The sequence below is a fragment of the Lagenorhynchus albirostris genome, chromosome 7, assembly GCF_949774975.1.
Source record: "Lagenorhynchus albirostris chromosome 7, mLagAlb1.1, whole genome shotgun sequence".
Taxonomy (NCBI): Eukaryota; Metazoa; Chordata; class Mammalia; order Artiodactyla; family Delphinidae; genus Lagenorhynchus; species Lagenorhynchus albirostris.
In genome coordinates, this window is record NC_083101.1 from 86982490 (window position 1) to 87270847 (window position 288358).

Consider the following 288358-nt stretch of genomic DNA (forward strand, 5'->3'; position numbering starts at 1 on the left):
ATTATCAAGCCACTTAGTGCATCCTTGAGAGAACACAGATGTTCTGGCGAAGGAATCAGAGAAGAGTACAGAGGGGAAATGACCAGAAGGGACACCAGCGAGGGAGGGACAGGGTCTACAAGAGCAACAAGGAAGAAGGAAAGGTTGTTACAAACTTCCCCTATTTCAAAATTTTGCAAAGGACTTGGGTCTAAACTTCTAGCAAATTGAGATAGAAAATTTATAAAAACATTATTATACACTTAAGGCAATTCTTAAAGTTTTGCTTTAATCTTTTGTGTAACTTCCTCTATTCTCTGGATTGTTGCAGTGATAAGGAACAGCAGACAGAGACATTCTTTGTAGAAACAAGAAGAGGTAATTACCTTCTATACTGGCACTGTTTTTTGTTGTTTTTTGCTTTTTCTCCCTGATTTATTCATTCATGGGCTTCTTCAGCTGTCCTGAGTCTATGGGAAGGGGTGTTTACCCGTTAGTCATTGAATGCCTATTTCTCCCTTCCCTGCACTACTGGTCAAGTAAAGAACACTTTCAACTTCTCAAAAGTCCATTTTAGATGTTCCTTGTATGACTCAATTGACATGTTCACTGGCGATAAGCAATCTCACTATGACTAACCAGCTTCTACTTTTGACATCTTCCAGTAGAAGAAATGAGTTACTGTGTAGGAGTTTCCTTTCAGGGGAGCTTTACCTCAACAACTAACAACTGATCAATTCTATAATGCAAAACTTTCTCTTCGAGAGATCAGAATGTCTTGTTAATGTAAAGTGCTTACTGCTGCCAAGTTCTACCTCTCAAAATGGTAGAAGAAAACGATTTTCTGTTACTGTAGGGATTTTTAAAAGAATTTTTTACTTGGCACCCAAGAATAAAACTTTTTCCTGTTTCAGATTTTCAGAAAAAATAAGAACATTCCTCCTAAGAAGCTGTCATCTGAATGTACCAGACTGAAAGGTGGGGTTTTGCATGCCAGGTGGAAATCTACATTCAGTTGAAGGTAACTAGAAAGCTATAATATTTAATATTAGCTTTAAGATCCTATCTTCCTAACCACTCTGAAGAACCTTGTATATTATTCATAGTGGATTTCAGAGCAGACTTGGATCATCAAGGCATTTAAGAAGGGGTTGACAGTTATGGGAGCTCTAGTATAAGATGAAGCTTCAGTGATGGACTGGGTTTGAGAATATGATGGAGGGACCATAATTTAGTACTTGGTGTTCCCAGGGCTTGTTGGAAATCACAGGATATCATGACAGAGTTTCAACACATGTATTAAAGTGAAGGGGAAAAGCGAGGGGAAGAGAAAGGTATCGTGGGTAGTAGAATACAAGCAAGATAAATGGAAAAAAAAAAGAATAATTGAGTATTAATTGCAGAGTGATAGCAAGGATAATTAAAATTATTTAACTTTATTTAATTTTAGCTTTTTCATGTTAATTTAGGTCATAGAATATGACATAATTGATGCATAAACCTTATTTTAAATTAATATGTTTATCTTTACATTTTGTCAAAAGCCCCTGAATTAGTAAGAAACATATCCTTGATCACACTGCTTACTATTGTATAAACAAATGTCAGTGCCAGATATTAAGGGAGTAATTTTTATCACCATTGCACAACACTAACAGATATTTCTTCAGTTCAATATTTCACTTTTATATTTAACAGATAAACCAATTTGCTACTAAGTTTGTTTATCCAGCCTGAGCTGTAAAAAAAGCAGCATCTTCTGGGAAGCTTTGCGATTAATGCAGTATTACAGAGATGCCAAGACACAACTTCGGTGAGATCCATACTTACTCAGGTAAATTCAACTAATTCTTGTGCTATGTTAGCTAAATGGTAAACTATTTACTTAGTCATTCTACTTACAAAAATTGTTAGATTTTACATTAGGTCAGAATTTCATCAAATGCCTATCTAAAATTTATGTGAAGGTGGATGTCTGTGATACTGAAAATAATTAAAAATATACTGACCTCTACGAGCTTCAAGTTGTGCAGTGCTCTAGGCCGTTCGCATCCATATTTATCCTGAGAGAATACATATTTAGAAAAGCAGATAACTGGTACTGTGATGCCAGCTGCCTCTGTCTTAAGGATGATTACCATTATTTTCTTGGCACTTATTTAGTAACAGGTTAATGGCATTCTTTGTAAAGAGTGCTAGTTCATTTTTGAGCTTAGCTCTGTATCTTTAATAGAGAATTCCTTTGGATTCTTTTTAAAAAGTTCTGTCTTTTATTATAAATGCTTAAATAACTTTTGTTTTTCCAACTTTTTACTATGAATATTTTTCAAGCATATAGAAAATTTGGAAGAAAAATACAACAAACACTCCTATCACTCATACACGTACCATCTTGATTCAATAATTGTTAATATTTTTCCATATAAGCTTGTGTGCGTGCCTGTGTGTGTGTGTATGTGTGTGTTTGCTGAATCCGTTTCAAAGTGCAGACTTGATGATATTCTTCCCTAAAGATTTTAGCTGCATCCCCTTAAAACAGCATTCCACTACAGAATCACATCATTAACACCCCCAAGAAAATTAACATTAATTCTATAATATTATCTAATACCCAGACCACATGCAAATGTCTTCATTTGTTCTGCAAATACATTTTATGTCATATATTATATAGCTGGTTTGTGTGTGTCTCCTTAGTCTCTTTTAATTAGAACAGTGCTCTCCCCAGCACTCCCCGCCCTCAACACACACACATTTTCTTTTCTTTGGCATTGGACTTTTAAAGTGTGCAGGCCAGTTTTTTTGTATAATGTTCTACGTTCCAAATCTGTTTATTTTTTCATAGTGCCATTTAACTTGTTTATCTATCCTGTGTATTTCCTGTGAACTCAGTTGAGTCCTGTAAGTCCATCTTAAACATTTGATCTAGCTACACTCACTTATGTTGATTTTTTTATCATCACATATACATAAGACTTGGCCTTATCCAATAAACTAAAGTCTTTCTAATTTCATAAAATGTAATACATTTAGTGAGACCACTCTCCTGTGCTTTATGATTTCTTAGCAAAACATACACTGCACATTTACCAGTTGAATCATACTATTCATATTCAACCTCTTTGCATTCTCATCCAAACATTTTCATTTAGAATGTAGTATACTACACTAAAAATTATTCTTTTCCTGTCAGTGTGCCATCAGTTTTTCTTAGTATTATCTGTTTTTTGATTTTAACTTAATATTAAATGTATTAATATGCAGTTAAACTGTATTAATATGCAGTTAAAATCTTAGAACTATCTAAACAACTGGTTGTCTGCTTCTAGAATAATAATATATATTAGAATGAATGCTTTTTATAAAAACTAAATTCTTTAGTGTACCAATGAAATGTGAGGGAAATCTGTATGCTATTTCTATAACGTGTAATGAGTATCATGAAGTAAAATAGTCTATAAAAAACTGTGAAATTTTTAATCCAAACTATGAATATCTGGAAAACCAATGTCTGAATGTTTCAGTGACTGCAAATTAAACTAATTACAAATCTATTACAATTTAGAAGTTAGTTCTTTAAGCTCTTCTCAAAAGAACATAAAAGTGGAATGTTTATTTATGTTTGATTTGACTATGCACAGTATTTGCTTTAGGGCAACATTTTAGTCTTTTTAAGATTCACCTTTTAACTAGACATTGGGGAGAAATTAAACTTTTATAAATAGCAGACATATTTCTGGCCCAGAGGGCACAAATTCAATTACAAAAAGACACAGTAAAATGTACAGCACCTTGCATCAGAGAATCATTGTGTATAATACAGAAAAGAATTAAAGCCAGAAAAGGAGATTTTTCATCCATTTAATTAGTCATTTAAGTTGAGAATTAGAGAGCTGGTAAGCCCTTGAGGTACGGTATCTGGAAGAGGAGGCTAATGTTCTGAAAATTTATTAAAAGTTAATTTACCAATTTTCCAATCTTAATTTTAGCTGATAGTCTTCTTGAATATATTTGCCCACTAGGAACAAATTATTCTTGTATTCAATTAATTCATTTAACAAGTACTTATTGAGTGCCTACTATGACCAGGAATTTTTTTTTAATGTTGTGCCCATAACAGAGAGCATCAATAACAAAAAGTCGCTGCCCTCACTGTGCTTAAGGGAGGTGAACAATGAACACATAAAATACATAAAATGTGACATCTGGTAATGATAAGTGCTATAAAGTCCCAACTGTACCTCCTCTCCCTTTCTTTCCTTAGTAGATCTCAGTGGTCTAGATCTGGTATCCATCCCCTGGCAAGTAGCCAAGAAAAGGAGTAATGCTCATAAAATCATATATGGATCCACGGTCCCTACTTTGGATGAATGAGCCATGAGAATATCTAGGGAAATAATAGTACAGGCTGAAGGAACTGCAAATACAAAGAACTTAAAGACAAATTCCTTAATAAACATTTATTTTAAAAGACTAGACTAGAAAAAAATGGCCACAAGAACCCTAGACTGCCTATGTCCTCACTTGCTACAAGTTGAATATTCTTTAAAATGATCCCATGAATACAGGCGTTTAATATATTCAATATATTTCAGAATGTTAAATTATCTTATCCATGAGGATAATCTATTTCTCTAATTATTTAGATCTTTATGTCCTGTAATTGGGTTTTAAAACTTTCTCCATAGATGTCTTGCATATTATTTTAAAAGTTTATTACTAGGCACTTCATAGTTTTTCTACTGCTCTGTATTTCCTATCGTGTTTTCTAGATCAGCGGTCCCCAGACTTTTTGGCACTAGGGACTGGTTTTGTGGAAGACAATTTTTCTGTGGGGGGTGGGGATGGTTCATGGGGAGTGATGGGGAGCAGCAGATGAAGCTTTGCTCGCTTGCCTGCCACTCACCTCCTGCTGTGCAGGCCGGTTCCCAACAGGCCGAGCAACATACTGGTCCAAGTCCTGGGGGTTGGGGACCCCTGTTCTAGATGATCATTGCTGGTATAGAGAACTGTTAACTGACTTTTAAAAACTGATCTCGTACCCAGCATCTTTGCTGAACTTCCTGATTTGTTTTACCTTCTTGAGTTGTTATAATATCCATATATAATATTGCTCTTTGGCTTTTATAATATTTTTCCTTGAATTCTCTTTTGATAGATATTAAGATTGGTACTCTAGCCCTTTTTACTGTTGTTTATATTTCAGTATGTTTTATTAATGATTTAAATTTCCATCTTTCTGTATCTTTTTGTTTTAAATCTCTTATTTTTACATTTAGTATATTGTTTTGTTATCCAATATGATTAACATTTATATTTACTGTAATTACTGTTATATCAGATTTATTTCTGCATTTCATATTTCCCTTTGCTATGCTGCTGCTTTTTCTTCTTCCTATTCTTTCTTTCACATAGATAAAAATTGTTCAAATATCTTCAAATATCAAAAATTGAGATTTACATTCCAGTTTTATTCTTTTAATGGGTTATCCCTAACTTATTAAGACTGATTGTTACACTTTTTCATATTTTTCTATTTCCCAAGTTTATCAATATCTTTCCTCAAACAATAAAAATGATTTAGAATTCTCTCATCTCTTTTTAGTTTCTCCCTGAAGTGTTTTGGTTCACATCATCTAGAATTTCAGTTTTGGAAATTCAATTGTAAATGTGTTTTTCTCCATTTTCTGTCATTTTCCCCTTATTATTCTTTATTTTTTGTCCTCACATTTTTAGACAACAATAATTTTTAAAAGTTTTTTGCCCACTCTTTCTTCCCTTATTTCTATAATATCATACTGAATTTATTTCTATTAGAGTTCTAGAAGTTTTCATGTATTTTTTAATTGTGGTAAAATATACAAGGCATAAAATTTACAGTTTTAACTATTTTAAATTGTGGTAAAATACACATAACATAAAACTTACCATTGTAACCATTTTTAAGTATACAGTGCAGTAGTGTAAGTACACTCACATTGTTGTGCAACCATCACAACTCTCTGTCTCAGAAACTTGTTTCATCTTCCCAACTGAAACTCCATTAAAAGTAAGTCTCCATTCCCTCCTCTCTCTAACCCCTGGCAATGGCCATTCTACTTTCTGTCTTTATGGATTTGGCTACTCTAGGTACCTCATATGAGTGAAATCATATAGTATTTGTCCTTTTGTGTTTGCCTTATTTCACTTAGCATAATGTCTTCAAAGTTCATCCATGTTGTAGCATGTGTCAGAATTTCCTTCCTTTTTAAGGCTGAATGGTATTCAATTGTATGTATATACCACATTTTGTTTATCCATTGATGGACACTTGGGTGGCTTCCATCTTTCATTATTTGAATAATGTTGCTATGAACATGAGTGTACAAATATCTGTTCAAGTCCTTGCTTTCAATTATTTTGGGTGTATAACCGGAAGTAGAATTGCTGGATCTATGCTAATTCTATAATCATATGATAATTCTACATTTAACTTTTTGAGTAACTGACACACCATTTTACTTAGCAGCTGCACCATTTTACATCAACATTCTTCCTACCAATGCACAAGGGTTCCAAATTCTTCACATTCTCACTAACACTTGATGCTTTCTGTGTGTGTGTTGTGTTTTTTTTTGCCTGTTTTTTGTTTACAATAGCCATCCTAATGGGTGTAAAGTGAGGTTTTGACTTGCATTTCCCTATGATGTGTGACATTGTGCATCTTTTCATGTGATTATTGGCCATTCACATATTGTCTTTGGAGAAACATCTATTCAGGTCCTTTGCCCATTTTTGAAATGGACTGTTTTCAGATTGTTCATTGCTAGTGTGTGGAAATGCAACTGATTTTTGCATGTTGACTTGTATCTTGCTACTTTGCTGAATTCATTTATTAGTTCTTACAGCTTGTGTGTGTGTAGTTGTTAGGGTTTTTTATATACAAGATCATATCATCTGCAAACAGAGATAATTTTACTTCTTCTTTTCCAGTTTGGATGCCTTTTATTTCTTTTTCTTGCCTTATTGCTCTAAGATTTCCAGAACTATGTTGAATAGAAGTGGTGAAAGCAGGCATCTTAGCCTTGTTCCTGATCTTAGAGGAAGAATGTTCAGGCTTCCATCATTGAGTATGATGTTAGCTGTGGGTTTTCCATAAATAGGCTTTATTATGCTGAAGTAATTTCCTTCTATCCCAGGTTTATTGTTTTTATCATGAAAGTGTGTTGAATCTTGTCAAATGTTTTCTCTGAATCAACTGAGATAATCATGTTTCATTTTGTTTTTTGGTCTGTCTTTCATTCTCTTAATGTGGTGTATTACATTGATTGATTTTTGTATGTTGAACCATTCTTGAATTCCAGGAATAAATCCCACTTAGTCATGGTGTATAATCATTTTACTATGCTGCCAACTTCTGTTTGCTAATATCTGGTTGAGGACTTTCACATTCATATTCATAAGGAACAATGTTGGTACTTTTCTTGTCTGAGTTTGATATCAGGATAATGCAGGCCTAAAATGAGCCAGGAAGTGTTCCTTTCTCTTCAAGTTTTTGGAAGTACTTCAGAAGGATTTAATTCTTCTTTAAATATTTGGTAGAATTCACCAGTGAAGCCATCTTGTCCAGACTTTTGTTTATTGACATTTTTAATTACTGATTCAATCTCCTTACTGGTTATAGGTCTATTCAGATGTTCTACTTCTTCATGATTCAGTCTTGCTAGGTTGTATGTTTCTATGAATTTGTCCATTTCATCTAGGTTATCCAATTTGTTGGTGTACAATTATTGATACACTTTTATAATTCTATTTATTTCTATAAATCAATAGTAATGCCCCCTTTCTTATTTCTGATTTTAGTTATTTCAGTATTCTCTCTTTTTCTTGGTCAATATAACTAAAGGTTTTTCATTTTTGTTGATCTTTTTGAAGAACTCTTGGTTTCATTTTCTCTATCATTTTTATATTCTCTATTTATTTTTGCTCTAATCTTTATTTCCTGTTGCTGGCTTTGGATTTGTTTGTCCTTCTTTTCCTAGTTCCTTAAGTTGTAAAGTTAGGTTGTTGATTTGAGACCTATATTCTCTAATGTAAGTCTTTACAATTATAAACTTTCCACTTGGCATTACTTTTGCTGCATCACGTAAGTTTAAATATGCTGTATTTTCATTTTTATTTTTCTCAAGACATTTTTAATTTCCCTTGTGATTTCTTCTTTGACATATTGGTGTGTTAATATTTATATATTTATGAATTTTCTAGTTTACCTTGTACAGTTGATTTCTAGTTTCATTCCACGGTGATAAGAAAAGACACTTGGTATGTTTTCAATCATTTAAATTTTATTAAGACTGTTTTGTGGCCTTAACATATGGTCTATCCTGGAGAATGCTCCTTCTGCATTTCAGAAAAATGTATATTATGCTGTAAGGAGAGTTCTGTATATCTGTTAGGTCCAATTTGTCTATAGCGTTATTCAAGTCCATGCTTTCTTTACTGACCTTCTGTCTAGTTCTTCTACCCATTATTGAAAGTGGGCTATTAAAGTCCTCTACTATTATTGTAGCAAAGAGCTTTTTTTTTAAGAGTCTGTGTGTGGCAATGTTTCTGAGGCCTTAAATGGCGGAGATGATTTTTTATTGTACTCTCATATTTAAATGATGATCTGGATAAGTGCAAAATTCTAGCTTCAGAAATTTGTCTCCCCTACAATACTAAAAAGTATAACTCAGTTGTCTTTTTACAGAAGTTTTTGAAATGTCTAAAATGAGTATATTGCCTGGTCATATGTGAGTGATCTGTTCTTTCACTCTGGAAGTTTTTCTTTATTTTTGATATTCTTAAATTTTACTAAAATGAGGCAAAGTATGTAAATTATCCAAATAACAGCAATCTGTCTTATTTAACTGTGTGAGAGTCTATGTAATCTCTCCATGTTTTAAACTATTAATTTTGGGCATGTTATTGACTTTGAGTTTTATGAGGGCAGGGGTCATGTCTTTCTGGTTCTTGGCTTTACCTTCAGTGCCAAGCAGGGTTCCTGGCATATGACAGGTGTGCTAAATAAACATTTGTTGAATGAATGAATGAATGAATGACTAAATGGATAGATACTAAGGGAACTGCCAATTTTCCTAAGATTCTATAAAATTTATTAATATTTCTTCTGTAATTTATCTCAATAGCTAGGGAATTTTTATGGCAGAAACGTAAGAAATAGACATTTAATAGAATTTAACAGTAAACTGAATTAGTTCCATTAAATGATCTATGGATTATATGAAATATAAGAAATACATAGTCAGGAAAAGGACCATGCAAATTATGACTGGCTTCTACACAAATCTGGAGCCTGAAAGATAGAAGTCTCAATCATAAATGCAGCAGCCCTTTGTACATGTCACTTATCACACTGTACTTGGTCTACAGCCCTTCCTCCCCTACTAAACTGTGACCAACTTGGAGGGACAACCTGTTTTTGAAGGAATACTGTATATGACAAGATTTGTACTGCACTTCTTTAGACTAGTGATATGTACCACTTTATGATAATTTAAATACTTAAAAGTGGAAAGAAGTGGTAGTCTTCTTTTTTTCCCTCAAGAATATCCACTTAGGATTTAATGTACAGCATCGTAGCTATAGTTGATAATACCATTGTATATATTTAGAAGTTGCTAAGAGAAGAGACCTTAAAAGTTCTTAGCACAAGAAAAAAATTTTGTAACTTTATATGGTGATGGATGTTATCTGGACTTACTGCGGTGATTGTTTCTCAATATGTATAAATATCGATTTATTTTGTCATACACATGAAACTAATATAATGTTGTATGTCAATTACATCTCAATAAATAAAAAGAGAATATTCACTTATATCAATGAATGCTAAGTTAAAAAAAAACAGAATGGAAGAGAGAATGGGGGACATTCTTTCTTAAATCATCTTTGCTATGGTTCTAAGCTTATTATGCTTAGTGGTATGATTTTTTTCTAATGATAACAACCATGTGTGAGCCCCCACCATCATATTCTCTGCTTCTCTTAACTACCATCTAAAATAATAGCAGTAAGATGCAGACGTAGAGAATGGACTTGAGGACACGGGGAGGGGAAAGGGTAAGCTGGGACAAAGTAAGAGAGTGGCATTGACAAATATACACTACCAAATGTAAAATAGATAGATAGTGGGAAGCAGCTGCATAGCACAGGAAGATCAGCTCCATGCTTTGTGACCACCTAGAGGGGTGGGATAGGGAGGGTGGGAGGGAGGCACAAGAGGGAGGGGATATGGGGATATATCTATACGTATAGCTGATTCACTTTGTTATAAAGCAAAAACTAACATACCATTGTAAAGCAATTATACTCTAATAAAGATGTTAAAAAATAAATAAAAATAAAATAATATCAGTAATGTCCACTTTTAACAGTCCTATACATTTGAAAGTTGTCACAGATTTAGAAACAGATATAATCTTTCCTGAAGAAAAATAATAAAAAGGTTGATAGAAAAAGAAAAGACAGGTATTCTCATGGTTGTGAATATAGAAAGTCTAATGATAATTCACAGCCACAAAAGACATTATTGTGACAACAGTGATAAGTACAAAAAGATCTTAAGAATATGCTTTGGATGGTGGAATTCTTGCAGGGTTTTAGATATTTAGAATCTGTAACGCTGAACTGTATAAATAACTAACAGCAAAAAAAAAAGCCTATGTTTTTCTACAGAACTTGAATGAATTACAGAAATTTGAGAAGGTTTTAACAGACTTGAAAATATGAATTATTTGGATTTTGCACAGTAGGTACGAAAGTGGTATGTGATATTTCAACCAGTATGTCAAATAATATATGCATAAATTGGACAGAGCAGAGTTGCCTTATATTTTAAATAATAGTAATCAGTTTAAAAATAAACTCATTTGGGCTTCCCTGGTGGCGCAGTGGTTGAGAGTCCGCCTGCTGATGCAGGGAACACGGGTTCGTGCCCTGGTCCGGGAAGATCCCACATGCGGCGGAGCGGCTGGGCCCGTGAGCCATGGCTGCTGAGCCTGCACGTCCGGAGCCTGTTGCTCCGCAACGGGAGAGGTCACAACAGTGAGAGGCCCGCGTACCGCAAAAAACAAAACAAAACAAAACAAAACAAACAAACAAAAAACTCATTTAACTTTTACATGCTTTTCATATTTCACTGTCTTAACTAGTTCCTCAAGTTATTCCTAGCCCATGCTATTTCATTAGAATATACTGATGAATGTAGAGCAAGGTGATAAAAATGATTCTCATAAAGGAAGTATAATAATATATTTGCTTTCAGAATAAACCTCTATTCAAGTCTGCACATCCTGCAATGACCACAGAATTCCCTTCTACTGTTGTTTCATGGTTCCTAAGGTATCATTCCATCTAGGAACATATTTGAAAATTAAAACTTTGGCAACGATCTTTACAAAGTATGTAGGCAAACTTTAAAATCTGAACTTTAACATTTTAAACCATGTCTATATATCTTCCCTTTTGAAACAGTTGCCTTGTTTGAAGAATTTAAGCAATGAAAATGCAGGTAAAGTCACCAACAATGAGGCCATGTGGGCTAAAATAACTTGAGGAAAAATTACCTTTAACAGAAGTTACACAGAATTTTAGACTTGAAATGGACACTACAGATCATGTAATCTGAAAACCATTTGGGGAGCCCATGGTAAGGATTGAAAACATCTTTCACCCTAAAATTTTTAAGTGATTCAGATATTTAATGTTTCTATCCTGCTTAGTAAAGGCAAATCTACATTTTTTGCACTATCTAAATGTTATTTAAATGTAATTCCCATTATGTTGACTAGAATCTTTTGTGGAAAAGAGAATCACATTATGAATATGTAATGAATTTTTGGAGTTTACTTAATTCCTTGGAAAAATACATCTTCATTAGTAGTTTTTTAGTTGGGCAAAAAGTCTTTCTATGATACTTATATTAGTTAATTTTTTATGCTACCACACTTTTGGATAAATATGAGGGAAGGAACATATGGATTAAGTCCAAGTATTGTTTTTCAATATTTTATCTAAAATTGTATTCAATTTTCAATTTAGTTTTTAAAAGTTAGTTTTGCAATATCATTGCAATTAAGCCTGTAATTGTTGCATTTATTTAAAGCAATACTAGCCTATCGATTTACATTTAAGTTTTAAACAACTTATTTTGTTTTTATAATGATAAAGTTGAGTAGCATGTTCTTACATGGATATACTAGTTTTATGCTGATTGTTTTCAGAATAAGCTAATCATATATGATATAATTAAATTTTTATGTTAAATAAAAGTATGCTAAAAGAAATACTTCAAATATAACTATATATGCATCATTAATATGCAAATTTTTACATGTAAACAATAAAATACTGTTCTAGTTGTCTGAAGAGTTAGAATAAAGGCATGTCTAGTAAGGCAACTGCCTTGTACATAGTTGTACAAATGGTATAATTATACCACTTCGTTTATCATTCTATTACTTTACCACTCATTTGGTGTTTGATAGCTGTGCTGGGCTGACCAGAAATTTTGAATATGAGAAAAGAATTTGTTGGGTTGGTGGGTTATTTTTTCCCTTTCTTTCTAAATTTAGAACTTCCTAAAAATTTTAAAGTTTTTCATTTTACATTTGGTTTTTCATTTACTTGGAATTTAATTTAATTTTATGTATAACGTTGGATACAAATTCAACTCCACTTCTCTCCCCTGTGAAACTCAATTGTTCCAGTTTTGAACAATTACTTATTGAACTGTTCCTCCTTTCCTTTTGGTATCTTGTCAAAACTGTCTTGATATTCTTGGCACTTTATACTTTTTCTTTATATCCCCTTGTCAAGGTCCACAGGAAAAAGCTCTGCCAGTAATTTGATAGTGAATTTCATTGAATCTATAGATTAATTTTGGGGAAAGCTGACATCTTTATCATATTAAATTTTTATACCATGAACACAGTGTATCTCTTTTCCATGTATGTTTCCAATAAAGTTTATTATTCCTTCTACAACTATCTTGCATACATTTTAAAAGATAATTATTAACTATTCTTATATATTTTTAGTTGATACTATAAATAGTATATTTTAAAAATTATGTTTCCTATTTTGTGTTGCTAGCGTATAGGAATGCAGTTGATTTTTATAAACTGCACTTGTATTTGAATTCTCTTATTCTAAAATATTATCTGCATATTCTCTTATTTTTATGTGAATTCTCATATTTTTTTAAATAATAGTTTTTTTATCTTAATGTGGTAAAATACACATAAAATTTATCATCTTAACCATTTAAAGTATACAGTTCAGTGGTATTAAATACATTCCTATTGTTGTGCAAGCATCACCACTATCCATCCCCATAACTCTTTTCATCTTATAAAACTGAAACTCTGTATCTATTAAACAATAACTCCCCATTCTCCCTTCCACCCAGTCCCTGGCAACCATCATTAACACTTTCTGTCTTTATGATTTTGACTACACTAAGTACCTCATATAAGTGGAATCATATAGTATTTGTCTTTTTGTAACTGTCTTATTTCACTTAGCATAATGTCCTCAAGGTGCATCGATATTGTAGCATATTGCAGAATTTCCTTCTTTTTTAAGGTGAACTATTTCATTATTTGTATATACCATGTTTTGCTTATCCATTCATTGATCAATGGACACTTGGACTACTTCCACATTTTAGTTATTGTCCACTCTGCAGCCGTGAACTTGGGTGTACAAATATTTCTTTGAGACCCTACTCTCAATTCTTTTGGGTATATACCCAGAAGTGGAATTGCTGGATCAAATGGTAAAGTAATTCCATTTTAAATTTTCTGAGGAACTGTCATACTGTTTTCCACAGTGACTGTATCATTTTACATTCCCACCAACAGTGCTCAAGTGTGACATTTCTCCACATCCTCTCCAACAAGTTATTTTTTTGATATAAGTGTTCCTAATAGTTGTGATGCGGTACCTATTTTAGTTTTGATTTGCATTTCCCTAATGAATAGTGATGTTGAGCATCTTTTTTATGTGCTTATTTGGCCATTCATACATCTTTCATATCCAAGAAATTACTGCCAAGTCCAATGTTGTGAAGTTTTGTTCTGTTTTCTTCTAAGAATTTTATTATATTAGGTATTACATTTGGGTCCTTGATCCATTTTGGTGTTTGGTAAGGGTCCAACTTCATTCTTTGCATGTGAATATCCAGTTTCCCAGCACCATTTGTTGAAAAGACTGTCTCTTCCCCATTGAATGGTCTTGGCTCTCTTGTTGAAAATCATTTGACCATATATGTGAGGGTGTATTTCTGGCCTCTCTATTCTACTCCATTGATCTATGTCTGTCTTTGTGCTAGTACGAAACAGTTTTGATTACTGTAGCTTTGTAATAAGTTTTAAAATCAGGAAGTGTGAGTCCTCCAGGTTTCTTCTCCTTTTTCCAGATTATTTTTGGATATTCTGGGTGCTTGAGATTTCATCCGAATTTTAGGATGGGTTTATCTATTTCTGCAAAAAAAATCATTGGGACTCTTCTAAGGGTTTCATTGAATCTGTAGATTGCTTTGGGTAGTACTAAATCTTAACAATATTAAATTTTCTAATCCATGAACTTGGGATGTGTTTCCATTTATTTTTCTTCTTTAATTTTTTTCAGGAATTTTCTGTAGTTTTCAGTGTATATTTTTCTATAGAGCTTCAAGTTGCTGTCTAGTGTCCTTTCATTTCACTATACAGGAATCCCTTGATCACTTAATGCAGGGCAGGTCTAGTGGTCACGAACTCACTTGGCTTTTGTTTCTCTGGCATTGTCTTAACTTCTCCCTTCACTTCTGAAGGGCAGTTTTAGCAGATATAGGCTCTTTGGTTGACAGTTTTTCCTTTTAGCACTTTGTATATACCAGCCAATTCTCTTCTGGCCTCCAAAATTTCTGATGAGAAATATACTGATAATTTTGAGCATCCTTTGTATGTGATGATTTGCTTCTCTCTTGTTGCTTTCAAGATTCTCTCTTTGGCACTGGCTTTTGAAAGTTTAATTATAATGTGTCTTGGTATGGGCCTCTTTGCATTCATCTTATTTGGAGTTTGTTGAGCTTCCTGGGTGTTTCTATTCATGTCTTTCACAAAATTTGGAACAATTTTCAGCCATTATTTCTTCAACTATTCTGTCTCTTTCTCTCTCTGTCCTCTGGGACTCCCACAAGTGTGTATGTTGGTCTTCTTGATGGTGTGCCCCTAAGTATGAATTTCTCATAAGCTTTGATATGCAGTATTTCTATTATTATTGAGTTCTAATGGATACTGAAACAGCAAGACTCCTGAGAGGAAATCAGAATATAAGTTCACCTATTTGTTACACTGCTCATTCAAACCCACTCTGAGGGCTAGTTTTTCTCCATACCCTTGAAAGGAAGGGTACAGAGAAATCATAGGAATCTTCTGGTCTCTCTCAATAATAAAAAATCCTGTGGTCACTTCTAGCCACTAGACAAATAAGCAAAAAGTCTTGGTTTGATAGTTAATAGGTCCACTGTAATATTAAAATTCAGAATTCAATACTCATTTAAACTTAAAGTTCTTCTGCTAGCAGAGCTTACACATGCTTCAGGTGAGTTGTTGCAGTGGAAAAAGTAGGGGTGATTACTACTTTTATATATGTTTCTGCCTTTCCCTCATACTTACTAGGCTGCTCCTGACTTTTCCAGAATTGTTTGGGAAAAGGAGAAAAATTAAGAAACAGGAAAGGTCTTAAATCAGTACTGCCGTAAGAGTGCAGAGGCCTTCCTTGGATGTCTTTCATAGGGTGCTTTCCTGTATTCTTCAGGGTCACCGTTTTATCCCTATGTATCCAGCTGTCCCAGGTTCCCTTTTGCGGTCATCTTGAAGTCTCTGCTGGCTTTCTCTCACCTAAGACCCACATCTTGAGGAAATGTGCATCCTTTTGTCACAATAAACTCTGGGAGTAAGGTGGCCCCAAACACATTAAACTTTCTTACTCAACTTCAGAGCAGTTAGCCAGCCACAGCACTTGCCCTTCAGATTCTTAAGGTTTGAGTCAAATAGTCCACCATATTCCAAAAATTCCAAGGGATGCATATTAAATATTCCAAGTGATTCCTCTGAAGCTCCTTTTGCTTGTCTTGAGGTGTGGAACTTAGCTCTGCAATAGCTCTATCAAAAACATTTTCTTCTCTTCCTCTAACCTCCCATCCTCATCCTCTAATCCCTTCCATCCAACACTTTCATATACTCAATGTAGATGAGGAATTAGGATCATAAAATCTGTTGCTGACTTCCTTTGGAAATCTTATATGGAAGACTATCTCACATTAAATGTGAGGTTTGTCATTTTAGGGCCTCAGCTGAAGAAGTCTTATAACTTGTTCCTTTTAATTATTACATATTTATTATCTAATTTCCATCATGATTTTTTTCTCTGACCCATAAGTTTAGAAGTGTTTTTAAATTTCCAAATATATCATCTTTTAAAAATATTTTTGAAATATTGATTTCTGACTTAATTCATGGGACTAGAGAACATGATCTGTCTGAAGCAGACTGATGGAAATCTGTTGAGACTTGTTTTATGACATAGTTTATAGTCAATTTTTATAAATGTTCCCTATGTGCTTGTGAAGATGTTTATTCTCTAATAATAAAACAGAGTACTCTATATATGTCCATTAGATCAAGACAGTTAATTGTGTGGCTTGATTCTACTTTCTTTTTTTTTTTTTTTTTTGTGGTACACGGGCCTCTCACTGCTGTGGCCTCTCCCATTGCGGAGCACAGGCTCCGGACGCGCAGGCCCAGCGGCCATGGCTCACGGGCCCAGCCGCTCCACGGCACATGGGATCCTCCCGGACTGGGGCACGAACCCGTGTCCCCTACATCAGCAGTCGGACTCTCAACCACTGCGCCACCAGGGAAGCCCTGATTCTACTTTCTTTTTAATCTGACAATTACTGTGAAGAATATTAAAAATTTCTACAATGTTTATGGCCTTACCAGTTACTCCTTGAAATTCTGACAACTTTTGTATATTTGAGACTATTGGTAGGTGGTTATAAGTAGAGATCCTTCTTTTATCTCCTTGGTAAACTATGCCTTTTATAATTTCTGTGGCTAATTTCTTTGTCCTTAAGGCTTTTCACATTAAAGCTTGTATTGTCTGATATTAATATTCTGAGCTATTCTGTTTTTTCCCTCCACTATTTCTCTATTATATCTTTTAACTTTACTTTCAGCCTTGTCTTTACTTTTTTTAGGAGTATGTATTATAACTGACATACAGCTGGATTTAGTTTTTATCCAATCAGAAAGTACCTTTTACCAGGAAAATTAATCTTTTAAATACATTTATTGCTTTTACTAAAATATATGGATCAATTTTTATTATTTTGAGCTATTAATCATGCTTTTGCTTTATTTTTCTCCTTTCCTGCTTTATATTGATTATCCACTTTTTTATTAAGAACTTATATGTTCCTTTAATATTTCATTACACATACCCTGACATTTAATGTGAATATTTCACTTAGTAAAAATCATCAGGTGAGCCATGGCCCCTGAGCCTGCGCGTCCAGAGCCTGTGCTCCGCAACAGGAGTGGCCACAGCAGTGAGAGGCCCACATACCGCAAAAAAAAAAAAAAAAAATCATCAGTATCTCTACTCTACTCTTTTCCAACAGAAACATCTTAAACACCTTAGATTCTTTCACTGTTATCACATTTTCAAGTTTTTTGTCCGGCATTTTAATTTCCCTTTATTTTTTATATATTTAAATTACATCATTACTATAGTTTTACACAGTTAATGGTTGTTTGCTAATTTTTTTAGGCTAATCATTCTTCTTACATTTCAGATCTGTTTTCTGAGTTCAAAATACTTAAAAGATCTTGTAGTGAGAGTCCACTGGTTTTAGGCTTTTGATTTTGCCGGAAAATATTCTTATTTTGCACTCACCATAGTGTAGCAGACTATGAAGTTCTAGGTTGACAGTTATTTTCTTTTTGCACTTTGAAGTTACTATCCCATTGTCTCCTGGCTTCCTTTCTAATATTGAGAACTCTAGTGTTATCAGTTAAATTGTCATTCTATTCTATAGGTAATCTGTCTTTTCTAATGGCTGCTTTCAAGACTCTGTTACTTTCTTTTGTAATTTTTCTTCAATGTGTGCAACTACTGGCATATATATATTTTAATATTGCACCCAATTTATTGTGCTTCCTGAATCTGAGGATTTCAGCTATCATTTCTTTGAAAATTTTCTTTCCTCATTCTCTCTATTCATTACTTCTGGAAATCCTATTCTAGCCTCCATTTTTCTTAACCTTTCTTTTGTACTTTCCCTCTACTTGACATTTTGTCCTGCATTTGGGGTCATTTCTTTAGATCTTACAGGTCATGAATTATATATTAGGGTTTTTTCTTTTCTTTCTTTTTTTTGGGAGGGGGGATATGTCCATTCTGCTTTTATTTAAAAAATTTTTTTTTGAACTATAGTTGATTTACAATGTTTCAGGTGTACAGCAAAGTCAGTTCAGATTCTTTTCTATTATAGGTTATTACAAGATACTGAATATAGTTCCCTGTGTTGTATGGTATATTATGGTGTGTTTAATCTGCCATTTAACTTACTATTGAGTTTTTAATTTCAATAATTAAAATTGTCATTTCCATAAGTTCTAATCCTTTTAAAAAATCTATTTGCTGTTTTTTGACTGTGTCTTTTCTCTTTCTCATGTTCTCAGTTTCATTTTTAAAAATATCAGTACGTATTTTATCTATACACACACACACACAAACTTTTATCTAATACTTCTAATAACTGAAACTACTAAGGGTCTATCTTTGTTGCATGTTTTTCCTACTGGCTTTTGTTCATGGTGGCTCATTTTTGTGTTTTGCAGTTTGGGGACTGTGAACTGTTTTATAGGGCTTTATCTCTGAGAATTTTGAGGGGTCTTTGTTTTAACGTGTTTTCTTTTAGAAAGGATATACTATTTTCTTTCTCCCAACCTGGATGTAATTAAACTGGCACTACATTATGCTATTATCGTGGCTTGGGGTTTCCTAGATCATGCAGATTATGTGAATTCAAATTGTAATCCATTTGGGGGCATGGCTGTGGTTTCAAAATGTCAGAGGAAATACACACACGCGCGCACACACACACACACCCTGTCCAAAGAGCCCATGCCAAGAAAAACAAGTCTCTCTTCTTCATCCTCCCTGTTTTCTGCTCTCCAGAGTTTTCTTCTAGCCCACTGTTTCACTGAGGATGTTACCTTTCAAGGTTTCTGATTTCAAATGAGAGCCTCAGTTCCAATTTGGGACCTTATGAGAGCTTAAGACCATGTCTTCTGTCCCCACAAAACTGTTAAAACTCAGACCTTTTGGTAACTGAGATGGGCAAATGCTTCCAGGACAGCAGTGGCATAAGTGCCAGCTAAATAAGCTAGCTTTCACCTCTCTCCTTTTTTTTTGTGGTACGCGGGCCTCTCACTGTTGTGGCCTCTCCCGTTGTGAAGCACAGGCTCCGGACACGCAGGCTCAGTGGCCATGGCTCACGGGCCCAGCCGCTCTGCAGCATGTGGGATCTTCCCGGACCGGGGCACGAACCCGTGTCCCCTGCATCGGCAGGCGGACTCTCAACCACTGCGCCACCAGGGAAGCCCTCCCTCCTTACTTTTGGCCTATGAGTATTTTACATACTTGTTTTTGTAAGGTCTGCTATGCATTTTGAGTATTTTTATAAAATTATTTCAACCTGCAGTTCCTCGTGTTTTGTTGCTGATTTGTTAGGCTTACTATGTGACATGTGATATGAAATATTACATGAAATTGAATCACAGGATTTAATTTTTCAAATCTAAAAGTATCTTCTGTGAAATATTTTTGTATACCTATCATATTGCAATGAGTATCAGGAATCATGTTCTAGTCCTGATTTTATTTGCTATTTGTGACCAGGCGCAAATAACCTAACATTTCTCAAAACTATCTTCTTGTCTTTAAATTAAAGCGCAGGATCAAGGAATCCCTTAAATTTCTTCAAGTTCTAATATATAATAAGTCTATGAAGTAAAAACAACATTGGTGAAGGTTCAAGAGGTAATAATGCTCATCACATTCCTAACACTAACCTGCCATTCACTATATATCTTTCACTACACCTGACTCAAGAATCAAATTGTCCTTTTGTTGACCCAAGTTTTTTTTTTTTTTTTGCGGTACGCGGGCCTCTCACTGTTGTGGCCTCTCCCGTTGCGGAGCACAGGCTCCGGACGCGCAGGCTCAGCAGCCATGGCTCACGGGCCCAGTCACTCCATGGCATGTGGGATCTTCCCGGACCGGGGCATGAACCCATGTCCCCTGCATCGGCAGGCGGACTCTCAACCACTGCGCCACCAGGGGAGCCCTTGTTTTGTTTTTTAATGAGAGTAAAAGAATATATATTATATGAAATTTACCTTCTTCAACATTTTAAAGTCTACAGTTCAGTAGTATTAAGTACATTCGCACTGTTGCATAACATTGACTATTAAACTTTAAGGTTTAGGTTACTTATTGGCAAACAAGGACACATCTATTTCTATCACCTCTACCCTGCCCTCATCTGTTCTTCCTTTCTTCTGCTTGATACAATGGCTGGAAAACTGTATCAGGGGAGAGATGCTACAACCTAAAATCAGCTAACTGAAACTCTGAGACTCAATTTCTTATGCTGTCTTATGTTTTCATACTTCTATGGTCTGAATGTTTGTGTCCCCTCAAAACTCATATGTTGAAATTCTAATGCCCATTGTGATGGCTTTAGAAGGTGAGGTCTTTGGGAGGTGATTAGTTCATGAGATGGAGCCCTCATTAGGAGGATTAATGCTCTTAAAAAAGAGATACCACAGAGCTCTCTAGCCCATTCCACCATGTGAGGACACAGCAAGAAAGGGCCAGCTATGAACTGGACGAGGGCCTTCACCAGAATGCTACCATGCTGACACATTGATCTTGGACTTTCCAGCCTCCAGAACTGTGAGAAATAAATTTCTGCTATTTATCTACAGCTACCCAGTCTGTGGAATTTTGTCATAGCAACCGAAATGGACTAAGACACATACTTATTTTTTTCTTGAGCATTTTTGCTGGATTAACTCACAATTTTGGAGGTCTATGAACCACAGATAGATTCATATTTGACTTCTGCAGTGTGAATATAAAGACTACTGTTTTGTAAAATATTAAAAGGTTTAATCCTCTTTCTCAAGGGCCTCTTTGATAATCAAGTAATACTCTTTTGAAATGCCCATGCTATCATCATCTGTGTTTTTTCTCTTTTTGTAGATTTTACAGGCTTAACTTTACTAGATCATACTTTGCCAATGTTTTTGCATCCAACTTAGTTATCCAATATCATTTTTATTGACTTCTGGTAATTCCTGAATATCTTGCAAGGCTTTCAATTTCACTTTGCAGTGCAGTTTTACAGTGTTGGATGCTTACAATATCAGCACCTAGACAAGGATGTCACTCTAATGGGTTCAGACAAAAGCTACTGTTAAATGGGGGAAGGAATGTTTTAGGATGTCTAATTTTGTGAGGCATGTAAGTCACTAAAACATATTTTATGTCATGATTATTTCACTTCACCATGTATCATAACCATGGTGGTGAGATTAAATAAGAAACACTCAGAAATTGAGGCCCCCTTCACTTCTGTTAGTCACAAGAGTATTCCATCACCCAGATGATCTCTTTCATTTAAATCAATATTTACTTCTACGTGATTTGTCTAATCACTCCTATTTAGAGGTCAGCTCTTTAGAAATGAACATCTTAAATAAGTGGACCTCTGGAAAAATTAGACAACATTAAAAAATAAGACAACATTACACAACTAGTCATTTCAATAGGGGAAAAAAATCAAATTTCTTCTCTGATAGTTGCAGAAAAAAAAAGTAAGCTTGACTGATATTTCCAATTGCTATTGATTTTAAGGACAATGTGAACAGAATTTAAGTAAAACAGATATATTTCATCAATTCCAATTCCAAGAAGATTTTTCCCTACATTTTAGAATTTCCAACATCAAGATGCATGTTAAAATCAAGAGTAACAAGTACAATGAGTTTTTTTCAGCTGCACCTAGAAAATATGCCTTATAATCCATGGTGTTTAAGTTAGAATCTAGTCTAAAATTCTAATCTAACTAATGTGCTATCAACTATTAGCCAAAATATTAAATTGAAGAAATGGCTATGCAGAATTCAACTTTCAAGTGGATGCATTCTATTGATAACAAGAGTATATTGCAATACTAAATCCTTACTGTGACTAGGTATTGTTTTAGGTGTTTTATTTATTTTATTTAATTTTTACAATAACCCTATTATTAATCTGTCATGGGTGAGGACACTGAAGCAGTGGGGTTAAATGACTTAACCTCTTAACCACGTGTGAGGACCAACATAATGGATGAATTAGATGTTTCTCTTCCATACAAAATTTTTACCTGCTGGTAAACAGAAACAAGTGCTATTCTAGATGAAGCATTTTATGAAAACACACTAATTTTTAGTATCTGTCAAAGAATGGATACCTATTTACAGAGCAAATAGCCATATAGTTTTTCTCATTAAGATCCTGTGGTAGGCAGAATAATGATCCACCAAAGATATTCACATGCTAATCCTTGGAACCCATGAACATGTTACTTTATATGGCAAAGGGACTTTGTTGATGTGAAAAAGGGTATAGACCTTGATATGGGAGGATTATCCTGGATTATTGGTGGACCCAATCTTATCATGTGAGCCCTTAAAATCAAATAGTCTTTCCCTGCTGCAATTAAAGGGAGATGTGACTATGAAAAGGTCAGGGGGATGCAACATTGCTGGCTTTGAAGACGGAAGGGTGTCCGTGAGCCAAGCAATGTGTATAGCCTCTAGAAGCTGGAAAAGGTGAGGAAACATACTCTGCAGAGCCTCCAGAAAAGAAGGCAACCCAGCTAACACTTTGATTTTAGCCTAATGAGACCAATGTAGGGCTTCTGACTTACAGAACTATAAGATAACACTTATATGCTGTTTTAAGCCATTAAGTTTTTGGTAATTTGTTAAAGCAGCCATAGGAAACTAATACAGGCCCATGTGGGCTAACCTCCTTCAATGAAATATCCTACAGCATACAAAAACATTTTAACATGTGAGGAAGCATTTCTGGATTAATCTACATACAACGTCTGGAAGAGTATTAGATGAGCAGTATTCATTAATTCCTGAGTGGTATGCTGCCCTGAAGATGCTCACCAAAACAGCCTGATGGTTTGCTTAGTGTTTACCCATATAACGTGTTATACAAACCACTGGTAACTTGGGATGGTACACGAAAAAACACTTTCAAGTTTTCATAGTATCTTTACCTTTGCCTTCTACTTAGGGCATGTGTTGCAGGTTCTGTACTCAGAAAAGTTATTTATAACTTACTACATTTTAGTATATGACCTAAGAAGATATGCCTTCTCTGGGTGTCCTGAGCCGTCGGTGTCCACACGGCTGAGGCGGCACTCCAAGCGGGAACCGCTCGCCTCCCAAAGTCCCTGGGCGTCCGGCAACTCGACGAAGGAACCAAGCGCCTAATATAAGTCACAAGATACGATCGCGGGGACGACGGTCTCCTGCCAGGCCGTCACCCTCCTTACCGGTCCTTAAAAGACCCACTGCAGGCCCACGCCCACGAGCATCTTTCTGCCTTTCTCCGTAACCGCAAGAGCCGCCGCAGGCTAGCAGGCGATATGAAACTTCGCGATACTTGCAACTATCGCGGTTCTTTGTGTTACCGGTTTCCTAGAGGAAAGACGGCCGGAAGATCGCTCCGCCCATGTCAACCAAGATTTTGTTCTCGTGAGATCCCGAAAACAGATCGGGAGCCAGTTCTCGCGGGATTTTCCGAGTCAGGGCTGGAAGTTGTGGTGGGTCGCAGAGCGAAGCCTATTACTGAGAGGGAGGTTAGGGGGTCGACCTGCCTGCTTGTTGTCCTCCCCCGGCGGCGGAGCCCCAGACGATTAGGTGAGCGCCGCCTTGCCAGCTTCCACAGCGCCCTCCGGCTCTGCCGCTGTCTCGAACGCAACCGGCCCTTCTCCCTGGACCCCGTCAGGCTCCACCTTTGCTCCCTCTCGTCCCGTGACGTCGGGCTTCGGGGGCGGGGGGCTATGTACAGAGGGCGGCGGCAGGTGGAGTTGGCCGCCGTCCGCCCGCCAGCCTCCTCCTGGCGGTCCTCCGCCGCCTGTCAGGTGTTAAATGCAACCAGGCTGCCAGGCCCTTCCCCCTGGCCAGATGGATCTCTCTGTCCCGAAGCCCCGCGCGGAAACCAACAGCAAAGGTATAAGCTCCGAGCTCCCCTCTCTCCCCAGACAACTGTCTTTACTGCGTAGGGTTGGACCTGTTCCTGCCAGTTCCCTTGGGGTTGCGGTTTTACCCTGCGGCTCCTGTGAGTGACAGCTGGAGATTGTGAACCACCTCTAGGGCTGGGACAGTTCCTTGTGATTCAGAGTTGAGAACCTGCACTCTGAAGTCAGACTGCCCTGGGATCTAGTGCTGGCTCTGACAGTCATTTGCTGAGCAACTTTGGGTGGTTTCCTCGTCTGTAAAACTGCTGTCTTTGCTGAGTGAGTTCTTGTGATTATTAAATGAGATGGTGTTAAGCAAAGCATTTATGTGACCGTGTCTGGCTCATAGTAAACCCTAAGTAAATGTTTGGTATTTTTATTCTCTGTTCTTGTATGCCTCAGTTCTTAGTGAATGGTAGATTTGTTATTAAGTAGGTGAATAAAGGTTGAGATATTTCGTTCAGTTTATTACACAAAGAGCTTAATATATGATGTACTGAGTCAGGATCACCTTTAATGGGTCACCAAGAGAGGGTTTAAGGAGGGTATGGTTATCTGCCACAAGTCATCTGGGATGGCTTCTTGACCCTAAATTAATAGCTTTCATTATTAATAGTGACATAACAAAAGCTACCAGATATTGAGTGCTTGTTCCGTGCCCAGAAATATGCTAATTGTTTATGTACATGTTTTCCTTTGAGGAAGATACTGATCTCATTAAATAGATGAGGGATTCAGAACTAAAGTTCAGAGACGTTTAAGTAACAAGCCTCAGCTCTGACGGCTAGGAATTGATGACACTATAACTCAGGGACCACAAATATAAATACCTATAGAAACCTGGCAGGTGAAATAAATGGATGAAGCTGCTGAGTGGAGATTATAGTAACTGGAATGCTCATACCTCATTTAAAAGGGGCAGGGGCTACTCAGTTCCAAGGAATTGTTCATTCACGTGTGAACTGGTATAGCATTGTAGTTACAAGTTCAGATAGCTTGGTTCAAATCCAGGCTCTGCCACTTTCTAGCTGTGTGACCATGGTTAACCTTTATCTGTTTCACCATTTGTAAAATGGAACTAATAATATTACTTACATGAAGGGTTGCTGTGAGGCTCAAATGAACTACTACATCTAAATTGCATGCCTGGCACACATAAGCCCTCAAAATGTTAGCTATATATAAATATTTGTTAATTTGATAAGTATTTGAGTTTCAAACATTGTCCTAGGTGCCCAGAATATGGCAGTGAACACAAGTCCCTGCTCTGGGGAACTTATATTTAAGTTGAGATAAACAATAACAGACAGTTCATATTTTTCTCTGAAAATGGTATCAAGCAGGGTGAAGGAAGAGAGAGTGGCGGGGAGTGCTATGTTAGATTGGGTGGTCAGAGAAGATACCTCTGAGGAGATGCCATTTGAACAGAATCCTGAATGAAGTGAAAGAATCAGTCACTTTGGTATTTAGGAGGAGCGTTGGCGGAAGGAACAGAAATCTCAGGAGACTAAGGTGGGAGTATGCTTACCATGATTGGGGAATAGCAAGGAGGCCAGTTTGGAATGAAATCAGGAGAGAGGGAGGAAATGAAGTTAAAGAGGAACACAGGGACCAGATCATAAGGAGCCTTACCCCTATTCAGTCCAATAGGAAATCATCCTAATTTAAGCTATTTGTTCTGGAGTTTGAATACTGAGAGATAACCGCCCTGCTCAAACTTAACTGAATCTATTAATATTTAGTTCTAGAAATTACCCAAACTCAGGAACCAAATAGACTTCTGTAAGTTGTTGTGTGAAGCCCGTGAGGATTTTGCACATGCTGTATGTGCCCTCTGACTGATATTCTCTTCTTAGATTTCCTTACTTTATTTAATTAAATTAAATTAATTAATTAATTTTTTGCGGTACACGGGCCTCTCACTGCCGTGGCCTCTCCCATTGCGGAGCATAGGCTCTGGACGCACAGGCTTAGTGGCCATGGCTCACGGGCCCAGCCGCTCCGCGGCCTGTGGGATCTTCCCAGACCGGGGCATGAACCCGTGTCCCCTGCATTAGCAGGCAGACTCTCAACCACTGCGCCACCAGGGAAGCCCCTAGATCTCCTTACTTTTTAAACTGTTTCCTCAGTACCTCCTTCTTACAGCACTTTGTTCTGCCAAAGCACTTATAGCAATTTCATGTGTGTGAACTTTTGAGTATTTGTCTTTCTCATTAGATGTCAAGGTTCTATGAGATCAAGGATGTGTTTTTGTTAATAAATTCAGCTCTTTTATTGAATGCCGACTGTGTGCTGGTCCTGGGGATAAAATTTTGAAGAATACAGACATTTTCTTGGAAAAGATATTCTTCTCTAGTGAGAGGCAGATAAAAAAAGTAAACGTGATAATTAAACATTGTGATATGTGCTATAGAGACAATAAAATAGTACAGAATAGTGGGGTTCCCTACTTTAAATAAGGTGGTCTGAGATAAAGTCTCTGAGGCGATGACATAAAAACACCTGAGAAAAGACCTGCTTAATATGCTTGAGTCAAGGGAAAAATTGATAGATTAAGTTGGAGAGGTAAGTAGGGGAAGATCATACAGGGTCTTACAGGCCATAGTAAGGAGCTTGGACTTTATTCTTTGTGCGGTGGGTCATTATTAAAAGATTTTAAATGAAAGATTTACTAATAATTTATATTCTTAAATAGTCACTATTGCTGCTATGTGGAAAATGGATTGTAGAGGGAAATAGTGTCAACAGAGAGAATGGTTAGAGAATGGAGGATAGAGAATGGAATTTGTAGCAGTAATTTAGGAGAAAGCCAAAGTTTGGCAAATTACAGTCAAGGCCGAATTCAGCCTGACACTTGTTTTTTTGTAGATAAAGTTTTACTGGAGCACAGCCATACCCATTTGTTTATGTGTCTGTGGCTACTTTTGTGTTACAAGGGCAAGAGACAGTATAGCCTGCAAGATGTAAAATAACAAGTAGCTAAAATCTGACTCTACAGAAAAAGTTTACCAACAGTTGTTTTAAAGTGATGGTGGCATGGAGGAAAGTGATGCTTTTTTTTTTTTAGGTAGAGCCAGCAGGACATTCTGATGGAGAGGATGTAGGGACTAATATATAAAGAGGAATAAGGGCTGACTAAAGGTTTTTTACCTTGAAAAGTTGGTTAGACAATGATGGCCTTTTAATGAGATTTGGAAAGACTAGTTCTAAGCAAGGTTTAATCACTAAACCTTGTGATGATTAAATTAAACCAAGGTTTAATCATTTTTGACATTGGTTTTCTTCATTTTAACTGTGTGGTACAGTTCTAGCAAATAATTGGTGTTAAATCATATATGTTGAATAATAAATAAATTAATGAATTAAGTCTTTAAAAATTAGAAGGCGTTTGCTGGATAGGTAGACAAAGCATGTGAAACAAATAATGTATTAAGAATTGTTGCAAGGCTTAACGTAGGTTTTAAGGCTCAAACAGTACTGTTATGAAAATAGGGCCCATCAACCTATTTTTTATCCCTGTATAGTGAATAAATGTTTTATTTTCACATTAAAACTCTTCTCTTTTAGACTAATGTAACAATTCTCAAACAGTTTGGATGCAAAGATTAGAGTGGGAGAACAGATTTTTTTTGCTGATTGTTATATAAAAACAACCTTATCAAAATTAGAATAATGGTTTTACTTTTGAGGAACAACTGATGAGGAATAGTATAATGAGCTCTTCTTGCTGAAGAGAATATAGATGTACTAGTTATAATCATGAATGTTATACAAGCCTAATTCAGCATCAATAGGAAGTCCCTGGGAAACTACCAATGATATATGATCTCAATGACAAATATGTGAGAAAAATAATTCCTAGTATCCTTAAAATTGTAGCTATACAATTCCTCTGGGATTCTTGCTATAAGAAATTCCATTTGGGAAATTACTTTTACTTAATTTCCTCTATTTGGTACCTTTTAATTGTACCAACAGTATACTCTGCAGAGGCCCTCTTCCTCATTCATAGTGCTTTATTTTCTGAATAGAAAATAAAATAGCTCTACAGTTAAGCACAGAATAAATTTGTACATAGAGACAAGTCAGACTCTTCAAAGAATAATAGAATCTTAGCAGAAAGAGATCTTAGAATTCATCTCTTTTTTAAAAACCTTGGCTCTTCAAAACCTAGAAGGGAAAAAGCTGTGACAAAGCTGGTACATATCACTCTAGTTGAGTTGGGAGATTCCCTTGATAGGTTGTATACAGATTCAAGCAACATTTTAGAAGCAGCAATATTGACAGTGAGAAGAAACAGCTGTCTTCAGAGAAAGGAGATGGAGTAACTAAAAAAGCAGACAGAAGAATCACAAAAATATTGCTGTTCAGAGGATTTTAGCTTACCTGTTACCAGGTCCTATTCAGTGTTATTCTACCATATCATGAACGTTATACCTAATGTTCATGAGTCATCATGAATATTTAAATAAGTGGTTCTCAATTCTGGCTGTGCATCAGAGTCACCTTTTGAATTCAGCAGTAACAACCAAACACAATAATAAAACCAAATGCCCATGGCCCATATCCACTGAATCAGAATCAACAGACGAAGCATATATGGGGAGATTATGACACACAGCCAAGGTGAGAAAAACTGGAAATAAATTATGTACCCTTTATTATGATAATATGCTTGAGGAAAATATACTTTAGGAAAATATTTATACATGTTATAAGTATAATTTATCTTGTTTCAGATTTTGGAAAGGGTATTTATGTGAGGAACACTTTTTCTCATAGCAGTGGATAAATGAGGTGTTACTTTATAAGTTAGATTTGGCAAGTTTATTTTCTCTTTTATTATTATAGATATATGGCATCCAGGAGAAAGATGTCTCGCCCCTTCTCCAGATAATGAAAAACTTTGTGAAGCAAGCATAAAATCTATCACAGTGGATGAAAATGGGAAGTCATTTGCAGTCATCTTATATTCAGATTTTCAAGAAAGGAAAGTACCTCTTAAAAGACTTCAAGAAGTGAAATCTGTTAAAGATTGCTCCAGGAATTTTATATTTGATGATGAAGATTTGGAAAAACCTTATTTTCCAGACAGAAAATTTCCATCATCTGCTGTTGCTTTTCAATTATCTGAAAATGGAGACTCTATTCCTTATACTATTAATAGGTATTTGAGAGACTACCAAAGGGAAGGAGCCCTGTTTCTCTATGAACACTTCATCCAAGGAAGAGGGTGTATTCTTGGTGATGACATGGGACTTGGAAAAACAGTACAGGTATTTATTTTAATTACTTTATAATTAAAATTCAATAAAGTCATACATATTATATCATATATATTACATACATGAATGGATACCATATGGAAATTTCTGTTTGTATCGCAGATCTTATAATTGTTTCGTGTGTGTGTGTGTGTGTGTGTGTGTGTGTGTGTTTGTCTCACACAGTACTTAAGGATGGTGTTTAGTCATTATTTTATCTTCAATATTTATTTAGTACCTATGAAATACATTATTTAAAACGATGTTATAGTATAACGACTTGTTTTTACCTTTGGTAATACTAGTACTAAGATATCAATTATATTTAGAGTAATTTAACTTTCTTAGTAATACCTTATGGAAGGAAAGCATTCTGACATTTGTTAAGCTACATAGCATGGTTAAATTGACTTCTTCAGGCCTTTTGTGCATATTGTTGGAGTTTATCAAAGCATAAATTTCTTAGTCTGGGATCTCTGGGCCACTAGGAGTTCTATTGGTGGACTTCAGAGAGGCCTCCTATTTCTCTAAAATGTGTGCCAGAATTTGTATATGTATATACTTTTCTGCAGATAGGCTCTATGTTAGTTATCTATTGCTGTATAACAGATTATTCCAAAATGTAGCAGCTTAAAACAATACACATTTATCATATTAAAGTTTCTGTGAGTCAGGAATCTGGGTACCATTTAGCTGGATCTTCTGGCTCTGCCTTTCATAAGGCTGCAGTTATTTCAAGGTTGGACTAGGGAAGATTCACTCCCCAGTTTGTGTGGTTGTTGCAGGATTCATTTCCTTGTGAGTTCTTAGACTGAGGCCTCTGTTTCTTGTGAGCTATTGGCAAAGCCCTTCCTTGGTTCCTTACCACATGGACCTCTTCATGGTGCTTCTCACAGTGTGGAAGCATGCTTCAACAGGGAGAACAAGTGATCAGGCAAGAGAGAGCACTACTAGTGAGACACAAGTCATGGTCTTTTGTAACCTAATCACAGAAGAGACAGCCTTCATTTTTGCCATATTCACATCATTAGAAGCAGGTTGTGAGGTTCAGCCCATACTGGGCTGAAGGGGGGACATTAAATAAAGTTGTGGATACCAAGAGGTGGGGATTATTGGGAGCCTTGTCAGAAGCTGTGTACCACAAGGGTTTATAGTCCAAAAAGATTAGAGTTCTGAACCTAGACTTTATACTAAGCAATCACTCTGGATTTTCAGGAGTGTTTGTCTAGTGTGATTAAGTCCTTCTGTGTTTCCATCTTTACAATTGAATTTAAGCTATTTTATTCTTCATGACACCTCCATTGTTAGTGGAGTTCAAAGGTAAGCGAAAAATTAAGTTTAACATTTGAAAATAGCCAAATAATAGCTATGTATAAAGCTCTGGTGTAAAAAGCTAGGGTAAAATTAAGTCCCTCAGTAATCATAGTGTGTTTCTATTAGCCATAATCTATTTTCCTTTAATCTCAGGCAATGCACATAGTTCTAGGCTTGCACATTGAAGGTGTTAAATAATTGCTTGTGGAATAAAACGAACTTACTTTCTCAGGAGAAGAGGTTCCAAGAATAAAGATAGGAGCCTTTTGGAAACTACCATCTGTGACCAAGATATGCAGATGAATATTAAAGGAAAATAAATAATAAAGCCCTTCTGTGACTGTCTTTACATATACTTTTACTGTTTTTGCCCATGCTAGAATGTTCTTTCCCACATGTCTTTGACTAGTCAATGCCTGTTCATCTTCAAAATCAGAAACATGAGGGAGCTACAAAAAGTGACCTGCAATTTGGGAAACCCTACCCTAAACCTACTAAATACAATTCAAATTCTTCTGCACATTTTAGGCTCATATTAAGCTTTCATCTTGGAAGCTCATGTCACAAAGAAATTCCCTTTATTTTACATTTTATAAGATTATTTTAAAAGTGATTTTACTGCACAATTTTATATTTTCTGACACACTGAAATCATTGGAAGGCTTTGAGTTGTATTATATGCTATGACAGTGCTGCTATGAATATCTTTGAGGGCTCACCTTCTCAAGATTAGGAAATAGTTTTTGTACTAATTTTGATACATAGCTGGATTTATCTGATCCTTGAGGACCTAGTTCACTGGTTATTATTCTTGTAACTCAGAAAATAATTTCTACATAAATAGGCGGTTTGGGGAGATCCATTTAAGATAGAGCTTCTGTAGATAGGATGACTAACCCAGTTGAAGAAATGTGGACAATAGTTAATGAGCTCACTAGAATTTCAAAATGTAGTAGAATTAGGTGAAAATGTTCTATGAAAATAGACCATTGGCAATTACTCTTTGAACTATAGTAGTAACTTCTTCATTTTGTTTTCCTTTTTTCTGATCTCATCCTTTAAGTTTTCCCCTCGTATATTCTAACTTGGCCGTAGTATGAAATTGAGCTCTTCTTTTTAAAAATGCTTGTTTTACATACCAAAAAAGTTTGCTTCCCTCATTCCAAATTGAAAAGTGGGTAAATTTAATATTTTAAATTCTTCAAAGGATGAGGATTTAAAAATATCCATTTGATCTACTGACTTGGAAATCATTGAAATCTTTGAGTAAGAGCCATTTTGCTGGAGTATTGGGGGCACAAGCCAGAATGGAGTAGGTGAAGACATGGACACCAGAAGCATGCTCTTCTCTTTATATGACCTAGTAGTAGCTGAAGGAGGATAGGATTTCTATTTTGTTTGTTTTGTACCATTTGGGGTTAGGGGGAACTTGAGTATGTTTAAAGTGAATTGGAAGGATCTGATTGAGAGGGAATAGTTTCATATACAACATACATAAATATATACATGTATATGCTTCATATGTGCATGTCGATGAACACACAGACATACATAAATATGCAAAAAATGGAATCCCTACTACCTTACAAACTGATTTTTCCTCAACATCTTGTTATGAAGCTTTTAAAACACATAGAAGAGCTGGAACAATTGTACAATGAATACCCACATACCTACCACCTAGATTCTGTTAACATTTCATTATATATGGCTTATTAACATATCCATCCATCCCACCATCTTTTGTTGAGTTTTAAAGTGGCATACATTAGTATGTTTTATCCCCAAACACTTGAGCATGCATATCATTACCAAGGTTCAATATTTAATTATAATTCTTTTTTTTCATTTTGAAGTAAGATTTACAATGAAATGCAGAAATCTTAAATGTACCCACAATTCCATGAGTTTTGACAAATACATGTCTCTGTGTAATCTGGCTAAACTGTGTAAGCTCTTTCAGGATATAGAGCATTTTAACTCCAGAAGATGTCTTCACGTTCCTTCCTGCCACCCCCAAGAGACATCATTGTTTTGCTTTTTTATATCATAGATTAGTTTTGCCTTTTCATATAAATGGGATCATACAGATGTATTCTTATATAAGGCTTCTTTTACTTAGATAATATTTTGTGATTCATCTTGTTATTGAGTGCATGGGTAGTTTGTTTCTTGTTACTGCTGAGTAGTATTGCTGAGTTGTATGGATGCTGCATTCTGTTTATCCATTCTCCTGCTGATGGACACCTGAGCTATTTCCAGTTTTTAGCTGTTAGAAATAAAACTGTTAAGAACTTTCTTGAACAATCTCTTGTGTACCCCTTTCTCTTGGGTAAATAATTAGGAATGGAATTACTTGGTCATAAGGTGATGTGTGTTTAGTTTTGTATGAAACTGACACTTTGGAAACACTTTTCTTTCATTCCTATCAACAATGTATCAGAGTTATGGTTACTCAATAACCTCTCAAAATTTGGTTTTGTCAGACTTATTAAATTTTTGTTGGGTGTGTGTATCTGTAAGTTTGTGTGTTGTTTACATATTTTATTAAGGTATAATTGACATACAATAACTGTAAATTTATAGTATATATATAGTATATATATAGTATATACAATTTGATAAGTTTTACATATATTTATAGTATATATATAGTATATATAGTATATATATAGTATATATAGTATATATATAGTATATACAATTTGATAAGTTTTACATATATTTGCACCCAAGAAATGATCACTGCAGTACCACAATCAAAATAATATATCACTCCAAAAGTTTCCTCATGTCTGTTTGTGCCCATGATTTTTTCAACACCAATAATTCTATCACCACTATTTTCACTTTTAATTTTTAATTGGACTAAGAAGTTAAATTGGGAAAGAATGCAAAATCCTAGATTTTTATGAAAATTTCTTAGTGTTTTACAGAAATCTCACACCTAATTCAAAGGTAATTTGAAAATGACTATATATTTACATGATATTTAAACAGCTAATGTAACTATAATAAACAATTTCACCTGGAATATACAGGTTTGGGAAACTGACCTTTGATAATCAAACAGCTCAAATGATAGGAATGGAGTTGAATGGGCATTTACTATAAGGTCATATTTCTCAAAAGTGTGATTTCTGGACCAACAGCATCAGCATTACCTGGAATTTGTTAGAATTGTAAATTCTTGGGTCTTATCCCAGACATACTGAATCAGAAACTCAGGGGGTGGGGCCCAGCAATCTGTGTTTTAACAAACCCTCTAGGCAATTTGAGGTCCACTAAAGTTTAAAAACCTTTGCTCAGACTATACATTTTTCAGAGGTGATGGAAAACTTGTTAATCTGGTGAGTTGGTTCAGTGAAGGTTGATTAAGAGAGTGTTTAGTCTATGTGGATATTTATACATAAGATGACCATTTCATTTTTAAAATAAAATTTTAGAAACAAATGATATTAGAGATAATCTTGTTCAGCTTCTTTAAATGAAGAAACTGAGGCACAGGAGTAGTAAATGGCTTCCCTCTAAGGACATATACAGGAAGTAACCATTTTAATTTCCATTCTAGTACTTTTTTCCCCCTTCTTTCTCTTCCCTTTGCTGCCTCCATCTTGCAACCTTTTGTTCAGCTTTTAATTAACTGTATTCATTCATTCAATTAGTTGACATTTATTAAGCACTTAGCGTGGTCCAGGCCCTGTGATAGGCACTGAAGAGCCTAATATAAATGTGCATGATCACTACCCTTACAGAGTTCACGAATGATGATGAAAAGAAATGTAGTTAAGGGGCCATCACCCAGTCTGATATTCCAGTGGAATTAAGTAGAAAAGCAAGCCTGCCTGGGGGTGTCAAGGAAGGCTTCCCAGGAAGTTGGTATTTTCATCCTTTGCTTTTTTTGTTGGGTTTGCTTTTGAAAGTTCACCAAAATTTAAAACTAATTTGAGTGATATCAGTTAGGACGTTGAGGTTTTTTTGGTTTCTTTTTTTCACTGATGGCATAGTTCTAGTACAGTGTTCGAAAGGTTTATCATAAAAGAACTCATTCATTGAATCAAAGTGATTTTGAAAATCTTAATTTGGTAATTAGCTTTCATAGGCACAAAGTCTTAAAACACTACTATTAAATAAGTACATATGTGTTTTACATGTTTATTTCCCCATCTGCTATGCGAAGAAGATGGTATTAGTACTTTTTGAGCAGCAGAGGAGAGAGAAAATTTTGCAAACTGTAAAGATTTTCTTTGAATCTTTGTTTTTATATTATTTGATATTATAAAAAATGTCATTACTATACATTTTAAAAATATAGGTATAGTAAACCTCAATCCTGAGAGAAATGGTGGGATTGCTGATAATCATAGCTTTCTTAGGTTATTGTCAATACTGTTTTTTGGATAATGTGATCTTTAGTTGATTCAAAAGCTATACTAAAATTTAAAATTTCTTTAGATCACAAGTCATGTTGTTCACTCAGGAATATAGTAATAAAGAAAATAATCATATTGTCTTTATTTTCATTCATGGAGAATGAAAATAATGCCATGACATCCAATGTGAAAGGTGAATTAACCTCCAGAGGCACAAAGCCTTTAACACAGAAACAAAAATGTCTTAGCATTTTGAAGATAAATTGCTTTTCTTGTTTTGGCATGTACTTCAGGTTTTAGGAGTAGAACTTTGTAAAAATAAATGGGCTAGGTCCCCTTTTAAAACAGCACTTTGTTGTTTCTGTAGTTTAAAGCAAGTAAAAATCATCATACTTTTTGAAGTATGATTCCAAAGTACTTGCTTACCTTTTTATCTCCCAGGGAGATGAAAAATAAGGAAAGTAGGCTTTTTGTTTTAATCCTATAAGAAATAAACAATTTTTGCTCTGCCTTCTGTTGGTCTAAGAGGAGGTTTGTTGCATTATTTGCCTGTCTCTGACTTATGCTATATATCATGAGCTGACTGTGTATGAGAAAAGATGGTCTATAAAAATGTTTGCCTGACAGTTTCAAAAGAACGCCTGTAAAAACAAAGCTTTCCCAGAGTGATATATCATTTCTGAAATGCAGTTTTTGGCCTTTTACTGTTCTATAGGTGGCTGATTAAATAGTTTTTTGTTCTTTTCATCTTTAACCATAATTTTAGAACTACTGTATTCTACATTAAAGCATGTTCTTTTTTTTTTTTTTTCAGATTAGCTTTGTAAACCTGCATTGTAAATACGTTGTTCTCCTGTGAATTACAATTTTGATAGACCTCTCCTATGCTAGTATGAGTGATAGAGATGGCTAGATCTACCCCAAAATTATGTATTCCCTTTGCCTTCTTGGAGTTGTGGCCAAATGACAAAGAATACGTTTCCCAGTTCCCCTTTCATGTCTTGGGCTTGTCAACAGAGATGAGGGTGGAAATGATGAGTGCTATTTACAGTCTTGGTACATAAAATCCACCTGTGCTATTCTTTGCATTCTCTCTCTCTCTCTGTCTGTCTTCTGGATGTTGACACATTACTGCTAGCATTACCCCAATATAATGAGCTAAAAAGTTTGTCAGTGGTTTTAAGTTAGCCTCTCTAGTTAGTGTGTATTCTCAACTAAATTCAAATTTATTTTCATTTCAACTTACATTTTAGGGGGTAGGTGAATAATCTGTTAGGAGGTAGTATAGACTATTTTAAAGGGATGCAAAATTTTTCTTTAAAATCATTAACGTATTTAGTGAATTAAGTAAAGCTAATCCATAATTAGAGCTTACAAATTTAATCATCTTTTATGGAACTTCTTCTAAAGATGAGATTTTTCAGTAAAATAGACATTTTATATAGCTTTGTTTCATGGAATTTGACAAGTTAGAGCTAAGATTGTATAACAGATAGATGAACAGATTGAATTATGAATTATCATAATTAGGACTATATAAGTGTACCTCAGAGATATTGTGGGTTCAGTTCCAGACCATTGCAATAAAGTGATATCATAATAAAGCAAGTCACACAAATTTTTTGGTTTCCTAGTACACATAAAATTTATATTTACACTATGCTATAGTCTATTAAGCATGCAATAGTGTTGTGTCTAAAAAAACAATGTACATACCTTAATTAAAAAAATACTCTGCCACTGCTTTATCAACTAAGTTTATGTAGTATTCTAAATCCTTTGTTGTCATTTCAACAGTCTTCATAGCACCTTCACCAGGAGTAGATTCCATCTCAAGAAACCACTTTCTTTGCTTATGAATAAGAAGCAACTCCTCATCCCTATAGTTTTCTCATGATATTGCAGCAGTTCAGTCACATCTTCAACCTGTAATTCTAGTTCTCTTGCTATTTCCACCACATCTGTGGATACTTCCTCCCCTGAAGTCTTGAATCTTACAAAAGTCATCCATGAGGGTTGGAATCAACTTCCGAATTCCTGTTAATGTTGATATTTTGACCTCTTTACATGAATCATGAATGTTCTTAATGACATCCAGAATGGTGAATCCTTTCCAGAAGGTTTTCAATTTACTTTGCCCAGATCCATCAGAGGAGTCACTATCTATGACAGCTATAGTCTTATGTAGTATATGTTTTAAATAGTAAGACTTGAAAATTGAAATGACTTCTGATCTATGGGCTGCAGAATGGATGTTGTGATAGTAGACATGAAAACAACACTAATTTTATTGTACATCTCCATTAGAGCTCTTGGGTTAACAAGTACATTGTCAATGAGCAGTAATATTTTGAAAGGAATCTTTTCTCTCTGAGCGGTAGGTCTCAACAGTGGGCTTAAAATATTTAGTCAACTGTGTTGTGAACAGATGTGCTGTCATCCAGGCTTTGTTATTCTATTTATAGAGCATAGGTAGAGTAGATTTAGCATCATTTTAAAGGGCCCTAGGGTTTTCAGAATGGTAAATGAGCATCGGCTTCAACTTAAGTTACCAGCTGCATTAGCCCTTAAGAGAGTCAGCCTGTCCTTTGAAGTTTTGAAGCCAGGCATTAACTTCTCCTCTCTAGCTATGAAAGTCCTAGATGGCATCTTCTTACAATATAAAGCTGTTTTGTCTACATTAAAAATCTGTTGTTCAGTGTAGCCACCATCATTAATTAGTTATCTAGATCTGGGTAACTTGCTGTACGTCAGCACTTGCTGCTTCACCTTGCACTTTTACGTTATGGAGATGGCATCTTTCCTTAAACCTCATGAATCAACTTTGCTAGCTTCAAACTCTTATTCTGCAGCCTCTCACTTCTCTCAGCCTTTGTAGAGTTGAAGAGAGTTAGGGCCTTGCTCTAGATTAGGCTTTGGTTTAAGGGAGTTATTGTGGCTTGTTTAATCTTCTATCCAGATCACTAAAACTTTCTTCATATCAGCAATAAGCCTGTTTCAATTTCTTATCATTCATGTGTTCACTGGAGTAGCACTTTTCATTTCCTTTAAGAACTTTTCCTGTGCATTCATAATGTGGCTGTTTTGTGCAAGGTGCCTAGTTTTTGGCCTGTCTTTGCTTTTCACATGCATTCCTCACTAAGCTTAATCATTTCTGGCTTTTGATTTAAAGTGAGAGACATGTGACTCTCTCTGTCATTTGAACACTTAGAGGTCACTGTAGGGTATTAATTGGCCTAATTTCAATATTGTGTCTCAGGGAATATGGAGTTGCAAGGAGAAAGAAGGAGAAAGGAGAACAGCTGGTTGGTGGAGCAGTTAGAATACACACAACATTTGGACATTAAGTTTGCTGCCATATGAGGGCACAGTTCATTGCACCCCAAAACAATTAGAATAATAACATCAAATATCACTGATCACAGATCACCATAACAAATATAATAACAGTGAAAACGTTTCAAATATTGTGAGAATTACCAAAATGTGACACAGAGACATGAAGTGAGCAAATGTTGTTGGGAAAACGGCACTGATAGACTTGCTTGACACAGAGTTACCACAAACCTTCAATTTATAAAAAACACAATTATATGTGATGTGCAGTAAAGTGAAGTGCAATAAAATGAGGTATGCCTGTAGTTTTCCTGTAATGAAACAATCTGAGATGAGTTAAGAGGAAAGCAATGGATTAGGTCTTATACTGCCTCATTTAAACTGTTATATGGTATCTAATTGGTATCTTTTTTTTGCCTTTTCAGTAGCCTTTGAAGACCAGTTGCCTATAATTTAAAAGAATATACATATCAGTGTGTGTGATGGTATGATTACAAACAGTAAAATTTACACATCCTTAAGATGAATGAGTTTTGACAAATATATATATGTGTGTATATATATTTGTAATCAATACTGTAATCAAGGTATAGAACATTTACCTCACCATAGAAAGTTTCCCCATGTTCTTTTACAGTTAATACCCCAGTTGCCTAAACTTTTTATTATACATTTTCTATGATTTTTTCTGTTTTAAGTTATATTCTAGGAAGTGTTGAGAACCCAAGGTGTTATGAATACTTACATCATCTGTGAATTCAGTAAATTCTAAACTTTAGCTACATATCTTTGAATGCAAATATAAATAACTTTAAATTGACTAAAAATATTATAAAGTGGAAATAGTGGGCATGCATCAAAGATCTTTTATCAGGTTATATTAAAAATATTCAGGAGGTGGGATCAAGATGGCAGAGTAGGAGGATGTGGAGGTCACCTCCTCTCCATAGACACATAAAAAATACATCTACATGTGGAACAATTCTCACGGAAAACTAACTGGAAACTGGCAGAAGAACTAACAAGCAAAGCTGCAAGAAAGATCACCACATAACCAGGTAGGATGGAAAAAAATGGCATTGGATCAGGACCTGCATGCCTGGGAAGGATCTGAAAGAAAGAGAAGGTCCACATGGGCAGACCCTTTCCTCAGGAGCGAGCAGGTTGAAGCACAATCTGGGCATCCCAGTCCTGGCATCCTGTGTGGAGGAGACAGGCTTTCCTGTGGAAAAAAACACTGGGACAGACAGAAGGGCTGGAGAAATCTAGACTGTATTCCAGGGAATGCACGCATGCTGGCTTGCCAGCAGTCATGGTGGAGAAAGCCTTGCACTTATAGCTGACACTTTGATGCACTTGCCCATCTGAACTGGGAGAACACCCCAGCCTCCTTCACTCCACACTGCAGCATGGCCAACCGAGCCCTGGGAAAAGACTCAATCTTGCTACACAGAGACAGACCAGGGGGGGCCTGGTGTGTGATCTAGGTGGGGTGGTGGCCATTGTCAGCACACGCATGAGGCAGCAGGCAGGACTGCTGCAGCCACTGTCAGGGCCTGCACAGGTCAGTGCCACAAGAACACACTGTGGCAAAGTGCTGAACCTCAAGCAGACAGGCCCTGGGAGAGGACTCAATCTAGCTATGCAGACAGCCTGGGAGGCCTGAAGTGTGATCTGGGAAGGACAGTGGTAGCTATTGTCAGTACGTTCAGGAGTATGCAGTGGTTCATCTCCCAGTGAGAATGCCCTGCCTCTCTGCGCACTCCACACCACAGCTTAGTGCTAGATCTGGGACAGACAGGTCATGGGAGAAGACTGCCTCAGAGGCAGCCCAGATCTCTTGCAGCTGTACAGCCACCTGAGTTCCTGTAGCCACAATGCCCTGACCCCCAGCCCACACCACACCCCAGCCTTGCACTAAATGTGGGATGAACATAACAGAGAAAGGGATGTGAATTTGGGCTGCTTCTGAGCAGAGCTGCAGCTACCTACACAGGCTATGCACAGGTAATCTGGAGTACATGAGCCTCACGTGCTTCAGCAATCACAACCTTTGGGGCAGGGCATGCACTCGAGGACAATGGAGCTTGATTGAACGTGACCCTCAGGGCTTCTACTCCAACAAGTGGGCAGCAAACCCCACCCCTGACAGAGTGGCAACAGCCACAGAGCAGAGAGGACATTACGCCTCACACCTTCATAAGCTTTAGATGCTCTGACGAAGCCAACCACACCCCCTTTCAAGAAGATAATGGCTAGCATACCCTGAGGAAAGATGTGGCCGGCATCCATACCAAAGCCAGCCCTTGCACCAAAAACATTGGATGCACAGTCTACAGAGGGACACTCCCACATAAAAACATTCCTTCAAGACCACAATAGACAACTGTTTCTCCTAACTTCATAGAGACAGAGAAAGTTAAGTAAAATGAAAAGGCAGAGGAGCTACTCCCAATTAAAAAATGAGAGAAATCCCCTGAAAGAACAAATAATGAAGCAGAGCTCATCAGTCTACTAGACCTTGAGTTCAAAAAGGTGGTAATAAAAATGCTAACTGAATTAAGAAAGATTATCAATATAAATGCAGCTCACTGTAACAAGGAACGAGAAACTATGAAGATGAACCAACCAAAAACAGACAATTCAATTGCCAAGGTAAAAAACAATCTGGAAGCAATGAATAACTGGCTAAATGGCACAGAAGAATGAGTAAGTGATCTGAAAGCTAGTTAATGGAAATCACCCAAACAGAACAGCAGACAGAAAGACAAATGAAAAAAAAAAAAAAGCAACATATGAGATCTATGGAATAATATAAACATGCCAACCTATGCAAAATAGAGGTTCCAGAAGGAGAAGAGCGAAAGAAGGGGATAGTAAATGTATTTAAAGAAATTATGGCTGAAAACTTCCCAAACTTAAAGAAGGAAACAGATATCCATGTACAGGAAGCACAGAGGGTCCCAAGCAAGATGAACCCAAACAGACCCACACCAAGACAAATCATAATTAAAAGGGCAAATATTAAAGAAAGAGAAAAACAAAGAGTCAGTTTCAAGGGAATCCCCATAAAGTTATGTAGAAACTTTGCAAACCAGAAAGGTTCCAATTCCTGGAAGGGAAAAACCTGCAACCTAGGATACTCTACGCAGCAAGATTATCATTTAGAATAGAAGGAGAGAGAAAGAATTGCTCAGACAAACATAAACTAAAGGAATTCAGCAATACTAAACCTACCCTAAAAGAAATATTGTAGGGTCTTCTCTAAATCGAAAAAAAACAAGAATCTATAGGAAAGGGAAAATCACATTAGGAAAGGCAAATATATAACAGGATTGAAGATCATATAAATAAGCCAGTACGTAGGTTAAAAACCAATTAAAAAATTATAAAAGTGATTACAACTACAATAAACAGTAAAAGGATAAGGATGAAGATGTAAAATAGGACATCAAAATCACAAAATGTGGGGGAGGGGAGTATAAAAACATAGATCTTTAGAATGTGTTTGAATGTAAATGTCAATTTAAAGCAATTAGATATAGTTATGGTTCAACATACTTGAACTCCATGGTAACCACAAATTGAAAATGTATAATTCATAGAAACCAAAATGAAAGGAACTCAAGCATACTACAAAGGAATTCATCAACCCACAAAAGGAAAAACAAAAAAGAAATGAACAAAGAACTATGAAAACAACTGGAAAACAAGTATTAAATTGGCAATAAGTACATACCTATCAATAATTACTTTGTCAGTGGACTAAATGCTCTGATCAAAAGACATGGAGTAGCAGAATGAATTAAAAAAACCAAGAACCTCCAATATGCTGCCTACAACAGACTCACTGGAGAGCAGAAGAGACAGACCCTGAAGGTGAGGGAATGGAAAGATATTTCATGCAAATGGAAGTGACAAGAAAGCAGGGGTAGCAATATTCATATCAGATAAAATAGACTTTAAAACAGAGGCCATGAAGAAAGACAAAGAAGGGCATTGTATAATGATAAAGCAATCAATACAAAAAGAGGATGTCACACTTGTTAACATATACACACCTAATATAGGAGCCCCTAAGTATATAAAACAAATACTAATAGACATAAATGGAGAAATTGACAATAATAAAATAATAGAATTTAACATCCCACTGACATCAATGGACAGATCATCCAGACAGAAAATCAGTAAGGCCACAGAAGTCATAAATGACACAGTAGACCAGTTGGATGTAATTGATATCTAAAGGACACTACATTCCAAAAAAAACCTCTCAAAAACCCCACAGTACACATTCTTTTCAGGGGTGCATGGAACATTCTCTAGGGTAGATTGCATATAAGGTCACAAAATAAGCCTCAACAAGTTTAAGAGGATAGAAATTATTTCAGGCATTTTTCGTGACCACAGTGGTCTGAAACTAGAAATCAACCACAAAAAGAAAAACAGGAAAATAATGAAAATGTGGAGACTAAACAACGTGCTACCAAAAAACCAGTGGGTCAACGATGAAATCAGAAAATACCTTGAGATAAAAAAGATGAAAACACAACTTTATAAAATCTATTGGATGTGGCGAAAGCAGTTCTTAGAGGGAAGTTCATCACAACACAGGCCTTCCTCAAGAAACACTAAAAATTTCGAACAACCTAACTTACCACCTAAAAGAATTAGAAAAAGAAGAACAAACAAAATCTAAAGTCTGCAGAAGGATGGAAATAATAAAAATCAGAGAGGAAATAAATAAAATAGCAATAAAGCACAATAGAAAAGGTTAATAAAACCAAGAGCTGGTTTTTTGAAAAGATAAACAAAATTGACAAGTCTCTAGCCAGGCTCACCAAGAAGAAAAGAAAGAGGCCCCAAATAAACAAAATAAGAAATGAAAGAGGAGAAATAGCAACCCATACTGCAGCAGTACAAAAAAATCATGAGAGAATACTATGAACAGTTATATGCCAACAAATCGGGCAACCTAGAAGAAATGGACAAGTTTCTAGAAATAGCCTGCCAAAACTGAGTCCAGAAGAAACAGATAATCAGAACAGACTGATCACTAGAAGTGAAATAGAATCTATGATAATAAAAAAAATTCCCTGCAAACAAAAGTCCTGGATTGGATGGCTTCACTGGAAAATTCTACCATATATGCAAGAAGAGCTTATACTTATCCTTTTCAAACTATTTCAAAAAATTGAAGAGGAGGAAACATTCCCAAATTCATTCTATGAAGCTACCATCACCCTGATACCAAAACCAAAGAGGCTACAAAAAGGAAAATTGTAGGCCAATATCTTTGATGAATATAGATGCAGAAATCCTCAACAAAACATTAGCAAACCAAATCCAACAATACATAAAAAGGATCATACACCATGATCGAGTTAGATTCATTCTGGAGTCACAAGGATGTTTCAACACATGTGAATCAATCAGTGTGATACACCACATTAACAAAAGGAAACAAAAACTACATGATCATCTCAATAGACAGAAAAAGGATTTGACAAAATTCAACATCCATTCATGATTAAAAAAAACTCAATAAAATGGGTATAGAGGAAACATATCTCAACATAATAAATACCATTTGCAACAAACACACAGCCAAAGTAATACTCAACTGTGAAAAGCTGAAAGCCTTCCCTTTAAATTCAGGAACATGACAAGGATGCCCACTCTCACCACTTCTATGCAACATGGTACTGGAAGTCTTAGCCACAGCAGTCAGACCAGAAAAAGAAATAAAAGATCCAAATGGGAAGGGAAGAGGTAGAACTGTCACTATTTGCAGATGACATGATACTCTATATAGAGAACCCAAAATTCTCCACCCAAAAACTATTAGAACTAATAAATGAACTCAGGAAGGTAGCAGGATACAAGATTGATATACAGAAATCTGTTGTATTTCTTTACACTGATAATGAAATATCAGAAGAAGAATGTAAAAAAAAAATCCCATTTAAAACTCACATTAAAAAAGAAAAAAAAAACCCTAGGAATAAACTTAACCAAAGAGGTGAAAGACCAATATGCCAGGGGTCCCTAACCCCCAGGCCATGGACTGTTATTGAGCTTTAGCCTGTTAGGAACCGAGCTGCACAGCAGGGGTTGAGCGGTGGGTGAGTGAGTGAAGTTTCATCTGCTGCTCCCCATTGCTCACATTACTGCCTGAACCATTGCTTGCATTAGCGCCTGAACCATTCCTCCCCCGCACCACCTGTGGAAAAATTGTCTTCCATGAAACTAGTCCTTGGTGCCAAAAAGGCTGGGGACCACTGCTACATGCTGAAAACTATAAAACATTGGTAAAGGATATTGAAGATGATTCAAAGGAATGGAAAACTATCTCATGCTCTTGGATTGGAAGAAGTAATATTGTTAAAATGGCCATCCTTCCCAAAGCAATCTACAGATATACTGCAATCCCTATCAAAATTCCTGTGACATTTTTCACAGAACTAGAATAAATAATCCTAAAATTTCTATAGAACTGCAAAAGACCCAGAATTGCCAAGGGAATCCTGAGGAAAAAGAACAAAGCTGGAGGTATAACCTGTACAGACTGCAGACTATACTGCAAAGCCACAGAAATCAAAAGAGTGTGGTTTTGGCACTAAAACAAACATATAGATCAATGGAACAGAATAGACGGCCCAGAAATAAACCCATGCACCTGTGGTCAATTAATCTACAACAAAGGCAAGAATATACAATGGAGGAAAGAGTCTCTTCAACAAGTGGTGTTGGGAAAGCTGGATAACTACACGAAAACAGTGAAATTAGAATATTCTCTCACACCATATACAAAAATAAACTCAAAGTAGTTTAACACCTAAGTACATGACCCCATAAAACTTGTAGAAGAGAACATAAGCAAAACATTTTCTGACATAAATCATAGCAATATTTTCTTAGGTCAGTCTCCCAATGCAAAAAATAAAAGCAAAAATAAACAAATGGGACCTAATCAAACTTAAAAGCTTAGCACAGCAAAGGGAACCATCAACAAAATTAAAAGACAACATACAGAATGGGAGAAAATATTTGCAAATGATGTGACCAAAAAGGGATTAAGATGCAAAATATACAAACATCTTGTACAACTCAATATCAAAAAAGCAAACAACCCAAGCAAAAAAATGGGCAGAATACCTAAATAGGCATTTTAACAAAGAAAACATACAGATGGCCAACAGGCACATGAAAAGATGCTCAACATTGCTAATTATTAGAGAAATGCAAATCAAAACTACAATGAGGTGTTCCCTCACACTGGTTAGAATGGCTATCATCAAAAAGTCTACAAATAATAAATTTTGGAGAGGGTGCAGAGAAAAGAGAATCCTCCTACACTTGGTGGGAATGTAAATCAGTGTAGCCACTATGGAAAACAGTATGGAGTTTCCTTAAAAAACTGAAAATAGAGCTACGGTATGATCCAGCAATCCTACTCCTGGGCATATATCTAGAAAAGATGAAAACACTAATTCAAAAAGATACATGCATCCCAGTGTTCATAGCAGCACTATTTGCAATACCCAAGATATGGAAATAACCCAAGTGCCCATTAACAGATGATTGGTTTAATAAGATGTGGTGTGTGTGTGTATACACACACACACACAATGGAATATTACTCAGCGCCCCCAAAAGAATGTAGTATTGCCATTTGCAGCAACATGGGTGGACCTAGAGATCATTATGCTTAGTGAAGTAAGTCAAAAAGAAAAGGACAAATACTAATGATATTCTTATGTTCCACTTCTATGTGGAACATAGAAAATTATGTGTATACACACACACACACACACAGACAACAGAAAAAGACTCACAGACGTAGAAAATAAACTTACGGTTACCAAAGTGGAGTGGGAGTGAGGAGGGACAAATTAGGAATATGGATTAACAGATACAAACTATTATATATAAAATAAGCAACAAGGATTTACTGTATAGCACAGGGAATTATATTCAATATCTTATAATAAGCTATAATGGAGTATAATCTGAAAAAAAGTAACTGAATCACTGTGCTGTACACCTGAAACTAAAAATATTGTAAATCAGCTATACTTAAGTAAAAAAAAAAAAAGTAATTGTCCAGTGCTTAAAACTCAGTCATTTGTGGAACATTCTTTATGTCTCCTTTAATCTCAGTTCTATGTAGTACATCAATCATTTTTCTCTCACCAATCTCTTGCTGAATTTTTCAGTAACTTTATTTTTATTCATCAGTTTTTTCTCAACAATGCTTCTTCAACTCTTCTCCATTACCTCCTCAGTCGCCCATTCCAACTCATGTATTTCAAACTGCTGGAGGATAGAAATAAGCCTTTCATCTAAACTTTTGCAGTGCCCAGGACAGTACCTGGCATGTAGTAGGTAATAAGTATATTAATATATTTTATTGAATGCATTAATTAAAGTTGAATTGAGTAATCATATCTTTCTGTGGTTATATATTTAATGACCCCTAACCTATGTGCCATGTTCTACGATATACATTTTCCATTAAATGTATGTTAATTAGGCATTATTCATGCATTTTATTGATGAAAAAGTTGAAATTTATGGCGACATTATAGAAATTGCACAGGGTCACGTAGGTAGTATAATGTTGGTTGGTCAGACTCCAAAGTCTTTGCCATAGCTCCTGCATTACACTGCCTTTTGTAATGTGGGTTCAGAATGCAGATTTTAAAGAATATTTAAAAACTCAGCAGAAGTTTTGACTATCCTTATTTATCATTATTTTACAATCTTTTAGATAACATAATTTACTGAAAATCTACTTTGTTTATTGTGATATGCAAGACTGTATTCAGGGCATAAAGCCTCCTTACCTCAGTGAAATGATGCTAACAAAAATAGCTCTTGTTGGGCTTCCCTGGTGACGCAGTGGTTGAGAGTCCTCCTGCCGATGCAGGGGATGCGGGTTCGTGTGCCGGTCCAGGAGAATCCCACATGCCGCGGAGCGGCTAGGCCCGTGAGCCATGGCTGCTGAGCCTGCGCATCCGGAGCCTGTGCTTGCAATGGGAGAGGCCACAACAGTGAGAGGCCCGCGTACCACAAAAAGAAGAAGAAAAAAAAAGCTCTTGTTTATTGAATCATTCTTATGTACTAGCTTGATATTTTACATATTTTTCCTCTTTTTCTCAAGAACTAAAATAATAGTGATTATATCATACATAAATGCATACTCATAAAACTGTAAGGTATAATTTTTTTATTGAGATGAAATTCACATAACATAAATTAACCATTTCAATTTTTGCAATTCAGTGGCATTTAGTGCATTCACAGTGTTGTGCAACCCCCATCTCCCTCTGGTTTCACAACTTTTGCATCTCCACAGAACAATACCCCATACGCATTAAGTAATCAATTTTCTTTTCCCCTTCCCACCATCCCTTGCCAACCACTAATTGATCTTCTGCATCTATAGATTTGCCTTTTCTGAATATTTCATATAAAGGAAATACAGTTGTGACTTTTTTGTGTCTGGTGCTTTCATTTAGTGTAATGCTTTCAAGGCTCATCCAAATTGTAGCATGTATCAGTACTTCATCCTTTTTATGGCTGAATAATATTCAATTGCATGTAAATACAACAATTTTGTTTACCCATTTATCCTTTGATGGACATTTGAGTTGTTTCTACGTTTTGGCTACTGTGTATAATGCAGTTATACACATTTGTGTATAAGTTTCTTTGTGGACATATGCTTTCATTTCCCTTGTATATATACCTAGGAGTGGAATTACTAGGTCATATGGTAATTCTATGTTTAATTTTTTGTGCAACTGCTAAACCATTTTCCACAATGGCTGCACCATATTACATTCCCACTAGCAATGTATGAGGTTTCATGTTTCTTCACATCCTTCTCAACACTGTTATTTTCTGTTTTCTTCATAGTAGCTATCCTAGTGCATATGAAGTGGTACCTCACTGTGGTTTTGATTTGCATTTCTGTAGTGATCAGTGGTGTTGAACAACTTTTCATGTGCTTTTTGGCCATTTTGTATATCTTCTTTGGAGAATTGTGTATTCATGTTGCTATAGATGGAATGTTTGCATCTCCTGAAAATTCATTTGTTGAAACTCTAATCCCCAATGTGATGGTATTTGGAGATGGGGCCTCTGGAAAGGCAATTAGGTCATGAGTGTGAAACCCTCATGATGGTGTTAGTGGCTTTCTAAGAAGAGTTACTAGGAAGTACCCCCTCAGTCTGCGTTCTGTCATCTGAGGATACAAGATGACTGCCATCTGCAAAACAGGAAGTGGGCTTTCACCAGACATCAGATCTACCAGCACATTGATTTTGAAATTCTTAGCCCCCGGAACTCTGAGAAATGAAAGTTTGTTATTTAAGCCATCCAGTCTATGGTAATTTGTTACAGCACTCCAAAGTGACTAAGATACAAGTCTTTTGCCCATTTTTCAGTTGAGCTGGCTGTCCATATATGTATGAGTCTTGATTCTAGTCTTTTTATTGTGTCATTGTTCAGTTTTACTGTACTGAACACTCAATTTTTTTTTGTTTTTCTTGAATTTAACTTAATTTTTTTATACAGCAGGTTCTTTATTAGTTATCCATTTTATACATATTAGTGTATATATGTCAATCCAAATCTCCCAATTCATCGCACCACCACCACCACCCCCGCCACTTTCCCCTCTTGGTATCCATACGTTTGTTCTCTACATCTGTGTCTCAGTTTCTGCCCTGCAAACCAGTTCATCTGTACCATTTTTCTAGGTTCCACATATATGCGTTAATATACGATATTTGTTTTTCTCTTTTTAACTTACTCCTCTCTGTATGACAGTCTCTAGATCCATCCACGTCTCTAATTTCATCCACGTCACCCAATTTCATTCTTTTTTATGGCTGAACAATATTCCATTGTATATATATACCACATCTTTATCCGTTTATCTGTCGATGGGCATTTAGGTTGCTTCCATTTCCTGGCTATTGTAAATAGTGCTGCAATGAACATTGGGGTGCATGTGTCTTTTTGAATTATGGTTTTCTCTGGATATATGCCCAGTAGTGAGATTGCTGGATCATATGATTCTATTTTTAGATTTTTAAGGAACCTCCATACTGTTCTCCATAGTGGCTGTATCAATTTACATTTCCACCAACAGTGCAAGAGGGTTCCCTTTTCTCCAGGTCCTCTCCAGCATGTTGTTTGCAGATTTTCAGATGATACCCAATCTAACTGGTGTGAGATGACACCTCATTGTAGTTTTCATTTACATTTCTCTAATAATTAGTGATGTGGAGCAGCTTTTCATGTGCTTCTTGGCCATCTGTATGTCTTCTTTGGAGAAATGTCTATTTAGATCTTCTGCCCAGTTTTGGATTGGGTTGTTTGTTTTTTTAATATTGAGCTGCATGAGCCGTTTATATATTTTGAAGATTAATCCTTTGTCCATTAATACCTTTGCAAATACTTTCTCCCACTCTGGGGGTTATCTTTTCGTCTGGATTGTAGTGTCCTTTGCCGTGCAAAAACTTTTAACTTTCATTAGGTCCCATTTGTTTATTTTTCTTTTTATTTACATTATTCTAGGAGGTGGATCAAAAAAGATCTTGCTGTGATTTATGTCAAAGAGTGTTCTTCCTATGTTTTCTTTTAAGAGTTTTATAGTGTCCGGTCTTACATTTAGGTCACTAATCCATCTTGATTTTATTTTTGTGTATGGTGTTAGGGAGTGTTCCAATTTCATTATTTTACATGTAGCTGTCCAATTCTCCCAGCATCACTTATTGAAGTGACTGTCTTTTCTCCACTGTATATCCTTGCCTCCTTTGTCATAGATTAGTTGACCATACCTGCGTGGGTTTATCTCTGGGCTTTCTATCCTGTTCCATTGATCTGCATTTCTGTTTTTGTGCCAGTACCATATTGTCTTGATTACTGTAGTTTTGTACTATAGTCTAAAGTCAGGGAGTCTGATTCCTCCAGCTCTGTTTTTTTCCCTCAAGACTGCTTTGGCTATTTGGGGTCTTTTGTGTCTCCATACAAATTTTAAGATTTTTTTCTTCCAGTTCTGTTAAAAAAGCCTTTGGTAATTTGATAGGGATTGCATTGAATCTGTAGATTGCTTTGGGTATTATAGTCATTTTCACAATATTCATTCTTCCAATCCAAAAACATGGTATATCTCTCCATCTGTTTGTATCATCTTTAATTTCTTTCATCAGTGTCTTGTAGTTTTCTGCATACAGGTCTTTTGTCTCCCTAGGTAGATTTATCCCTAGGTATTTTACTCTTTATGTTGCAATGGTAAATGGGAGTGTTTATTTAATTTCTCTTTCAGATTTTTCATAATTAGTGTATAGGAATGCAAGAGACTTCTGTGCATTAATTTTCTATCCTGCATCTTTACCAAATTCATTGATTAGCTCTAGTAGTTTTCTGGTGGCATCTTTAGGATTCTCTATGTATAATATCATGTCATCTGCAAACAGTGACAGTTTTACTTGCTATTTTCCAATTTGTATTCCTTTTATTTCTTTTTCTTCTCTGATTGCTGTGGCTACAACTTCCAAAACTATGGTGAATAATAGTGGTGAGGGTGGACATCCTTGTCTTGTTCCTGATCTTAGAGGAAATGCTTTTAGTTTTTCACCATTGAGAATGATGTTTGCTGTGGGTTTGTCATATACGGCCTTTATTATATTGAGGTAGGTTCCCTCTGTGCCCACTTTCTGGAGAGTTTTTATCATAAATGGGTGCTGAATTTTGTGAAAAGCTCTTTTTGCATTTATTGAGATGATCATATGGTTTTTCTCCTTCAGTTTGTAAATATGGTGGATCATATTGATTGATTTGCGTATATTGAAGAATTCTTGCATCCCTGGGATAAACCCCACTTGATCATGGTATATGATCCTTTTAATGTGCTGTTGGATTCTGTTTGCTAGTATTTTGTTCAGGATTTTTGCATCTCAGTTCATCAGTGATATTGGCCTGTAGTTTTCTTTCTTTGTGACATCTTTGTCTGGTTTTGGTGTCAGGGTGATGGTCTGGTTTTGGTGATGCTCCACGGCATGTGGGATCCTCCCGGACTGGGGCATGAACCTGTGTCCCCTGCATCAGCAGGTGGACTCTCAACCACTGCGCCACCAGGGAAGCCCTGTTGCAAGATTTTTAATCACAGTTTCCATTTCAGTATTTGTCATTGGTCTGTTCAGATTTTCTATTCCTTCCTGGTTCAGTCTTGGAAGATTGTGCATTTCTAAGAATTTGTCCATTTCTTCCAAGTTGTCCATTTTATTGCCATATAGTTGCTTGTAGTAATCTCTCATGATCCTTTGTATTTTTGCAGTGTCAGTTGTTACTTTTCCTGTTTCATTTTTAATTCTATTGATTTGAGTCTTCTCCGTTTTTTTCTTGATGAGTCTGGCTAGTGGTTTATCAATTTTGTTTATTTTCTCAAAGAACCAGCTTTTAGTTTTATTGATCTTTGCTATCGTTTCCTTCATTTCTTTTTCATTTATTCCTGATCTGATCTTTATGATTTCCTTCCTTCTGCTAACTTTGGGGTTTTTTTTGTTCATCTTTCTCTGATTGCTTTAGGTGTAAGCTTAGGTTGTTTATTTGAGTTGTTTCTTTTTTCTTAAGGTAGGATTGTATTGCCATAGACTTCCCTCTTAGAACTGCTTTTGCTGCATCCCATAAGCTTTGGTTCACCTTGTTTTCATTGTCATTTGTTTCTAGGTATTTTTTGATTTCCTCCTCGATTTCTTCAGTGATCTCTTGGTTATTAAGTAGTGTATTGTTCAGCCTCCATGTGTTTGTATTTTTTACAGTTTTTTTACTGTAATTGATATCCAGTCTCATAGCCTTGTGGTCCGAAAAGACACTTGATACGATTTCAATTTTCTTAAATATATCAAGGCTTGATTTGTGACCCAAGATATGGTCTGTCCTGGAGAATGTTCCATGACAACTTTAGAACATCGTGTATTCTGTTGTTTTTGGATGGAATGTCCTATAAATATCATTAAGTCCATCTTGTTTAATGTATCATTTAAAGCTTGTGTCTCCTTATTTATTTTCATTTTGGATGACCTGTTCATTGATGAAAGTGGGGTATTAAAATCCCCTACTATGATTGTGTTACTGTCGATTTCCCATTTTATGGTTGTTACTATTTGCCTTATGTATTGAGGTGCTCCTATTTTGGGTGCATAAATGTTTACAATTGTTATATCTTCTTTTTGGATTGATCTCTTAATCATTATGTAGTGTCCTTCTTTGTCTCTTGTAATAGTCTTTGTTTTAAAGTCTATTTTGTCTGATATAAGAATTGCTACTCCAGCCTCTTTTGATTTCCATTTGCATGGAATATCTTTTTCCGTCCCCTCACTTTCAGTCTGTATGTGTCCCTAGGTCTGAAGTGGGTCGCTTTTAGACAGCATATATACTGGTCTTTTTTTGTATCCATTCAGCCAGTCTATGTCTTTTGGTTGGAGCATTTAACCCATTTACATTTAAGGTAATTATCGATATGTATGTCCTTATTACCATTTTCTTAATTGTTTTGTGTTTGTTATTGTAGGTCTTTTCCTTCTCATGTATTTCCTGCCTAGAGAAGTTCCTTTAGCATTTGTTGAAAGTCTGGTTTGGTTGTGCTGAATTCTCTTAGCTTTTGCTTGTCTGTAAAGGTTTTAGTTTGTCCGTCAAATCTGAATGAGATCCTTGCTCAGTAGAGTAATGTTGGTTGTAGATTTTTCCCTGTCATCACTTTTTTCTTCCATCTTCAATATTAAAATGGCTACACAAAAATTCACCAATTTTGATGTTTTTTTTTTAAATGCACACTGATATGACAGCTGTCACATACAATCTAACAAAATTGTTTTGAATGAAGTTAGAAGACAACTAAGTGCTACTAGAACCATCTTATGGAAAAAACAGAGCAAACCTTTTGACCAACCCAATAGACTGTCCTATTTTAATTTTTATTTATTTATTATTTTTTTTTTTTTGCGGTACGCGGGCCTCTCATTGTTGTGGCCTCTCCCGTTGCGAAACACAGGCTCCAGACGCGCAGGCTCAGCGGCCATGGCTCATGGGCCTAGCTGCTCCGCGGCATGTGGGATCTTCCCAGACCGGGGCACGAACATGTGTCCCCTGCATCGGCAGGCAGACTCTCAACCACTGCGCCACCAGGGAAGCCCTAATTTATTTTTATTTTAAGGAAGCTAAGAGTTAGGAAAGCTAAGTGTAATACCTAAGATACTAGTTATCTAAATTTTGAAGGTTAAACCACCATTACATTTCCAGAGTCAACCAAACTTGGTGTTAGTATATATTTCTTTTTTACATTTCTATGTTCCATTTGCTAATATTTTAAGAGTTTTGCTTCTATGTGAGTGTGAGAAATTGGCCTGTAAATTTCCCATATTTTTGTTAGATTTCCTTATCAAGGTTATGTTGAACTCATAAAATGAGTTGAGAACATTTCTCCCTTTTTCTAAAATCTGGAGGAGTTTGTCTAAGACTGGCATTATAGCTTTCTTTAGCATTGGTAGACTTTATTGGTGGCTATTTGACCCTTAGTTTTCTTTGTAGAAGGTTTGTAATTATGTATTTAGATTTCTATAATAGTTATTTGAATATGTAAAATTTCCATTTCTTCTTGTTTCAGTGTTGATAAGTTCTATTTTTCCATTTCACCTAAAATTTCACAGTTATTGGCATAACAATGTTTATTATGTCTTATACATATTTTTTTTTGTGTTTGCGTGTTCTCTTAGTTTCTCTTTTTTTTTTTAATCAATTTTCTAGGGGTCATCACTTTTAAAAATCTTTTAACAGAAGGATCATTTGGCTTTGTCAATCTTTTTTATTTTATGCTTTTTCATGCTTTATAATTCTATTTTTGTGTGTTAAGTTTTCTGTTATTTTTATATATTTTTCAGATAGATTCTTAAATATTTTATTAGCTGGTTCTCTTCTGTCCTAATATATATGCATTTAAGTTCATAAAGCATGTCTTTAAGTGTATTCCACAAATTTAATATGTAATTATTACTCATTAGTATTCAACTTAAATATTTTCTAATCTCCACTGTGAGTTCTACTTTGAAATATATTCCTTACTTTCCAAATATTTGGGGATTTTCTGTTTATATTTTTTGTTATTTCTGATTTCTTGCACTGTGACCAAAGAACATATTGTGTATGATTTTTGTCTGTTGGATGTATTAAGATTTGCTCTATGACTTTCATGTCAAATTTGGTAAATATTTTATGTGTACTTTAAGTGAAACTATGTTTTGCTGTAGTTTACAGTGGTCTATCAAATGTTTATTAGATAAAGTTTGCTTACCATTTTATTCAAATATTCTATACCTTTACTGATTTCTTTGTTTTTTTCTTACTAAGTTATTTCAAAATCTACCATTGTGCTTATCAATTTGACTACTTTTGTTTCAGTAAATGTTTCTTCTTTAGTAATTTACACTTCGTATAACTTCCAAATGAATTAATCAGTATCAAGTGTGCCTCTTTAATATAGTAATGCTTTTTGCCTCAGTATTATATTAATATAGCTATATCAACTTTCGTTGGGTTTTTGTTTGAATGGTCTTTCTCTACCTCTTGTTGTAGATGTTTTTTGTGTAAGTGGCACACATATTGTGAACAGAACCTCCATACTGTTCTCTATAGTGTCTGTACCAACTTACATTCCCACCAACAGTGTAGGAGGGTTCCTTTTTCTCCACACCCTCTCCAGCATTTATTATTTATAGACTTTTTGATGATGGCCATTTTGACTGGAGTGAGGTGATACCTCGTTGTAGTTTTGATTTGCATTTCTCTAATAATTAGTGATGTTGAGCATTTTTTTCATGTTCCTTTTGGCCATCTTTATGTCTTCTTCGGAGAAATGTCTATTTAGATCTTCTCCCCATTTTTTGGTTGAGTTGTTTGTTTTATTGATGTTGAGTTGTATGAGCTATTTGTATATTTTGGAAATTAATCCCTTGTCAGTCACATCATTTGCAAATATTTTCTCCCATTATGTAGGTTGTCTTTTGTTTTGTTTATGGTTTCCTTTGCTGTGGAAAAGGTTTTCAATTTAATTAGGTCCCAGTTTATTTTTATTTCCATTACTCTAGGAGACGGATCCAAAAAGATATTGCTGCGTTTTATGTCAGAGTGTTCTGCCTGTGTTTTTCTTTAGGAGTTTTTTACATTTAGGCAGTGACAGATTCAATGCAATCCCTATCAAATTACCAATGGCATTTTTCACAGAAGTAGAGCAAAAAATTTTAAAATTTGTATGGAAACACAAAAGACCCCAGATAGACAAAGTAATCTTGAGAAAGAAAAAACAGAGTTGGGGGAATCAGGCTCCCTGACTTCAGACTGTTCTATAAAGCTTCAATAATCAAAGGCATATGATACTGGCACAAAAACAGACATAGATCAGTGGAACAGGGTAGAAAATCCAGAAATAAACCCATGCACCTGTGGTCAATTAATCTATGACAAAGGAGGCAAGAATATACAGTGGAGAAAAGACAATCTCTTTAATTAGTGGCACTGGGAAAACTGGACAGCTACATGTAAAGAATGAAATTAGAAGATTCTCTAACACCATATACAAAAAATAAAGTCAAAATGGATTAAAGACTTAAATAAAAATATCACTCCATTGTATAGTGTCTCCACTGTTTTTGCTGCAAGATCAGCTATTTGTCTAATTGTTGCTTAATAGATAATCTGTTTTTTCCTCTGACCACTTTTAATATATTTCTGTCTCAAATTTTGAGCAGTTTTTTCCCTGCAGGAATTACTTGTGGATTTTTTTTTTTTTGGCTTCATGTTCTTAGTCGACATGGAATATGTGGCTTTTTAAAAAAATTATTTAATCTATTTTTGGCTCTGCTGGGTCTTCTTTGCTGTGTACGGGCTTTCTCTAGCTGCGGCAAGTGAGGGCTACTCTTCGTTGCAGTACGCGGGCTACTCATTGCAGTGGCTTCTCTTGTTGTGGAGCATGGGCTCTACAGCACAGGCTCAGTAGTTGTGGTGCGTGGGCTCAGTAGCTCTGCGGCATGTGGGATCTTCCTGGACCAGGGGTTGAACCCTTGTTCCCTGCATTGGCAGATGGATTCTTAACCTCTGTGTATGGCTTGATTTTTGAAATCAGTTTTTGAAAGCTTTCAGCCCTTATCTCTTCAAATACTTCTGCACCATTCTTTTTTTCTATCATTTGAGATTCACATTGTAGGATCTACACCATGTTGAAAACACTATTTTTTTATAGTTTTTCTAATTCTCTCATATTTTTTCTTTAGATTTTAATATTTGTATAACTTATTTTTCTAAAGTAATGATCAGTTATTTTCCCCCATATATATGTATACCTCATATATTTTCCCCTTAATATTTAAAACAACTCTTCCAGTATTATATTTGGTATTGTCATATAAGTTTAGTTATTCAAAGAGATTAACTTAGTTGCCCAAGTTCACATATCTGCCAAGCAACTTAGGTTGAAATTTGAACCAAGGTCTAGTTTAAATATCTCTTGCTTTTCATTGTATGAAGTTACATTTCCTTTTTTCCTATGTCTTTTTGTCTTTCTCATTTGATATTTGGAGAATAGCTGTTATTCAGAATGGTGTGTATAATGATGAATTGCCTTAGTTTATCTTAAAATAACATTGTCATTCCACCTATATGTATTGGATACAGAAAAATACACAAATTTTTGAGCCAAGTATTACCCCTTTAATGAGTTTATTTTCTACAAGGAAAAAGGAATGTACACAGTTTATTATAATAGAGAATATGATATCTCAACTGATGAGATCAAGAAAGAATTCATTGAGTGAGTAGAACTTATCATGGAAGAGATGGCAATGTGAGAATTTTTATTTTAATTTTTTTTTATTGCATTCAAGGGTAACTTTTATATTATAGATTTGTTTGTTAATACAAATAAAGAAAACCAATACTAGTGGTTCATATTGTGTTTCCTCCCAGCAAATCTATTTGTACATACTCAAATTGTCACTTACTGAGTATTCAGGTAAACAGTAAAATTTTGTCCATCACGATACACAGTGATTGAAAAAATTGGATTTTTTCTCCGTAGGTTATTTCATTTTTGGCTGCAGTTTTGGGTAAAAAGGGAACTCGTGAAGATATTGAAAATAATATGCCAGAGTTTTTACTAAGAAGTATGAAAAAGGAACCCCTTTCTTCTACAGCAAAAAAGGTAAGATATCTAGAAATGTACAGTTCATGAAGCTGGTATTGCAAAAGTGTCTGGAAACTTTTAAACATTATACATTATAGTATAAATTTAAAACATAAGGATTTAAAGACATTATTTAAACATTTCTTTCATAGACCTAATTTCTGAAGGATTATCAGTTTTGTCCTCAAGTTAGATATGATTGACTCTGAAAATAGCAAAATGTAATTTCAGTTTGAATTTTGGGGGTGGGTTGGGGCTTTCAATCTTTTGCTTGGCAAGATTTACATGACTTAATTTGATTAATTTGTTAAATTTCCATGAATGTGTATGTAAAGTTAATTGAAGTCCATTGTATTATTTTTTATCTATATGAGAATGAAATACAGACAGTAGTAGATATTGCTAACACAGGTGCCTCAATGATAAAGTTGCATAGCAGAATAATTACCTCCTGAATATATGAAACAAATCCATCCTATACAAGGAACATCAAAGTTGGAATCAGAGAGGCTAAGGTCTAGGCTTGTCACTGTCTCTGCCCATGTGACTGTTAAGGCTATTCATATCCATTCTTCAGCTTTTTCCTTTGTAAATGTGTGTTTATAAATATCTTATACATAATTCTTATAAAAAATAAAAGATTTCTAAAAAAATTGAAATGCAAAAAAGAAAGGTGTACTATAGGTATGTGTCTGACTTTTATATTGTCCTCAGCATCCAGGAAACTGGATAGAAATAAAGTTTAACTGATTTCGTGAAATCCTTACCCTATTATGGTGATGATCCACTTTCTGCACGTTTTTAAACAGTGTCTTTTACATATTTCTTATATATAAGATTGCTGAGAAGTCCAAGTTTACTCTTGTCTATGATTAAGGGCATTTCAGTGTAAAATTTTGAGAAGTATTGGCTTAAGGTATTAAAAAATCTTATTACTTTAAATTTCCTATTATTTTCAATAGCATAGGCACATTCTTTTTTTTTTTTTTTTGCGGTTCGTGGGCCTCTCACTGTTGTGGCCTCTCCCGTTGCGAAGCACAGGCTCCGGACGTGCAGGCCCAGCGGCCATGGCTCACGGGCCCAGCCGCTCTGTGGCATGTGGGATCCTCCCAGACCAGGGCACAAACCTGCGTCCCCTGCATTGGCAGGTGGACTCCCAACCACTGCGCCACCAGGGAAGCCCTAGGTCCATTCGTAGTGTCAATTTAAATTTGATTCTAAAGAAGCATTATAATTCTTAATGTGTTTTATGTTTTCAAGAGTTCAAGTACTGTTTTTAGCTTTGTTTTCAGATTGATTTGAATGTGTTGAACCATCCTTGCATCCCTGGAATAAATCTCACTTGACGATGGTGTATGATCCTTTTAATGTATTGTTGAATTCAGTTTGCTAGTATTTCACTGAGGATTTATGTTTATCAGGGATATTAGCCTGTAATTTTCCTTTCTTGTGGTGTTCTTGTCTGGTTTTGGTATCAGGGTAATGCTGGCCTTGTAAATGTTTGGAAGTATCACCTCCTCTTCTATGTTTTTTGGAAGAATGTGGGAAGAATTGGTGTTAATTTGGTAGAATTTACCAGTGAAGGTGTCTGGTCCTAGATTTTTATTTGTTTGGAGGTTTTTGGTTAACGATTGACTCTCCTTACTAGTAATTGTTCCGTTCCGATTTTCTGTTTCTTCATGATTCAGTCTTGGTAGGTTGTCTGTTTATAGTAATTTGTCCATTTCTTCTAGTTTATCTAATTTGGTGGTGTATAATAGTGCAGAGTAATTTCATATGATCCTTTGTATTTCTGTGTTATTATTTGTAATGTCTCCTGTTTCATTTCTAATTATATTTACTTGAGCCTTCTCTCTTTTTCTTAGTCTAGTTAAGGGTGTCAGTTTTGTTTATCTTTTCAAAAAACAGCCCTTAGTTTTATTAATTTTTTCTATTATCTCTCTAGTCTCTATTTCATTTATCCTCTCTGATCTTTGTTGTTTCTTTCCTTCTAACTTTGGGCTTAATTTGTTCTTCTTTTTTAGATTCTTAAGGTATAAAGTTGGGTTGTATATATGACTTTTTTTTAAATATAGGCATTTATCACTATATACTTCCCTCTTAGAACTCCTTTTGCTGTGTCCCATAAGTTTTGGTATGTTGTGTTTCAGTTTTCATTTGTCTTAAGGTATTTTTTGATTTCGTTTTTGATCTCTTCTTTGACCCATTGGCTGTTGAGGAGCATATTATTTAATCTCGACATATTTGTGGATCTTTTAGTTTTCCCCTTTGATTGATATCATACCATTATGTGATAAGATATTTGATATGATTTAAGTCTTCTTAAGTTTATTAAGACTTGTCTTGTCTCCTAACATTTTATCTGTCCTGGAGAATGTTCCATATGTGCTTGAGAAGAATATGTATTCTGCTCCTGTTGAATGTTCTGTATGTGTCACTAGGTCCATCTGATGCAATGTGTAGTTTAAGTTCAATGTTTCTTTATTGATTTTCTGTCTGAGTGATCCATTGTTGAAAGTGGAGTATTGAAGTTCCCTATTATTTTACTGTTGTCATTTTTTTCCCCTTCACATCTGTTAATATTTCCTTTATATATGTAGGTGTTCTGATATTGGGTGTATAAACATTTACAGCTGTTACATCCTCTTGATGAATTGACCCTTTTATCATGATCTAATGACCTTTTTTGTCTCTAAGAATAGCTATCCCCACTTTCTTTTGGTTTCCATTTGCATGGAATATCATTTTCCATCCACTCACTTTAAGTTTATATGTGTCTTTAAAGCTGAAGTGAATTTCGTTGGTAATATGTGTTTGGGTCTTTTTTTAAAAAAATCCATTCAACCACTTTATGTCTTTTGATTGGAGAATTTAATCTATTTACATTTAATGTTCCATTCATTTCCATGACCCAGTCCTTCCAACTGCCTGTTCTTCATTGAGTTTTTTTGTTGTTTTATTTTGTTGGTTGTTATCATATTTAAGTTTCTTCTAGGAAAACTTTCTTTGTGGGTTTTCTTTTTTTTGTTTTTTTTTTTTGGAAGTTTTCTCTTATGTAGGTAAAGGATGGATTCCTCAGGTCTTCAAGTATGTCAGTTCTCATCTTTTTTTGTAGTGTTCTGATCATCCGGTAGTGCCCTTCCAGGCATTTTACTGCTATTATGGATTTATTTTTATATTTGTCCTTTTGTTTTATTGGCATCAATAAATGCATGTGTTTAGTTAATCATTTGAACTGGAATTCTATAAAGAATGTTTTTAATGAGATTACCAGTGACGTCCTACAGTATTCCCCAGAAGCAAATCCAAACAAAACTTATAATTTTGTGTGATGAAATTTACAAAAGATAAATTTGTCTTGATCCATTTAAAACCTCAGTGCATTTTTAAAAGATAGTCTATTGGGCTTCCCTGGTGGCACAGTGGTTGAGAATCTGCCTGCCAATGCAGGGGACATGGGTTCGAGCCCTAGTCTGGGAAGATCCCACATGCCGTGGAGCAACTGGGCCCGTGAGCCACAATTACTGAGCCTGTGCGTCTGGAGCCTGTGCTCCGCAACAAGAGAGGCCGCGATAGTGAGAGGCCCATGCACCGTGATGAAGAGTGGCCCCTCCTTGCCACAACTAGAGAAAGCCCTCACACAGAAACGAAGACCCAACACAGCCATAAATAAATAAATTTAAAAGATAGTCTATTAAATAGCTAGAAGAGAAATAAATTTCTTTATATTTATTATGCTAATGCCAAAATTGCAATGGAATATTGAAAAATTAATGTTCGAACTACTTGAAAAAAGTCCTTTTAATGAATTTAAATGTTATCAATTAAGGAGTGATGGGTTTGAGGTATGTATGTGTGATACACGATGCATCTTATATATATTTTTAACCTTTTCAAGTGTGAATAAATCATTTAAGAATGTGTGAAATAGATGTTTTGTGCCAAGAATAAATTCCTAAAGGAAAAGATACAAACTATACATTTCAAATATTCTTGGAATGATTCTTTAGATTTAGGCTGTTAAGATTGGAATTCAGTCTTTATGAAAATGAATCAAAGTAAATTCTTTTAAAAATACTACTATCTTGTATGATAAAACTTTAAAGATTCTGTGTAAAATTCATAATCAGTATTAATGCAGAGAGGGAGGATTTTTCTAGCAGTCATAATGCCAGCATCAGACACAATTTCAATGGTGATTAAACAAAAAATTTTCCAGTATTTTATTTACTGTACACTATTTCTTTAGTTTATTATCTTGCAAATGATGCTACTTGTTTGATTTTTTGCTACTGAGTTCTTCATATATTTTCGATATTAACCCCTTGTTATATACATGGTCTGCAAATATTTTCTCCCATTTAGTAGATTTCCTTTTCATTTTGTTGATGGTTTTCTTTGTTGTACAGAAGCTTTTTAGCTTGATGTAGTCCTACTTTTTGGTTTTTGCTTTTGTTGCCTTTGCCTTTGGTGTCAAATCAAAAAAATCATTGTCAAGATGTAAAGGAGCTTACTGCATATGTTTTCTTCTAGGAGTTTTATGGTTTCAGGTCTTAATTTCAAGTCTTTAATCCATTTTGAGTTCATTTTTGTGTATGGTATAAGACAGTGACCCAGTTTCATTCTTTTGCATGTGGTTATCCAGTTTTTCCAGCACCATTTATTGATATCTTGACAATATTTATTCTTCCATGAGCATTGATTATCTTACTATTTATTTGTGACATTTAAAATTTTTTTCATCAGTGTCTCATAGTTTTTAGTATACAGGTTTTTTATTTCTTTGTTTAAATTTATTTCTAGTTATTTTATCCTTTTTGATACAGTTGTAAATGAGATTGTTTGCTTAATTTCTCTTTCTAATAGTTGTTAGTGTATAAAAATAAAGGGATTTTTGTATTGATTTTGTATCCTGTAACTTTACTCAATTTCTTTATTAATTCTAACAGTTTTCTGGTGGAATGTTTAGGGTTTTCCGTGTATTTCTGTGTCTTTGGCAAATAGTGACAGTTTTACTTCCTTTCAAATTTGGATTTTTTTCCCCCCTCTGGTTAGGATTTTCAGTACTATGGGAATAAAAGTGGTGAAAGTGTGCATCTTTGTCTTGTTCCTTGTCATACAGGAAAAGTTTTCAGCTCTCACTATTGAGTATGATGTTAACTGTGTGCTGGTCGTATATGGCCTTTATTATGTTGAGGTATGTTGTCTCTGTACCCAATTTGTTGAGTTTTTATCATAAATGGATGTTGAATTTCCTCAAATGCTTTTTCTGCTCTGTTGAGATGACCGTATGGTTTTTATTCTTCATTTTGTTAATGTGGTGTATCATGCAGTTGATTTGCATATGTTGAATCGTCCTTGCATCTATGGAATAAATCTCACTTGATCATAATTTATGATCATTTTTGATGTATTGTTGGATTCATCTTGCTAATATTTCATTGAGGATTTTTATATTTATGTTCATCAGGGATATAGCCTATAATTTTCCTTTCTTGTGGTATCCTTGTCTGGTTTTGGTATTGGGCCTCATAAAATAAGTTTGGAAGCATCCCCTGCTCTTCTGTTTTTTCAAAAAGTTTGAGAAGGATTGGTATTAATTCTTTGAATGTTTGATAGATTTTACCAGTGAAGCTGTCTGGTCCTGAACTTTTGTTTATTTGGAAGTTTTTGGTTACTTATTCAATTTCCTTACTAGGAACTGTTCTGTTCAGATTTTCTATTTCTTCATGATTCAGTCTTGGTACATTGTATGTTTCTAAGAATATATCCCTTTCTTCTAGTTTTCCAATTTGTTGGCATAAAATTGTTAGTAGTTGTCTCTTATGATCCTTTTTATATCTGTGGTATCAACTGTAAGTTCTCCTCTTTTATTTCTGATTTTATTTGAGCTCTCTATCTTTATTTCTGTTATGTCTAGCTAAAGGTTTGCCAATTTTGTGTGTGTTATCAGAGAATCAGCTCTTAGTTTCATTAACCTTGTCTGTCATCTTTTTAGTCTCTATTTTGTTTATTTCCACTCTGATCTTTATTATTTTCCTCCTTCTACTAACTTTAGGCTTCATTTTCTAGTTTGTGTTTTTCTAGTTCCTTGAGGTGTAAGTTTGGTTGTGTATTTGAGGATTTTTTTTGTTTCTTGAGGTAGTCATTTATCACTATGAACTTTCCTCATAGAACTGCTTTCGCTGCAGCAATAAATTTTGGTACATTATATTTCCATTTTCATTTGTCTTAAGGTATTTTTTGATTCCTCCTTTGATTTCTTCTTTGACTCATTGGTTGTTCAGTAGCATGTTGTTTACTATACACAAATTTGTGAATTTTCCAGTTTTTGTCTTGTAATTGATTTCTAGTTTTATACCACTGTCATCAGGAAAGATGCTTGATATGATTTCAACCTTCATAAATATATTGACTTTTTTTGTGGCTTAACATATGGTCTATCCTGGAGAATGTCACATGTGAACTTAAGAATACATTCTGCTGCTTTTGGAATCATTTGTATATAAGTTATAAGTCAATCTGGTCTAAGTTATTTAAGGTGCCACATATATTTTTAAATTTGACTTTCTTAATTCTTTGATATTCTTGTTAGTTAATTTACTGTTCATTTATTTGCTTTACTTATGTTTTCTGAAAATATAATTTTACTTGTCATTTCCATTCTCATGTTTTATTTACTTTTGTTTAATTAGAAGAGATGATATTTATTGTTTTGCTCTCCATTGATCTAAGTGATATTGGTCTATAATTTTCTACTTTGTTAAGACTGTTTATCAAGTTTTGGTATTCCTATTCTGCTTTTCTAAAAGGGATTTGCAGAGGCTCCTAGAGTGGATTCTCAACTTAAATTTCCATATATTAAATAGCCGTAATATATCAAAGGAAAAGTTATCAATTATGCACAATTAGGATGTAAATTAATTAGATTTGGCATTTTTGAAAGAATTAAGATTGTAGAGTTAATTACAGGGAATATGCTTTAGAGTTTTGCGTTAAATAGCAAAAATTCCAATTTTATGGTCTGTAAGTTCTCTCAATATAGGTACATTTTATTTTTCAGCTTGATATCACACTTCCTCCAATGTGAAATTTTACTTTGGCTCTGGTGGTCTGTCATTGTCCTCTGCATAGACAGTGCTGTTCCTACCTTGCCACTGACACATGCTTTTATTCATTATTTCATTTATCAACTGAACACCTTTGTTTTCTAAGCACAGCACAAAGTACCATAGTTACAGTGGCAAATAAGAATGTTATGCATCTCAAGGTCATAGGCTTTCTGATTTAAGGTGCTAACATGATATATCATTGTTGGTTAAGAGCTTTGGCATTACACAGACATGGGTTCAAATACTTACTTTTCCACTTTATAGCATTATGACCTTGGGCATATTATTTAACACATCTATACTTTAGTTTTCTCATCTCTAAAAAGGAAATAATAAATATTTTTACTTTATAGCATTTTTATGTGAAGTCCTTGGGTTAATGTCTGTTAAATGGCATAACTCAGTTTTCTTACCTCTTTTAGTATTAAAATGAGTTATTGATCCATTTGATTTACCTTTTACAACTTTGAAGACCAATAATGTCTATAAGGAATGTCTTAATTTTTAAACAACTTCTGGAATCTTAGGGCCGATTCTAGGAATCTTTAGGTTCATTGGCACCTTTTTTTTTTTTTATGTTTGGGATTTTTTATTTATTTATTTATTTTAGCACCTTTGTTGGAGTATAATTGCTTTACAATGGTGTGTTAGTTTCTGCTGTACAACAAAGTGTAGATTCGTTGACACCTTTGATGAATGACCCCTCGAGTGGAAAACTGCTCAAAGTGCTCAGATGGAGTTTGGATAACATTTTCATCTTATGATATTAAAAAGTAAAAAGGTTGGGGGGTTGGGCAGAGACAATAACTGGGCTTATTACTTGGAGCCCCAATTTTTTATTTGAAGGTAGTAGGAGAAAAATGGAATTCATAAGATAAATTCCGAGCCAGAAGATGAAACTATTTGAGATGAATCACGTATGACAAAAAAGTACTTATATATGCTTGATGCTGGGGTAGAAGAAAGGAACTCTCACATTTAGTAGGTTAATCTTCTCTTCTTTTTCTTTTTCCTGTTTCTAAAACAAAGTCACAGATATGACATCTTACAACTGACAAATGGCCCAGCTGAAATGTTTCATAGAAGAGAGTGTAGGATTTAGAGTAGTATTGTATTATTTTTTTGTTTGTTATTTTATTTTTTTGTTTGTATGTATGTGTAATTGGCTCATCTTTATCAAGTAGGACAAGTATAAAACTGCAGAAAAGAAACTTACTTAAAACCCTATTAAAGATAATAGCTTAGGAATAGTGGTAACAGTAGGAGATAAAAACATTAAAAATTAAAATGGCTGATGACAACAGGATTTGGGATTAGTACAGGAAATGTTGGTGAAACCCCAAAACATTTATTTCAAGATTAAACAGAAATATTGTTAATCTTAATGGGTTAGGGCAGAAGTCCCACTTACATGAGTTAAGAGAGAACAGGAGGAGAGTAAGTAGGGACAGCAAGTATTGATAACTCCTGAGGATCATTTCTATAAAGAAAGTAAAGTAATGGGGGATAGCTAGAGAGAGATGTAGGTTTAAGAAGGAACTTTTTTGTTTGTTAGGTTTGTTTTTTAACGCTGAGAAATATATATTAGAATGTGTTTGCTTGGGGTTGTATGCGGTCCATTGAAAAGCAGAATGTAATCATGTTGGGCAGATTGGGAACAGTTTCTTCATCATTGACTTCAGGTTGACAGGAAGTGATTGGAGCCACTATATAAGTTCAGGGTTTGTCTTTAGAAAAGAACATGGACAGTTCACCCATGGTAATAGATGGGAGAGCAGAATATATAGAAGTAATTATAGGTAGGTTATTGATCTAGTGATAAGAGAAGAGGTTTTCTTCTAATTGCTTCAATTTTCCAGTGAATTTTCCAGGTTATCAACTGATAGTATCTGAGAGAGAGGGAGAGGAAATGGACTAGGAAAGTGAAAAGGAAAGAGAGCTCTGGAAGACCATACATTTCAATAAAAAACCTGGCCTGCTTTGCATATTTCTATTACCCACATGGCCCTTGAAGTTATTACTGGGATCCTGATTATACTCTCTTTTGTTTTGTTTTGGAGAATTATTTTTTTCTTATCTCTCAACTCCTTTTGGGGGGAAAATAAAAAATAGCTGCTCCTTTGGACAAGGTTGGGTATCTATTTTTTTCTTAATAAGGTGCTAAGTAAACAACAGTACTTTTTGATGGACTTCTAAGTCCAGATATATTCAATTTCTCAGTTGTATTTATACTTATTAACTACAGTGTCAAAAATCAAGGAATAGGACTATTGATATTCTGGATTTAACTTTGGGGTTCTTTTTCATTTAAAAAATTATATCATTAAATTTTTTTTCTTCTTTTTACAGATGTTCTTAATAGTTGCTCCTCTTTCTGTCCTCTACAACTGGAGGGATGAACTGGACACCTGGGGATATTTCAGAGTCACTATTTTACATGGTAACAAAAAAGACAGTGAACTGACTCGTGTGAAACAGAGGAAATGTGAAATTGCTCTAACAACATATGAAACACTGCGCTTATGTCTGGATGAACTTAACAGGTAATCGAAATAATGGGAATGATTGCATTAGTATTCTGTTTATGTCAATTGTATTTATCCCTTTATATTGTGATTTTTTTTAAAGCTCTAAATATTCTTTAGCATGATTTAACTTTATTTCAGGATTATTGAAACAGACAGTTTATAATAATTAACTTATTTTCTAAGAAGAAAATCCTGAGTCAGATTTTATACAGTTCCTTATTTAATTTCCTCTATTACCTATCCAAACAATGCATGTTAATGCATAGGACTTGTCGTAAATCTCATGTGCAACCTTTTATGTGTATGATACCTCTGGACTAAAACAGTGATTTTCATGAATTATTTTAATTATGGGAGTCTGTTGTGAATATAGAGTGGCAAAAAATGCATATACATATTGAGAACCACTATTCCAGGACTATAAGTACCCAAAAGAAATGAACTGTATCTTAAGATTTTAGTGGGGAATCTAGAGACAGGCAATTATAAAGTCATGTGAACGCTATAATATGAAACAGGGGATGTTATAGGAGCACATGAGGAACCTGACTGCTGCAGAGTGAGGAGAGTAGTCAGGGAGCTTCCCAGAGAAGATGACCTATGAGCTGAGTGAGAATTGAAGGATAGGTAAGAATAGGAAAGAGCAGGAAAATAATCCAGGAAGAGGGAACAAACAACATTTGCAGAGAGGACTTCCCTAGTGGTGCAGTGGTTAAGAATCTGCCTGCCAATGCAGGGGACATGGGTTCGATCCCCAGTCCAGGAAGATCCCACATACCGCGGAGCAACTAAACCCGTGCGCCACAACTACTGAGCCTGTGCTCTAGAGCCCGCAAGCCACAACTGCTGAGCCTACATGCCACAGCTACTGAAGTCAGTGTGCCTAGAGCCCGTGCTCCGCAACAAAGAAGCCACCGCAATGAGAAGCCCACACACCGCAACCAAGAGTAGCTCCCGCTTGCTGCAACTAGAGAAAGCCCACGTGCAGCAACAAAGACCCAACACAGCCAAAAATAAATAAATAAATTTATCCCTTATAAACAAAATTATAGAGGCCTTCAGGCAACAAAGATCACAGCACTTTTTAATAAATGAAAACAGTTCTGATGCTTTCTGCATGTAATGACTGTAGCCTAGAGTGTAAGAAGGAAGTGGCCAGATGACAACACCAGTGTGGTAAGCAAGGAACAGAAAGCCTCTTAGAGGATTTTGGTCTTTATCCTTAGAGCAGCAGAGTGTCCCTGAAGTGTTTTCAGGAGATTACTATTATGATAAAAATGATTATATTTACATTTTATAAGTAACGAAGCTGCTCTGTGCAGAGTAGAGCCAAACTGAATGGAGAAAGACCAGTTAGGAGGCTTGTTATGAGCTAAATTGTGTCCCCTCCAAATTCATGTGTTCAAGTCCCAACTCCAAGAACCTCAGAATGTAACTTAAGGTAATTAAATTAAAATGAAGCCATTATGGTGGGGCTTAATCTGGGAGTCCAATCTGACTGGTTGTCCTTAGAAGAAGAGAAGGAGATACGAGGAACTCATGTACACAGAGAGCAGCAATCTGTAAGGAGAGAGACCTCAGAAGAAACCAAACTTGCCAACACTTTGATCTTGGAATTTGAGCCTCCAAAACTGTTGTGTCTGGCATCTTTTGCTCATCATCATGTTTTTGAGATTCAGCTATGTTATTGAATGTATCAGTGATCATTCTTTTTTAATGCTGAATTGTATTGTATTTTATGAATATATCACATTTTGTTATCCATTCATTTGAGGATAGATATTTGGGTTTTCCAGTTTTTGGTTACTGTAAGTAAAAATTTAAGTAATATTTATGTATAAGCCTTCTTTTGACATATATTTTGATTTCTCTTCTGTAAATTCCTAGGAGTGGGATTTCTGGGTTATATGGTAAGTATAGGTTTAACTTTAGAAGAAACTGATAAGCCATTTTCCAGAGAGGTTGTACTATTCTACTCCAACTAGCAACCTATTAAATTTCGTTTGTTTCATATTCTCACCAATATTTGGTATTGTCAGTTTTTTTGTTTTTAGCATGTATAGTGGTATCCCATTGCAGTGTAATTTGCATTTTTCTGATCTGTGTACACTTGAAAAAAGTGTTTTTTCTACCGTGGTTGGATGTGATGTTCTATAAATATCAGTAAAGTCAGTTTGGTTAGGTGTTGTTCAAGTATTCTCTGTCTTTACTGATTTTCTTTCTAATTGGCTTACAATTTCTGAGAGAGGAATGTTGAAATTTTCAATTATAATTATGGATTTGTTTATTTCTCCTTTCAGTTCTGTCAATTTTCAGTTCATATATTTTGAAGCTCTGTAATTAGGTACACACACATTGATGATTAGGATTTTTTCCTTATAAATTGATCCTTTTATCTTTAAAAATGTTCCTTTTCATATCTAATAATCTTGAAGTTTTATCTGGTATTAATATAGACAATACAGATTTCTTATGTTTACTGTATGTTTATCATTTTCCAACTTTTTGTTTTTATCTGTTCCTTATATTTAAGGTGAGTGTCTTGTGGTTAGCATATAGCTGGGTCTTGCATTTTTATCCTTTTTGATAATCCCTGCCTTTTATTTGGAGTGTTTAGTCCATTTATATTTAATGTAATTATTTTGTAAAGTTGGATTTAGAGCTACCATTTTTTGTAAGCTCTAGGATTTTATTTTACAAGCTCATAAGTTTGCCTGTTACTATTTCCTGGATGCTGTCAGAAGACAGGAACAATCTGAGGCATGAAGTTAAGTAACTTACCCAAGCCTACAACAACTAAGTCAGTCGTGGACATGAGATTTAAACCTTGACTTTGGGCTTTTATGCAATGTATTATGTAAGAGATATTCTATAGTTAGATAAATGTAATAAATTCATTTATCATAGCAACAGTCATTTTAATTTTTGTTTAACTGCTCCTTTAGACTGTGAGGTCTTTGATATAGAATAATTTCTGTATTTCAGTGCTTATTACACTTCTAGCATATAATAGTGTCAAGTGGTTATTTTCTGTGATTGTTATAAATATTAAATAAGAATTCTAACATTTCTGTGCAAAATTAGAAAAATCAAATGTTACAGTTTTTGTTGTATTTAGTTTTCCTTTATTTGTTTGAATGGCTTTATTTTTAACAATATTCAATATAATTTATATTCAATCTGAGTAAATATTAAGTAATTTTTGTGAGAATGCTCCATATGATAGACCAGGATTAAACATTTATCATAGATAATCCATAGAGTAGATAAACACTCTATGAGTGAGCTGTATCTCTTTGTTATTACGGTTATGTTTTACTTCATTTTTATTTTTATCGAAGTTATATATGCATATTATTTAAAGAGCCAAATATGAACACAGTTCACTCCTGTCTGCCACCCCCATTAGCTGTTCTTCAGAGACAGTCACCTTCAACTCTTTAACTTATCTTCCTAGTTTTTACTTCCATATCTCAAAGAACATGTTTATGTTGCAACTTAAAAATTATCCTTTAAGTTTTTAACATCACTTGTTGATTTCCTCTTAAGGAAAAATGAAGATCTTGCTGTATTTTGCCCTTCTTTTGCTTACTTTACAGTGTCCTGGCTGGCTATTTTGTGGGATAACGAATAGTATATAGGAGCTCCAACAACTTCTTAAACAGACTGTTGAACATTTACCTAACTCCAATTTCCAGAAGCATCTGGTGCTACCATTTAAGAAAGAGCTCAATAATATGAATCAGATTGTTTCTTGGCTTTCTTTACTACTGGCATGGGATACTCCTTCCTCTGTTTTTATAAGTTGTCTTGTTCATCTTCTTCCCTGCTTTTAAAATTTTGTGATTGTTTTCTCCTCTTTTCCTTTGTTCTTGATCTCTTATCCTTTTTCAACTTTATATTAAGAAAATGATCAAACCTTTAGAAAAACTGAAGTAATAGTACATGAACATCTATATACTCAACACCTGTAGTCACCAGTTGTGTGTGTGTGTGTGTGTGTGTGTGTGTATATATGTTGGCAAGATATAAGGTAATGTGTGTGTGTTGACTATTAAGTCTGTTTAGTCTCTTCTAATCTAGAACATTCCCTCAACTTTATTTTTTTATTATAAGACATTTTGAGGGGACCAGGCCAGTTGTGTTTTAGGATGTCTCACATTAGATTTGTCTGATTGCTTTCTCAAGGAGTTATGTATTCCTCTAACATATGTAGTTTTGTAAGCTGATTTTGTTCTAAAGACTTAATTAGCTTCAGGTCAGACATTTTTTGACAAGAATACTTCATAAATGATGCTGTGGACTTCATATTACATTATTTCGGGAGATATTAATGTCAAGTTGTTCTACTATTAATGTTGCGAAGTTTGTCCCATAGGCTAAGGAGGTGATCATCAGATCTCTCCATTGTAAAGATATGTTTCTCCCTTTACAATTAGAAGTACTCTGTGGGTTACGCTTTGCTACCATTTCAATATCCTGGTCCCTCAATCCTTTTACTTAGTGGTATTAGCATACAGAAATTATTCTTGCCTGAATCAGTTATTTTATTGGGTTTTGCAAAATAATATTTTCCTAAGTTTATCATTTCTTCTACACTTATTAACAGCATTCTCCTATAATTAGAAATTAACTATAATTTCAACCGGCAAAGCAAGGTGAGTGATGCTTGATTCTTTTGCTTTAATTTCCAATTTTCAGACTAACAAATTGGTACAATGGTCATTCGCAATGATAGCAAAGTTTCTCTCCCACTCCCCAACCCCTGTTTTTTGAGTATCACTATGGACTCATAGATTATTGAGGTACAATTGACATGCCATAGAATGTACCCATTTTAAGCACAGAATGGTTTTTAGTAAATTTATAAAGTTGTGCATTTATCACCACAATCCAGTTTAAGAACATTTCCATCACCTCAAAAAGTTTTTTGTTTTCAGTCAATCTCTGGTCCCATCTCGTTCCAGGCAACCACTAATCTACTTTCTGTCTCTAGATTTGCCTTTTCTGGAAATTTCATATAAATTTCATACAATATGTAGTCTTTTGTGTCTGGCTTCTTTCACTTAATATGTTTTTGGGGGTTCATCATGTATGATGTTTCAGTAGTTATTCCTTTTTATTGCTAAACAGTAGTATTTTGTGTGTATATATATATATATATATATATATATATATATATATATATATCTCATTTTGTTTGTCCAGTGAATGGACGTTTGGATTGTTTCCACTTTTGGGCTATTACCAATAATGCTGCTCTGAACATTTACGTACAAGCCTTTGTGTGAATGTAAATTTTCATTTCTCTTGCATAGATACTTAGGAATGGAATTGCTGGGTGGTGTGAGGAAATTTAACTTTTTAAGAAACAGCCATACTGTTTTAGAAAAATAGCTGTACTTTCCCAAAAGCAGTGTATGAGGTTTACAGTTTCTCTTGCCAGTACTTAATATTGTCAGTCTTTTTTTGATTGACAGTCAAATAGGTTTTCGGTAGTATCTCTTGGGTTTTTTTTGCATTTTTCTAATGATGACTTTTTTTTTTTTTTTTTGCTGTATGCGGACCTCTCACTGTTGTGGCCTCTCCCGTTGCGGAGCACAGGCTCCGGACGCACAGGCTCAGCGGTCATGGCTCACGGGCCCAGCCGCTTTGCGGCATGTGGGATCTTCCCGGACCAGGGCATGAACCTGTGTCCCCTGCATCGGCAGGCAGACTCTCAACCACTGGGCCACCAGGGAAGTCCAATGATGACTTTTTTATGTGCTTATTTTCCCTTTGTATATCTTCTTTGGTGAAATGTCTTATTAAAATCTTCTACCCATCTTTTTAATTGGATTGTCTTAACTTCAACTGTGTTGTAGTAGTTCTTTATATAATTCTGTATACAAGTTCTTTATCAGGTTATGATTTGCAAATATTTTCTCCCAGTCTGTAGTATGTCTTTTCATTTTCTTAATTGTGTGTTTGGAAGAGCAAAAGTTTTTAACTTTGATGAGGTCCAACTTATCAAAATTTTTTATTGACCATGCTTTTGGTGTCATATCTAAGAAATTCTTCCCTAACCCAGAGTCACAAGATTTCTTCCTACATTTTATAACTTTTATAGTTTTAGCTTTATATTTAGGTCTGTGATCTATTTTTAGTTAGTTTTTGTATATGGTGTGAGGTAAAGGTCTAAAGTAAATTTTTTCATACAACTCCTAGGTTTTTATTTATTCAATGTTTTATACTATCCTATAGTCATGCTTAAATTTTCTAATTAGTCTGGCTCTTGTGTCCTTTGGACATGCCCCCATTTGTCTTTGAATACATCTGTGCTTTCTCACTGTCCAGTATTTCCCCTGCTGCACATCTGAAATCAACTGTTTCACCATGGGAATCTGCTTCCTTTTAGTGGATTGACCACTATGGTTGTTCATTGCTACTGGGGTAACAATCAATTCTAAACCTTTTTAGCAGACAGAGCTATGTAGTACAACTTTTAAAAATCATGAGTTTATATTGATATTTTTTCATTCGTAATTAACATGGTATTTATTTCTGTTTTATTACTTTTAGAAGATTCCTTTTTTGTCATTTTAGTCATGTTTAAATGAGTTATTTCATTTCATTGTTACTAAACAAAATCTCTATTTCTTTTTATCTTCCTACACATTTAATTTTCATGGGTTGTCCAAAGCTGTGATCATTTAAATAAGGAGGTGAGAATTCCGTGGAATCAACAAAGAGTAGAGGAAAAAAACTGCAAAACTTCGGTAGAGAAAGCTGCACTCTAAAAATTATATAGACTAAGAAAGGGAAATTTTTTCAACCTTTCCTCCCTTTTTCCTCACTTTATAGTTTGGAATGGTCAGCTGTCATTGTAGATGAAGCTCACAGAATCAAGAATCCAAAGGCTAGAGTAACAGAAATTATGAAAGCTTTAAAATGTAATGTCCGAATTGGCCTCACTGGAACCATTCTTCAGAACAACATGAAAGAATTGTGGTGTGTTATGGACTGGTGAGTAAAAACACTTTTTATTTTTTGGAAAATTATTTAATACTTCCTTAACTTAATGTTACTGTGTTTCCTAATTATTTGTTTCTGAAAAAAAATTATCTGTTTACAGAAGTGTTTGATCCCAAACATAGTATTCAGAGTATAGTGTCCCATGAAAGCCTATCTTTATTATTCTTGGTCCCTGAAGTAAATATCTGAACTAATTTACCAGTTCCATCATCTTCTTATAGTTGTTCACTAAAATTGTGATAAAGAACATTCTGCTTTCTTGCCTTTTGTTATTGTTATCATTAATAAACAAGTGACTTAGTATATTTTTTAAAGGCAAAAAGAAGTTAGTGATTTCCTATTTAGATAGTTTAATAAAGCCTTAACATTTTTTCTTATTGCCTTTATAAAGGGCTGTGCCAGGACTTTTAGGTAGCATGATCCACTTCAAGAAACAGTTTTCTGACCAAGTAGAACATGGTCAGAGACACACAGCAACAAAAAGAGAACTAGCTACTGGCCGAAAGGCCATGCAAAGGCTTGCAAAAAAGATGTCTGGATGGTTTCTCAGGCGTACCAAGACTCTAATCAAGGATCAGTTGCCTAAGAAGGAAGACCGGGTGAGAACAGCTTTTGTGTATATTATGAATTTCTTGTCGTGTTTCATTTTTTCTAAAAATATTCCTTTTGAAGAGAAAACCTATCTCCTGTGGTATTTTATGAATATAGATTTTTGCCTTTTACTCAGTATGAAAAAAAGTTATATGCAGAATTTCATAAAATATTAATTGAGCCCAGTCATCTTCCTCACTAACTTTACTAACATTTTATCTAACAAGTTTACTGTTAATATACATTAAACTCATTTCTCTTATTTTAGAACAAGAAGGTTTTGATATAATTCTTCCTCAATGAAGGAAGAAGAACTTCTTTCCGTAATGTGTTTTCTGTTCATATTTTGTCCTTCCTATACTGTGTACCATCTACAACCCAGTATACTCTTTGGTAATTTAATTCTAACTACAGGCCAAAGTTGTTAAAAGCTTTTTTTATATAGGTACATTTCTTGTAGAATGCAATGTACAGTTACACAACTAACCTAATTTTAAGAAATTGTAGGAAAATTACAATTAAATTCTGTTAATTGTACAAGAAAATTTGAGGTGTTAACCTTAAGAAAATTTTTATAAAATATAGTGGTCTTTTATAGTTTTTAATCTTGTGGTTCTTCTAGCTCAGGCAATGGAATAAAGTTTCTAAATATTACTGTGAATTAAATCTAATTAATATTGTCCTCAATAGGGGCAGTCCTATCAAATACCCTAATCTTAGGATATCCTGTTGATTATTATTTTTAAAAATAGATTTGAAAGGAAAATATGATCTTGATATGCAAGTTGGGGAAACTGATACAACATTTGACTTTTTGATCTAAAGCATATATTATCATTCAATTGGAATACTTCATGAACTCCACTTTTTTTTTAACATATTGAAGTATAATTGCTTTACAGGGTTGTGTTAGTTTCTGCTGTATAACAAAGTGAATTAGCTATATACATACGTATATCCCCATATCCCCTCCGTCTTGCATCTCCCTCCCACCCTCCTATCCCACCCCTCTAGGTGGTCCCAAAGCACCAAGCTGATCTCCCTCTGCTATGCAGCTGCTTCCCACTAGCTATATATTTTATATTTCGTAGTGTATATATGTCAATGTTACTCTCTCACTTCGTCCCAGCCTACCCTTCCCCCTCCCCGGGTCCTCAAGTCCTTCTTTACGTCTGTGTCTTTATTCCTGTCCTGCCCCTAGTATCATCAGAAACATATTTTTTTTGAGATTCCATATATATGTATTAGTATGTATTAGTATATGGTATTTGTTTTTGTCTTTCTGACTTCACACTGTATGACAGACTCTAGGTCCATCTACATCACTACAAATAACTCAATTTCATTTCTTTTTATGGCTGAGTAATATTCCACTGTATATATGTGCCACATCTTCTTTATCCATTCATCTGTCAATGGACATCTAGGTTGCTTCCATGTCCTGCCTATTATAAATAGTGCTGCAGTGAACATTGTGGTACATGACTCATTTTGAATTATGGTTTTCTCAGGGTATATGCCTGGTAGTGGGATTGCTGGGTCATACGGTAGTTCTATTTTTAGTTTTTTGAGGAACCTCCATACTGTTCTCCATAGTGGCTGTATCAATTTACCTTCCCACCAACAGTGCAAGAGGGTTCCCTTTTCTCCACACCCTCTCCAGCATTTATTGTTTGTAGATTTTTTGATGATGGCCATTCTGACTGGTGTAAGGTGATACCTCGTTGTAGTTTTGATTTGCATTTCTCTAATGATTAGTAATGTTGAGCATCTTTTCATGTGTTTTTTGGCAACCTGTATATCTTCTTTGGAGAAATGTCTATTTAGGTCTTCTGCCCATTTTTGGATTGGGTTGTTTGTTTTTTTTTGATATTGAGCTGCATGAACTGCTTGTGTATTTTGGAGATGAATCCTTTGTCAGTTGCTTTGTTTGCAAGTATTTTCTCCTATTCTGAGGGTTGTCTTTTCGTCTTTTTTACGGTTTCCTTTGCTGTGCAAAAGCTTTTAAGTTTCATTAGGTCCCATTTGTTTATTTTTTGAACCCCACTTTTTAAATGTTTTGTGTAATTTTAGTTATATATCTAGTAGGAACAATAAATTTTAAGTATATGAAGAAAGAGTTGTGCACAGAGTTTTAGAACTTGGTCTCTGAAATCAAATACCATAGGCTTCAATCCTGGCTCCCCTACTTACTAGTTTTATCACCTTGAGCAATTTGTTAAATCTCTCAAAACTTGATTTCTTTATCTTTTTGTTTTTTTTATGGTACGCGGCCTCTCACTGCTGTGGCCTCTCCCGTTGCGGAGCACAGGCTCTGGATGCTCAGGCTCAACAGCCATGGCTCACGGGCCCAGCAGCTCCGCGGCATGTGGGATCTTCCCAGACCGGGGCACAAACCCGTGTCCTCTGCATTGGCAGGCAGACTCTCAACCACTTCGCCACCAGGGAAGCCTTGATTTCTTTATCTTTCAAATGGGAATGGTGACAATGGTGCTTGCCTCACATGGTTGCTCTGAAATATGTGATATGTAAGCAGTGTTCAGTGAATATTACTACATGTTTTAGTAACAACTCAACAGTAAAATACTTTGGAATATATTTAACCAAAGAGGTGAAAGACACGTATGCTGAAAACTATGAGACATTGATAAAAGAAACTGAAGAAGACACAAATAAATTGAAAGATTCCATATTCATAGATTTGAAGAATTAATATTAAAATGTCCACACTACCCAAAGCAATCTACAGATTCAATACACTCCCTATCAGAATTCCAATGACATCTTTCACAGAAATAGAAAAAACAATCCTAAAATTTGTATGAAATCACAAAAGACCCCAAATTGCCAAATAAATCCTAAGAAAGAAGAACAAAGCTGGAGGCATCACATTTCCTGATTTTAAACTATATTACAAAGCTACAGTAATCAAAACAGTATGGTGCTGGCATAAAAACAGATACATAGACCAGTGGAATAGAATACAGAGCCCAGAAATAAACCCATGTGTAAACAGTCCACCAATATTTTAGAAGGGAGACAGTACTGAATGGAGAAAAAAAGACAGTCTTTTTGATAAATGGTGCTGGGAAAATTGGGTATTCACATGCAAAAGAATGAAATTGGACTCCTGTCTTACACCACTCATAATAATTAACTCAAAATGGATTAAAGATTTAAATGTAAGACCTGAAACTAAAATTCGTAGAAGAAAACATAGGGGAAAACCTCCTTGACATTGGTCTTGCAATGATTTTTTTAAATTAATTAATTAATTTTTGGCTGTGTTGGGTTTTCGTTGCTGTGCACAGGCTTTCATGGCTCGCAGGTTCTAGAGCACAGGCTCAGTAGTTGTGGCGCACGTGCTTAGTTGCTCCGCGGCATGTGGGATCTTCCCAGACCAGGGCTTGAACCTGTGTCCCCTGCATTGGCAGGTGGATTCTTAACCACTGTGCCACCAGGGAAGTCCTTGGTAATGATTTTTTGGATATGACATCAAAAGCACAGCAACAAAAACAAAAATTAACAAGTGAGATTACATCAAACTAAAAAGCTTCTGTACAACAAAAGAAACAATCAACAGAATGAAGAAGCAGCCTATTGAATGGGACAAAATATTTGCAAACCATATATTTGATAAGGGACTCATTTAGAATATATGAAATCTCATACAACTCAATAGCAAAAAACCAAACGATCCAATTAAAAAATGGGCAGAGGACCTAATAAACAGACTTTTTTCCAAAGAAGACACACAGATGGCCAACCCATGAAAAGATGCTCTATATCACTAATCATCAGGGAAATGCAAATCAAAACCACAATTAGATATCAGTGCACACCTGTCAGAACGACTGTTATCAAAAAAGCAAGAGGTAGCAAGTGTTGTGCTGATGTGAAGAAAAGGGAACCCCAGTGCACTGTTTGTGGGAATGTAAATTGGTATAACCACTATGGAAAATGGTATGGAGATTCATCAAAAAATTAAAAATAGAATTACCAGCAATCCCACTTCCAGGTATACAGTCGGTCCTCTGCATCTGCAGGTTCCACATCTGCAGATACAGAGGACCAAGACTACACTATTTTATATAAGGGGTTTGAGCATACACAGATTTTGTTAAACATAGGGGAGGTGGGTCCTGGAACCGATCCCCCGCAGATATTGAGGGATGATCGTGTACCTGAAGGAAATGAAATTACTCTTGAAGAGATACCTGAACTCCTATGTTTATTGCAGCATTATTCACAATAGCTAAGATGTGGAAACAACCTTACTGTCTGTTGACAGATGAATGAATAAAGAAAATATGTATGTATATAGAATGGAATATTATTCAGCCATAAAAAAGAAGGAAATCTGTCATTTGTGACAACATGGAGGGCATTATGCTAACTGAAATAAATCAGAGAAAGACAAATACTGTATGATCTCACTTATATGTGGAGTTTAAAAAAAAAAATGCTACACTTACAGAAACAGAGAGTAGAATGGTGTTTGCCAGAGGCTCAGGTTTAGGGGAAATGAGGAAATGCTGGTCAAAAGGTACAAAGTTCCAGTTATAAGATGAATAGTTCTTGGGATCTGATGTACAGCATAGTGACTGTAGTTAGCAATACTGTGTATACTTGAAAGTTGATAAGAGAATAGATCTTCAATGTTCTCACCACACATACAAAAAGTAATTATGTGAAGTGATGAATGTGTTAACTAACCTTACTGCTGTGGTAATCATTTTGCAATAAATACACATATCAAATCATAGTGTTTTACACTGTAAACTTACACAATGTTGTATGTCAAATATATCTTAGTAAACCTGGAGGAAAATAATAACTCAGAATTTCCCTCTGTACCTTAATCGTTGACCCCATCTTCAATATTCTCATATGCACCATGCATCTTTTTTTTGCAGTAATATTCTATTGTAGTGATACACACATATAAATATTTTAAAATAGGTGGCTTTTCCCCTATTCACATTCCTCAAAGTCCTAATATGGATATATTTAGTTTTATGACCTTGGTTACATAGAGCTATATGTAGAAGAATTTTACCAATTTCCAGTACTACCAGAAATATAAGGCAAACTGTATCCACTATAACTTTGTGGCATTGTTTTCTTATATTTTTTTCTTTTCTTGAATTTGGGCACAAAGTAGCAACTTCTACAAGTTTTGCTTTTATGTGTATTTACTTAATTCTTATCTTTACTAATCTTGGGAATTTATAGCAAGATATCAAATGCAAATGCTTTATCCTGTTTTCAGTAATAGGAAGTTTTTAATTTTTTTCTAAATTTTCAAGTAATTCAGTAAGTATTATCCATACCATTGTTCTAAAAATTTTCCCTTTTTCCTTTTCTAGTTTTTTTATTTGACCTAAACTTTAATCACTTATTTGCATGATGGGCTAATAATATAGACCCCTGAAAAGACCCACAATAATATGTTGAGAAATTTATAAGGAAATTACATACTTTTTTCATATTTTGATTTTTTAAATTAAAGAAAAACTATGAGATTTATTTGGAAAGTAAGTTATAATTTGTATACTTTAGGGTAGGGTTGTAGCATAGAATATGGGAGAATTAGGAGAAATTTTCTTATATTCTCCTATGTATAATGATGTATCCAGAAAAAATATAAATTTATGAGCAGTTTTCACTATTACAGTCTATGAAACCTGATGTGCATTGTGATTATTATTGCTATGAAAAAGATACTAATAGTTACCTTGTATTTTATCTTGGCAGATGGTATATTGTTCTCTGACAGATTTTCAGAAAGCCGTCTATCAAACAGTATTAGAAACAGAAGATGTGTCTTTGATACTTCAATCTTCTAAGCCTTGTACCTGCAGCAGTGGCCGAAAAAGGAGAAATTGTTGTTATAAGGTAAGCATTTCCGTACGATATCCTTACTATCTTGCTTTTGATTACAGAGTACTCTATTCTAATAGTATCAAAGTAAGTAGCAGATAAAATAACTTTTCCTCACATGGTTCTTTAGTTTTAGTAGCTGTAATTTAAGAAAAGGGAATAATTTTGCAAAAGATTTTACAATATCAAATAGTAATCACAGCAAAATACAATATTCAGTATCTTTTCAAAAAACTAGTTTTTAAAAGTAGCTCCAATTTTATATCTTCCCTTTCAACTGTTACTGGGAAGTATCCTGCTTTAATCTTGAAATTTCATTTCATTTCCAGTAAATTTCTCATTATCAATGGATAATACTTCCTCTTTGATAGCAGGCTTAAAATATTCTGATCTGAGAGTGAATGTTAATTTAAAAGAAATCAGTACAGTAAAGTATTTTATTTTTATTTGGAAACAAATATTCATTTATGCTTTTTAAAAAAAATCTATGTATTTCCTGCCCTTTTTCACCTTGCTACTTTATTATCAACTCACATCCACATGCATAGAGGGACCATAAGTAAATATTTATCTAGATTGGTATTTATTCCATATCTCATTTATTTTGCTGACTTTAACCACTTCACATTTTTGTAATAGCACAGTTTCCTAGAAAACTGGAATGGGTGAGCGGAGAGAGTAAAGGCTTCTATGTAACACCATCACCACACTGTAGAGTTTTATGACCAGGAACCTCTTATGGCAGCATTTCTATCACTGTGTATACTTCCTGGAATGAGGACTTTCTCCCCTCTTTTATTAAAAACATCATTGTGTATGTTTCACCAAAACTACGATTCCACATTAGTGATTCATGGATATTTTGTATATCAGTTGACCATTATTTTCTCAGAGCGTATTGTGCCAATAGTAACCGGATAATAAGTATTATTGTAAGTGGCATATTTTGTGATATAAGTAGTTACATAGCCATGTTAGTCCCTTGCTTATTTTTATTTTCTGTACTTTTCTGGTTACAGACCAATTCACATGGCGAAACAGTGAAAACCTTGTATTTCAGTTACCTTGCAGTCCTTCAGAAGGTAGCTAACCATGTTGCATTACTGCAGGCTGCTAGCACCTCCAAACAACAGGTTTGGGTTGACTTTTTAAATTTCTTTGTGATGCTATTTGGTATAAGTATTCTATATTTGGTATAAAATTTCTTAGCCAAATACCCTTAAGTTATTTTTGTATGAAATTTAAGAGGTAACTGACTTGCTTGTTTTTTTAATTTAGGTGTCAAAGAAGTATATGCACTTAAAATTTTAATCAAAGTGAGAAAAGTTAACCTTAAATTAAAATAACTTTTTTATGCCTCTGATAATGTTGATATATTTATTTTCCTAACATCTTTTGATATAATTACTAATTAAAGATATTTGATGAGTCAGTCCTAATTCCACTAATAATGTGTCTAATTACATTTATCTTATCTACTGGATTAAAATGAGGATTTATAATAATCTGTATATTAAATATTAGGAGTGCTTCCCAAACTAGCAAAAATCAGTAATTTCAAAATTTAGGCATACATGCAGTCGTTTACTTTAGTCATTTCAATTGTGTCTTATTCTAAAGCACAATGTAAATAAAAAAGATCTTTTTAAAACTTTTTTATATAATGATTTTACATTTTCTTTTTGTGTGATAGGCTTGAGGCTGTTCAAATGTAATTTTAAAAGACTGCTCTTTGGGAAGTATTCAGTTCCTTATTTTGGAAATCTTTAAAAAAAGTTAACAGCAAAATTAATAGCTATATCACTATCTCAGAACTCATCAAAGCCATATATGATTAACATATCACTTTAAGGTTTTCTGAATTAGAAAAGGTAAAATCTTCAACCTAGGAAGGAATATATATTCCTTCTAAATAGATTTTTTTCTTAAATGATTTCAATTTATACAGGTTTAAATTGTGTTGAGATTTCTTTTCTCCTACCTTTTCCCCTTAAGGAAACACTTATCAAGAAGATATGTGATCAGGTATTTTCCAGATTCCCAGATTTTGTGCAGAAAAGCAAAGATGCAGCCTTTGAAACACTTTCTGACCCAAAATACAGTGGAAAAATGAAGGTAAGTATTCTTCTTTCAGTTTGCATACATGCAAGGATGATATACAATATATTTATCAGATGGTATGACAGGGACACCAATTTATCAGAACAGATGCCCAATCATTCAGAAGAGATAGTGACCAAAGACAACTGGTATAATTGTATCAGCTCACTACGAACCCTGCGTATGATAGATTTCTCAGTTAGTAGTAGTTATATCAAGTGTACTTCAAACTTTCCTTATTGATGTATTGGATTCATGCCCTGTTAAAAATGTATGCTGTCACCACATACATAATATCTTGTCTTCAAATGTTTAAGAAAGTAATCTACCAGAAATAAAAATGTTAATGCCAAATAAGAGGATGAGGATAGCCAGTAGTTCCAAATTTGAGAAAGGAACTAACTACTTGAAGAGTTCAAGGTGGACAGGGCCTCTATGTCTAGACCGAATTTTCTGGCTCTTGTTTTTACTTGCCGACCTAGATTGTAAGGTTGCTAAATCTCATTTGTGGCAAGTGGACATTTGCTGTATACCAGAAAACTGACCTGTTGGTGCTGCTCTTGATGGTGTATTACTGAGGGAGGGGTTCTCCCTCCCTGAGGTTCTCCAAACATATCCAGGCCTTTGGGCATTTCTTGTGACAGCTGTGTGAAATACAGCTTCAAGCCACCTTGCAATAGAATTTGTTTGTTTAACCCTTTAATAACTATCAAGAAACTATTTATGGATTCAGATTTTTACAGAACAATTCCCAATTATTATGTTTTAATTAAGAAAAAATAAATTATTTCTTTTGGCAAAAAATAAAAAGGAAGTAATTTAAAATAGTCAGGTTTTTTTCCCCTTAAAATGCACATATTCTTAAAACATAATGTACATAAGCACACAATAGTTTAGTTTGCTTGGACGTCTAAATTCAATGAAATAAAATAAAAGCTAGGAAGAGTACCTTAAAAACTTGTGTATTTTTTTTACTGAGATGTAATTGACATCTGACATTGTATTAGTTTTAAGTGTATAATATAATGATTCGATATATATATGTGTATATTGAGAAATGATTGCCCCATTAAGTTTAGTTAACATTCATCACAATACATATTTACAATGTTTTTTCTTGGGCTGAGAACTTTTAATATTAGCCACTTTCAGGTATCAATGTAGTATTGTTAACTATAGTTACCATACTGTACGTTACATCCCCAAGAACTTATTTGTCTTATAACTGGAAATTTGCACCTTTTGACCACCTTCACCCATTTTACCCACTCCCCACCCCCTGCTTCTGACTACCACTAATCTGTTCTCTGTACCTATGAAGGTTTTTTCTTTTTAGATTCCACTAAGTAGGATCATACTGTAATTGTCTTTCTCTCTCTGACTTATTTCACCTAGCACAGTGCCCTCAAGGTCTAACCATGTTGCCACAATGGCAGGATTTCCTTCTTTTTCGTGGCTGAATAATATTCCTTGTGTATTTTACACACACACACACACACACACACACACACACACACACATATATGTATCACCTTTTCTTTATCCATTCAGCTGTCAGTGGACATTTATATTGTTTCCATAGTTTGTCTATTGTAAATAATACTACAGTGAATCTGGGGAGGTGCAGATATCTTTTCAAGATTGGTTTCATTCTTTTGCACATGGCTGTCCAGTTTTCCTAGCACTATTTATTGAAGAGAGCCTTTCCCCATTGTATATTCTTGTCTCCTTTGTTGTAAATTAAATGACCATATATGCACAGTTTATTTCTGGGCTCTCTATTTTGTTCCATTGATCTATTTGTCTGTTTTATGCCAATATCATACTGTTTTGATTATTTTGGCTTTATGATATAGTTTGAAATCAGAAAGTGTGGTGCTTCCACCTTTGTTCATCTTTCTCAGGATTGCTTTGGCTTTTTGGAGTTTTTTGTGGTTTCATACGAATTTTAGGATTGTTTTTTTCTACTTCTGTGAAAATCATCATTGGAATTTTGATAAGGATTGCACTGAATCTATAGATTGCTTTGGGTAGTATGAACATTTTAACAATATTCTTCCAATCCATGAGCATGGAATATCTTTCCATTAATTTGTATCTTATTCAGTTTCTTTCATCAGTGTCGTATAGTTTTCAGTGTACAGATCTTTCACCTCCTTAGTTAAATTCATTACTAGTTATTTTACTTTTTTTGATGTAAATGTAAATGGGATTCTAATTCCACTTTCTGATAGTTCTTTATTAATCTACAAAAATGCAGCTGAGTTTTGTATATTAATTTTGTATCTTGCAACTTTACTGAATTTATATATTCTGACTTTTTTTGGTGGAGTCTTTAAGGTTTTCTGTATATAATCTCATATCACCTGCAAATAGTGACAGTTTTACTTTTCCTTTCTGATTTGGATGGCTTTTTTCTTCTTGCATAATTGCTCTGGCTAGGACTTCCAGTACAATAAAAGTGGCAAGAGTGAACATCCTTGTTTTGTTCCTAATCTTTGAGGAAAAGCTTTCAGTTTTTCATCATTAAGTATGATATTAGTGTGGGCTTATCATATATAACCTTTATTATGTTGAGGTATGTTCCCTCTATGCTCACTTTGTAAAAATTGTGTATTTTTAAAATAAATAAGTTTGTGTTAGAGAGAACAGCCTATGATTTATTATCACAGCAAATAATTCAAATCTAACAATATTTCCTAACAATAATATTTTTGTCATCCATATTGACTTTTATTTAATTATTTTTAAATTGAGAAATGTAAAAAGCCCAGTTAGTTTAGAACTGAGCACTTATAATCCTATAATTTAAGCCAATAGAATATTTCCAGAAATCATGGCCTTCTCTGAAAACTTCATTATTCATGGCTATTTATTTAAATTTTATTCATTGTGATTCTTCACTAAAAATTTACCACTCTTGAAATTAAATGGAATTTTATTACTCTGTACTTTATATTCTTATATATCCATTAACTATATGATTTAAAACATACTGTTAGAGTTACTTATTTAGGAATAACAGTGTTTGATTAAGATAATTATTACATTTATTTTTATTATGATTTTTAGAAGGGAATTATTTCCAGAGGCTGGGTGTGTGTCTATATGAGAAGGAAGCCTGTACTTTACTTGTTTTGTGGGAGAACACCAATAAAACAGAGACTGATGGTAGTAAGCTAGGGATATGTTTTCAAGACTGTGTTTCATCATTTGATTAGCAACATCATCTCATGATCTAGTAATACAAAACTTACAGGCTTATAATGGAATTATTTCCTGTGGGGTTAAGAACTCCAAATTGCATGTACTTCTTGAATTCAGGTGATAAACGATCCTAGATCTGCTTCTTTTATTATAGGTTAGCTGGCAACTGCAGTTTATTTGTGGACATAATACCTACTGTACCCATCATAGCCTCAAAGCTATACTTATGAACTCCAGCTCTTTCTCTTAAGTGCCAAGGTCGTTTTTGACCTCAACTACTATTCAAGGGGATGGGCACAAAGTTGCACTCATTCCCCTGATGAGAAGCCTCATTTTCCCTTTAATTCCCTTGGGAAATGCCACAGAGTCTTATTGTGGAGGGTGGAAACAAGACTAGGAAACCCAATTTAGTGCTGTTGGAATCATACAAGGGTCATGTTCATCTCTAGGCCTGACTAATTTGAGAAAAATTAGATCTAAGATTCATTAGCTGTGAACATCCTCAAATTTAGGATTCCCTTACAGGTGGATTGTCTTGTTCTGTGGAGGACAACTGAGTGACAAAACATTGGGTCTGTATTATTAAGACTCCAACTATAGTGACCACACTGTTATTTCTGAAATTTTTAGCTTATAGTTATTCATTTAACTAGTAAGGTTTTTTTGGGGGGTTTTTTGTTTATTAACTAGCCTAATAAAGACCTTCAGTTCAAAAACATTCACTTTCCTTATTACTGGTTTTTGCTTTTACTATAAAATGTTCAAGAATACCTGAAATTGTAATAGGTATGATACCCTCAAACAATCAGAGTGGATTTCTGTGCATCATATCCTTGTCTTAAAATGTTAATGTCTGTAAGAGAATGATAAGACAAGCCACAAACTGGTAGGAATTTATTTGCAAAACAATAAGGGACTGGTATCTAAAATATACAAGGAACTCTTAAAACTCAACAATAAGAAACTAAACAATACAATTTAAAATACAGAAAAGATCTGAACAGATATTTCACCAGAGAAGATATACAGATGACAAATAAGCATATGAAAAAATTCCCAACATCACATGTCATTAGGGAATTACGAATTAAAACGAGATATCACTAGACACCTATGGCTAAATTCAAAACACTGACAACACGCAATAGGAACTCTTATTGCTGGTGAGAATGCAGAGTGGTACAGCCACTTTGGAAGACAGTTTGGCAGTTTCTTACAAAGCTAAGCATATTCTTACCACACGATCCACTAATCATGCTCCTTGGTATTTACCCAAATTAGTTTAAAACTTATGTCTGCATAAGAGCCTGTACACAGATGGTTATGGCAACTTCGTTTGTAATTGCCCAAACTTAGAAGCAACCAAGATGTCCTTCAATAGGTGGATGGATAGACAAACTGTGGTACCTCCAGGCAATGGAAAATTATTCAACAATAGAAAGAAACAGGATATCAAGCGACAAAAAGACACAGAGGCACGTTGAATGCATATTGCTAAGTGAAAGAGCCAGTCATACACACTGTATGATTCCAACTATATGACATTCTGGAAAAGGCAAAACTATAGAGAAACAAATCAGTGGTTGCAAGGGATTTACAGGGAGGGAAGAATAGATGGAGAATAGGGAATTTTTAGGACAGTGAAACTATTCTGTATAATAATGTAGTCATGGATGCATGTCACTATATATTTGTTAGGACCCATAGAACTGTACAACACAAGTGAACCCTAATGTAAACTATGAACTTTAATTAATAATAATATATCAGTATTTATTCATCAGCCAAATATATCATCCTAATGCAATATGTTAATAATAAGGGAAACTGTTCAGGGAAGAGGCTGAAGTGGGGGGAGGGAGGGAGGGAATCTGTGGGAGTTCTCTGTATACTCAGTTCTTCTGTAAATCTAAAATTGCTCTAAAATATAAAATATATTAATTTTAAAATGTTAATGAATTATGTGAAATTCAAATGCACATGCTTTATTCAGTTATTTTATTAAAAAATAAAGCTAATACAATTAAAATTTACTTTATATGTTCTCCAAGTATCAATGTTTACCTGATCTGTGACATTTTAATTTACCATTTGCTTGGTTGTCTGAGTAGCTTTTTTTTTTTTTTCAACTCCACAGCTTTTTTTTTTTTTGAGAGATTGTTGTGTAGAGGTCAGAGTTAGCACAATGTCTTTTCTTGCTCAACTATTAAGAATTTTATGTTGAGTATAAATTTTTTTATTTAAAAGTTTAAATGTTTATCATTTAATAAATAAAATTAGTTGTTTATTGTATAGTTCAGTAAAACCTTATACTTAGTACAGAAAATTCCTTTTCTTTCCTTTGTGGTTTGCTTTTCCACAGTGTTCTGGAGCTGTCATTGCCAGAGTGGAAATGCCTTTTTAAAAATAACAGTACCACTCTCATACACAGGTTTTGGATTATTTGTTTCCTTCCTAAAAGCGCTGCATATGGGGGCAAATTATTGGCATTTTGAGGTCAAAATCAAATCTGGAATTCAGGGCTTACTGTAAATAGAGAAACGGGAGAAAATGAGAAGAGGTGTATATCTGACTGATTATTCTGAGAAAATAAATATCAGAACTTTTAGAACCTAGGTGAAATTAAACACATTTTATTATATCTATCTAGAGAAAACTTAAATACTTCCTAAAAGGAATGCTGCTCTGTAATTTAGTTTCTGAACATATTGTAGGTATAAATAAAGTGTATTTTGGAAATTAAATTAATCCATTTAAATGCATCCCATAATCTAAAATTCTTCCTTTTTATTAAAACCAGATGAGATGAAATAAAAGTCTTTGAGAACTTTACCTCATTATTAACAATATGATGATGAATTTCATGTAATATCTAATACTTTATTTCTCTAACTTGGAAAATATGAAGGGAATTATAAAAGATAACTGAAATTATATTGTATGAAAGTAATTTTTAAGAAAATTTCAAGTGATGTTTATATATATATAGTATACTTTTTGTTGAAACTGGTTCACTGATGTTCTCTGGTTCCCTTCCAGGTCCTTCAGCAGCTTTTAAACCATTGTAGGCAAAACAAAGATAAAGTTCTTCTTTTCTCCTTTTCCACCAAGGTGAGTTTTGTCTGAAGCATATTCTTGATTGGCTCAACCCTAATTCCTGAGGCATAAAGTCTAAGAGATAAAACAGCATCCAGCCACATTTACTATCTTATGTATCTTCTGTAGGAAATGGTAATGAGGTAAGAAATTTTAAGAGATACTAAAATTTCAATTATATCAGAGTTGCTTACTGTCAAATAGCAAACTCAAAGATAGATTTCTAATTCTCTGTTGATGTTTTTGTTAATAATTAAAGTGTTCTTTAAGACATTTAAGAAATTTTAGAATGTGGAAAATAGCAAAAATAATGTAATATATTTACATAAATGAGTTAGCCAGTACTTTTCTTTTTATTCCGTTTTAGTTTAAAAAACTAAAAATTGATTTTTTTCCCCTGAAAGATTGATTTTTTCTTTTTTTAAAACAAAGGTTGCTGAACACTAAAGTCAGTTTCAGTATAATGGGAAGATATATGTGAGTCAGAAATTAGAAAAATATTTGTTGCTCTTGTAATTATAAGAAATTGTGACCAGCAATATTAATACTTAGTAAAGCTCATCTCTATAATGGTATGAAACTTATTAAACCATGAATTTGTCTTTGCACGTCTCTGTATCTTTCCTTTAGTTGCTTGATGTGCTGCAGCAATACTGTATGGCATCTGGGCTTGATTACCGACGACTTGATGGAAATACAAAATCAGAGGAAAGAATCAAGATTGTGAAAGAGTTCAACAGTACACAAGATGTTAACATTTGCCTTGTCTCCACAATGTAAGAAAATAAAATTTGATAACTTGATTTTTATCTAATTGCTTTTAAGATTTAAGGTAATCTTTAAACTATTACTGGATTTTCAGTGGTTATGCTTGTATTGCTTTGTTTCATTTAGCTTTAAGAAGAAGCAACAAAAATGCTGTTAATTTTGACTGAAATAACAATATCTTGAGTTTTATCTACACTTTTCTCTCAGTTCCCTTATCACTGAATTCTCTTTATATGTCTGGCTTTATTTTTTTTTTATTTTTATTTTTTGCGGTATGCGGGCCTCTCACTGTTGTGGCGTCTCCCGTTGCAGAGCACAGGCTCCGGATGCACAGGCTTAGCGGCCATGGCTTACGGGCCTAGCCGCTCTGCGGCATGCGGGATCCTCCTGGACCGGGGCACAAACCCGCGTCCCCTGCCAATGCAGGCGGACTCTCAACCACTGTGCCACCAGGGAAGCCCTGGCTTTATTTTTTTAAAATCCAAAAAATGGATGTTTCCTCAGAAATTTTCTGTACTGTTTTGACTCATGTCTTGTGGTTAGAGCAATCAGACTTAATTGCATAATCAAGTTATTAATCAAATAGCTGAGAATGATAGGTAGCAGTGGTTTTCGAACTGTGATCAAGGAGCTCTTGAGAACCCACAGTGCTTAGTGGGCCAGAAGTTTCCCTCCTCTGTCTCTACCTGGTCTCAAGCAGAGCAGCTCAACATTTATAGGTTTTATAAAAGTTAAATCAGTTCTAACACCTATTTATGAATCTCTCAATAAACTTTTTAAGAAATACACTCACTTTAAAGAAAGATTTGATATAAACACCTAAGATTAATCCCTTTTGGGGGGTAACAAATCTGTAACTTTCAACATCTAATGTAATAAGTATTTTATAGATGTGCTTCCACTATCTTTCAAAAAGAATTTCAAAGGACTTTTATTTATTTATTTATTTATTTATTTATTTTAAATTGAAATATAGTTGACTTACAGTGTCATTTGTATTAGTTTCAAGTGTACAGCACAATGATTCAGTTATATATATACATATATGTGTGTGTGTGTGTGTGTGTGTGTGTATATATATATATATATATATATATATATATATATTCTTTTTCAGATTCTTTTCCCTTAGAGGTTATTACAAAATACTGAGTATAGTTCCCTGTGCTATAGAGTAGATCCCTGTTGGTTATGTGTCTTATCTCTAGTAGTGTATATATGTTAATCCCATCATCCATCTTCTTAATATATCCCTCCCCTCCCTTTCTCTGTGAGTCTCTTTCTATTTTGGAAAGTTCATTTGTATCTTTTTTTTTTTTTTTAGATTCCACATGTAAGTGATATCATATGATATTTATCTTTCTCTGTCTGGCTTACTTCACTTAGTATGATAATGTCAAGGTCCATCCATGTTGCTGCAAATGGCAGTATTTCATTCTTTTTTATCGCTGAGTAATATTCCATTGTGTGTGTATATTATATATATATATACCACATCTTTATCCATTCATCTGTTGATGGACAGTTAAGCTGCTTCCATTTCTTGGTTATTGTAAATAGTGCTGCAGTTAACACTGGGGTGCATGTATCTTTTCAAATTATAGTTTTCTCTGGATATATGCCCAGGAGTGAGATTGCAGGATCATATGGTAGCTCTATTTTAGTTTCTTAAGAAACCTCCATACTGTTTTCCATAGTGGCTGTACCAGTTTACATTCCCACCAACGGTGTAGGAGGGTTTCCTTTTTTCCATGCCCTCTCCAGCATTTATTATTTGTAGACTTTTTGATGATGGCCATTCTGACTGGAGTGAGGTGATACTTCATTGTAGTTTCGATTTGCATTTCTCTAGTAATTAGTGATGTTGAGCATTTTTTCATGTGACTGTTGGCCATCTGTATGTCCTCTTTGGAGAAATGTCTGTATAGATCTTCTGTCCATTTTTTGATTGGGTTGTTTTTTGATATTGAGCTGTATAAGCTGTTTGTATATTTTAGAAAGTAATCTCAGGGGACTTTTAAAATAAACATATAAAATACAAAAAATGGAAAACTAAGTCAAAATAAAAATTACTTTGGGAACTCTCTGGCAGTCCAGTGGTTAAGACTTGGCACTTTCATTGTCATGGTCTGGGTTCAATCCCTGGTCAGGGAACTAAGGTCCCACATGCTGCACGGCGTGGTCAAAAAAAAAAGAAAATAAGAAAAAAGAAAAAAGAATTACTTAAAATGAGGAATCAAGTGTTATATATGATGAGTGAGCTACTTAACTGTTGAGCACTAAAGTTCTTGAATTCTTGCAACTAAGGCCCAAGCAGAGAAGCTCTAGATTTCCATTTTCCTGTGAATGAATTCAAGAAGTAATTTCACACATAAGTCCTTAAATACAAAGTATTAAATGACATAGAATCCTGTCTTGAGCTAAGTTTTATAAGACACACATAAGCATTCTTATTTTTTGAATAATGTTTTGTTAAAGTAATATCTGCAAATCAATCAATGTGATATACCACATTAACACATTGAAGAATAAAAATCATATGGTCATCTCAATAGATGAAGAAAAAGAGTTTGACAAAATTCAACATCCATTTACCATAAAAACTCTCAGCAAAGTGGGTATACAGGGAACATACATCAACATAATAAAAAGGCCATATATGAAAAACCCACAGCTAATAATATACTCAATGGTAAAAAGCTGAAAACTTTTCCTATAAGGTCAGGAACAAAAGAAGGATGCCCAGTTCTCACCAATTCTATTTAACATGGTACAGTGATTCCTGGCCTCAGTAATCAGATAAGAAAGATTAAAAGGCATACAAATTGGAACAGAAGAAGCGAAATTGTCAGTATTTGCAGATGTCATGATTCTACATATAGAAAACCCTAAAGACACTACCAAAAAACTATTAGAACTAATAAATAAATTCAGTAAAGTTGCAGGACACAAAATTAACATACAGAAATTTGTTGCATTACTATACCAAATAACGAACTATCAGAGAAATTAAGGAAACAATTTTATTTACAGTTGTGTCAAAAAGAACATAATAACTAGGAATAATTTTAACTAAGGAGGTAAAAGATATGTACACTGAAAACTATAACACAAATATGAAAGAAATTGAAGACAACACAAATAAATGTAAAGATATACCATGTTAATGGATTGGAAGAATTAACATTGTTAAAATGTCCATATAACCCAAAGCAATCTTCATATTCAATACAATCCCTATCAAAATACCCATGACATTTTTCACAGAACAGATAGTCCTAAAATTTGTATGGAACCACAAAAGATCCCAAATAGCCAAAGCAGCTTGAGAAAGAAGAACGAAACTAGAGGTGTTATGCTTCCTGATTTCAGAATCAAATGTCTGGTACACAAAGCTATAATAATCAAACAACATGGTACTGGTACAAAACCAGACACATGGATCAATGGAACAGAGTAGAGAGCGCAGAAATAAAACCACACTTACATGGTCAATTAATCTATGACAAAGGAGCCAAGAATATACAGTGGGGAACAGACAGTCTCTTCAAAAATGATATTGAGAAAATTGGACAGATACATGAAAAAGAATGAAAGTAGACCGTTTTCTAACCCCACATGCAAAAATAAGCTCAAAGTGGATTAAACTTTTAATGTTAGACCTGAAACCATGAAAGTCCTGGAAGAAAATATAAGTAGTACACTATTGGACATCGATCTTAGTAATATTTTTTGGATCTGTCTGGGCAAGGACAACAAGAGCAAGAATAAACAAATGTGACTACATCAAACTAAAGAGCTTTGGCACAGTGAAGGAAACCATCAATGAAATGAAAAGGCAACCTACTGAATAGGAAAAGATAACTGTAAATGATATGTTCAATAAGGGGTTAATATTCTAAATATATAAGGAACTCGTAAAACTCAATATCAAAAAAAACAATCGAGTCAAGAAATCAGCAGAGGACCTGAATAGACATTTTCAAAGAAGACATACAGATGTCCAGCAGGCACATGAAAAGGTGCTTAACGTCACTAATCTTCAGGGAAATGCAGATCAAATCAAAAAGAGGTTATCACCTCATGTCTGTTATCAAAAAGACAAGAAATAACAAGTGTTGGTGAGGATGTGGGGAGAAGGGAACCATTGTGCACTGTTGGTGGGAATGTAAACTGATACAGTTACTATGGAAATCAGTATGGAGGTTCCTCAAAAAATTAAAAATAGAACTGTCACACAATCTAGCAATTCCACTTCTGGACATTTATCTGAAGAAAATGCAAAACACTAATTTGAATAGATATATGTATCTCAATGTTCATTACAGCAGTATTTAGAATAGCTAAGATATGGAAGCAACCTAAGTGTCCATTGATAAATGAAGTGGATAAAGATTACACACACACACACACACACACACACACACATATATATACAATGGAATATTACTTAGCCATAAAAAGAATGAAATCTTGCCATTTGTGACAACATGGATGGACCTAGAGGTATAATCTAAGTGAAATAAGATGGAGAAAGACTAGTACCATATGATTTCACTTATACGTGGTATCTAAAAGACAAAACAAAAGAACAAACATAGCAAAACAGAAACAGACTCATAGATACAGAGAACAAGCTAGTGGTTGCCAGGGGGGAAGGGGTGAGATAGGTGAAGCAGTTTGAAAGGTACAAAATAAAGAAGTCATGGCGATGCAATGTATAGCATAGGAATATATTCAATTTTTTAAAAAGTCTTATTTATATGTTTCAAATCTAGCTGATCAGTTTTACATATATTTCATTTTTTATGGTTTCTAGCTTTTTTATTTCTTTAGTAATTTTAGTCATTTTTAAAAATATCTTTTGAATGGCATTTTTGCTCTATTAACTCCTGTGCTTGGGGGGTGCTAATCCTTCTATTTGTTCTTCCCTCTGGCTTTTGCTTATGGTAGATGGTTTCTTCACACATTTTGTAATTTTTTATTTTGAGCTTATCTTCAGTGGGGCTTCTTTCCTCTGTGGAAATCCTTTGGAGACTGGTTGTAGGAGTTCTCCGTTACTGTGATTTTACTTTGACTTCTTTGTTAGGCATCCCAAGCAGGACAAGAGAAGTTTTGGATTCCTGTTTCCCTATGACTGAATTCAAAGAGTGATTTGTTACCGAAGTCCTTACATTTGTTACATAAAGAACCTTACAAGACATAATAAATCCATTCTTTAGCTATGTTTTTCAAAAGACATATGCTCAGTTTTTGTTTTGTTTTCCTTGTTTTGCAAAAATTTATATTTAATTTCTAGGTGTTGAAACAAAAGAGTTTAACACTGGCTCAGTCCATCATTTTTGCCAGAATCCTAATTCTTCATTATCTTTTAGTTTATCAGCTTTAAACAGCTTGGACTCTTTGTTATGTTAGAGGAGGATTTAGTTTACTTACACTCCTCCCTCCCCATTTTCCACACACTCTTTACTATTTTTATTTTTATTATTTGTCTATAAATTACTTTTTTAACCTGAAATAATATACTTCAATCTTTGATTTTTAGTCCAGTAACTTTCTACAGTATCTTTTAAGTACTTGTAATGTGTAGTATTAGCATTAGCACACATCCACCCTTTCTTCTACTTTTGTCACATCATCTGTCAGCTTTTTTTTTTGCGGTACGCGGGCCTTTCACTGTTGTGGCCTCTCCATTTGCGGAGCACAGGCTCTGGACGCACAGGCTCAGCGGCCATGGCTCACGGGCCCAGCCACTCTGCGGCATGTGGGATCTTCCCGGACCGGGGCATGAACCTGTGTCCCCTGCATCGGCAGGCGGATTCTCAACCACTGTGCCACCAGGGAAGCCCTCGTCTGTCAGCTATTTTAACAAATAACTTTGTACGCCAGAATATATAGAAAGTAAATTTTATGTTTCTTTGAATATCAGCAAATGTCTTTTATGTGCTCTGTCACTTGCTACTTTGGCCAACTGTAGAATTCTAGATTGAAAATAATTTCCTCTCAGATCTTTGTGGTATTACAACATTGTTTTCTGGTATTTAGTGTTGTTGAATTTTTGTCTATTGCCAATCTGATTCTCCTTCCTCTTTGTGAACTCACAAGAGTTTCTCTTCATCTGTTGTATTCTGAAATTTCACAGTGATATTTGAGTCTTGGTCTGGGGTTTTAGTTCATTTATTTTGCAGGGCATAATCCGAGGGCTTGTATTTTTCAACTCTGGAAAATTCTCTTTGATTATTTCTTTGACGATGGCTTCTCTTCCATTTCCTTTGGTATTTCTCTCAGACACTAGGTTATCTGATTTTAGGGCTCCTACAATGATTCTTTTTTTTTTTTCCGGCCGCATTATGCAGCTCGTGGGATCTTAGTTCCCCGACCAGGGATTGAACCCAGGCCCTTTGCTGTGAAAGCTCGGAGTCCTTACCACTGAACCGCCAGGGAATTCCCTACAATGATTCATTAAACCTCTGAACTTGGACTCTTACTTCATATTTTTATCTTTTTTGCTCTATATTCTGAAAAATGTCATTTTCTGATGTTATTATTTTATTTTAAATAACTGATTTTGTCTTTTTTTTTAAGCCCTTGTTCTCTGAATTATCTTTATTCTGAAATGTCAACACCTTAAAGCTTTGCTTTCCATAATCATCTCATTCAATTAATTAAGGAAGGGTTATCTGGCATTTTTCCTTGGGTTGGGATTTTTATTGTAATCACTGAATTTATAAATGACTTTGAAGAAAAGTGACATTTTAATGCTATCGAACCTTCCTATCTACGAACATGGTATCTCTTATATTTAGGTTTCTCAGAAGTATTTGTTCAAGTGACTACTTCATTCGACCTTTTATAATAGTTAATACATAACAGTAAAATTTAATTCATTGACAGAATTTTTTTGTGGAATATTAAGATATGGTTAAAATATATTTTTTTACATATTTATTGACACAAAATAGAATGTGGAAGACCTAAGGAATGAATAGCCTGCATGTTTATTAGCAATCTATCTTAATACCATTCTTCAGCTTGAACAGGGCTATAGTCTAAATATTTTATTGCTTAAGGAGTAAGCCTTTGCTGTTATCCATATGAGAGGAGTGATACGTTTGAAAGTTTATGATTCTGAGTTGTATTATCGTCAAATAGAGAATCATCTCATCTCTAGAGATAGAGTTTAGAGATTATTTTTTTCTTTAAAAGAAACATTGCCTCTGCTTTAACTCGGACAGTCTTAAGTTGTAACTTCAGAATATCTTTGAAGATTGTTACCTCAAGTGGTGACCTTCCTGTGACTCATTTAGGGCATCTGAAATAAATTCATGCATATCTTACTGACAAGAAGCTAACTGAACAGTTGACTAGACTTACTTTTGGTGTTAAGTGTTAGAAAATATTTCTTGATTTCCAATTTTATTTTGATATAACTGGTTGATTTTTCACATAACTAGTCTAATTATATAATCTTATGAACCTTGTTTCTTCAGAATTTTCCCCATCACCATAGTAGGCAGATAAACTTCTAACTTCTCTTCTACTTGTTGGGTATCTAAATCCCACCCACTTCCGTAATTTACCCATTTTTTAAATCCTTTCCCAAACTTCCTCTTTATCCCATCTAACTTCTTTCTTTGAGTTTAAGTCTCTGTGACATCTTTATGCTGTTGCCTCTAATAAATAATTTTCCAAAGGAGAAAATTCAATTTCTATTGAATATTGAACAAGTCAGGATACTTGGGTTTGAATCCAGACACTGGCCACCTCAGAGACCTTGAGCAAGTTAATCGGTATTTCAGATTCTTAATTTTCTCATCTGTGAAATGAGAATAATAGTTAGCTCATAGAGGTGTGTTGAGGATGAAAGAATAGAATATATGAAAATATCTTGCACCATTCCTGGTATATAGTAGATGCTCAATAAATGTTAATTTTTTTCTATTTTGATAAAAACTGTATAAGAGAAGATTATTAACATTTTCCCTCCCTGGATGGTTAGTATCTAGTGTAAAGCATTATCTAAGTGTGAGTTACATGATGGTCTAAGCATCTGAAAAGGGAAAATCAGCAAGAGAAAGCCTCAGTAAAGGCTTTGAAGGTTGAGATTAGAAAAACGAAGAAAATGATTTTATTATTGGATTTTAATTTTACCTTCCCTTTAAAAAATACAAAATTTTATCATTATTATATAATAAAATAATTATTAAGTGTATGGTGTTTAGACCCAGAAAATTCAAAACATGAGAAGATAACAGTTATTTTTAGGTAAAATCTAATATGCTATGCAGGCAGCTGAAATCTTTAACTCAGTAGACAAGCATTTTATATATTCAGTTTTGCTAAAAGATACATTTAGAAAAGATATCTTTAGAAATAAACTTCATTCCAAAATGAATTATTTGTATTCTGACATGTTTTGACTGATAGAAAAATGAATCTATCAAATCCATTAAGCAATATCATATTTTAAAAACTGTCAAAATATACATATATCTTTTGTGGTTTCTTTTCATTGTATCTTTTAACCACAGGTCAATTAAATGAAGATAAAGCTTTGGCTTTCCAAAGAATTGAGGGGTTTTAAACAGGAATGGCATACTTAGTTTTCTATATTCTGTGCTTAGAATTATTTTATGTAATGTGGGGATGGATTTAAGGTCTGAGGTAAGGGAAGACAGGAAGCCACTGAAGTAATACATACAGGTGTGACATAAAAGCTTGACCTAGGGCAAGTGAAAATAGGAATGGAGAAAGGACTCATGAAAAAAACATTTTTGAGGTAAATTTGACAGGACTGGATATTGGTTGACTTTTTAGTTGTTTTATTTTATCTTTCCTCTAAGTCTGTTGGTGACAAATTCTCTTAGTTTTCCTTAATCTGAGAATGTCATGATTCCCCTTTCATTCCTGAAGGATATTCTTGCTGGATATAGAATTCTGGGTTGATAGTTCTTTGAGCACTTGAAAATGTACTGCTTCCTCCTCGCCACCTTGGTTTCTAATGAGAAATCCACTGTCATTTGATGTTTCCTTAAAAGTTGTGTATCATTTCTCTCTGACTGCTTTCAAGAGTTTTTCTTTGTCTTTTGTTTGCAGAAGTTTAATTATGCTGTATTTTAGCATAGGTTTCTTTGGGTTTATCATTCTGGGAGTTCATGCAACTTTCTGCATTCTGTAAGTTTATCTCTTTTCCCAAATTTGGGAAGTTTTCAGCTATATTTCTTTCAATATTGTTTCAGTCTCACTCTCTCTTTTCTCCCAGGACTACAATGATAGAAGTGTTAGCTCTTCTGTTACTGTCCGTCAGGCCTCTAAGAATGTGGTTTTATTTTTCAGTATATTTTCTTTCTGTTGTTCAGATTGGGTAAATATCAATAATATTGAACTGCTCTTATGTTTATTGATTCTATCATCTGTCATCTCCACTGTACTATCAAGTCCATCCAGCAAGTTTTGTAATTCAGTAATTTTTCAATTCTAAAATTTTCATTTGGTATCCTCTCTTTCTTTGCTGAGACTTTCTATTTTTAATTGTTTCAAGCATATTTGTAATTATTTTTTGAAGCATTTTTATTGTGGCTGCATTAAAATCCTTGTCAGATAATTCCAACATCTGCTTCTTTGCAGTGTTGTCGTATGTTAATTGTCTTTTCTTATAGAAATTGAGATTTTCCTAGACCTTGGTAAGACTAGTAATTTTTTATTGTATGCTCGACATTTTGAGTATTATGTTATGAAACTCTGTATCTTATTTAAAACTTCTGTTTTACCCAGACACCATGCCAGCCACATGGGCTGGAAATCCGTGTCTCTTGCTTGACCTCTGTTGACACCCTGAGTTTGAGGCACTTCATTGCTATTTCTCCATGGCTTCCACCCACACTACAGAGGGGCCTGGTTATAGCTGGGTAGAAATGAAAAGTTCCGGCTCCTCAATCAGTCTTCTCTGACACCACCCGAGTGAGAATGAGAGGTACCTCATTACTGTCAAAGGTGGAATTTAGTCTCCTCACTTAGCCTTTGCTGACCAGGTTAGGGTTGGAGCCACAGATTTTTTTCTGTGGTGTTTGCAAGAAAGAATAGGCTGTTCATTATCTAACATTTTTCTGTCTTAAAACTCTGTATCTTTCCTGGTTCTTTGGCTAAAGGAAGAAGGCTTTTCTTGGGGCTTTTTCGGTCTGTGACTGTTGGCTGCTGGCATTTCCAGTTCACTGGCTTCTCCAGAACCCAATCTGGGATATATTAGGCAAAAATAAAGCCAGGGAACTCACTGCCATGTCATTCCTTAGGTTTTTGTGGTCTCTAACCAATTTGTGTTCTCTCTACCTTTCATAATCTTGTGTTTTATTTTATATATAATGCCCAGGGTTTTTAGCTGTACTTAGTGGGAGGAATAAGGAGAAGCACATTTTTTTTAAGTGTGTGTATTTATTTAGCTGGAGTATACTAGCAGTTTTTAAAACTTATGTTAGGAAAATCTTCGCGAATAGTATTTGAGTATCCAAAAAAATGTAAGAACCAGCACAACCTACTTACATGGTCTCTAATGCTCAAATTTCTTAGGGATATTTTAGAGTGGTACAAAAAAAATTGTTCCATAGCTGTTTTACTTGTGGCATATTGTGTTTTAATCACCTTACTTTTATAATGTTAATGTAATGTTGTATTGATTTGGTTATAGAAACCTGGCATAATTGAGTTAGAAAGCAAAATTTATTTTTGCTGTTTTAATGTGCTCTTTTCTGTTTACTCCAGGGCTGGTGGACTAGGCCTCAATTTTGTTGGTGCCAATGTGGTGATATTATTTGATCCTACATGGAATCCAGCCAATGATCTTCAAGCAATTGACAGGTACAATGGTGACAAAATTTAAAGTGACCTGCAAATACTTTTAATCTAAAAATGCTCCTGAATTTTTTAGGTTGCTTACAATGTGACTGTCATTAGAAGATAGGGAAGACCTTGTAAAAAAATTTTAAACTTTTATTTAAGATAACCCTGAACTTCTGAATCCAAATGACAGGCTGATAATAGCCATTAATTTTCCATTCATCTCAAAATCCCATTATTGTGACAAGATTAATTTAGAAGAAAGAATAAATCCCCAGTACTGCAGGAAAATAGAAAGGTCACTACTAGTAGATCAGAAGTTTTGAGAAACTCGTGGGAGAATTTTTATGATGAAGGAACCAGCAGAGAAAAGCAATAATCCCAAGTCAACAGGCGAGCACAGAGAAATTCAAGCATGGGTTCAGCAACTTCAGGATTTGGGAGTAGACTAAAGTACATCCTTATGGGAAATTAATTAATGTGCTGACTCTAAAACAAATTCCTCTTCCACACCTTGTACATAAAGAGGGATTAACCTATAACATGTGCTCCTTGATCAAAACTGAAAGAATCATTTCATATATTTTATAAGTAAGTGGGGAATGAGGCTGACAAAAGGTTCTTGCAGTGGATGTTTGGACCAGATCATAAAGCATTGAAACCCAGCTTTCTTATACAGTCCATTTCATCAGTGTCTTATAGTTTTCTGAGTAAAGTTCTTTTACCTCCTTAGTTAAATTTATTTCTGGATATTTTATTCTTTTTGATGTGATTGTGAATGGAATTATGTTCTTAATTTCTCTTTCTAATAGTTCATTGTTAGCATATAGAAATGCAGCAGATTTCTGTTTATTAATTTTGTATCCTGCAGCCTTACCAAATTCATTGATGAACTCTAGTAGTTTTTTGCTGGCATCATTAGAATTTTCTATGTATAGTGTCATGTCACCTGTAAACACTGACAGTTTTACTTCTTCCTCTCTAATTTGGATACTTTTATTTCTTTTTCTTGCCTAATTGCTGTGGCAAAGACTTCTAATACTGTGTTGAATAAAAGTGTCCAGAGTGGGCATTCTTCTCTTGTTCCTGATCTTAGAGAAATGCTCTCAATATTTCACCATTCAGTATGTTGTTAGCTCTGGACTTATCATATATGGCCTTTATTATGTTGAGGTATGTTCCCTCTGTACTCACTTTATTGAGAGTTTTTATCATAAATTGATGTTGAATTTTTTCAAAAGCTTTTTCCACATCTATTGAGATGATAATATGATTTTTATTCTTTAATGTGTTAACGTGGTATATCCCATTGATTGATTGCAGAGATTGAACCATACTTGTGTCCCTGGGATAAATCTCACTTGATCATGGTGTATGATCCTTTTTTTTTTTTTTTACTGTTTTTTTCTCCATTTTCCTTTTTTTTTTTTAATCTTTATTGGGGTATAATTGCTTTACAAGGTTGTGTTACTTTCTGCTCTATAACAAAATGAATCAGCTATACATATACATATATCCCCATATCCCCTCCCTGTTGCATCTCCCTCCCACCCTCCTTATCCTAACCCTCTAGGTGGTCACAAAGCACTGAGCTGATCTCCCTGTGCTATGCAGCTGCTTCCCACTAGCTGTGTTTTACATTTGGTAGTGTATATATGTCAGTGCCACTCTTTCACTTCTTCCCAGCTTACCCTTCCCCCTCCCCGTGTTCACAATTCCATTCTCTACGTCTGTGTCTTTTTTCATGTTTGCCCCTAGGTTCTTCAGAATCATTTTTTTGTTTTTCAGATTCCATGTATATATGTGTTGGCATACACTATTTGTTTTTCTCTTTCTGACTTACTTCACTCTGTATAACAGACTCTAGATCCATCCACCTCACTACAAATAACTCATTTTTGTTTCATTTTATGGCTGAGTAATATTCCATTGTATATATGGGCCACATCTTCTTTATCCATTCATCTGTCAGTGGACACTTAGGTTGCTTCCATGTCCTGGCAATTGTAAATAGTGCTGCAATGAACATTGGGGTACATGTGTTTTTTGAATTATGGTTTTCTCAGGGTATATGCCCCGTAGTGGGATTGCTGGGTCGTGTGGTAGTTCTACTTTTAGTTTCTTAAGGAATCTCCATACTGTTCTCCACAGTGGCTGTATCAGTTTACATTCCCACCAGTAGTGCAAGAGGGTTCCTTTTTCTCCACACACTCTCCAGCATTTATTGTTGTAGATTTTTTCATGATGGCCATTCTGACCGGTGTGAGGTGATACCTCATTGTAGTTTTGATTTGCATTTCTCTAATGATTAGTGATGTTGAGCATCCTTTCATATGTTTGTTGGCAATCTGTATGTCTTTGAAGAAGTGTCTATTTAGGTCTTCTGCCCATTTTTGGATTGGGTTCTTGTTGTTTTTTGATATTGGAGCTGCGTGAGCTGCTTGTATATTTTGGAGATTAATCCATTGTCAGCTGCTTCATTTGCAAATGTTTTCCCCCTTTCTGAGGGTTGTCTTTTCCTCTTGTTTATGGTTTCTTTTGCTGTGCAAAAGCTTTTCAGTTTCATTAGGTCCCATTTGTTTACGTTTCTTTTTATTTCCACTTCTCTAGGAGGTGGGTAAAAAAGAATCTTGTTGTGATTTATGTCATAGAGTGTTCTGCCTATGTTTTCCTCTAAGAGGTTTATAGTGTCTGGCCTTACATTTACGTCTTTAATCCATTTTGAGTTTACTTTTCTGAATGGTGTTACGGAGTGTTGTAATTTCATTCTTTTACATGTAGCTGTCCAGTTTTCCCACACCACTTACTGAAGAGGTTGCCTTTTCTCCATTGTATATTCTTGCCTCCTTTATCAAAGATAAGGTTACCATATGTGCATGGGTTTGTCTCTGGGCTTTCTATCCTGTTTCATTGATCTATATTTCTGTTTTTGTACCAGTATCATACTGTCTTGATTACTTTAGCTTTGTAGTATAGTCTGAAGTCAGGGAGCCTGTTTCCTCCAGCTCCATTTTTCTTTCTCAAGATTGCTTTGGCTGTTTGGGGTCTTTTGTGTTTCCATACAAATTGTGAAAATTTTTGTTCTAGTTCTGTGAAAAATGCCATTGGTAGTTTGATAGGGATTGCATTGAATCTGTAGATTGCTTTGGGGAGTATAGTCATTTTCACAATGTTGATTCTTCCAATCCAAAAACATGGTATATCTCTCCATCTGTTTATATCATCTTTAATTTCTTTCATCAGTGTCTTATAGTTTTCTGTACAGGTCTTTTGTCTCCTTAGGTAGGTTAATTCCTAGATATTTTATTCTTTTTGCTGCAGTGGTAAATGGGAGTGTTTCCTTAATTTCTCTTTCAGATTTTTCGTCATTAGTGTATAGGAATACAAGAGATTTCTGTGCATTAATTTTGTATCCTGCTACTTTACCAAATTCATTGATTAGCTCTAGTAGTTTTCTGGTAGCATCTTTAGGATTCTCTATGTATAGTATCATGTCATCTGCAAACAGTGACAGCTTTACTCCTTCTTTTCCGATTTGGATTCCTTTTATTTCTTTTTCTTCTCTGATTGCCGTGGCTAAAACTTCCAAAACTATGTTGACTAATAGCGGTGAGAGTGGGCAACCTTGTCTTGTTCCTGATCTTGGTGGAAATGGTTTCGGTTTTTCACCATTGAGAATGATGTTGGCTGTGGGTTTGTCATATATGGTCTTTATTATGTTGAGGTAAGTTCCCTCTATGCCTACTTTCTGGAGAGTTTTTATCATAAATCGGTGTTGAATTTTGTCAAAAGCTTTTTCTGCATCTATTGGGATGATCATATGGTCTTTATCCTTCAGTGTGTTAATATGTTGTATCACATTGATTGATTTTTATACATTGATCAATCCTTGCATTCCTGGGATAAACCCCACTTGATCATGGTGTATGATCCTTTTAATGTGCTGCTGGATTCTGTTTGCTAGTATTTTGTTGAGGATTTTTGCATCTATGTTCATCAGTGATATTGGCCTGTAGTTTTCCTTCCTTGTGACATCTTTGTCTGGTTTTGGTATCAGGGTGATGGTGGCCTTGTAGAATGAGTTTGGGACTGTTCCTCCCTCTGCTATATTTTGGAAGAGTTTGAGAAGGATAGGTGTTAGCTCTTCTCGAAATATTTGATAGAATTCGCCTGTGAAGCTCTCTGTTTCTAGACTTTTTTTTGTTGGAATATTTTTTATCACAGTTTCAATTTCATTGCTTGTGATTGGTGTGTATGATCCTTTTAATGTACCGTTGAATTCAGTTTGCTACGTTTTGTTGAGGATTTTTGCATCTATGTTCATCAGTGATATTAGCCTGTAACTTTCTTTTTTTATGGTATCTTTGTATGGTTTTGGTATCAGGGCAATGCTGGCCTCATAGAATGAACTTGAAAGTGTGCTTTTGCAATTTTTTTGGAATAGTTTGAGAAGGATATTGTTAATTCTTCTCTAAATGTTTGTTGAATTCAACTGTGAAGCTGTCTGGTCCTACACTGTTTTTTGTTGGTAGTTTTGTGATTACTGATCCAATTTTATTACTGGTAATTAGTCTGTTTAAAATTTCTATTTGTTTCTGGTCAGTCTTGGGAGATTATTCATTTCTAGGAATTTGTTCATTTCTTCTAAGTTGTTTACTTTATTGACATAAAATTGTAGTAATCTTTTATGATCCTTTGTATTTCTATGGTATCAGTTGTAACTGTTTCATTTCTGATTTGATTGATTTAAGTCTTCTCTCTTTTCTTGAAGAATCTGGCTAAAGGTTTATCAACCTTTGTTATCGTTTTGAAGAACCAGCTCTTAGTTTCATTGATCTTTTCTTTTTTTTTTTTTTTTTTTTTTTTTTTTTTTTGCGGCTTGCGGGCCTCTTACTGTTGTGGCCTCTCCCGTTGCAGAGCGCAGGCTCCAGACGCACGGGCTCAGCGGCCATGGCTCACGCGCCCAGCTGCTCCGCAGCATGTGGGATCTTCCCGGACCAGGGCACGAACCTGGGTCCCCTATCGGCAGGCAGGCTCTCAACCACTGTGCCACCAGGGAAGCCCTTTTCTTTTTTTTTAAGTCTCTCATTTATTTCTGTTCTGATCTTTATTTCTTTCCTTCATAACTTTCAATTTTGTTTGTTCTTTTTCTAGTTCCTTTAGGTGTAAGTTTAAGATGTTGATTTGGGTTTTTTCTTGTTTCCTGAGGTAGGCTTGTAATGCTATAAGCCTTGAAACTGCTCTTGCTCAGTCCCACAGATTTTGGATCATTGTGTTTCCATTTTCATTTGTCTCCAGGTATATTTTTATTTCTTCTCTGATTTCTTCAGTGATCCATTGGTTGTTTAGTAGCATATTGTTTAAACTCATGTGTTTGTGTTTTTGCAGGTTTTTTTTTTAAATAGTTGACTTTTAGTCTCATATTGTTGTATCAGAAAAGATGATTGATATGATTCCAATCTTAAATTTACTAAGACTTGTTTGTTGCGTAGCATATTGTCTATCCTGGACAGTGTTCCATGTGAACTTGAAAAAAATGTGCATTCTTCTGCTTTTGGATGGAATATTCTATATTTATCTGTTAAGTCCATCTGATAAAATATGTTGTTTAAGGCCAGTGTTTCCTGATTGATTTTCTGTCTGGATGATCTGTCCAGTAATGTCAGTTGGGTGTTAAAGTTCCCTACTATTATTGTATTACTGTCAGTCTATCCCTTTATGTCTGTTAATAATTTGCTTTATGTATTTAGGTCCTCCTATGCTGGGTGCACATCCATTTACAAGTGTTATACCTTCTTCTTGAATTGATCCCTTGATCATTATGTAATGTCTTTCTTTGTCTCTTACTACAGTCTTTGTTTTACAGTCTATTTTTTCTGATATAAGTATTGCCACCCCAGTTTTCTTTTCCTTTCCATTTTTAAGGAATACCTTTTCCCATTGCCTCACTTTCAGTCTGTGTATCTTTAGCTCAAGAGTGAGTCTCTTGTAGGTAGCATATAGATGGGTCTTGTTTTTGTATCCAATCAGCCACGCTGTGTCTTTTGATTGTAGCATCTAGTATATATATATATATATATTTTTTTTTTTTTTAGTCCATATATTTTTAAAGTAATTAGTGATAGGTATGTTCTCCTTTCCATTTTGTTAATTGTTTGGTGGTTGTTTTTGTAATTATTTTTGTGTCTTTCTTCTCTTCCTTGTGATTTGATGGCTATCTTTAGTGCTATGTTGGCATTCCTTTCTCTTTTTCATATGTGTTTAGATTTTTGGTTTGTGGCTACCAAAAGTTCCTCAAAAGGATAACATAAATTGCTGATCTTTCAAGTTCACATACACTTAAGAACCCTACATGTTTTCTCTCCTCCCCCGCCGTGATTGCTGTTTTTGACATCATATTTTACATCTTTTTGATTTATGTAGCTCTCAACTACTTATAATGGATATACACGATTTTACTACTTTTGTCTTTAAACCTTCCTACTAGCTTTATACATGGTTGATTTACTACCGTTACTGTATATTTGCCTTTACCAATGAGATTTTTTTCCTTTTGTAATTTTCATATATCTAGATGTAGCCTTTTCTTTTTCACATAGAAAAGTCCCTGTAACATTTCTTGGAAGCTGGTTTGGTGGTGCAGAACTCTTAGCTTTTGCTTGTCTGTAAAACTTTTGATCTCTCCATCAAATCTATATGAAAGCCTTGCCAAATAGAGTATTCTTGGTTGTAGGTTTTTCCCTTTCATCACTTTAAGTATATCATGCCACTCACTTCTGGTCCTGCAGAGTTTCTCCTGAAAAGTCAGCTGATAGCATTATGGAAGTGCCTTTGTATGTAACTTGTTGCTTTTCCTTTTGCTGCTTTTTAATATTCTCTCTTTATCTTTAATTTTTGCAGTTTTAATTGCAATGTTTCTTGGTGTGCTCCTGTTTAGGTTGATCCTATTTTGTGCTTCCTGGACCTGGACGTCTTTCCTTTTCCAGGTTAGGGAAGTTTTCAGCTATTATGTCTTCAAATATGGTCTCTGCCCCTTTCTCACTCTTCTTCTGGGACCCCTATAATGTGAATGCTAGTATGCTTGATGTAGTCCCAGAAGTCTCAAACTGTCCTCCTTTCTTTTTATTCATTTTTCTTTTATCTATTCCTTCAGTGATTTCCACTGCTGTGTCTACCAGCTCACTGATCCATTGCTCTGTATCATATGATCAACTGTTAATTCCTTCTAGTGTACTTTTGAAGTTGTATTTCTGCATTTTTTATTATTGAGATATAACTGACATATCATAGTATTTTTTAAGTGAAGTATAGTTGATTTACAGTAATATATTAGTTTTGAGTGTACAGCATAGCAATTCAGTATTTTTACAGATTATATCCATTGAAAGTTATTACAAGATAATGGCTATAATGCCCTGTGCTATATAATATCTCCTTGTTGCTAATCTATTTTATATACAGTAGTTTCATCTCTTAATCCCATACCTGTATCTCATCCCCATCTGCTTCCCTCTCCCCACTGGTAAGCATGAATTTGTTTTCTATATCTGTAATTCTGTTTTTCTATATACATTCACTTGTTTTATTTTTTAGGTTTCACATATAAGTGATATCATATAGTATTTTTCTTTATCTGTCTGCCTTAATTCAGTAAGCATAATATTCTCTAAGTCCATCCATGATGCTGCAGTTGGCAGAATTTCATTCTTTTTTTATGGCTGAATAATAATCCATTCTATATATGTACCACATCTTCTTTATCCATTTGTATGTTGATGGACACTGGATTGCTTACATATCTTGGCTATTGTAATTAATACTTCTCTGGATATTGGGGTGCATGTATCTTTCAAATTAGTGTTTTCATTTTTTCCAGATATATACACAGAAGTGGAATTGCTGGATTATAGCATAGTTCTATTTTTAGTTTTTTGAGGAACCTCCATACTGTTTTCCATAGTGGCTGTACCAATTTACATTCCCACCAACAGTGTACAAGTGTTCCCTTTTCCCCACATCCTTGCCAACATTTGTTATTTGTGGTCTTTGTGATGATAGCTATTCTAAGAGGTATGAGGTGATAGCTCATTGTCATTTTGATTTGCATTTCTCTAAAAATTAGCAATGTTGAGCATCTTTTCCTATGCCTGTTAGCTGTGTATATGTCTTCTTAGGAAAATATCTTTTCAGCTTTTCTGCCCCATTTTTTGATTGGATTGTTTGGGTTTTTTGACATTTTTTTTTTGATATTGAGTTGTATGAGCTATTTATATTTTTTGGATATTAGCCCCTTGATGGTCATATCATTTGCAAATATTTTCTCCCATTCTTTAGGTTGTTGTCTTGTTTTGTCAGTGGTTTCCTTTGCTGTGCAAAAGCTTGTAAGTTTGATTAGGTCCCATTTATTTATTTTTGCTGTTGTTTCTTTTGCCTTAGGAGACTGATCCAAAAACTGTTGCTAAGATTTATGTCAAAGATTGTTCTATGTTCTCTTCTAGGAGTTTTATAGTTTCAATTATTACATTTAGGTCTTTAATCCATTTGGAGTTTATTTTTGTAGTTGGTGAGTAAATGTTCTATTCTCATTGTTTTACATGTGGCTGTCCAGTTTTCCCAGAACCACTTATTGAAGAGACTGTTTTCTCCATTGTATATTCTTGCCTTCTCTGTCATAGATTAGTTGACCATAGGTGCTTGGGTTTATTTCTGGGCTCTCTATTCTGTTCTGTTGATCTATACTAAGGAGAAATGTTAAGGAGAGAGTTTCAATTTCAAATGAAAGGACTCTAATGGTATCTCAAAGTCATAGGAAAATATAAAGTTCTCCAGTACAGGTAAGTACATAAACAAATATCAAAACCAGTATTATTATAATTTTGGCTTATAATTCTTCTCCTTGTTTTCTACAGGATTTAAAAGACAAATGCATAAAACTAATTATAAATCTGCTAATGAATACATGACATAAAGATATAATTTATAACATCAATAAGATAAAAGGTGAAAGCAGAGCTGTAAAGGAAATTATTTTAATGCAATTGAAATTAAGTTGGTATCAATTTAAGATAGAATAAATTTGAATCCACACAGTCTGACTTGCAGAGCCTACACTTTTAACCAGCCTCTTGCCAGTGACAACTGCCCAGGAAAATAGTCAAATGAAAACCACAGAAAAATATCCATTTCTTTTTGTCTTAACAACATTTGTTGTAATTTTGTTCTTTTTCATCTAGGCCATCAAGACTTATTTATCCCAGTGTTCCCTCGAAACACAGTTCACTGTGCTTTGGCTTTCAGTGAAAGTTAGTTGACAGTAAAACTAAATGAACAGAATTCCTCTTCCTCTCCTTCCATTTACTCTGACAGAAGGAGCAAAGAAGAGAAATGAAAATACTGACCTCCACACTGTATAACAGTTTCTCGACACTTGTCTTTGCATGATAAAAGACCATTTACATATCCATACTTGATAGACCTAGAAAATGATGAAGCATAGGTCCAGTGTAACATGTTATAAGGTTTTTGTCTGTAAAGATTCAAGAATATGTATTCTGACAGAATCTATCCCATTCAGCAAACAATTGCCTTACACCCAAAAGACATTTCCTTAGATACATATTTTTTTTTTTTTAGACCCAAATCCATTGTGGGAGAGAAAGGGATTATGAGTCCCTCTCTATCCAGGCTGCAGGATGGAAGTGAGAATTGCAGTAACTTACCCCTGGCTTTGCTGTGTCACAGGAGCCACCATTCTTTTCTGGGAATGCAAGATTTTCAGTACCAAGATGTCCTCTAGTAAAAGCCCTTCTCTGTGAGGAGGAATGGGTGAAGGAGGCAGAAGGAGCACCAAATATAACAATACAGTGTGACTTCATAAGGTCAAAATTAAATTTCCCCCAAATTGTAACATTTTCAAGCATGAAGCAGTATGGCTTTGCCCCTGATCCCCCATGACTATAACAGGTATTTAGAAACAGATGACCTCATTCAGAACATCCAATAAAACCTCCACCTGGGAGAAGCTACAGGGACTGGACCTATAGTTAATCAGTGTGGTGAGTCAGGTTAGAGTTTTAATTAGCACTGCAGTCCATATCAAAACACCTGGGGTACTAATCATCTGAGTGATCCAGTCAGACAGACTGCTTGGAAATCTCTGTGGATGAAGGCTGTAAATCTGCACTTCCATAGGCTTGCCAGTTGATTACTGCTTTACCTCCAAGGTTTTTTTAACAGTTTCGTTGAGATATAATTAACATACAATAAACTGCACATATTTAAAGTGTACAGCTGATAAGTTTTGCTGTAGGTATACACCATGAAACCATTACCACAATCAAGAGAGTGAACATATCCATCACCCCCCAAATTTTCCTTGTGCTACTTTGTAATCCATTCATCTTGCCCCTCCCAGGCCCGCCCCCAAGCAACCACTGATCTGCTTCCTGTCACTGTGGATTAGTTTGCGTTTTTGAGAGTTTTATATAAATGGAATCATTCATAAGCTTAAGACTGCCATAAAAGAAAAATCTGAATTTAGGAAAAGTTTTTACACAGTAGAAGGTGATGTTTATAACAGAAATGAAGTTGATATGTATATTTTTTCTATAATACTTTCCTCCTCAATGACTGGCCTTTTTATATGAATTTCTGTTTTTACATTATTATTAAATAATATAGCATATCTAAACATAAGATATTTCTTTTGAAATTAAAATTTTAGCAATATTTCATTTTTATATCCAAAAGTTACCTCCTGAACCCAAAGTTGTTTCACTTGATCTTGGTTGCCTTTTGTTTTTAATGTTTTTACAGAGCATATAGGATTGGGCAATGCAGAGATGTCAAAGTGCTTAGGCTGATATCCTTGGGAACTGTGGAGGAGATCATGTACTTACGACAGGTATACAAGCAGGTAAATATATATTTCCCTTTTTCTAATTAAAAGTAAACACTTGTCAGTTTTTAAAAATTAATAATAAATTTGTGTACAAATATGTTTTTTATTTTATTCTAGCTATAATAAGGAATTTAATAAGATTATGAAATATACTGTAGAATACACTTCTATAAAACAGATTAAATCTTAGGTTCATTGAATTTTAGAGCTGAAAGTTTCTTAGAGCAGTACTTCTTTAATGTACACATGAATTACCTAGGGATCTTTAAAATACAGATTCTGATTTAGTAGTTCTGGGTGGAGCGCAAGATTCTGCATTTTTAACAAGCTCCCGGAAGTGCCAACACTACTAGTCTGCAGATCACAATTTGAGTAGCAAGGTCACAGCTCCCCAAACTGTGGGCCAAGATGTAAGTGTATGCCACAGATGGGGTACAGGTGCACCCAGACATCCTACAGCTCTCTGGGCAGCAAGATTATCTAAGCCAGCTTCCAGCCTTGAGTAACCTCCTCTTCGAGTAGATGTTCACATGTTTCCATTATCTATGTGTGCATGAAGAAGACTGGAGAGGAATACCTGAGAGATATCTAATACAAATGTTTCGTGTTGTATATAATGAAACTGGGATCCAGGACACCCCAGTAAATGAAATTATAGGAATAGAACTCAAGGGCACTAACTACTGTGCTGATGCTTTTAATATTCATCTAAAATTGCATTAACTCTTTAATATCCTTAGAGTATCAATTACTACTCCATTTATGCCTCTAAATAAAGTTTAGTTAGTCTGTAACTGCCTGCTTGAGAAGATCTGGAATGAGGTTCAAGTTTAATTATAAATGTTAAATTTGAATTATATTAAATTATATTAAATTTGAATTATATATATATATATGAATTATATATATATATAATATATATATATGAATTATATATATATATATATATATATTCAGCTGGAATCTGTTTAAGAGCAAACATCTGCCACATGTGGTGGTAGTTAACCTAAGAATGATCCAGTCTTAAATTTGTGCTATTTTCTTAATTCTAAAAATAGAATTGTACACAGCAGTGTTTATTTTTCTTAAAGCATTTAGCTCTGTAAGAAACCTTTAATCTTTTTGTTCTTAGGTATAGCACAACTACTTGAAAATTATTTTTTCAGACATTAACTAATCTTGGAAAAAAGTAGGATATTATTTTTTCATGTTAGGAACAGCTATTTAGAATACTATCTTTGACTTGTCACAAGGAAGAGTCTTTCCTCAATCACATAGTAAGTTTTCTTGATCCCATTACTATATGTATTTCCTCTTTGCCTATTCATCTGACTCATTTCATGAAATAAAATGGCCTGTTATATAATAATATGTAATAAAAAGGCTTCAGAAGATGAGGGTAATTTAAGTTTTCAGAACTTTGTATGATCTAATTGCTTATTAAAATAAGCCACTTAAGGAACATTCAGCCATACAACTTGATAAGCACAAATAAAGATAAGATGGCAATCATATGAGGAAATGGCATAAATGTGATTTAAACATTGATTGGAATTTGAACCAAGGGTGCAAATGGCAAACACACGCTAGCCTCACAAGTGTTCCTCAAATCTCTTGGGAGGAAAACAATCCAAAATGATGTTTTAAAATTCTGTAAAAATGTTGGAAAGAAAAAAGAGTTCTCTCTGTGGGCCAAAAATGATAAGGAACCCTGAAAGACAAAGGGCAGTTGAGATGAGATTGAAGGAAGAAACAAAGCTAAACTCAGTCATGAGAAGACTACTGGAAAAGGTAGGTGCAACTTGTGAATATTCCAAGCTTAGAGTCAACAGATACTAAGAATAGAAAGGAGCCTTGGGTTAACTGTGATGCCCCCTCTTTGGGTATTATTAGTGATCTAACAAGGTGGTTTAACCCTTATGATCTTTCCCCCATTGTACCAGATTGTAGACAATGGAAATGTCTGCTCTCAAGTAGGAACAATAAGTAGAACTACTGGAAGGAAGGAAACAAAGCTCTAAATTCTTGCTGAAATCAAGAAGAAAGTCCAAAATAATAAATATTTGCAAACCCCTCCACCTGCTGCCTGCTTTGAATAACTACTGCAGTAGGCCTAGATAAGCCCGTTAGGCGTTTGACAGATGAATATTCCCCCCCACCCCTCCAAAACAATAATTAGTATTGAACAGTTTAGGAAAATAAACACTATGAAAATGGCCCTCAAAGATACCAGGTCCTAATCCCTGGAACCTATAAATGTTACTTTATATGGAAAAAAGGGTCTTTGCAGATGTGATTAAATTAAGAATTTTTGAGATGGGGAGATTAGCCTGGATTGTCCAGGTGGGCCCTAAATCATAAGCATTCTTATAAGTAGGAAGCAAAGGGAAATCTGACAGAGACAGAAGGGAAGCCAGTGTAACCCCAGAGACAAGAGATTGGAGCTATGTAGTTATAAACTAAGGAATGCTGGCAGCCACCAGAAGTGAAAAGAGGCAAGGAATGGATCCTCCCCTAGAGCCTATGAAGAGAACATGGCTCTGCCAAAACTTGATTTCATTCTGGTGATACTGATATCAGACTTCTAGCCTCCTGTAAGAACTATGAGAGAATACATTTCTGTTGTGTTAAGCCACCAAGTTTATGATAATTTATTACAAGAGATATAGGAACTCATATAGGCACTAAAAAAGAATTAACATCAGAGAAAACAAAATTAATAGAAAAGAGTAAAAGATTTTTGAAGAAATATCACTATTCAAAAGGTAAATGAGGTTGTAGGATCCTGGGAACAACAAAAGACTACTAGAAAAAAAATCCATTAGAGATCCAGAAAACGAGAAACTCCAGCAATAGGCTGAATAGCAAAGAACAAAGTTTTCATCTAAAAGAAAGAGCCATGCAATTCTTCTAGATTACAGAGCAAAAAGACAGAGGTAGAACGAACACATGTAAGAAAACTTAGGAGAAATGAAGGCTAGATGTAGAAGTTCCAATATCAGTCTTATAGTTGAGCAAGGGAACAGAAGAAAGAGAAGGAAGAAGTCCCAAAAGATGAGAGTCCACAGATTATGAGCCCCACTGAGTGTTAAATAGGATGAATGAAAATAGATCCACACTTACATTGTCTTTCTATAATTGTAAAATTTCCAGAGATAAACTTCATGGAGAGAAAAAAAATTGTCTACAAGAGTACTAGAATTAAATAGATAGCTAACTTCTTAATAGCAATACTGGATATTTCGGAGCAGTAACTTCAAATGAGGGGAAATCATAGCTCTATATTGTCAAAGAAAGTGAATTTTTAATTCAAAACTTTTCCACAGTGGTGGAAATTTTTCCTTCAGTGGTGAGTTCTATCAAACATTTAGTATTCTTTTTGAGAACAGAGGAGGGAACAATTCTAGCCTACTTTAGAAAGATAGAAGAATCCCGATGCCAGAATTGGCAAAGACATTACAAGAACAGAAAATTATAGACAAATGTGTCTCATGAACATAAATGTAAGTCTTTAACAAAGCCTCTGTTAGTAGTTGAATTGTGCCCCCCCCAAAAAAAATAAAATAAAAAACATATGTTGAAGTCCTTAACCCCTGGTACCTGTGAATGGAATCTTATTTGGAAGTAAGGTCTTTGCACATGTAATCAAGTTAAATAAGGTTATACTCTATAACGGTGGGCCCTAATTCAATGACTGGTTTCTTATAAGTGGGAAATTTGGATACAGACAGACACAGAAGGAGGATGCCATGTGATGACAGAGGCAAAGATCAGAGTGATGAAGCTGCAAACTGAGGAATGCCTAGGACTGCCAGCAACCACCAGAACTAGGAAGAGGAAAGGAAGGATATTCCCTTAGAACCTTCAGAGAGAGTATGGCCCTGCCGATATCTTGATTTCAGACTTTGAGCCTCCAGAACTGAGAGAGAATAAATTTCTGTTGTTTTACACCACCTGGTTTATGGTACTTTGTTACAGCAGCCTTAGGAAACTGATATAGCCTCTAAGGCAAATATTGTAAATTTGACTACATTTTTATATGAAACTTCTATATGACAAACGAACTATAAGCCAAATTAAAGGAGAGACCAGAGGAAATGCTTGCCATAAGTATAATAAATTAGCATCTATAATATATAAAGAACTCCTACAAACCAATAAAAAGACTGATTAGGCATTTTAGTGAAGAAAAAATACAAACAGTTAACATGTATATGAAAAGATGCTTAACTACACTTATAATGGAGAAGTAAAAAATAAGATCGTGTTCTGCACGTTCTGCAAAAGACTTTTTTGTTTTGTTCTGTGGGGGGTTTTTTAGGGAGGTGAGGAGATTGGCGTTGCTCATTGTTGTTGGGGATATTTTTAAAGAGGTGTTAATATAGTATTTTTGAGAATACAACTTGGTGCACTTATTTTAGAAGCTAATTTAACAGCATTTTTAAAATGCACTTTCTCCCTATTTACCTGGCAGAAATATTCTCACATATGCACATTGAAGGATGACAAGGATTTATATTCAGAATTGTTAGTATTTGTTCAAAAATGAAAAAAGGAACAGCCTAAATGTCCAATAGTAACAGAATTAACATAAATTCTGATATACCCATATACAGCAAAAAAAAAATTTTAAAGATTATAGAGCAAATGTACTGATGTGGCACAATCTTTAAGACATTTTAAGTGGGGCAAAAGTAACTTGCCGAACAAGTATATCAATTGTGTTTATTTATAAAACTGTTTCTACATGTATATATAAATAGTTCTAACTGCATTGAAAAAGATCTAGGAAGGATAAACCTAAACATTACAGTGTTGGTTAGACCGATAAGGGATGATCTGTGTTGTTCAAGGGGGACTTGCCCTTTGATGTTTTTGTTTATGTTTGTTGTGATAATGCCTTCACAACATAAAATATATTTTATACTTTAAAAAAATTGCTTATATAGCAACTGCGCTCCTTTAGGTTTGGAGCATTGCATGTAATCTAAAATTTGGCATTCAAAAATTCATCTTTCATATATATGTAATTTATTTAGAAATTAATATGTATTTACAGAAGAGTTACAAGATCAGTACAGAGAACTCCCAATTAACGTCACCCAAATTCCCCAGTTGTTAACATTTTACCACATTTGCTTTCTCCTTCTCTCAGCCATGATCTTTATTCTTTTTCTGAACCGTTTTAGAGGAAGTTGAAGATTTATCACCTTTAAATTCTTTGTTTTCTCCCAAATAAGGACACCGTCCTATTTATATGTACATATAAAAATAGCTTTATGCATTATAAACACTCAGTTTTACATATTGTTCTGCAACTTGCTTCTCCCTTACCGCCCCCCCCCGCCACTCTCCTCTCAAAAATGCAGTTATCCATGGGCTTCTCTGGTGGCGTAGTGGTTGAGAGTCCGCCTGCCGGTGCAGGGGACACCGGTTCGTACCCCGGTCCAGGAGGATCCCACATGCCGCGGAGCGGGTAGGCGCATGAGCCATGGCTGCTGAGCCTGCGCATCCAGAGCCTGTGCTCCGCAATGGGAGAGGCCACAACAGTGAGAAGCCCACGTACCGCAAAAAAAAAAAAAATGCAGTTATCCAAATCAAGAAACTAACACTTATACAGCATCACCTTGTAATCCATAGAACCCATTCAGATTTCATCAGCTTTCCTGGCAATGTCTCCTTTCTCCTTCTGGCTCAGGATTCAATCCAGGATCATAATTACATTTCTTTTTGTGTCTCTTAAGTTTTCTTCAACCTTAAGTTACCCAGGCTTTTCTGGTCTTTCATGACCTTGACAGTTTTAAAAAATAAAGCCTTTCCTAGTGTATGCTTTCCCTCAACATATGTCCATTTGATGTTTCCTCATCTTCCAACTCAAGAGAAGAAGCCTTGACAAGAATGGTACAGAAAGAATGCTGTGCTCTTCTCATTGCATTGGTCAGAAGGCACCTGGTGGTGACCTGATCCACCACTGGTGATATTAACCTTGATCACCTGTCAAGTTTGTGTCTGCCAGCTTTTTGCACTGCAGAGTCACCACTTTTTTCATTTGTAAAACAGTATATATTTTATGGGGAGATCATCAGAGACTATGCTAATATAGTCAGCCCTCTGTATCCATGGGTTCTGCATCCTCAGATTCAGCCAACCATGGATTCAAAGTATTCAGAAAGAAAATTCCAGAAAGTTCCAAAAGCAAAACTTGAATTTGCTGTGTGCTGTTTACCTAACATTTACATTGTATTTACAACTATTTACACAGCATTTACATTGTACTAGATATTACAAGTAATCTGTAGATGATTTAAAGTATATAGGAAATAATGCATAGCTTATATGCAAATACTGTGCCATTTAATAAAAGGGACTTGAGCATTCATGGGTTTTGTTATCCGTGGGGATCCTGGAACCAATCCCCCCGATACCAAGGGACGACGGACAGCTGTATCCTGTTCCTCATCAAGCTTGTACTCATCGGCCTTAGCTTTCATTGATGATTCCAGCCTGAATCGGCTACTACTATGATGGTTTGTAAGACGGTGATTTTTCTATTTCCATTATTACTTCCTTTATATTTGTTGGCATTCTACCATAAAAAAAGAGCTTTCCTTTCTCTTCCATTTATTTAATCTGTGTGGACTCATGAGATAGTATTTTAGTAACGGATTTTAGTAACCCACTGAATATCAATTATTTTTATGTTCAAACTCTCATTTTTTGACCAGTGAGAACCCCTTCAAGGGGGCTTCTGTGTCATTTTGACAAGCCCTCATCATGCTTATTGCACTTCCTTACTGTGGTAGGCTGAATAATGGCCCCCCACAGATATCCACATCCTAATTCCCTGAACTGACCTGGATTATGTGAGTGGGCCTAGTGTAATCACAAGGGTCCTTATAAAGGGAGGGGTAGCAGTAGGGTCAGAAAAAGGAAAGAAGGCAATGTGATAACAGAAGCAGAGGGTCAGAGAATGATACGAAGATGCCTCATTACTGGCCTTGAAGATGGAGGAAGTGGTCATGAGCTCTTAACATGATGAATATTCCTGTTTTGCTTCTTGCATATCTTGTATATTGTGAAGAAATCTAAGCATTTTATAGCCTCGTATGGGTTCTTCTTAAGCTAGAAACTAAGCTACATTTTCCAAATACTGATTTTTTCCCTACCCTCTTGAATTCTAACATGATTTTGTTATAGTTACCCTACAGATGGATGCATCTGGCCTTCACTTTTACTGGAGCCACTTTGGAAAACTTAAGTACAAAATAATGTGCCTTTTATAAGTTTTGTGACAAAACTTTGGTGGGAGACTTATAAAGATTTAGATTAATGCTTACAAATTACTTTGGTGATTATATTTAGTAGTATAGCAGTCTGACAATACAGTGTTTAAGGAAGAGTCAGTAGTAAGGGTAAAATCATAGGTAACTGGGCCATCGAGTACATCAGTTGCTATTGTGATTCTGTATTTCCAGGACTATAGCCCATACTTCTGGGACGTTGATATAAAACTAATCAAGTTGGTATGTTGATCCATAACTTATTCAAACTTAGGTCCCAAGGGTCTTGTTTTAAGAGGGACATCTGGATATGAGAAATTGATACAAGTATAAATTTTGAATTCAGCCAAACTCAGGTAAAAATTCTAGAAATGATGCTTCCTAGTGAGGCAGCTGTGAACAAGGCACTTAATTTCTCTGAATTTAAGTTCTTTTATTTCTAAAAGGGAGATGATAATATCTTATAGGATTGTAGGAATTAAATGAGAATATAAAAATGCTACACATGTGTTCAATAAATAGTAGCTATTATTAATAAGAATAATTTTATTTGCCTAAAGTAATTATTATAGTGCAAATCAATCTGATGATAATCACCATAAAGTATCGCTTCTTACTAATCCTTCCATTAGCAATAGATGGAAGTTATTTTTCATTCTTTGTTTCAAGAAATGTTAGAGTGTACATGGGTTAATCAAATTGTATGTACATTATATACAATAAAGTATCTAGTAAATAAAGAGATTACATTATGTTGGTACTAAAATGGTATATGTCCTTAAGGGTTCCATGTCAGTGTTCTTTCTGTGTTCAGAATTGTTTCAGAGATGCAATGTTGCTAAACAATGATTGGGTTTTTGCTCTTAGTTGACAGTGTAACCATGGCCACAATTAGTTTGATACCAACGTGGTTATTATATAATTACTTTAGATTATAATTTAACTTTGGTGATGTAGCGACTATTTCTGTCAGTTTTAGTAGTTTCTATTGAAATAAGAGTCTAGAAAGGAGAAAAGTGTATTCAAATGTATGCCTTTTACATTTTACATCAGGTGGCTAGTCCATACAGATACGATCTTGAGTCAGTTGTTAGAAAACAGATAAAATAGGAAATGTAAGATTTCTTCTTTAATAAAACTGGCCAGATTATTATTATTTCACCATAATGGCAACATCTGCCAGGGAAATTAAAATAAAATTTCCTCCCTACGGAGATTCTGCCTGCTCCAGCTAAAGCTGTGTATATACAGGGAATGCCAGGAAATTCTGACATATTGTTGGAGCGAACACTTCAAAACATCTTGTGTTTTTTCTGTTATAGCAACTTCACTGTGTGGTGGTTGGAAGTGAAAATGCCAAGCGGTATTTTGAAGCAGTTCAAGGATCAAAAGAGCATCGAGGAGAGCTTTTTGGAGTCTATAATCTCTTCAAACTGAGGTCTCAAGGGTCTTGTCTTACAAGGGACATCCTGGAGGTGTGAAATTTTTCTCTGATTTTTTTCAATATTTTAAACATGGACTTCTCCCTCAGGAAAATTGCTGGTGCCTTTTCAGAGAAATTTTTGGTTTTCTTTTTAAAAAATGTTTTATGTTTAGAATTTCTACTTTTATAGAAATAGGAAATGAATTACTGTACCTCTGAACTAAGATTTTCCCCATGCATAGTTATAAATAATGTACATACACAAATTCAGATACATATACAAGACAGTATGACCTCCAAGGCCATTTTCAGACGGTAAAGAGAAATTTATTATTTTGAAAACAGCTGTTGAAGTCAGGAACTAAAAAAAGAGACTTTCCTAAATAAACAAAAATATAAAATGTGTTTTGATTAAAAGTTACCAAATACTCCCTGAGATGCACTCTCATGTCTCATGGAGATTTTTGTTTTCTGTTCCCAATAAAAATTCCACACCAATATTTCAAACTCTCCCAGTTGTGTTCATCCTCAGGATACAGATGTTTCTTATTCTTAACAGGATATTTATATCCTTTAAAAAATCTTTTAAATTCTTTAATATACCAAAGTACTAAGAATATTAACCTATTTTTTAGTTAATATTGATGAGAGTATCATAAAATCCTGGACTATCGTTTTTTTCAATCCCATCATCATACAGTTGAGGAAATTGAATCTTGGAAAACTTAAGGATATTTCCCTTAACTTCCAGGACTTTGTAGTAAAACGTTAATGTACTTCATTTATTTAATAGTACCGTAAAAACAGTTAAAGGAACAATTGGTCCCTGTCCTTAAAGAACTTAGACCATCTTTATGGGAGGTGGAAGAGAACATTTACATACTGAACACGTAACATCAGTAAGCATATGTTAAGCAAGTTTAGTAGCAGTTCAAACGTGATCATCAATGGTTGCGGAAGAGGAAGGTATATATGATTTGTATGTTGTGAATATTACAACTGTTATACAATGTCTGATGTATATTGCTCAGTTTTTATTTTATAGTTACTATTTGATTCTGAATTGAGTGACCTATTTAAAGTCTCCCTTTCTCTGTCTCTTTCTTGTTTTGAATATGCTATTTCTCTGATTGACTTGTTCTTTCCCATTCCTCTTCTCTAATCAGTAAATAGCCTTGTTTGTCCTCAGGACCCCCTCAGATCCTACCTCCAACGTTGGGTAGTACTACCCAACGTACTATATTCATGTTTCTAATTTCAAATCATTATCTGTAAAATGTATTAGTATTATATTACTTGTCCTGTTTTCTGCTGTGTATCAAATAGTTTTGTTCTCTTCTTTTATCAGAATAGCCACCTATTCCTCTGTTTAAAAAGTGTTAGGTAAGACATTCCATATGACAAGTTATTAAACGGAAAGTTCTCTTATTCTCTGGTTGTCCTAAATATATGTTGTTTCTCCTCCAGGATTGTTTATTAATGACAGGACCCTCCATATCTTATATTTTGTTTATAGTAAAATATGCTTAACTGCTTGCTAGGCACATCATTGGCACTCAATTATTAAATTAAATTTTGAATTAAAATTGCTCATTTGTTATCAGTCAGAATTCAGTAGATTCATGCTGTGCTTTTGGCCAAACGATGTTTTAAAATATTATTAGTCCAAGCCCTGCATAATGGAAACATATATTATAAAGTAAAAGAAGTATTTTACTTCCTATGATACATTTTTAATTTTTAAAGGTTATAGAAAAATCCCTTTTAAAATGTTTTAAGATGTAGAAATTTGAATATATAGAACACTTTTAATCTGATGATTTCTGGGCAATTTAGTTCTATTTTTCATTGACATTCTTTTAATGGTTTCCCTTTAGAGATAGATACTGAGAGCTAATTTCACAAATATTTATTGAGTATATGTTAAATGTCCAATACTATACATCATAGGACTAGGCATACAGAAATGAATAAAATAGACAAAAAGCCCCACCTACAAAATTTTACATTCTATTTGGGGGAAACAAATAGTAAAGAGAAATATAACTGAAGTTAGTATATTATGATGATAGATTCTAAGGATAAAAATAGAGCAAGTAGATGAATAAGTTCTAGAGATCTACTACACAGCCTGGTGAGTATTGTCAACAATACTATTATTATATACCTCAAAACTGCTAAAGGACTAGATCTTAAATGTTCTCACCACATAAAAGAATTGATAATTATATGCCATATTAGAGGTGTTAACTAAAGCTATGATGATAATCATATTACAGTATATAAATATATCAAATTTAACACCTCGTAGACCTTAAACGTACACAGTATTATATGTAAATTATATCTCAAAAAAAAACAAATAGAGCAAGGAAGGGAAATAGGGAGACTGTCAGGGAAAGAGCATTACAATTTTAGATGGAGTAGCCAAGGAAGGCTACTGTGAGATTGCATTTGATTCTTTGAAGAGACAAGAAAGGAAGAGGTGTTTTAGGCAGAGGAACAAATGCAAACAAAGGCCCTGAGGGAGGAGCATACCCAGCATGATTTCAAAATGGCAAGGAAGCCAAAGTGGCTGGAGTGGAGTAATCAAAAGAGCAAAAGATGGGGCCAGAGAAATGACAGGAAACCAGATCCTACAGGAACTTTGGCTTTGACCTGAGTGATAACAAAAGCAATTAGAGGGCTTCCCTGGTGGCACAGTGGTTGAGAGTCCGCCTGCCAATGCAGGGGACACGGGTTCGTGCCCCGGTCCGGGAAGATCCCACATGCTGCGGAGCGGCTGGGCCCGTGAGCCATGGCCGCTGAGCCTGCACGTCCAGAGCCTGCGCTCCGCAATGGGAGAGGCCACAACAGTGAGAGGCCCGCGTACCACAAAAAGAAAAAAAAAGCAGAGTTCTGAACAGCAGAATGACATAGTCTGATCTATACTATCTGTTCTAAATGTTAAGAATTGGACTGTAGAAGTACAAGAGCAGAAGCAAGAAGCCAGGTAGGAGGATACTGCAACAATCCAGCCAAGAGATGGTGGTTTGGGCCAGAGGGTAGTGGTGGATGCCCTGAAGCACTGACAGGTTTTGCTCCTGGATCATCTGATAGGGTATGAGAAACAGGAGTTAAGGATGACTCCAAGTCAACAGAAGACTGGAGTTGTCATTTACCTATCACAAAGGGGTTCTGACAGCTTGTAGATTTCTGTTGCTGCCAGTTGCATCTGTTGTAGCCATTTGAATTCTGTTGAAGAGATAAAAGGGAGTTCTCGGACAGAGGCTTCCCATTCCCTTACAGTAATAGCCTCTAGGCACTGGAAGAAAAGATCTCATGGCAATTCAGGAACTCTTTATCATTCTTTCAAGTTCTTTAGGGGTGATTCTCACTTGTTGCCCTGGATACCAGGTAACTGGAACCATGCCATTGCTATATTATGAATATTGGTGTATTCATAAGTTGGATATTTGTAACTCTGGTGATGATAGTATTATTTCCCCTTGTTCTATCAACAAATAAAGCCTTGAAAAGAGAAATAAATTTATTTCCTCTTGAAGAATTTAATATTCTAGAATCTAGGCCATTAAATATCTCTGCTAAATGATATACCAAAAGCTATAAAAGCATACTTTCCTTAAAGATGTAGCAAGCCTATTATCTAATTAAGATTTTTTTAGTTTTATATTAGATGGATATTTTCATTTTGATGTCTACTACACTGAAGGAATCAATAAACATATTTTAATGAATATGAACTATAAACACACTAGCAATATAAGCTAGAATATCGAGTGCCCAATACCCAACATTATCTGTGGTATTTAAAATGTTGATATTATGTCCTTACAGTTATTGCAATATTATATAATATTTACACATATACAATAGTTATATAGTTATCATATAGACATAGTTATTATGGCTGTCACTACTGGGTAAATTTTTAACATTTTTTCACTCTCCCTCCCTACTAGGGCTTTTAGTGGAGTTTGCTGAAAAATGTTATTAGTTTTCTATCAGAAAAAGTAAGCTTATGATAAGAAGTAAGAATTTTTTATGAGCCCAGCAGGCTTCCACTGTGCCTCTATACTACCTAAGAATTATGAGCATTGAAAAATATATATGAATTCCTTAATTAGCAAATTGAAAAATAGCATTAAGAGAGTTAAAGCAGGCTGTACTCATTTTTTTTTTTTTTTTTTTTTTTTGGCCATACCACGCATCTTGCAGAATCTTAGTTCCCTGACCAGGGATCGAACCCAGGCCCATGGCAGTGAAATCGCGGAGTCCTAAACCATTGGACCGCCAGGGAATTCCCTGGACTCAGTTTTCTTAACTCTAAGTTTTAGCATAACATTGCTGTTGTTTATCTGGTTGTTTCTACCCTATATTTTACAGTTATTTGCATTCTTTATAGAGAGAAGGCCAAGTGGAAGCAGGGATCATGACAGCTACAACATGGTTGAAAGAGGAACCTCCAGTACACAAACTAGAAACAGTAAGCAATCTTTGAATCTGTAGCCTAGAAACTCCTGGGAAACATGTATGTGAAGATTTTAAGTTTCTTTTCCTTTTCCTTCATTTTTCAATGTGTAAAGAAAATTTTTTTAAGAAATGTCAAGGACACAAAGTCAGAGGACTGTCAGTAAAATTAATAATTTAGGCTAATATTTCATATCATATCATAAAAAAAAATTCAGGAGCAGTCACCAGGTGTTTACATCCAAACTGGAATTTTAACTATGCCAAAGTGTAAATCCAAAATTAAATGCACTGTATAGGTAACCAATCCAACCTAAATAATTTTTTTTTTACTAAATAACAAATTAGATGGAAAAATAGCAATCAATGTATATTTAAAATTATTAAATTCAAACACCAAACTCATTCTCTGACTCAAGCAGATATTTTATTTAAGTCCTTTGTCTTGTGGTAGTTTGTCATCTCACATACTACAAAATCTATATTGTCATCATAAAGTCTTTTTAAAAGTAAAGAATATATGTAGAAGATTTTTTTTTAATTGTTGTTGCTATTTTTTTCTTGTTTGTTTTTTTTTTAAGGGATTTAACTCTAATTTTGTACTAGCCCAAAGATATGGGCTATATGACAACTATATTATGATATAACATATATATATGATATAACAGTACATCATATAACTGTATGATAACTATATGCAATGATAACTATAAATTTATAACACCCCTATAAATTTATATAACCAAGTATGGGGTGAATATATTTCTAAATTTATAGAAATACATGAGTATCAAATGTTGGCAGAAGTATTACCAGATAATGCTTTCCCAAAATCTTTTACTAATGAAGCCTCAGTTTTCAGAAACTGAGAATATATTTAGCTCTAATTAATGTGAAAAAAGTAAATATTGGATTTAAATTTCTAGCAAATTTTACTTCAAAATAGCTTCAATATTTTCTTTATTTATGGTGGTCAAGATCCTATCCAATCTATTTTTAATCAATTAGAAACATTTTCCAGTTGGGAATTCTTTAGCTCCTACAAATTTGTTGTGTTTTTAACGCATGATTGAAAGTATCTGCTGGACTGTCGTAAGCAATAAGTTGTGTGCTTTTCACTTTGAGGCCAGAATCAGTCTCTGCATCTTAGAAGCTAATAGCTCTGCTCTGTGTTTTCCTTATAAATAATTTGATCATTTGACATTCTAGTTTTAACTTTTATTTATTTGGAAAGTTATTCAACTTTAAAAGAGTATACCAGACTGTAATATTAAATCCTTTATGTTTGTTTACTATCAATAAATGTTTTACTTTTAGAAAATACCAGGTAATATACTTGTACATAAATTATCTGCCCAAATTCAATTCCCCTCCAGTGTGATAGATTTGATATCCTTATTTTGACGTTTTCTAATGTTTCCACCATTTCTTCTTATATAGGATAGGGAGCCTGACTGTCAAGAACACAAAGGTCCAGAACAGCCTGCAGAACCACTAGCAAAAGAAGCATGTGATCTCTGCAGTGATTTTAGTGAAGATGAATCAGTAGGAAACTCAATAATAAAGACTGCTAAAAACAAAGCATCTGACTCAAGTAAAGCTTCAGGTTCTCCTGGACAGCTTACCTTACTCCAGTGTGGTTTCTCTAAATTGTTTGAGACAAAATGTGAAGCAGTTGAGGATAGTGATGGAAATATTACCTCTGACGATGAAAGTTCTGATGAACAGCCCACATGCCTTTCAACAGAAGCCAAAGATGTTGGCTGTCGGAAAAGTCAAGACTCTCTTGGTACTTCAAAGCATCAGAAATTCACTAACATCCTAAATCCAAATGGAAAATATATTTTTGATAAAACTGAGATTTTAGAACAGAATATTTCTTCTGAGTCTGATGATGAGAAAAATTTTAAAAATACAGTTGGCCACCATTGCATTTCACAGAATGTCACAGAATCAGAAGATAGTGATATCATCTTTCCCACACAGTACACAACTCAAAGATTCCTCAAGAAGAGGGTAAAGTTTAAGCCACCTGTGGATGGATCTGAAGATTCTGAAACAGAAAACCCTGTAAATATAAGAAATAATGGTGATAATAGAAAGACCAATGTCAGAGGAAATGGACTAATTTCAAAACAATTAAATCCTGAGAACAAGACCCTAAAATCTAATACAAAAAGAAAAGGCAGTAGTGATATTAGTGACGAATCTGATGACATTGAAATTTCCTCCAAGTCAAGAGTAAGAAAGAAAAGAGCTACTAGTTCTCTGAGGTTTAAGAGAAAAGAGGAAAATAAAAGGGAACTTTACACTTTTCCAAAAACAATGAAAAAAACAAACCAACTGTGTGCAACAGATGAAGACTGTACCTCTCAGGCTATTGATGATTTTACATCCTCAGATGATGATTTATCTGTTAGCCACATCAGTGTCTCTAAACAGAGCCATAGAGCAAAAACTATAAAAGATAGAATCAGTTTCTCTTCAAAATTACCTAGCCATGAGAAAAATAGCACTTTTATACCAAGAAAACGAATGAAATTTCCAAATAAGAGCATTGTCAATCAAGATCAGATGTGTGAATCAATGGATAAATTTTTAGGTAACTGCAGATATATTCTGAAAACTTTTCTTTACATATTTGTTTCGTGCAATCAAATAGTTCCTCAAGAGATTCTTGAATTAACTTGAATTAGCTCTGCAATCAAGATGCTACATTGAGGCACAGTGAGGAAGTAGGTGGTGGCAGGATAAACGGGAAGACCACCTAGGTCAAGATAGAGAACTTTGTCATCTAGACCAGGATCCCTTCCATGTGGCCCATCTGAATCACAACCTTGCCCATACACTACTTATTCTAACTTTTTTGCATTTTTATGGCTTTATTAAATGTATATACATTTGATACAAATGTGTATCCCTAGACATTATAGTTTAGCCTCACTCATTAAAAAATTTTTATATAGCTTAATGTATAGGATTCCTCCTCCATCCCTTTTGTTTCTTTACAATTTATATGATTTCTCTGTTGAAGAAACCAGGCCAATTGTTTTCTGCAACTTGCATATTGCGGATTGGTGCAGTTGCACATATTTCTCCACCCTCTATATTTCCTGAAAATGAGCAGTTGGCATCTGACACTATATCAAATTCAGGTTCAATCCCTTTGACAAAACAAAAGTTAGTGTTTGACAGAATGTATGCTGGTTTCTCTCTTTGTGATCTTAGCGACCATTGATGCTTAATGCCTAGAATTATTTATTCATTCAGAGTAGCAAAATGACATTTTCTACTTCTCTCATTTCTTTTTCATTTGTTAGTTAGGATGCTTCTGTAAGGAGATACTTCCTCTCATCTACTATTACTTACCCAGTGGTACAGTTCATATAGAGAAGGCAGGAAAAATAATTTCTTTAACAGCTTTTAGTATAATCAATTGATTTCCTATTGATTTCTTTTCTTAAAATCATTATGAATTAATTGATTCAAACACATTTAATGAATCCAAATCCATTTCAATTAATATCCTTATTGAGACTCAATTTTCCCATCTTTGGACAGTGGGAGCCTTTAAATATGAGCATTTTGATTCCTGAGATCTTTAACATGATGCTAATCATCTTTGATACCTATCAGGTATTACAGGATGTTCCATCATGCATTTTTTGCCTCAGACCTAAAATCAGTCATTTCTCTAAGAAGTCTTAGAGTCTAAGTCTAAGAAGGTTTCTTTTAGTGAGAAAGTGTGTTTCAAGACCACAGTCTGGTGCTAGGAATGATCATTGCTACTACTCGCTTGGGCCTTTTCAGTGGATAAATTGTTTGTGTTACGTATGTTTATTCGTATGTGTGTGTGTATATATAGGTATATATGAGTTTATATACGTATTTATGTACATGTATGTATTTTTATATATGATGATAAAATATTTCATGAATTCATATTGATATTTCCATATTTGTACTTATTTTGGGGGTATAGAGCTTTAACCTCTTCTCTATCATATTTACATACCACTTCTTCTATGCTGATAATACTGGTTCTTTGGCATATAGGGAATGATTTAATTATAATGTTCCATAATTACTCATGTTTTATCCATGTTACACAAAAGTCAAATAAGAAAAATATTATTATAATATAATTCCTAGAAACATTAAGGTTTGGGGGTGGGGTTTTTTTGTATATACTCTCCCATTTCTGCCCATTTTTAAAATGGATATATTATGTCTTCATTGTCAATACACATGAATATTGCATTATACTCTCTCCTCTTAGACTTCATTTATTCTTGGTTTGCAGGTAACTATAAATTTAATGCTTCTCATTAGTCAATGTCTCTTATGTCAATGTCTCTCTAGTCATTTTGGTTGTGTGAAGCTTATTTTCCAGTAGATTCCTTATTTCTGTTAGATCTCAGGAAGTACTCATGAGAGTAATATTCCCTGAGATACTTGTTGATAGCAGTTTGTGCCCTTTATACTTAAAAGTCATTTTTTCTGGATATAAAATTCTTGACTTACACTTTCTTTTCTTAAGTATTTTAAATATGTAGCTTCATTTTCTTCTGGCATGAAGTATTGTGCTATGTGTTCTTTTTTTTTTCTTAGATGCCCAAAGTGTGTTTTTTCTTTTCCTTATTTTCTAGTAATTTTACTAGATTATGTTTTGGTGTTTGTCTTAGCTCAGGCTGCTGTAACAAGTTACCATGGACTGGGTGGCTTAAACAACATTTATTTCTCACAGTTTGGGAGGCTGGAAGTCCAAGATCAGGAAGGGTTCTTGATTAGGGCCCTCCTCCTGGTTTACAGATCACTGCCTTCTTGCTGTCTTTACATGGTCGAAAGAGAAATCATCTATCTCATGTCTTTTATTATAAGGGCACTAATCTCATTCATTAGGGCTCCACCGTTAAGACCTAACTATCTCCCAAAGGCCTAACCTCCAAACACCATCACATTGGGGATTAGGGCTTCAACATATGAGTTTTGAGGGGACACAAATATTCAGTCCATAGTAGTCTGTATCAATATTCTCATAGTGTAGTTTCAACTCAGTTTTTATTTAAGGAAAGCTTATTTGTACTAGTATTTTTAGTTACTTGTTCTATTCCTTTACTTTGACTTTCCTCTTCAGGAATTTATGTTATTCAAGTGTTCAGTCTTCCTTGCCTGTCTTCAGTATTTGTCACATTCTCCCAAATCCTATTTTATTTACTTTTCTTTGCTTTTTAAAAATGTTCTTCTATTTCTCTTAAATCAATATCTATTGTGTTTATTCTCTCTTATGTTCCGTCTAATTTAGTCTCCATTTCTGAATTTTTTTTTTAATTTCTATGTCTTTCTGAGTTCTGCCACTCATTTCTGAGTTATTCTAATTCTGATTTATATTGTTGGTTCCTATATTTTATCATTTTCTTAAGGTGTTTTACCTAATTTTGAAATCAATTACAATTTTGTTGTTTTGTAAGCATATCTTTCTGGCATATTTTCATTGTAGGGATATTATTCTGCTGCTTATTCTCTTTACTCTTATAATTTTTATGAGATTTGACCCTCTTGCTCATTTTTATAGAAATTCTTTCCCTGACTTTTTTTAAATGAGGCAGAGTTTAAAAAATCTTTTCTAATTTCACAGAGATTCATATTTGTTATTTTTCTATAGTGTTCAAAACTATGATAGGATTTCCTGTTTCTGTTTCCACTGCTTTGCTCTAGACCATCTCTTTCCCTCATCCCTGTTCTTCCTATTCTGCTCATTTTGACTCCATCCCAGCAGTTTTTCCTCATTGTATGGCCCTGGCCTGGGAGCCCTGGTAGGTTAGTTTGGGGAGTTCCTTAGGGCTAGCTTGCCCCAGCCCCTCAGGCCTTCTTACCACAAGCCTCCTGTACGCTGTACTCAGCTTTAGAGAATGCAGAACCTTCCCAGATCCAGCTACTGATCTCCAAATAACCCACTGTGCTAGGGTCTCCTGTTCTCTGATCCAGATGCCACCCTGTCACTTCCTTCTTCCTTCATCCAGACCCTGATGCCATGCAGAGTGTGTAGCTATTAGTGGGTTATACCCACCCTCTTATATTTTAGGGCTAATGGGAGTATCTTGTCATCTAATTTTGTTGTAAGTGTTGTCCTTTGCTTTTGGTTTTGCAGTCTAGTTGTTGTTCTCATGTTCTCATGTGGGGATTCAGAGAGATTGAAAAACTGCTTCCCCTTACCACCATCTGCTGAGAATCTGATTAGTAGTTTTAAGAGTTAGCATTGCTTTCAAAAGTGTCTCACTCATTCCCAAAAAAACTACATGAAAGAATCTGATATGTAAGCAAGCTTATATTTTGATAAGCTTTCTTTTGTGGTTATTAGTAGTGTCATTTAAAAGTTCATTATGATATATATTTTGATACCCTTGTAATTAAGTACAGGTTTACCCTGCTCTCCGAAAGTAGAGCCTTCCTGTGTAACTTTGTAAGCTGAAATGGTGTAAAGCAAAGAAGCAATTACCTTAGGACACATCTTGTTAATGGTTGCACAAAATAAATCCAGATAAAGCACAGATGCTCACAGACACAGTCCAAAGCCATGATGGCTTGATGCTGAGATGCTGAGTGTCGTTCCTGGGGAAGGAGCTTGGTGGTGCCACGCTTGCTGCTGGGCTGTGTGCTGCCTCTGTAAGGGCTTGCTGCAAAGCAAACACTGCAACACTTCACTCTTCTCCCTTTTTCACAAAAGTGAAAACTCTCTTTGGATTTCTTTCTGTTAGAGTGAAAACAGGTACTAACGTAGGTCTTTTGGAAAAGCTAAGTGGTATAAAGCAAACTTTCAAGAACTAAGAGATACCAGTACTGGACTATCCTTTGGTTTCTGTGCTACAATTAGATTTTAGGTTTGAGGAGTTATTGCATAAACTTTTTTAAAAGAGCACCTAAGTTTTGTTTTTTGTTTTTGTTTTTTACTGTGTAAAAGGTGTCAATAGTTTGTGTGGAACTCATTCTATTTTGAATAATGCATAAAATGTGTCATCAAAATTAAGAAAAATCTGAGTAAAGTTTCTACCAGAATCCTTTTGAAGGTTTTAAACTGTTGGTATACTTACTACTGATATTTTGAAATTTAAGGTGAATATTATCTTGATTACTCTTTTACTCAGCTTATTTAACAACATCTTGTTTTCTCATGATTGGCAATTCTGGTTGAGAAAGGTTCGGGACTAAAACAGCACAAGTGTTGAAGGTCATAATTGAGGTTCATTGCCAGAGCTGTTTGAGGGAGCTTTTATAGACCTCAATTTGAGCCTTCTTTTTTATGACCGCAATTTAAAAGTAAATTATAGGTGCCCAGAAACAAAGCAATAAAAAAAATGTAGCCATTTTTTAAACTTCTTTCAGATAAAAGGTGTAAGTTAATTTTTTTCATTTCCTAAAAACCTCCAAATCTGGGCATATGTACAAAAAAGACAATATACAAACAGTAAAACTGAACAAAGCCAACCAAACGAAACTCCCTGGTCATAAACCCCATGCTCGTACTTCGTCACTGTAATCAAATACATGTTTAAAGGAACAGGTGAGGTTAGCACTGCTTTTAAATTAGTAAACTTTTTTTTTACATCAACAGAGACAACAAATTCATAGAGACAACCTTCCACTATGGCTTTCCTCTTAGCCAAAACTCTCATTTCAGGCTTAAATCTAAAAATTGTTACCTGATTCAGAAGTTCTTATATTGATGAGAGGGAAAAGTCATTTCTAAGTTAACCTAGACCAATATATTTGAACTCTTTCTCTTTTCAATTGTTTTAAAAAAGAATATTGTGATGTTGACATACAAACAATGTTTTTCTTGAGGATTAAAAATAAAATAAGCATAACCTGTTTTTAATGTGTTGCTGATAATTTTTAAAGTATACCTTGAACCATATTGCTTCATCATGAGACATCACTTAATAAACATCAATTACTTCTTAGGTGGTGTTCAGGAAGTGGCTTACATTCACTCAAACCAGAATGTGATTGGATCAAGCAAAGCTGAAAATCACATGAGCCGATGGGCAGCACGTGATGTATTTGAATTGAAGCAGTTTTCCCAGCTTCCTGCTAACATAGCTGTTTGTACTTCTAAGGTAAGTAGAACATAGGATAATGTATCTCTATAGTTTTTACCTCATTTTCACTGAAGCTCCTCAATAGGATCTTCTGTAAGTACTCCCTCAAAAGTACCAACAAGACTATAAATGGCTTACAAATAAGTGTAAAAAACAGAATACCATTTGGGGCACTATATCCACTAAAGATGTTTTATATTAAAAGATAAATCTATATCTAAATGCCTAATAATGTTGAGTTGCTTAATAGTTTCCCTCAGTGAAAGTCTGCCAAAAATGAGAAATCTGAGGGAATCACTTAAATCAGAACCAAAAATACTTTTCATATGGAAAAAGGGAAGTGTATCATTAGATTTACCTCCATAATTTTTCATCTAAAATGAAGACACACACAAAAACTAACTTCATATAGAGTTTATATGTTTAACAAAAGGATTTTTATAATGTTAAAAGTAATAAATACTTCCTATGGGCTCTTCTCACTTAAATTTGCTGTTATATAAAAATAAGGCTTATATAAAAGTGATATTTTATTTATACACTTTTGTCAAAAGTTTTAAAAAATATTTTCTTCTCTTTGGCTTATTATTCTTTCTTAATTCCTTAGAGCTAGGTGTCTGAGGAGTAGTTTTTCTACCACTTTATGTGTAGAAGTGAAAAATTGGTATTGTATATAACAAGGACACTTTGTTTCAAGTTAGTGCTACTTTTGGGAATGAAGGGGGGTTGGGAAATGCTATCTGAACTGTCAAGCTGAGACAGGAGATAGATGGGCCCCCAGGGCAAACAGTTTGTGTTCGTTCCTTGTGGACTGGTACTCTGAGATGGGAATAACAGGACAATTGAGAGAGGAGGCTGGACCCTGCCCAGAGGGAAGGTAAGAGACCACTTATTCCTCATTCTTGAAGTCAGTATACCTCCCAGACTACCCATGAGCAGAAAGCCTCCTTGGAGGTCAAAAGGGGAGTGATGCCAAGTGTCCAAACCTACCCAAAGGCCTCTTCCGTAGAATTCATCTTGGCCAAGAGATGCATGCTCACACATGGAAAAATCCTGAGCTATACCAAATATGGACTTTGAACCAGGCAAATCAAAATGACTGGCCAAAGGAAACCCGAAGAAATGCCCCATAAAAGTGATTCAAACTGCCATGAGGGCGCTACTCTTTCTCTGAGCCCACCCATGTGTCTATCCACACATACTCTTTTTCTCGCCTAATAAATACTTGTTTCACTACTTTCCGTCTTTGTGGGAATTCTTTTTCTGCAAAGCCGTACAGCCAGGGCCTTGTCACTGACCACTGGTCTAGCGGCTGGGATTCGGTGCTCTCACCGGCACGACCCAACCTCAGTCACTGGCCGGGAACCGAAACCCCGCTTCAAGCCGCTGCAGGCCTAGGCCACCCAAGATCAAAGCTATCTTCATTTATTTGTACCTCATCTGGTTTGACAAAGATTTTGGATTGTCTTAATAAAATCAGAATACAAAATTAAGTTCATGACCAAGGAAAATATAAATTAAGACGGAAGTTCAAGACTGGGAGAAAGTTAGAATGCAGGTATATAGGATATACTATACTTTCCCAGATATATTTTTTTAATGACAAATTTGATTGAGTTTCCTGGTAGGCAAAACAAAGGAAGTGAACAATGTATTTAGTGTTTTCTCAACTAGTACATTTAGAAATGCTGGGCAGTTTGGGTGGTCACAATGACCAAGTGCCTGACTGGCATTAATGTCTGGAGGCCAGGGATACTAAATGGCTGTCCTGGGGGGTGGGGGGAGCATCCCACATGTCGAGAATTGTTCTGCCCAAAATGCCATAACACCCTGCTGAGAAACACTGAGCTAAATGATTGTCCTTAAGAAAAAAGAAAAACAAAAAAACAGCTCTTCTAAGGAGGAGCAAAGCTTTTCCTAGGGTTTAATTTGAAAGAAATTTGTCACCTGGCATTTTAAATGGGGACCACTGAATGATCTAGTTAACTGTCAGTTGTCTTATAATATCCTTAGAGTAAATGTAATATTGAACTTTGAAAGGCTGTGCTTTTAGCATTTTTCAGTGTAATCCAAAGGCCCAGTTCCAAAATGCAACTCATGAAAGCACTTTCATGACCCAAGTATGCCACTTTTTTATATTCTCATTTGATCTGGGAGTATACCATATCTCAGCCGATGCTGTAGGTAGCATTTCTGTAGTTTGACTACCTTGTGGGAGCTATATGAACAAAGTAGGCAGAAATGTGCCAGATTTGCCAGAAGTTTACTGTATTAAAATGAAGAGCATATCAGAATCTTTTAAACAGACAGCTAATTTTTTATTAGGTTTTTCTTTCTTTTAAACCATGCCTTTTTTTTAAACCATGCTCTTTTCCAAACAAATTTTAATATGAAAGGTCAGAAAATTTGGCAAACTCTGTAGTAGATGTTAATGCAATAATTTAACTGGATATTGGTCACTAGCTTATTTAAATATTTCTCAGAGAAGAAATTTACACCCATGTAATACCTCCCAAAACGGACCCAAGAAGCAACCCCTGGATATAGAAGCAATAAAAAGTACCTTTGGAACCTTCATAAGGAAAATTGTAAAGATGAAAATGCTGGAAGTATACTTTGCCTTTAGTTGGGGAGGGGTGGGTGTGTGAAGGGATTTCCTTTATCTTTACATTAGCAATACCAGTCATTTTCAACCTTTTTCAGCCCCAGCATTCTTGAGATGAACAGCACAGTCTCATCAGAAACCTTGTCTTTTCACAGTGATTTTCAGAGTGAGGGGCATTTCTTACTAGGAAACAAATTGGAATACCCAGCCCCTGGAGTTTCTGATATGTCCTTTGAGGCCATATATCTCCCCAGTCACACATAGACCAATTTAGTAGACCTTTTTCAGGGAATATGAAGAAATCTGGTGTTTAATGACTAAATCACAGTGGGTATAAAATACTCAGGGAAGTTTTAAAGCCATTAAGCAGGAAGTCCAGTCCCATGCCACCAATGCTAGCAGGCATTATAGAACAGTCCATATAAACATACTTATTTCAGTGGCTAACTTCTTTAAATCAATACTTGATACAGTAAAATTCTGACAGAATAAGATTCAATCCCTCAGATTTGACCTATATCATTTAATACATCAGGTTAATAATATAGTTGTACTTTAGCATCTTGAAAGCTGGAATGTATTACCTATAAACAACAATCACTTGGGGATGGTATTATAAACTTACCATCAAAAAAGAAAGGTCTTGGATACACACTACTATATATAAAATAGATAGCTAATAAGGACCTACTGTATAGCACAGGGGACTCTACTCAATACTCTGTAATGACCTATATGGGATAAGAATCTAAAAAAGAGTGAATATATGTATATGTATAACTGATTCACTTTGCTGTACACCTAAAACTAACAGCATTATGAGTCAACTATACTCCAATAAAAAGTTAAATAAAAAGAAAAGTCTTGGTATATGAAAATCAGAGTTTTCAGGGCTTCCCTGGTGGCACAGTGGTTAAGAATCCACCTTCCAATGCAGGGGATATGCGTTCGAGCCCTGGTCCGGGAAGATCCCACATGCCAGGGAGCAACTAAGCCCGTGTGACACAAGTACTGAGCCTGTGCTCTAGAACCCGCATGCCACAACTACTGAAGCCCACATGCCCAGAGCCCATGCTCCTCAACAAGAGAAGCCACCGCAATGAGAAGCCCATGCACGGCAACCAGGGAAAACCCGCTCACTGCAACGGAGAGTAGCCTGCCCAACCCAGTTCACTGCAACCAGAGAAAGCCTGCACGCAGCAGCAAAGACCCAACGCAGCCAAAAATAAAGTAAATAAATTTTTTTAAAAAAATCAGTTTTCAAAATAGTTATCATACATATTTTTGTTGTTCTTAGTTTTTCACCAACATCAAAAACTAAACCTACTATATTTTTGACATAAAACTGCAACCCCTGAGACATACGTCATGCTTTCTTCCTTTTAGTTTAACTAGAAATAAAAGAACTCATATAATAAGACTCATCTTCAGTTTGTTGAACTCTTTAATATTCTAGAGGCAGAAGAAATTTTTGATTGTTATAACTAGCCTATGGCATGAAGTCTATTCAGGCTGTCAGTTTGAATTGTAGCTCTACCTGATACTTCCTGTGTGACCATGAACAAGTTACTTACCTTCTCTGTGCCTCAATTTCCTTGTGCTTAAAATACGAGTAATTATACTTCTTACCTCAAATGGTTGTTGTGAAGACCAAATGAGGTAATAATACCTGTAAAATGCTCTGAACAGTACCTGACACAAAGTAAGCAGTCAATGAATAATAAGTATTGTTATTACAACCAATGGATAAGACTGATGTCAGGTCTCTAACTCCCCTGGAGGGTGAGGATCAACAAGAACAAATAATCTATAAACAGTTGTATGCAGCTATATTTAACTATAAGTAAAAGAATGGGTGGTACTAGTCCATCTGGGGCTTTGAATTTCCTTAAAAACAAAACAAGAATGTTTATGGTAGATTATTTTTCAAATTTTTATATGTGACTGTTGTTTTTGTTTATGAAAACAAAGTCACTCAGTACTTTATATTAATTTTATTTTAGTATATTCTGTATTAGAGTAGAAGTTATTAGTAACTTTTCTCCTTAAAGCTGATAGATTTATTTTCTGTTTAGATTCATTAGTTTGTGACTATTTCTAATTCATGATATCTCCATAGCTGCTGACAGACATTCAAATGAGTGAGAGAGCACTCTGCCATCAAACTAGTCCTTTTGCATCTCTATACATATTAATCTGGGTTCTCCTCATTATAATTCTTCTGGAAACTAGAAACTACTTTAATAATATCAGTGAGATGGAATGATGGTAGTGTTGTGTTTCTCTTTACTAAAGCTATTTGTAAAGATGGTTAAATTAAGCATTTCTGAAGACTTTTAAAATATTATTTTACATAAATGAGATATTGATGACATGTCAAAGCCATTCACAGAATTTCTAAGGAAAAAAAATGATCACAATCACTGATTTCATCATATCTGGTCGATAGTATTTATTTCAACACCTTTAATGAGTAAATCATTGAACCACACCATCATCTTTGGTTAGAGATATATATGTCACTCACCGAGAGATTTTGCAGCTCTCCCTGTGGTGGTGGCTGGCAATAGTGGATTTGCAGTTTTGGAAAAACTTTGAAACCGTTATGGGAAGAAAAGAGAATAAACTAAGGTGAAGGTAAATGAAGCAAGATGAAGGCAGAAAGACTCAGCCATAGTGTTAGAAATATTGACAACCCTCTTCTGAAATCTCCAGAAATCCCTAGACCTCCCAGCTACAGTACAGTATCTTTCATCTGGGGCTCACATCCATAATCTTTCTGATTACTGAGAATTCTTTTGAGTGCTTCATGTCTGTCACCAAAGTTTTATTAGAGACCTTTGTGTGTGAAAAGATTTTGTGTGTTTGTGTGTGTGTATGCCTGTGTGTGGTCTCTGTGTGTGTCTGTGTGTCTGCAGCCAGATGCAGATGTGTTGCCTCAATTCCTAAGAAAACAAAACAAGTCCTATTTATTTGTATGAAGGCAACACAAGATTAACAGTGGCCACAATATGCAAGTATTTCACTTTCCGAGGAATACTGTAATTGAGTCTAAGTAAGAGCCTTTAACTAAATTGCAAAGGAATATACTAAATGGAAAACTTACAAAAGAGAAGTAATGTACACTACAATTATAGATAACATACTATGGTCTTTCAGAGCTTCTCAGTCCTTTGATGTAATTATTGGTAACCAGAATGACAAAAGCTATGAATCAAATGGAATTCACCCATATATTAAGAAAAGTTCTAAAATATACTATCTTTTCCATATTTCCTTTGGTTTCTTACAGTTTATACTTTTATAAAATAATTTCTACTTATTTGAACATATTTGATAAATGTCTTGAATTAAAACCTCTCTCCTAAAATAATTTCTAATTAGACCTTTTTAATTTAGCAATACAAACTATATAAAATAAGAACTTGCTTTGCCTTCAATTGTACTTGGATATTTTAGAACCATTTCTGAAGACAGCTTATTTTAAAAGACAAGATGTCTGATAACAAGGGGGAAAACCTGTGTGATTTAGGTTTAAGCTTAGACCAAAAAGAAATGTTTTAAGCATTGGAAGGAACTTCATTAGAGTTAATTTATTCTTTTAATATATGGAAGTATGTCATAAAACTTAGCTATACCTGTGTGTGATATGGTACCTCATTTTTTCAATCAACTGCGTGTTTTCAACTTAAGTTTACTTAAAGTTTTCTGAAAAGAATTGTACAAAGACAGCATTTGATTAAGGATTAATCACTATGGCAACTGAGACGTGGTGACTGAAAGGGGGAGGATGTATTCTCCCCTCAGTTTCCTGCCAGCTGTCATAGTCAACCTCTGCTGCCTGAATCCAAGCCAAAATATAGACTGTGACCAACTCGAAGAAACTATATCTGTATTTTTATAAATTGGTACAAGTATCAGACTATAAAAGAAGACTTAATCCCCTGAATTGGATGACAGACACTTGGCACTCTTGCCAGTGTTTGACAGAGAAATAACGGGTTGCTTTGTAGTAAAACCTGGATTAATAGTAAACCGTTCTTTATGTTATTGCAGTGTGCTGTAAATGAGAGAACTAAGCATGCTGTCGGCCTGGAGGCGGGGGTGGCATGGGGGAGAGAGTGCCTTTTATATAACCAGTGCAGGTTTAAGCACTGTTCAGAATACTGTAAATACAAAATGTTGTCTTAGAACTTCTCTTTCTTGTATTTGTATTAGATTGGCATTTTGTAGATTACTTAAAGAAAGGATTTCTATGAGCTATGGTGGATTTAGTTGCAGTATGTTTATACAGCTTTTGGAGTCAGCAAGGAGGGATGGACTGTTTACAATGAGCAGACTTTGGGGAGATATAGCATTCCATTAGCCTAGTTTTCAGGACAGTGAATGGCATGATGGTTTAAAGTAATTGTTCACAAATGACTGGTTTATGAAGTAGTCCAGTAAGTAAGGTTTATGGTTTCAGCATGTAGCGGAATTAACTCTTACTGGGTGGGATTTTTCATGGTCTTATGATTTTTCTTTCTATAGCTAGATGTTAATTTTATGGTGTTTTTGTATCAGAAAGTTATTCTTTCAAGTGATTTTAGTAGAGATTGGATTTTTTAAGTTGTGTGTGTATATGTATGAAATTATGTGACCAGTGCTGGCATGAAAAAGGCTGTTGTGTTTCTATCCTTAGAACTAGGATTGATTCAGAGAGATAGTGTGTCATTTGTGAAGAACACCTGTTACCTCGTCAGAGTGAGAATCTGGTGTTAACTATAAGCACCTATACCTATTCCCCTCCTAGCTGGTGGCAATGAGAAGCTGTGGCATCCTTCCTCACAGTGACGTTACCAGGCTTAATAATGCCACTAATGAGCTGATGTGTACAAAACACATTCAACTCCTTGCAAGAAAGGCATAAATTTTTATTATTGTAATTATGATTATTGCTTATTAGTAGGGGTGATGAGTGAAACTCTTTGTTATTCTCTGCAATGACTTGTTATTCTTTTTGCTGTTAATAGTACCAATAATAGAATATGTTAGAATACCATAAAAGATATCTAGTCCAGTCCTCAAATTTTATAGATGAAGGGCCCACCTTGAACTATGCCTGATTTATCATAAAGAATACTATAGAAAAAAACTGTATTTGACAGTACTTATAAAAAACTAATTTGACCATGGCCTAGACTGACAAAAATATTCTTTGCTTATTAGGAAGTAGCTTGATTCTAACTCTTCTCCTAGCTGGTCATTGTTCCAATTGCAGAGACGATTGATATGGCTTCTTTGAACAGTTTCTCCATTTAGAATAGTTGGAAGATTATAAATAGCTTAAAAATACTATCTCTTCGGGCTTCTCTGGTGGCACAGTGGTTGAGAGTCCGCCTGCCAATGCAGGGGACACGGGTTCGTGCCCCGGTCTGGGAGGATCCCACATGCCGCGGAGCGGCTAGGCCCGTGAGCCATGGCCGCTGAGCCTGCGCGTCCGGAGCCTGTGCTCCGCAACGGGAGAGGCCACAACAGTGAGAGGCCCGCGTACCGTGAAAAACTATTTCTTCAAATAATGCCTTCTAAGTAACAATATAAAAGCTTAAAGATATAAGGCCTCATTGAACTCTGATTGACTCCACCTAGCGACTTAGAGAATGTTAAGCACTTAACAGCCCTTTTCAAATTATATTTTATCCCTCTACTGAAAACCATGGTATCAATTGGACATGGCCACTTAATGGAAACACCTATTGCCTTGTCATCTGAGAATCCTGCCTGTATACATATGAATTCTGAATTTTATAGGACGAATAAATCAAAATTATAAGGTCACAATGTGAAGGATTCTTGGAGACTAATGCAAACATAATATTTTACTGATTTATTTTTTAAATGAGAGGGTACATGACTTCCCTCAGGCTCAGCAGTGGCAGTCAGCTTAAATCCCTGTAGTCTTTCAATCTTTCTGTCTTCTCTTGTGCTTTTCCCTCAGTTCCTTTGGTTTCTATTTTGCTTTGAAGGTTTTTACTTTTTTTTAAAATTCCATTTTGCTTTTCCAATATGACAAATCAGTCTAATTTTCCAAGATAACTTGCCTGTGAAGAATTACCGTCACTTTAGCAGTTAAACAAAAAATTCAGGTGGACTGAATGCATCTGTCTCTTTAAAAAATATTTTTTTAGAGTTAAAACTATCTGTACTCAAGAAATATAGTAAAACTGTTTGCAATATCTACTCTGCCAAAGGTATTTTGGCAAAGACATAATTTTTTTACTTTTTTTCTCTTTACTTATGCTTTTTCTCTACCACAAATAACCTTCAGCCTTAGTTTTTCTAACCTCCCAAATCTCCAAACCTCTCTACCTTTCAGCGTCTACCTCAGATGTGTCACTCTTTCACAAAGTCTGCCCCAATTCAGCTGTCCTTCTCCCTACACCCTTTCTGCTTCTCCCAATAGTACTTTATGTGGCCTGTTATTCTAACATATGACTTCCATGTATTTATCATAGTTATGTAAGTATACATCTTTTTCTTCTTTTCTATAAACTCTGGACTTCAAAAAATAGCACAATATATCTCTGATTCACATTTGATAATTCTGGAGACCTAAAGTAGTGTCTTGTACATAATTGATACTTTTTGAATAATTTAGGTTTTCAGTTGTTGTCAGCATATAATGAACCCAATCACTACCTTCTGAAAATTAAGTGGCTTAAACTATCTTTTCCATGAACAACTTTCATAGTTTTCCTGAAAATCCTCTGGCAATGACTTGACATTGTTCAGAGCTACTACTGAATATATTTAATTAGCCAAGGGAGACAGTCCCTCCTTATCTGAATTAAAAGTAGTCTCAGGTTTGCCTGGCATTCATGGTCTTCGATAAATTTACTCAATCTGCACCTCCAAGTAAATCATCTACTGTCTGATCCTCCACTCCCAATTCAAGTTCCACTTCTTACATGAAGCCTCAGTCTTCGGAGATCACTCTTATTCGCAGCCCCTTTCACACCCATTCTCTGTGCCAGTCATCACTGTAGACATGGCAGACACCGTATTAATGTTTGCTCTCTTCTCATGTATGTGGCAAGCTGCTTAAGGATCAGGACATGACATACATGTCTGTAAGCATCACCACTTAGCAACAGGCAGCACAGAGTGGAAGTTCAGAAAACATTTGTTACTGGTCATTCCTGTAAGAAAGTACTACATAAGGCAGATCCCCACAACCATTTTCACTATGAGTAAAGGCTCCTTAACTCTTAGCTCCACAAGTTAACGTTAAAGGGGATATACTGGCAGATAATGTAAAGATGTTAGTTATTTTAGAGCAGCATAAATGCTGGTATTCTTCATCTTCACTCATTATCTGTCATCTCTTGACCATAGTGCTGGTATAAGACATCCACTCGAGAGGGGAGAACATGGAGAATGGTGTCAGAAAGATACCCCTACCCATGCATGACTTTGTAAGCTTTCTTCATCTTAGCAGTAACAAATCTGAACAGTCACTTTGGGGCATAATTTTCTCTCTTCCAGAGTTCTGTAAAATATCTTGTTGTGTTTCTTTTCCATAGCACATGAGGCCTATCTCATTTGGTGCTAATCTCCTTTTCCAGTCTCATTCTGAGACACTCATTCAGAATTATTGACACTATGTGCCAGGCACTGTGCTAGACTCTGGGGATAGAAAGATGAGCAAGCTCTTCCTAGTCAGCCTGCAGTTTATAAATCAGTCTCCAAGCACACCATGGACTTTTACTCTTCCATGTCTTTGCTCTTGTGGTTCTTTTGTTTAAAATTCCATTTCACCTGTGTCTGCTTGTTGAACCCCTACTCCTTGTATCATCAGTGACAGTTGTCCCCTGTCTTCTCCAAAGCAGTATAAATGTTTTCCTCAAATTCATCTTTACTTATTTGTGTGTGTGTGTGTATGTGTGTGCATGTATGTCTGCTATAGCACTGATCACATTGTATTATGTGATACTTTATAAGTAAGTATCTACAGGATGCTTTCAGCTGCAAGGAATAGAATAACCATCTGAAAATGGCCTATACAATAGGCTGTTGAACTAATTTACATAACAGCAAATCTGGAGGGTGGTATGTCCAGGTGTGTTACTACAGTCCAATGACATCATAAGAATTCAGGCTCTCTCATTTTCTGCCCCACTATCCTCAGTAAGTTAATTTTTAGTTCCATGAGGCCTTTTGCCTTATGTTACAAGATGACTACTGCATCTCAAGAACATATTTCCTCATACAAATGTATCCAAAGACAGGAAGGCGTGGTTCTTTTCCTGTATCTCTCCTTTTATTGGGGAGGAAAATCTTTCTGGCAGAACATAATTGGCTTGACTAATTTGTTTATCCCCTAAGAACTGAGAGGGCAATCTACCTTCCCTGAGCACATTTCTAAGAGAACCTCAGTTTTGTTCAGACAACAAAGAGGGAGGCAGTGGCTGTTAGTAGGCCATCCACAGTGTCTGGCACTGTATTCCTGGTTAGACTGTGAAACTCTTTTGCATTAGGAAGTGAACCTTACTCTATCTTTTATTCCCAGGACCTTAAAAAAGTACCTGCTACATAGATATTCAGTTAGAGCTTACTGATTTTAATTGAATTTCTAGTAGATACCAAAGAGATTCTATACAGAGAAATGTGGAGAGTTATTCTAATTTATTAGTATAAGCATGAATTCTTTTGTAGTAGATTAGCTTTAGGCAGGATAAATATGTTTGAACTATGATCCTTGATCTAAGATGGAAGTTGTGATATTTTTGCAAGTTTCCTGATGAAGATAGAATCCCTCTTAACGTAACCAGAGTCAGCTCTCACAGCATTTATGGCAAAATTGTTGGTAGGTTGATGTTTTATTTAAAGGTGTCAGTCATTTTGTAACCAAGTTATTATCGGAATCAAATTTCAATTAATCTGTAAACAACCTTCATGACTATTTAGCATTAACTGCTTCAAAATGGAATTTGAAAGCCATATCCTACTTTTATTCAGTATTTAAGGCTATCCCGTTGCTGTGGCCAGATGAAATAATGAATACCTTAAGAGAAAGAACTTCTCATTTTGTTCATAAAAATTATTTGGGCCACTAGTATTTACCACCACACACTTTCAGGAGAAGAAAACTACTTTTAGTTTCTCTTAAGAATATCCTTGATGGGGACTTCCCTGGTGGCGCAGTGGTTAAGAATCCACCTGCCAATGCTGAGGACACAGGTTCGATCCCTGGTCCAGGAAGATCCCACATGCCACAGAGCAACTAAGCCCGTGTGCCATAATTACTGAGCCTGTGCTTTACAGCCTGCGTGCCACAACTACTGAGCCCACGTGCTGCAACTACTGAAGCCTGCGTGCCTGGAGCCCATGCTCTGCAACACGAGAAGCCACCACAATGAGAAGTCCGCGCACCGCAACGAAGAGTAGCCCCCGCTTGACGCAACTAGAGAAAGCCTGTGTGCAGCAGCAAAGACACAACAGAACCAAAAAATAAATAAATAAAATTGATTCTTTAAAAAAAAGAAGAATATCCTTGATGAATCAATAAAAATTACTAATTTTCTTAAATCTCAACCCTTTGGTACTTATCTTTTTTTTGTTTTGTTTTGCGGTATGTGGGCCTCTCACTGTTGTGGCCTCTCCCGTTGCGGAGCACAGGCTCCGGACGCGCAGGCTCAGTGGCCATGGCTCACGGGCCCAGCCACTCTGCGGCATGTAGGATCTTCCTGGACCGGGGCACGAACCCGTGTCCCCTGCATCAGCAGGCAGACTCTCAACCACTGCGCCACCAGGGAAGCCCTGGCACTCATCTTTTTAGTATTCTGTTTGATGAAATAGGAAGTGTACACAAGCACTTGTATAATTGAACTGCAGACTAAACTAGCCACTTTTTTTTATGGAACACAATTTGTATCAATACTTGAAAGAATGACTGACAAACTATGGTTATCTAGACTTGTGTATTTGGTAGATACTTTCTGTCACTTCAAGGAAGACAACAGACAGTACTTGTTGCCAGCGATAAATTCAAGCTTTCAAGTGAAAATTAAAATATTGAAAAACTTGTGGCTGCCACCGTGACCATGACCCCTTCCCAATATTTAAAAAGATTTTTTCTGATGCATAGATGGTAATAACAACAAATATGGTTTTCCAATGTTGTATAATTGTATAATGTGTCAACATTTTGAAGATCTGCATAACTGACTTAATATTTTCCAAATGACCAGTGAATGATATTACAAAATCACGCATGGGGAAAAAATTCAGCCAAAGTACAAAATATACCAATGAATTTTACTTTTAACAATATAAAAAGTTCACTGATATGGTTTCAAATATTACATGAAACTAACCTTAACTGAATTTTGGTAAAGTATCAAAAAAGAATATCTACAGTTATCTGAAAAGGCTATGAAAATATTCTGCCCTTTTTCAACTATGTATCTGTATGAGGCTGATTTTCTTCATATACTCCAACTAAAACAGCATTGTTGCAGCAGACTGAATGCAGAAGAAGATATGAGAATCCAGCTATCTTTTATTAAGCCAGCTATTAAAGACATTTGCAAAAATGTAATACGTAGCCACTCTTCTGGCTAATTTTTTGTTTGTTTACCTTGGAAAATATAAACTTTTTTGCTGATAAAGAGTTCTTTAATTATTTTAAACTTTCAATAGATATAACCTACATAAACAAAATCTCTTTGGCGTCCTCAATAATTTTTAAACTGTAAAGGTGTCCTAAGACCAAAAAGTTTCAGAACTGCCATTTTAGACCATAAGAAGGGGGTCATTTGATCATTAAATTCAGTTCTAGCGGAACATACTTTCAGTTGGCCTTTCTCTGTCGGAAAGCTTTACTTCCTCTTCTACATGACTCAAGAAAGCATATCAGAATAGAAGAGAGTGAAAATGATGTGGTTATAGGAAATCTACTCTAATTTACTAAAAAGGAGAATTATTCACAGATTTCAGTACTTTATTATTAACAATAATCTGCATCCAACTTCACAACCAGTTACAATGTCCCAGTGTTATTTGTGGCGGGGTGCTTGAAATGTTCTTCCCTAGACACTAAAGAGCCATCGATGGCCTTGTCACTGAATCAGCCTGCATAGAAGCCTACACTTACTCCAGCTGGAGGCCTGGAGGAAGGAAGTGAGAGCCTAAGCTCCCCATGGAAGTGCCAGCCACTGGAAAGGCAAGCAGGGGCGGGTGCCTGCCAAGAAAGACTTTAATTAAAATTTTTCCATCAGCACCACCCTTCCGTGATCTTTTCACTAACTGGTATTATTTAGTATAGGACCTTCAAGTAGTCTTTAGAGACATTTTTACAGTAATATAAATAATATATGTAAAGATTTAAAATTCAGTCAGGGCTCAAGATGCCAAGGACCTATTCATTACTACTTACTGGAGATCCTAAAAAGACTAGTAGAAACCAGGGCTTGTGGTGCTGAGTCCAGTGCTCAGACAGCTACCCCAAAAGGCCTTGCCTTTGTCTGTAGGAGGTATTAAGAGGAATTTACTCTCTGACCACCCTCCCATGAAGGACTGAGGGAATATTAGCCAACACTCCCTGTTGCTGGTCTGCAGGCTTTTTTAAAGGTAGTTGCCACCATCTCACCTGGCCTTTTCCCCCAGGTGAACTGCTGTGGCACTGCCTTCATGTTCCCAAATCCCAAGGAGATGGGGCTTTTGTATTTCTGTTTGTAGTGTGTGCCCCACAGTATTCACCTGCACTCCCGAGGCTATCACTTTGTTCCTTTAGATAGACGAGTTTCTTGTACAATGAGAAATGGACTGTTGTGCACACAAAAAGGGAGCTAGGCTCAGGGAAGCCAATATAAAGTTGTCCTTTTGTGGCTCACTCAGCAAGCAAAGTACTATCAAAAAAGAAAATATATATCTATATATACAAAAAACTGAATTGTAATGGTTACTCCTTCCAGGAGGAAAAGAGAACCATAATTACAAACTTTAATCTCCCTTCACCACCAAAAAAAAAAAATGTTTTAGATTTGAATCTAAGTGTTTGTTTTTTCAGACTTGAATGACATTTTTTAACATATGCAGAAAATTATACTTCAGTGTATATTCGTGGTGGGTCCTCTAACCAGCTGGCTTTTCTCCAGAGGCTGAGTGAAGACAATTCAGGGGTACCTCATAGTTGCCTTAGGTTTCTGTTGAGTGTTGGAAAACTGCATTTACAGTAATATTTCCTACCTCCAGGCAGAAATCTTGAATGATTACTTCAAAGATAAGAGGTTTTCACACTTGCACAAAGACCCTTAAAGGTCTTTGTCCTTTTAGACTCTCAGATGCCACTTGAATGAATTTATTTACATGTGCTATATGTCTTTATGGTACTCCTGACTCCCTGCTTTGCAAAGACAAGCAAGTTTATGACTTTTTATGTGTTTATAGGGTTTGGCCCTTACCCAAAGGGAGATTTCTTTTTAATCTTTTGTTTGAACAGATGTGTAAACAAAAGCATTGCTGCCTCTCAGGCTTAACTATTTAAGGTTTAATGAAGAAAAAAATGAAAGAGCACTTGTTTTTTTTTAATCTTTATGACAAAGTTGGTGTGATCAGGCCAGTGTGAGGGGTTTGGCTACATGGTGTGCCCACTTGTGGCCATGACCATAGACTGGCTTGTGAAGCTCTGTGCTATTCTCAGGAGCAAGGTGTAAACCAAAGAGCTTTCCTGTGATGGGCAGGTCCTCTGGTGATCTTAGAATCCAAACTCAGGCTTCTCAACAAGTCAGAACCATTGGGACCTTCCATTGCCTTTGAAAATCTCCCTGGTTTCCAGTTTTCTCAGTGACTAATCAAGGCTGACCATCCAGTTATGGAGAAAACAGTGAATGTGGCTGTTAAATATACATTGCTGTTTGTTCTGATATATCCTCTGCAAGGTGTTTTCTAGAGAAACCGGCTCAGCAGACAGATCCATTCCAAAATTGCTTAATAAAGATTTCACTACATCCTGGTAGCCTATCATAGACAGGCTACCCACCCTATCAGGCTGTTCTTCACTGTACATTGTCCCCCTCCAAGCTTCCTCTACTTGTGGGGGATGCAAATGAGCAGAGGAAAAGGAATCAGCATTATCTGTACCACCTATGGATGTGTCTCCAGTAATTAGCCCCAAAGAGATTTAGAAAGATGGTAGAGATTACGATAGTGTTTCTCCTGCCAAAATGGGAACTAGAGGCTGTTCATGGTTGTTTTTGAAACTCAGTCTCCTGGATTGTAACATTTCCTGCCCCATTTGTTGCCCACAGGTGGGTGTGTATGGGAAAAACTGATTCCTATCAACTTTTCTCATTTTCTTGCTATTCCTACCTAGGCGCCCTCTATAGTTCTTTAGTAATTTGCCTCCAAAATTTTTTACTTCAAAGAAAGAGGGTTTTTTTCCTTAAACATTCTGTGCACTATTCCAATGAAGTTTTCTATTATATAAAGATAAATTTCATATGTAGCAGAGAAAAAAGAAAAATGCTAATGTAATCATATGGCTGTGAGGTAGGGGGAACATTCCTTTTTTTCCTTTTCTCAGGACACTGACATCAAAGATTGTTATCTGCAAACTTTTTAAGAGTCAGTTTTATTTTTTCTTACTCTTTCATATTGAAAATCTATATATACCTTATCTTTTTTCAGTTATATCTTTTAAAAAATAACTACTGGTTCAATATTTTAATTGGCTATTGCTATTAATATTGCTATTTGGCTTAGGTCTAATGCCTTGAAATACGGACAGTACACTTTGGGTCCAAAGGAAAAAGAAAGTATTTATTATCAAAGGTCATTTGAATGTCTCATACTATTGATCTAAAGATAAACTTTCCTTCTAGAACCAATATAAACCTAAAAGTTTACAGTAAGAAATAAGTTGTACAGGATTATGTACAGTTGACTAGGTCTAGTGTAAATTCATTTTGGCTACTCTAAAAGAAGAAATTTTTCCCTACAAAAGTGCCCTCTTATTTATTGTAATCCTAATGTATATCTTTTACAACTTAAAATTATAGCTTTTATTTTACAGACTGTATACTTTATACACGTTTAAATAGTAATTTTATGATGTATTTTTAAATATATTTTATAGAGACATTAGAAAAATGAATAATGATTTTATAACTTTATCAAAATTAAGTCAAAACAGATGTTCATCATATACTACTATGCAGCATAGGGAAATACAGCCTTTGTTTTATAATAATGTAATAATTTAATAATGGAGTATAATCTATTAAAATATTGAATTACTATGTTGTACACCTAAAACTAATATAATATTGTAAATGAACTATACTTCAATTTTTTAAAAAGCAGTTATTTATGAAGTCTTTGAAGTGAGCCATTTCCACATTAAACATTTGATTGTGGATAGGTAAGGAGACTGTTTTGGCCAAAATATATTAAAACAATTACCATTTTTAGAAATAATACATATTTAATGTTTTTGTTGAACTAAATAATTTTTTATATTCCGAATTTTATTTTTAATGACAAATATTTACTTTTCTGACAATAACATGTTACGTTTTAAATGTTTAATTATATAAATCAGATTAGGACTTAACATAATTAGCCGTGGCCGACCTTTTACCTTTTTAGACCTATTTAACTCTGAAGGGGGAGGGTTTTCCTCTACTTTTTCAACATTCAACCGGCTGCTCCACATAGTACATATACGTCCAAAGGAGGAAGACATATTACCACTCATAAATTAGGATTATTATTTCAATATTCTCTGATAAATTCAGCTTCTTAAGTAACCTCACATTTCCATTCAATTAATCTCATCATCAAATGGATCTTTTAACTGTATGTTTATGTTATTTAGAAATAATTACTATACTCTTTACACTTTATTTTTAATAAAGATACCATAAGTTGAACTTGATTACTTTCATAAATATACCATAGTAGAAATACCTAACAATATCCAATAATTTATGAAGATAATCATGAACATAGCAATTACTAAGTTATAAATTAAACTCTAACAGTGTCAAGCTTTCTAAAATACTTATTAGCAGTTATATTTATACTATACAAATACTGTACAAAGTTCTTGTCTTCATAATTCCCTCCTTATCATTATAACCATAAATCTTAAGAGGAAGGAAACCTTCATCAGAATCACAGAGTATAGAAGTAATTTCTCAAAGCAAATCTTGGATAATTTAGAAGAAACTTTCTAGGAAAAAGTTAGGAGCAATTAGGGGCTTTTACAGAAACTGGGCTTTCTGCTTTCTTCATGTTATGATCTCAAAATGTCCTATCAGATACAGACATAGTGTTCCAGTTGTTGGCCATTCTGTTCTCTGGTGGAAAGAAGAGTGGGTTTATTTTGCTTTCTTGAGCAAGCAATCTCACCCTCTACCATAATATTAAGGAGCGATAATGTTATCTTTTAATTTCCTAGTCCAGCTCATTTTTACTGAATTTTTCATTACTTGACCCTTCATTACTATTGCTACTTCATAGTGTTGCCTCAGTGTCATATGACTTCCCAACTTTGACATAAGCGGTAGTGAAAGAGTTTGCGTCCAATTTCACATGGTCTGGAATCTTTTCATCTTGGCCACAGGCATTGTACTTTGCTTTATAATAAATTATAACTGTCCCTTCAATTGCAACTGCACTGTCACTATTTTCCTTACATCAGCTATTATAAAAGATACTATTTTACTATAAATAGTGAAACCAGCTTTTATAAGAAGGGCATCAAAACAAAATTGATGGGTAAACAAAAAGAAGGGTAAACAAAATTTTGTTTCACAGCCTTGTTTCAGTAAGTGTTAAACTACCCTACTAAAATGGAAAACTGAACCTAGATATTTTTTAAGTAACAGATGGGATATTGAGCCAGTGTGAGAGAACAAATGCTTTTCTCTTTTAATGATTATCTAAAATAATCAGGTTTTTAAGTGTATAATATGTGGCATAAATTAAAGATCCACATGTCTGATAGCTATGAATAGAAAAGTTGAATTTTCCTGAAGAATTTGTAAAACCAACTTGAGAAAAAATGTATCTGTTCGAAATATGAGCTTTGTAATGCTGCCAGGGTCAGAAAGACCCAGAGTAATCATGTAAATAATTGAAAATTTCCATGGCCTGGCCTGCTTTCTCCATGGCTTCAAAAATTGCAGTATATGAGGAGGGAGTGTTCTTGGTTGGCCCCATTCCTTCTCTTTCGGTTTACTCCCTTTATCCCCATGTAAACGTTCCCATCCCTCCTTATAATAATGGATAATTATTTCTTGGGAATCATCAAAGATTATGAGCTATTTTATTAGGAACTTTTAACATTCATCTTGTTTTCTTGTGATGTAAAATAAATGCATCAAATCTCTTTCAAATTTATCTTTAAAGATCAGCCTTTTCCTCTCTTAATTGATAATGTTTTAAACTTTAAGAAATGATGTCTTTGAGGAAAGTACTGTCAGCATTACTGACTGAAGCAAAGCCCTGGTTCAAAATGGCAACCTGGCATTTTGTGTTTGTCCACGTGAGTCACACTAGATTTTGAAGAAGTCAATTTCTTTTCATTAGAAGTGGTTTGCTATTAAAGAACATATAATTATGTCTTTTGTTCAGTTTATTTCAATGAAATGAACTTGAATATAAATTAAAGAGATAAATGATTTATTTTAAAAACAGAAAAAACTAAAAATGGGAGGGGGGTGGGGCTCAGCTTTTTTAAGCCCCTTAATAGTAGGGGCCTCTTTGTATATGTAAATATTTTTCTTCTCAACTGCATAGCATGGTGGCAGGAACATAATAGGTGCTTAGTAAATATTTGTGGAATGAAAGCCATTCCCTACCAACATTCAATGATATGTGCCACTTGAATCCCATTGGACTCCTGTAAAAGAAAAAAATCACTGTCTCATTGACAATTACTAATCTGTGTCTTGTAGTATTTGTATGCCTGCAAATTTCTTAAGTGATAGTTTAACTGGGTTTAGAATTCTAGGTTGACGGTTTTTCCCTCCCAGCATGTTGAAGATACTCTCATTATCTTCTCTTGGTGGTGGTGATGGTGGTAGTGGTAATGAGAAGTCTGCCTTTAGTTTGATTATTATTTCTTTGTGGGATAGCTTATTTTTCTCTGGTAGTTTTTAAGATATTCTCTTTATCTGTGATATAACAAGGTACAGATTTATTTTCATTTTTCACACTGGAGATTCTCTCTCCTTTTTTAGTTTGAGGATTCATGCCTTCTTCAATTCTCTGCCATTACTTCTTTGACATTATCTCTTCCATTTTCTGTTATCTCCTTCTAATATTTTAGAAATTTTGGTATGTTTTCTGCCATGTCTTCTGTCTCTTAATTTTTCTTTCTTGTCTTTCTTTCTTGTCTTTCTTTCTTGTCTGTCTTCCTTTCTTCCATTCTTTCTTTCTTTCTTTCCTTATTTCTTTCCTTTCTTTTCTTTCTTTCTCTTTCTTCCTTTCTTTCTTTCTTTCTTTCTTTCTTCCTTCCTGCCTGCCTGCCTGCCTGCCTTTTTTTCCTCCTTTCCTCCTTCCTTTCTTCCCTCCTTTCCTCCTTTCTCTCTCTCTCTCTCTCTCTCTCTCTCTCTCTCTCTCTCTCTCTCTGCCTAGCATTCTGAGTAATTTTACTCTACCAATTTATCAACTGTCATTGTAAGGCTGTGTAGCCTGCTGCTTAACCCATATTTTAAGTTTGTTTCTATGTCTATTTTTTTTCAAACCTATATTTCTTTTCTAGAATTTGTATTTGGTTCTTTCTCAGATCTGGTATTTTACAATACCCAGTTCTTCCTTTATCTTTCTGGATATGCTAATGAGTTAAAGTCTCTTTCAGCTTGCTTTGTTATCTATAATTCCTCAGATATGGATTCTCACATTTGTTGTATCTGTCCACTTTCATGGCAGTGGGCTTTGTGTGTTCTTTATAATTTTTAACTGAACTCTTTTTCCCCCCCCGCATTGGAATCACAAGCATTCTCTAGATTTAAAAAGTGTTCCTATGTTATATTTTTGTATTCACCCCTCATTGAGATCTATGGTTTTCACTGGTTCTGGGCCAGTTTTTTATGTTGGTTTTTAGCTTAGATTTTTCCATACAATGCAAGTGCTACAAAATCAGATTCCACAAATGGCACAGGCTGGGCATTCCATGTTTTCACCAGTGATTGTATCTAGAGTAACAAGGGAGCCTGTTTCTATCCTGTGCCCCCAGTTTGGGCTTTCCTAGCTTTAATTTGAAAACTGGATATCCATTTAATTCCTGCTGTGTTTTTATTTTGTTTGTTTGTTTTTTAATTCAGAGAGTTAAATCGTTTCCATTTTCCCTCTACACATGGAATCCTGCAGTCTAGAATTTAGGACCCTATTCCTGGGGCTGCTGAGCTTCAGCTCCCACCTACCACTATGTTACTTGGCTTTAGCATCTAGAGATTTTCCTTTCTTACTTTTGAGCTCAAATATAATTTTGTTGTTGTTGTCAAATTGCACTCAATATTTCTGTTTTTGGAATAAGATGGGGACTTTCCACATACTCACCTTACCATTTTGTCAGGGAAAATGGAACCATACATTTTAAAATTATTTTTTTCTTGACTCACTATTTTTAACAATTTGTGTTATGCAAGACACCCTTAGTCTGTAAAATAAATGTGATTCTATCTGTAATTTCAACCACCTCTAGTTAACATCTTAACAATCACTAAGTAATTCTTGCAACCCACTGGAGATTGAAGTAGGATTTACAAAACTAGTGTATTGCATTATTATATAAAGGTTGTTATTTCTTAAAAGTTTGACTGCTTATATAAGATTAAATAACCAAAAGTCTGCTTAATAATATTGAGAGAAATTGCTGAATTAAATTTTTTAAACATCCCATTTTTATGCCATTATTTATATAATCATTAATTTTTATCCTTGTTTAGGAGAGTGGATGCCAGCATGTGTATCAGTATACCCATAGTCTTGACAGTAGAAACATCATATTACCATTACTTTTATTGTATCTTTAAGAAAGGTATATCTTTAGCATATATCTTAAACAATGAAAAGAGAAACATCACATTACTGCTACAAGTAATATCTTTTTAAAGATCTAACAAGATCTGACAGTGATATTACTTGGAGAATATGATATACTAGATTGTAAAGAATACTGGGAAAAAGGAAGACAGTCTCCTTATTTGACCAAAAATGACTGTTTTTTCAGAGTTTTTCCTTTCATCCTTTTTTCAGACATATAAGGAAAAAATGAAGGGAGATACATCAACACATACAAAGGAATGCCAACAACCAAGTGAAGGCAGCATTTCCTTTCCCCTTTACATTTCACACCCTGTAAGCCAGAAGAAGAAAAATGTCTACCGAACAGGCCAGACCACCTTCATAATTGGAGAAACACCAAAAGGGATCCGCAGGTATGTCATCTATAACAACATTGGACTTTATGAATGATTCTCAAAAGAAATATAACTACCTAGTAAAATACACAAATTATTTGAATTTTAACTATACGTGGCATCTGAATATTTCAGATAAATATGAATTTGTACACTTTAAAAAATAAATCCCGGAATTCCCTAGTGGTCCAGTGGTTAGAGCGCTTTCGCTGCGGTGGCCTGTGTTCAGTCCCTGGTTGGGGAACTAAGATCCCACAAGCCATGCAACACGGCCAAAAAAAGAAAAAAATTCCCAGATGTTTTAGTGTTTTAAGAAGGCTAATCCCCAAATTGATAAAAAATGAAATTATTTTATATAAGTGAAATACTTAAGTGCATTATATTCATTCACTCATTGAGTATTTATTGAGCATCTAATATACACTCAGGCATTGTGCTAGGTGCTAAATATACAGTGTAAAAAAAGAGACATAGACATAGAGCTTACAGTACAGTGGGATGGGGGTTGGCATCAAACCATAAAATTTTCAAAAGTAAAAAACTTATAAATAAATAATTATAAAATGGTGTGTTATAGGAAAAAAGTAGACAGGCCTCCTTTATAGAGAATAATGGGATCGGGAGGGATATAACTCCCTTTCTACTAGGTAGTCAGGGAAGACCTCTCTATACGAGTGACATTTAAGACCTGAAGGATAATGAAGCAGTGAACCAAAGTAAGAACTTTCTGAAGAGGGAGGAGGTTTTGAGAGAAGACTGGTGTACTTAGTGCATAATAAATCAAGCAGAGAATGGCATGAGATGAAGGGAGAGACATAGATGGGGCTGGCGCATGCCAAGCCTTGTAGATTATAGAAAAGAATTTGGATTTTGTTCCAACTGCAGTAGAAAGCTGTTGAAGCATGACATGATCTGATGTATGTTTCTAAAAGATTTTTCCAGCTTCTGCATGGAAGAGGGCAGAGTGGACTAGGGGAAACCATAAGGAACTAGGTGATGGTGGTTTGCAAGAGAGTAGTTGCCATGGAGACAGAGCCGAATAGATAAATTCAGTTTGATGTTGAACTGTGTTTTGGGAAGGGGAGAAGACAGGATTACTCCCAATTTTCTGCCTTAAGCAGCAGACTGGATTCACTGAATGGGGAAAACTAGGAGAGACACAAGTTTGAAGTAAAAAAAAAAAAATCAAGAGTTCTCTTTTGCTCGTATTAAATTTGAAGATATAGGGAAATGTCACGTGGGCAGTGGATATGCTACTCTGAGATTTGGAGACTGGAGGTCTAAATTTGGAAATTATCAGCATAGAGATTATAAATAGATTACAGATAGTTTTTATAGCCATAGACTGTGTGAACAGCTTAGGAACAGAACACAGAGAGGAGAGGAGAAGCCCCAGTACTGAGCCTGGAGAGTGACTGTGGCCTACTGTGTAGGAGGCCCAGTGCAAGGTTCTAAAGTCCAAGACAAGTGAGAGTTTCGAAAAGGAGGGAACACTTAACTTTATTGACTGCTGCTGAGAACCAGAATCAGAAGAAGTGGGAAAGCCCCTGGAGCTGAAGAACTCTTTGGTCACCTTTCCATGAGCAGTAGAAGTAGGCAGATGCCAGGGTGAGGTGGGCAAGCAGTGAAAGGGCAAGCCCCTGGGACTGCTCCTTAAGTTTGGATGTGGAAACTAGCAGTAGCTGGAGGGCATTGTGGGATGAAGTGTAGTTTGTTTTTAAGTTGGGAAGATAATAGAACCTGTTTGTGTGTTGAGGAAAAAGACTAATAGGAAAAAAACGAGATCATGCCAGAGAGGTGATAACAGAAAAAGTGAAGTCCTGGAGGCAGGAGAGGGTGGGATCCAGACCACAGGCCAAGATCCAGTCTTTGAGAAGTATTAAGAGAAAGAGATAAAGAAGGGCACAGATACAGTGATATTTCCTTAATTAATTGAGAATAAATTCATCAGTACAGAGGGAAAGAAATTTGGGGAGAGAGAAATTATGAAAGAAGTCATTAGTGGAAGTCATAAAGTAGGAAAGCAAGCATAGTGGGGCTAGACTTCCTGGGTGATGTTAAGTTCCTATTTGAGAGTAATTCCAGTAAAACCATCTGTGCAGTTGTGCAGACTTCATTCAGCAAGCTTCAGTTGTTCAGTTGCAGACACAGAATAGGGAAACAGCTGAGTTTTACCAGAAGGAGAGAGAAGCAAGGAAGCTAAAGGATGTTTGCAAAGAAGCGATTATAAAATTGAACATAAGCTGGAAAAGGGGAGGCTGATGTTAGTGAGAAAGCAGAAGAGTCAGCAAATTGGAGGACTTGATGAGATGAAGGGTATATTCCAGCATTGTTGTCATTGGGATAATTGAGCAGTTGAACTGGAGCATGATATGATTGAATTCAGGGATTTGGAGGTTGTGCAGTTAATGGTAATGACATTAGTGGTATATGACTTTGGGAATAGGGGCCTAACATGGAATCGAGTCTGTGGAGGTGACGTCAAGAAACTGGTGGGCTAGGAGTTGGGTGGGACATCCACATGGATACTGATGTTATCAAGAATGATGGCAGGAGATGGGAAAGGAAACCACATTAATCCAGGATCTTGAGTGTTCAGTCACTATCAGGAAGCAACTAGAAAGTCAGTTAACAAGGTGGGGTGGGGATGAGAATGGTTAAGCTGGATAGCATAAACCTTAAAGAGGGGAAGGAGTTTTTAAGAAAAAATGATCTGGAAGCAGCAATGGGAAGCATGAACCCTGAGGTTTAAGGATGTGAGGTATAAGATCTTGACTTGTGAGGGCTGCAGTGGGGAGGCAGTATCAGGAGGAGACAGAGGGCCCCTTGGGCAGAAGACACAGGAGAGTTAGTAGATCATAGCCTGGTTCCAGGGGCACCAAGGAATGGTCTGGAAGGATGGGGGATTGGATTAGATCAGGGATGTAGAGACTAGCAGGGGCATGAGAAGCCAGTGGTTATGTGTAACTGAGAAGTAGTGACTGAGATAAGCAGGGAGAGGAGACGTGGTCCAGTTGGTCCTGATGACTTCTACGGACAGTAAGAAAATGGTGGTTGCTCTGCGTGTTCCAGATGTTTCCCTCGGGTTTTGGCAACCTGTCCCTTAGCTCCTCGGGTGCTGGTGTGGCAGATTGGAGCACGCCTCTCAGCTGCCCACTGTTGCCCACAAAGGTGAACACCCCACACTGCTATAGCAACACAACTCCTCACAAACAGATTTACAACAATGATTTTGGGTAAATTGCGGGTAATTTTCTTTGGGCAATTATTTTTGCTAGGAGACCAACCATATACATTTTACCAGTCTTTAAGCACAAGTGTCTTATCCCCTTTAGTACTGTATATAAAAATAAAAGTATTAACAGTGATTAGTTTTTGCCTCTTTTTTTTTCCCTCTACTTATCCTAGGGATAAATGCCTCATGCTAAATAAAAAGGTGAAGGGTGTCTAATATTAGAATGCCAACATCTGAACTAGGGATCGGTGTCCAAACTGCTAGCACCTCTTTCCTGCTAACCATCCTAACTTTATGTGAATCAAGAATTTGTACTATGATGTAGCCTCATGGATTATCTGAATGAAGTTTCAGTCCTACCTTCACTTCAGAAAGCTTAGACAGAAAGAACATGGTTTTAGCTGTGTTCCATCCCTTCTCCTTCAGTTCCTCGAGAAAAAAGGAGAAAAATTGAATTTTTTCCGTGATACATAAATACTCTTGATACACTTGCTGAAAGACTGAAAGATGCCTAACTTTGACTTCCTTTGCCCCACCACTGCCCCTACCTCTAAATGGATTATGAGTGTCTACAAAATTTTCTTCACAAAGTGGTGGCTAGCTTGTATCCCCTGGTTGTACCTTGCAATTCGTTGAGTGTTTAGAAAGACCAAGAATTACAAAAGCAAGTTTAGAAGGCAAAAATAAAATGAATTGTAATCATAGCTCATCCTGTAAAGGGCAACCACACAGCCCAGTTTACTTGCATACTACTCAGGTAGAATAAGGTCTGAAGCACCTCTCCTCCCAGAGGTAACAGATTTGCAGGGTCATGGGTGAGGTCAGCACAGCAAAGGTGAAAGTACTTTGGCAACTGCTGAAACACCACCAAGTCTTGGATGAATAAAAGACATCAGCCTGTAACCCTGCCAATAACTTAATCTTCACAGCACAAATATTTATGAGAAAGGCCATGAAAATGATTCAGAGATGATTAATAAACAAAATAATGACACTTCATTACTTCATGTGAAGTTAAAACTGGAACTTTTTAAGAACATACTTGTTGCTTTCCAACCAAGAACATTGGCCATATCCAGGACAGAAATTTGGAACCTTGTTTTTGTGTTATTAACTATTCTGTTGGCAATGAGAGTGGCTGTTGATCAGGCATAGATAGTACCTGGATTTGGAACAAGTAACAGGACCAGTGTGGGGAGGACTAGAAGCCAGGGTACTCATCTGAAGCCACAAAAGAAAGTCATGAATTTGCAGCATGGATTGCCACTAAAATCAAAGGAAACACAAACTTTATATAACCTGGTCTGAGTGGCAAAAATAATAGTGGCTTTAAATAAAACTCCTGGTTACATACATTTAAAAAAATCATTTTTTATCCTCAGGATTCTCTGTTGTATACAGGATAAAATTCAAACTTCTGAAATTGGCAAACGGATCCCTCATGATTTTCAGCCTTTTTCTTGACTGATTCTCCTGCCCCTATGTGCACCAAGTCTTCTTGCAACTGGGCGCATGCACGTTCCCTGTCTCCCTAGAAGGCTTTCTGGCTCACCTTTACCTGACTGGCTTGTGGTGACAGCAGAGAAGCCTTCCCTGCCACCTTGCCCACTACCAATCACTGGCTTAGGTACCCCTTCTGTGGATGCCAACAGGGTGCCGTATTTACCTCCATCATGGGGTTTATCACTCCCTTCTGGTTTGATTTTCATGTATCTGTCTCCCCCAACTAGACTATAAACTCCTTGAAGACAGGGAACTGGGGTTTGTTCACTGTTGTATAGTTTCTTTTACAGTGCCTAGCAAATAAGAGGGCTCTATAAATATTTGTTGAGTGGATAAATGAATGTTGTAAGGAAATATTATATAAAAATAGATATAATTCTACAATTTGGGGACTTTTAATCATATGCTGCAGCACTATCTATGGCTTTTGTTTAAAAGAACATTTATAAGCATTGGGCTCTCCTGACTCATGGCCTAAACTCAGCATCAGCAAACCAATACCCTCTTAGCCCATCTCAGTCTGCTCGGGCTGCTATAACAGAATACCACAGACTGCGGCTTAAAAGACAGAAATTTACTTCTCACAGTACTGGAGCCTGGGAAGTCCAAGATCAGGGTGCCAGCTGATTTGGTTCCTGGTGAGAGCTCTCTCCCTGGCGTGCAGATGGCCACCTTCTCACTGTGTCCTTTCATGGCAGAGAGAGAGCTCGCTGGTGATTTTTTATGACCTCTTTTAACCTTAATTACCTCCTAAAGACCCCATCTCCAAATACAGTCACACTGGGGTTTAGGGCTTCAACTTATGAATTTGGGGGGAGGATACAGTTCAGTCCATAGAACCCTCACCTAGGGAAAGGAGCAGGGTCTAGTGCCCAGGGGTCCTAAACAACCTTTCCACTTCCATCTTAGCAGGGTTTCAGAAGGCTCATTTCCTCACATATGCATATAACAGCTTTTATTAATATCTTATACTAAGACTGAAACGCATTTCTTCAAATAGCATCTGACTATAGTGTAGCTATCTATACTGAAGTCAGATCAATACTGAAAAAGAATCCAGGTTCATCAGTTTAGAACTTTCCTTTAGGCTCATCAAAAAGTTGTGTGAAATTTCTATATTTTATCGATACTTGTGGAAGGAGAAAAGAGGAGATAGATGAAAAAAATTCCTGTCTTAATTTTTCAGCATTTTCTCTTTTCTATTTATTAAGACCCTTCTTTGACAGTTTTATTTCATGGATCTTGAATGCAATATAGATTTCCAAATACAGATTATATAAATTATGATTCTCATGTAAGTCATAAATTGGCTGACTGGAGTAGCAGCATGCTGGGATCACACAATTCCCAGGAAATACCTGATAGTATAAGTCAGAATAACTTAAAAAGCTGGTAATTTCATGAGCTAGAATATTTTTTTCAGTAGTGTAAGGAAAGAGATCTCATTCTCCTAAGTGCAAAATGCATGTTCATTATGGAATTAAGCTAATACATGCTAAAGGAATACTATTGCATTGCTTTGTTGCTACATAGCATAACACTGAAGACAAGCTCTTTAAAAATAAAATGTAATAAAAATAACCACTGGTTTTGTTCATTAAATCTTCAGAAAACAATTTGAAGAAATGGCTTCTTATTTTAAGTTGTCTTCTGTAAAGGAATTTGCTAAACATATAACTAATGCCACATCAGAAGAACGACAGAAAATGCTAAGAGACTTTTACGCTTCTCACTATCCAGAGGTAAAAGAATTTTTTGTGGATTCCCCTTCAGAATTCATTAAATCTGCCCATGAGGAAGGAGAGAGAGTCAGGAATCTGTCTGAAAAAAGAGAGTCTCTTATAAAAGAAAGGGTGTCAGATTCTGTAACTTTGTCATTTAAAAATTGTACCAAAAATTTTTCTCAAATTTGCAGCCCAAAAAGATATAAAGAAAAATCAATTAAGTTTCGAAATCACAGTTTCCATAGAGAAGAGGTGCTTTGTAATGATGTGGAAACTAAGAAATTACCTGTAAGCTCTACCCAAGAGACGAACAATGGGAAAAACAGCCAAGCATCCAAAGATACTGTAGCATCCTGTTTCCTGAACAGTAAGTCTGGAGCGTATGAGTTGGAAAAGTTGGAAAATACCATGAAAAACCGACAGGATCTCACAGGATTGGGTGTTTCAAGAAATGGACCCTTTTTCAAAGTGGAAAACAAAAAGATAGAAAATCCAGTGTTAGAAAACACTTCTATGGTAAGCTTACTTGGTGACACCTCTATTCTTGATGACCTCTTTAAAAGTCACGGGAACAGTCCCACACGACTGCCAAAGAAAGTTCTTTCAGGGCCCATGGAGAAAGCAAAACAGAGACCAAAAGATTTCTGGGACATCTTGAATGAACAGAATGACGAGAGTCTTAGTAAACTCACCGACTTGGCAGTAATAGAGACTCTGTGTGAAAAAGTGCCTTCTGCTGCATCCTCCAAAAGGAAAGAGGATCTTGAAGCTCCTCTTTGGAAATCAAATGAGAAATTTTTGTGGAAAAAATTTAACTCCAGTGATACAGATGAAAGCACAACTAATACCCAAGAGTAATACATAAACACACAAATAAATTACCACAACCAATGAACTTCTGCCATCAATGTTTACTGTATTCCACACTAATTATGTTACACAGTTGTAAACATATATTTTTAATAAACTCTTGCTCTAGGGCTTTCTTTTTAAGTCTAAAATGTTATCATGTATTGGTTTTCCTTGATAGCTGATTTGATCTTTTAAAACAATATGATTGTGTTATAGTATAAACCTCTTCTATGAAATGGAAAATATTCTGGGTTTGTTATCAGGAGACCTGGGGTATCTCTCTTACTGTATAATTATGTGACCTTAGATAAGGCATTTTGGCTGGTGTGCAGCCGTTTCCTAATATGAAAGATGAAGGGCTTGAACTTGATCCACATGAGTGTCCTTCCAGTTTAAAAAAGGTTTGTTTCACTCTCCTAGATTCCATTAAGTCATAGGCCAAATTATGCTCAGCCCCCAAATCAAATGTATATTAATGAGTTTCTTTCTTACTACCATTTGGAAAATTATTAACTGTTTTATTTTCCCTCAGTATCATGTACTACTATTAAGAAATGATTTATACAAAAGTAATAACTAGTACTGAATACATGATGTGTATTAAAATAGTAAGCTTTTAAACTCAAAATCAAAGGAGTAAGTTGTATAACTTTATGATATATGATGCTGAAGTAATACAATTATTATCATTAGCCACAGAACACCAATGCGTCAACTTTTTGTACAACTATATAAAGCTTTGTATAGTACTTTTGCACTTTTTTAAGTATGAGTCAATGAGAAAACATTTGATTTTATTTAAAGTTCTTATATTTTGTTGAACTTAACATATATAGTTTATAACCAATGGAATGTGTTTGTTGTTGAATTCACTTATTTGGAAACATTCACTCAGCCCCTATGGGTGCTGTGCTAGGAGCTCGAGATGTACAGGTGAGGCACTGCTACCAGTAAAACAAAGGAAACCATATGTATAAAGAGTCAGGTCTGTAAAGCCCCTGGCATCGTGCCTGGCACATGGTAGCAGGACCTGAGGCTTCTACTGACCCACACGCAGATACACTGTGGCAACTTTCCCTCAGTTGAACCGGCAGGGCTATGATGGGAGGAAATGTCCAGAAAATAGCAGTGAACCAGGAAATGGTGGTGCTCAGAGATAACTCTGAATTGTTACTGTATTGAGGGGAGGGGGCCTTTGGAGTATCCAGCCATCGCAATGTGGAGCCATTGCTCAGAAATGGGGAAAAAAAGAAAGAAAATCTTTTCTTAAGGGACTGAATGGCCAAGTATGTTTTTCTCTAGGGCAGTGTTGAGAGCTGTGAAATATATATTATTTCATGACCCAGTACATGTGTTAATACATATATATGAATGAAATAAAATGTTTATGAAATAATATTTACCCTTAAGTCATGCAACATATTTTGGTATTTTCTCTTCTGTTGCACTTTTGGCTCTTGTGTGTGTATGTTTTTTAATGCTTTCATAACCCACTAAGTTGATTTCATGACCCACTAATGACTGGGAACCACAGTTCAAAATTCTCTGTTTTAGGTTATATAGACTTAGTCTTTTGTTTTTTTGTTTTTTTTTTTTTTGGCTGCTCGCAGCTGAATTGTGTCCAGACTTATTAGATGCTACATTTCACCACCAGGATCTTGCTACAAAGTGAATGTGCTGTGCAGTGTGTGATAGACTTGACATATAAATGTTGTTAGACTGCTGTGGGGTCAGCTGTACGAGGAGCTCAGAAAGAAAGTAGATGCATCTTCATCAGACAGTAGGGTTCAGTCATTTTAATCAAAGTGTATCTTTCATAAAATAAAGTACCTTTTAATTTTTTTACATACACATGACCTTAGAAACATAAAATGATGTTCATACAAATATTAGCTCTATACTCTTCAAATGTAATTAAATGCTGTTTAATTTTAGATTTTTCTCAGTGCTGGTCAAAATGGGAGCAGAAGTACAGATCTGGAGTTTAAAAATTAGTTTCCAACAGATGTCAGTGAAATGTTTGTCATAATTATCATGTAGGAATGGTTTGCCAAGCAGAGTATGAGGTTCAGTATAGAAGGGAGCCAGTCAGAACGTTCCAGAAGGGTAACTGTAAGGGTTGACCTTCCTTGCAGTGGAACAGTGGGAAGATTTGGTTCAACTATTGATGAATGTGAGAACAGACAATGTAATAAGAATCGTTCCTTCCCCACTCCACTAGTGTCATGCCACCAAGTTCTCCCAACTAAGAAGGTGACCACAGGCAAATCCCAGGGTTTCTTTCAGCATCAGTTTCCCCTTTAAATTTGAGATGGACTGGATCATTAGTGTTCATTTTTTTAAGCAAACGAACTCTACCATAATTAGAGGCTCAATTATTTATAACAATTAAAATGGAGGTCTGTTGATTCAAGCACACCACTGTGGCTCCATGGAACATTAGTTTGAAAACGACAGGGATGAGATCATTGCTAAAAAATCTTCCAACTTCAAGTTTCCATGATTCTATTTGCCACAATCTGTATTTTTTACTTCTCTTCAAAGCAACAATAGAGTTTCTGGCTGCTAGCACTCAAAACATAATTATCAATATTGGAAACTGAGGCAAGATACTGTGAGACCGTTGGCACTTGAACTCTTCAGAGTTCCCTTCAAGCCCTGAAACCACTTCTTTGAGTAAATTAACATTATCTGCAAGCAGTGCAGCTGCCCCTAAGTGTTCAAGGTGAAAGAGCCTTAGTTTGCAGAGATGAGTTGGTGATAAACTTTTCATCCATAGAAAATGAGAAAGCCAAGGACAGTATAGGGTTGTTTTTAAAGTTGAATGTGCAGTTTTAAGATTCTGAAGTTATCCTTCCTTTATGATATAAAATAGTCATCTTTTATGAAATGATAGCATATCATAATTTTTTGCCTATTTCATTGTCCTTACTTGATATAAAAATTGATAACCATATGTCAGTTCCCAAGTTTTGACATTTACTAGTCTATAAAATCGAAAAGAATGGGTTCACTATCGGCCTCAAAGGTCATTTTTCACATATGAGGCAATAGAGCTCCACGGTCACTATGTCATAAACCCAGTTAACAGTGGGTCTAGAACCCACCAAGGATGTCAGTAAACCTATAAGATCCTATAACATGCATCTGCCTTCAAAGAGCCCAGAGTGCAGAGCACTTTTTAGGCTCCTCACCTAATTCTCATTTAATCATCACTGATGTGATCTTGTTTCCCAGTTCTGTCACCACCTTCTTTTGCAAAGCATCCTCCACCCAGCGTTTCTGGAGGGCCTTAAAGGGAAGGTTCGCAAGCTGAGGAACAGGTCTTGGCACTGGTGACACTGCATTTGCCCTGGGTGACAGCCCCATGCACTGCCCTGTCTCCACACCTCCCCCAGTGCTGGCTCCATGTGGTGTTTGTGGCAGGTGGAAAGAACACCATTGCCTCACAGGATCTTGCAGAGTATTAAGTATGAAAACAGCCACTTGGGTGTTTACTATGTGCCCCTAGGGGGAGAGACTCAGACTGACCTTCCCTTCAGAAGTCTAAGTCTGTGTGGTCCCCAGCCCTGAAGTGGCAAGTCAGAACTACCTGCAGAGGCTTTTCCACACACGGGTGCCCAGGTCCCTCCCCAAAAGATTCTAGTTCAGAAGGTCTAGAATTCAGCATAGATACCCAATTTTATTTTTAAAGTTTCACAATAATTCTGATATGTTAATGTTCTGTCTGAGACTTTGTTGCTGGACAGGACTCACTTGACCTCTCCAGTGAGTCCCCAACCCATGTGAAGCCAGTGGACATTCAACTGAACTCACACTGGAGCCATCCTGTATTTTTTTTAGGCCCCAAAGTGGTTGTTATGTTTCCATAAAAATACCCCCACACAGAATTGTTTCTCTGATTAAACTTTACCAAAAGTACTTTATTTATTTTTACTGTAGTTTAACAATTTTTGTGGTAATATTTATCCCCTAAATTTCCAAATTTAAGACCAATCTTATTTCTATGAGCATGATGCCCTTATGTCACTGACATGGATAATGCCCAATGGACATTCTTGGTTTTGTACTGCTTTCTCTCATAGTTAAAAATCAAGAATGCCTCTTTAGGGCTTCCCTGGTGGCGCAGTGGTTGGGAGTCTGCCTGCCGATGCAGGGGACATGGGTTCGTGCCCCGGTCCAGGAAGATCCCACATGCCGCGGAGCGGCTGGGCCCGTGAGCCATGGCCGCTGAGCCTGCGCATCCGGAGCCTGTGCTCCGCAATGGGAGAGGCCACAACAGTGAGAGGCCCGCGTACCGCAAAAAAAAAAAAAAAAGAATGCCTCTTTCTACAGATGTCTTTTTGGGCCCCTTCCTCTCATTGAAAGAAATAACTGAAACTCAATTTATATTGTTTATATATTTAAGCAAGGGGAAAAGTGTGCCTCTTGGATGTATAGGAAATCTTGGAATTTCCTATACATCTCTAAGGAAACTCCAGTGAGTCCTCTTGTCAAATATGAGTTTTTGTCCCCCTCCCCATATCTTTTAACTTTGGGTTTTTCTTTATTTTTTGTAAAGTGAGGCATGCCTCTGGACTGAAAGATGGACTTCAAAAGAAGCCTCATAATAGCTAATTCATATATATTTTCTTCTTTCCTAAAGCCATTATAAAAGTATTGATAAAAACAACAAAATATCTTAATTTTTCAAAACATACATGTCAACATGTGGTCATGGGCACTTCTGATTTTACATGATCAGAGTCTGCCTGCCCTGCCCATCTGCCAGCGTCCTCACTATGCTTCCAACAGTCAACTCTGTCTCACTGTCTCAGCCAGTACTCACCGCCTTCCTGACCCAGTGACAATGCCCTGAGTGGCCTCCCTTCAGCACTGCCTGGCAAAACCCCGGGTTTTTTCCAGGTCAGTCCTTACCCACCCCTCCCTGCCCCCAAGTATCCTGCTCACCAGTTATCAATGGAGCCCACAATGCCCTGCCCAGCAACCTAATAGCTTCCCCTCCTCAATCAGCTTTCCCCACTTTCCTCAAACACTACATCAAACCCGCATCTCAGACCTCTTAACTCCCCCATTTCCCTATTTAGTAGATACCTCACCCTCCGGCTTCACATATTGGGAAATGCCATCAGCAAAGGAGCTCTGAATGTCATATTTGGGACACTGCAGAGGCCCTATCACCGGGCAAGTCAACCCCAGAGGCAGCAATTCACTGACCTCCCATGAAAAGGGAAAACCAACCAGTTAGTGGGGCCCTTGCAGAGGTGCCATTCACCACCTGAAATGGCCCAGAGCTGCCACATTGCCCTGAAAGGCATAACAGCTCCTATAGTCCTAAAAGACACCCTAGGGCACAGCAGTGTGCTGGGGGATGTTGGGGAGGATGGCCAGGTCTCAGGAAGATTGGAGTGTCCCCTAGGAAGGTATGTGGGTAAGAGAACAAGAGCCACTAAGGAACCCGGGCACAAATGACGGGTGCTCTCTGAGTAAAGCATGATTTGGAGATGGGTTGGTGGCCAGACCTGAAAGAATGGGAAGGCCAGAACATCACTTCCTCCCTTGGCCTTTAAAACCCTAAATGAGCAGGAACGTGGGCCTAGTAGAGAAGTTGGAGCTTTGGACTGCCAAACATAAGAATGCTCTGACGACTAACCTAACCTCCAAATATGTAAGAGGGGCGGGGGGGGGGGAAGGGCGGAGGGGGAGACTGAGAGCTCGGGTGTCAATGACTGCAAGTCCTGAGTGTCGGGGGACTGGCAGCCCCTCGCAGATTTCCGTCTCTGGGCAACGGGAGGCTGATTGGCTTTTCCTCCCTCGCCTGTTATTCTGTGGGATGGTGTCGGGCACGTGGAGCCGCGCTGTGGCTTGCGGTGCGGGGTAGAACCGCGGACCCAAGCGCGAGCGCGCACCCTGCTTTGCCCCTCGCCCCCGCTTTTCCCCGGCCCTGCACTCCCTTTCCCAGGAGCGCTGTCGGGGAATCCACCTTACTACCGGCTCCGCCTTCCCATCCCGCCCGGCAGGCAAATATTAGACAGTGTATGTAGAAATTGCTTCAAGTAAAGCTCATGTGAATTTTCCTCAGCGAGTTTCCAGAAGGCCACCCGCCGCCGCTGAGGATCGTCGCTGGAAACCCCCGCTGCAGTGCCACAAAACGGGAGAGGGGATTCACCGGCCCCAAGCAGGGGAGGCAATCTGTTTCTCCGAATCAGGTTTATTTTCTCCTTTGGAGGGAAAAAAGAAGGAAAGCTAATTAAATTACGCTCTGGCTGTATTGATGGAAAACATGAAAGCAAACTGCAGGGACTTGCGCCTCGAGGGCGCGTGATGTTCCACTAGCCGCAAGCCTCAGGAAAGTCCCCGAGCCCCTCTGTGCGCAGGAAACGATGGGTGGCCGATCTCCACCGCGCCCCGGGGTCTCGTCCACCGCGAAAAGTGAGGCAAGGAAGGCGGACGGGCGGCCCTTTGTGGGGTCCTGCTTACCCTCGAGCTTAGGGTGCAGGGAGCGCTTGATAATCCCCAACCCTGGTCTGGGGGACCAGGCGGGAGCTTGCGACCTCGCCGGGGACAGAGAGGGGCGAGGGATGTGGGCTGGCGGCGGCCTGAATTCCCCCCGCGCGCACACGCCACAGCTGCTCGCAGCCCGCGATCGCCCAGCACGCAGACACCGCTCTGGTCGGCGGGGTCAGCACTCTGCGGGCTGTGAAAGGCTAGACCCTCTGCCGGCCGTGCCGGGGCTGGGGTATCCAGCCGAGAGGGGCCCCTCCCCAAAGCCCGCGCGCGTCCCGCCCTGGCCGCGGAGGGCGCGCGACCACCGGGTGTGAAGGGCGATGGTTTCTGCGGTCTGGCTGGCGGCCGGCTGAAAAATCAGCCTCAGATTTATCCCCAGCGCGTCTAACTGAGGTCAAGCGAAGCAGGAGGGCGGAGGCGCCAGGGAGGTGGGCGGAATAGGAGCTCTGACTGAGGACGGTGAGGTGCGGAGGGAGGGAGGAAGGAAGCCAGCGGCTAGATGGAACTCCTCCTGTCGGGTCCCAAGCTCGGTACCTGCGAGTGCCCCTGGGCAGCTCATCCGGACACCCGACAGCTGCGAAGCCGAAGGTCCGGGGAGGAAATCGGGCCTAGCACCTACTTGCACAGTACCTAGGCCAGAGCCAGCTGCTCCAGGAAGCAGGCCCCCAACGTGCAAAAATACTCCACCTCCTGCCCTAACTCCATCCCTGCACTCCCCGCCTCCTCTGGGCCTGCTGCTTGTCCCAAACCGCACGTGTCGCACACCCCCGCCCAAAATCGTCCCTGCACCTGCCCTCCCTACCTTCCATCTTCCTCCCGCCATCCAAGCCTGGTGCTTGGCCAAGGGTCCTTTCCCAGCCTGTTATCAAGTCCCAGAGATTATTTCTCCAAAATAACGACTCAAACTGCCAAGGGCCCGAGGTCCCGCCCCTCCACCTCCCATCTGGATGCCTGCAGACTTCTCCCTGGATTCCTAGTCTCACTCCTCCTCCCTCCCTAATCCATTTTTCACACTGCTTCCAAGAGCCTGTTGAAGCACAAGGGGACCCCGGTGGTGGTAAACCGCACATTTCCTCTGTTAAGCAGGCTAAGGGTGCTTGGGCTGGGGAATAAATGTTCTGAGGACTTTGGCTCACATTTATTGAGCGCTTACTATGTCATTTGTTAAACACTTCAAGTGGATATTCTCATTTGACTGCCCAACAACCCTTCCGGATAGGTATTATTAAGTATTGTTATCTATTATTATGAAGGAAGAAACTGAGGCACAGAAGATCACACAGCTTATGAGTAGCAGAGGCAATTTGGAGTCAGGCAGTCCTCCCCCACTCCCCATGCGGCCCCCAGTCAGTTTCTCCACCACTGCAGAAAGCCCTGACCTTCCTATCAGGGATGGAATGACCCACAGCACCTGCTCCCTTTCCAGGACCCACACTGGCACCACAAGAGTCCCTAGCCCCCATTTCCTGTCTAGGACTTAGGGGTGATTCCTCCCCACTGGCCTTTCTATGACCTAGGTAAGATGGGCAGACACTCGAGATGGTAAACAGGGACCATCTGATTACCATTTGCTCAAGTGAATCTCTGCTTTTTATTTCTGTGAACTGAACTATTATGTAATAATTGAACTATTATGTAATACACTAGTAAATAACCAGGAGATCACTGAAGAAATCAAAGAGGAAATCAAAAAATACCTACAAACAAATGACAATGAAAACACGATGACCCAAAACCTATGGAATGCAGCAAAAGCAGTTCTAAGAGGGAAGTTTATAGCAATAAAATCCTACCTCCAAAAACAAGAAACATCTCAAATAAACAACCTAACCTTACACCTAAAGCAATTACAGAAAGAAGAACAAAAAAAACCCAAAGTTAGCAGAAGGAAAGAAATCATAAAGATCAGATCAGAAAAACAAATGAAGGAAAAAATAACAAAGATCAATAAAACTAAAAGCTGGTTCTTTGAGAAGATTAAAAAAAGGTAAACCATTAGCCACACTCATCAAGAAAAAAAGGGAGAAGACTGAAATCAATAGAATTAGAAATGAAAAAAGAGGGGCTTCCCTGGTGGTGCAATGGTTGAGAATCTGCCTACCAACGCCAGGGACACAGGTTCGAGCCCTGGTCTGGGAAGATCCCACGTACCGTGGAGCAACTAAGCCCATAGCCACAACTACCGAGCCTGCGCGTCAGGAGCCCGTGCTCCGCAGCAAGAGAGGTTGCAACAGTGAGAGCCCCGCGAAACGCGATGAAGAGTGGTCCCCGCTTGCCACAACTGGAGAAAGCCCTCACACAGAAACGAAGACCCAACAGCCAAAAATAAATAAATTTATATTAAAAAAAAGAAATGAAAAAGTAGAAGTAACAACTGACACTGCAGAAATACAAAGAATCATGAGAGATTACTACAAGCAACTATATGCCAATAAAATGGACAACCTGGAAGAAATGGACAAATTCTTAGAAAAGCACAAACTACCGAGACTGAACTAGGAAGAAATAGAAAATATCAACAGACCAATCACAAGCACTGAAATAGACACTGTGATTAAAAATCTTCCAACAAACAAAAACCCAGGACCAGATGGCTTCACAGGTGAATTCTATCAAACAGTTAGAGAAGCGCTAACACCTATCCTTCTCAAAATCTTCCAAAATACAGCAGAGGGAGGAACACTCCCAAACTCATTCTACGAGGCCACCATCACCCTGATACCAGAACCAGACAAAGATGTTGCAAGGAAAGAAAACTACAGGCCAATATCACTGATGAACATAGATGCAAAAATCCTAGCAACAAAATACTAGCAAAATAATCCAACAGCACATTAAAAAGATCATACACCATGATCAAGTGGGGTTTATTCCAGGAATGCAAGGATTCTTCAATATACGCAAATCGATCAATGTGATAAACCATATTAAAAAACTGAAGGAGAAAAACCGTATGATCATCTCAATAGAGGCAGGAAAAGCTTTTGACAAAATTCAACAATCATTTATGATAAAAACTCTCCAGAAAGTAGGCATAGAGGGAACTTAACCTCAACATAATAAAGGCCATAAATGACAAACCCACAACCAACATCATTCTCAATGGTGAAAAAATGAAACCATTTCCTCTAAGATCAGGAACAAGAAAAGGTTGTCCACTCTCACCACTATAATTCAACATAGTTTTGGAAGTTTTAGCCACAGCAATCAGGGAAGAAAAGGAAATGAAAGGAATCCAAATCAGAAAAGAAGTAAAGCTGTCACTGATTGCAGATGACATGATACTATACATAGAGAATCCTAAAGATGCTACCAGAAAACTACTAGAGCTAATCAATGAATTTGGTAAAGTAGCAGGATACAAAATTAATGCACTCTTCCATTCCTATACACTAATGCTGAAAAATCTGAAAGAGATATTAAGGAAGCACTCCCATTTACCACTGCAACAAAAAGAATAAAATACCTAGGAATAAACCTATGTAAGGAGACAAAAGACCTGTATGGAGAAAACTATAAGACACTGATGAAAGAAATCAAAGTTGACACAAACAGATGGAGAGATATACCATGTTCTTGCATTGGAAGAATCAACATTGTGAAAATGACTCTACTACCCAAAGCAATCTACAGATTCAATGCAATCCCTATCAAACTACCAATGGCATTTTTCACAGAACTAGAACAAAAAAATTTTACAATGTGTATGGAAACACAAAAGACTCCAAATAGCCAAAGCAATCCTGAGTAAGAACAACAGAGCTGGAGGAATCAGGCCCCCAGACTGTAGACTATACTACAAAGCTACAGTAATCAAGACACTATTGTACTGGCACAAAAACAGAAATACAGATCACTGGAACAGGATAGAAAGCCCAGAGATAAACCCATGCACACATGGTATGTTTGATAAAGGAGGCAAGAATATACAATGGAGAAAAGCCAGCTTCTTCAATAAGTGGTGCTGGGAAAACTGGACAGCTACATGTAAAAGAATGAAATTACAACACTCCCTAACACCATATGCAAAAATAAACTCAAAATGGATTAAAGACCTAAATGTAAGGCCAGACACTATAAAACTCTTAGAGGAAAACATAGGCAGAACACTCTATGACATAAATCACAGCAAGATCCTTTTTGACCCACCTCCTAGAGTAATGGAAATAAAACCAAAAATAAACAAATGGAACCTAATGAAACTGAAACGCTTTTGCACAGCAAAGGAAACCATAAACAAGATGAAAAGACAACCCTCAAAATGGGAGAAAATATTTGCAAATGAAGCAACTGACAAAGAATTAATCTCTAAAATTTACAGGCAGCTTATGCAGTTCAATATCAAAAAAACAAACAACCCAATCCACAAATGGGCAGAAGACCTAAGTAGACATTTCTCCAAAGAAGATATACAGATTGCCAACAAACACATGAAAGGATGCTCAACATCACTCATCATTAGAGAAATGCAAATCAAAACTACAATGAAGTATCAGCTCACACCCATCAAATTGGCCATCATCAAAAAATCTACAAACAATAAATGCTGGAGAGGGTGTGGAGAAAAGAGAAGCCTCTTGCACTGTTGGTGGGAATGTAAATTGATACAGCCACTATGGAGAACAGTATGGAGGTTCCTTAAAAAACTAAATATAGAATTACCATATGATCCAGCAATCCCACTACTGGGCATATACCCTGAGAAAACCATAGTGCAAAAAGAGTTATGTACCACGATGTTCATTGCAGCTCTATTTACAATAGCCAGGACATGGAAGCAACCTAAGTGTCCGTCAACAGATGAATGGATAGAGAAGATGTGGCACATATATACAATGGAATATTACTTAGCCATAAAAAGAAATGAAATTGAGTTATTTGTAGCGAGGTGGATGGACCTAGAGTCTGTTATACAGAGTGAAGAAAGTCAGAAAGAGAAACAAATACTGTATGCTGACACATATATATGGAATCTAAAAAAAAAAAAAAGGTTCTGAAGAACCTAGGGGCAGGACAGGAATAAAGATGCAGATGTAGAGAATGGACTTGAGGATATTGGGAGGGGGAAGGGGAAGCTGGATGTAGTGAGAGAGTGGCATGGACATATATACACTACCAAATGTAAAATAGATAGCTAGTGGGAAGCAGCCGCATAGCACAGGGAGATCAGCTTGGCGATTTGTGAACACCTAGAGGGGTGGGATAGGGAGGGTGGAAGGGAGACGGAAGAGGGAAGGGATATGGGGATATATGTACACCTATAGCTGATTCACATGTTTATAAAGCAGAAACTAACACACCATTGTAAAGCAATTATACTCCAATAAAGATGTCCAAAAATATTTTTTTTTAATTAAAAACAAGGAAGGGAGCATGGTCTGCTTCTGGCTGCAGCTCTGCAGTCTCCCTCTAGTGCCCCCTATTGGCAGAGCCAACGGCGCCCCTGACAGAGGGGAGGGTCAGAGTCCTGTGATGGTCCCACAGGACAGAGCAGAGCCGAGGTGGGTGGATTGGGAGCTTAATAACTGGCACAGGGGAAAAGGGCAAAGAGAAGGGAGACTGGGAGCAGGAATCACGAGCAGGGGAAGAGACGTAGCAATGGGAGAACGTGGGACAGTTCTCCCCCGTCACCTCTTCTGGGGCATCGAATGGAGAGAATATAGAATACCCTTGAAACAAACAGTGTCAGATGGGCTGACTTTGCCCCAAGCCCATCTCCTCCCACTTCACACGCCAGACTTAGTAACACATACCACACACATATATATACTATACAGACCATACATCACACACACACAGCACACACACACACCACACACACCACATACACATCCCACACACACACCACACACACACCATGCTTTTGCTCATGAGATTCCTCAGCCTAGGTCCAGTTCCCCAGAAGTGGGTCTGGGACAAGGTTTGGTCTGCATGTGATGTATTAAAGAAGTGCCACCAGGGGAGGGGGAAGAGGGAGGAAGCCAAGCAAGGATGTGATTTCAGGCTGCATCCAGTGGATGTAGCTTCAATCTGAATTTGCTGGGGACTCTGGAGGCTAAGTTGTACCCACAGGCATCCTAACCTGAGGCCAGAGAGCCTGGATTTCATACTCCTGCACTTAGGAGTCAGAGTCGGCAGTGTCTGACCCTCCTCTGCCCTCGTGGCTCTTAACCAATGGCTGACCCTGCAGTTCCATTCCAGGTCAAGATGAGTGGTATTCAGAGTTGCCACTCTTAGATGGCCTTCCTCCCTCCCTTCCTTCCTTCCTCCCTCCCTCCTCCCTCCCTCCCTCCCTCCTTCCTTCCTCCCTCCCTCCCTCCTTCCTTCCTCCCTTCCTCCCTTCCTTCCTCCCTCCCTCCCTCCCTCCCTCCCTTCCTTCCTCCCTCCCTCCCTCCCTCCCTCCCTCCCTCCCTTCCCCCCTCCCTCCCTCCCTTCCTTCCTTCCTTCCTTCTTTCCTTCCTTTCCTAACACTTGTGGGGCCTGGGTAGCATTGCATGTGGAGGCTCCAGCCTACAGCCTACCCTCCTTCTCTCCCTGCCCATGGCTCCATTAGTCACTGAGAGGGGCCTCACATGCAGTGGTGTGGACATCCCAGCTCTTGCATATAACTTCTAGTTCCACCGAATACATACCCCTTGGCCACCCTTCAGGCCCAGGAGTCCATATATCAAGTGTACGCTCCAGGAAAGAGACCTGCCTGAGCCTTGGAAACAGTGGAGTTTTTTTTTTTTTTTTTTTTTTTTTTTTGCGATACGCCGGCCTCTTACTGCTGTGGCCTCTCCCGTTGTGGAGCACAGGCTCCGGACGCGCAGGCTCAGCGGCCATGGCTCACGGGCCCAGCCGCTCCGCGGCATGTGGGATCTTCCCGGACTGGGGCACGAACCCATGTCCCCTGCATCAGCAGGTGGACTCTCAACCACTGTGCCACCAGGGAAGCCCCAGTGGAGTATTTTTATCATTTCTGTTTTTATCTCTCCTTGGGTAAAAGCTGAACACGCTACTTCCCTTATTTTGTTTCCCTAAACATTTTAGCATGCATACTAAACAGACCAAATCTGTGGGTAATCAATATTTTTATCCTCCTCCTTAAATCCATGGACCTTAGAAAATTTTAACTCTGAGTCTCCCTTCCCAGATAGTGTGCTCTTGTTATTATGTTTTATCTCTTTAAAAACCCCACAGAACATTATTATTGTTTGGGTTTGATACAGGTAATTCTGTTTACATTTATGCCCATATTTTTATTTTCTTTGTTCATCAATCCTTATTGCTTCTTTGACCGTCCATCCCTTTTTCCCTCTATCTGAAGTGCATCCCAGAATTTCCTTTTGTTAGCTTCTGTTGGGGGAAAAAAAAAAACCCTAAGTTTATCTTTTTCTGAAAAGTGCTGATTTCAGCACCTTATTGATTCTTTCATATTCTAAAGGGCTTTTGAACAGTTTTTGTATCATCTGATAAGGGTGGTAAAGAAAGTGAGGAATTGAAGACTTGCCAATAAATGGAAAAGAGGAGACAGTGTTAATCAACTTGCTTTTCTTTGGGTGGTCCTTTATGCAAAGATATCAAGAAAAAAATACAGCTTTGAGAAAGATGTACCTACAAAAGAGAAAATGATTCATCCTTATTACTTTGATTTTCTTTCATATGGTTCTCACCTCTTCTGAGGACTACAGGATACTTACAAAAAGTTTCTGTCCTCGAATGGCCTAAAGCATTTGGGCCATCCAAGCCTCCTAAAATTGTTTATACACTCTGGTTCCATTTTATCAGTTTCTACTCAATATTAATTCACCCTAGTCTGGCTTCCAGACTCATAATTCTTTCTAAACATCTCTCACTGAAGTCACCAACAGGCACTGTGTCAATTCAGGTACTTCTAGAAGCAGACTCTGAGATAGAGTTAGAGGTGCTTCATTGGGACTAACACCTGTAGGGTTAGAGGTGCTTCATTGGGGCTAACACCTGTGAAAGATAAAGGAGGCGGGGGAAGGAGCAGGCAGGGAGAGCCCCCTACCACGCTTTGATGTGGATCTGGCACCTGTAAAGAAGAGAGGGCAGGAAGGGGAGAGGGTAGGAAGGACACTGGGCTTCGGGGAGTCTGAGCCCTAGCACTACCACTCTGGTCAGCCACTGGTTGAGGGCTGCCCTGGAGGAACAGGCCTTGTTCAAATGCTGAGGAAGATCCTTAGGGCACCACAGCTAGAGGCTGTCAGAAACTGCACTCCTTGGGCCAGATCCTCCCTGGCAGGGGGATCTGAGTGGTGTACTGACATGTGACCATGGCCACTGTGGCAATAAACCCAGGGTCGTCCTCCAGCCTTGAGCTCACCTGACTTCTCTGAACATCAAGACTTTTGACCCGTCCCTTCTTCTGAGACTCTATCTTGCCTTGGCTTCTGTATCTCAGTATTTTCCTGGTTTACCTGAGATGTCACTAGATGTTCTTTCTGAGAATCCACGTGACCTTTATACATGGGTATTGTCCAAGCCTTACTCTTAGGTCTTCTGCTCCACATTCTCCCAGGTGATCTCACCCACACCCATGACTTAAATTACAATCCTGATCTAGAACCCAGTCTCAAATTGGCAACTATAAGAGAGTCAGAGGACGGCTTGATTCAGTTTTGCACATGAGCCTGAGTCCTCCTCTGTCCCTCCGACCCTCAGCTTTCTCAGAGCACATTGCATCAATAATCAATTCTGTAATCTGGACTAATAACTCCCACCTCAGATTTGACTGGGGTAGTGTACTTGAAGATACTCTGTAAACTGTAAAACTCACACAAAATAATGTTGTTATTATAACACTTTTCAAAGTTCTCTATTTTCTAGAGAACTTTATCTAACTTTACCCAAATCCCTCTTTGCATTGAAAATTCAGCCCAAATTGTATTTTCTACTACCCCATTCATTCACACTCTGCTCTGCATAAACATATCCCAAAGCTGTCTTACTTGGAACACTAGTGTCCCTTAAGAAAGAAGTTGATGCGCCATGAAAAAAGTCAAGTTTGAGAACTATTGCTCTCCTGGAAAGTTAAAATATACTCTCTTATATTAAAGGTCCTGAGAAGCATAACCTTTTTAACCACTTTTTTCAACTGCCTTAGCCACAGGGCCTTCTTTTTTTTTTCCATGTGACACTATAAAATTCCTGTAGGCCACTAGTGTTCACACAGCAGGTAGAAAACTTTGTTCTGTGCAGGTGGGGCAACTAACAATTCCACCTAAAGAGGTCATCCACAAGTTCTCCCTACCAAAATCCCCCCCTAGTAGGGGGAGACCTGACTCACATCCTTTTCAAAGCCTGGCTTTTCCCTCTTTTCCTTCTATTCTGTGAGCTCCTTAGAATGGTTCCAATAAACCCACCTTTTTGAACCAAGTTGTCCAGTGTAAGTTCTGTTGGTCAAAACTGAAATGCTAGGGCTTCCCTGGTGGCACAGTGGTTGAGAGTCCGCCTGCCGATGCAGGGGACACGGGTTCGTGCCCCGGTCCGGGAAGATCCCACATGCCGCGGAGCGGCTGGGCCCGTGAGCCATGGCCGCTGAGCCTGCGCGTCCGGAGCCTGTGCTCTGCAATGGGAGAGACCACAACAGTGAGAGGCCCGCGTACCACAAAGAAAAAAAAAAACAAAAACAGGCAAAACTAACTAATGCTATTAGACGTCAGGATGGTGGTTGCCATTGGAAATGAACAGGGTACAAGAGGGCTGGTTTCCTGGGTGTGCTCACTTTGTGAACATTCATGAGCTGTACCTTATGATGGATGCATTCCTCTGTATGTATGTTATACTCCAGTAAAAAATTTTGGAGGGGTGGTGTCAGAAAAGATCATTCCCCACTGACAATTCCATTGGCAAAACCACCCAGAGGGAACATGTTGATTTCAGGACCAATATAAATGATAGCTCCAATATGATAGCTCCAGTTGTCTTAGCTCACTCTGTGTTTGGTTATCACATTTGTCTAAACATCTGTACCCATAACTTCTACATTTCTATGCATGTCAAAGAGTCATTCTGTATTAATCTTGTTTTATGTTGTCTATATTTTATGATACCTTGACATCTCAGGGCTTTGGGGACCCAGTGAGGGACTGCCCCTCCCAGGATTAGCTAATTCCTCCAGGCAGCAAACAACTTGCCTGCATATCTTTCAGATGCAAACTAACCCATCCAGAGCCCACACTCCAAACCACCTCCTCCATCTGGATTTTACACTCCTAGAGGCCATATCCTCTGCCCTAATCACAAAATACTAGACAAGGAGGGACCACCCCTATAGCCCAGAGCTACAGAAATTATTCAGACTATTCAATCTTGAGACTGCTCAGCTGTTCACCCTACCTCATCCATCCCTTCCCACAAAAGTCACAATGAAGGCTTGTGCCCATGCTTTACCCTCTCTTTCTGCCTCCTGATGGACCCTGGTGCTCCCCCACATGGCCCTGCTATGCCTCCAGTTTCTAGGGATCTGTGAGTACAGACTTCTTCTTTAATGGCAGCCATTTCCACATGTCTTACCAACCTGATAAAAAACAAATCCTGTGTACATTTCAAAGCACATTCATTCATTCCACAATTTTTTTTAAGCACCTGCTATATTTCAGGCATAGTTTTAGATGCCAAGGATAGAGCAGTGACCATACAAACAAGGTTTCTGCTCTCATGGAGCTCATGTCTAATGGGACAGAGATAATCAACAAGCAAAGAAATAAATATTTCCAGATAGAGTTAAGGTGGTATGAATGAAGTAGGCCAGGATGGGTCATTTTATATTGTTTGATTTTTGTTTGTTTGTTTTTTAGGAAGACTGGTCAGAGAAGTTCTCCCCTTAAGGAGCTGACACTTGACCCAGAGCCTGAATAGATGATTGTATACCAAGGGCACCCAGAGATCTGTGATGGGAGCCTGGAGTCATCGAAAATAACCAGAATGACGTATTGTTGCCAATACTCATCCAGAACAAATTTTCTCAGCAAGCAAAGGAGGGCTTGAATCCAACAAAAAATAATGTACCCGCATCAGCAATGTCCACAGCCTGCTCCAAACAATTTGCCTTCCAGATGCTATAAAACTGAGGTGCCCAGGCACCAGGACCCAGGGGATGGTTGGACTACCTGCCCAAACCCTCAGGGCAGCAACCAGCTTGCATATGTGTTTCCATAACTGTTTGCAAATAGAAAGGAATTGTGTAGAGCCCTAAGCTCTCTTCGCTCTCCATCCCTGGGCACCCACTGCCTGGTTCAGCTCTGCACTGACAAGAGCCTTCCCTGGCCACTGAAGACCTGACTGCCCTCCCACCTGCCCCCTGCCCCAGGCCCACCCCAGGAAGGGCAGGCTGGCCATCCACCATCCACATTAAGAGCAAACAACATTTCCACCAGTTATTTTTTAAGATCCAACTGACTTTGGACAACATTTGAATCAAATAAGGGTAGAAAAATGAAATATCAGGGCCCTCAACTCATCAGTGGCGCAATACGGGTCATTGACATGATGCAGGGCTGTCCAGGGTCCTGCAGCTAAGGGATGTGTACACCTGGGGGCAGAGAGGGGCTGGCAGCTTCCACATTCCCCTTCCTCAAAGCTCCCGGGCTGGGCCTGGGTATCTCGCACTGGGAACCCTCCACACATGCCCTGGGCCCCAAGGCCAGCACTACACATATCTCCCTTCACCAAGGAAGAGCCAGGGACCCCAGATCTGAGCATGCCTCCCACTGGAGCCTCCAGGAAAGAGCAGATCCATTTCACTTGGGGCAACGGGAGCTGGGCCGAGCGAGGCCGGCTAAGTGGAACCTGCACGTAGCATCTCACTCAGGCTCTTTTTCCACAGCCTCTCGCTCCTCAGAGGGTTTGTGCCAGTGACAGCTCCTCAGAGAACATTTCCTAGGAGCCCCGGCGGTAATTGGGCTCTGTCGCTGAAACTGGCTTGTTTATCTTTGCCTCAGATTCCAAGTTTGTCTCTCACCATAACACAGCCCTTCAGCTTTGATAGTCATCCTTCCGGAGCCTTTTTTTTTTTTTTCTTTTTTTTTTGGCGGTACGCGGGCCTCTCACCGTTGTGGCCTCTCCCGTTGTGGAGCACAGGCTCCGGACCCGCAGGCTCAGCGGCCATGGCTCACGGGCCCAGCCGCTCCGCGGCATGTGGGATCTTCCTGGACCAGGGCACGAACCCACGTCCCCTGCATCGGCAGGCGGACTCAACCACTGCGCCACCAGGGAAGCCCGGAGCCTTTTTATATGTCAGTAATGTCATGCTTCGGAGCTATGAAAACTCGAAGAGACCCCATTATACCTTGCAGCAATTTAAAACCAGCAGAGGTCTCATGGAGAGCCAGAGAGAGCTTCTCTGTGGCCAAGATACAATGCTGACCACCGCTAAAATGTCATTGTCCTCCACAAACTCCGTCAGGTACTTGATGGCCTGTGAAAAGGGCAATTCCCTTGTCTGTAAGTCAAAGTCTCAAGGCTCCCAGCTGTCTTACAAATCAAGCAAGACTCTTTCTACTTATCAAGCATTCTGTATTTCCCTATTTAATCAGAAAGCCTGCAGAGGCACGGCCCCCACTTCCTGTTTAATCACAGAACCAGGCCTCAAGGGTCACAAGTTGGCTATTAAGCAACCTTTATGCATAAGTGCCTTTTTAGATAAAGCTTCCATGGAAAGTGCCTAAATCCTATAAAAGTCATTTATTTGCTTTACCCACAAAATTATAATATTCATTTTGTTTGTGTAAACCTGCCAGTCCCTAGTCATTACTAGGAACCACAAAAAACCGTTTCAAGTAGGATTTCATCCCAGACATAGTTTCCAGTTTGAATCTGACATATTATACCTGAGAGGATTACAGGAAACCATAGATAATTCCTAATTTCTACTTTGGGTCTTCATATAATAATTTTTCTTTTTCTCTTTTTTTTTTTGCTATTTGAAGAATCATCCCACACAGGAAGAGGCTGGGAACTAGGTATCCGGGAAGGAACGCTGGCCTTGGGAGGACACTGCCCCTTCTTGTAGCCGTCACAAAATAAAAGAGATGCCCCTTTCTGTCTGCAGTTATCATTTGGACAGATTACAAAAATGTATTTGGGGGTTTGGGCACATGGTTTGAATCTAGGCGCCCCAGGCAGGGTGCGGGCCAGCACTGGCAGGAAGCCCCAACCCCCATGCAGGATGGAGCAGGGAGGTCAAGGCCACTGCAGGACCTCGGGGGGGAAGGAGCCATGGAAGGGCCAGCTGTCCGCATAGCCCAGCTGCTGGGTTGTGGCAGCCTGCTCTGCCCGGGCCGCTCCCCACTCGCTGGGAAGCACATCAGAAACCTGTCCTGAAGCCTCTCTCTCTTCTCCCAAGTTGCAAGGAAAGACAGCAACCTTCAGGGGCCTGACAGGCCCAGGGGACTCTGCACTGCCTGCTCTCTCCATGCGGCGCAGGGGGGGGACAGGGCGGGGCCCGGCTGGGAGTCCCCAGAGGTTCACACCCTCAGGGCCCTGTTGTCTGACACCATCCACCTGCCTGGAGCCCGCTGGCTTTGAATAACCCCTGATTTGCTAAAGAATCTGGAGGAGGAAACGGTGAGAGACACAAAAACACAAGGCAAGTGGCGGAGGACCTTCCAGGCACCATTTGGGGAGTGTCAAGTAGTGGCTTGCCTAAAGCTTCCCTCCTATAGCACATCAAAGTGCCTGACCTCTTACTTTACAGCTTCTTAAATTCGTGTCCATGCCAAGGAAGCTCACTTTCGTACGGTTAGTCATACTCCTAGTGGTTTCCTAGACTTCCAGGGGAGGCTTCTGGGAAAAGATGGCCTTTGACAGACAAGCCAGAATTAGGTGGATGGGACACAGAGGCAAAGGCATTACAAGCGAAAGAGCAGCCAGTGACCCCACCAGGAGATGCAGAGCCCCCTGGGATGCTCAGAGGATTGGCGGATCCATCCATGGGTGAGGCTGGGCGGGGGCACAGACTGGAGCCCAGAGGAGTGCTCAGCTGAGGAGCTGGAGGTGTTTCTCAAAGCAAGCAGAAAACGACTGAATGACTTTGCCCAAGACGGACACGATGTTAGACTTGCCCTTTAGAAAGATGAATGTAGCCACAGGGTGAGAAATGGATTGGAGAGGGGTGAGAGTGCAGGCAGGCAAACCAGTAAGGAAGGGTGGAGAGCCTGACCCAGGGCAGAACTTCTGGAAGCATCTGTAGTATGCGCTGGAGGACCCGTTTGTTTTGTTTCCAATCCTTCTTGGACAGATACTTTTATAAAACATGTTACCAGAGAAAGTGAAATTTTAAAAGAATATACACACTATAAGCCCTAATTTTTTATCAAAACAGTTTTTAAATTGGGATCAAATATACACAACATAAAATTTACCATCCTAACCATTTTTCATCATATATAGTTCAGTAGTGTTAAGTACAGTCACACTGTTATGCAACCAATCTCCAGAGCTTTTCCGTCTTGCAAAACTGAAACTACCCATTAAACAACCTTGTATTCTCTCTTGCCCCAGCCCATGGCAACCACCCTTCTACTTTCAACTACTCTGGGTACCTCATTCAAGTGGAATGGTACAGTACTTGTCCTTTTGTGTCTGGCTTGTTTTACCCAGCGTAATGCCCTCAGATTTCATCCATGTTGTAGCATGTGGCAGAATTTCCTTCCTTTTTAAGTCTGAATAATATTCTACATTTTGCTTATCCTTTAATACTACAATGGACACTTGGGTTTCACCTATCTTTTGGCTAATGAATAATGATACTATGAATATGGGTGTACAAATATCTGTTCAATCCTTCCTTTCAATTCTTTGGGGGGTATACCCAGAAGTAGAATTGCCAACTGTATGGTAATTTTTAAAAATATTTTTACTAACTGCAAAACTCTTTTCCACAGTGGCTGCACCATTTTACATCTGCACCAGTAGTGCACAGTGTTCCAATGTCTCCGCATCCTCACCAGCACTTGTTATCTTCTGGGTTTTGTTTTGTTTTGTTTTGTTTTTTTGCGGTACTCAGGCCTCTCACTGCTGTGGCCTCTCCCGTTGTGGAGCACAGGCTCCGGACGCACAGGCTCAGCAGCCATGGCTCACGGGCCCAGCCGCTCCGCGGCATGTGGGATCTTCCCGGACCGGGGCATGAATCCACATCCCCTGCATCGGCAGGCGGACTCTCAACCACTGTGCCACCAGGGAAGCCCTCTTCTGGTCTTTTGATAGTGGCCCCAATGGGTGTGAGATGAAGCCCTAATTTCTCATCATTAGATTCAACCTGTATAAAATTATCCATCAGACCCTATAACAGTTTAGAACACTTCAGGGTTAAAACAGTTTAAAACAGTTTAACACGTTTACTCTCAACTTCTGAACTCATCTCGTTGCAAACCAATGACAAGTATTTCCCAAACTGGCCCCAGTCTGTGGACCAGACCTTGAGTAGCACTCCTAGGCCATGTCTATCCCGGGGGTGAAGAGCAGTGGTGGTCAGAGCCAATCTTTACTGAGCTCTTACTCTCTGGCACTACGTGTATTCATCACGAAACCAGCAAAACATCCCTATGAAGTATATACTGTTATTATGCCCAGTTTACTGAGGAGAAAGCAGAGGCACAGAGGTGACGGGCCTTGCCCCATGCCAGCAGGTCAGGAGGTGGCCGAGGCAGCTGTGAACCCCGGCAGTATGGCCTCAGCCATTTTTGTAATTATTATTGTTTTGTTTGTTTCCCAAGATTACTTAATTGATTGGTCATATACGGGGGAAGACGGAAGGCTCCCAGGTTCTGGTTTGAGTGACGAGGTGGACAGGGATGCCAAGTTTGGGAGGAAATGTGATCAGTCTAGCTTCGGACGTGTCAAGATTAAGGTTCGCATGTGACATCCAGCTGGAGCAGGGCCATGGACTGCTGGGCAGTAAGTTGTGCTCTCCGTAACAAGGACGGGGCTAGAAGTGTAGCTGTGGAAGGCCAGGGCAAAGGTGACATGAGTTTGGTGAGATACCTCAGAGAGACCAAGAACATTCTAGGAAGAAAGAGAGGAGCCAGAGGAGAATGAGGTGACAGACAGGAATGGGGAGAGAGTGTCAGAGGGAACGACATATCGACAGGGAGTCCAGGGCTACGTGGAGGCCACACAAGACAGGATAATCTGTGGAGCTGGCTGTGTGGTGGCCCCCAGGGCATCATGGAAGCCAGGGAGGGGAAAGCTAGGTTGCCAAGGGTTGAGAGGTGGGTGGTGGTGGGAAGGGTGGAAGAAGAGACCAAGAGTGAAGACCACTCTTTCTAGAAGCTCAACTGTGAAGTAGAGGAGACAAAAGACCGTCCAACTATGGGTGTCTTGTGCGGTAGGGGAGAGACTGGGCCAAGGGTGGATTGTTATTTTGTCTCACCTTTTAAAAAAGAAGGTTGGAACAAACATGAGTTTGTTCTTAGTTTGGGGGTGAGGGGGGCAGGGGAACCCAGTAGGAAGGTGAAAGATTGAGAGGAATCTGTGCTGATCGCTGGAGGAATAGGGCATTGGATCAGGAATGGTCAAGCTTGAACAGGGAGAGAAGCCCCTTTTCCCCTAAGAAGGGAGGGAAGGCAGTTTATGACACAGGTTCACTTGTGAAAGAGGGAGGAAGCTGATGCCCTCAATGAAGCTGGTGGCAACTGCCCCCTGAGAGCGTGTGGTGTGAGGGTCCGGAGAAGGGAGGCGGACTTTGGACGCGCCACCGAGAAACAGCAGTGAGAGTCACCTAGGGCGGCAGAGAAGACGCACCAGAAGCAGGAAGAGCCCAGTGAGCCTGGAGAAAATGCGTCAGCATGAGCCCCATCGCCCATATGTGAGATTTTTCTTCATCAGGGCTCAGTTGCCCATGCACAGAAGAGAAGGTGGATGACAAGATTGAGCCCAGTTAAGGTTTCACAAGTTGGCTCTGACTGTAGTCAAGGGGGCAGGAAAGTGGAGTGATTGCTGTCACGAGAGGAAAGGAATGAAGTGATTTGTGGTGGTTTTTTAAAAATGTCCACACGCTCCCAACACGCCTCCCTTCAAAAGGTTGAGTCTCATTCCCCTAACTTTGAGGGTGGGCTGGACTTAGCAACTTGCTTCTAAGGAATAGGATGTAGCAGAAGTGACAGTGACAGTGTGTGACTTCCAATTCTAGGTCACAGAAGACCTGTGGCTTCTCCTTTTCTCTTTCTCCTTCTTGGATCACTTGTTCTGGGGGAAGCCAGCCGTCATGTCCTGAGGATGCTCAAGCAACCCTATGGAGAGGTCCTTGTGGCGGGAGCTGAGGCCTCCTGCCAATAGCCACACAGGGAGCCCTTGGAAGCAGACCCTAAAGCCCTAGTCAAGCCTTCAGATGACTGCAACCCTGGCCAACATCCTCACTGCAACCTCCCGAGAGACCCTGAACCACAGCCACCCAGCTCAGCCCACAGAGACTAAATAAAGAAAACTAAGTGTTTGCTATTTTAAGCTATTAAGCTTTGGAGTAATTTGTTATTAACAATTGATAACCAATATATTGCCCAAGTGTGAGAGCAGAGAAGGCAGACGGTGAGACTGATCCAGGGTCAGGGGTTGGCAGGTGGGCCCTGGTAGAGGTCAAGGGGCAGGAAAGTACGGTCATTAGTGGCATGAGAAACCAATGAAGTAGGGTCGGGAAGCGCCTCTCAGGTGAGGTGATGGAGAAGGCACAGGCCTGGAGGAATCAAAGAGCATATGTATAGGAGTGGGGGTGAGGGGATGAGGTGTAGGCGAGTCCGGCAGTGGGATTTCTTGTTTGAGGAGAACATGTTCAGATGGACAGGGTGAAGGTTAAGGAAAGTTGAGGACAGTGGAGTTAAGGTTCATGGACAGCAAAGGCAGTCAGGACAGAGGCAGGACGTAAGGTGGAGAGAAAGACCTACCTTCAGATGCCAAAGGTCTTAACATGCATGGGAGAGTGTCAGGCCAATAGGTGACAGGGGGTAAAGGTGGCATCTCTGGGTAGCTTGAGGCTTCAGGGAGGTTTTTCCAAAGAGTGGAATCATAACAGCCTGTGCAGAGCCAAAGATGGCACTCAGGATATGCCCCCACCCCAAGAGGGCTGCAAGGAAGATGGTGTGGCCAGGAGAGAGCAGGCCACAGATGGGCATGGAGTCATCCCCAGTGTCGAATCCCACCATCTGCAGGATACCAGGGACACTGAGATGAAGACATCTCCTAACCTAGGGGAGAAACAGACAGCAAAGGGAGAAAAACCCAGAATGGGAATCAGGCTTCAGAGAAACAAAGTCCCGCCGGCCCCTCGCAGCTGGTCTGCCTCCTATTCCTGTGTCACATGTGCTGTGCTGGGATGAGAGGACTCTTCATTCACTTACTGTTCTCCCTACAGAGGCAGGATCCTGTTTCCTCCTCACATCCTGTTTCCTCCTCCCATACACAGTGTTTCTTTATCCTCGGATGCCCCTCCCACACCGTGCGCCACCACCACTGCTGTTCTTCCTTCTCCTGGCCACACCCTCTTTTTCTGGGGGTTGCTGTGTTCCCCAGGCACTACCTCCTGCTGAGAGTCTGTGCTACTGAGTCACCAGGTAGACCTAAGGCCACTCTTTTCTCTGGACTGGCTTGTCTGCTAGATTCCATCTTCACTGACATGAGTCTTTCCCAGGAGGCCCTGTAGTTCCTCATGTGAGTAAATCTCAGCAAGACCTCGCCATCAGTTCTAGCAGGTCTGAACCCCAGAAGGAGGCAGAGCTTATCGCCAACTTTTGACCCCTACTTGAGCTCTGTACATTTGCCCTGAAATCCTAATATCTGTCTCTATATCGTTAAATTCATTAAGGTTCCCAGGTCCAGGTTTATCCGCCAGCCAAATGCCTTTGAAAGGGCAATGGTAACTCTTCAGGTGGTCCCCTTGCCCCTTTCTGCTGTCTATGCGCATGCGTAGTCCACAGCCACACCTTCCCCTGTGAAGTGACACGAGCGGCAGCATTTGCAGGAAAGTGAATATTGCCAAACAAACACACAGCAAAGCCAAGAACACATTTTGCAAAAAAATGTTAGGAGTAAAATGACAGGCTTGTAATGGTCTTGGACATCAGTTCTTATCCCTATGCTCTTGCAGTTGTTTAATGTTGACTTGAAGCTGTATAATAAATGAATTCCAGCTTGATCTTGGCAGAATTTGTTTTGCTTGAGGGAAGTTGTTTATGCCCCTAGTTGTTATCTGGGGGGGATGGGGGCATGTTTAAACTATGCGCCCCCCCACACCCCGCATCGTTTGATTTATGTTATACAGTCTTGTCCGTCATCTGATGCTGCTGTAAACAAGATTATCCTGTCTACCAGGAATGAGCCCAATGCCAGTGACTTTAAATAAACACAAGCACCAGTTTTGTATTTACATTGTCTGAGGTAACCGCTGGCAGAGTTTTTAATGGCGCTATTGGCCCCTCCCTGGCTAAGGTAGTGTGGGCTTTTGCAATTGACCTTGTTTGTGGAGGACTCACTCAGGGGAAAGATTTCTTACTTAGCAGATGAGTGCTACACCCAAGCCGGATTCTTATGTGTGGTTTTGGCATTTTCATTTCTGTCAAGTTCACATTGCCTCTTTTTGTGCTGGATGGAGCAGGACAGGGGTGGGGAGGCGGGGAACCTTAGGTGTGTAAAGTGAAATCCTGACCTGGAGCTACTGAAACCATCAATGGAAAGGCTTGAGTGACAGTGGGCTCCGAGAATTGTGTTATTCATAGGACTAATTATTAGAATATGATTCCTGTTGACCTGCTCTCTGGAAGACATCAGTGCCTTCGGTTACATTCCACGCAGAAAATAACTGGAAGTTTGCAGAAGTCTCAGTGTCTGTTGCAGTTCCAAACCAGGAAACCACAGAAACATACAATTCTTCAAATTGTGATAAATTATCTCTGTGGAGGAGTGAAAAGAAGAGCAATCCCCCTCTGCTAACCTCCCCTACAAAGAAAGCAAGAACTATGTAGTGCACACTCCAGCCCTCTTTAGGAGCAGACTGAGAAGGTATTTTTGCAGTAGCACTATTTGGTTAATATTCCAGACTTCAAATGCAGGACATAAAGAAATCAGTTTCTAAGAGCTAAACAGACTTCTTGTGGAATATCATTCTGCTGGGGGATGGTGTAAGGGAGGGGTGGAAAAGAGCCTGACTATGTGGCAAAACATAATGGGAGAGAGAGATTTATGGTCCCTTGTTTGAGTTCAGGTTTCAAAATCTCTCAGGAAAGTTATTTAATTCACCTGTGACTCCATTTCCTCTTCTGTATGATGGGAGTGATAATAGTACTTTGCTCTTTTTTTTTTTTTTGTGGTATGTGGGCCTCTCACTGTTGTGGCCTCTCCCATTGCGGAGCCCAGGCTCCAGATGCGCATGCTCAGCGGCCATGGCTCACGGGCCCAGCCACTCCACGGGCATGTGAGATCTTCCCGGACCGGGGCACAAACCCGCGTCCCCTGCATCGACAGGCGGACTCTCAGCCACTGCGCCACCAGGGAAGCCCAGTACTTTGCTCTTAAGGCAATGGAGAGGATTAACGTAACTTGGGTGCAGCACATTGCGAACCGTTCTAGTACTTCTCTGACGGACTCCTTCTTGCCTAGTACAATGTGAACTCATAACAGATGCTCAAAATAGATCGATCCTGTAGACTAGCTGTATCAGTGGGGGCTCAGATGCAGAGAATAGAATCCATTCTAGCTAGTGTAAGTGAGTTGGGATTAATTAAGCAAAATGGCTTGTAAAATCAGTGGGAGGTGATTCTGAAACCACCTCTAGGGAGAGATTTCAGAGGTGATTCTCAAAGCCACCCTGCAGAATGGAGCCACCAAAAGGCTGCTGCCTCTTCTGTAATCAAGAAACAGCCACTACAGAGGCAGGCTCCAGAAATCACACCTGTTCGCTACCAGCTACCCCAGCTAAATGGAAGGCGCCCGTGGCTCCCGATGTCCGCGAGCCTGCAGAAACCGCGGACGTCAACCCTGCCTCGCTCCCATCTTCCAAGCCTGTCACAGATGGATCTGAGTGGTTAACTCGAACTCATGCGAAAACATTCAGGCACAAGAGAGTTTGGTAAAGTTGTTTAGTGCTCCGGCCCCAGCAGGTCAGGAGTGAGCAGAAGGTGGGACAAAGGGCCAAGCCCCAGCCACCATGCTACCACGGTGGTCATGAGATAAATGCCCAAGGACAGGGAGAAGGGAAACGGGACTTGTGTCTCCTTCTCTCCCTACCTTCCTTGTCCTTGGGTTCCTCAGCATCTGTGGCCATGGATGAACCCCAGTGTGGTTCTAAAAGCTGTGTTCATTTAGACTAGTGCTGTAGAGAGTACTGAAAGATTCAAGGAATTTCTAGGAGAGAGGAAAAATGGAAAATATAGGGGGGATCCAAGTAGATATTGCTGGACATCTAGAAATATTGGAGGGTAAATATAGATTCTGTAATAATTAGAAAAGCCCACAAGGTTTTCTGTTGTTGAGCTAAAGTCGTTTGTCTATGCTGGTAGGAGTCTATGGGATAGCAGTACAGTATGAAAATCACTTTATTCTTGCCCGTTAAAAAGGAAACAACAGAATGGAATACAACAAAATGTTAGCAGGGTTCTGGGTCACGGGAATAAGAGTGACTATTATTTTCTCCTTTATATAATCTCTTTATATATCCATCAATATCTTTATATTAATTTTACTACCTGTAAAAAAGCCATTTATATGACTTTTAAGATAATCAACCAAAACCAAACTTTTTCTCTCCTTTTTTTTCCTTTCTTTTTAATCTTTCAAATCATTTGCTAATATTTTAAAAGCCCTCACCAGTAGGTAAATCCTTACCTGTGCAACTAATAGACCATTAAACATTTTCAAAATATTATAAACACACAACATTTGAATTAAATTCATCTGCTTGGGCTTCCCTGGTGGCGCAGTGGTTAAGAGTCCGCCTGCCGATGCAGGGGACATGGGTTTGTGCCCCGGTCCGGGAAGATCCCACAGGCCGCGGAGCGGCTGGGCCCGTGAGCCATGGCCGCTGGGCCTGTGCGTCCGGAGCCTGTGCTCCGCAATGGGAGAGGCCACAGCGGTGAGAGGCCCGCGTACCGCAAACAAAAACAAAAACAAAAACAAAAACAAAATTCATCTGCTTGCTAATGGCTGGATTTTATCCCATCTCTTGAGTGAATTTGTCTCTCAGCATCTTGAAACTGAAATGCTGCCTTAGAAGCTATTTTAAAGTTGTCTGGTTTAACTTGTTTCTCTAAAGACAAATGACAACGGCAAAAACCAAGAAATACATTTTGTTAAAGATTACAGTTATCTTTAACCCTCAAAAATATCAAGAGTATTCTCTATCAGGTAAGGTAAAAACTGGTATTTGTTTATTTGATTATATAGTATAAGTGTGTGGACCACACAAATTCCTCTCGTATAGGATCTCATTTAGCCTCATAAGGCCCTTAAAGAAGGTATTATGCTCCTTATTTCATTGATGACAAGGAAACAGGCTGAGCGAGGTTGAGTGGCTTTTCAAAAACCACACAGCCCTCTGATTGCAAATGTGGACCCACGTTAGCCTTAGACAAACACCTGTCAGCTAAGGACTGTGACACATGTTATGTCAGCTTGCCTCCTGCAGCCATCCCGTGGTTGCTCACAGCCTGGGGCCCCCACTCTTCAGCCCAACCCAAGTACTAATCAGGGAGCCGATCTGAATGGGATGATAAGCCCCTGTCATTGACACCCTCACATCTCCATGATTCTCAGTGGGGCTGCGTCCTTCAGGACAACTGGTCGCCTCAGTAGCACCCTGAGGTTGCCAGCCTCTGACTGCCACGCAGATGATGCTCTGGGGGAGCATGTCCATGGGACTATTTCCACAGGATCCACTACTAGTTCCACGGGTTGGAACTTCATGGACCAGGAAAATGTCAGTTTGCCAACTTTTCATTTCTTCTCAAAAGGACATTTCATACTATTTAACATCCTCTCCCTCAAATTGCAAAGGCATACGTTCAGAATTACAAATTAAAAAAAAAAATAGCTTCATAGGAAAATCACTACGTTGTTATTTTTCTCATTTTGCTGTGGACTAGTGTGGTGGGTCTGATGGCTACCTCCTAATCCCTGGAACCAGTGAATGTGTTACCTTATCTGACAACAGGGAATTCAGGTAGCAGATAGGATTAAGGTTGCTCCCAAACAGACCTTAAACTGGGGAGATTATCTTGGATTATCCAGGTGGGCCCAATGCAATCACAAGTCCAGTGTAATCTTAAATGGACGAAGGAGGCAGAAGAGGAAGTTGGAGTGATGCCATATTCAAAGCCCTCCACCCACTGCTGTGGCTGTGATGACAGAGGAGGGGCCGTGGGCCGAGGCAGGAGGGTGGCATCTTGAAGCTGGAAAGGTTAGGGAAGGGATTCTCCTGCAGAACCTCCAGGAAAACACGCAGCGCAGCTGACACCTGGATTTTAGCCCAGTGAGACCTGGAACCTACAGCAAGATATAATGCATTCATGTTGTTTCCAACCACTAAGTTTGTGGTAATTTGTTACAGCAGCAATAGAAAACTAGCACAACCAATGAAACTTCGTCGTGGCCTGACTGAGGTCTGGGGGGCCCCTAGCTTTAGAAGCCCATCCTAGAAAGAGCCTGTCAGAATTTCCCATTCTACAGAAGGACATTTTGTATAACCAGGTAAGACGAGGTACACGAGAACTCTGCCAAGTGCCTGGCGTGTAAAGCCATTCAGGAGCAGGTAAAGCCCAGGCCCCACCTACATGTTTCCGAGATCACAGCCTCAAATGAGGGACACGATGCCCCAAGAGCAAGTTGTGGAGAACTGAGGGGAAGAACTGCTGCCTGGTGGAGCATGACCTGCCCAGAAGGGTTGGGGGAAGAGCAGTTCAGAAGGTGCTGGGCTTAGAAATGCCAGCACAAACCCTAGGGTGGAGGCTGAAGTCGCTTATGAGTGTCTAGGAATATAATAAGTGCTTGATGATGGCAGCTATCATTATTTTTTTCTTTTTTTGCGGAACGCGGGCCTCTCACTGTCGTGGCCTCTTCCGTTGCGGAGCACAGGCTCCGGACACACAGACTCGGTGGCCATGGCTCACGGGCCCAGCTGCTCCGTGGCATGTGGGATCCTCCTGGAGTGGGGCACGAACCTGCGTCCCCTGCATCGGCAGGCGGACTCTCAACCACTGCGCCACCAGGGAAGCCCAGCTATCATTATTAAAAACAGCATCACTACCATTTTGTCATTGTCATTATTGTTATTTTTTAACCAAGGCAAATGATCAGGTCCATTTTTAGAAAAGGTCACTCCGGAGCTAAGACAGAGAATTACTGGGAGACCAGAAGAGTCAGATCACAAAGAGAACAAGGAGGAGGCTGCTGGACACATAACCCCCAATCTCAGCTGCACAGGTAAGTACACGTATATGCACCTCACTTCTTTACTCCCTAGTCTTGCAGCAGGGGAGAATGCGGCTTAGACAAGTCCAGTGACTTAAACTCCAAATGCCAGTAAGTGCTGAAGTGGGAGTCGATCCCTGGTTTTCACACAGACAGAAAGATGGGGTAATTTCTCAGCACTAGAGACCAAAATAGTTTCATGAGAAAGTCAGCACAACTTGTCTGTTCCCTGTGGAACCCAAATTTGGGTTAAAGTCCCAGATCCTCAATGTGTCATTAGTCAGGGTAAGTAGAAGTGACTGCAGTAACAAACAATCCCCAGACATCAGTGCTTTAACACGAGAAAAGTTTTTTCTTGATTACATCTCAGCCCAGTATGGGAGGTTGAGGGATTGACTTTGCAGGACATGGCCATTCAGGGACACTTTGGGGTTTGCCTTTCTCTGTTAATCTTTCTCAGTGATGAAAGATCACTGGATCATGTGTCTTAGGGGTATTTGGGGGGTCCAGTAACCAAACCTGTTGTTTTGAGACAATCGTAGATTTACATGAAGTTGTAAGAAATAATACAGAAAGAACCCATGGACCCTTCACCCAGTTTTTCCCCATGGTAACACCTTACAAAACTCTAGTTCAATATCACAGCCAGTGCTGACATTAATACCGTCAAGATAGAGACCAGTACCATCACACAAGGATCCCTCATGTTGCCCTTTTACAACCACACCTGCTTTCCTCCCACCTTCATCCCCTCCTTAATCCCTGGCAAGCTAATCTGTTCTCCAGTTCTATAATTTTGTCATTTCAATCATATTGTATATGTGAAATCATATAGTACGTAATCTTTTTAAAAATTTATTTATTTATTTATTTATTTATGGCTGCATTGGGTCTTTGTTGCTGCACATGGACTTTCTCTAGTTGCTGCGAGTGGGGGCTACTCTTTGCTGTGGTGCGCAGGCTTCTCATTGTGGTGGCTTCTCTTGTTGTGATTGTGGACTCTAGGCATGTGGTTTTCAGTAGTTGTGGCATGCGGGCTCAATAGTTGTGGTGCACGGGCTTAGTTGCTCCGCGTCATGTGGGGTCTTCCCGGACCAGGGATCGAATCTGTATCCCCTGCATCGGCAGGCGGATTCTTAACCACTGCGCCACCAGGGAAGCTCCAGTATGTAACCTTTCGAGACTGGATTTTTTTCACTCAGCAGCATAATTCCTGTGGAGATTCTTCCAGGTTGTTACATGTAGCAATAGTTTGTTCTTTTTTATTGCTGAACAGTGTGCCATGGTATGATGTGCCACAATTTGTTAACCATTTACCCACTGAAGGAGCTCTGGGCTGTTTCCAATTTTTGGCTACTATGAATAAAGCTGCTGTAAACATTTGTATAGAGGTTTCTATGTGAACATAAGTACATAAGTCTTCATTTCTCTGGGGTAACTGCTCAGGGGTGTAATCGCCGGGGTAGAAGATATTTGCATGTTTCATTTTTTTGTTTTTGTTTCTGTTTTTTTAAGAAAATGCCGAACTGTTTTCTGGTATGGTTATCTCATTGCCATTTTAATTTGCATTTCCCTAATGGTTAATGATGCTGAGCGTCTTTCATGTGCTTATTTGATTCTGTATATCCTTTCCAGTGAAATGTCTCTCTTCATGTTTTTTTGTCCATTTTCTAGTTGGATTGTTTGCTTTTTGGCTACTGAGTTTTGAGAGGTTTGTATGTATTCTAGACATATGGATATATGATTTACGAATATTTTCTCCCAGTCTGTAGCTTGTCTTCTCATCTTCTTAACAGAGTCTTTTCTGAACAGAGGCTTTCATTTTGATGAAGTCTAATTTAGGAAGTCTAAAGGATTTTTTTCATTTTATGGTTTGTGAGTTTATGTCAAGCCTAAGAACTCTTTGCCTAGCTCTGGATTCCAAAGATTTTCTTCTGTTTTTTTCTAAAGGTTTTACAATTTTATGTTTAAGTCTGTGATCCATGTTTGAGTTCATTTTTGTAAAGTGTGGGAAGTTCTTATGGGCTGGGCCTGGACGTGGCACACATCACATGCTCACATCTCATTGGCTGGGACCCAGTCACATGGCTCCACCTAACAGCAAGGGAGGCTGAGACTGTATTCCAGGGGTGCGCGCAGCGGGAAGAGAGGATCACAGGAATCAGGTATTGATTGGTGAGCGCTACAGTCTCTGCCACACCTAGTTATAATGTTCAAAACTGTTACTCCTTGCTCTGCTAATGTGTTCCAGAGTATTTATCAAATAACTGGGAACTGGCAATGTTTCTGTACCTGGAATGTAATAGATATTTGATAAATATTGGTGGACTTTAAAAAAGGGGGGATCTTACTTTTTTCACATTGTCCTGCAAGATCAGATCATAATCTCTATTTTACTGCTCGGGGAAGCTGTATTTTTCTGTCCCTCCTGGGACGCCTGTGGAGGAAGATTGACCTGGGTGTGATACCCTGGGCCACAGGTGAGAGGCTGGCTCTCCAGGAGGACATGTGGATGCTATAGGCCCGGCCCTCTGTTTACCTGGTGTTCCAGAGGCAACAGCAGCAGGAATGGGAGGGGTGGAGGTGCAGGAGCAGAGATGCCAGGGGAGTAGAAGGTTGGGTGTCTATTTAGCAAGGGAACAAGGACATGAATTCCCAGCGGTACAGAGCAGAAGGATGAAAGAGCAGCTCTTGAGTTAAAATATGAGTGAGTTTATTGTGGGAGGTGACACCATCGCCTGAAGTGGTAGCTGGCTCTAACAACCCAGGATGGAGGGAGGAAACCTTCCTGGATGCGAAGTGACCACTCAGCCAGGAACCTTTGGCCCTTGTTCCATCTCTGTGGTTTGTGCTCTGGGCTAGGGAAACCGAGGTCAATCATTTCACCAGCATGGTCAGAGACTAAGAGGAAGCTTCAGGAAAACCCCAAGGAAGCTCGGAAGAGAGAACTCATTCTCCTGACTGTCTGCACTGCTTGAGGTTAAGAATTTGTGTACCCCATTAAGACATCCTGGAACTGTGTGGTTCCCGTTCCAAACCAAACCAGAACCCCTGGGCTTCCAACTTTGTACCTATTCTTGGCAAAATCGTTTTCTCCTTTCAGAAAGTGTGAGTGTCAGAAGAAAGAAGGCAGTCCACAAGTCTTCTCTCCAGGTCACTCTCCTTGAAGCACCCTAGTGAGAGGCAAGCGGGGACAACCTTATGAGGCACCGGCAATCTGCCTCCCACGCCGCCCCCGGCACAGCGCAGAGGGGCGGGGGTGGGTCGTGGATGGTGAAGGAAAAACAAAAACCGTGGAAAAGCATGGCAGTTTTTGCCAACCTAGATGTGGCAGTGATGTCTGTCTGGGCCTAGTTTCCCTTCGTAAGGACCAGGACTCGGGGTGGGGGCTGGGGCTGCCCTCCCTCACCCTGCCCAGCTCTGCCTCTAACCCACTCAGTTCACTGAAGCACCATAAATACTTCTTGGGTGTAACTGCCTCGTGCTCCTAGGATGCATTGGAACCTATGTCTAAATAAAAGTTCGAAAGGGAAAAAAGAAAGCCTAAATCTTCTAAACTTCAAACAGGGCCCTAGTCAGATTCAGTTTACCCTGCATGAAGTGTGCAGTCAGTGACAGGGAAACAACAATAATTTTGCCCCGATGTCTCCCGCAAGAAGCATACTCCTAGAGTCCTCATAATCTCATTTGGGTGGGCCCACATTTCAGGAAGGGGGGCCGGGGGGAAGGGGCATCCCCTGGACTCGCTGAACACAGGGCAAGTTTTCACAGGATGGACCTCATTCTGGGGAAAAAGTTGTGTGTTTCTTGACTCCCCACACAAAATTGATTTCAACAACTCCATTCGGCTCCGTTTTCTTCTCTGACAGCTGTGTTTAGGTGGCACTGGCTTTTGTGTGAGCTCTCTTTAGGATGGGGTGCACACACTGGAGTAATCCATGTTTTTCATCAGCTCGTTGCTAACAAAGGGCCGCCAAAGGCAAGGACACCCCTTCACATTCAGCTGTGGATGCCAGTGAGCTTTCCCGCTGTCAGTGGGGGCCCTCTGTCAGGGCGAGGAGAGGGAGGGAGTGTGTGTGTGTGTGTGTGTGTGTGTGTGATGGGGGCAGGGGGGAGGGCAGCACCGCTGGTTCAGAACCATCTCTGTGTGTGGTCTGAGGCTACTCCTCATTTCATGAAATCCAGGCTTCATTCCTGGCTCTGGTCAAACTTGTGCGTCACTGAATGAGTCCCTTGTCCACTTTCCCAAACACCGCTGAGGTTTGAAAGGGCTCTGTGGGTAGACTGTTACTGTCAGCAAAAGCAAACAAGCCGCCGTATTTAGCGAAGCATTTTCGAATATTTAAACATAATAAGCTTCAGCTAGTCGTGCACAGTTGTGGCCAGCAAGAAGGCAGGAGGGGGAAAAGCTGTGAACGTTCCTTCCTCACAGTGACCTTGACGTTCCTCTGAGGGGCTGGCCCTGGGCGGGGCTGAGCTGCCTGTGCCTGGAGCTGGGGATGAGGGCCTGTCCTGCCTCCAAGGCCTCCAAGGCAGGGGTGGGGGGGCAGGGGGTGGCAGCTTGAGTGTAATTCACTCACAGCCCCTTCATAATCAGATGTGGTCTGAGCCTAAGGTAAGGTTGTTTTTCCCACCCTTGGAAAACTATAAAGCTCTGGCAAGCCCCTCCTTGTATAAGAAAGAAAGCTCTGTGATTGCAGCATAAATAAAAAGCTAAACTGGGTAGCTGTGTGTGTCCCAAGTAGGTACAGCTAAGATTGTCCCCGTGGACGCGGCCTGGCACCCTCTAGGGCTGATGATGGCTCTAGAATCACCTTCCCTGCAGCCAGCAGAGACCACGACCCCACCAGCCAGCCACCATCCCGCCCACCAGGCCCCGTTCCACCAGCTCGAAGTGGCTTTCTGGTGTATGGGGCAAGATAGAACCGTAAAGTCAGTCCTTCTCATCGGCCAGAATAAGGTCAGTGCCCTCCCCCACTCGAGCCAAAGGAGGCTTCCGGAGGCCACTCCAACCCCGCTAACCAGGCGTGGGGTCCAGGCTCCCAGGATACACTCTACCTGTGCCACCCCAGGACTCTGAATGGGCTCCCTGTCTGCCAGAGCAAACAAGGTCCCTGTGGTGGGGAGGAGGTTACAAGGGACATGTAGGAAGACAGGGGACTTTTTCTCTCTGGATGTTCCATTAGGGAAAGCCTGCCAAGGGATTTGTCAGAATCCAATCTGCTCCAGTGTTACGGATTCAACGGGAAATGGCCCCTTCAAGGAAGACAAGGCCCAAAGGGCTCTTATAATGCCGCTGCTTCCCGCGCCCCAGCCAGAGCCACCTCCTGTCCACCGCAGGCTGCCACCCAGGTTTCCTCCCCGCCTTGGGCTCACACAGTTTGTCTGCCTGCCTTATACGTGCTCTGGGCTCTGGAACACACAGTTGACTAACTTTAGCTTCTGTCTTCCTATCTGTAAAATGTGAGTATTGATAGCTGACTTGCAGGGCTGTTATGGGGTTTAGAAAAGGGCCCGGCTTAGATAGTGCCTGGCCTCAGCAACTGCCCAATGAATGGCTGCCTCATTCAAACTTTGAAGCACTTTGGGGAGCTCCCATAGCCTTGCTAATAACCCAGGAGTTCGATGGGAGCAGGGAGCCTGGGGCTGTGTTACTTGCTGTCAATCCACCTCTCAGAGCCTGTTTCCCATGGGCGCTGGTGGGGTGGCGGTGGGGACAGGACGTGGGTGTCTGACTTCTGACTGCATATCCTTCCTCCTTCAGGATCCAGCCCCTGGAGAAACTAGCATGCTGTCTTCACTCTGCCCCAGGGACCTCTAAGTTCCCTCCCCTCCAAGGGCCCTGTGGCCTGAGCTCTGGTGCAGCCTCCAGCATCCCAGCCTCTGATACACTCAGCACTGAAGCTCAGAGTGCAACCTGGAGAAGCCCCGGGCTCATTGCATTGGCAGGAGACCCGGGAAGGCAGAGAGGACCCACTTCACTACCAGCCCCCCTCCTCAAGCCACTTGTCCTATACGTCAGGAGGGCATCCTGTGATTTCCTCCGAAGGAGACCTTGGAAAGTTGGACTTCTTTTTTTTTTTCAATTGAAGTATAATTGATTTACAATGTTGTGTTAGTTTCAGGTGTACAGCAAAGTGATTCACTTATACATATATATACTATTTTTTTTGTTTTGTTTTGCGGTACGCGGGCCTCTCACCGCTGTGGCCTCTCCCGTTGCGGAGCACAGGCTCCGGACGCGCAGGCTCAGCGGCCATGGCTCACGGGCCCAGCCGCTCCGCGGCATGTGGGATCCTCCCGGACCGGGGCACGAACCCGCGTCCCCTGCATCAGCAGGCGGATTCTCAACCACTGCGCCACCAGGGAAGCCCTATATTATTCTTTTTCATATTCTTTTCCATTATGGTTTATTACATGATACTGAATATAGTTCCCTGTGCTATACAGTAGGACTTTATTGTTTATCTATTTTCTGTATAGGAGTTTGTATCTGCTAATCCCAAACTCCTAATTTCTCCCTCACTCAAAGTCTTTCCCCTTTGGTAACCATAAATTTGTTTTCAATGTCTGTGAGTCTTTCTTTTTCTGACTTACTTCGCTTAGTATGATAATCTCTAGTCCATCCATGTTGTTGCAAATGGCATTATTTCAATTCTTTGTTATAGCTGAGTAGTATTCCACTGTATATATGTACCACATCTTCTTTATCCATGCCATTTGTTGATGGACATTTAGGTTACTTCCATGGCTTGGCTATTGTAAATAGTGCTGCAATGAACATTGGGGTGCATGTATCTTTTCGAATTAGAGTTTTCTCCAGACATATGCCCAGGAGTGGGATTACTGGATCATACGGCAACTCTATTTTTAGTTTATTAAGGAACCTCCATACTGTTTTCCATAGTGGCTGCACCAATTTACATTCCCACCAACAATGTAGGAGGGTTCTTTTTCTCTACACCTTCTCCAGCATTTGTTATTTGTAGACTTTTTAATTATGGCCATTCTGACCAGTATGAGGTGGTACCTCATTGTACTTTTGATTTTCATTTCTTTGATAATTAGTGATGTTGAGCATCAGGAAGACAGACTTCTTGAGTCTGCGAACCAATGGGCATGATTTGAGACCATGGAATCTCTTAGACAACTGTGCCTCCCATTTGGAGAGCTACAGGATAAGGAGAAAAAGAAGTGTTCTGCAAAGAGTAGGTGCTCAATAAAAACTTCTTGGCCTCATTTAGTTTATCCTGCAAAGGGAGGGCAGAAGAAAAGAAAAGAGTGGCTAAAAGGAGAGCAAAGTGAGGTTGGGAAGAAGAGAATTTCAAACTTGGAATTAACAGAGAAGCGATCCCTAGCGTGTGCCACTAGGACAAAAATAGTGTTGACCCATGGCAGGCGACTTAGCACCGGTGCTTCAGTCCCCACACCCATAGGGGCTGATGATACCTCCCCTTGTGATGAGGAGGAAAGGCCATGGCCTGTGCGAAGTGGCTGGCTCAGAGTCAGAGCACAATGAATGGCTGGTCCATGCGCCTTGTGTTTCTTACTCTTCTGTAGAGGTAGGACCAGAGCCCATGGCTCAGGCTCCCAGAGAATGTTCTCCCTGCTCCCTCTGGAGGTCTTGTGTGTTGGAGCCCAATTACCTTTTTCTGCACCTCTTTAGCATGCAGTGCCTGGGCCTTGTCCCTCCTGTGGTGGGGCCTCGCTGCAGGAGGAAACATCTCTGAGAGACCGTGGGCTCAGCGCCTGGCTGGCAGACTCCTTAAACAGGACCAACATGCCAATGACCGCCAGGGCCGGCATTCCAGTCAGGAGACTTCTGCCGCTGAAGCTGCCACGTGAAAAACTGCAAATCACCAAAACAACTATAAACAGAAAACTGATTGAATAAATTAGATGTAACCATATGATGGAATACAATACAGCCATTATAAAGAATGAACTAGAGTGATCACATGCTAATTTGAAAGAGCTCTAATGTGTAGAAAGTAAAATCAGCAAGGGCCAGAGTTGTGGATATAGAGAAATTTCTTTTATATAAATAAAAAGTATATAATCTTTCCTGGTTTAGGAGCTGACATTTTTCTGTAAACGTCCAATCTCTGAAAGTTTCTTTTGGGGGGAACAACTGGGATTTTATCGTACACTTCCCTGTACTGTTTTGTTTTGTTTTGTTACTCTATGTACGTACCGCTTTTAGTTTAAATAATGAGCATTGTACATGGTGGTTACCTGAGATTAAGGACACTTGGAGGAAGTTTTGTTTAAAATAGAGCAGGAGTTGATTGGTGGGAAGGAGAAAAGAGACCCTGACGGAGTTCAGCGTGTTTGTGGCAATAGAGGCAGTTTCAGCTCGAGCTGTTTCTGATTAATCCCGGTACCCTCCAGATGAATGGGATGTAAACCACAGACCGATTATGAGAATCCCAAGAAGGAAACTCCCTCTTCCGTCTATCTATCCAGTCACTCATCTGCCCACCCACACACAAGACTGTAGTGTCTACCCACCACCCCACAAAAAAGAGCGGTAAAAGGAAGAAAGTAGTGCTGCTGCTAATAATAAATTATCCCTGTGGAAAAACCCCCTCTATGTTTCCCCCTTTCTCTCCTCTGTGTTGCAGCCCAGCACTCAGCAAAGGGAGATTTAAAAGATGCAGGGGAGCTGCTTCCTCACATGTTAAAAAACCACGACTGGGGCTTCCCTGGTGGCGCAGTGGTTGAGAGTTCGCCTGCCGATGCAGGGGACGCAGGTTCGTGCCCTGGTCTGGGAGGATCCCGCATCCCGCGGAGCGGCTGGGCCCGTGAGCCATGGCCACTGGGCCTGCACGTCCTGAGCCTGTGCTCCGCAGCGGGAGAGGCCACAGCAGTGAGAGGCCCACATACCACAAAAAATAATAATAATAAAAAATAAAATAAATAAAAATTAAAAAACCACAACTGGCAATGAAGAGAATCATTTTCCCTGAAACAGAACACATGCAGTGGAGTCCCTGAGAGCTGGCAGCACACTAAAAGGTAAACAGCTATTGTGAAATGCATGAAATGCACCTCCCAGAAAGGCTCCACCCAAAAGTGTGGACTGTTTTTCCAAATGAGCTCCAACTACTTAATTTCCCTGCCCTCTGAGTCAGCCCATATTTCCTGAGTGTTGCCCACATCCAGCTCTGCCCCTACCTCATGGGGTCAAAACTAACCAAAACTATCACACAGCTGACTAGACCCAGCTGACAGGTCAGCTCTGTTGTCTGACAGTGTCTACTCTGGGTCAGGACACTTGGATTTTACTCCTGGAGAGACGACCGCTAGCTGGAGGCTAATTTGAAGAGTGCTTTTTCCTCTTTGGGTCTGTTTGCTCTCCCACAGCATGTGGGGCAGTATATCCCACATATGTGCATAGGTTTCTGTGTGTTTATTTGGTGGGGGGTGGCTTTTGGAACAATGGGGAAAACCTGTGTCCACCAAATCTAGGTAGGTAGGAACAGGAGGTAAAAGTGAATCTGGATCAGAGAGGGCTTACTGGATGGAAAGGTAAAATTCTATGAAGAAAAAGGAGCATGGGTGGGTACAAGGAGAAGGGAAGGAGCTTGGAGGCCTAGGCCTCACTCTGGTAAGAAGATGGATCTGAAAGTTTGGAGTGTATGGAGAGAGGGTATGGGGAAAGGGGACTGACAGGAAAAGATCCTTGAAATCTTGTCTATCAGACGCAGGAAGAGAGAAGGATCCAAGGTCTGGGCAGAAGAGTGAAATGCACTTTAGGAGCTGAACACTTTGTTTTGGGAGACGCAGGGCTGAAGACCCTCCTCTCTGGTGTCCAAATGCCACTGGTCTCTGATGCTCTGCTGGCCCCTAGAGGGATGCATTATAAGAAATGCCACCAAACAAACATCCAGATTTGTGCTCTGATCCAGAGCTCCACAAGTCAGCCAAACTGTCTCCAGCTGATTTTCGAAGGCATTCAGAAATCACAGCAGGGAAGAATCCACAGAGAGGATGACAGAGCAGGTGACTGAGTCTCAGAAAAAGTTCAGGGCAATGTTTTCATGCTCTAGGGCTCTGCAAAGTTGCAAAAGCTTTCTGCTCTGTGGAAATCTGTTATTAAATGCCAGACTTAGCAAAGAGACAAATGAGGGAGGAAAGTTGGGGCTCAGGGTCAACTGAATCTTATTATCAGGGAAGGTGGCATATCCCTGAAGGGACTACATGGTCTGCTCTAAAAATAATAGCCAACATTTATGTGATCAGCCACCTCTATGACAGGTGCTGCTTTAGGCATGTTACAGCTCACCCATTTCATTCTTACCCCAGTGCTACAAAGCAGAAGTATATAATTATTATCCTGATTCCAGTTTTAAAGATGAGGAAACTAAGACATAAATTTGTTTAGTAACTTCCCTGCAGTCACACAGTTAGTAAGTATATCACTATCTTTTGTTGCCTAACAAATTACCACAAAGTCAGTGGCTTAAAACAAAACTCATTTATTATCTCATTTATTACCTGATATTATTTATTATTCCTGTGTCAGGAACCCAGGCACAGCTTAGCTGAGTGATCTGGCTCAAGGTGTCTTATAAGGCTGCAATCAAGGTATCAGCCAGGGCCGGAGTTGCATCTGGAGACTTGACTGGGGAAGGATTTGCTTCCAAACTCACAGGGTTTTTGGAGGTGGCAGATCCTTGAGTACTGTTGGGGTGAAAGCCTCAGTTCCCTGCTGACTTTTGGCCAAATACTACCTCGTTTCCTTGCCTCATGGGCTTCTTTTTATGATGACTCACAGCATGGCAGCTTGCATCATCAAAGCCCGCCTGGGAGAGGGTCTGCTAGCAAAGAAGTTACAATCTAATGCAACATAATCACAAAAATGACATATTCTGTTAGTTAGAAGTCACACGCTCCCACTCTCAAAGGGAAGGATTTCACAGGGGAAGAATGCAGGAGGCAGGGTCACTGGAGGCCATCTTCGAAGCTGGTTACCACAGTGAGCACAGGGCTTTACCTGAATGCAGGCAGCGTGGCACCAAAGCTTACACGCCTAACCACTATGATCTTCTACCACTGATGGCTTTGCCATTTCTGTCTAGCACCCAGATCCTTGATGCCCTTCCTCTTTTGTGTGTCTTTATCTTTAATTCACAGAGCCCTTGAAAGAAATAGCAAAGCCTCCACTGGCTTCTAGCCACCAAATTAAGGAAGGATGCAATCTACTGTCAAATGATTCCTGAACGCTCCAGACTTTATCAGACAGGGACCCAACAGGGAAGAGAAGGCACACTCAAATTACAATAATTAGAATAGAGTGTCTTTGCAAAGGTACAATTTACAAGGTGTAGGCTAAAGCAGTGGAGCTGTTATTACCGCCAGACCCAATGTGATGAGGAAAGGAGAAGTTATGGGCTCCTGGAAGGAGAGAGTTGTGTGGAGGATGCCTTCCTGCGAGGTGACTTTGCAGGGAGGAAGCCAGAGCATGAATACCCTGAATACCCTGAACCCCTCTCCCCCCTCCCTCTGATCTCCTGTTGGGGCCCCCATTGGCCAAACCCACCCAGAAGCCTGAGGACCTGGCAGCTGTAGAACGCAGTCCATACAAGCCAGACTCCTAGGACAGGGTCAGTTGGGAGGGTGAGGGTGGATGGCGAGAGGGGGAAGGTGGCAAACAGGATGCCCTGCACTTAGACTGATCCTTTAGGAAGTTCCCCTGGAAAGTTTAAGTGTTTGCCAAACCTTAGCCTCTTGGGAGAACTTAAAACTAAAGTTTTAAGAGCAGAGAAAATTGAACACCAATCAGAAAGGAAAATAAAGCCATTTCCAAGTTTAAGTGTGAATGTATGATTTAATTTATTAAGGATTTATTTGTCCCAATCTTTCAGGAGCACATGCAGCTAAAGTGAAACAAGCTATTGCTTTGTGTAATTCTAAATCTTCTATAGGTTCCCACTGTAGACCCAAAGTCTAGTACTTAATTTATAATAAAAATGCTATTATTATTGTGTTGTTAGCATTATCATTATTATTATGATTATATAGAAATTTTATATCTCACAGATCACTTTAAATGTGTTATCTCATTTAGATATTATCTATTCCAGGTAAGACATCAATTTCACTGAAGCTTAAGGGAACCATCAGAAATAAGGAATTCTTGGGCTTCCCTGGTGGCGCAGTGGTTGAGAGTCCACCTGCCGATGCAGGGGACATGGGTTCGTGCCCTGGTCCAGGAAGATCCCACAGGCCATGGAGCGGCTAGGCCCGTGAGCCATGGCCGCTGAGCCTGCATGTCCGGATCCTGTGCTCCGCAACGGGAGAGGCCACAACAGTGAGAGGCGCACGTAGCGCAAAAAAAAAAAAAAAAAAAGAAAGAAAGAAAGAAAGAAGGAATTCTTAAACAGGATTCAGTGTTTACTAGGCATGGGACCACTATTTTTCCCAGTCCTCCTTTGTATAGACCCCTATTTGTTTCTGAAAAGTTGATAAATGCAAGATGGATGTCTAACAGAGAGCCCTGTTCTGGCTCTGCCCAGGAGACTCAAAAATGTGTTGCTCTGATTATAATTATTAGTCTAATACACTATCCACTTGAAGGTTGTGATACATCCCTGGGATGGAATACGAAGCAAGCACTAAAAATGACATGCATGATGCAAAAGAACTTATGTATAAAACAGAAACAGACTCACAGACCTAGAAAACAAACTGATGGTTACCAAAGGGGATAGGGGGAAGGAGTGATAAACTTGGAGTTTGGGATTAGCAAATACAAACTACTATACAGAAAACAGACAAACAGATTCATCAAGAAAAAAACGGGGAAGACTCAAATCAATAGAATTAGAAATGAAAAAGGAGAAGTAAAAACTGACATTGCAGAAATACAAAGGATCATGAGAGATTACTACAAGAAACTATATGCCAATAAAATGGACAAACTAGAAGAAATGGACAAATTCTCAGAAAAGCACAACCTTCTGAGACTGAACCAGGAAGAAATAGAAAATATTACCACACCAATCACAAGTGATGAAATTGAAACTGTGATTAACAATCTTCCAACAAAAAAATGGTCAGGACCAGACAGCTTCACAGGTGAATTCCATAAAATATTTAGAGAAGACCTAACACCTATCCTTCTCAATCTCTTCCAAAATATAGCAGAGGGAGGAATACTCCCAAACTCATTCTATGAGGCCACCATCACCCTGATACCAAAACCAGACAAAGATGTCACAAAGAAAGAAAACTACAGGCCAATAACACTGATGAACACAAATGCAAAACTTCTCAACAAAATACTAGCGAACAGAATCCAACAGCACATTAAAAGTATCATACACCATGATCAAGTGGGGTTTATCGCAGGAATGCAAGGATGCTTCAATATACGCAAATCGATCAATGTGATACACAATATTAACAAATTGAAGGAGAAAAACCACATGATCATCTCAATAGAAGCAGAAAGAGATTTTCACAAAATTCAACACCCATTTATGATAAAAACCCTCCAGAAAGTAGGCAGAGAGAGAACTTACCTCAACATAATAAAGGCCATATATGACAAATCCACAGCCAACATCATTCTCAATGGTGAAAAACCGAAATCATTTCCACCAAGATCAGGAACAAGAAAAGGTTGTCCACTCTCACTACTATTATTCAACATAGGTTTGGAAGTTTTAGTCACAGTAATCAGAGAAGAAAAAGAAATAAAGGGAATTCAAAATGGGAAAGAAGAAGTAAAGCTGTCACTGATTGCAGATGACATGATACTATACATAAAGAATCCTAAAGATGCTACCAGAAAACTACTAGAGCTAATCAATGAATTTGGAAAAGTAACAGGATACAAAATTAATGCACAGAAATCTCTTGCATTCCTATACATTAATGATGAAAAATCTGAAAGTGATATTAAGAAAACACTCCCATTTACCATTGCAACAAAAAGAATAAAATACCTAGGTATTAACCAACCTAAGGAGACAAAAGTCATGTATGCAAAAAACGATGACACTGATGAAAGAAATTAAAGATGATACAAAGAGGTCGAGAGATATACCATGTTCTTGGATTGGAAGAATCAACATTGTGAAAATGACTGTACTACCCAAAGCAATCTACAGATTCAATGCAATCCCTATCAAACTACCAATAGCATTTTTCACAGAACTAAAACAAAAAATTTCACAATTTGTGTGGAAACATAAAAGACCCCGAATAGCCAAAGCAATCGTGAGAAAGAAAAATGGAGCTGGAGGAATCAGGCTCCCTGACTTCAGACTATACTACAAAGCTACAGTAATCAAGACAGTATGGTACTGGCACAAAAACAGAAATATAAATCACTGGAACAGGATAGAAAGCCCAGAGATTAACCCACATACATATATATGGTCACCTTATTTTTGATAAAGGAGACAAGAATATACAATGGAGAAAAGACAGCTTCTTCAATAAGTGGTTCTGGGAAAACTGGACAGCTACATGTAAAAGAATGAAATTACAACACTCCCTAACACCATACACAAAACTAAACTCAAAATGGATTAAAGACCGAAATGTAGGGCCAGACACTATCAAATTCTTAGAGGAAATCATAGGCAGAACACTCTATGACATAAATCACAGCAAAATCTTTTTTGACCCACCTCCTAGAGAAATGGAAATAAAAACAAAAATATACAAATGAGACCTAATGAAACTTAAAAGCTTTTGCACAGCAAAGGAAAACATAAATAAGACAAAAAGAAAACCTTCAGAATGGGAGAAAATCTTTGCAAATGAAGCAACTGATAAAGGATTAATCTACAAAATTTACAAGCAGCTCAATATCAAAAGAACCAACAACCCAATCCAAAAATGGGCTAAAGACCTAAATAGACATTTCTCCAAAGAAGATGTACAGATTGACAACAAAGACATGAAAGGATGCTCAACATCACTAATCATTAGAGAAATGCAAATCAAAACTATAGTGAGGTATCACCTCACACCTGTCAGAATGGCCATCATCAAAAAATCTGCAAACAGAGGAGTTTCAAGATGGCAGACGACTAAGACATGCAGATCACCTTCCTCACCACAAATACATCAGAAATACATCTACATGTGGAACAAACCCTACAGAACACCTACTGAACACTGGCAGAAGAAATCAGAGCTCCAAAAAGGCAAGAAACTCCTCACGTACCTGGGTAGGGCAAAAGAAAAAAGGAAAAACAGAAACAAAAGAATAGGGACGGGACCTGAACCAGTGGGAGGGAGCCGTGAAGGAGCAAAATTTCCACACACTAGGAAGCCACTTCACTGGCGGAGACTGTGGGTGGTGGAGGGGGGAAGATTCAGAGCCATGTAGGACAGCACAGAGACAAGGGTGCGGAGGGCAAATAGGAGAGATCCCGCACAGAGGATTGGTGCCGGCCAGCACTCACCGGCCCAAGAGGCTTGTCTGCTCACCCACCTGGGTGGATTGGGGCTGGGACCTGAGGCTCGGGCTTCGGAGGTCAGATCCCAGGGAGAGGACTGGGATTGGCTGCGTGAACATACCCTGAAGGGGGCTAGTGCACCACAGCTAGCCCGGAGTGTTTGGGGGAAAACGTCTGGCGCTGCCGAAGAGGCAAGAGACTTTTTCTTGCCCCTTTGTTTTGCGGTGCGCAAGGAGAGGGGATTAAGAGCACTGCCTAAACGAGCTCCAGAGACGGGTGTGAGACGCGGCTATCAGCGTGGACCTCAGAGACAGGCATGAGATGCTAAGGCTGCTGCTGCAGCCACCAAGAAGCCTGTGTGCAAACGCAGGTCACTAGCTACACCTCCCATTCCGGGAGCCTGTGCAGCCCGCCAGTGCCAGGGTTCCGTGATCCAGGGACAACTTCCCTGGGAGAACACACAGTGCGCCTCAGGCAGGTGCAACATCACTCCAGCCTCTGCCACTGCAGACTCACCCTGCATTCCATGCCCCTCCCTTCCCCTGGCCTGAGTGAGCCAGAGCCCCCTAATAAGCTGCTACTTTAACCCCATCCTGTCTGAGTGGGGAACAGACGCCCCCAGGCGACCTACATGCAGAGGTGGGGCCAATCCAAAGCAGAACCCCAGGAGCTGTGCGAGAAAAGAAGAGGAAAGGAAATCTCTCCCAGCAGAAACAAAAGCAGTGGGCTAAATCTCCACAGTTAACTTGATGTACCCTGCATCTGTGGAATACCTGAATAGACAACGAATCATCCCAAATTGAAGCTCTGGATTTGGGAGCAATGATATATATTTTTTTTCTTTTTTCCCCCTTTTTCTCCTTTTCCGTGCAGATAACAGGGTCTTGTTGCTCCAACCAGGCATCAGGCCTGTGCCTCTGAGGTGGGAGAGCCAAGTTCAGGACACTGGTCCACAAGAAACCTCCCAGCTCCACGTAATATCAAACAGCGAAAATCTCCCAGAGATCCCCATCTCAATGGGAAGACCCAGCTCCAATCAATGACCAGCAAGCAACAGTGAAGGACACCCTATGCCAATCAACTAGCAAGACAGGAACACAACCTCATCCATTAGCACAGAGGCTGCCTAAAATCATAATAAGGCCAGAGATGCCTCAAAACACACCACCAGACTTGGACCTGGCCACCAGAAAGACAAGATCCAGCCTCATCCACGAGAACACAGGCACTAGTCCCCTCCACCAGGAAACCTACACAACCCACTGAACCAACCTTAGCCACTGGGAACAGACACCAAAAACAATGGGAACTACAAACCTGCAGCCTGTGAAAAGGAGACTCCAAACCCAGTAAGTTAAGCATAATGAGAAGACTGAGAACACACAACAGATGAAGGAGCAAGGTAAAAACCCACCAGACCAAACAAATGAAGAGGAAATAGGCAGTCTACCTGAAAAAGAATTCAGAATAATGATAGTAAAGATATCCAAAATCTTGCAAACACAATGGCGAAAATACAATAAACATTTAACAACGACCTAGAAGAACGAAAGAGCAAACAAACAGTGATGAACAACACAATAAATGAAATTAAAAATTCTCTAGAAGGAATCAATAGCAGAATAACTGAGGCAGAAGAATGGATAAGTGACCTGCAAGATAAAATAGTGGACATAACTACTGCAGAGCAGAATAAAGAGAAAAGAATGAAAAGAATTTAGGACAGTCTCAGAGACCTCTGGGACAACATTAAATGCACCAACATTTGAATTATAGGGGTCCCAAAAGAAGAAGAGAAAAAAAAAAGGGACTGAGAAAATATTTGAAGAGATTATAGTTGAAAACTTCCCTAATATGGGAAAGGAAATACTTAATCAAGTCCAGGAAGCGCAGAGAGTCCCATACAAGATAAACCCAAGGAGAAACATGCCAAGACACATATTAATCAAACTATCAAAAATTAAATACAAAGAAAAAATATTAAAAGCAGTAAGGGAAAAACAACAAAAAACATACAAGAGAACCCCATAAGGTTAACAGCTGATCTTTCAGCAGAATCTCTGCAAGCCAGAAGGGAGTGGCAGGGCATATTTAAAGTGATGAAAAGGAAAAACCTAAAACCAAGACTACTCTACCCAGGAAGGAGTACATTCAGATTCGACAGAGAAATTAAAACCTTTACAGACAAGCAAAAGCTAAGAGAATTCAGCACCACCAAACCAGCTTTACAACAAATGCTAAAGGAACTTCTCTAGGCAAGAAACACAAGAGAAGGAAAAGGCCTACAATAACAAACCCAAAACAATTAAGAAAATGGTAACAGGAACATACATATTGATAATTACCTTAAATGTAAATGGATTAAAGCTTCCAACCAAAAGACATAGACTGGATGAATGGATAGAAAAACAAGACCCGTATATATGCTGGCTACTAGAGACCCACTTCAGACCTAGGGACACATACAGATTTAAAGTGAGGGGATGGAAAAAGATATTCCATGTAAATGAAAATTTAAAAAAGCTGTAGTAGCAATTCTCATATCAGACAAAATAGACTTTAAAACAAAGACTATTACAAGAAACAAAGAAGGACACTACATAATGATCAAGGGATCAATCCAAGAAGAAGATATAACAATTGTAAATATTTATGCACCCAACATAGGAGCACCTTAATACATAAGGCAAGTACTAACAGCCATAAAAGGGGAAATGAACAGTAACACAATAATAGGAGGGGACTCTAACACCCCACTTTCATCAATGGACAGATCATCCACAATGAAAATAAATAAGGAAACACAAGCTTTAAATGATACATTAAACAAGATGGAATTAATTGATATTTATAGGACATTCCATCCCAAAACAACAGAATGCATGTTGTTCTAAAGTTTTCATGGAACATTCTCCAGGATAGATCATATCTTGGGTCACAAATCAAGCCTTGGTAAATGTGAGAAAATTGAAATCGTATCAAGTATCTTTTCTGACCACAGCGCTATGAGACTAGGTATCAATTACAGGAAAATATCTGTAAAAAATGCAAAATCATGGAGGCTATAAAACACACTACTAAATAACTGAGAGATCACTGAAGAAATCGAAGAGGAAATCATAAAAACCTAGAAACAAATGACAATGAAAACATGACCACCCAAAACCTATGGGATGTAGCAAAAACAGTTCTAAGAGGGACTTTTAAAGCAATACATTCCTACCTCAAAAAACAAGAAACATCTCAAATAAACAACCTAAACTTACACCTACAGCAATTAGAGAAAGAAGAACAAAATACCCCAATGTGAACAGAAGGAAAGAAATCTTAAATATCAGATCAGAAATAAATGAAAAAGAAATTAAGGAAACAATAGCAAAGATCAATATAACAAAAATTAGTACTTTGAGAAGATAAACAAAGTTGATAAACAATTAGCCAAACTCATCAAGAAAAAAATGGAGAAAAGAGTCAAATCAATAGAATTAGAAATGAAAAAGGAGAAGTAACAACTGACACTGCAGAAATACAAAGGTTCATGAGAGATTACCACAAGCAACCATATGCCAATAAAATGGACAACCTGGAATAAATGGACAAATTCTTAGAAAAGCACAACCTTCTGAGACTGAACCAGGAAGAAATAGAAAATGTAAACAGACCAATCACAAGTGATGAAATTGAAACTGTGATTAACAATCTTCCAACAAACAAAAACCCAGGACCGGATGGCTTCACAGGTGAATTCTATCAAAAATTTAAAGAACAGCTCACACTTATCCTTCTCAAACTCTTCCATAATATAGCAGAGAGAGGAACACTCCCAAACTCATTCTACGAGGCCACCATCACGCTGATACAAAAAACAGATAAAGGTGTCACAAAGAAAGAAAACTACAGGCCAATATCACTGATGAACATAGATGCAAAAATCCTCAACAAAATACAGCAAACAGAATCCAACAGCACATTAAAAAGATCATATACCATGATCAAGTGAGGTTTATTCCAGGAATGCAAGGATGCTTCAATATATGCAAATCAATTAATGTGATACACCATATTAACAAATTGAAGAATAAAATCCATATGATCATCTCAATAGAAGCAGAAAAAGCTTTCAACAAAATTCAACACCTGTTTATGATTTAAAACTCTCCAGAAAGCAGGCATAGAGGGAACTTACCTCAACATAATAAAGGCTGTATATGACAAACCCACAGCCAACATTATCCTAAATGGTGAAAAACTGAAACCATTTCCACTAAGATCAGGAACAAGACAAGGTTGCCCACTCTCACCACTATTATTCAACATTGTTTTAGAAGTTTTAGCCTCAGCAACCAGAGAAGAAAAAGAAATAAAAGGAATCCAAATCTGAAAAGAAGTAAAGCTGTCACTGTTTGCAGATGACATGATATTACACATAGAGAATCCTAAAGATGTTACCAGGAAACTACTAGAGCTAATCAATGAATTTGGTAAAGTAGCAGGATACAAAATTAATGCACAGAAATCTCTTGCATTCCTATACACTAATGATGAAAATTCTGTAAGTTAAATTAAGGAAACACTCCCATTTACCATTGCAACAAAAAGAATAAAATACCTAGGAATAAACGTACCTAGGGAAAAAAGAGACCTGTATGCAGAAAAGTATAAGACACTGATGAAAGAGATTAAAGATGATACCAACAGATGGAGAGATATACCATGTTCTTGCATTGGAAGAATCAACATTGTGAAAATGACTCTACTACCCACAGCAATCTACAGATTCAATGCAATCCCTATCAAACTACCAATGGCATTTTTCACAGAACTAGAACAAAACAGTTTTACAATGTGTATGGAAACACAAAAGACCCCGAATAGCCAAAGCAATCCTGAGTAAGAACAACAGAGCTGGAGGAATCAGGCTCCCTGACTTCAGACTATACTACAAATCTACACTAATCAAGACTGTATGGTACTGGCACAAAAACAGAAATATAGATCAATGGAACAGGATAGAAAGCCCAGAGATAAACCCACACACATGTGGTCACCTTATTTTTGATAAAGGAGGCAAGAATATACAATGGAGAAAAGACAGCCTCTTCAATAAGTGGTGCTAGGAAAACTGGAAAACTACATGTAAAAGAATGAAGTTAGAACACTCCCTAACACCATACACAAAAATAAAGCCAAATTGGATTAAAGACCTAAATATAAGACCGGACACTGTGAAACTCTTAAAGGAAAACATAGGCAGAACACTCTGACATAAATCACTGCACGATCCTTTTTGACCCACCTCCTAGATAAATGGAAATAAAAACAAAATTTAACAAATGGGACCTAATTAAACATAAATGATTTCCTTTGCACAGCAAAGGAAAACATAAACAAGATGCAAAGATAACCCTCAAAATGGGAGAAAATCTTTGCAAATGAAGCAACTGACAAAGGATTAATCTCCAAAATTTACAAGCAGCTCATGCAACTCAATACCAAAAAAACCAACAACCCCATCCAAAAATGGGCTAAAGACCTAAATAGACATTTCTCCAAAGAAGATATACAGAGTGCCAACAAACACATGAAAGAATGCTCAACATCATTAGTCATTATGAAATGGAAATCAAAACTGCAATGACATATCATCTCATACCAGAGTGGCTATCATCAAAAAATCTACAAACAAATGCTGGAGAGGGTGTGGAGAAAACGGAACACTCTTGCACTGTTGGTGGAAATATAAATTGGTACATCCACTATGGAGAACAGTATGAAAGTTCCTTAAAAAACTAAAACTAAAACTACCACATGACCTAGCAATCCCACTACTGGGCATATACCCTGAGAAACCCATAATTCAAAAAGAGTCATGTGAGGGAAGACATATGGGAACATATGTTTATGTATGACTGATTCACTTTGTTATAAAGCAGAAACTAACACACCATTGTAAAGCAATTATACCCCAATAAAGATGTTAAAAAAAAAAAAGAGTCATGTACCACAATGTTCATTGCAGCTCTATTTACAATAGCCAGGACATGGAAGCAACCTAAGTGTCCATTGACAGATGAATGGATAAAGAAGATGTGGCACATATATACAATGGAGTATTACTCAGCCATAAAAAGAAACAAAATTGAGCTATTTGTAGTGAGGTGGATGGACCTAGAATCTGTCATACAGAGTGAAGTAAGTCAGAAAGAGGAAAACAAATACCGTATGCTAACACGTATATTTGGAACCTGAAAAAAAAATGTTTTGAAGAAACTAGGGGCAGGACAGGAAAAAAGAGGCAGACGTATAAAATGGACTTGAGGACACGGGGAGGGGGAAGGGTAAGCTGAGACGTAGTGAGAGAGTGGCATGGACATATATACAGTATCAAATATAAAATAGCCAGCTAGTGGGAAGCAGCCGCATAGCACAGGGAGATCAGCTCAGTGCTTTGTGACCACCCAGAAGGGTGGGATAGGGAGGGTGGGAGAGAGACGCAAGAGGGAGGAAATATGGGGATATATGTATCTGTATAGCTGATTCACTTTGTTATAAAGCAGAAACGAACACATCATTGTAAAGCAATTATACTCCAACAAAGATGTTAAAAAAAAAAAAAAGAACACGTACTGTGAGACTCAATTTTTGAAGAAATTATGTGTGCTTCTGTGTGTGTGTGTGTGTATGTGAGTTAGAGTATATTTTTAAGTCATGGAGAGTAGAAGTGAAAATATTCTCAATAGTTAACAGATGGAATTCTAGGTCATTATCACTTTTTTTTTTGTTTTGTTCCTTGCACTGTTTAAATCAACTTGTAATTAACATGTAAGAAAATTGTTCAGGTATAAAAAAAATCTGCTTATAACACATTGGGGACAGACCAAAGTCCCAGGGTCACCACAGGGCACAGCTCTAGGCACTCTTGTCATATTGTGTCCTCTGCACACTGTGCAAAGGGGACCCATTAGAGTCTTCATTCCACCCCTTGGCTACCCTGGTGTTTATTAGAAATATGCATTGTTTTAGGTAAGAACAAAAAGGCTGGCCTCAGTGTCCCAACAGAGAAAGCCAAGGTGAGCCACCCTAGACATGGCAGTCCAGTCTAAGCTAGGCTTTGTCTCTATGCCTCTTCCTTTTTCCTTCCCATGGCCTCTGGAGTCAGGGGCTGGTGGGTATAGTGCTGATATGGGCTCTGGAATTCTGATCGTATAACTTAAATCTGGTGTGGTCCCTGCCTTCTTTATGTTTCACTTCCTATTTGCAAAATGGTGATGCTGTTTTCTCATCCAGGAAAGAGGCCTTTCTAGATATCCCTGGACTCCTTCCTGCATCCCATCCTGTTCCAGCTGGGCTGCAGATGAAAAATATTAACCAACACTTCCTCTGTGTAAAATCATTGCCAGTGATGCTTTCATTAATATATTCCCAGATCATATAAGGTCTTCCTGATTCCCAGCAAATCACCTGAAGTGACCTCATTCTGGAGATGTATGACCTGAGCTCTCCGCACGTCCTCTTCCATATGAAAAACACTCTTTTGGGATGTCTCCTTTCCCCAATATTTCTCTCCTGAAGGCAGTGACCTTTGCTTCTTTTCACTTGCTTTTCCAGTTCCAGATTCTATTATGTTCCCTAGCAAGTCTGTAAAATTTCCCTTTTTGGAAATGTTTCAGGTTTTTACAGCCATGTTACTCCTGATGATGAATGGATTCACTTCTCAGCATCTGTTTTCTACCTCCCTTCAAAGGGATGGAAGGCTAGAGAACATTTGATGGCTAAAGGCCCAAGTGTTGAGGAATTGAGCCCATGTCTTTTTCCTCCTAGAGATCATTTCCCTACTTCTGGAATATCTTTTCCCTGCCTCATTAGACTGTTTCACACCTTGGCCTCAACTTTGGTATTCTCAAATCAGAACCAAAAAAGTGAAGCAGTCAGTCCCCAAAGACCAGTGTCAGGGGGAGGCTGGGAGTGCAGAGGAAGCCCCCCCCCACACATCTCCTGTAGACTGTGAGTTTAATCACTGCCCTCCACCAGGGCTCTTACTGTTTCAAGTCATCACGAGCCACTGCCACCAGCCTAAGGGAATACTCCTGAGTGATGGAATGTCCAACGAAGTCCACAGAAAGGCAGGAAAGGAGGAGAAACAAAAGACATGGACAGAGGTACAGCACAGGTCCTAATACCTACTGCAGTATCTCCTTTAAAAGGCACCACAACCTTAGGTGCAGAGGACAGGGCCTAGGGTGGAACCTAAGCTGAGCAGTTCATTCGTTGGGGGAATGAGTCACATAAAAAGCTCCACTCCAAGCCTCAAGACGTTGCAGTCCTGACATAAAGATAAATTTACAAATCAAAGGGATAGAATTGAGAATCCAGAAACCGATGTGTCCATGTTCAACTGATTTTGGACAAGGATGCCAAAACAATTCAACGGGGAAAGAATTGTCTTTTCAACAAATGGTGCTGAGACAAAAGCTTGATGACTTGAAACAGTAAAAGCCCCAGTGGAGGGCAGTGATTAAACTCACAGTCTACAGGAGATGGGGGGCTTCCTCGGCACTCCCTGCCTCCCCCTGACACTGGTCTTTGGGGGTTGACTCTGCTTCACTTTTTTGGTTCTGATTTGAGAATACCAAAGTTGAGGCCAAGGTGTGAAACAGTCTAATGAGGCAGGGAAAAGATATTCCAGAAGTAGGGAAACGATCGCCACATGTAAATGAACCTACACTACAGAAAAAAATTAACTCAAAATAGATCAAAGGTCTAAATGTAAGAGCTAAAACTGTAAAACTCTTAGAAGAAAACATAGGGTTAAATCTTCATGATCCTGGATTTGACAGTGGATTCTTAGATATAGCACCAAAATCTTAAGCAACAACAACAAAATAATACATAAATTGGACATCAACAAAATTCTAAACTTTTGTGCTGATTGCCAAGAAAATAAAAAGACAATCCGTGGAATAGAAGAAAATATTTCAAAATCATATATCTGATAAGGAAGTTGTGTCTGGAATATATGAAGAATTCTTACAACTTAATAATGAAATAATCTTATTTACAAATGAGCAAAGAATCTGAATAGACACTTCTCCAAGGAAGATATACAAATGGCCAATAGCACATGAAAAGATGCTCAACATCATTAGTCAACAGGAAAATGCAAATCAAAACCACAGTGAGTTACTGCTTCACACCCACTAGGATGGTTATAATAAAAATGTCATATAATAACAAGTGTTGGTTAGGATGTGTAATAATTGGAACCCTTGTATGCTGCTGGTGGGAGTAGAAAATGTTGCAGCCACTTTGGAAGACAGTCTGGAAGTTTTTCAAAGGATTAAACATAGAGTTACCCTATGTCTCAGCAACGCTACACCTAGCAAGAGAAATAAAAATAAGTGTTCAAACAAAAACTTGGACATAAATGTTCATAACAGCCAAAATAATAGTCTAAAGATGGAAACAACCAAAGTGTCCATCAAGGGATGAATGGATAAAGATAATGTGGTCTATCCATACCCTGGAATGCTATTCAACAATAAAAAGGAATTAGAGAGGTTATGTGAGATTTGTGGGGTGGGGATGGAGGAAAAAGAGATGATCTTAAGAGGCAGTAACACACAGCAAGATTTTTTGGGCAGCATTTGGACAGGGTTCTATAAGAAGGGAAGTTCCTTGCAACGTGAGACGGTGCAGAGGCTTATGACAACCCCAAAGGGGAGGAGGGCAAGGGAACCCCAGGGAGGGGTGCCAGAACAAGGGCATATGTGTCTAGGTGACCTTGCTTAGAAGCACAGCAATGAATCTTTGAATTGGAGAGCTCTGAAGGGCAGTAGCACCTTGGGGCCTTAAAACCACAAGGCTCTATCTTGTCAATGGTCGGCAGAAGCTGGGTATAGTTTCCCAATGTATGCAAAACAGGCAGACCCTCTATGGCTAAACATCTTCTTGTTTGGGCTATTCTTAACTAGACGTGTAAAATTTTGAGGGTGACACCTGCAGACTTTGGAGATTAGGGGACTCAGACTGCTGTGAAGACATAAACAAGCTAGGACCACCTTGGCTTATTTGTACGATAGGAATGAAGTACTGATGTATGCTACAACATGGATGAACCTTGAAAACATTATGCTAGGTGAAAGAAGCCAGTCACAAAAGGCCACATATTATATAATTCCATATGAAATGCACAGAATAGGCAAATCAATAGAGACAGAAAGCAGATTAGCGGTTGCCTTGGGCTGGGCTGAGTGAGGGTTGAGGGGATGACGGTGATAAAGATGAGGTAAGATGTATGGGGTTTCTTTGGGGGGAGATGAAATTGTTCCAAAATTGACAGCGATGGTGGTTGCACAACTCTGTAAATATGCTAAAAGCCATTGAATTGTACAGTTTAAATGCATAAATTGTATGTATGTGAATTATATCTCAACAAAGTGTTCCAAAAAGAAAAAAAAAATTAAAACTTAAAAAAAAAGGTTCCACCTGCAGGCTGCCTTCTCCACCTCTAATGTTTCAATATCAGTCGAGCAGACTGGCCCTTCCACATCAACATATTACCACAAAAACAGTTAAATAAGCCTCACCATTAGTGAAGATACACTCCTGCTCTGCCTCTTAACTAAGTCAATAGGTCTGAACTTTCCAATGACATGAAATTGTGCCCATAATGGTAAAGCACATACTGTATATTCGTTTATAATTCAAACTTACACACAATTCACAGAAAACTTGTGGAAATAGTATAAAGAACTCCCATATAACCTTCACCAGATTCATTTTGCCAAATTTGCTTTATCTCCCTACATCTATATCTATATTTGTATCAATCTCCAGCACTTTTTTAGAACTAGTTGAGATATCCTTTTAAACTTAAATCATGCCTCTGTACCCTTAATACTATACCATTCATTTCCTCAGAACAAGAACATTCTCTTATATATCATAGAAGTCAGTAGATTCTTTTTTAAAGTTTCCTTTTTTTTTCACAACTCACACACACACTGTATTTTATTTTTACAAGAGATAAATAAACTGACACCAAGCATTGTAAATGGATGACCACAACAAAAGCAACAATGATTGCAATTACCAAACACGAAACACACTCATATTATGTCATAATATTGACATTCAGTCCAGTAATCCTCCACTGTAGCAGCTCCTTTACTTTGCAGTGAAAATTGATTTGTATATTTTTTGCCTCTGAGTCCTTCAAACATAAAGTCACAAAAATTATAATCATCCTCATCAGTTCACTCAGTCCCATGTAATTAATTTTTTTTATCTTGATCTTTTGTTAGCACTTTTGTGAATTCATTAGAGTTCTGAAAATGCTTATTCATTCAGTTCAGCAGTATAGTCAGTTACCAGAAACCTGTACTTGTCAGAGTCTTTTCCATGAATTCCTTGAAGATGAAACCCTTTTTTTTATACAAACACTTTTGTGAAAGCATCAGAGTATACCCAGAACTCTCAGTAAATTACAAAAGACTTACAAATGACCACAGTTAAAGATTTGATGAAAGTTCATAGTAATGCAATTGACAAGAAAATTTAGTTATTTCTGAGATATACATTTTAAAGTAATAACTAGAATTATGACTTATAACATGATACCAGAACATATAAGATTTTTAGAAATTTCATGTAATGTTTGAAACATTTATATTAACATATTTCCATACAAATAACCCAAAGAAGTTTAGTATTAGTTGTTTTTTTTCTTGTTTTTTTATACTGCAGGTTTTTATTAGTCATCAATTTTATACACATCAGTGTATACAAGTCAATCCCAATCACCCAATTCAGCACACCACCATCCCCACCCCATGTGGTTTTCCCCCCTTGGTGTCCATACGTTTGTTCTCTACATCTGTGTCTCAACTTCTGCCCTGCAAACCGGTTCATCTGTACCATTTTTCTAGGTTCCACATACATGAGTTAATACACGGTATTTGTTTTTCTCTTTCTGACTTACTTCACTCTGTATGACAGTCTCTAGATCCATCCACATCTCTACAAATGACCCAATTTCGTCTTTTTTATGGTTGAGTAATATTCCATTGTATATATGTACCACATCTTCTTTATCCATTCATCTGTCGACAGGCATTTAGGTTGCTTCCATAACATGGCTATTGTAAATAGTGCTGCAATGAACATTGGGGTGCATGTGTCTTTTTGAATTATGGTTCTCTCTGGGTATATACCCAGTAGTGGGATTGCTGGATCATATGGTAATTCTATTTTTAGTTTTTTAAAGGAACCTCCATACTGTTCTCCATAGTGGCTGTATCAATTTACATTCCCGCCAACAGTGCAAGAGGCTTCCCTTTTCTCCACACGCTGTCCAGCATTGGTTGTTTGTAAATTTTCTGATGATGCCCATTCTAACTGGTGGGAGGTGATACCTCACTGTAGTTTTGATTTGCATTTCTCTAATAATTAGTGATGTTGAGCAGCTTTTCATGTGCTTCTTGGCCATCTGTATGTCTTCTTTGCAGAAATGTCTATTTAGGTCTTCTGCCCATTTTTGGATTGGGTTGTTTGTTTCTTCAATATTGAGCTGCATGAGCTGTTTATATATTTTGGAGATTAATCCTTTGTCCGTTGATTCGTTTGCAAATATTTTCTCCCATTCTGAGGTTTGTCTTTTCATCTTGTTTATGGTTTCCTTTGCTGTGCAAAAGCTTTGAAGTTTCATTAGGTCCCATTTGTTTATTTTTGTTTTTATTTCCATTACTCTAGGAGGTGGATCAAAAAAGATTTTGCTGTGATTTATGTCAAAGAGTGTTCTTCCTATGTTTTCCCCTAAGAGTTTTATAGTGTCCAGTCCTAAATTTAGGTCTCGAATCCATTTTGAGTTTATTTTTGTGTATGGTGTTAGGGAGTGTCCTAATTTCATTCTTTTACATGTAGCTGTCCAGTTTTCCCAGCACCACTTATTGAAGAGACTGTCTTTTCTCCATTGTATATCTTTGCCTCCTTTGTCATAGATTAGTTGACAATAGGTGTGTGGGTTTATCTCTGGGCTTTCTATCTTGTTCCATTTATCTATGTTTCTGTTTTTGTGCCAGTACCATATTGCCTTGATGACTGTTCCTTTGTAGTATAGTCTGAAGTCAGGGAGCCTGATTCCTCCAGCTCCGTTTTTTTCCCTCAAGATTGCTTTGGCTATTCGGAGTCTTTTGTGTTTCCATACAAATTTTACGATGATTTGTTCTAGTTCTGTAAAAAGTGTCATTGGTAATTTGATAGGGATTGCATTGAATCTGTAGATTGCTTTGGGTATAGTCATTTTCACTATATTAATACTTCCAATCTAAGAACATGGTATATCTCTCCATCTGTTGGTATCATCTTTAATTTCTTTCATCAGTGTCTTATAGTTTTCTGCATACAGGTCTTTTGTTTCCCTAGGTAGGTTTATTCCTATGTATTTTATTCTTTTTGTTGCAATGGTAAATGGGAGTGGGTCCATAATTTCCCTTTCAGGTTTTTCATCACTAATGTATAGGAATGCAAGAGATTTCTGTGCATTAATTTTGTATCCTGCAACTTTACCAAATTCATTGATTAGCTCTAGTAGTTTTCTGGTGGCATCTTTGGGATTCTGTATGTATAGTATCATGTCATCTGCAAACAGTGACAGTTTTACTTCTTCTTTTCCAATTTTTATTCCTTTTATTTCTTTTCCTTCTCTGATTGCCATGGCTAGACTTCGAAAACTGTGGTGAATAATAGTGGTGAGAGTGGACATCCTTGTGTTGTTCCTGATCTTAGAGGAAATGCTTTCAGTTTTCACCTTTGAGAACGATGTTTGCTGTGGGTTTGTCATATATGGCCTTTATTATGTGGAGATAGGTTCCCTCTATGCCCACTTTCTGGAGAGATTTTATCATAAATGGTGTTGAATTTTGTCAAAAGCTTTCTCTGCATCTATTGAGATGATCATATGGTTTTTCTCCTTCAGTTTGTTAATATGATGTATCACATTGATTGATTTGCATATATTGAAGTATCCTTGTATCCCTGGGATAAATACCACTTGATCATGGTGTATGATCCTTTTAATGTGTTGTTGGATTCTGTTTGCTAGTATTTTGTTGAGGATTTTTGTATCTATATTCATCAGTGATATTGGTCTGTAATTTTCTTTTTTTGTAGTATCTTTGTCTGGTTTTGGTATCAGGGTGATGGTGGCCTCATAGAATGAGTTTGGGAGTGTTCCTTCCTCTGCAATTTTTTGGAAGAGTTTGAGAAGGATGGGTGTTAGCTCTTCTCCAAATGTTTGATAGAATTCATCTATGAAGCCATCTGGTCCTGGATTTTTGTTTGTTGGAAGATTTTTAATCACAGTTTCAATTTCATTACTTGTGATTAATGTGTTCATATTTTCTGTTTCTTCCTGGTTCAGTCTTGGAAGGTTATACCTTTCTAAGAATTTGTCCATTTCTTCCAGGATGTCCATTTTATTGACACAGAGTTGCTTGTAGTAGTCTCTTAGGATGCTTTGTATTTCTGCGGTGTCTGTTGTAACTTCTCCTTTTTCATTTCTAATTTTGTTGATTTGAGTCCTCTCCCTCTTTTTCTTGATGAGTCTGGCTAATGGTTTATCAATTCTGTTAATCTTCTCAAAGAACCAGCTTTTAGTTTTATTGATCTTTGCTATTGTTTTCTTTGTTTCTATTTCATTTATTTCTGCTCTGATCTTTATGAGTTCTTTCCTTCTGCTAACTTTGGGTTTTGGTTGTTCTTCTTTCTCTAGTTCCTTTAGGTGTAAGGTTCGATTGTTTACTTGAGATTTTTGTTGTTTCTTGAGGTAGGCTTCTATAGCTATAAACTTCCCTCTTAGAACTGCCTTTGCTGCATCCCATAGGTTTTGGGTCATTGTGTTTTCATTGTCATTTGTCTTTAGGTATTTTTTGATTTCCTCTTTGATTTCTTCAGTGATCTCTTGGTTATTTAGTAACGTATTGTTTAGCCTCCATGTGTTTGTGCTTTTTATGTCTTTTTCCCTGTAATTGATTTCTAATCTCACAGCATTGTGGTCAGAAAAGATGCTTGATATGATTCCAATTTTCTTAAATTTTCTGAGGTTTGATTTGTGACTCAAGATTTTATCTATCCTGGAGAATGTTCTGGGCACACTAGAGAAGAAAGTGTAATCTGCTGTTTTTGGATGGAATATCCTTTAAACATCAATTAAATCCATCTGGTCTATTGTGTCATTTAAAGCTTCTGTTTCCTTATTTATTTTCATTTTGGATGATCTGTCCATTGGTGTAAGTGAGGTGTTAAAGTTGATTTCTTTTTTTATAGCTGTTAACAGTTGCCTTATGTATTGAAGTGTTCCAATGTTGGGTGCATATATATTTATAATTGTTATATCTCCTTCTTGGATTGATTCCTTGATCATTATGTAGTGTCCTTCCTTGTCTCTTGTAACATTCTTTATTTTAAAGTCTATTGTATCTGATATGAGTATAGCTACTCCAGCTTTCTTTTGATTTCCATTTGCATGGAATATCTTCTTCTATCCCCTCACTTTCAGTCTGTATGTTTCCCTAGACCTGAAGTGGGTCTCTTGTAGACAGAATATATATGGGTCTTGTTTTTGTATCCATTCAGCTGGCCTGTGTCTTTTGGTTGGAGCATTTAATCCATTCACGTTTAGGGTAATTATCAATATATATGTTTCTATGACCATTTTCTTAATTGTTCTGGGTTTGTTTTTGTAGATCCTTTTCTTCTTTTGTGTTTCCCACTTAGAGAAGTTCCTTTATCATTTGTTGTAGAGCTGGTTTGGTGGTGCTGAATTCTTTTAGCTTTTGCTTGTCTGTAAAGCTTTTGATTTCTCCATCGAATTTGAATGAGATCCTTTCTGGGTAGAGTAATCTTGGTTGTAGTTTCTTCCCTTTCATCACTTTAAGTATATCATGCCACTGCCTTCTGGCTTGTAGAGTTTCTACTGAGAAATCAGCTGTTAACCTTATGGAGTTCCCTGTATGTTATTTTTTGTTTTTCCCTTGCTGCTTTCAATAATTTTTCTTTGTCTTTAATTTTTGCCAATTTGATTACTATGTGTCTTGGCGTGTTTCTCCTCGGGTTTATCATGTATGGGACTCACTGCACTTCCTGGACTTGGGTGGCTATTTCCTTTCCCACGTTAGGGAAGTTTTCGACTATAATCTCTTCAAATATTTTCTCTGGTCCTTTCTCTCTCTCTTCTCCTTCTGGGACCCCTATAATGTGAATGTTGTTGCGTTTAATGTTGTCCCAGAGGTCTCTTAGGCTTTTCATTCTTTTTTCTTTATTCTGTTCCACAGAAGTGAATTCCACCATTCTGTCTTCCAGGTCACTTATTCGTTCTTCTGCCTCAGTTATTCTGCTACTGATTCCTTCTAGTGTAGTTTTCATTTCAGTAATTGTATTGTTCATCTCTGTTTGTTTGTTCTTTAATTCTTCTATGTCTTTGTTAAACATTTCTTGCATCTTCTCAATATTTGCCTCCTTTGTTTTTCCGAGGTCCTGGATCATCTTCACTATCATTATTCTGAATTCTTTTTCTGGAAGGTTGCCTATCTCCACTTCATTTAGTTGTTTTTCTGGGGTTTTGTCTTGTTCCTTCATCTTGTACATAGCTCTCTGCCTTTTCATCTTCTCTATCTTTCAGTCAATGTGGTTTTTGTTCCACAGGCTGCAGGATTGTAATTCTTCTTGCTTCTTCTCTCTACCCTCTGGTGGATGAGTCTATCTAAGAGGCTTGGTGGGAGGGACTGGTGGTGGGTAGAGCTGACTGTTGCTCTGGTGGGCAGAGCTCAGTAAAACTTTAATCCACTTGACTGTTGATGGGTGGGGCTGGGTTCCCTCCCTGTTGGTTGTTTGGCCTGAGGCAACCCAACATTGGAGCCTACCTGGGCTCTTTCGTGTGGCTAATGACAGACCCTGGGAGGGCTCATGCCAAGGAGTACTTCCAAGAACTTCTGCAGTCAGTGTCCTTGTCCCCACAGTGAGCCACAGCACCCCCCCAACCCTACCTCTGCTGGAGACCCTCCAACACTAGCAGGTAAGTCTGGTTCAGTCTCCCCCGTGGTCACTGCTCCTTCCCCTGGTTCCCGATGCACACACTACTTTATGTGTGCCCTCCAAGAGTGGAGTCTCTGTTTCCCACAGTCCTGTTGAAGTCCTGCAATCAATTCCCACTAGGCTTCAAAGTCTGATTCTCTAGGAATTCCTCCTCCCGTTGCCAGACCCCCAGGTTGGGAAGCCTGACGTGGAGCTCAGAACCTTCCCTCCAGTGGGTGGTCTTCTGTGGTATAAGTGTTCTCCAGTCTGTGTAGTCACCCACCCAGCAGTTATGGGATTTGATTTTACTGTGATTGCGCCCCTCCTACCATCTCATTGTGGCTTCTCCTTTGTCTTTATCTTTTTTGGTGAGCTCCAGTGTCTTTCTGTCAATGATTGTCCAGCAGCTAGTTGTCATTCTGGTGTTCTTGCAAGATGGAGTGAGAGCACGTCTTTCTACTCCGCCATCTTGGTTCCTCCTCAGAAGTCAGTAGATTTAGCATTAGTATATTACCATTATTTATTGTAGAATTAAATGTTTCCAGTTGCTCTGATAATGTCCTTGTGACATTCCCCAGCCACACCCATCCATGATCCCACCCAGGATTACACATGGCATTCGTCTGTCATGTTTCTTTAGTCTCAAACTTGTCCCCACTCTTTTTTTTTGTCTTTCATAACATCAATTTTTTTGAAGAGCACAGGTCAATTGTTCTGTAGAATGCCCTCAGTTTTGGCCTGTCTGATGTGTCTTCATGAAGCAATTTGGTTTTGCTTTTTTAGAAGGTGTTGAATAATGTTGATGAATGGCCTTCCAAAGATAACAGGTCTTAATCCCTGGAACCTGGAAATGTTATATGGAAAAGGGACCCTTGAAGATGTGATAAAGTTAAGGATCTTGAGATGGAGAGCTTATCCTGAATTATCTGGGTGGTCCCTTAGTGCAACCATGTGCATTCTTATAAGAGGAAGTCAGAAGGAGCTTTCACACTGACCGAAGAGGGGGAGGTGATGGGACCACAGAAGTAGAGATTGGAGTGATGGACTCCAAGCCAAGGAATGTCAGCAGCCAGCAGAAACTGGAAGAGGCAAAGAACAGATTTTCTTCTAGAGCCTCTGGAAGGAGCAAGGCCCTGCTGACACTTTGATTATGGCCCACTGACACTGACTTCATACGTTTGGCCTCTAGAACTGTGAGAGAATAAATTTTTGTTCTTTTAAGCTGCCAAGTTTGTGGCAATATTTTTTACAACATCCACAGGAAACTAATACAGCAGGAATAGCACAAAAATGCTGTTTTGTCCTTCTTACTGCATCGTATCAGGAGGAAAATAAGGAGGTTTGTTCCATTGCTCCTTTTCTTAACATTGATCCCTTAGTTAAGGTGATGTCCTCCACGTTTCTTCAGCATAGACTTACTCTTTTTCCCTTTGAAATTAATGAATAACTTGTGGGGAGGTACTCTGAGACTTGATATAAAGATCATGTTAAAGATCATATTTATAAATGATGTTTATAAAGATCATATTTTCCTCACTAGTTTTAGCATCTAATGATGAATCTTGCCTGAATTAATTATTACTGTGATGGTTCCAAAAGTGATTTTCAAAATCGAACTAATTATAACTTAAGTAGTTGACATTAGACTATAAGAAGGTACGTTCCCTTCTCCATATTTGTTTATTTTTCCACTTATTTCTATCAATATAGACTCATAGATTACTCTTTTACTCAAATGGTTATAATCCGTTACAATCGCTGTTTATTTTGATGTTCCTATTATTCTAGATTTAGCCACTGGGGGCCCCTTCAAACAGACTTCTGTGTCCTTTTTTTCCTCCTCTTTTTTCTTTTCTCTCTCTCTGCTCCCTACCCCTACTCTGCGTTCTCTCAATGTGTTCCCATCATTACATTCTAGCACAAAAATCTATTTCAGATGCATCTCATACTTTCTCTACCCTGTCCTAGAATCTGCCATTTTTTCAAGGAAGCCTGGTTTCACTCAATGGGGAATGGTATTTAGAAACCAAGATCTGAGCAACAGGTGAAGACACACATATTCTCAAATGGTTTCCTATAGCACAGACCTTTGCTGATGGATAGACTTTTAGAGCCGAGAGAGGGGCTGACTCTCTCTTGTCAGCTTTTGAAAACTGTGTCTGGGGCTCTGTGTTTCTGTAGTGTTCTCCCAGGAGTCTCCATGACAGGGGAATGGGTCAGAGCAGGAAAGGCTCTGTTATGGGTTGAATTGTATGCCCCTCCCAACCCAACACCCTGCCAAATTCATGTAAGTCCCAACCCCCAGTACTTCAGAATATGAACTTATTTGAAGATAGGGTCTCTACAGAGGTAATCGAGTTAAGGTGAGGTCTTAGCGTGGGCCATAACCCAACATAACCGGGATCCTTACCAAAAGAGGACATGTGGACACAGAGACATGCTTAGAGGAAGGACAATGTAAGGGGAGAAGACAGCCACCTCTGAGCCAAAGAGAGAGGCCTGGACACATCTCTCCGTCACACTCATGCTCTCGGAAGATTGATTTAGGATGTCTGCCTCCAGAACTGTGAGACAATACATTTCTGCTTGTGGTCCTGTGTCACGACAGCCCTCACAGGCATCTTGCTCACCCTCCACATTCCTCAAGTGAAATGTTTCCACCTGGCTTTGATTGACATTTTGTTTGAAAAATGACACCTATTGGTTTAAAACAAAAATTTGGAAATTTGTTGTTCTCATCCACACCTCTCCCATTTCACAGATGAGAATATTGACACCCACAGAAATGAGTGCTTTGCAGTCTCAAAGCCCTTTCCTGTGACTCACATTTTGCATTCTTGGAGGCTGAAGGAGAAAATGAGGGGAAAAAAGGAAGAAGCCTGGACTAAAGTCTCTGTGAGGCTGCATTATGGCTACCGAAGAAGGACCAGAGCTGCTTTGGCTCTGAGGATTGGCAATGACTGCGAGCCCTGTTCTCTGCCTCAGGGGACCAGACAGAGCTCTGAGTGGCGGCGGCAGCAGGGCCACAAGCTCCCAGGGGCACACGCAGTTCTCACCCTCTTCTGGTGCACAGCCTGGCATCGAACGCACTTACCATGTGTCCATTTGCCCCTGGGCTGCTCCTGTGACCTAGGACGTTTCCGGGAGGATTGATTTTGGATTCCTGGGGATTGTCAACCTCCAGATGTCCTGAAGCAGCCATCTGAAGTTTATAAAGTTCTTTGGTTTCCTTCATCCCCTTCCATTCTCCTCTTCTCTCCTCTCTTTAAATCTTTCTTGCCCCACGCTTTGGTGTATTTGTGGTGCAAAAAGGTAAATATACCTCTGGTGCTTCAGGTTTTACAAAGCTCTGGACCCAGCCAATGCTGCCAAAGACTGGATCATGCTCTCTCTAGTAACTTTTCACACGTTTCTTTTGTTTCTTATGTCATTTCTCCCTCCCTGGGCATGAAACACTTGCATCAATGGAAGTTCAACTTGTTGCAGGTTATGAGTGGGAACAAGTTAACTTAAAGAATGCTTGTTGGAGAAACCTACAGTGCCCCTGCTTTTTGTACTAACTCTATCCCAAGCCACTGTTTCAGCGTGGGTGCCGAGGGCTGCTTTAGTAAAGTTCTCAGGCCCCGATGCCACAAGTTACTTGCTCCTAAAATCTTTTACTCCAAGACTTCCCTATTTTGATATCATCCATTCAGATTCATCATTAATTGGGTTTCACCCTTGTCCTTATTCTGCATTTTTAATGGAAAGAGTGGGGATGCCGCTACCTCTAGAACAGAGTTCATGATGGAACTATGTGTCACCCTTTTCCTCCTATAAATTCTGTTACAACAAATGGGCATGGCTGGGTGCCAATAAAGCTTTATCCATGAGAACAGACCTGGGCCAGACTTGGTCTGTGGGCTCTAGGGTGTCCTCTTGTTGACACATCAGGGACTATAGGGGGACATTCCTGGCTGGACCCCCACTCTTTCCTCACACTGCACCTGACATTCTGCCTGCAATATACTGAATGCCCTCCTCACACTGGGAAACTTTCAACTGGGGGATTTCTCTGCAATCCTGTTTCCTGGAGGGTCCCGGGTCCTTCAGACACTTGACTCTCACTGAGGCTTAAATCCTTTTTAGTGGGATCCCAGGGAAACCAACAGATCTAGCTGGACATTAGTTTATGAGATCCTGAGAATTTGGTCTCAGTTAAGGTGGTTTTGTCTGCCCTGAGCAAACAGAGGTCCACTGGGAACCAACACTCAACTCCACGTCCTACCAAACCTGTCTGAAATCACCAAGACACCCCAAGCTCATGTAAAGTGAGGAGCTTTCCTCAGTTGTATCCTCAGACTCTGCAGCTCTACACACCCAGTGTTTTCTATCAATAACTAGGAGGAGAAACAGCAAAAGATTAGAAAGGCTCTTTGCTGAATAACTAGTGCAGTGAGAAGAAAGGCATAAAGCTCTTTCTGGCTGAGTCAAGAACTCTAGGTTTGGAAGCTTAACATATCCCAAGTTGGGGCTCCCCCCAGTAGTTAGGCCTGGACCAGCTTCACCTGAAGTGAGAGTACTACAGGGCCTGGAAGAGGGAATGTAGAGCCATGTGATTCTGGAACTCAATAGGTAGTCATGTTCAGAGCTCACGCAGAACATTCCTTTCCCTCTTCACTGGACCAGCTCTCGGATGACACCCGGAGCTTTCTCCAACTACAGAAATGTTGCACAACTAACATACACTTGCTCAGGGGCCATGATGCATGGCTTCTCATTACGCACATGCTAAAGTGTCCAACACTTAGGTTCTCAGACTTCATACGGCCTGCCAAGTGGCGAAAACACTTTCTGACCCTTCCATATGCCAAAGCATATTGTAGGCCAGGAAATACAGGGAAAATATCCCCTCTCTGCCTTGGAAGGTACGATTTTTTTTCCTGTCACACCTTCTGTCTCCATACTTCTCCACCAAACAACAAAATCCAGGCACCTAGGGAGACTCCATTCAGAGGCTTCCTGCTAGCTGCCAGCTGTATTTGTTTTCATTAGGAATATTCACTACAAAACTTGAAAAATTAAAACCTTGAAACTGGCTGTATCATTTAACTATTGCTGGGAAAGAAACCACCCCCAAACTTAGTGGCTTAAAACTACAATGATGTATTATTTCTTTGGATTCTGAAGGTTGGTTTCTCTCTCTGCTGGCTCATTTAGAATCACTCATATGGTTGCATTCATCTGGAGGGTTGCCGAGTCTGGCAGATGCCACTGGCTCTTAGCGGAGTGCTTCAGCTCTCCTCCACCTGGCCTCTCATCCATCAGGAGGCTGGGCTGGCTTCCTTATATGGTGACCTCAGGGCAGCACTCCAAAATGGCAAGAGCAGAAGCCGCAAGGCCTTTTAGGGCCTAGCCTTGGAGGTCACGTACCCCACCTCTGGTGTAGTCTGTTGGTCAAAGTAGGTCACGTGTCACGTCTAAATTTAAGGGAAAAGGAAACAGACTTCGTCTCTTGATGCAAGGAGTGGCAGAGTCCCATAGCAAGAGACCACGGGATGAGTTACTGCCACATCTTTGAAAACATCTGGAGTAGCAACACAGGTATGAAGTCCTCCTGAACAATCCCTGTCTTGTGGAAAAGGCCATGAGGGAAAGGCTTACATCCCTCTCTAGACAAAGGCCTTCTTTGTTGATAAAAAGGGAAAAGGCTCTGAAATCTTTGGTTTAGGGCTCAGAGTTGAGCTTCTGCCTCTACTAGTTAAAAGTATCTAAGTTGTAAGTGAAAGAAACCCCATTCAAAGTGCTTCAAACAAAAGGAGAAATGTTACAGAGATCGTGGATCTCACACAGGAAGGTGGTGGCCTTTGGGAATATTACAAACCAGAGGCTCAGTGTTTCAAGACCCTTGGTCTCTCCTTCCCATTTCTCTGAGGACCTGACTTCCTTCCTCTCTCTGGCTGTTGAGTGCTTTCTCCTTGTGGTGGCAGATGGGGCTGCCAATAGCTCCTGAATTTTACAATTATTGGAGAGAAATAGACCCTGACTCCTTACTAATTTCAAGTTCAAAAACCCTGGGGAAAAAGTAATAAACTGATGAGTCAGGGGCACATTCATAGACCAATGACCTAAGGTTGGCGCAGGGTCATGTGAGAACACAAACCATGTTGATGGAGTCAGCCAGGGGCATCCAGAAGGGAAGAATGGGATGCTGGACAGGCAAAACCACAGCATCGACTTTATGACCCCTAGACACAGAGCAGGGAGGTGGGCATGGGAACAAGGTCCACAGGCTGACTGCCTGGGCTGGGCTCCCAATTCCACCACTCATTAGCTGAGTGTCTAAACTTAGATCCTAAATCATCTGGGCCTCCCTTTCCTCATTCGTGAAATGGACATAGCTGTTCCTATACAGCTGTAAGAATAAAAATGGGTTAATATATGCAAGCCTCTTTAAACACTGCCTGATTGCATAGTGTGTGCTCACAGTGTTCATTCTTATCAATAACAGGAACAGATTTCATTACATTTATATGATATGAGACAGCATACAAAAGGTCAGAGAAGATTTTTGTTTCCTTGGAACTGAAATGATGAATCTGGGGCAAAATGTGTATGAAGCGTCTCTTGTCTACCTTGTCTACTTCAGAAATGCTTCCTGGAAGTTCACAGGGGAGACATTTACGCTTTCTCTTGTTCAACAAATATATTTGGAGCACCTGCCTGTGCCAGTGGCTCTGGGCACAAGGCGGACCCCACTGGGGAGGCAGGGCAGACTGCCTGCCCTCACGCAGCTGGCATTCAGTGATGGACCATACACCTAGTTTAAAAAGAAAATGTGGTTTTCTAGAAAAGTGAAGTTCCATCAGGACAAAGATGGTAGTAAATCGCCATAGCGGTTTACAAAATTGCCACAGAGGATGGCCTACAGTAGATTCTGGGCTGCACATCGCAGCAAACATTCTCTTCTGGTCTATTCGGAAACGGTTATTGGCTCCCGTTTCCCCAAAGCCCCTCAACCTCCATCCCCAAACAACCTCCCAGAAATACCCAAAATTAACCCAGTGTAGTCTGCTATGGGTCAAAGGAAGGGAGAGAGAATTCCTGAGCGATCCCTGAGACGAATACCACACACTTCAAGATACCCTGGGGTACGAGTTTCACAGGGAATTTGGCCCCTTGACTTTTTCACTAAATCATACATAGTTTGTGTCCATTTCTCTCTCCAGTACCAAAATGAATTGTTATTGAATTGTCTTGGGGGAAAATAATCTGTACCTCTAAAGGGGATAGCTCTTTACCCAGCTACCATGTTTCATTATCCTCGCTGGGTTGGAGAGGCCTCAGACAGGGCTGGGGGCCGGTCCAAACACAAGTAGGACCCACACAGAGCCACTTCAGGCCCCCGGGAGAGACAGCTGAATGAGGTCTGAAAGGTGTTCATCCCTTCAGAAAAATATTTGAACACAGCTGTTACCCTCCTTCCTGCCACCCATGTGGTTGTGTTTTTAAATATGGCTTGAACTTGAAGCAGTTTCCATTTATAAAAATTCTTTAGCAAAATGCTCTTTCCAATAACAATATTCCCAGGTGTGCCTTTTGCTTCTAATATTTTCCTTATAAATGAATCTGCTAAAACAGAGTCCTCTTGTCCTTTGGTTTTTTCTGTTCACAAACTATATTGCCACCACCATGTAGTTTTGAGACCTCTTGCTTTGGCACAAGAACCCAGAAAGGTAGGCTGCCCTCTTTTCATTCCTAGGAGCTTATCTTACACTATTACGACAGTCCACGTGGGGCTCCAGGCCAATGTGTGGTGGGGTCCACGCAGGCAGGGCCACTGGCTCCCTGAAAGAATGCCTGGGCCTGAGGTCCCCAGATGACCCCACATGTTCCCTGCGCTGTTTCTCTCCACAACCTTCCACTCCAGAGAACAAGACAGATTGAAGACAAGCTATCTTGGTAGTTTCTCCCCCCAAATACCAAGTACTTCTCAGCCAATGACCTCATTGCAGTGGTTTCCAACCTTGGCTTGACCTCACCCATACCAGTCAGGGAAGACTCTGCAGGAGTAGTTTTGGAAGCGCCTCAAGTGATTCCAATGTACCAGTAAGGTTCAGAACCTCTGTCCTAGGTGACACCCCACAACACCCCAACCCCAGGATGCAGGGTATCACACTTGGTCACTAACTGAAATGGGTGTTTGCCAACAACTGTTTTCATAAAACTGATTAAGTCCTGTAGGGATTTGGCTGCGAGGGTACGTTTCTCCCCCAGCAGATGTTTTCCATGTGCCGCATAGGGATTTGGGTCAATTTAACTCCAAATGGTCTTATCACTAGAATTATATAATATTGCTCACTTCCAAAGGGTGAGTCCCTCACAGGCTTAGAGTTGAGAAAATCATGGGAACACTCCTCTTTCAGTCACTACAAACTTCCACACATTCACTGAGTCATGAAATCTAGAGCCACAAACCAGTTAATGTTTTCATTTCTTTGTTAATGTTGCATTTTTTCTAATATGAAGAAAAAGGAGGCAAAACCAGAAATATATATATAATATATATGCACATACACATATATATGCATATGTGTGTATAAAATATATTGAACATGCATATGCATCTATATATACACACACACATATGTATGTATACACACATGCCTAGAAAAGATTCCAGAATGACAGTGGATTGGATCAGAATTTTGGAATTGGAGCCTGGGCAGTTGACATTCTCTCCCCAAAGCGAGGAGTATCCTCAGTGGCGATGCTGGGATTTTTAAGCCAAGGAAAATTGTAGTAAGGTAGGTTGAGCCCAAAGAGTATCATCTGCAGTTGAGCAATGACCAAAAAGCCTTTTTTTAAAAAATCTGAAACGTTTTATAGTAGTGGATCTTGTTGAATTAGACAAAGGATGTCATTTCAGGGATGGAAATTAAATCTGCAAAGGGGAGCCAAAAGGTGGGGTCCTTGGCCTGGAACCCCTCTGCCCTCCCAGCACTGACGGCACAGAGCGGCAAGAAGGAGTCCTCCTCTGCCGGTCAGTGGACCCCAAGTTCCCTGCAGGCCTGGACCTCTTCTTCATCTTGTTCTCATTGCCCAGCAAGCGTCCAGCATTGAACGAGATGCGCATTCAATATTAGTTGGAAAAGTAAACAAACGATTCAAACACTGTCAAATGTTCATAAGTAAGCTTATGAATTAGGTTTCAGGTTTAGAAGTAGATTTCAAAATATTGTGTTACCTGCCCCCTCACACTTTTCCACACTTCCCCTAACCAATTAAACTATTTTCCTCTCTCATTCCTTCCTCCTAAAGAGCTATTATGACAAAATTACTGAAACAACTTTATCTATAAGGTAAAAAATCATTTGAAAAGAGAGTAACCATGAACTACCTTATATTGGGTTCCACCATTAAGGAGGGTGAAGGTATTTTTTCTTGAGGTCTGAGCCTCTCCATAAAACAGTTGTCCAACTGTCTACTTCCTACCTATAATGCGGGCATTACAGGGAAACGGGGAAACTATATGCCCATGCATTTATAGAGGAAAGATATTTTAAATGTTTTTCGACCAATAATATTGTGAAAGTACCCAGGAGACTTGTGATGTGGAGCCAGAAGGAGTCTATGAGGTGAGGTTATGTCTGCCCTAGTCCCCTTTGAAACACTTAGCAATGTTGCAAATATAGAATAAACCCAATAATCTGGAAAGGTAGAAAATGGGAGGGTCTTTATCCTCTGTGACTTGGGTTTGCTTTGTCTTTTGAAGGGAAAGCAAAGTGTCTATCTAAGAAAGAAACATTTATCTTGAGATAAACCTCAAGCGATTTGTTAGTAAGGGATACATAGGCCTGATGGAAGCACTGCAGTCTCCTCTAAGTTGGGACTGAAAAACCAACAAACAGAACTGAAGAGACTTTATTTCTTGTACAGAAATGTTTGGTTTTTTTAATGCCCTGCCTACATTTATAGACCTGCTTAGGCCACCCGTAATTTGCAAATAAGACATGCTCATAAGTTTATAAACAGGTTGTTTGGAACTTGGAAAGCATACTAGGTCTTGTATCCTCTGGCCAAAACCTACTTCATCAGCCTAGTTGACTTTCCCTTTTTGTATTTTATACTCCAGTATCACTGAATCTGCCATTCCTCTAACTGGCTTTATCTTTCACGCCTCCATGCATTTGTCCATGCTGTTACCTCTGCCTGGAATTCCCTTCCTCCACTTCTCCACTAAGCCAAACACTTAGTCTTCTTTCAAAGCCTTCTTTCACCTTTACTACGAAGTCTTCCTTGATACCACAAATAGATTTTACTGCTTCTGCTCACACACTGCCTCACACTTTAGTTATGAGAATGTATAAGTGCCCTTAAGTATTATTACTCATCTTTCTACATGTCTGTCTCCATCACTAGGCTGTGAAACCCTCGAGACAGGAATTATATTTCATTCATCTCTGTATGTCTGGTGCCTAGTCCAGTACGTCTTTGGTTGCTAATCTAGGAGTAATCGTAGGGAAGTTCTATCAAAATGTGGAATAAATGAAGAAAGAAGAAGATATGGAACACTGGAAGCAATGCCTCCAACTCACAAGAGTGGAATGGCAAGTCCAAGGATGACTGTTGAGCAGCAGACCCTGAGATCAACCGGTAGAGGATGAGACCAAGGAACAGAAGGTTCCGGAATAAGGGCCTTTGTGAGGCAGAAAAAAAGGAAGCATACCTGAAGTGATAGAGATTCAAGGGCAGAGTGGGGGTGGAGAAAAGCTGAAGCTATAATAATGACAGATAGTACCAAAAAAAAAAAAAGGCTAGTTAAAACTCTAGGAAAGAACAAAAAGTTTATGAGATGTTCTTTATAAGAAAAGAAATGATTCATTTCTTGTAGCTGGAGTAAACAATATTTACACAATCATAAAAATAGAAACTTTGATTATTAACTACAAATAGTGATATATCTATATCAGGACAGAGGTGGAGAGGAGATGTAGCTAAGTTAGGGCCAATGAAACCTGAGCCTAAGTTTCTGGTAGGACTTATGGAAAAGCTCCTTAAAAGGTCAGAAAACATGTGGAGGCATTCGCCTCTTCCTTTCCCTTGTCTCCTTTCCAGCCAGATGTAGAGAGTCTGGGATTTCTATGGTGGCTCTGTAATCATTTGGGATCCAAGTTCCTTCTATCTTTCTGCTCCCTGTGTCTGGTTTCTCTTATGTGAGAGATAAACAAATCTTTATCTTGTTTAAACAGATTTTGCTGGGTCTCTGTGCTGGCAGCTGAACACAATCCCTATCTGATACAAAAAATATTGCATTTTATTTAGAGGTATGGAACTAAGGAATCAAATAAGCCCAGCCCTCCCCAGCTGCGTGAAACAACTTGGGACACGTAGGGGTGGGTGGGGGGTGTGAGAGGCATATTCGTACGATTGACTGCTTATGCACCCCACATCGAGAGGTGATGAGTGAGCACGTGGGGAGAGCCAGGCCAAGTCAAGGGGTACGTCCTCATAGCAGCAGCTTTGCCTAATTTGTAATAGGATGCATATGTCTGGCCATTGATTTAAAATGCAGCTTGAATTATGGAATCACCCTGTGAATGAACCTGGGCTGGGTGATGCTGATTAAACTCCAGGGCTGATGTTCTTCCTATCCCCTCATCCCCGCTCCTCTCCCAGTTACGTGTCCCAGCTGCCACAAATTTCTGCATCCCTGCTCTCCCCAGCAGGAATACTGTGGACGGTTGTTCAAATCGTGCACTAAACTAGTCACTAACTTTTTTTTTAACTTGAGAAAGGGGTGTCTTTTTTGAAGTCACTGGAAACTACTGTATGGACTAGTGGCCCCTATCTCTCATTGCCCTTAAAATCCAAAGTGCCTGTCATGGCCAGTGGTGGCTTCCACGGTCTATCCCCACCTATCTCACTGATCTCAAGGTGATTCCTCTTGTTCATGCCACCCAGCCACAGCACACTTCTCTCTTCTTCACCTTCCTGAATCATATTTGCATCTCAGAATCCTTGCACTTGTCCTCTGGTGGCATCTCACAGTATCCACTCCATCTATCTTGTTCATCACTGCATCCCGAGTGCCTATAATAGGACATGGTACCCGGGAGGTACTCAGTAAGATTTTGACAGATAGATGAATGTTTCATGAAGGTCTTAGTGGCTTCACTGTCAGCTTGTCTCCTTCAAGTAACCTTTACATATTATCACTCCAGACCACGATGTTTAATCTTGAATTTCAACCCCCACAGGACATGTTATTTCATTAATCTTGGAGCTGACAGGGAACAGGTCTTCACTATCCCAAGTGCCTTACTGCCACACCAGAGAGCCTGACAGAGACACATGCTATCAAATACTCCATGGGCCCGCTCCCCCAGAGGTGCACTGCTGACCCTCACAGGCAGCTCCATGTGGCAAGCAGGTTCTCCCTGGAGCTCTGCTCTGCCATTGGCTTTGGACCTGCTCTTGCATAATGCAAAGCAAAGGTGCTTCTATTCAGGGAATTCCCTTTGGCAACTCTTACTTAACCATGTCAGCCTCTCACTCCGACACCTCTGCCTCCCCAAGAATATTCTATTGTAACAAGATCCTTCATTTAACATAGAAGATGACTCATCACAGAACACAATGCAGGCCTTCTTCGTATATTATAGCTTCTTTATTCTAAGATATTAAAATAAACTCAGAGGAAGAGTAATTTTAAATAAAAATATATAATGTTAGGCTTGAGAATTTGAAGTGTATTTTATTAGGAAGTTAAACAAAAAGAGGTGGTCAGAAACTTTGAAGATAGACATGATCGTGTGACTTGTTCTGGCCAAAGAAATGTGAGTGGAACAAATGTGTGTCATTTCTGGGCAGAAGCTTTGAGAACCAGTGCAAAGGATTCTCTGAGTATCCTTTGTCTTGTCTGGATGGTGGTAGCAAGAGTCAAGATGGAGCCCCCTTCAGCCTAGGTCCCCAAATGACTATGATGCTGACATGCAATGGACAAGCAGTTCAGCAAGAAGCAGACCTTGGTGGTTTCAACCACAGGGGGCAGGAGCTGTCTGTTACTGAATCATAACCTCAGCCATCCTGACCAGTCAGTGCTCTCTCTTTCTTGGGTTTCTTTTTCACTCTAATCACCCTTGTAAATGCAGATTGACTGGGCTTTGAATGTGCCTCACACGTGTTTTGTTGCCTCCTCTACTTACCGTGATCTCTCTTCCCAGCCACCCCAGGGATGATCTCTCCTGCTTCAAGAGCTCATAAGTTTCTACAGTTTTCTGCCTTTTCCAAGTATTCAAACTGTGGCCCCGGCTTCCAAGGCCTGTCTGTTGGTGCCAACTTCTCACAGTAATCCTCCTTCTAGAAACAGCCCAGAGACAGGAGGGGGCTCACTGGAGCAACTTCCCACCAGTTTCTGCCATCCGATCTCTCACACTCCACTTGCCTTCCCCTCATTAATCTCAGACGTAATATATTTTCCTAAGGACAGAGAAAGATTCATCTGTCTTGCTTTAAAATTCACGTTTGTGATTAGATCATTCCTTTTCCCATGTTCCTGTCCTCACTCCTAACTTCAATGCATGGTTCTAACTTCCTTTAAAATACGACTCCAAACTCACCTTGTTCAGGAAACATTTCAGGACTGATTGCACATGAATTGAGTCATTCTTTTGCTTGCTGCTCCCTGGAACTTAGCTATTCCAGGGGACTATTAATGTTCCCTTGTTGATGAGCTCTTTTGTAAACGTGTTCTTTGGATCTCTATGCTGCCTTTTCAGACTAGATTTTACATGTAGGATTAGCAAAAAGAGTTCAGAGTTGAAATACAAGGGGATAAATTAATCTTTCACTGAGAAATATTAAAACAGCTTACTTTAGAAACAATAAAGAAGTCATTTAATTGGAACCTTCTCAGAGCCCAAATCTTCTATTTCATCAGGAAGTGTGCCAAACTCACTGATCTGTACATCTTAAGCATTCAACAAACATGTTTAACTGGCTTAGGAGACAAATTTTCTGAAGCAAAATTTTCAATTATTTTCAGTGAGTTACTTTCACAGAAAACATTTTGACACAAGCATTTCATTGCGTAACGCAGTTGATGCCTGATGCTGTTACCCATCTGTTTGCTTGTTAATTCAGTTATTAAAAAGCACTCAACAGGGCTTCCCTGGTGGCGCAGTGGTTGAGAGTCCGCCTGCCGATGCAGGGGACACGGGTTCGTGCCCTGGTCTGGGAGGATCCCACATGCCGCGGAGCGGCTGGGCCCGTGAGCCATGGCCACTGAGCCTGCGCGTCCGGAGCCTGTGCTCCACAATGGGAGAGGCCACAACAGTGAGGGGCCCGCATACAGAAAAAAAAAAAAAAAAAAAGCACTCAATAAACATTTACTGGCAATACGGCACCCTGTGGGTAAGACAAAGTTCATAAAAGAAAGTAGAAGCCTTGGTGCCTATTTCTGTGGAACTCGCCATTTATTCATTCAAACAAGAGGAGGAGGGAAAAGAGAAGCAGCTTCAAGGTGTCAGTCACCCTCTTCTGGTTGACAGATCAGCCAGTTTGGATATTGAATTTTACCAAGTGCAATGTGTGGCTTCCCACTCTTGAAGCTGTTAGATACAGAGTAGGGATCAAGGTGCAAAGCCAGGGGCAGGTGCCACGTTACTAAACTAAGTAAAGAGTGAAAAAATTTAAGCTACAGTTGGTCATTTCCTCTCCTTTGTTTCCTTCACTGCATTTATTATGTCTACTACTACCATTAATAGCTTACATTTTTTGACTATCATAGGCACAGTCTGGGATGACTGCCTGGCCTACAATGATTTCCTCAATCTCACTTTTGAAAGGTGAGCATGTGACCCAGAGTAGGACACTCAAGGTAAGTCAGGTCTCTGAGTACTGTGAGGAGCACAGGTGAGGGCACAATTTGAACGGAACTCATCAGAGACCTTCTTGGGCTTTGTTGAACTGGGGCCAGGAGAGAGAAGCCCCATTTTCCTCTCTACTTGTGCAATTGTCAACACATGTATCAGGAGCTGCTGGCAGTCATAGTGGCAGGTTTGTGAGACAGCTGGAGTAGTAGAGGAGGAATCCAACAAACAGGGGTCCTCATTGCACTCACACCCTCTTCACCCCTCCCTGTTCTCCTCCTGGCTGGGTTACACAAACCAGTAAAGCAACCTCCGCCTCCTTTTTTTTTCATAAGTAAGTTCAAACTGGGCTTCTATCACTTTCAAATTAACTGTCTTTTTTTTTTTTTGGCCACACCACACAGCTTGCAGGATCTTAGTTCCCCAACCAGAGAACAAACCGGGGCCCCCAGCAGTAGAAGTGCAGAGTCCTAACCACTGGACTGCCAGGGAAATCCCTCAACCTAACAATCCTAATTAACTGTGTGGACTGGGAAATGCTCAACACTTTACATAGTCTTATTTAATCCTCACAAAAAACCTAGGAGGTAGTAATTATTAACTCCATTTTAGAGATAAAGAAACAAAAATGCAAAGTAATTCAGTTATATCTATATCTATCTATCTATATATATATATTTTTTTTTTTACAAGGGAAAGAATGCAGATTTATTGATTTATTTTTGGCTGCATTGCGTCTTTGTCGCTGTGTGAGGGCTTTTCTCTAGTTGCAGCGAGTGGGGGCTACTCTTGGTTGCGGTGCGTGGACTTCTCGTTGTGTTGGCTTCTGTTGTTGCAGAGCACGGGATCTAGGCATGTGGGCTCAGTAGTTGTGGCAGACGGGCTCAGTGGTTGCAGCACACGGGTTCTAGAGCGCAGGCTCAGTAGTTGTGGCGCACAGACGTAGTTGCTCCGCGGCATGCGGGATCTTCCCAGACCAAGGATCGAACCCATGTCCCCTGCACTGGCAGCCGGATTCCTAACCACTGTGCCACCAGGGAAGCCCCTATGTATTCTTTTTCATATTCTTTTCAATTGTGGTTTATTATAAGATACTGAATATAGTTCCCTGTGTTATATAGTAGGATCTTGTTTAGGTCCTATAGTAGGATCTATTTTATATGTAGTAGTTTTTATCTGCTGATCCCAAACTCCTAATTTATCCTTCCCCCACCCCTTTTCCCCTTTGGTAACCATAAGTTTGTTTTCTCTGTCTGTGAGTTTGTTTCTGATTCATAAATAAGTGCATTTGTGTCATACTTTAGATTCCACAGATAAGTGATATCATACGGTACTTGTCTTTCTCTTTCTGACTTACTTCACTTAGTATGATAATCTCTAGGTCCATCCATTTGCGGCAAATGGCATTATTTCATTCTTCTTTATAGCTGAGTAATATTCCATTGTATATATACCACATCTTCTTTATACATTCATCTGTTGATGGACATTTAGGTTGCTTCCATGTCTTGGATATTGTAAATAGTGCTGCTATGAACATTGGGGTATATGTATCTTTTAGAATTAGAGTTTTCTCCAGATATATGCCCAGGAGTGGAATTGCTGTATCATATGGTAATTCTATTTTTATTTTTTTGAGGAACTTCCATAGTGGCTACACCAATTAACATTCCCACCAACAGTGTAGGAGCACCTTCCCTGCTTTTCACTAAAGAGCCTCTATTTTATTGAATTTTCAAATTAAATTCTTTCATTTAAATGTGCCTAAACAGCTTCTTACATCCTCCATCATTTCTTTTTTAATTTCTCCTATTTTTTCATGAGACACTTCCTTTAACTTCTGTCTTATTCAGAATAACATGTATTGAGCAACTACGATGAGTTAGCCACTGTCCTAGGTTCTGTGGGCACCAGAGTGAGCCAGATGGACACACTTGCCATCTGCTCAAAACTGAACGTCTAGTAGGGAAGAGATACAGCCGTGCAGTCACAGTCTAGGTCACTGTAAACGATGGTGGAAGCCCACAGGAGGGGCACTTTTTTCTAGAAGGTCAGGAAGGGATTTCCAGAGAAGGAAAGATCCAAAGCAATACCTGAAAGACGTCTCTTTGTTTTTGTTCCTTACTATTTGTCTTTTACTATTATTTTTCATCACCTGTATTTTGTATGACATTTGTTTTTCTCTTATACTTGTTCTTCCATTCGTAGCTTTCAGACCTGAATTCAACAAGCACTTATGGAACACCTACTATAGGTTAGAAACTGCTCTAGGGACAAATTGATAGACTAATGGGGGAGACAGTGGCTCAAAGAACATTTCGGGGACTCTGAACCTTCTGATGAAAGCTGCTCGGGACGCTGGGAAAGCACAGACAAGGGCTTCTTCCTCTTCGTAATGCTCTGCTCTGCACAGCCCTTTCTCTGTGGCTTCCTCTCCTCCTTCCCTCTTTTCTTGGTCCATCCTCTGCTGCATTTCCAATTTAATTACCACCCTTGTTAATGCTCTTCGTTTTTACATTTACAGAGCTCACCATTCTTCTCATTTCTTAATCCCTCCATTTTTTCTATTAAAGTGAAGAATATGAAAATAAAAGCGGTCAATTTTATCCTTTTTTTATTTTTAGCAGGCATCAAAAGCACACTTTGGCCAACAACCAGATTCGAAAGGCATGAAATATGCCATTTTGAGATTTGATTGTGTTGAACTGGAAAAAGCAATGTTCCTTTTTCCAACTCCTCTGTCAGCTTCATGCCTTAGTTTGACTCCTCTGTATTTCCCCTTATTCATTTAATTCATGCTGTTGCTTTTATTCTGATTTTCTGTTATCTCCTAATCTCTCCTGAAAGTGATAATAGGATGGGGGTAGCATGAATGAATGAATGATGCATTGAATAGGATATTTGGGATATGCAAGAAGGGATAAAGAGGATAGGATATGAAATCAACTTTACCCTACTTAGTCTACTATTCGTTTATTTTTCTCTGTCCTTGGTTTCTATTAGTTTGGCTCCTCCCAGGTCTCCATTGTTTGTTTAATTAGGTTTCTTCCCTCTCCCCACAGGCCCCTGCTTTCACTGAGTTGCTCTGTCTGTTGTTTCTGAGACAAGAGTTGCTGACTCCAAATCTGCAACATAACTGACGAGGGAGGAAGGACAGCTCGTTTTAATGCAGTTCATGTTGTCTACATAACCTTGGCGTCTCCATTAAACTCTTCCTGGTATTCAAAACATGTGATAGCTGAGATAAGATTTTTAAAATATTAACAAAACCCAGGCCTCAACACAGCATAATCCAATGGAAATAATATGCAGAGCAACAGCCCCACCAGGGTTCACGAGCCACAGCTGAAATGTTATTATTGTGCAATGAAAATCTGCAGCCTCCCCATTACGGAATCAGAGCATGAGCTTTAACTAAGTCACACTCTGTTTTGCTTAAACACCAAGGACAGCCTAATCACACTGCAATACATAAGAACTCTTTTCTTTCCTTTTCTTTTCTCTTTTATTTTCTTCTCTTTTATGAAAATAAAACTATTAGCTTTAAACTCAAAGTTGACAGCAAAAAAAAATTTTTTTTTTTTTACTTTCACCTCCTTCAACAGAAAATTGTCTTCACTATGCCACCATGGTTGAGTGTGAAGTGGTGTTAAATCCCACTTATAGCTTCTAAGCCAGGCCATTTGCTTTGTATATTATTGGAATTAAATTATCCCAGTAGCCAGAAATCTAAGCATGTGGAGGAAGAGGAGGAAGAAAAGGAGGAAGAGGGAGGAGGTGGAAGGAGAGGGAAGGGAGCGGAGCAAGGAGGGAAAGTAAGCTGGAAAAGAGGGAAAAAGGAGTTTCTTAAGCCATCAGGACTGCAAGGGGAGGTGAGATTCAGTTGTTTTGGAAACTATTCAGAAATATTTTAGCCCCAGGACAGATGGAGCAGTTGCTATTTGGGGCAAAGGAAATCCTGGTCACTTATTTGATGTGAAGCATTGATAGAATCATAGAATCTGAATTGGGAAGGGTGGTGAAGGTCTTTGAGCCCAACTGGCCATCTCATCCTGGAATCTTCCCGCTTCCGTTCTCATCAAGAACTGGAATTTTAATCATTCTGTTCACTTCTTTTCTCAGTTTTTGGAACTTGATTCTTATCTCTTACAGAGTTTATTCTTTCCAAGGTATTCATGACAACTTTGTTCTTCCTGATTCCTAATTTTCCTGGAGTTTTCCAAATGATCTGCTCTCTTCTCAAAGTTGTCATCCTCTTCTTTAAGGTGGCTTGCTCTGAGCCCAGCTACCCACATTTTCCAGGGTCCTGGGAAGTGCAGTCATGCTTGTTTGTAATCATGGGAATGACTACCCACTAAAGATGAGCACCCTGGTTCTCACCATGTGTCCAGAAGATAATGCCAATGTGAATCACTCCTAAAAGATAACTAGTCATGGAGATTACCCCAACCATGACACTGGAGAGATGCCTGGAAGACTTACCTCAAGCTCACCTGGCTTAAACAATCATTTACCCTCCTGCACATCTCCTCCCATATTCCAGTGGGAGGCCAAGATTTTTACCGCCCAGCATTTCCAAGGTATTAATCAGTGTCATTTAACCTTAAGATGCCCAGGGCACTGCACTGACCATGTAGGACACAAGGAAATCAAGAGCAGAAGTGAACGTGCCCACCTTTTGTGGATATATAGGTCATGGCATAAGCCTTGAGAGGGTCTCCCTTGACAGGCAGCATGGCAAGGTGATTAGTCAGGCTCTGAGCTTAGACTGCTTGGGTTTAAATCCCAGTTTTACAGCTAACTATCTAGTTGACCCAGACAAGTTATTCAAATTCCCTGAGCATTCATTACATCATATGGAAAATGCTTCAAAGAGTGTATGGTGCCTGGAAGGTGATTAATACATGCTTGCTATTTTTATCACTGCCCCCTTCATCACCTTTGGATAAGATTATGAGCTTAGTTAATGAATAATTAATTAAACCACACACTTATTTCTACCAAATAGCAATTATTAAAATAACTAATTCATGTGTGCAGAGCACCAGCTATGTGCCCACTAGCTGAGCACTGTGATAAGGATCCAGCAGCCACCAGTACTTAATGTTTTCAATGATGCTAAGAAGTAGGGACTAGGATTAGCCCCCTTCTACATGGAGGGAGTGGAGATAAAGGGACAGTCATTAACTCCCCAAGGTCATTTACTAGTGTCGAAAAAGGACCTTTATTTATACCCAGTAATCAGGTTTCATAGGACATGCGCACACCACTATGAGTTCCTGCCTTCCTATATACCAGCTCACATGAAAAGCTGAGCCCAATACATCAGGGATTAATGAAATCTTAGCAAGGACAAAATTGGGTATGGCTTTGTGTCTGCCATGTGTATTTGCTTAAATCAGATTTATCAACTAAGAAAAACATCTTAAGCATTTCATTCTCAGACACTGGATCAGGCCTATAAGAAAGAGATGTCCAGAGGGACATTAACAAAACTCTCCTGCACGAGCAAAATGGCCCCAGGAATGAAAGCGGGCTCCCAGATTCAGTCTGTGCACCCATAGTCATCTTTGCAGTCTCTGGCACTTGGCACCTCATACACAAGGTTAATTTGTCCTGATTGTTTAAGTAGCTATTGAAACTGTTCTCAAACAACAAATTACACCACAGTTATTCAGGTTTTTCCTGACTGAGTTCTCTCAGAGCACAAATGGAGTCAAATCACAGCGGGGACAGAGAACGGTGTTCTCTCAGAACACCACTGGATTCAAACTACAGAGGGGACTGAGAATGATGTTCTCTCAAAACACCATTGGAGTCAAATCACAGGAGGGACTGAGAACGCTGTAACTCAAAACACAATTGGAGTTAAATAACAGGAGAAACTGAGAATGCTGACCTCTTAGAACACCATTGGAGTCAAATCAAGAGGGGACTGAGAACACTATAAATCAGAAACCATGGGAATCAAATCACAGGAGGGACTGAGAAAGATGGTCCTTCAGAACACCATTGGAGTCAAATCACAGCGGGGACAGAGAACCATGTTCACTCAGAACACTATTGGTTCCAAATCAAAGGGAGGACTGAGAACAGGGTGCTCTCAGAACAAAATAGCAGTCAAATCACGGGGGCGGGGGGACTGAGAACAGTGTTCTCTCAGAACAAAATTGGAGTTTAATCGCAGGGGGGACTGAGAACGCTGTTCTCTCAGAACACAGCTAGATTCAAATTACAGAGGGGACTGAGAATGCTGTTCTTTCAAAACTCCATTGCAGGCAACTCACAGGGGGGACTGAGAATGCTGTAACTTTGAACACCATTGAAGTCAAATCAGGGGAACTGAGAATGCAATAACTCAGAAACCACTGGGGTTAAATCACAGGAGGGACTGAGAACAGTGTTCTCTCAGAACACTATTTGGTGTCAAATCACAGAGGGGACTGCGTATGGTGTTCTCTCAGAAAACCATTGGACTCAAACAACAAGGGGGACTGAGAATGGTGTTCTCTCAGAGTAACATAGGATTCAAATCATAGGGACGACTGAGAAAGATGTTCTCTTAAAACACCATTGGATTCAGATTACAGAGGGGAATGAGAACGAGGTTGTCTCAAAACACCATTTGAGTCAAATCACCGAGGGGACTGAGAATGCTGTAACTCAGAACAACATTTGAGTCAAATCATAGGGACTACTGAGAACTTTGTATTCTCAGAACACCATAGGATTCAAATCACAAGGGGGACTGAGAATGCTGTCCCCACAGAACACCGTTAGAGTCAAATCACAGGGGGGAATGAGAACGCTCTAACTTAGAACACCATTGGAGTCAAATCAAGGGGGACTGAGAATGCTGTATTTCAGAAAGAATTGGAGTCAAATAACAGGAGGGACTCTGAATGCTGCTCTCTGAGAACACCATTGGAGTCAAATCACAGGGGGGACAGAGAATGTTGTTCATTCAGAACACTATTGGTGCCAAATCACAGGCGGGACTGAGAACAGTGTTTTCTCAGAACAAAACTGGAGTCAAATCACTCGGGGGAATGTAAACAGTGTTCTCTCAGAGCAACATAGGGGGAAAATCAGAGGGGGGACTGAGAAATAGGTTCTCTTAAAACACCATTGGATTCAAATTACAGAGGGGACTGAGAATGATGTTGTCTAAAAACACCATTGGAGAAATATCCAAGGGGGGACTGAGAATGCTGTTAGCTGAGAAAACCATTGGAGTCAAATCTAATGAGGGACTGAGAACGGTGTTCTCTCAGAACAGGATTGGAATCAAATCACGGGGCGGGGGACTGAGAACGGTGTATTCTCAGAACACCTTTGGAGTCGAATCACAGGGAGGACTGAGAATGGTGTACTCTCAGAACACCTCGGGTGTCAAATCAAGGTGGGGGCTGAGAACGGTGTTCTTGCAGAGGAAAATAGGAGTCAAATCATAGGAGGGACTTAGAACGATGTTTTCTTAAAACACCATTGGATTCAAATTACAAAGGTGACTGAGAATGATGTTGTCTCAAAACACAATTGGACTCAAGTCATAGGGGGGACTGAAAAGGCTGTAACTCAGTATTGGAGTCAGATCACAAGGATGACTGAGAAGTCTGTTCCCACATAGCAGCATTGGAGTCAAAACACAGGGTGTACTGAGAACAGTGTTCTCTCAGACACAATTGGAGTAAAATCACAGTGGGGACTGAGAACGATGTACACTCAAACACCATTGGAGTCAAAGGCAAGGGGAGACTGAGAATGCCATTCACTCAGAACAACACGAGAGTCAAACCAAAGGGGGGAATGAGAATGGTGTTCTCTCAGAACACGATTGAAAGAAAATCATGGGGGGAACTGAGAATGGTGTACTTTCAGAATACCATTGGAGTTGAATCACAAGGGGGATAGACAATGTTGTACTCTCAGAACACCACTGGTGTCAAATCACAGGGGGGACTCAGAATGATGTTCTGCTGAACAAAATTGGAGTCAAATAACAGGGAGGACTGATAACGCTGTTCTCTCAGAACACCTATGGAATCATATCACAGGGGGAACTGAAAACCCTGATCTCTCAGAACATCAATGGACTCAGATCACAAGTGGGACTGAGAACCATGTTCTATCAGGGCACCATTGGAGTTAAATCACAGCGGGGACTGAGAACCGTGTTCTAACAGAACACCTTTGGAGTCAAATCACAGGCGGAACAGAGAATGATGTTCTCTCAGAACACAACTGGAGTTATCAGAGCGGATATTGAGAATGGTGTACTCTCAGAACACGACTAGAGTCCAATGACAAGGGGGACTGAGAATGGTGTACTCTCACTGTATTGTATTAAAATCACAGGGGAGACTGAGAACGGTGTTCTCTCAGAACACCATTTGAGTCAAATAACAGTGGGGACTGAGAACACTGTTCTCTCAGAACACCACTGGATTTAAAACACAGAGGGGAATGAGAGTGGTGTTCATTCAGAACACCATTGGAGTCAAATCACAGCAGCAACTGGGAATGCTGTTCTCTCAAAACACCATTGGAGCCAAATCACAGGGGAGACTGAGAACAGTGTTCTCTCAGAACTGCAATGGAATCATATCACAGAGGGGACTCAGAACGGTCTTCTGTCAGAATACCACAAGAGTCAAATTCCCAGAGGGACTGAGAATTCTGTTTTCTCAGAACACCATTCGATTCAAATAAAAGAGGGGACTGAGAACACTGTTTTCTCAAAACACCATTGCAGGCAACTCACAGGGAGGAGTGAGTGCTGTAACTTAGAACACCATTGGATTGAAATCAAGGGGGGATTGAGAATGCTATAAATCGGAAACCATTGGAGTCAAATCACAGGATGGACTTAGAAAGGTGTTCTCTCAGAACACATTGGAGGCAAATCACAGGGGGGACAGAGAACGGTGTTCCCTCAGAACACTACTGGTTCCAAATCACAGGGAAGACTGAGAACAGGGTTCTCTCAGAGCAAAACAGGAATCAAATCACAGGCGGGACTGACAACGGTGTTCTCTCAGAGCAACATAGGATTCAAAACACAAGGGAGACTGAGAAAGATGTTCTCTTAAAACACCATTGGAGCACTCCAGCTCACCGAGCAGCCGCGGCTCTTGGCAGATGCACTCGCCCCAGCCAGGGCCTGCCGACAGCCTTTCCACAGAGTCTCTCCGATGCCCCAAGGAGGAGGTAGTGGCCGCACCACGCTAGATCAGAGGCCAAACAGCGCCCCTGCCCGGTGCCCAGAGGCACTGCCTTTTAAAACTGAGCAGGTCAGTGACTTGCTGAAGGTGAGTGGCAGAAATGGTTCTAGAGCAGAAGTTCCTGGCACACAAGCCAAGCTCTTTTGCAAGCTATCAGGGATGAAATGAAGATCACAGTTCAGATTGAAAGCTGAATTTCTGTCCAGATGCAGAGCCAGACTTTCAGTTAAGAAAGAAAAAAAAAGAATATTTTGAAAAATGTATGTGTATATATATATATATATATATATATATATATATATATGTATATGTATATCTGAATCACTTTGCTGTACAGCATAAATTAACACATCATAAATCAACTATACTTCAATTCAAAAAAGAAAGAAGAGTAGTGTGACCTGAGACCCTCTACAGTCACCAGCTCTTTCCATCAATTCCCCTCACCTGCTGCACACCTCTGTGCTTTCCAAGACTTCAGCCAAATATAAATTCCTATATAAATACACTATGGAAAAGGTGCCAACAATTCTCCCAATCCCAGCTCTGGACATAGAATGGAGACTTTTCAGTTAGGTTTTTCAGTGAGCTATTGCTTTCATAACGAATTTTTGACATTTAAGAATTAGACCTTCTTTAAAAAAAAAAGAAGAAGAAGAAGAAGGAAAGGAAGAAAGAGAAAAAAGAGAGAAAGGAAGAAAGGAAGGGAGAGAGGGAGGAAGGAAGAAAGAAGAGAGAATGTTTCCTATTGCAAGACAGGGGCAGCATTTAAAAATCAACCCCTACAGAGTTTCAAGATGGTGGAAGAGTAAGACGTGGAAATCAACTTCCTACGCACAAATACATCAGAAATACATCTACACATGGAACAACTTCTACAGAACACCTACTGAACGCTGGCAGAAGACCTGAGACTTCTCAAAAGGCAAGAAACTCCCCACATACCTGGGTAGGGCAAAAAAGAAAAGAAAAAATAGAGACAAAAGAATAGGGACAAGACCTGCACCAGTGGGAGGGAGCTGTGAAGGAGGAAAGGTTTCCACACCCTAGGAAGCCCATTCGTGGGCGGAGACTGCGGGTGGCGGAGGGGGAAGCTTCGTAGCCACGGAGGAGAGCGCAGCAACACGGCTGCAAGAGGGCAAAGCAGAGAGATTCCCACACAGAGGATCCGTGCCGACCAGCACTCACCAGCCCGAGAGGCTTGTCTGCTCACCTGCCGGGGCGGGCGGGGGCTGAGAGCTGAGGCTCCGGCTTCAGAGGTCAGATCCCAGGAAGAGGACTGGGGTTGGCTGCGTGAACTCAGTCTGAAGGGGGTTAGTGCACCACAGCTAGCTGGGAGGAAGTCTGGGAAAAAGTATGGAGCTGCCAAAGAGGCAAAAGAGATTTTCTTGCCTTTTTGTTTCCTGGTGCACGAGGAGAGGGGATTAAGAGCTCTGCTTAAAGGAGTTGCAGAGACGGGCGCGAGTCACGGCTATCAGCAAGCACCTCAGAGACGGGTATGAGATGCTAAGGCTGCTGCTTCAGAAACCAACAAGCCTGTGTGCAAGCTCCACACCTCCCCTACCAGGAGCCAGTGCAGCCCACCACTGCCAGGGTCCCATGATCCAGAGACAACTTTCCCGGGAGAATGCACGGCGTGCCTCAGGCTGGTGCAACGTCACACCCGCCTCTGCCGCCACAGGCTTGCCCTGAACTCCGTACCACTCCCCCGCCACCGGCCTGAGCCAGAGCCCCCTAATCAGCTGCTCCTTTAACCCCGTCCTGACTGAGCGAAGAACAGATGCCCTCAGGCGACCTGCACGCAGAGGTGGGGCCAAATCCAAAGCTGAACCCCAGTAGCTGTGCAAACAAAGAAGAGAAAGGGAAATCTCTCCCAGCAGCCTCAGGACTAGCGGATTAAATCTCCACAATCAACTTGATATATCCTGCATCTGTGGAATACCTGAAGAGACAACAAATCACCCCAAATTGAGGAAGTGGGCTTTGGGAATAATATATATATATATATTCCCCTTTTCTCTTTTTGTGAGTGTGTATGTGTATGCTTCTGTATGATATTTTGTCTGTATAGATTTGCTTTTACCATTTGTCCTGGGTTCTGCCTGTCCATTTTTTCTTTTGTTTTGTTTTGCTTTGTTTTAGTATACATTTTAACACTTGGTATCATTGGTGGATTTGTTTTTTGGTTTGGTTACTCTCTTCTTTCATTCTCTCTTTTTTTAAATTTTTATATTACTTAAAAAAATTTTATTAATTACTTATTTTATTTTAATTATTTTATTTTATTCTATTTTTATCTTCTTCTTTCATTCTTTCTTTTTTTTTTTCTCCCTTTTATCTGAGCCATGTGGATGACAGGCTCTCGGTGTTCCAGCCAGCTGTCAGGACTGTGCCTCTGAGGTGGGAGAGTCAAGTTCAGGACACTGGTCCACAAGAGACCTGTAGCTCCATGTAATATCAAACAGTGAAAATCTCCCAGAGATCTCCATCTCAACGCCAAAACCCAGCTCCACTCAACAACCAGCAAGCTCCAGTGCTGGACACCATATGCCAAACAACTAGCAAGACAGGAACACAACCCCACACATTAGCACAGAGGCTGCCTAAAATCATAATAAGGCCACAGACACCCCAAAACACACCATCAGATGTGCACCTGCCCACCAGAAGACAAGATCCAGCCTCATCCATCAGAACACAGGCACTAGTCCCCTCCACCAGGAAGCCTACACAACCCACTGAACCAACCTTAGCCACTGGGGACAGACACCAAAAACAATGGGAACTACGAACCTGTAGCCTGTGACAAGCAGACCCCAAACACAGTAAGTTAAACAAAATGAGAAGACAGAGAAACACACAGCAGATAAAGGAGCAGGAAAAACCCACCAGAGCTAACAAATGAAGAGGAAATAGGCAGTCTACCTGAAAAAGAATTCAGAAGAATGATAGTAAAGATGATCCAAAATCTTGGAAATACAATGGAGAAAATACAACAAACGTTTAACAAGGACCTAGAAGAACTAAAGAGCAAACAAACAGTGATGATCAACACAATAAATGAAATTTAAAATTATCTAGAAGGGGGTTTCCCTGGTGGCGCTAGTGATTTGGTGTCCACCTGCCGATGCAGGGGACGCAGGTTCGTGCCCTGGTCTGGGGGGATCCCGCATGCCACGGAGCAGCTGGGCCTGTGGGCCATGGCTGCTGGGCCTGCATGTCCGGAGCCTGTGCTCCTCAGTGGGAGAGGCCACAACAGTGAGAGGCCTGTGTACTGCAAAAAAAAAAAAAATTATCTAGAAGGCATCAATAGCAGAATAACTGAGGCAGAAGAATGGATAAATGACCTGGAAGATAAAATAATGGAAATAACTACTGCAGAGCAGAATAAAGAAACAAGAATAAAAGAATTGAGGACAGTCTCAGAGACCTCTGGGACAACATTTAATGCACCAACATTCGAATTATAGGGGTCCCAGAAGAAGAAGAGAAAAAGAAAAGGAATGAGAAAATATTTGAAGAGATTATAGTTGAAAACTTCCCTAATATGGGAAAGGAAATAGTTAATGAAGTCCAGGAAGCACAGAGAGCCCCATAAAGGATAAATCCAATGAGAAACATGACAAGACACATATTAATCAAACTATCAAAAATTAAATACAAAGGAAAAATATTAAAAGCAGCAAGGGAAAAATAACAAACAAGGGAATCCCCATAAGGTTAACAGCTGATCTTTAAGCAGAAACTCTGCAAGCCAGAAGGGAATGGCAGGACATATTTAAAGTGATGAAGGAGAAAAACCTACAACCAAGATTACTCTACCCAGCAAGGATCTCATTCAGATTTGTTGGAGAAATTAAAACCTTTCCAGACAAGCAAAAGCTAAGAGAATTCAGCACCACAAAACCAGCTTTACAACAAATGCTAAAGGAACATCTCTAGGCAGGAAACACAAGAGAAGGAAAAGACCTACAATTACAAACCCAAAACAATTAAGAAGACGGTAATAGGAACATACATATCGATAATTACCTTAAATGTAAATGGATTAAATGCTCCAACCAAAAGACACAGAGTGGCTGAATGGATACAAAAACAAGACCGTATATATGCTGTCTACAAGAGACCCACCTCAGACCTAGGGACACATACAGACTGAAAGTGAGGAGATGGAAAAAGATATTCCATGCAAACGGAAATAAAAAGAAAGGTGGAGTAGCAACTCTCATATCAGACAAAATAGACTTTAAAACAAAGACAATTACAAGAGACAAAGAAAGACACTACATAATGATCAAGGGATCAATCCAAGAACAAGATGTACAAATTGTAAATATTTATGTACCCAACATAGGAGTACCTCAATACGTTAGACAGCTACTAACAGCCATAAAAGGGGAAATGGACAGTAACACAATCATAGTAGGGGACTTTAACACCCCACTTTCACCAATGGACAGATCACCCAAAATGAAAATAAGTAAGGAAGCACAAGCTTTAAATGATACATTAAACAAGATGGACTTACTTGATATTTATAAGATATTCAATCCAAAAACAACAGAATACACATTCTTCTGAAGTGCTCATGGAACATTCTCCAGGATAGATCATATCTTGGGTCAGAAATCAACCCTTTATAAATTTAAGAAAATTGAAATCATATCAAGTATCTTTTCCGACCACAATGCTATGAGACCAGATATCAATTACAGGAAAAATCTGTAAAGTATACAAATACATGGAGGCTAAATAATACACTACTTAATAACCAAGAGATCACTGAAGAAATCAAAGAGGAAATCAAAAAATACCTAGAAACAAATCACAATGAAAACAAGATCTATGTGATGCCACAAAAGCAGTTCTAAGAGGGAAGTTTATAGCAATACAATCCTACCTTAAGAAACAAGAAAAATCTCAAATAAACAACCTAACCTTACACCTAAAGCAATTAGAGAAAGAGAACAAAAAACCCCAAAGTTAGCAGAAGGAAAGAAATCATAAAGATCAGATGAGAAATAAATGAAAAAGAAATGTAGGAAACGATAACAAAGATCAATAAAACTAAAAGCTGGTTCTTTGAGAAGATAAACATAACTGATAAACCATTAGCCAGACTCATCAAGAAAAAAAGGGAGAAGACTCAAATCAATAGAATTAGAAATGAAAAAGGAGAAGTAACAACTGAACTGCAGAAATAAAAAAGATCATGAGAGATTACTACAAGCAACTATATGCAAATAAAATGGACACCCTGGGAATAATGGGCAAATTCTTAGAACTGCACAAACTTCTGAGGATGAACCAGGAAGAAATAGAAAATATGAACAGACCAATCACAAGCACAGAAATTGTAATTGTGATTAAAAATCTTCCACAACACAAAAAGCCCAGGACCAGATGGCTTCACAGGCGAATTCCCTCAAACATTTACAGAAGAGCTAACCCCTATCCTTATCAAGCTATTCCAAATTATAGCAGAGGGAGGAACACACCCAAACTCATTCTACAAGGCCACCACCACCCTGATACGAACACCAGACAAAGATGTCACAAAGAAAGAAAACTACAGTCCAATATCACTGAGGAACTGAGATGCAAAAACCCTGAACAAAATACTAGCAAACAGAATCCAACAGCACATTAAAAGGATCAGACACCATGATCAAGTGGGGTTTATCACAGGAATGCAAGGATTCTTCAATGCACAGAAATCAATCAATGTGATACACCATATTTATAAATTGAAGGAGAAAAACCATATGATCATCTCAATAGATGCAGAGAAAGCTTTTGACAAAATTCAACACCCAATTATGAAAAAAAACCCTCCAGAAAGTAGGCACAGAGAGAACTTTCCTCAATGTAATAAAGGCTATATATGACAATCCCACAGGCAACATCATTCTCAATTGTGAAAAACTGAAACCATTTCCACTAAGATCAGGAACAAGACAAGCTTGCCCACTCTCACCACTCTTATTTAACATAGTTTTGGAAGTTTTAGCTACAGCAATCAGAGAAGAAAAGGAAATAAAAGGAATCCGAATTGGAAAAGAAGAAGTAAAGCTGTCACAGTTTGCAGATGACATGATACTATACATAGAGACTCCTAAAGGTTCTACCAGAAAACTACTAGGGCTAATCAATGAATTTGGTAAAGTAGCAGGATACAAAATTAATGCACAAAAATCTCTTGCATTCCTATACTCTAATGTTGAAAAATCTGAAAGTGAAATTAAGAAAACACTCCCATTTACCATTGCAACAAAAAGAATAAAATATTTAGGAATAATCCTACCTAAGGAGACAAAAGACCTGTATGCCGAAAATTATAAAACACTGATGAAAGAAATTAAAGATTATACAAACAGATGGAGAGATATACCATGTTATTGGATTGGAAGAATCAACATTGTGAAAATGACTACTCCCCAAAGCAATCTACAGATTCAGTGCAATCCCTAACAAGCTACCACTGAACTAGAAAAAAATTTCACAATTTGAATGGAAACACAGAAGACTCCAAATATCAAAAGTAATCGTGAAAAAGAAAAACGGAGCTGGAGGAATCAAGCTCCCTGTCTTCAGACTATACTACAAAGCTACAGTAATCAAGACAGTATGGTACTGTCACAAAAATAGAAATATAGACCAATGAAACAGGGTGGAAAGCCCAGAGATAAACCCACGCAGTATGGTCACCTTATCTTTGATAAAGGAGGCAAGAATATACAGTGGAGAATAGAAGCCTCTTCAATAAGTGGTGCTGGGAAAACTGGACAGCTACATGTAAAAGAATGAAATTAGAACACTCCCTAACACCATACACAAAAGTAAACTCAAAATGGATTAAAGACCTAAATGTAAGGCCAGAGACTATCAAACTCTTAGAGGAAATATAGGCAGAACATTCTATGACACAAAATCACAGCAAGATCCTTTTTGACCCACCTTGTAGAGAAATGGAAATAAAAAAAAAAAATAAACAAATGGGACCTAATGAAACTCAAAAGCTTTTGCACAGCAAAGGAAACCATAAACAAGACAAAAAGACAACACTCAGAATGGGAGAAAATATTTGCAAATGAATCAACTGACAAAGGATTAATCTCCAAAATTTACAAGCAGCTCGTCCAGCTCAATATTAAAAAAATAAGCAACCCAACCCAAAAATGGGCAGAAGACCTAAGCAGACATTTCTCTGAAGAAGATATACAGATTGCCAACAAACACATGAAAGAATTCTCAACATCATTAATCATTAGAGAAATGCAAATCAAAACTACAATGAGACATCATCTCACACCGGTCAGAATGGCCATCATCAAAAAATCTACAAACAATAAATGCTGGAGACGGTGTGGAGAAAAGGGAACACTTTTGCACTGTTTTGGGAATGTAAATTGATACAGACACTATGGAGAACAGTATGGAGGTTCCTTGAGAAACTAAAAATAGAACTACCATACTACTCAACAAACCCCCTACTGGACATATACCTTGAGAAAGCCATAATTCAAATGGGTCATGTACCACAATGTTCATTGCAGTTCTATTTACAATAGCCAGGACATGGAAGCAACCTAAGTGTCTGTCAACAGATGAATGGATAAAGAAGATGTGGCACATACATACAATGGAATATTACTCAGCTATAAAAAAAATGAAATTGATTTATTTGTAGTGAGTTGGATGGACCTAGAGTAAGTCATACAGAGTGAAGTAAGTCAGAAAGAGAAAAAAAATACCATGTGCTAACACATATATACGGAATCTAAAAACAAAAAAAAAAGATCATGAAGAACGTAGGGGCAAGACAGGAATAAAGACAGACCTACTAGAGAATGGACTTGAGGATACGGGGAGGGAGAAGGGTAAGGTGGGACAAAGTGAGAGAGTGGCATTTTACCTTTACTACCAAAGGTAAAATAGATAGCTAGTGGGAAGCAGCTGCATAGTACAGGGAGATCAGCTCAGTGCTTTGTGACAACCTAGAGGGGTGGGATTGGGAGGGTGGGAGGGGAGTAGATGCAAGAGGAAAGAGATATGGGGACATATGTATATGTATAACTGATTCACTTTGTTATAAAGCAGAAACTAACACACCACTGTAAAGCAATTTTACTCTAATAAATATGTTTAAAAAAATAAAACGATTGGATTCAAATTACAGAGATGACTGAGAATGATGTTTTCTCAAAACACCATTTCAATCAAACCACAGTGGGGACTGAGAATGCTGTAACTCAGAGCAACATTGGAGTCAAATCACAGGGAGTACTGAGAACGTTGTTCTCTCAGAACACCATAGGAGTCATGTAACAGGTGGGTTGAGCGGAGTGTTCTCTCAGAACACCATTGGAATCAAATCAGAGGGGCCTGAGAATGGTGTTCTCTCAGTATACCATTGTAGTGATTTATAGTGGGGACTGAGAATGGTGTTCTCTCAGAACAACATTGGTTTCAAATCACAGGGGACAATGAGATTGGTGTTCTCTCAGAACACCATTAGACTCAAATAGCAGGGGAGACTGACAAAGGTTTTCTCTCAGAATATCACTGGAAACAAATCACAGGCAGCTGAGAATGGTGTTCTCTCAGTACACACAAGTCAAATCACAGGGGCACTGAAAAATTGTTCTCTCAAAACACCATTGGAGTCAAATCACAGTGGTGAATAAAGGCAGTGTTCTCTCAGAGCACACATGGAGTCACACAACAGGGAGGCCAGACCAAGGTGTTCCCTCAGAACACCATTGGAATCAAGTCACAGGGGAGAGTGAAAACTGGGTTCTCTCAGAACATTATTGGTTTCAAATCACAGAAGGGTTTATAGTGCTGTTCTCTCTGAACACCATTGGAGACAAATTACAGGGGGGCATGAGAACCGAGTTGTACACCTTTGGAGTCAAATTACAAAGGGGATTAAGAACTGTGTTCTCTCATAACGCCACTGGAATCAAATCTCAGGGGAGACTGAGAAGAGTGTTCTTCCAGACCAACATTGGGGTCAGATCCCAGCAGGACTGAGAATGATGTTCCCTCAAAACACAGTTGGATTTAAATCACAGTGGGGGACTGAGAAAGGTGTTCATTGGAACACCATTGGAATCAAATCACAGGGGGAATCAGAACCGTGTTCCCTCAGAACAACATTGGTGTCAATCACAGGAGGGTTCAGAGGGTGTTCTCTCAGAACACCATAGGAGTCAAGTCATAGAGGGGACTGAGAATGGTTTTCTCTCAGAAAACCATTGGATTCAAAACACAGGGGGGGCTGAGAACTCTATTCTCTCAGTACACCATTACAATGAATCACAGGGGGCACTGAGAACACTGTTCTCGCATAACACCATTGGAGTCAAGTTACAGGGGGAATGAGATCAGAGTTCTCTCAGAACACCATTGGAGTTAAATCACAGGGTGGTCTGGGAACGGTCTTCACTGAAAAAACTACTGGGTTCAATTCACAGGGAGGCTGAGAACTGTGTTCATTCTGAACACCATTGTAGTCAAATCACAGGTGAGATTGAGAACTGTCTTCTTCCAGAACACCACTGGAGTCAAGTCACAGAGGGGACTGAGAACAGTGTTCCCTTATAACACCATTGGATTTAAGTCACAGAGGGGTTGAGAATGGTGTTCTCTCAGAACACCATGGGAGTCAAGTCACAGGGGGGATTGAGCACTGTGTTTTGTCAGAACACCATTGGAGTCAAATCACAGGAGGGATTGAGAAGAATTTTCTTTCAGAATATCATTAGAGTCAAATCATAGTGAGCTGAGAACAGTGTTCTCTCAGTACATAATTGGAGTCAAATCACAGGGTGCACTGAGAAAAGTGTAGTGACAGAACACCATTGGAGTCAAATCACTGGGGGGACAGACAAGAGTGTTCTCTCAGAACACCATTGGTGTCCCCTTAAAGGGGGGACTGAGAATGGTGTTCTCTCAAAACACCATTGGAGTCAAGTCACAGGGGGGACTGAGAACTGTGTTCTCTCAGAACACCATTGGAGTCAAATCACAGGGGGGATGGGGAATGGTGTTCAGTCATAAAACCATTGGTTTCAATTCACAGAGGGGACTAAGAATTGTGTTCATTCTGAGATACATTGGAGGCAACTCACAGAGAGAACTGTGAACAGTGTTCTCTCAGAACACTAGAGGAATCAATTAACATTGAGGAAAGAGAACTGTGTTCTCTCAGAACACCATTGGTGTCAAATCACAGCGGGTCTGAAAAAGGTGTTCTCTCAGAATTCCATTGGAGTCCAATCACAGGGGGCATAGACATGGTGTTCCCTCAGAACACCATAGTGGTCCAGTCACATGGAGGGTGAGAATGGTGTTCATTCTGTAAGCCTTTGGAGTCAAATCCCATGGGAGACTGAGAACTGTGTTCTCTCAGAACACCATTGGAGTCAAATCACACGGGGGATTGAGAAATGTGTTCTCTCAGAGCACCATTGGTGTCAAGTCACAGCTGGCTTGAGAGTGGTGTTTTTGCAGAACAGCATTGGAGTCAAATCAAAGGGGGGACTGGGAATGGTGTTCAGTAAAAAAAAAAACATTGGTTTCAATCCACAGAGGGTTCTGACAACTGTGTTCATTCTGAAATGCATTGGTGGCATCTCACAGAGAGAACTGAGAACGATGTTCTCTCAGAACACTAGGGGAATCAATTAACATTGGGGAAAGAGAACTGTGTTTTCCCAGAAAACCATTGGAGTCAAGTCACAGGGGGTCTGAAAAAGGTGTTCTCTCAGAATTCCACTGAAGTCCAATCACAGTGGGCACAGACAATGGTGTTGTCTCCGAACACCGTAGGTGTCCCGTCACTGGGAGGACTGAAAACCCTGTTCATTCTGAAAACCACTGGAGTCAAATCAAAGGGAGGACTGAGAACAGTCTTCTTTCAGAACAACATTGGAGTCAAATCTTGGGGATCTGAAATGGTGTTCTGTCAAACTACCATTGGAGGCAAATCACAGGGAGTACTGACCTCCGTGTTCTTTCAGAGCACCGTTGGTGTTCATTTACAGGTGGGAATAAGAAGTGTATTCTCTCATAACACCATTGGAGTCCAGTCACAGAGGGGACTGAAATCGATGTTCTCTCAGAACACCATTGGAGTCAAGTGACAGTGGGGATAGAGAAAGGTGTTCTCTCTGAACAGCACTGAATTCATATCACAGGGATAACAAACAACAGTGTTCTCTCAGAACACATTTGGAGTCACATCACATGGCCCCAGACAATGGTGTTCTCTGAGTACAACATTAGTGTGCAGTCACAGGGGAAACTGAGAAATGTATTCTCTCAGAATACCATTGTAGTCAAATCCCAGGAGAGCTGAGAATGATATTCATTCTGAACTCCATTGGAGTCAGATCACAAGGTGGGCAGAAAATTATGTTCTCTCAGAACACCGTTGGAGACAAGTCAAGGGGCGAGGGAGAACTGGGTTCTCACAGAACAACATTGGTTTCAAATCACAGGGAGTACTGAGAACAGTGTTCTCTCAGAACATGATTGGATTCAAATCACAGTGGATACTGAGAATGGTGTTCATTCTGAACACCATTCGACTCATATCACTGGTGGGACTGAGAACGGTGTTCTCTCAGAACACCATTGGTGTCAAATCACAGGAGGATCTCAGAACACTGTTCTGTCAGATAACCATTGTTTCAAAACACAGGAGGGACCGAAACCTGTGTTCTGTAATAACATCATTGGAGTCAAGTCACGGGGGGATGGAGAACAGTGTTCTCTCAGAACACCATTGGTGTCAAATCACAGGGAGTTCTGAGAACACTGTTCTCTCAGAATACCATTGGACTCAAGTCACAGGGGGGAATGAAAACAGTGTTCTCTCAAAACACTATTGGTGTCCACTTACAAGGGGGACTGAGACCTGTTTTCTCTCAGAATATCATTGGACTCCAATCAGAGGGGGCTGAGAATGGTGTTCTCTCAGTAGACCTTCCGAGTCAAATCACAGGGAGGATTCAAAACCATATTCTCTCAGAACAACATTGGTGTCAAATCACAGGGGTTTGAGAATGGCGTTCTCTCAGAACACCATTGGAGTGAAATCACATGGGGAACTGAGAACTGTGTTCTTTCAGAACACTGATGGTGTAAAATCACAGGATAGACTGAGAGTGGTGTTGTCTCATAACACCTCTAAGAATATCACTGGAGTCAATCACAGGGGGCTGAGAAATGTGTTCTCTCAGAACTCCATTCTAATCAAATCACAGGGGGAACTGACAACAGTTTTCTCTCAAAACACCATTGGAGTCACATCACAGGGGTGATTCAGAAGTGTGTCTGAATCAGAACACCCTCCTATCAGAACACCATTGGGGTCAAGTCACAAGGGGGCACTGAGAACTGTGTTCTTTAAGAGCACGATTGGTGTCAAATCACAGCTGGCTTGAGAGTGGTGTTTTCTCAGAACAGCATTGGAGTCACACCACGGTGGACTGAGATCAGTGTTCATCAAAAAAAACCATTGGGGTCAAATCACAGTGAGGACTCAGAACAGTGTTCATATTCTATTGCATTGGAGACAAATCACAGAGAGAACTTGGAATGGTGTTCTCTCATAACACGTTTGGAATCAAGTCACAGGGGGGAAAGAGAATGGTGTTCTCTCAGAACACCATTGGAGTCAATTCACAGGGGTGACTGAGAACTGTGTTCACTTAGAATGCCATTGGATTCAATTCACAGTGAGTACTGAGAACTGTGATCATTCTGAACACCAATCAACTCATGTCACAGGTGGACTGAGATTGGTGTTCTCTCACAAAACCATTGGAGTGAACTCACAGGAGGGAAGGAGAACACTGTTCTCTCAAAAGACAATGAGTGTCAAATCACTCGGGGGTCTCAGAACACTGTTCTCTCATACCGTCATTGCTGTCAAATCACAGGAGGGTCTGAGAACTTTGCTCTCTCATAACAACATTGGAGTCATGTCACAGGGAGCTGAGAACAGTGTTCTCTCAATACGCCAGTGGAGTCAAATCACAGGCGGGGCTGAGTACAGTTTACTCTAAGAATATCATTGGATTCACGTCACAGGAAGATGAGAAATGTTTTCTCTCAGTCCAGAGCTGTAGTCAAATCACTGGGAGCACTGAGAAATGTATTCTGACAGAACACCACTGGAGTCCAGTCACAGGAGGGACTGAGAATCGAGTTCTCTCAGTACACCATAGGAGTCAAATCATAGGGTGGACTGAGAAATGTGTTCTCTCATAACACCATTGGAGTCAAATCACAGGGTGGACTGAAATCAGTTTTCTATCAGAATATCATTGGAGTCAAAGTACAGGGGGCTGAGAACAGTGTTCTCTTAGTACACAATTGTAGTCAAATCACAGGAAGCACTGAGACAGTTGTTGTGACAGAACACTGTTGGAGTCAAATCACAGGTGAGACTGAGAACTGAGTTCTTTCAGTACACCATGCAGTCAAATCACAGGGGGTCTGAAAACACTGTTCTCTCAGAACACCATTAGTGTCCACTTACAGGGGGACAGAGAACGGTGTTCTCCCAGAACACCATTGGATTTAATTCACAGTGGGTAATGAGAATGGAGATCATTCTAAACACCATTTGATACATGTCACAGGTGGGACTGAAAACGTATTCTCTCAGAACACCATTGGAGTGAAATCACAGGAGGGACAGAGAACACGGTACTCTCAGAACACCATTGTTGTCAAATCACAGGAGGATCTCAGAACACTGCTCTCTCATACCACCATTGCTGTCAAATCGTAAGAGGGCCTGAGAATGGTGTTCTCTCATAACACCATTGAGTCAAGTCACTGGGCAGACTGAGAACGACGTTTTCTCAGACACCATTGGTGTCCTATCACGGGGGGACTGAGAACAGTGTTCATTCTGAACATCACTGGAGTCAAATCTCAAGGGGGTCTGGGAAAATTGTTCTCTCAGAATGCCATTGGCGTCAAATCACAGGGTGGATTGAGAACTGTGTTCTCTCAGAACACCATTGGAGTCAAATCACAGAGGGGATTGAGAACAATTTTCTCTCAGAATATGATTGGATTCAAATCACATTGGGGACTGAGAAGGAGGTTCTCTCAGAAAACCATTCAAGTCAAATTACAGGGGACACTGCCAACGGTGTTCTCTCTGAACACCATTGGTGTCCACTTACATGGGTGACTGAGAATGGTGTTCCCTCAGAGCACTACAGGAATCATGTCACAGGTGGGTTGAGAGGGGTGTTCTCTCAGAACACCATTGTAGTGATTCACAGTGGGGAGTGAGAACGATGTTCTCTCAGAACAATTGGTTTCAAATCACAGGGGGGTGGACAGTGGTGTTCTCCCAGAACACCATTGGAGTCATATCACAGGGGAGACTGAGATCAGTGTTCTATCAGAATACCATTGGAGTTAAATCACAAGGGATATTGATAATGGTTCTCTCAGAACAATATTGGATTGAAGTCACTAGGGGTACTGTGAACTGTGTTCTCTCAGAACACCATTGGAGTCAAATAACAGGGGGGGACTGTCAAATAACATTGGAGTCAAATAACAGGGGGGACTGTTTTCTCTCAGAATAACATTGGATTCAAAACACTGGTAGGCTGTGAAATGTGTTCTCTCAGTACACCATTGGAGTGAATCACATGGGTGACTGAAAATGGTGTTCTCTCATAACACCTTTGGACTCAAGTAACAGTGGGGACTGAAAACTGTGTTCTCTCAGAACACCATTGGAGTCCAATGACAGGGGGACTGACAATGGTGTTCTCTCAGAATATCATTGGAGTCAAATCACATAGGGCTGTGAACAGTGATCTCTCAGTACACCCCTGGAGTCAAATCACAGGGGGCATTGAGTAATTTCTTCTCTCAGAACACCATTGGAGTCAAGTTACAATGGGAACTGAGAACCAAGTTCTATCAATACACCATTGGAGTCAATTCACAGGGGGCACTGACAATTCACAGGGGGCACTGGCAATTCACAGGGGGCACTGACAATGGTATCTCAGAACACCATTGGAGTCAAATCACAGTGGTGAATAAAAGCGGTGTTCTCTCAGAGCACATTTGGAGTCAAATAACATGGAGGCCAGACAAGGGCGTTCTCTCAGAATGCCATTGGAATCAAGTCACAGGGGAGAGTGAGAACTAGGTTCTCTCAGAACATCATTGGTTTCAAATCACAGAGGGGTTTATAGTGGTGTTCTCTCTGAACACCACTGGAGTCAAACAACAGGGAGGATGGACAAAGATGTTCTCTCAGAACACCATTGGAGGCAAGTCAAAGAGGGGAGCGAGAACTGGGGTCTTTTAGAACAACATTTGTTTCAAATCACAGGGGGTACTGAGAACGTTGTTCACTCAGGACACGATTGGATTCAAATCACAGTGGGTACTGAGAATGGTGTTCATTCTGAGCACCATTTGACTCATATCACAGGTGGAATTGAGAATGGTGTTCTCTCAGAACACCATTGGTGTCAAATCACAGGAGGATCTCAGAACACTGTTTGTTGACTGTCAAACAACATTGCTGTCAAAACGCAGGAGTGACTGAGATCTGTATTCTGTAATAACACCATTGGAATAAAGTCACAGAGGGGACTGAGAATGTTATTCTCCCACAACACCATAGGTATCAAATCCCAGTTGGGAATGAGAATGCTATTCTCTCAGAACAGCATTTCAGATATATCACAGAGGGGGCTGAGAATGCTGTTATCTCAGAATACCTTTGAAGTCCAAACAAAGGGGGCACTGAAACAGTTTTCTCTCAGAATACCTTTGGAATCAAATCACAATGGGGCTTAGAATGGTGTTCTCTCAGTACAGGATTGGAATCAACCACAAGTGGACTGAGACTGGTGTTCTCTCATAACACCATTGGAGTCAAATCTCAGGAGGGACTCACAATGGTGTTCTGTCAGAACACCACTGGCGCCAAACAAAGGTGGGACAGAAAAAGTGTTCTCTAACAACACCATTGGATTCAAATCACAAGGGAGAATGAGAACAATGTTCTTTGTGAACTACATTGGAGTCAAATCACAGGGTGGGGGCTGAGAACGGTGTTTTCTCAGAACACCATTGGAATGAAATCAAAGGGGAGACTGAGAGATGTGTTCTTTCAGAATACCAATGGAATCAAATGAGGGGGGACTGAGAACAGCGATCATTCTGAACACCACTGGAGTCAAATCAGAGGGGGTTCTGAGAACACTGTTCTCTGAGAATGCTATTGGAGTCAAGTCACAGGGAGAACTGAGAACGGTGCTCTATCAGAACACATTGGAGTCAATCACAGGGGGGAATAAAAATGGTTTTCTCTCAAAACACTATTGGTGTCCACTAACAGGGGGACTGAGAGCAGTTTTCTCTCAGAATATCATTGGACTCCAATCAGAGGGGGCTGAGATGATATTCTCTCAGTAGACTTTCCGAGTCAAATCACAGGGGTGATTCAAAACCATATTGTCTCAGAAAAACATTGGTGTCAAATCACAGGGTTTGAGAATGGTGTTCTCTCAGAACACCATAGGAGTGAAATCACATGGGGAACTGAGAACTGTGTTCTCTCAGAAAACCGATGGTGTAAAATCACAGGAGGGACTGAGAGCGGTGTTGTCTCATAACACCTCTAAGAATATCATTGGAGTCAATCACAGGGGGCTGAGAAATGTGTTCTCTCAGAACTCCATTCTAAACAAATCACAGGGGGAACTGAGAATGGTTTTCTCTCAGAACACCATTGCAGTCAAATCACAGGGGGGACTGACAGTGGTGTTCTCTCAGAACAAAGTTGGTGTCTACTTACTGGGGTGAATAGAAGGGTGTTCTCTCATAACACATTCGGAGTCCAGTCAGAGGGGAGAATGAGAACTGTGTTCTCTCAGAACACCATTGCAGTCAAATCACATGGGTGTTGAAACAGGTATTCTATCAGAATACCATAAGAGTCAAATCAGAGGTTGGACTAAGAATGGTGTTCATTCTGAACTCCATTAGAGTCAAATCACAGGGGACACTGAGAAAGGTGTTCTCTCAGAACACCACTGGAGTCAAATCACAGTGGGGGACTGAGATTGGTGTTCTCTCAGAATATTATTGGAGTTGTTAAACAAAAAGGGGAACAAGAACGCTGTTCTCTCAGAACACCATTGGAGTCTAATAACAGGGGGACTCGGAACGCTGTTCTCTCATAACACCAGTGGACTCAAATCACAGAAGGGACTGTGTTGTATTGGAACATGATTGGAGTCAAATTACAGGGGGATTGTGAACTGTGTTTTCTCAGAACACCGTTGGAGTCAAATTGCAAGGAAGGCTGGGAACAGTGTTCTCTCAGAACACCATTGGAGTTAAATCACAAGTGGGACTGAGAACAGTGTTCTCTCACAACACCACTGGTGTCAAATCACAGTGGGGAATGAGAATGGTCTTCTCTGAAGAGCATTCGAAACATATCACAGGAGTGAGTGAGAATGCTGTTCTCTCAGAACTCTTTTGAATATAATCACAGTGGGGACTGAAACGGTTTTTTCTCAGAATACCTGTGGAGTCAAATCACAGGGAAGCTGAGAACAGTGTTCTCTCAGTACAGGATTGGAATCAAACACAGGGGGGACTGAGACCAGTGTTCTCTTATAACACCATTGGAGTCAAATCTCAGGGGGAACTGACAACTGTGTTCTGTCAGAACACCATTGGTGTCCAAATACAGGGAGACTGAAAAGGTGTCATCTCACAACACCGTTGGATTCAAATCACAGGGTGGACTGAGAACAGTGTTCAACTGAACACCATTGGAGTCATATCGCAGGGACGACTCAGACAGTGTTCTTTCAGAACAACATTGGTGTTAAATCACAGCAGAGTTGAGAGTGGTGTTCTCTCAGAACATAACAGGGAGAACTGAGAACAGCTTTCACTCTGAATACCACTGGAGTAAAATCATAAGGAGGCTGAGATCAGTGTTCCCTCATTATGACATTGGAGTCAAGTCACAGTGGGGACTGAGAACATTGTTCTCTCAGGACACCATTGGAGTCAAATCACGTGGGACTGAGAAATGTGTTCTACCAGATACATTTGGAGACAAAGTAGACGTGAAACTGAGAAGGGTGTTCATTCTGAACTCCATTGGTGTCAAATCACAGGGAGCACTGAGAAAGGTGTCTCAGAACACCATTAGAGTCAAGTCACATGGTGGACTAAGAGCCAAATTCTCTCAATACACCATTGGAGTCAAATCACAGGGGGGTTAGATCAGTGTTCTCTCATTACACCATTGGAGTCATGTCACAAGGGGTAACTGAGAATGGAGTTCCCTCAGAACACCATTGGTTTGCAATTACAGGGGGAAGTGAGAAGAGTGTTCTCTCATACCACAGTTGGAGTCAACTCACAGGGGATCTGAGAAGCGTGTTCTCTCAGAACACCATTGGAGTCATAATACAAAGGGGAATGAGAACACTGCTATCTCAGAACACGATTGGGACCAAAACACAACGGGGACTGAGAATGGTGTTCTCCCATAAAACCATTGGAATCATGTCACAGAGAGCACAGAGAATGGTGTATTCTCAGAACACCTTTGGAGTCAAATCACAGGGGGGAATGAGAATGGTTTTCTCTCAGAATATCATTGGAATCAAATCACAGGTCTCTGAGAATTGTGTTCCCTCAGTACACCATTGGTACCCAATCACAAGGAGGACTGAGAATGGTGTTCATTCTCAACACCATTGGAGTCTATTCACGGGGGGACTGAGAACTGTGTTCACTCAGAAACCATTGCGGTCAAGTCACAGGGGAGACAGAGAATGGTGTTCTCTAAGAACATGATTGGAGTCAAATAACAGGAAGGATGGACAAGGGTGTCGTCTCAGAACACCATTGGAGTCAAGTACCAGGGAGAACTGAGAACCTTGTTCTCTCAGAACAGCATTGGTTCAAAACAGAGGTTGGTTGTGATTGGTGTTCTCTCAGAATATGATTAGAGTCAAATCACAAGGGGGCACTGAGATCGATGTTCTCTCAGAACATCATTTCAGTCATGTCACAGTGTGGACTGAGAACTGTATTCTCTCAGAGCACCATTGGCATCAAATCACAGTCAGCTGAGAATGGTGTTCTCTCAGTAAACCATTGGAGTCAAACCACAGGGATAACTGAGAACAATGTTCTCTCACAACACCACTGAGGTCATATCACAGAGGAGACTGAGAACAGTGTTCTATCAGAATACCATTGGAGTCAAATCAGAGGAGAGACTGAGAATGGTTTTCATCTGAACTCGAATGCAGTCAAATCACAGGGAGCTCAGTACAGTGTTCTCTCAGACCACCATTAGAGTCAAGTCACAGGGAGCACAGAGAACAGTGTTCATTCAGAACACCATCGGAGACAAATCACAGGAGGGACTGACAACGGTGTTCTCTCTGAACACCACTGGTGTCCAGTCACAGGAATGACTGAGAACGGTGTTCATTCTGAACACTATTGGAGTCAAATCTAAAGAGAGACTGAGTACTGTGTTCTCTCAGAACACCATTTCATTAGAATCACAGGGGTGACCAAGAGTGATGTTCTTTCAGAACACCACTGGAGTCAAATGACAGAGAGGACAGACATGTTCTCTCAGAAAAACATTGGAAGTAATTCACAGGCGGGAGTGAGAAATGGGTTCTCTCAGAACAACATTGGTTTCAAATCACAGGGAGTTCTGAGAATGGTGTTGTCTCAGAACACGATTGGATTCTGGGGGTACTGAGTACTGGGGGTACTGAGAATAGTGTTCATTCTGAACACCATTTGACTCATACTAAAGGTGGGACTGAGAACGATGTTTTCTCAGAACACCACTGGAATGAAATCACAGGTGATACAAAGAACACTGTTCTCTCAGAACACCAATGGTGTCAAATCACAGGAGGATCTCAGAACACTGTCCTCTCAGACTGTCACTGCTGTCAAATCACAGGAGGGTCTGAGAATGGTGTTCTCACATAACACAATTGGACTCAAGTCACACGGGGACTGAGAACAGTGTTCTCTCAGAACACCAATTGTGTCCAATTACGGGCGGACTGAGAACAGTGTTCATTCTGAACACCATTGGAGTCAAATCACAGGGGGGTCACAGAACACTGTTCTCTCAGACCGCCACTGCTGTCAAATCACAGGAGGGCCTGAGAAGCGTGTGCTTACATAACACCATTGGATTCAGGTCACAGGGGGGACTGAGAAGGGTGGTCTCTCAAAACACCATTGGTGTCCAATTACAGGGCAGGCTGAGAACAGTATTTATTCTGAACACCATTGGAGTCAAATCATAGGGAGGGCTGAGAACGGTGTTTTCTCATAAGACCAATGGATTCAAATCACAGGAGGGACTGAGAACAGTGTTCTCTCAGAATACAATTGGAGTCAAATCACATGGGGTGCTGAGAACATTTTTCACTCAGAGTATCATTGGCGTCAAATCACAGGAAGCTTAGAATGGTGTACTCTCAGTACACAGTTTGAGTCAGTCACAAAGGGGCACTGAGAAAGGTATTGTGACAGAACACCATTGGAATCAAGTCACAGGGGAAACTAAGAAGAATGTTCTCTCAGATCACCACTGACGTCAAATCACAGAGGGAACTCACAATGGTGTTCTCTCAGAACACCATTGGTGTCCACTTAAAGGGGGAACTGAGAATGGTATTCTCTCATTACACCATTGGAGGCAAGTTACATTGGGGACTGAGAACTGTATTCTCTTGGAACACCACTGGAGTCATGTCACAGGTGGGTTGAGTGTGGTATTCTCGCAGAATACCATTTGAGTCAATTCACAGGGTTGACTGAGAACTGTGTTCTTTCAGAACACCATTGGAGTCAAACTACAGGGGGGACTGAGAACGGTTTTCTCTCAGAATATCATTGGGCTCAAATCACAATCAGCTAAGAACGGTATTCTCTCAGAATGCTATTTGAGTCTAATCGCAGTGGGGGGGAGTTGACAACAGTGTTCACTCAGTAAACCACTGTTGTCCAATCAAAGAGTGGATTGAGAATGTTGTTCTCTGAGAACACCATTGGAATCATATCACAAAGGGGAATGAGAATGCTGTTCTCTCAGAACACCACTGTACTCAAACGACAGAAGGTCTGAAAGTGGTGTTCTATCAGAACACCTTTGGGATCAAATCACTTTGGTGACTGAGAACGGTGATCTGCAAAACACTATTTGAATCATATCATAGAGGGTCTTAGAAGGGAGTTCTCTCAGAACACCATTGGAGTCTAATCACAGTGGGGAATGAGAATCATGTTCTCTAAGAATACCATTGGAGTCAAATCACAGGGTGGGCTGAGAACGGTGTTCTCTCTAACAACATTGACATAAATTCACTGAGGGGACTGAGAATGGTGTTTTCTCAGAGCTCATTGGGGTCAAATCTCATGGGGAGAATGACAACAGTGTTCTCTCAGAACACCATTGGTGTCCACTTACAGGGGAGAATGAGAATGGTGTTCTCTCAAAACTCAATTGGAGTCAAGTCACAGGGGTGACTAAGAACAGTGTTCTCTCAGAACCCCATTGAGAGCAAATAAGAGGAGGAACTGAGATAGGCGCTCTTTCAGAATTCCTTTAGAGTCAATCAGAGGGGGCCTGAGAACAGTGTTCATCTGAACACCGTTGGTGTCAAATCACAGGGGTGACTCAGAAACATATTCTCTCAGAACAACATTGGTGTCAAATCAGAGTGGGATTGAGAGTGGTGTTCTCTCAGAAAACCATTGGAGTCAAATCACAGGGGGTACTGAGAACGGACCTCTCTCAGAATGCCACTGGAGTCAAATCATAGGGGGGCTCAGATAAGAGTTTTCTCATTACAACTTTGGAGTCAGGTCAGAGGGGGAACTGAGAACAGTGTTCTCTCATAACACAATTGGATTAAAGTCACAGGGGGCACTGAGAACCATGTTCTCTCAGAACATCATTGGAGTCAAGGGGGGGTGGACTGAGAATCGAATTCTCTCAGTACACCATTGGAATCAAATTACAGAGGCAAATGAGAATGATGTTCTCTCAGAACACCGATGGAGGCAAATCACAGGGGGGATTGAAAACGGTGTTCTCTCAGAACACCACTGGTATCCAATCACATGAGAGACTAGAACGGTGTTCTCTCATCAAACCATTGGAATCAAATCAAAGGGTGATTGAGAGAGATGTTCTTTCATAACAGGTTTGGAGTAAAATCAGAGCAGGGACTGAACACGGTGTTCATTCTGAATGCCATTGGAGTCAAATCACAGGGGCAACTCAGAAACGTGTTCTCTCAGGAGATCACTGGAGTTAAATCACAGGGAGGCTGAGATCAGTCTTCTCTCATTACACAATTGGAGTGAAGTCACAGGGGGAAATGAGAATGGAGATCTCTCAGAAACCATTGGAGTCAAATAACGGGGGGGGGACTGAGAATGCTGGTCTCTCACAACACCACTGGAGTTTAATCACAGGGGGTCTGAGAACAGTCTTCTCTCAAAGAAGATTGCAGTCAAGTCACAAGGGGAACAGAGAACTGTGTTTTCTCAGAACACCATTGGAGTCAAATCACATGGGATTTGAAAAAGGTGTTCTATCAGAATACCAAAAGAGTCAAATCAGAGGTCTGACTATGAATGGTGTTCATTCTGAACTCCACTGGTGTCAAATCACAGGGGATTCTGAGAAAGGTGTTTTCTCAGAACACCATCGGAGTCAAGTCACAGGGGAGACAAAACAGTATTCTCTCAGTACACCATTGGAGTAGAGTCACAGGGGGAACTGAGAATGATGTTCTCTCAGAACACCACTGGAGTTAAATCACAAGTGGGAGTGAAAACAGTGTTCTCTCACAAAACCATCTGTGTCAACTCACATTTGGGAGTGAGAATGGTGTTGTTTCAGAAGAGCATTTGAGACATATCACAGGGGTGAATGAGAACGCTGTTCTATCAGAACTCTTGAAATCCAATCACAGGGGACTGAAACGGTTTTTCCTCAGAATACCTTTGAAGTCAAATCACAGGGGGGCTGGGAATAGTGTTCTTTCATTACACGATTGGAGTCAAACACAGGGGGAACTGACAACAGTGTTCTCTTATAACACTATTGGAGTCAAATCTCAGGGGAGTGAGAACTGGGTTCTCTCAGAACAACATTGGTTTCAAATCACAGGGAGTTCTGAGAATGGTGTTCTCTCAGAACACAATTGGATTCAAATTACTGAGAGTACTGAGAATAGTGTTTATTCTGAAAAGCATTCGACTCATACTAAAGGTGGGACTGAGAACAATGTTGTCTCAGAACACCATTGAAGTGAAATCACAGGTGAGACAGAGAACACTGTTCTCTCAGACCGCTATTGCTGTCAAATCACAGGAGAGCCTGAGAACAGTGTTCTCACATAACACCATTGGACTCAAGTCATAGGGGGAGCTGTGAATGGTGTTCTCTCAGAACACAATTGGTGCCCAAGGACATGGGAGACTGAGAACGATTTTCTCTCATACCACCATTGGAGTCAAGTCACAGGGGGGAATGAGAACGCTGTTCTCTCAGAACACCACTGGACTCTAATAACAGGGGGAGAATCAGAATGCTGTTCCCTCAGAACACCGGTGGACTCAAATCACAGAGGGGACTGTGTTGTATCATAACACCATTGGGGTCAAATTACAGGGGGGAATATGAACTGTGTCCTCTCAGAACACCATTGGAGTCAAATTGCAAGAAAGACTGGGAATGGTGTTCTCTCAGAATACCATTGGAGTTAAATCACAAGTGGGACTGAGAACAGTGTTCTCTCACAACACCACGTGTCAAATCACAGTGGGGAATGAGAATGGTGTTCTCTCAGAAGAGTATTTGAAACATATCACTGGGGGGACTGAGAACACTGTTCTCTCAGTACTCTTTTGAAGTCCAATTACAAGGGGGACTGAAACAGATTTTTCTAAGAATACCTTTGGAGTCAAATCACAAGGATGACTCAGAGCCGTTTTCTTTCAGAACAACATTGGTGTCAAATCACAGCGGGGTTGAGAGTGGCATTCTCTCAGAACACAACTGTAGTAAAATCATACAGGGCCTGATAAAGGTATTCTCTCAGAACACCAATGGAGTCATATAACAGGGTGAACTGAGAACCGTTTTCTCTCAGAATACCATTGGAGTAAAATCTCTGAGAGTCTGAGATCAGTGTTCCCTCATTATACCATTGGAGTCAAGTCACAGTGGGGACTGAGAATGTTGTTTTCTCAGAACACCATTGGAGTCAAATCACTTGGGGGACTGAGAAAAGTGTTCTATCAGAATACATTTGGAGACAAATCAGATGTGAAACTGAGAAGGGTGTTCATTCTGAACTCCACTGGTGTCAAATCACAGGGGGTACTGAGAACTGTGTTCATCAGAACACCACTGGAGTCAAATCACAGGGAGCACTGAGAAAGGTGTTTTCTTAGAACACCATTGGAGTCAAGTCACAGGGTGGACTAGGATCCAAGTTCTCTCAATACACCATTTGAGTCAAATCACAGAAGGGACTGAAAACAGTGTTCTTTCAGAATGCAATTGGTGTCCCCTTTCATGGGGGACTGAGAAATGTGTTCTCTCAGAACACTGTTGGAGTCAAATCACAAGGGGTATTGAAAACGGTGTTATCTCAGAACACCATTGGTATGCAATAATATAGGGGACTAAGAAAGGTGTTCTCCTATAAAACCATTGGAATCAAATCAAAGGGTAGACTGAGATAGGTGTTCTTTCACAATAATAGAGGAGTCAAATCAGAGGAGTGACTCAGAACGGTGTTCTCTCAGAACAACACTGTATTCAAATCACAGGGGGGACTGAAAACGTTATATGCTCAGAAAACTTTTAGAGTCATATCACAGGGAGAAATGAGAATGGTTTTCTCTCAGCATACCATTGGAGGCAACACAGTGGGGCTGTGGTCAGTGTTCTCTCATTACACCATTGCAGTCATGTCACAAGGGGGAACTGAGAATGGAGTTCCCTCAGAACACCATTGGTGTCCAATTACAGGGGGAACTGAGAATGGTGTTCTCTCATACACCATTGGAGTCAAGTCACATGGGGGACTGAGAACCGTGTTCTCTCAGAACTCCATTGGAGTCAAATCTCAGGTGTGACTGAGATCGATGTTCTCCCAGAATACTATTGGAGTCAAATTACAGGGGGGACTGAGAACGGTGTTCTCTCAGAACATCATTGGAGTCTAATCATAGCGGGAATGGGGACTGCTGTTCCTTCAAAACACCCTTGGAATCAAATGACAGTGGGCCTGAAATGGTGTTTTATCAGAACTCCTTTGGAGTCAAACAATAGGGTGGACTGAGAACAGTGTTCTCTCATAACACCATGTGAGTGAAGTCACTGAGGTGTGCAAGAATGGTGTTCTCTCAGAACACATTTGGAGTCAAATCACAAAAGGACTGACAACAGTGTTCTCTCAGAACACAATTGGTGTCCACTTACAGGGGGGACTGAGTACGGTGTTCATCTGAACACCATTGGAGTAAAATCACAGGGAGACCTGAGAAACGTGTTATCTATGTATGACATTGGTGTCAAATCACAGGGGGGTACTGACAACTTTTTCTCTCAGAATATCATTGGAGTCAAATCACAGGGAACTGACAACAGTGTTCTCTCAGTACACCATTGGAGTCAAATTACAGGGGGGACTGAGATCAGTGTTTTCCCTGAATAGCATTGGAGCCAAATCACTGGGGAGACTGAGAATGGTGTTCTCTCAGAGCACCATTGGAGTCTAATCACAGGGGGCACGGGGACCACTGTTCCCTCAGAATACCGCTGGACTGAAATGACAGGGTGTCTGAAAATGGTGCTGTATCAGATCTCCTTTGGAGTCAAATCACAGGGTGGACTGAGAACACTGTTCTGCAGAACACCATTTGAGTCATATAAAAGGGGGTCTGAGAAGCGTTTTCTCTCAGAACACAATTGGAGTCATATCACAAAGGGAAATGAGAACGCTGCTCTCTCAGAACACCATTGGGGCCAAAACACATGGGGAACTGAGAATGGTGTTCTCTCATAAAACCACTGGACTCAAGTCACAGGGGGCATGGAGAACAGCGTTCTCTCAGAACACCTTTGGATTCAAATCACTGGGGGGATTGACAATGGGGTTTCTCAAAACACCATTGGTACCCAATCACAGGGAGGACTGAGAATGGTGTTCATTCTGAACACCACTGGAGTCAAATCACGGGCGGACAGAACTGTGTTCACTCAGAAACCACTGGCATCAAGTCACAGGGGAGACAGAGAACTGTGTTTTCTCAAAACACAATTGGAGTCAAATAACAGGGAGGACGGACAAGGGTTTTGTCTCAGAGCACCACTGGAGTCAAGTCACGGGGATAACTGAGAACCTTCTCTCAGAACAACATTGGTTGCAAAACAGACGTTGGTTGTGAGTGGTGTTCTCTCAGAACACGATTGGAGACCAATTACAGTGGGGACTGACAACTGTTTCTCTCAGAACACAATTGGTGTCCACTTACGGGGGGAATGAATACGGTGTTCATCTCAACATCATTGGAGTAAAATCACAGGGGGAACTGAGAGAAGTTTTATCTATCTAACAAACAATGATGAATAACACAATAAATGAAATATAAAATTCTCTAGAAGGAATCAATATCAGAATAACAGAGGGAGAAGAATGGATAAGTGACCTGGAAGATAAAATAGTGGAAATAACTACTGCAGAGCAGAATAAACATAAAAGAAAGAAAAGAATTGAGGACAGTTTTTGAGACCTCGGGGATAACATTAAATGCACCAACATTCGAATTATAGGGGTCCCAGAAGAAGAAGAGAGAAAGAAAACGACAGAGAAAATATTTGAAGAGATTATAGTTGAAAACTTCTCTAATATGGGAAAGGAAAGAGTCAATCAAGTCCAGGAAGCACAGAGATTCTCATACAAGGTAAATCCAAGGGGAAACATGTCAACACACATATTAATTGAACAATCAAAAATTAAATACAAAGAAAATTATTAAAAGAGTAAGGGAAAAACGACAAATAACGTACAAGGGAACACACGTAACGTTACCAGCTGATCTTTCAGCAGAAACTCTGCAAGCCAGAAGGGAGTGGCAGGACATATTTAAAGTGATGAAAGGGAAAAACCTACAACTAAGATTACTCTACCCAGCAGGCTCTCATTCAGATTCTATGGAGAAATTAAAACCTTTACAGACAAGCAAAAGCTAAGAAAATTCAGCACCACCAAACCAGCTCTAAAACAAATGCTAAAGGAATTTTTCTAGACAGGAAACACAAGAGAAGGAAAGGACCTACAATAACAAACCCAAAACAACTTAAAAAATGGTAATAGGACCATACATACAGATAACAACCTTACATGTAAATGGATTAAATGCTCAAACCAAAAGACATACACTGGTTGAATGGATACAAAAATAAGACCCGTATATATGCTGTCTACAAGAGACCAATTTCAGACCTAAGGACACATACAGACTGAAAGTGAGGGGATGGAAAAAGATATTCCATGCAAATGGAAATCAAAAGAAATCTGGAGCAGGAATTCTAATATAGGACAAAATAGACTTTTAAACAAACACTATAAAAAGAGACAAAGAAGGACACTACATAATGATCAAGGGATCAATCCAAGAACAAGATAAAAAATTTTAAATATTTATGCACCCAACATAGGAGTACCTCAGTACATAAGGCAAATACTAACAGCCATAAAAGGGGAAATCAACAGCAACAAAATCATAGTAGGGGTCTTTAACATTGCACTTTCACCGATGGAGAGATCATCCAAAATGAAAATAAATAAAGAAACACAAGCTTTAAATGATACATTGAACAAGATGGACTTAATTGATATTTATAGGACATTCCATCCAAAAACAACAGAATACACATTCTTCTCAAGTGCTCATGGAACATCCTCCAGGATAGATCATATCTTGTGTCACAAATCAAGTCTTGGTAAAGTTAAGAAAATTGAAATCGTACCAAGTATCTTTTCTGACCACAATGCTATGAGACTAGATATAAATTACAGGAAAAAAATCTGTAAAAAATACAAACACATGGAGGCTAAACAATACACTACTTAATAACCAAGAGATCACTAAAGAAATCAAAGAGGAAATCAAAAAATACCTAGAAACAAATCACAATGAAAACACGATGACCCAAAACCTATGGGATGCCACAAAAGCAGTTGTAAGAGGGAAGTTTATAGCAATACAATCCTACCTTAAGAAACAAGAAACATCTCAAATAAACAACCTAACTTCACACCTAAAGCAATTAGAGAAAGAAGAACAAAAAAAAACCCCAAAGTTAGCAGAAGGAAAGAAATCATAAAGATCAGATCAGAAATAAATGAAAAAGAAATGAAGGAAATGATAACAAAGCTCAATAAAATTAAAAGCTGGTTCTTTGAGAACATAAACAAAATTGATAAACCATTAGCCAGATTCATCAAGAAAAAAAGGGAGAAGACTCAACTCAGTAGAATTAGAAATGAAAAAGGAGAAGTAACAACTGACACTGCAGAAATACAAAGAATCATGAGAGATTACTACAAGCAACTATATGCCAATAAAATGGACAACCTGGAAGAAATGGACAAATTCTTAGAAATGCAAAACATTCCAGGAATGCACCAGAAGAAATGGAAAATACGAACTGACCAATCACAAGCACTGAAATTGAAAGTGTGATTAAAAATCTTACAAACAAACAAAAGCCCAGGACTAGATGGCTTCACAGGCGAATTCTATCAAACATTTAGAGAAGAGCTAACACCTGTCCTTCTCAAACTCTTCTAAAATATAGCAGAGGGAGGAACACTCCCAAACTCATTCAATGAGGACACCATCATCCTGATACCAACACCAGACAAGGATGTCACAAAGAAAGAGAACTACAGGCCAATATCACTGATGAACATAGATACACAAATCCTCAACAAAATACTAGCAAAAAGAATCCAACAGCACATTAAAAGGATGATACACCATGATCAAGTCGGGTTTATCCCAGGAATGCAAGTATTCTTCAATATACGCAAATCAATCAGTGATACACCATATTACAAAGTGAACAGGAAAAACCGTATGATCATCTCAATAGATGCAGAGAAATTTTCAACAAATTTCAACATGCATTTATGATAAAAAACCCTCCAGAAGTAGGCATAGAGGGAACTGACCTCAGCATACTAAAGGCCATATATGACAAACCCACAGCAAACACCATTCTCAATGGTGAAAAACTGAAAACATTTCCACTAGATCAGGGACAAGACAAGGTTGCCCACTCTCACCACTATTATTCAACATAGTTTTGGTAGTTTTATCCAAGCAATCAGAGAAGAAAAATAAATCAAAGGAATCCAAACTGGAAAAGAAGTAAAACTGTCACTGTTTGCAGATGACATGATACTGTACATAGAGAATGCTAATGATGCTACGAGAAAACTACTAGAGCTAATCAATGAATTTCATAAAGTAGCAGGATACAAAATCAATGCACAGAAATCTCTTGCATTCCTATACACTAATGATGAAAAATCTGAAAGTGATATTAAGAAAACACTCACATTTACCATTGCAACAAAAGAAATAAAATATGTAGGAATAGACCTACCTAAGGAGACAAAAGATCTGTATGCAGAAAATTATAAGACACTAATGAAAGAAATTAAAGATAATATAAATAGATGGAGAGATATACCATGTTCTTCGATTGGGAGAATCAACAATGTGAAAATGACTCAACTACCCAAAGCAATCTACACATTCAAGGCAATGCCCATCAAACTAGGACTGGCATTTTTCACAGAACTAGAACAAAAAGTTCACAATTTGTATGGAAACACAAAGACCCCGAACAGTCAAAGCAATCTTGAGAAAGAAAAACGGAGCTGAAGGAATCAGGCTCCAGGACTTCAGACTAAACTACAAAGCTGCAGTAATCAAGACAGTATGGTACTGTCACAAAAACAGAAACACAGATCAATGGAACAGGATAGAAAGCCAAGAGATAAACCAACGTACATATAGTCACCTTATCTCTGATAAAGGAGGCAAGAATATACAGTGGAGAAAAGACAGCCTCTTCAATAAGTGGTGCTGAGAAAACTGGGTAGGTACATGTAAAAGTATGAAATTAGAACACACCCTAATACCATACACAAAAATAAACTCAAAATGGATTAAAGACCTAAATGTAAGGCCAGACACTATCAAACTCTTAGAAGAAAACATAGGCAGAAAACTCTATGACATAAATCACAGCAAGATCCTTTTTGACCCACCTCCTAGAGAAATGGAAATAAAAACAAAAATAAACAAATGGGACCTAATGAAACATAAAAGCTTTTGTACAGCAAAGGCTACCATAAACAGGACGAAAAGACAACCCTCAGAATGGGAGAAAATATTTGCAAATGAAGCAACTGACAAAGGATTAATCTCCAAAATTTACAAGCAGCTCATGCAGCTCAATATCAAGAAAACAAGCAACCCAATCCAAGAATACGCAGAGACCTAAATAGACATTTCTCCAAAGAAGATATACAGATTGCCAACAAACACAAGAAAGAATGCTCAACATCAGTAATCATTAGCAAAATACAAATCAAAACTACAATGAGATATCATCTCACACCGATCAGAATAGCCATCATGAAAAAAATCTACAAACAATAAGTGCTGGAAAAAGGGAACCCTCTTGCACTGTTGGTGGGAATGTCAATTGATACAGCCTCTATGGAGAACAGTATGGAAGTTCCTTTAAAAACTAAAAATGGAACTACCATATGACCCAGCAATCCCACTACTGGGCATATACCCTGAGAAAACCATAATTCAAGAAGTGTCATATACCAAAATGTTCATTGCAGCTCTATTTACAATAGCCAGGACATGGAAGCAACCTAAGTGTCCATTGACAGATGAATGGATAAAGAAGATGTGGCACATGTAGACAATGGAATATTACTCAGCCATAAAAAGAAATGAGATTGAGTAATTTGTGGTGAGGGGGATGGACCTAGAGTCTTTCATACAGAGTGAAGTAAGTCAGAAAGAGAAAAATTACTACCGTATGCTAACACATATATATGGAATATAAAAAAAAAAAAAAAAGAAGGTCATGAAGAACCTAGTGGCAAGACAGGAATAAAGACAGAGACATACTAGAGAATGGACTTGAGGATATTATATGTATAACTAATTCACTTTGTTATAAAGCAGAGACTAACACACCATTGTAAAGCCATTATACTCCAATAAAGATATTTTTTTAAAAATGCAAAAAATAAACAACCTAACCTGACACCTAAAGCAATTAGAGAAAGAAAAAAAAAACCCAAATTAGCAGAAGGAAAGAAATCATAAAGATTAGATCATAAATTAATGAGAGAGTAGCATGAACTTATATACACTACCAAATGTAAAATAGATAGCTAGTGGGAAGCAGCTGCAGAGCACAGGGAGATCAGCTGGGTATTTTGTAACCATTTAGAGGGGTGGTATAGGGAGGGTGGGAGGGAGAAGCAAGAGAGAGGAAATATGTGGGTATGTGTGTATGTATAGCTGATTCACTTTGTTATAAAGCAGAAATAACACACCATTGTAAAGCAATTATACTCCAATAAAGATGTTAAAAAAAAGAAAGTAATGAAAAAGAAATGAAGGAAACAATAACAAAGATCAATAAAACTAAAAGCTGGTTCTCTGAAAACATAAATAATAATTATATACCATTAGCCAGACTCATCAAGAAGAAAAGGGAGAAAACTCAAATCACTAAAATTAGAAATGAAAAAGGAGAAGTAACAACTGACACTGCAGAAATACAAAGGATCATGAGAGATTACTACAAGCCACCCTATGCCAATTAAATGGACAACCTGGAAGAAATAGACAAATTCTTAGAAAAGCACAACCTTCCTGGACTGAACCAGGAAGAAATAGAAAATATAAACAGACCAAAACAAGCACTGAAATAGAGACTGTGATTTAAAATCTTCCAACAAACAAAAGCCCAGGACCAGATGGCTTCACAGGCGAATTCTATCAAACATTTAGAGAAGAGCTAACACCTGTCCTTCTCAAACACTTCCAAAATATCACAGAGGGAGGAACACTCCCTAACTCATTCTACGAGGCCACCATCACTCTGATACGAAAACCAGACAAAGATGTCACAAAGAAAGAAAACTACAGGTCAATATCACTGAAAAACATAGATGCAAAAACCCTCAACTAGCAAACAGAATCCATTAAAAGGATTATACACCATGATCAAGTGGGCTTTATCCCAGGAATGCAAGGATTCTTCAATATAAGCAATTCAATCAATGTGATACATCATATTTACAAATTGAATGAGAAAAACCATATGATCATCTCAATAAATGCAGAAAAAGCCTTTGACAAAATTCAACACCCATTCATGATAAAAGCGCTCCAGAAAGTAGGCATTGAGGGAACTTACCTCAACATAATAAAGGCCATATATGACAAACCCACAGCCAACATCATTCTCAATGGTGAAAAACTGAAAACATTTCCTCTAAGATCAGGAAGAAGAAAAGGTTGTCCACTCTCACCAGTATTATTCAACATAGTTTTGGAAGTTTTGGCCATAGCAATCAGAGAAAAAAAAGAAATAAAAGGAATACAAATCAGAAAAAAAAAGAAGTAAAACTGTCACTGTTTTCAGATGACATGATACTATACCTAGAGAATCCTAAAGATGCTACCAGAAAACTACTAGAGCTAATCAATGACTTTGGTAAAGTAGCAGGATACAAAATTAATGCACAGAAATCTCTTGCATTCCTATACACTAATGATGAAAATTCTGAAAGAGAAATTAAGGAAACACCCCCATTTACCATTGCAACAAAAAGAATAAAATACCTAGGAATTAACCTACCTAAGGAGACAAAAGACCTGTACAGAAAATTGTAAGACACTGATGAAAGTAATTTAAGATGATACAAACAGATGGAGAGATATACCATGTTCTTAGATTGGAAGAATCAATATTGTGAAAATGACTATACTACCCAAAGCAATCTACAGATTCAATGCAATCCGTATCAAACTACCAATGGCATTTTTCACAGAACTAGAACAAAAAATTTCACAATTTGTATGGAAACACAAAAGTCCCTGAATAACCAAAGCAATCTTTAGGAAAAAAAAAAATGGAGGTGGAGGAATCAGGCTCCCTGACTTCAGACTATACTACAAAGCTACAGTAATCAAGACAGTATGGTACTGGAACAAAAACAGAAATATAGATCAATAGAACAGGATACAAAGCTCAGAGATAAACCAACGCACATATGGTCAACTTATCTTTGCTAAAGGAGGCAAGAATATACAATGGAGAAAAGACAGCCTCTTCAATAAAGCTGTCAGAACACGATTTGCATCAACTTTCATGGGGAAATGAGAATGGTGTTCTCTCAGAACCCCACTGGATTCATATCACAGGGGGATTGAAAACGGTGTTCTCTCAGAACACCATTCATATCCAGTCACATGTGGGGCTGAGGACGGTGTTCTCTCATAACACCATTGGAGTCAAGTCAAAGGGGGTACTGAGAACAGTGTTGTTTAAGAACACCAATGGAGTCATATCACAGGGTGTCTGAAAAAGGTTTTCTCTCAGAATACTATTGGAGTCAAACCACAGGGGTGTGAGTACGGTGTTTTCTGAGTACGCAATTGGAGTGAATCACAGGGGGATTGAGAATGGTATTCTCTCATAAGACCATTGGGTTCATGTCACAGGGGTAACTGAGAAGCAAGTTCATTCAGAACAATATTGGAGTCAAATAACAGGAGTGAGTGAGAATGGTGTTCTCTCTGAACAAATTGGAGACAAATCACAGGGGAAAAGACAACAGTGTTCTCTTAGAACATCATTAGTGTCCAATTACAGGGGGACTGAGAACGGTGTTTTCTCCTACCACTATTGGAGTCAAGTCACAGGGGCAACTGATAACAGTGTACTCTTAGAACACCATTGAGGTCAAATTACAGGGTGGCTGAGATTTGCGTTTTCTCAGAATACTTTTGGAGTCAAATCTCAGGGACACTGAGAACAGTGTTCTCGCAGAACACTATTGGAGTCAAATCACAGGGGAGACTGAGAACTGTGTTCTCTAAGTACACCATTGGAGTCAAGTCACAGGGGAGATAGAGAACAGTGCTCTCTCAGAACACCATTCTAGTCAAATAACAGCGATGACAGACAACGGAGTTCTCTCAGAAAACCATTGGAATCAAGTCACAGGAGGGACTCAGCAGTGTGTCCTCTAAGAACACCACTGGAATCAAATCATATGGGGGACTCAGAATGGTGTTGTACCAATGGTGTTGTACCAAAATACCATTGGAGTCAAATCAGAGGCGGGACTGAAAACATTGTTCATCTGAACAATGCTCTCTCAGAACACAATTGGAGTCATATCACAGGTGGAATGAAGATTACTGTTCTGTCAGAACACCATTGGAGTCTTATTACAGTAGGAACTGGGAACACTGTTCTCTCAGAACACCACTGGAATCAAATCAATGGGGTGACTGAGAACTGTGTTCTATCAGAACACCATTGTGGTCATATCACAGAGGGGACTGAGCACGTTGCTCTCTCACAACACAATAGGAGTCAAATCACCAGGGAGACCGAGGATGCTGTTCTCTCTAACACCATTGGAGTCAAATCACAGGTGTGTCTGAGAACACTGTTCTCTCAGAATACCATTAGAGTCAAAACACAGGGGAACCGAGAACGGTGTCCTCTCAGAACACAATTGGAGTCAATTCACAGGAGGGACTGAGAATGGTGTTCTCTCAGAACAGCACTGAAGACATATCACAGGGAGACTGAGAATGCTGTTCTCTCAGAAAACCATTGTTGTCCACTTACAGGGGGGAATGAGAATGGTGTTTTCTCATAACTCCATTGGATTCAAGTCACAGGGGAGACTGATAACAGTGTTCTCTCAGAACACCACTGGCGGCAAACCAGCGGGAAGACTGAGATAGGTGTACTATTAGAATACCTTTGGAGTCAAATCAGAGGGGGGACTGGGAATGGTGTTCTTTCTGAACTCCATCAGAATCAAGTCACAGGGGGGACTGAGAACAGTGTTGTCTCAGAAAGACATTAGAATCAAATCACAGCAGTGTTGTAAGTGGTGTTCTCTCAGAACACCATTGTAGTCAAATCACAGGGTGGACTGAGAAAGGTTTTCTCTCAGAATACCATGGGAGTCAAATCACAGGGGAGCTGAGATCAGTGTTCTCTCATTACACCAATAGAGTCAACTCACATGGAGGACTGAGAACCATGTTCTCTCTGAAAAATATTGGTGTCAAATCACAGGGGAGAATGAGAACGTTTTTCTCTCAGAACACCATTGGAGTCAAATCAGAGTGGGGACTGACAACGTGTTCTCTCAGAACACTATTGGTGTCCACATTCAAGGGGACTGAGAACGGTGTTCTCTCAGAACACAAGAGAGTCAAATCACTGTGGGGCTGAGATTGGAGATCTCTCAGAACACCATTGGAATGAAATCACAGTGGGGTACTGAGAAGGTGTTCTCTCATAAAACCATTGGAGTCTAGTCACATGGGGCACAGAGAATGGTGTTCTCTCAGAATACCATTGTAGTCAAAACACAGCAGGGAGTGAGATCAGTGTTCTCTCAGAACACCTTTTGAGTCTAATCACAGTGGGGATTGACAACGGTTTTTTGCTCAGTACACCATTGTTGTCCAATCTCAGGGCGGACTAAGGATGGTGTTCTCTCAGAACACCGTTGGATTCGTATCACAATAGTGAATGAGAATGCCATTCTCTCAGAACACCATTGGACTCAAATGATGGGGGTCTAAAAATGGTGTTCTATCAGAACACATTTAGAGTCAAATCACAGGGGACTGAGATCGGTGTTCTGCAGAACACCATTCGAGCCATATCATATTGGGTCTTAGAAGGGTGTTCTCTCAGAACAGCATTGGAGTCATATCACAAAGGGAATGAGAAGACTCTTCTCTCAGAACACCATTGGAATCTAATCACATGGGCTAACAAGAACCATATTCTCTCAGAACACATTTAGTTTCAAATCACAAAGGGCCTGAGAACAGTGTTCTCTCAGAACACAGTTGGTGTCAAACACAGAAGGGACTGAGAAGGGTGTTCTCTCAGAATACCATTGGAGTCAGATCAGAGAGGGGACTGAGAACGGTTTTCATTCTGAACTCCACTGGAGTCATATCACAGGAGTGACTGAGAACAGTGTTCGTATGAGCACCATTGTAATCATGTCATAGGGGCGCCTAACAATGGTGTTGTCTCATAGCACTATTTCAGTCATATCACACGGTTGACTGAGGATGGTGTTCTCTCAGAACACCACTGGGGTCATATCACGGGGGGACTGAGCACATTGTTCTCTCAGAACACAGTTGGAGTCAAATCACAAGGGGGAAAGAAGACGGTGTTCTCTCACACACCATTGGAGTCAAATCACAAGGAGGTATCAAAACACTGTTGCCTCAGAACGCAATTGGAGTCAAATCACAGGAGGACCGATAATGGCGTTCTCTCAGAACACCATGGAGTTAAATCACAAGTGGGACTGAGAATGGTGTTCTCTCAGGACACCGCTGTTGTCAAATCACAGGGGGACTGTGAACGCTGTTCTCTCAGGACACCATTGGAGTCAAGTCACAGTGGGGTGTGAGAACGGTTTTCTCTCGGAATACGATTGGAGTCAAATCACAGGGGAGTGAGAACAGGGTTTTCTGAGTACATCATTGGAGTGAATCACAGTGGGGACCGAGAACAGGTGTCTCAGAAGGCCGAAAGCCCTGACTCTGAGGGAAGAATACGACAACCCATGCACCTGTCTACCTGGGGGCTGTATTAGTCAGGAAGGTCTAGGCTATGACCTGACCCCCTTGACGACCACACTGGGGCCTTCCCTGGTGACTGGTCTGGGCAAAGGCAGAGGACTGCCCTTTCTGGGAAACATCCGAATGGCTTTTTTTCCAGCCTGCCCATCATATCCGTGCCCTGTACTAGCGAACTGTCCTTGAGGCTGTTTCAATCATTTTCTTTTTTGAATGGGTGAGACTTCTGGAGATTATGAGTTATGGTTGTCACATCACTAGCCTAAATGGGACTGGAACTGTCATCTACTTACCTATCTGTCACAGGAATCAGAGCTTAAGAAGTAGACATACAGGCTAAATCCCACTGCCACAAATAGAGTTACAGCAAGAGTCTCAGTGGACCCAAAACACTTCTAAAAACATGAATGTCCCCTTGGAACTTTCTACATGTGCTTTATCTGTAAGCTTAACATCTCTGCGGTCTGAGATTAGCTTCAAGCCCTACATAAATAAATAGATTCACTCTCCTGCCCTGGAAACCACTTGGCAGCATCTGGGATTCTATTACTATCTCGTCTGGGCTTCTGTAGGCTCTGTTTGGTGTTGGCCACACAGCCCTGTCCTGTGGCGGCTCTGTTCTCGCTGGGAGGTTGTGTCTGTTGGAGGCAGGCTGCTGGACCACACAAGGACTGTTAATAAACTGTTTACTCCACACTGGTATTCAGGCCGGTACAACCACTGTGGTCCAACTCCACCTTAATGACCAGATCTCTGCAGCTAATACCCCCTAATCAGGTACCTCAGAACTGGCCAGAGTTTCTTTCTTTTGTCTGGCAAGGGCTTTCCTTTTCATCCTTTACCCTTACATCCTACCTGCTCATCCTTCCTGAATTTTCTGTCCAGCCACTCTGAAAAAGCAAAAAATTCAAATGTTGGACCCACCAAGTAGCTTTAAGTAGTTGCTTTTATTTCTGCATCAAAGGCTTTTGGGAAAACAAGACTGTATTCTAAGCAACCCACTGAGTTTTAGAAATTACTTCGAGGGAAAAGGCCGGCTGTCATCTTTCAGGTAGGACAATGCTAAGGGGCCATGAACCGACAGAAAAGGGAAGCCAACCACCATCTTCCTTTCTAGAAGGTGTTTGGTCACATTTACTTTGTCACTTGCACACCCTAGGAAACTTCTTCAGAAACAGAGTGTGAGGCCAAGACCCCTGGCCACTGAGGAAGAAAGACCTCTGTGGCTTGCCCCCT

At 38.7% G+C, this 288358-nt stretch overlaps 1 protein-coding gene across 1 annotated transcript; it reads left to right on the forward strand.

The window, feature by feature from the left end:
* The first annotated feature begins 23911 nt into the window (after positions 1–23911).
* ERCC6L2 (ERCC excision repair 6 like 2) lies at positions 23912–163954 on the forward strand. The gene is made up of 19 exons (XM_060155378.1): positions 23912–24378; positions 29237–29661; positions 57820–57942; positions 67386–67579; positions 74408–74569; positions 74970–75177; positions 80927–81067; positions 82072–82185; positions 83048–83167; positions 89399–89470; positions 90086–90231; positions 100979–101074; positions 111869–111968; positions 120556–120708; positions 125062–125142; positions 126567–127728; positions 133089–133243; positions 155079–155260; positions 161590–163954. Exons 1-19 carry the CDS (start codon positions 24297–24299, stop codon positions 162560–162562), a joined length of 4689 nt encoding a protein of 1562 aa, XP_060011361.1. The 5' UTR covers positions 23912–24296; the 3' UTR covers positions 162563–163954.
* Positions 163955–288358: the final 124404 nt, after the last annotated feature.

Excerpts from the sequence above, each read along its gene's own strand:
- ERCC6L2 (XM_060155378.1), top strand. The coding sequence starts at position 24,297 with ATGCAACCAGGCTGCCAGGCCCTTCCCCCTGGCCAGATGGATCTCTCT. Across the intron at positions 29,662-57,819 it reads GACTTGGAAAAACAGTACAG|GTTATTTCATTTTTGGCTGC; the intron begins GTATTTATTTTA and ends TTTTCTCCGTAG. Across the intron at positions 83,168-89,398 it reads AATACAGTGGAAAAATGAAG|GTCCTTCAGCAGCTTTTAAA; the intron begins GTAAGTATTCTT and ends GTTCCCTTCCAG.